Source organism: Pseudorca crassidens, chromosome 18, assembly GCF_039906515.1.
Source record: "Pseudorca crassidens isolate mPseCra1 chromosome 18, mPseCra1.hap1, whole genome shotgun sequence".
Taxonomy (NCBI): domain Eukaryota; kingdom Metazoa; phylum Chordata; class Mammalia; order Artiodactyla; family Delphinidae; genus Pseudorca; species Pseudorca crassidens.
In genome coordinates, this window is record NC_090313.1 from 63,864,769 (window position 1) to 64,153,126 (window position 288,358).

Genomic DNA, 288,358 nt, shown 5'->3' on the forward strand with positions numbered 1-288,358 from the left:
CCCTCTTGCGCGCGCACCTACCCTCGCGCACATGCACACACTTTCTTGCGCGCGCACATATTCTGCACACATCCCCCCGCGCGCGCTCACACCGCGTGCACACGCCCTCTTGCGTACGCACATACCCTGGCTCACGTGCACACCCCCGCGCGCACACGCGCTCCGTCCACTCACCCTCTTGCGCGCGCACACGCTTGCACGGCCGAGCGGCGAGGGGCGGGGCGGGAGCAGCCCCGGGGGCCTGGTTGGGCGCGGCCAGGAGAGGGCGCGGCGCGGGGTGGCTCCTGAGTTGTTTGCCGGATCCCGGGCCGTGAGACGCTCAGAGGGAGCCCAGCCAGCTCGGGCTGGTCCGGGCTGCGCTGGGCGGCCCGGAGGGAGCCCGTCCCGGGTCACGCCGGCGCCCGCGCGCGGAGCGCGGCGGGGAACGCGCCATGGACCCCAAGGCGGGTAGCGGCGAGGAGGATGACTGCGTGGACTCGGGCGCAGAGACCGGAGGGTGAGCGGCGCGGGCCGGGCAGTGGGCGGGGACCACTCCGAGTTGCGCGGCGGCTCCTCCCGGCCCGGGACCTTCCTGGACCCCGCGCCGGAGTCGCTTCGGCGGGACGCGGCTGCGGGGACCGTTTCTCCTGCCGGGTCCCCTGGGGAAACCGGAGGGGCTGTGGCGAGCCAGCTGTCTGCTGGGCCGGCCCTGAGGGCAGAGCGGCGGGGTCCGTGGCTGCCCCGGTCAGGGCGGGCCCCACCCTGGAGGGCAGAAAAGTGGAAGGACTCAAGGTTCAGAGTAACCCCACGCAGCCCACACCACCCCAGACCCTCTTGCCCTCCGTCATCACTGAGCTGATGCGGAGTGCCGGGCAAATGCAGTGTCCCCCGGTATCACCGTTAGAGAGACAAGGGATGCTCTTGCACTTGTTTCCACCTTCCGCGAGGACTTTCTTATTGTTGCTCCGGAACCCCCTGGAGTCCAGGATGGGGGTCTGGGGGTGGGGAGAAAAGGTAAAGCGGGTAGGACACGTGAGACCTAAGAGTCTTTCAGAAGTCTTCTAAGAGGATGGCGTTTTTCATTTTACGGCTTTATTGTGTTTGCCAAGACGCCCTCCCCAGCTCCTCCACTGCCCCGCCGAGCTTCCTCACTTCTGAGCGCACCTGTCCCAGCTGGAGCCGCTTGCCTTGGGCACAGGTGGGATGAAGATGGTGCTATGATCTAGCCTTGCTTGTTTTTAAAAATGTCCTCTTCTCTTCGGCGGACTCAAACAATTAGTCCAAACCTTTGGAGACTAATTAACCCTCTCCGAGCAACACTGTTTTCCTGAGTGGGACAAAAGACTGAATGTCTTTTAGGAGACGAACGTCATTGTAAAGCCTTCCGCCCAGCCCCTGTCTCTAGAGGACTTCCCGGTGCAGAGTCAGCGCTACATCCAGGATGCGGGTACCGACCCAGAAGGAAAGGGTGTCTTTGCCTATCTGCAGTAACCCAGGGGGAGGGCTGGAGCTGCCCAGAACACAGAAATCCTCATTCCAAGAAGGCTGGGGAGATTTAGACATAGATCTAAGGATTTGGCAACCCTGAGAGGACAGGAAGAGAGTCCAGGCCCAGAATAGACCTAGGGTCACACCTGACCCGGAGAAAGGCTCCCTAGGCAGCCCCCCCCACCCCGCCTGCCCAACCCCACCCTTCCTTACAGCCTCTATCCACTGGAGCCGAAATCCAGGAGTTTACTGCCCCCAAACATTTACCCTGCAATGGGCTTTCCCTGTTACCCGCACTTGTGATCATTGATGGTTCGCTACAGAACCCTGTTAACACTGCAGTGTTGTAACCTGACTCCAAATACTGAACTCCTGTGCTTTCTCCCACGCTTTGTATGTGGGGCATTTATCAACTTTAACTGAAGATCCTTGGCTTCCCCCACCTACCCCCACCCCGCCCCGCCCCAGTTAGCTGAACATGAGTAGAAGAAACAAAACAAAAGTAATCGGGTCATTTTCAGCTGGGTTAAATAAAGCACCGGCGGGTCCATTGGTTTTCAATGTGCAGAGCTCACCTGAAACAGATCTTTTATGCCAGGGCTCTCTCGGAGAAATGGAGAGAAAGCCCTGACCCAGGAGTGTCATCACCCCAGGATCCCAACGAACAGCATGACAGCTGTCGGGGCTCCTGGGAGGGGCGTGCTGAGCCTGCTGACGCCTCGCTGTCTCTGTCTTAAGTGTGTAAGTTAACAGGACAGAATTGTTTGAAGAATTCTTATTGCCTCCGTAGCATTCTTAAGCTAAAGGTCAAGTGGCGTGCATTTAAATGAGATAGTTGCAGTGAATGCTTCTCAGTCTTGTATTTGCTGCATATTCATATATCCCTTAAAGTTGAGATTACGTATTAAAAAACCGTTCAGTTTCCCTGCTTTTCCAGAGCTTGCCACCTCTTACCCTCTCCAGCTTCCATACAGCTACCTGTCGAGATTGTGTAGAAAGCATGAAGAAAGCTTGCTCAGTATGTGTGTGTTATCATTATTTTAAAAAAGGCAAATCGGATCGTGTCTCTCTGCCTTGCAAACTTTTAGTGGTTCTGTCATCTATAAAGCGCGAAGGGTTTAGCATGGCCTACAAGCCCCAGTGTTCGTGGGGTCCCCACCCCTCTCTCTCTCTGGCCTTGTCACTTGGCAGGCTTGTCCCTGCACCCTGCATATAACCACATCAGCTGGGTTTTTTCCAATTCCTCACCTGTGTCAAGCCGCCCTCTTTGCCCCAGGCCCTTCTCCACCTGGCACGCCTGTCCGCCAGGTGAAACTCTACTCTTCTTTCAAGAGTCAGCTCAAGTGACACATCCACTCAGACAGGGAGCCTTAATTTGGGGTGCATGAATTGCTTTAAGTTGCATGCAGAATGATGGGCTTTGTGACGTTTTCTAAGATACTGTTTTTCATCAGATTCTCAGAGTAGCCTGTGATCCCCTCCAAACCACGTTTGGGCAGGGTGTAAGTTTCATGTTCATCATGCTGGTTTGAAGTATTGGGAGACATCCAAGTAAAGATGATGAGTCAGCAGTCGAGTAATCTACCTAGAGAGGAGGTCAGACAGGAGGACTGCAGTTGGGAACCGGCAGCCTAAAAATGGCAGTTGAAGCCCTAGGAGTGGATTCGATCAACTAAAGTTCATAGCAGACACGAGCCTGGCGTTTACTATGTGCCAGGTACCATTCTAAGACTTAACATGTTTCATTAATTCATTTAATCCTTCAACAAATCTGGGAAGCAGGTACTATTTAAGACCAGCCTTGAAAAACTACAGCATTTAAATGTCAGGTAAAGGAGGGTGAGCTGATAAAGGAGGCTGAGAAAAATTAGGCATGAAATGAAAAAAGGAAGAAGGTGATATCCTAGAAGCCAAGGGAAGAAAGGAAAGAGATAAACTGTGCTGTTGAGAAACAAATCAGGATGAGGAAGTCATCTCCCTTCTTTTTAAAGGGAGATGATGAAAAGGCAGAGGAGTAGTGGAGGAGGAGGTGGCTGGAGCCCTTTGTCTGGGAAAGGGAGGGGTGAGAAGTGACAGTAGCTGGAGGGGAGAGTGGGATGAGGGAAGGATTTCTTAAATGTAGGCATGAATTGGGCAATAAATGCTCATAGAAGGGATTCTGTAAATGGGGAATGATAACTACGCAGGAGAAAAACGGATATCTGTAATGTCAGCTTTCTGAAAATGTGCAGGTAGGTGGACTTCAGGTCACGTGGACAGATTGGCTTTGGAAAGAGGAGGGACATCCCTGTTGCACCCAGTGGGAGAGAAGGGAAGATGGGTTTCCGTTCAGTGCAAATGCAGCCCACCGTCCCCCAGGAGAATGGAGACTTGACACTGTTGTTCCGGGCGATGGTGAGTGAGACCCCAGTCAAGATTAGTGATTACATATGAAGGTACTAGTCTACCTTGCCATTGATTTTCCTGCAGCAGTTTTCACCCACCTGGGGGCAGGCGGAGAGAGACAGTGGGTCGTTGAGATCATCAGGGTTTGGGGGAGAGGGACTGTTGCTAGGCTGGGGTGAACAGAACATAGGAGTAAGGGAGATGTGCGGCTGTTGCTTGAGCTGATGACTGGTCCTTTCAGCAGCATATCGGAAGTGCTTCCAAGAACCTTCGTGGATTCCGCTGCCAGTAGACAGACTGTGCTGATCCCTTTGAAAGTTACAGTCCACAGAGCCAGCCTGCTGGGGTTCAAATTCTGGCTCCTCCACCTAGGAATTGTGGAACCTTGAGCCAGTTACTTACCCTCTCCCTGCCCTCAGCTTTCTCCTTTGTAAGATGGGGATGACGATAGTACTAGTACTCACCTCATAGGGTGGCTGTGAGGATTGAATGGGTCTATACACTTAAAGCTCAGAGAACAGTGCCTGGCATAAGTAAACCCTCAGTACATTATTATTTCTTATGAAACACTCCAAATGGTAAACTTAGAGTTTTATCTAAATAAAAATGTACATCTCCAGGTGCACTCAAGACCATATGTTCTTTGTTACGCATCACAGTAGAGGCTCTGATGCTTTTAAATGCCTTAAGCAACTTGATTACTGTTCAGAACACCTGAAATAGTACAGCACATGCCTCAATCTGATCATTATTTTTATTTGGAAGATGAGGAAACGGAGGTTTCAGAGGACGCGTGGCCAGTTAGTGGCCTAGCTCGCAGCTTGCGTCTCCAGCACACCTCCTGCCTAGTGAAGTTGCCTTTCAAAGAGCTATTTGGTCTGGAATTAATTCTTGTTTTCTGCTCAGACATTTTCTTTTGCTCGAAATGCTACCTTTGCTGTCTGACGCCCCCAGCAATACAGGCTAAGACTGAACGCAAACTAGCATTCTTCTGTGGCGGTTGATGTCGTTTTGAAACTCCCACTTTCCAGATCCACTTGAAGACAAGCCTTGTGCTTCTATGTACTTGCTGTTAGAAAAAACTGGCAAGTTGGCTACTGACCATGGTCAACTGTCTTAAGAAACAGAGTCTCTTAACAGAGGGACAGGCAGTGTTTTGTAAACCCAAACAAAAGGCTAAGATGAATGTTTTCCAGTGGGTGTTGCATTAGTGCTGTCTCCCAGATTTGGCCTGTAAGCCAGTCTTTCAAATATAACCATAGCTGATGGATTATTTTCATTCAGAAGTTTGACCTGGCATTAGTGGATCTCCACGTCTGTGGCAGCTGTCACTGAGCTTCTGAAAACATAGGGTCACACCATGCTCTTTATCTTTGGGTGAACTCCAACGGATGCGTCACTGTGATTTCAGTGATAAACAGTTCACAGGTCTAGAGTTTATAAACAGGTGGATGGAAAGGAATAGGTAGAATCCATTTTTACAGGGGACAGGCTTAAAGAGTTTTAGATGGGGAAATGTTGCATAGAAGACAAGATGATCTATTAGGTACTCTGTTGTCTTTGCGTTCAAGGTGGAGCTAGATAGCTCTAAATTACCATGGCGTCTAATTCAATGGACTGGGAGTTAACAGATGAGGTCCGTGGTGCAGTGAGCTGGTGTTTTACTGAAATGCCAAGGTCAGTTCTTATCCCAGGATTTCCCTGGAAAAGAGAATTTAGGAAGGTATCCATTTTCTATAAATATCAAAATTGGCAAGTAGGCTGCTGACGGTGGAAAACTATCTTGAGTGCAGACCCCTTTACGTTTAACCCCTATACGTATAACTGAAGTACAGTCAAGGGACCACATCCTACTTTCTGTTCATTATTGGTACAGATACTAAATAAATGTAACGTTTGAAAATGCGTTTACTCTATGTGTCAGGCATGTGAGTCTATATAATCCTTGTATTATTCTGCTCATCTGTATCATGTGTCCACAAATTTTTCATCCTCAAATTTGTGGATTCACCTTGCACGCTTCATTCTGGCAAAGCTGAATGTCTCATTCAGAGCCAGCTGGATAAGTTCTTAGGATGTGAGACCAATAAGCAAAATTCCCAAGACAGGTACCCTGCAGCTTGCTTCCTCCTACCCAAAAAAGCTGGGAGTACACATCCCTCCGGAGAACCATACTCAGCATCTGAAATCGTTTGAACCTATTTATGCATACAGTTTTTCCAAGCTTTACAGCTTGTCTTTCACCAGCCCTATTTCTAGTAAATAACCTTTTGGGGTTATTTGGAATGTATTTTAAGAACTATAAAAGTCTTCATACCTTGACTCAGCCCCCATTCCGCATCATGATAAGTTTTCCAAGGAAATTAAATATCAGGCTGTATTTATAAATTTCTCATCACCATGTGCTTTGCAGAAGTGAACAATCGGGAACAATCGTATAGCCAACAAAAGGGAAGTGGGTGACTAAATGATAGTACATCACCTTATCTAAAATTATAGTTACAGAAACCATGTAGCAGCATTTTATGATGGAGTTTAGTGAAAAGAGCAGTTTAAAATTGTATCTCCATCGTTACGGCAACTGAGTACAAATTACGTCACCAGGACCAGAGGCTGGAGAGTAATGTGAAGTTTTAGGTGACTTTTCTTTCTGTTTGATTTCTGTTTTGATGGTGGACAGGGGTGGAAGTTGGGGTGATGGATGAGACTACAGAGCTGGGCAGAGGCCATCAGTCGTAGAAAGAGGGGTGCACTGTTGTGCACTGTCAAGCTTGAACGTCATCCAGAGAGGGACATGATCAGATTTGTGCCTTGCAAAGATTGGCTGCTGCATGAGGAAGGAATTGGAGCAGGGCAAGAGTGACAGAAGACCGACCATTTGGCAGGCCTGACCTGGGCGGCGCCTTCCATCATGAGAAATATGGAGAGATTCGTGGCAGGGGCATCCGTTATGCCAGCACCTGCCCTAAAATACCCCCGTTGCACTTTAAGATTCTTGGAATATGTTTTGAATGTAAATTTCATTCTACATAGGTATCCATCTGTATGCAGATCTTTAAAATGTATGCATATGCGAAACCCATATGCTTCAAGAGTATTTGGAAGATCCTAGCTGAAAATACTGACAGAATTTTAAAAATAAAATAAATACGATTGCACATTCTTACTGAATGTTTTATGGGAATTGTCCTGCAATTTCTTTGAAGCCTGGCCTTCTTAAGATGATCATATTGTAATGGAATTGTTTTGCTGTTGCATCTCCCACAGTGGATGTTGGTTGAGTTTTCACTGCATATATGTACAGTTACATTTCTAAGTATTGTCCTGCCTGGTTCCAGAAAGAATTTAACGCACCAACACTGGGGTTACAAATCCTGCATTTCAGAATGTGCTTAGTCCCTGACTCTCCTCTCTCATTTTCTCTCCCTCCATCTCCTCTCCCTTTTCCCTTAGCCAGCATCTCTCGGGGCTCTATCCAATCCCTTCTCCCTTCTAACTCCTTCCTTACCACCGCTCTGCCTGCCTAGTTCAAGCCTCACCTCCTGGTCTCCTTACAGATACTATCACTTTAGTTTCCTAATCAATGATATAAAAAATTGGATGAGATCTCCGTGGATGCAGTTTGTAGTATATAAAGGGATATGCAAATGTTAGTAGTTGTTATTCTTTCCAGTTTTGAAATTCAGGGACTCTGTGACAACTAGAGTATTTCATTTGGAAAGAGAAAATCACATGCTGTTTTTCTTCCATTTTGTTCCTCTAGCAATAAGTCGGTGCATGATTTTGTGTGGGAGATGTAGGTTGTTTGAATTAGTGAGAGGCATGCTTTTCATGACTTTTTAAAAAAGTTTTGTATATATCCTTTTAATGTGGTAAGAAACTCAATGGAGTAAAAATTGGATGATTCAAGAAAGGCAGCCTGAGACTAAGTAAATGAAAGGAGTGTATATCTATAAAATTAAACATAATTAACCACTTTATTTGCATAACTATGTCCCCTAACTACAACCTTGGTAGAATAAACTCCTCCATGCCTGAGAGCTTAATTTCCTACCAAGAATGACTTGGGGACACTGTGGGGGAGAAAACCAATAGCTTCTATACCATGTACGTTGCCAGAGAGGGACGGTTTAAGAGCCACACAAGTGGAGCAGAAGCTTAGCAGAGATCAAGCAGACACGTTCTTGGCCGCATTCCCATTCTCACAGAGGCCGAATGCCAGCGGCTGATTTTTCAGCATACAAACTGATGGCTTATTTCACCCCGGCCCTAACCCTGCCTTTTCCCTTTCCAGATCACGGCCCACATCCTGTTACTCTAATATCTAGCAGGATTTCTTCCTAGATGGAACTGAAATCAACCATCACTGTGCTTGTGTGTTACCTGATGGTCGGCCAGGCCTTGAATGTGGAAGCCCTCCCAGCCAGGGTTCCTTCTCCCCAGGGTCCACCTCGCCTCTGCTTACATCAGCAAAGAAACATTTCCCTGAGGGGTGGTGCTGACATTTCAAGGGTTTAACCTTTTGCAGTGGTTTAACCTTTTGTGGGAGTCATGAACCCCTTTGAGAGTCTGCTGAAAACTTTGAGCGTTCTCTCCGGGAAAATAAGCTTCCACTCAAAAATTTGCCAGTAAATTTAGATGGTTCGGGACCCATCTGGTCTCCCATCTGGGAGACTCACAGAGCCCATATGAAGGACCCCGGATTTCTAGAATGCCTTTAAAGTTGTGCTTTCAAATCCAGACATAACTTGATTCTGCACAAGACAGTCCGCAGCATGAGAGTTTTTAATTTGGGGCATTTCTTTATCAGTTAAATGCTACTTACCACTGACTGTTTAAAATTCAACTTTGAAGAGATCACTTGGAGAGAAAAATAATGTCTAATCCTACTAATACTAAGGTTTTGTGTTTCAGGTCTGACTACAGCCACATGTCCTCCACCAGCAGTAAGTATGGCTTAAATGTTCTTCAGTTTTGTCTTCAGAGTCCCCCTGGGGGTCAGTCCCATCTCTGTGTGTAGAGAAGGCCATCCACGTAACCCTTGCTTTAATAGAAAGACTCTCCGAAGGTATCCTGGCCAAAGGATGTGATACAGGCTTCTCTGGGGAGTGGAGAAAAGTGGAGGCTTTTCCTGGAGAATGTGATTGTACCTTGATTTGAGGGCTAGACGTGCCACTACTTTCCCTGTGAAAATTCAGCCTGGAGGAACTAGCCCAGGCTTTATTAACCCGCATGCTTGGAAAATACCTTCTCTGACAAAGCTGAGGTAACTCATTCATTCAACAAACATGTATCAAATACCTGCTGTCCTTGGGCTCACAGCTCAGAGTACATTCATTGGATCATGAGGTGGCCCCAGTTCCTCTGTTGGGCAGATTTCCTCCTGTGTATTTCTGTACCTGCAGGCAGATACCACAGATGATGATTATATATGGTAAAAAAAAAAAAAAAAAGTATGTTTATAAACATACTCTGAGCATAGAAAAAGGTGCTTGTATTGAATATTAAATTACAAGTAAATCTATTTATGGGAAATTAGGCGTTATATCTAGGAACAATTTACAGTGATGAAGGTCACTACAGAGCCATTCAGACTGATTAAACACTTATTTTAAAATAACAAAAAATTTTTCTTACAATAAACGCCCTGATGTTTTGAGTCGGTAAACACTGAATTGTTTTGGCCTATCTCACTATCCTGATAAGCTCTCAATTCTAAATAGTTCCCAAATGGAAAGACACTTAATTGGATTATTCTGTTTATTAATGTTATGGCTTAGTTTTTCCTTTGCAATGAGAGACTGTGTGGAAAGCTGTATATCTGGGATGGTTATTTAGTGTCAAATTATATTTAGTTAGTATAACTGCAGCGAGCAATTTCTGATCATTTCAGCCAACTGGAGACCCAGCATTGCCCCTTAGTTATTAAGAACCGTTAGTAATAAATTAGAGAATAATGCTCCAGTGATTTGCATTTCCTCCCTGAAGCTTCTGCGTTCCTAAAATCAGAGAAAGGGCGCGCTCTCTCTCTCCCTCCCTCCCTCCCTCCCTCCCTCCCTCCCTCCCTCCCTCCCTCCCTCCCTCCCTCCCTCCCTCCCTCCCTCTCTCTCTCTCTCTCTCTCTCTCTCTCTCTCTCTCTCTCTCTCTCTCTCTCTCTCTCTCTCTCTCCCCTGCCATTTTCAGTTTTGCCCAGAGGCTACATTTCTTTAAGAATGATTTTTATAAAATACTTGCCCGAAGTCCTTTGCTCAATTTGTAGCTCCCAAAGCAGTCCTCTGGGTCACAATAAAGCGCCTTTCTTGTCAGCGAAATGGGTAATTTGGTTTGGGATGTTTTCCTCTCCATTATTTTAATTGCGATCTCTGAGTTGGAATTTCTCTTAGTGCAACTGGGATCGATAGCCTTTTATTGCTGTTCCTTTTCTCTTTAAATTTTTGGCGACTCCTGCCTCATTCTTCAGTGTTGGGGCCTCTTGGTGAGTGAGGGTGTATATGCGTTTCATATTTCAGTTAGGAAATGTATTTGACTACCAGTAATAGAGAAAAAAATGACTTAAGTAAGGGTTTGTTTTCCTCTAATGGAAAAAAAAAAAAAAGTCCAGAGGAGGCAGTGTGGGTGTGCTACGCAGTCCTCAGGTTTTGGTCTCCATCCTCAGGGTTGCCTCAGAGTTACAGAATGGCTGCCTCTACCACAGCCATCACATCCTTGTTCTGGGCAGGAAGAAGAGGGGAGGGGAGGGTACTGGTGGGCCTCTGGCTGTCTTTGCTCTCTATGTTGCCTGAACTGCCTTTCCTTCCAGCCAGAAGCATCAATCCTGGCCGCACCCATACACAGGAGAAGGGCCCTTATGCATTCAGTTAAACGTAACAGAGTGGACCCTTTCTGAAAAGAAAAAGAGAGCATTAAATCTAGAGTCTTAAATCTGTCCTTTAACACATAGGTTCAACAGTGCTGCAATAATAAAAAGTATTTTCCAAGTAGATGTTAAAAAGAGCATTTCCCCGCAAGCTAGATAATCACTCAGAGGACTGAGTAGAAGTTTGCTGTTTCTCCTGAATGGTGCAGTTCCAGGCTCACTCTCCCTGTCACAGCCAACTCGGTGCCAGCACCTTCTGTGTGACCACGGGCCCAGAGGGCTGACCCGTCGGTCCCAGTTCCCACATTTTGGTCCTGGAAGCAGCTCTGACGCCTCATGGTCATTGTCCTGCGATCTGTCAGCCTCTCGCCACTGAATGGCTTGTTTCTGAATGATTCCTGACTCCTGATTGGGATCTGAGCATTCGTTACCATTTACTTTTAGGAAGTGGACTTTTCTGTGTGTGCAAGTGGTTCTTCCCGCACATTCACCTGATGCCCCTTTACCTGTCTGTTCCTGAGTTCAGAGAGGCCTGAGTGCTTCCTTGGGGAGAGCTGGGCTTAGACTCTGTCTGTCCACAGTTGGTTTCTGTCGTTACCGGGACTGTCAGCAGAGCTTCCTGCAAGAACACCACTCTATTTAGTTGCCGGTTTTCTTCTTGGAATGCAGGGACTGCTTCTTCACACTGCCTGCCCCTGATGGCAGAAGAAGAAAGGTCATCCCTAAGACAAAGTACCAGAGCAGCGGTGTGGGGTTCAGGTGTCCTAGGCCCCGGTCCAGGTTCCACCATACATTAGGTGTATGCTCTAGGGCAAGTCATTTACACTCTGTGAGCTTCAGTTTCCGCCTCTTTGGAATGAGGAAGTTGGGCTGAATGACCTCTAAGGACCTCTCCAGGAGCTCTGGGATGCTCAGCTGTGACTGTCTTAGAAACTCCTCTAAAAAGAGAGGAGAAGGGAGGGAGGAAAGTAGTGAAGAATCAAGGACACTGTATCTTTCTCCTTGATCCCAGAGTAAGAGTCCAGAGGATGGGCATTCTCTCTAGTGGCCCGTAGCATTAACCCTCAAGTGAGGGCTGTTCAGAATCAGTTTGAGTTTCTGTATTGTGAGCTGCCCATAAGTCGGTGGCGGTAGAGACCTTGTGGTGAGGGGCAGCTGCTGCTTTTTATCCCCCCTCCCCTCAAGTAAGTGGAAGGGGGGCGCCATGAGATCATTGGGCTTCCTGCTTCTCCTCGACCTCTTGGGTTAAAGAATCGTATTTCTGTTGACTGTGTCCAGTGTCACTTTCAATTCAGGGGAGAGGCTGAGGGGGGCTTCTTTAATGGATGTTTTGATTTTATGTGGATGAATTTTTTCTAATTGTGACTTGTCCGTTTGTATTTTTTAGATTGATGGGCAGAAAGGCTCTTTCTTTGTGTTTTCTGCAAAACTAAGCCCACTCTTAGCACTCAGGAGATCTCAGTAAAGCCTAATACTTCCTTAGGAAGCTGAATTTAATTTATACTCTCAGAATTTTAGGTTGTTTTTTCCAGCAACCTGGTTAGAAGATCATCAAGCCACTGTGTACAATTTGCATTCTTAAGCGATTTAAATAGAAAGGGGGAATTTTATAAACAGAATAAAAGAAAAACAATAATTATGCTGAGGGAAAATCATCAACTGTGCTACGTAATGCTAATGAAATTCTCGTGTGGTTGAATATTTCCCTTCAAATAAAGATCGTAATGATACTTGGAGAATTCCTCCTAGAAGATGCTGGGAGCTGAAAAAATGATATTTTCAGGACAGTATACCATTTCTTGCGGGTCTCTAGCCCCAGGATAATGCCGGTAGGAGGCAGTCAAAGAATTAACTAGTTCTCTCTGTTTGAGACTCTTCTCCAAGAGCCTCTTCTCTAGTTGCCCTACTAATTGTGCCCTAAGACTGTTCCTTCTTGAACCTCAAGTAGAGTCGTCAACTCTTCACCTGCCAGTGACGGCAGGACTGCCTTGCAGTTTTGTGCCCCTTCAGGCTTTTCAGAGCACACGTGATAAAAAGTGAGTTGAAATGATACAGAGGGCTCTTGGCAATGCCCTGAGGAATTCTGTGTGTCTGAAATTATGGAGAAATGGCCATGAGCAGTGCGTTCTCATTTGAGCCCAGGAGCATGTAGCAAGCTGTAGAAAAAAGGCACATGTCATGGGTGGGCGGGAGTCACCGAATCTGTCTTCACCTCCCTCCTCCAGGCCTCAGATTCCTGCCCTACGATTTCTTCCCTAACTTTCTTTCCCTGACTTCCTGCTCTGTCCTTCCAGTGACTCAGGTAGCTTCCCTGTTTCCTGCCTACACTCTCCCTGCTGGCCCCGAGCTTCTGCAGGCTATTGGTCCCATGAACTTCTGTCCCCTCAGCTTTCCTGGGGCTGCCATGTCTATGACCTGCCCTTGAGGGCGGCCTTACAGAGGTCCAGCTGGTGCCGGGGGCCTCTGGACACACACTGGTGTCCAGGAAAAAGGGTCAGGTGGATTGCAGGTGTTTTTTAAATAGGAAAAGTGGGGTATTTCGGTTCATTGCAAGGCACTGTCGCTGGTCTAGAGCCACCATGGGCTTGTCAAGTCTGCCTTGCTGCTCTGACAGGATGACATACCGTCCCTTCCTGAGGTTGCCTTTTCTCACGCGCGCATCTTTCTAAATGCTGTCTTTTCCCTTTCATTTCTCAGTGGTGTCATCGTTTCCTTGCTGTTTCAGGATACCGAAGCATCATACGTTTCGATTTTGCCTCTGGCCACATCTGTGGGTCCCGTCAGCGTGCAGGGAAAGATAAGACCATTGTGATTTAATTAACAATGTAAGGAGCTTTCAAAGCAGCAACACCTTGAAAAGATGCGATTGCGCGCTGTCGAACTCATCAGTGACGGGACATTTGAACATATATGATCTGTGTCTCCGTATCCAAGAGCTCAGTCCAGACTTGGGATATGAAATATTCGTTATTTTCTTTCTGTTAGGGGAGACGATAACTTATTGAAAGAATTTGCTCACTTTAGAGCCAGTTTTTATCACATACATCCAAAAAAGGAAGATCGGTATCTTGGAAGAGGCGGTGCGAGCCAATTTCACTGTGATCCATTTGTAAGTGCCGTAGTTTTCTTTTTTTTCTTCTGTGTACAATACTTTTCTCCATTATGATTTTGAGAACACATAGCTTTCAGAATCTCATTCCACAAGATCTAGGCAGAACTCGAATCTATTCATTAATCCTTATGGAGAACAACTTCAGCCAATGAAGTGGCTTAATTTTGTGATGAGTTTGGAGTTGGCAATATGCACACGTTTGCCAAAAGACTAAAAAACCCACCTAGTCCATCCCCAGCTTCACACTCCTATTGCAGTAAAAGCACCAAAAGAAAAGTCACCGATTTTCTCTAATTTAGAATATCGCCTTTCAGACGAAGTTAGTTATAGATGGTAATACAGTCATCAGAGACCAGCCTGCCAGGTATTTTAAGTATCTCAGTTCACGTCCATCACTACTTTCACTGATTTTCTACTTCCTCTGATTCCAAAGGGCTTACTAATATTAGTGACACTGTTTGATTGACTTACTAATATGCAGTGTCACTAGTATTAATAACTGTTGTAAACCCAACAGTCGACATAAAACGAATCAATGCATATCGGGAACATGTGTACATATTTTCAATGGAGGATAAGTCAGGGTTTTGTGTGCCAGGAGGTCTTGAGTGTGCAACTTCCATCAAATGAACCCCAAACAAGAACTACTCTCATTTTTATTCTGGTTGAGACCCTATTCTGTCCCAACAGTCATGTTCATGTGCAGAGCTGTTCTCATGGAGGTTCAGAGTGAGCTGCTGCACAGCTGGAATGACTCCACAGCCCTAGACGGGCTCTCCGTGAGTGGCCTTGTGCTGGACGATTGTATCACTGATGACACAGTGCTTCCTGATGTGTGGCGATGACTGCAGAGACCAATCGGAAACCATTAAGATGTTGTGCACGTGGGACAGATCAATCTGATTTTCTTGTCTGGTCTGTCCTGCTTTGTGGCTCTGCCTTCCAAAGTGACTGTGAGATTAAAGCTTTTACTCAGAAGTACCTATCGCGTTCCCTAGCATGGGGCATCTGGGCCACTGACAGCTCCAGCTCCTGTAGCTATGTGGGAAAGAGCCCTTAAGGCTTCCTCTGTCCTCCTGGGAATGCACTGGCCTCACTCCAGTTAGGAACTGGCTCTCCTGCCTGTGGAGAAGGGCCTGGTGCTGGTGGCTCTTCCATGCCCCCCAGGCATTGAGGCTTTCTGGGACAACTGTGGCTTCATGTTTGAGACACTTCTTATGTTCCTGGACCTTTCTCTTAGGGCTGGAGCCATTTAACATGGAGCTTGTAGGTAACACTAATAAAAAGGCCACAGTCCTGGAAGCGTCGTTTTTGACAGGTATGGACCTTGCAGCCACTCAGGTGGAGGCTGAGCAGAAGCTGAGAGCCACAGAAGGCCAGCTGGTGCAGGTTGGGGTATTTGCTCCTTCCACATTTTGTCAGCTGCCCAGACAGGATATTCTTGGCCTGGCAGAGCACATAAAATCACCACACTGGAAAACTTGCTACTCAGAGTGTGGTCCACAGACCACAGCATCACCCTGAAACTTGTTGGAAATGCAGAATCCCATTTCTGACTTCCTGAGTCATGTGAGTTGTTTGTACGGAAATTTTACAGAGCACTGATCTAACCCATCTCCCCAGGAAATAAGATTGCTCTTAAATCATCCATGATTGATGTGATTTATCCAAGTTTCTTACTTTCAGAGGCTAATTTTTAATGGTATAATCTGTAGGTTCTAGGATTTGTATAACGTCTAGATAAAATTATTCACTTAATATTTAAGTTATTTTATTGATAATTTAAAAGAATTGTGTTCCTCCTCTAAGAGTAGTTTATTTTAAAACACAGGACTTGTTCTTTATAAGGCAGGCTAGAGGTATTTGTTTGGGGTTTTTTTGAGAAGCAGGTGGCAGCCTTATCTACATGATCATGAAATTAGCAAACGATACCTGAGATGAATGAAACTACTGGAGGTGAAAGAGGGGGTGCACTTACAATGTTATTTGATGGTATGGGGTCTGTATATTCAGAGTCCTATGAGTGGGAACCTGGAAAACTAGACAATATTACTAGTTGACAGTTGATAAGAAAAAAGCAATAACCAAAGATACTCATCAGGAAATCAAAGGCTGAGGACAATATCCCACACGGACAGCTCCTCTGATGCTCTGTTACACAAACATCCATTTCTGAAAAAAATGACTGTGTAGTCCTTTTGGCTTCAAAGATAAGTTTTAATTCTGTGATTTCAATTACATATAGGGTGTCAATTTCTAGCCAGGATATGAAAGAAAAATGGAGGCAGGCTTCTCATGATCACATTTCCCCTGAGAGGCTGAAGTGACACTTCAGGGACATCTGTCCTACCAGGGTTGTCAGGACCGCTATCCCACGAGAGGGAACAAGAGTGAGTAGCTGCGACTACGCCTTCTCCTGACATGCCAGGTGCTTTTCCCAGTTTTAAAATAATTATATCCAAATAATACATAGTCCTTGTAGAAAATCAGAAAATACAGATTAGCAAAAGGAAGAAAACTCAGAATGCAGCCATCCAGAAACAAGTTGTAATTTGGTGTCTGCCTTTATAGATTTCTTTCTGAGCATCTATATTCCTATGTATGTGTATATTATTACCAAAAAGTATATTGGATAGTTTTATAGTCTAATTTTCTCACTAAGCATATTGTAAAGTTCTTTATGTACCAGTAAACTTACTTCTATAATAGTTTGACTGTCTATACAGGATTCCATTGTATTTCTTTCTGCACCATACTTTATTCACCAGTGCCCTATTTTTGGTCCTATAGGTCCTATTCACTTTTTCACTATTATAATCAGCATTTTATACTATATCTTTGTGCATATCCTTCATTATTTCCTTAGTATAAATTCCTACGAGTGGAATTGCCAAGGTAAAAAGCGTACTTACTTTTTAAAGCTTATGATCCCTATTGCCAGGTCATTTCACTCTCCCATTGGCATGAATGAGAGTACCAGCGTCTTATAAAAATTGGGATTTTTATAAACTAAAACTGTGTGGATGGATACACACACAGTAACAATGGGCAAAAGTGCTCTGAAGAGCAGACTGTAAACAGGGAGACTCTCAGCTTTTGGAGACCCACAGGCTGAAGTCTGTTCTGTGGCTCTCATTAAAAGTATAGTATTGATTACGTGCCCGCTCCAACCTCAGGCAGCAATAACAGTGCCTCCAAACCATCCGTGCACTGCACAGGCTTCATGGAAAGCATTTCGCTTCCAGTAGACAATTTCTACCTTTATTCAACATCAGTATTGTTGCTATTAACCTTTGAGGGGAAGACAAGTTGGAAGTATTCAGGGAAGGTTGTGCAAAAAGCCAGGTCATATCCACTAAACGTTAACAATATTCAGAACTGACTAGGAAAGCGAAGAGGATCCCATCAGCCCTCCCTCCTTTCTTTGTAAACCTTCTCTCCTTCATCCTCATTTGTTAAACTTTTAAATTTTGTACAACACACTGGTTATGGAAGGGAAGGTACATTCCATCTGCTCTCACTTCCCCTTTTATTTTTATCTCACCCTGACATCTTCTGACATTATTATTGGTACCAAAAGGTACTAATGCTGAGCTGTGCAACCAGTGCCTGGAAGACTTATCTTTCCTTCTTTGTAACAAGAATAGTTGTGAGAAGTCTTTCCTTTATTGCGGGGAGAACTGGACTTCCTCTGTGGGTCCATCTTTAGTATTTCATTGCCTCAGGCTTGAGCATAGGCTGAAATGTGTGGGTCACACACAATCTAGACTCAGAAGTTGGAGGTCTTTCTGTGAGCTGGCGTGTTTAGAGGCTCACCGTCAGTTGGATGCTGTCTCTTGAGAACTGTGTAGGAACCTCCTGTTTCAGTGAGTATGAATTTTCACAGTCACCTGCTCAGGTGTAAGAGTGGAACTGTTCGTTGTATTTCTCTATAATCGAGCTGAACTTAGCTCTTGAGCCACCACCTCAGCCCCTGGCAAGTGAAGGTACAGGTCTGCTCTGCTTTGGAGCACCCACCCCTGCAGGGCTCAGCCCAGGAGTTCAGTACATGACCCTCAGAAACCTTCTGGCATCCAGGCTTTGGTCAGGTCTCTTCCAGTCTTCTTCCTCCCACCAGAAGCCCAAACCGGACATCTGCTGAGGCGGAAAAGCCGCCCCTGCAGCATCACACATTCTTCTGCAGAGTCCAATTCATGGGGTAAACGCCCTGCCCTAGGTTTTTAGCCTTTCTTAGCTCAGAAGGCCTCTTCTGTCTCCGAAACCTCAGTCCTTGCAGTAGAGAAGAGCCTTGCCCTTCCAGACTGTTTCCTCTGCTGGGATCTGAAAACAGTCTAAATTCAGAAACTTGATGAATGGTGGGTCCATCTTCCCCCACCTGCCCTGAAGCAATGAACAGCCCAGACTCTGCAGGTGGAGGGCCGCAAGCAATAAGAAAAGTGTGGGAGAGGGAAACTTCGGTTATTATCTCTGAAATTCATCCCCTACGTCATTCAGAACCTACCATCTCCCATTTTGTGTTTCTCTTCTATTTCTCACGTGTGAGCATCTTGCTTTCTCAGTTAGGTTGTGATCTCTGGAAGGGACCCTGTCTCCTCCTGCTTTGCAGTCCTTGGGGCCATTAGCAGGAGTAAGCACTTCAGAGCTAGGGGGAGCCCCAAATTGGGAGTTGGGAGATGTTTGTTCTCTTCTAGACCTGCCGTTGACTAACCGGTCGACTAGGTCAAGTCGTCTGACCTCATCTGTAACATGAGGGGCTGGACTAAATGCCTCCCCCATCTTTAATTTTCTAGTCATGCCCAGGAAGCTTGTTCTTCAAATGGGATGTAAGGTACCTATTTTTCTGAGGAAACTTGGAAACAAGGCCCAGGGATACATCAGTATCCTATTCAAGTTAGCGAAGCATTTGAATATTTCACTGAATTTTAAGCCAAAAAAAAAGAGTCCACAGCCTCCATTTCCCACATTGCTAGTTTGATCATGAGCAGAAGCAATGCCACGTTTTATCACTGATTTTTCAATGCCCATCCATGCTATATTTTATAAGCATGTCCAGTGTTTTTTCCTGGAACACTTGTAAAGCTAATCATGGTTCATCTCATTTCTCAACATCCTGCCAGACAAATCCCTTTATGAGATAAATCTTAGTTACTGTAGTTGTGAGGACTCGTCCCGCTAGCTCTCGCGTAAGGCTGAGCCGTCCTGATGAACAAAGCCTCGGGATAGGTTTGGTGAACACCGCCTCTTTTGTCTGCTTGGCTTTGATAGATGTACCTTACTTCTTAAAACAAGATGAATATTCTAACCCTGTTGTTTGCAAGCCCTGCTGCCTCATCTCCAAATCTACAGAATTTCATTGAGGTCCTGGCACTCTCAGGGTGACTGTGGCACCGACGGAAATGGCAAGATACAATGTGGTTTAGAAAGAATGGCAGTTACTGAGGAGAAGAATGGATTCTGTGTAAAATACTAGAGTCTCTCTCTTTTCTAATTTATTTTTTATTGAAATAGAGTTGACTTACAATGGCCAGTAGACACATGGAAAGATGCTCAACATCACTAATCATTAGAGAAATGCAAATGAAAAACTATCATGAGGTATCACCTCACACCGGTCAGAACGGCCGTCATTAAAAAGTCTACAAACAATGCTGGAGAGGGTGTGGAGAAAAGGGAACCCTCTTGCACTGTTGGTGGGAATGTAAATTCGTACATCCACTTTGGAAAACTGTAGAGGTTCCTCAGAAAACTGAAAACAGAATTACCATATGATCCAGCAATCCCACTCCTGGGCATTTACCCAGCCAAAACTATAATTCAAAAAGATACAAGCACCCCTATGTTCATAGCAGCACTATTCACAATAGCCAAAACATGGAAGCATCCTAAATGTCCATTGACAGGAAAGGACAAAGAAGATGTGGTACATATATACAGTGGAATACTACTCAGCTGTAAAAAAGAATGAAATAATGCCATTTGCAGCCATTTGCAGCAACATGGATGGGCCTAGAGACTAAGTGAAGTAAGTCAGAAAGAGAAAGACAAATACCATACAATATCACTTACATGTGGAATCTAAGACACAAATGACCCTATCTACAAAACAGAAACAGACTCACAGACATAGAAATCAGACTTGTGGTTGCCCAGGGGGAGGGGAGTGGGGGAGGGAAGGGCTGGGAGTTTGGGATTAGCAGATGTAAACTATTATATATAGGATGGATAAACAACAAGGTCCTACTGTATAGCACAGGGAACTATATTCAGTATCCTGGGATAAACCATAATGGAAAAGAATATTTAAAAAAATGTCTATATGTGTATACCTGAGTCACTTTGCCATACAGCAGAGATTGGCACAAATAGAGTCTCGTCAGTCATCTGAACCATATAACTTTTTATACACAGGGGGTCTAGTACATTGTTAAGCACTGGGGACTGGTGTGCGTCAGACCTGTCTTACCTTCTCATAAAACTGCAAAGTCATTATAGTCCTCAGGACTTAGATAACTATGCCAGATATATTTAAGTGTTTCTAGCTGAATTAAACCTTCTCAGACCAATTACATATCAACTTCCCGGACCTCTTCCAGAATCAATGTCAAGCAGTGTCAGAATTTAAAGTGACTTTGTTATTTCCTCTCTGGTTGGTGTCTGGCCTTTCCTTCCCCCTCCTCTTCCCATCTGCAGGTTTGTTCCACAACAAAGCTTAGAAATACATTTAAAGTCAAGTTGATGTCACATTTCCAAGTGGAGAAACATGCAGGATGTCTAAAGCATCTGCCTTACTTTCTATATCAATTCTTTCTTAATTTTCTTTCTTTCTTTTTTTTTTTTTTTTTTTTTGCGATACGCGGGCCTCTCACTGTTGTGGCCTCTCCCGTTGCGGAGCACAGGCTCCGGACGCGCAGGCTCAGCGGCCATGGCTCACGGGCCCAGCCGCTCCGCGGCATGTAGGATCTTCCCAGACTGGGGCACGAACCCGTGTCCCCTGCATCGGCAGGCGGACTCTCAACCACTGCGCCACCAGGGAAGCCCCCTTAATAGTTTGAGAGTGAGTTCAAGAATAAGCCTCTCACATCCAGATTCCTGACATTGTTTCTGTACTAGGTGATGAAAATTGAGAGCCGTCAAATAACTACAGGGACGGCAAAGCCGTACTTCTTACAAAATCCTGAGAGGGCCTAAGGATCAGAAAGATGCCATAGTGTTCTCCTCTGTCAAAGGAAAATAGAGTTTTGGGCTTAGTCTCTTCAGCCTATATTCCATTCTTCAGTTACAGGAAAGTTCTGTGAATTCAGGCTGAAGGAGGAGATGCATTTTATCTATATTATGGACGCATTTTGGATCCCCTATATTAAATACTCTGCATGTCACCTCATTGCCACCAGATTGCCACTATTCCCAACCCTGCGTCTCATTTTGACTGCAGTCTGGGGCTGGCACTGGGACCAGCCTTGCCCCTTTCATAGCTCAAAGTTTCAGGCCAACCAAAATTACTGAGAATTGAGAATGTCTTAGACTTTAAGTGTTGTCAGGGACAAAGGGGATTGCTTCAACTTTTTAATTAGTTCAGAGGTTCCAAGAACTGGCTGTAAAAAGAACTGTGAAAAATAAACCAAAAAAACTGAAGGCAGGTTATTCATTATATTCCGGATGAATAGACTCTCCCAGGAAGGAATTTGGAAACCCCTTTCTGGGAGCTTTTATTTCAGGCATTCTGGGAAGACCAGGCAGCTTGATGTGGGGAGGTTGGCCCCCTGTGCCACTTTAACGTAGCAGGTTTTATATTCATTGTCATTCTGGAGCTTCTTTCCCTCCTGCTTTCTGACCTAATCTTTCTTCACAGCATCACCCTATGCCCTGGGCATGTCTTTCTTACACACCTGGTCCACTGTCTCCTGTGGGTTTTCTGCCACTTGGTCACATGTGTCTGGTTGACAGACCACACATCCAAGCCCCTGAACTGTTGGGTGCTGTGGGGCTCTAGAAATGCAAATCAGGAGTTTATTCAGCCTCCTGCATTTGAGGTTAGAGGGACTCAAGCTAAGCTCCAGGGCCAGATTGCCTAAACCATACAGCCTGCAGCAGCTAGAGGTGCCCTTGTTCAGACTCTTGGCCTCCTGGGTGTGTCTGGGGCCCTGTGGTTCTTATGGCGCTGGAACGTCCAGGGCAGTTTATTCAGGGGATTGTAAGGTTACTGCCTTGGAAACCCCTTGTTGTACCCACATTGAGCATGGGTTTGTTCAGTGAAGTGTCTATTGCATTTAGGTACCTGACTTCATCTTATATATTTTATTGTCTATCTCCCACCACTAGATTATAAGTTGTATGAAGGCAGAGACTCTTTTAGTCACCACTGTATCCTACAGTGCCTGGCAGGTAGTAGGTGCTCAATAAACATTCCTTGGTTAAGTAAGTGATTGCCACTGAATTGCAAACTGTCAGTGATAAATGGTGGATAAAATGACAGGAGACATCAGTCATTGCCCAGAAATTCTAGAAAGGGGTATCTGAGCTTGTCATATCCTGAGACTTGGCCAGGCACTCCCTTTGGAATGAGCGATCTGGACCTTCAATTAGAGACGTACCTGCTGTTGGGAAGTCAGTGTCTTGGGGACACATCAGTTTGCCAGTTCTGGGAGGAGGGCAGTCTGGCAGGCACTGGACAGCAGGGGACAGTGCGGGCAAGAGAGTGGCAGTGAGGGGTCCCACTGGCAGTGAGGCAGCATTGAGATAGCCAAGTGGGAGGACCAGCATAAGGACATCTGTCAACAAGCAGAAGGACCTCAGTCCCCTCCCTGTCCGCCAGCAGACTTAGGATGTCCACGTGGGTCAGGGATTGCCAGAAACTGTCCAGGCATACCACGTGGTCAGGGATTGCCAGAAACTGTCCAGGTGTACCGCGTGGGTCAGGGATTGCCAGAAACTGTCCAGGTGTACTGCGTGGGTCAGAGATTGCCAGAAACTGTCCAGGTGTACTGGTCAGTCCGTCTGCAGCAGAATCACCCACCCACATTTCCTGATGGAGCCCAGCCACGGTTTCAGAGCCCAGCCAGGCAGGCCGAGGTTCAGGGCAGGATGATTCTAAGAATAGTGGACTCAAGATGCAAGAAAAAGCACATGGTGAGGCACACAGACACGCCGTCCTTCTCCAGGCGAATGGCCTTTGGCGGGTCAGTTACCATTTCACCTGCAAGATGGGGAGAAAGAATACACCTTTAGCATGGTGGTGTTTTAAAGATTAAATGAGATAATATATATAGTAAAGCTTTTAGGACAGTGTCTGACAAATAATAAGAACATAATACATGGTTGTTATTGTCTAAGTTATTTTCTGTTACACTTATGAAAAAGAGGGGATATACTGGGGAAAATGGAACAAATCCTCAGGTTAATAATACACCTTCTGCCTCACAGAAGGCCTGAACTGGTGCAGTGCTTTCCTTACGGTTTGTGTTTTACATTATCCAAGGAAAATCTAATTGTAAATGATCCCATGGGAAAGAATCTTCTTTGTCCTCCTGGGAAGCATAAGCTAGTTGGAAAGCTTTGTGAACAGCTCCGATCTCTCTCCAGCCCTGGGGAGATCCGCCCATTGGCCGCTTTGGGTCTGTGTCCTGCCCTAGCCGAACAGGTGCTCTCTGAGGGCCTTTGAGAGGACGTGTAATAGATATGATAAAGGCATATCCTACAGTCGCAGCGTCTCTGCTCCTCCAGGGAGGCGGAGAGGCTTTTCATGTCAATTAATTATTCACATTTTCTCTTCATCCCCTCAAACACTTGGCGTCCTGTCTAGCTCCACGGGGGCAGGTTTGCTCTGGGCATGCGTAACCCCAGCACCCGATGACGGTGACGGTGTGGGGCTGCGTTCTGTGCCCCTTTGAGCCTGTTTATTTCAGAGTCACATGCAGTGGGCACATGCTGGCGACGGCCAGAGCGCACTAATGCCACCACTCATTCCCCCGGCTCTTCTCAGCGGCAGGATATTAGCCGCTTACGTCTCTGTGGTTCACACGGTGAAGAGGGAGCTCTGGGGTCGGGTCTTCGTCCTCCTTGCTTACTTGATGAGGGCTGCATCCCGGGTGAGCCGTGCTTGGTCGAGTGCCTTTCAGCCCCCTCCCTGCTCCGAAGCTGGGCATCTTGCCCTTTTGCAAAGCTGTAAACATCCACTCAGCCATGCAGGCTTCTGCATGGCCTTTGTTCCTGCTCCCTGGGAAACCTTTGTGCCGCCCATAGAGGTGGCCGACTGAGCACCCTGACAGCTCTGTCTCGGAGACTCAGAAGCTGACTTACCCCGGGCCTCTTCTCACGCAGGCCTCCCACACCCGTCTGCTTTCCCTTGTCACTCTCTTGCTTTTCTGTCACTGTTGTGCCCACCTGCAGTGCTGCCCTGCACTTCCCCTTGAGGGCAGCGCTCACATCGCAAAGACCTGGGTGTGTGCCCTCAGGGAGGCGGTTTCTGACAGTCTTCCTCAGAGACCCAGGGCCAGAAGAAAGAGATGTAAAGGGGTGTCCATGACAGGAAGCTATGGACTGGTGGCCGAGAAGCCAGCCAATCAGAAGCAAGCAGGAGAGAGAGGTGAAGTAGCAGAAGCGTGGCCAGAAATGGCTGGAGAGTGAAAGCTGCCCCCTCGGCTGGGAAACAAGTACTTCTGTGCAGAACCGCAGGGGAACTGTGCACACAGACCTCATGCCATAGCCAGGTGCCTGCCCGCTCCCTCCCTCTGTGCCCTCGGCAGGTTCCCTCGCCTCTTTGTGCCTCGATATCCTGCTCTGTGAACTGAGGACAAGGGGAGCGACCCTCCCCGCTCCCCCTCCCCCGACTTCTGGGGTTGTTGTGAGGATCCCATGAGCTCGTACATGTAGAACACTGGCCCCCAGTGAATGTCATCTGCGTGTCACGCAGCAGCATCACCCCACGTCCATGGCCACGCACACGCTGAGTGTGGGGTTAGGATCTTAATGGGACCGGCTGACGCTCTGACAACTTCCTTTCCCAAACACTCTTGCTACTCCACGTGTCCTTGTTTCCCCTCGTGGAAATCATCGGTAGTTTTCTCAAGTGAATGTCTTCATCCCCAGATTATTCAAAGCCTTTCTACACCTTCCATTTATAGTGAGCATTCACAACTGTTTCGTGACATCACGTCTCCACTGGTGGGCGATCAGGGCACCACAGAAAAGTGGAATATCCATCGTAGGCGACTGTGGTACCTCCTGGAGCTACTGACGGGCAGGAAATGTCATTGGTTTGTGTTTTCACTGCTCTTGTTTCCACGTCACTCCTGCTGCTAGTGGTGCTTGTGTGCAGTGAAACAAAGTAGCCAGGTGAGCTGAAAGAGCAAGCAAAGGACCAGAATAATCTATGAATTCCAGTTGTTTTGTAAGCCACCAAGATGAATTTTCACTGGTTCATATCAAAACAGGGCACACACGAGCTAACTGTATGAAAGCGGGAATGTGGCCGAAAGGTAACTGGTCCATCCTTAAGTTCAGCACGTCACCTCAGCAACACACAGGTCCAGTTGCCAACAGGACATCCCTCCTGGAAGTCAATCGGGCATCACAAGCCAGCATGGCCAAAGTGGATCTCCTTATCTTTCCCCACAAACCTGCCCTTCTTCCTCTGTTTTGTGTCTCAGTTAAGCATTAACATCAGATGAGTTGCTCAAGCCAGAAACATCAAGGTCAACTCCTCTCCTGCTTTTCTTGCTCCTACCTCCAGGCCTGTGGGCTCCACGTGCTTCCTAAATAGCCTGTGAGGCTAGCCCTCTTCTGTACACCCTCTGAAAGTGTTGCTGTGTGTTTTGAGCCAACCCCAAGCCGTGGCTCGAAACAGCAGTCATTTATCATTTCCCATGTGTCTTGGGTCAGCGGTTCCAGACCAAGATCTGCTGGGTGTCTTTGAGTGTCTTGAGCCCGGCTGATGGAGGCTTGGCTCAGCTAGGCTGGCTCGGGTCCACGTCACCCTCATACTCCTTTCTGGCCCCAGTGGGCTGGCCCGAGCGTGTTCTTCTCATGGAAACGTTAGAAGCACAAGAAACAAGCCAGAACGCATGCCGCTATTTCTGTTGGCCAAAGCTAGGCGTATGGTCTCATTTGAAGTCAAAGGGTGGGGAAATGCACTACAGCCATTTAGTGGAGGGAACTACAAAGCCACATGGCAAAGAGCAAGGTGACAGGGTAAGATAAAGAACCAGGGCCCATAATGCAATCTCCCACGTCCTTGTTATCCTGACCTAGACTCTTCACTCATCTTCTAACTTCTTGCTTCGCTTATAGCCGACCGCCCCTGACTTGATCCCAGCATCCCTTTATTAAAAATTTCCACTGCCCCTTATCACTGCCGGATTGAGCTGAAGCCCTGTACAGCTTGGCCCCAATCCATTTTTCCTGCTGTATCTGTTGCCACGTTTCAGAATTACTCACCACCCCTTTCCAAATGTGCTTGTTTTTCACACAGCTCTGTGCCTTCATAAACAGTCTTCCCTCTTCCTGCCGTGATCTCCCCCATATCTGAGGTTATTGTAAGTGAGATATCATCGACCCTTCAAGACGCAGTTCACCTGGAGCATCTTCCAGAAAGCCCTCTCAGAAGCCCTCTGGAGAAAAAATTTCTCCTTCCTTTGTGATGTGGTAGTAAACTGCAATTGCATCGTGCTCATACTTAACTCATAGCAATTCGAGATTAGGCTCAGCCAGAGGGAGAAAGAGAGGCAGAGCTTAAATAATTCCACCCACCGTTCTACTCCGTGATTGTGGGAGTACCGAGACTTGACTTTGCTGTTACCTTAGTCATCCTTTCCTCTTCAGCTCCCGAAAGCCTCTTGTAGCATAAAAGGCACAGCCTACTGAGCGGGCGTCTCGTGTTTAATGATACAAGACTCTTCTTTTATAACAACCAGGCAGCAAGCCTTTATTTCATCTGCTGTTCAACCAAAGGAACATCTATCTGGATGTGTGGTCTTGTTGCAAATCAGGACCTTCCAGTTCTATCCTGGAAATTCAAGGGACTATCAGTGGTAATAGTGTCTATAGTCAATGTTTATGTCATGGTGACCTTAGAATCTCCCCTCCACCTGAGATGCTACTCTATCATATTTCCTATAGACTTATATCAGATTGAATTTTAATCTTTATGTCGGTGTTTCCCAGCTAAGTCATGAAGTTCTCATTTGTGGCTTATGGTTCTTTCTGGCTGCTGCCTGTGGCTATGCAGGTCATACACTGTACAACTCTAAGGGGGCACTAGTCACACCAGAGTCTATGTAAATGGACTCCCCCGTAGCCATGGTGCCAGCTCCCTTGTCTCCCAGTGCCTGGTACATATTGATTGCTCAAGAAATGTGTGGGGGAATGAGTGAAGGAGAAAGAAGGCAACAGGAAACTGAGCTAACTGTTCCCAAGTGAGATATTGAACAGTCAGGGTTCGAATGCAAATTCAGACAGGTTTTGCTCCAGCAGAATGAAGACCATGTTACCATAGGTGCTTGTGATGAAATGGACCTGTAAACCCACTTGGAATGTCTTGTTTAACTACAAAAAAATCACCTTTCATCCTGCAAACTGATCAAGGTGATGGTTCCTAAAAGCACATCATGCTTCGCAAACGTTACCGACCCCGTGATCGCCCTGTGCCTGATACCCTAGCGGACATCGTGAGGCATGTGTGTGCAGACAGGTCTAGATTCTAGGTGAACCTTGCCCTCCAAGTCACAATAGACTTGAAGTTTCCTTGACTTCCCTTGGACGGTCACACAACTTAAATAAATGCAAGAGGAGCCATCATGAGCAAGAACAAGCCTTTTATCGGGTTACTTGATGAAATATGCTGAATATCTTTAAAGTAGAAATATGCCAGTGTGGCTGGCAAACTGTTCACCCCATGGGAGAAGGTTGCCCAGGTAAATGGTCACCTTCACACTTGGAATTCGCTGTTCTGCCAGAGGACACGGGAAGGGGAACTGACCCAATCAGGATGTGTGGGCTTCTGGGTGGACACGGCCTGAGGAGGGGCCCAAAAGGCAGCAGGACACAGGCAGTGATGGTCCGACCATGCGTCACCCCACCCCTAACCACGGCCCCTGGCAGCTATGACAGCAAGAACACGGTGCTCGCCCTCCTCCCCACTGGGTCGTTCTTCCCTGTGTCTCGAGCAGCAAGATGGTCACCACCCGGCCACCCTACCATCAGGACACAGTTGGCAGGATGCCTTACCAGCCAGGGCTTGATGTGTCAATTAGAGTAAGTGCCTGGTGAAGAAAGGATTCCATAAATGTTAAATGAATGAACAAACCGATGAACAAACCAGTGAAATAAGCAAACCAAAGAAGTGCAATGATATAGGGACCATTTGTGGGGGAAGGCACTGCAGTTACCTAAGGGAATTCTAAATGGTGTGCACTTAGGGCTACAGCATCTTCCCTAATGGCCCTGTTATCCTTTCCAAACCCATGGAGACTTGACTCTGTGCTGTTCAATAGAAAATACGCTCAACCTGAGGAAGCACCACACCAAGGTTGTCCTGACAGCAACCAGCTTGGGAACCGGTGTGAGTAATAGTTCTTGAGTTTGGGGCTGCCAGGGTGCTGCAACAGGAGTATTTGCACGGGAGCTTGGGATCAGAATTTCAAAACAATCAAGGAGTCCGTTCAGTTAAAATTAACTTCTCTTCCTGCCCGAGGCCTTGCATGTTATCACGGGACACCTCAATGAAATAGTCACCATTTGTTTCTTGGGTTTTGTTTTGTGCTGCTAGGTGAGCTCTCCGTGGAGGAAGCGCAGGACCCTTTCTTGGTCAGTGTCCACATAATCGCAGACCCAGGGGAATCCCGACCCCTGCAGGAGGCCATCGACAAGGTCTTGGCTTGGATCCACCCAGACCTCCAGCTGTTCAGGGTCTCTGAGAGGAGGGCGTCCCGGCGGCGGAGGAAGGCCCCCAAGGTGGCGCAGCCAGCCCTGGCGGTGGTCCTCTTCCTGCAGGAGGAGTACGGCGAGGAGCAGATCCTGCAGCTGCACCGCACGCTGCAGCGGCCGCCCTGGCGCCATCACCACACGGAGCGCGTGCCTAGCAGGTTTCTGCCCTACCTGCCCTGCAGCCAGGAGTTCTTCACTCTGGCCCCGGGGACACCGCTGTGGGCCATCCGGCCTGTGCACTACGGCAAGGAAATCGTGCGCTTCACCATCTACTGTCGCCATGACAACTACGCCGACATCCTCAAGTTCTACGAGCTGATACTCAGGCGGAGCCCCAGCCAGAGGAAAACGGACTTCTGCATCTTCCCCATTTTCTCCAGTCTGGATGTGGACATCCAGTTCTCCCTGAAGAGACTGCCCTGTGACCAGACCCCGGTCCCCACTGATTCCTCCGTGCTGGAGTTCCGAGTCAAGGACATTGGCGAGCTGGTGCCTCTCTTGCCCAACCCCTGCAGGCCCATCAGCGAGGGACGCTGGCAGACGGAGGACCACGATGGGAACAAGATCCTTCTGCAGGTACCTTGGGGGAAGTCTGTCTGTCTGTGTCTATCTCCACTTGGGGAGAACAGAGAAACAAGTGAATTGGTTCTGCCAGAAACCCTGGTTAGTACCTGTTACAGAACAATGAGTTAAGAAAAAAGAGAGGTCAGTGACCCTCTGTCTGGCTCGTAGATCAAGTCAAGGTGTCCATACGCTAATTAAACAGTTTTCACTTAGCTGCGTGGCCATGTGCCCCAGGCAAGCAATGCCGATTCCTCTAGCGCCTCTTCACCCACCTGTTGGAGCATCCACTAAATGCCTGTGGCTCCCGGGGATTTAGAATGAACCGATACCCCAGGGGATTTGGTATTAAAGATTCCTTAATCTGCTCCCTCACAAGTAGGGAGATTTTACCAATGAATTCTTCACTTCCACAAAGGAACTTCAGGAAAACCCGTCTATGACAATTGTAAAATATGTTGACGTTCAGTAGAGAAGATACCTGTTTTCTTTATCGCTCTGGTGCCTCCCCCCCCTTCTACCCTTCCGCTACTGGGCAATAGGTGGTTCAAATTCAGTGATCATTGGAAATGACTTTCTTGGTCTTTTAAGGAGTACGTGATGCCTCTGGAGCTTCTTTCATTCAGCTTAGGAAGGGGGAGTGAATACATGGAAGGAAATGGATGCAGTAGACTGTTCTGTGGTTAATGTCTTGGCTCAATTACTGGACCCATTTCTCCTCCCATCCTTCCAGCGATCGTCCCAAACTCTTTAGACGTTATTAGTTATACTCTAGAATTCAAAGTTCAGCATACAGATTTAAGAAGGTCCTATACCTACCCTACCTGATAAATGCTTTCAAGACCCAGGCTTTCTAGAATTAACAGGTAAATCCGTCCAGGCATATAGGATTTTGTCTTTCTGAAACACCTCTGCCTCTGGCATCTCAGTTTTCACATACGGCTACCTGAGAGGAGAAAGTTGATAGCAAGTTCGGGGACACTGTCTTGAAAGGTGCTGATTGTATTTACTTGAATCACAGGTAAAGTTTCATAGTTTTTGTTGGTTTGGGCATTAAACATCAGAACTATAATCCACATATCGCGAAATGAAGTGAGGATTTGGCACATGACAGATACCTGGCTCAAACTACAGCCAGGCCACATGGCTCAAGTCAAAAAGGTCACCTTGAGATATTTACGATTTAGAGGAACTAGATAATTTTCAGATTTCCCTTTGAACTATGCAAATAAGAAATAATACTGCTTTATTATTCACTGAACTAAATGCTAGCTAGCATTTGTTTTATTTTTTAATTTTTATTTTGTATTGGAGTATAGTTGATTTACAGTGTTGTGTTAGTTTCAGGTGTACAGCAAAGTGATTCAGTTATACATATACATATATATATTCTTTTTCAGATTATTTTCCCATATAGGTTATTACAGAGTATTGAGTAGAGTTCCCTGTGCTATACAATAGGTTCTTGTTGATTATCTATTTTATGTATAGCAGTGCGTATATGTTAATCCCAACCTCCTAATTTATCCCTCCCACCCACACACCTTTCCCCTTTGGTAACCGTAAGTTTGTTTTCAAAGTCTGTGAGTCTGTGTCTATTTTGTAAATAAGTTCATTTGTGTCTTTTTTTTAGATTCCACATATAAGTGATATCATATGATATTTGTCTTTCTCTGACTTACTTCACTTAGTATGATAATCTCTAGATCCATCCATGTTGCTGCAAAGGGCATTATCTCATTCTTTTTTGTGGCTGAGTAATATTCCATTGTATATATGTACCACATCTTCTTTATCCATTCCTCTGTCAGTGGACACTTAGGTTGCTTCCATGTCTTGGCTATTGTAAATAGTGCTGCAGTGAACATTGGGGTGCAAGTATCTTTTCAAATTGTGGTTTTCTCTGGGTATATAGCCCAGAGTGGGATTGCTAGATCATATAGTAGCTCTGTTTTTAGTTTTTTAAGAACTTCCATACTCTTCTCCATAGTGGTTGTACCAATTTACATTCCTACCAACAGTGTAGGAGGGTTCCCTTTTCTCCACACCTTCTCCAGCATTTATTGTATGTTAGACTTTTTGATGACGGCCATTCTGACCGGTGTGAGGTGATACCTCATTGTAGTTTTGATTTGCATTTCTCTAATAATTAGCGATGCTGAACATCTTTTCATGTGCTTTTAGGCCATCTGTATGTCTTCTTTGGAGAAATGTCTATTTAAATCTTCTGCTCATTTTTTGATTGGGTTGTTTTTTTTTTTGATATTGAGCTACATGAGCTGTTTGTATATTTTGGAGATTAATCCCCTGTTGGTCACACAATTTGCAAATATTTTCTCCCATTCTGTGGGTTGTCTTTTCATTTTGTTTATGGTAGTTTTTTTTTTGTGCAGAAGCTTTTAAGTTTTTATTAGGTCCCATTTGTTTATTTTTGTTTTTATTTTCATTACTCTAGGAGGTGGATCCAAAAAGATATTTCTACGATTAATGTCAAAGAGTGTTCTGCCTGTGTTTTCCTCGAAGGGTTTTATAGTATCCAGTCTTACATTTAGGTCTTTAATCTATTTTGAGGGTTATTTTTGTGTATGGTGTTAGAGAGTGTTCTAATTTCATTCTTTTACATGTGGCTGTCCAGTTTTCCCAGCACCACTTATTGAAGAGACTGTCTTTTCTCCATTGTATATTCTTGACTCCTTTGTCATAGATTAATTGACCATAGGTGCATGGGTTTATTTCTGGGCTTTCTATCCTCTTCCATTGATCTATAAATCTGTCTTTGTGCCAGTACCATACTGTTTTGATTACTGTAGCTTCATAGTATAGTCTGAAGTCAGGGAGCCTGATTCCTCCAGCTCCGTTTTTCTTTCTTAAGATTGCTTTGGCTATTCAGGGTCTTTTGTGTTTCCATACAAATTTTAAGATTTTGTTGTTCTAGATCTGCAAAAACAAATTCCATTGGTAATTTGATAGGGATTGTGTTGAATCTGTAAATTACCTTGGGTAGAATAGCCATTTTGACAATATTGATTCTTCCAATCCAAGAACATGGTATATCTTTCCATCTGTTTGTGTCATCCTCGATTTCTTTCATCAGCATCTTATAGTTTTTGGAGTACAGATCTTTTGCATCCAGATAGGTTTATTCCTAGGTATTTTATTCTTTTTGATGCCATGGTAAATGGGATTGTTTCTTTAATTTCTCTTTCTGATATTTTGCTGTTAGTGTACAGAAATGCAACAGATTTCTGTGTATTAATTTTGTATCCTGTAACTTTACCAGATTCATTGATGAGCACTAGTAGTTTTCTGGTAGCATCTTTTCTATGTATAGTATCATGTCATCTGGAAACAGTGACAGTTTTACTTCTTTTTTCCAATTTGGGTTCCTTTTATTTCTTCTCTGATGGCCGTGGCTAGGACTTCCAAAACTATGTTGAATAAAAGTGGCAAGAGTGGACATCCTTGTCTTGTTCCTGATCTTAGAGGAAATGTTTTCAGCTTTTCACCATTGAGAATGATGTTTGCCGTGGGTTTGTCATATATGGCCTTTATTTTGTTGAGGTAGGTTCCCTCTGTGTCCACTTTATCTATAAAGTTTTTACCATAAATGGGTGTTGAATTTTGTCAAAAGGTTTTTCTACATCTATTGAGATGATCATATGGTTTTTATTCTTCAATTTGTTAATATGGTGCATCACATTGATTGATTTGCATATATTGAAGAATCCTTGCATCCCTGGGATAAATCCCACTTGATCATGGTGTATGATCCTCTTATTTTATTGTTGGATTCGGTTTGCTAGTATTTTGTTGAGGATTTTTGCGTCTATGTTTATCAGTAATATTGGCCTATAATTTTCTTTTTTTGTGTGGTATCTTTGTCTGGTTTTGGTATCAGGGTGATGGTGGCCTCATAGAATGAGTTTGGAAGTGTTCCTTCCTCTGCAGCTTTTTGGAAGAGTTTCAGGAGGATAGGTGCTAACTCTTCTCTAAATGTTTGATAGAATTCGCCTGTGAAGCCATCTGGTCCTGGACTTTTGTTTGTTGAGTTTTTTTTTTTTTAACATCTTTATTGGAGTATAATTGCTTTACAATGGTGTGTTAGTTTCTGCTGTTGAGAGTTTTTTAATTTCAATTTCAGTGCTTGTGATTGGTCTGTTCATATTTTCTATTTCTTCCTGGTTCAGTCTTGGGAGATGGTACCTTTCTAAGAATTTGTCCATTTTTGTAGGTTGTCCATTTTATTGGCATATAGTTGCTTGTAGTTATCTCTTATGATCTTTTGTACTTCTGTGGTGTCAGTTTTATAATCCCTTTTGAAATGTGAGAAGAGTTTTCTTCTGCGTTTGAAGACTGCCAGTTTTTTATGCAAAACAATGCAGTTGTGTAAGTAAAAATTAATGAAAGGATTTTGTTTATACTAAAAGATCAAAATGAATGTGATTGTTTCTGAGGGACTTTTTCCTTTTTGCAGTATTTAGAATATTTTTTGCTCTCAATCCCTGTAATAACGTAAATGAAAGAATAAATTAGGAAAGCTTGGCCTGAACTCCACTCAAAGGAATCATTGAAAGAATATTTCAAAGAAAAGCCACAGATTTAAATGGCTATACAGTCTGTATGGGTGCAGGCTTTTGAATTTAGAGCATCCAAGAGTGAAAAGAGTAAGAAAAAAGATTTGTATCATGCGGTCTCAGGAGTTTGGGCCTTTGTTCAAAACAGTAATGTTCCAGAGAGTTAAATTAATGTGGGCAGAAATGACTAATAGTCCCTCTCACAGTTCTTGACTATGGCCGTTTGAACAGGTTACTATTTACTGCATCACTGCAGAAAGCCATCCTCTGCTCTAGCATGAGACATACGCCTGCCCACCTCTTCAAATTACTTTTAAAAGTAAAAATTTATACTTCGTTCTTTAGCAAAACTAAGATATTTTGGTCGTGGAGGGAGGGACACAGTTGAGAGAACACCTTTTTTTTTGTTTTTTACATTCTCCTTAGCAGTGTGTTTCCCAAGTTTCATTTTCAACATACATGCTTTTGTTCCATTGGGTGCAGGTATACGTTGAAGGCAGTCTTGGTTGGGTAGTTTCTAGTTGCTTTCTTAAAATATAGATTGCATTTCAGTTCCTCATCCTGCCCCACTGAGTTAACATTCCGTATTTCAGAGACCTCCTCCAGCCATTTAATTCCTCTGGAGGAGAAAAGCTGAGAGGTTTGTTTCTGGGAGCTACTCAGCCTCTCATAAGAATTTGGAAATGTTTTTAACTAAGATCTGATTAGATGGAAAGAAAGCCTTCTACCTCCTGAAACTCACCTCTCCTTTCTTGGCATTGCCTGATTCAGGGGGGAAAAGGCGGAGAGGAGGTGGGTGGGGAGTTGCCAGCATCGGATGTTGCCCAAGATCCCTCTAGAAAACGCATCTTAGAAGTTTGCATTAATGCTTGATGATCGAAACTACAGCTTTCTATAGCCAAGATCTGTGTTACACGGACTAGAAGTAAACCGACACTGTACTTTGAACATAATAAGTTCTCTTTATACATTTCTCTTTACTTTTTATTGAAGAATAATATAAATGATATATACAAGGAAAAGTGCACATCACAAATACATGCTCAGTGAATTTTCACAAATTGAACATTTGAATAAGCAACACCCAGATGAAGAAACAGAACATAGAAACAGAAGAGGAGTCTTCTCTTCCCCCATTCCTGGGACTCCCTTGCCTTAAATGAACGTATTAATTACTCTGTATTTCACAAAAGTGGGGGGAAGGAGCATCTGGTCAGAAAAGTTGGGAACATGGCTGTGTTACCTGGGGGTGTTTTTGTATTTATAGGTAGCTCCCACATTTTTTTTATAAAAAGACTTACGTTGGCTGACAAAGATATAGATCATACAAGAAAGATTAATAAAACTAATTAGATACCAAAGGGACTTGAAGTAGAGGAAAAATAATGATAGGAAAGTAAGGTAAACCAAGTATGACCTCCAAAGTGCACGTCATTTCCTATCTGAGAGCTGTGCTGTTTAACTGGTAGCCACTTATGTGAGGAATCTCATATAAGTGTGATCATACAGTATTTGTCTTTTCGTGGCCATTTAAATTTAACATTTATGTGAATTAAAATAAAAAATTCAGTTCCTCAGTCTCACTAGAACACTTCAAGTCCTCAGTAGCTCCATGTGGCTGGTGGCTGCCATATTGGTTAGCACACACACAGAACATTTCCATCATTGCAGAAAGTTCTGTGGATGGCGTTCTTCCAGAAATAGGCCCCAATTTTGGTTTTGAGTTCTCCAGCAGCAAAAACAGAATGGAAAATCAGCAGTGATACAATTTAGAATCCATGAGGCAAAAATAAACTATGCTCCAGATGCACAACTATTCCAGGTTCTGCGTCCTGGGAGCAGCGTTGCTCCCACCTTCTCGTGTCCAGTGAGGTGTTGGCAGCCTGCCCTCAACTGTGCTCTGAACAGCTGCATCGAGGCCTCGCAAGGCTTTCTTCCACGGAGCCTGCAGGGTGGGCAGGGTGCCCAGCCAAGTGTCGTGCAGCAAAGCCACTGCACAAAGGGAGGCTGGGCAAAACAAGGTGGTCCCTGCCTGCAGCTCCTGGGGCCTTGGCTGACTCCCAGAGGGAGGGACACACCTTCAGAGAATCTCCCCAAATTTGTTTCTCTCAGCTAAGCTTTTGGTAGATCGCGAGGGACAGTGAGCTTGGCTTGCTTCTTTCCAGCCGAGTCCCTGGAGTACACCTGTTCCATACAGCTGGTAAAGGACGGAGTCATATGTCTTGCAACTCAGCCAAGCTGGGTTGTATGTTGATGTCTTCTTTTTTTTTTTAATAAATTTATTTTATTTATTTATTTATTTTTGGCTGCATTGGGTCTTCGTTGCTGTGTGCTGGCTTCCTCTAGTTGCGGCGAGCAGGGGCTACTCTACGTTGTGGTGCGCAGGCTTCTCATTGCAGTGGCTTCTCTTGTTGTAGAGCATGGGCTCTAGGCGCTCAGGCTTCAGTAGTTGTGGCTCGCGGGCTCTAGAGCACAGGTTCAGTAGCTGTGGTGCACGGGCTTAGTTGCTCCATGGCATGTGGGATCTTCCCGGACCAGGGCTCGAACCCATGTCCCCTGCATTGGCAGGCAGATCCTTAACCACGGCGCCACCAGGGAAGCCCTGTTGATGTCTTCTTAGGGAGCTCTAAGGAGCCTGACAAGGACACAGGCCTCAACTATAGGCCACTGCCTCCCTTGGAGGTCTTCCACGGGAGTGCCAGGGGCAAGGCCAAACTCCTTAAGAAGTGATTTGGGGTCCATCCAAACACAGAGAAGCACAGTTGAGGACCCAAAGGTCAGTTTCACAAAGAGAATGCAGCTGCAATTTTAGGCTGGAAAAATGTGGAAAGCAGGTCACTCCATGTCTTTGAAGAGGTAAGGTAATTTAACAGTGGCCTCTAAGCCTTTGGAAGACTTCTTCCATAGAGGATGGTCGCCAGCTGTCCTTTGCATCCTCATAAGGCAGAACAGGGAACTGGCTTAAACCAAAGGTTTTAAGTAGCATTTAAAAGACAAGAAATCCTGACACGCAAAATTGTTACCAGTTGAAAGGGGCTGCCAGGTTCAGTCTCGAGGACTGTCTTCACTGGAGAGCTTTTAAGATTTCATTCACACCAGCTCATTTACTTGTCTTCTTCACCCAGCGAGGAGATTGTCTAGACAGTCAGTCCCGGAATACTGGGGCCATCAGCGCTGTGAGGACAGGGAGATGGGTGCTAATGAGGATGCAATTGAGGGACTAAGTGGGCTTCACAGACTTTTAAAATATTTTTAATTGGGGTAAAATACACATAACGATAAAATTTACTGTCTTAACCATTTAAAAATGTATGGTTCAGGAGTGTTAACTACACTCACATCATAGTGCAACCGTCACCACCGTCCATCTCCAGAACTCTTTTCATCTTGCAGAACTGAAACTCTGTCCCCATTAAACAGTAACGGCTCATACCCCCTCCCTCCGGCCCCTGGCAACCACCATTCTACCTTCTGTCTCTATGAGCTTGACTGCTCTAGGAATCTCATATAAGTGTGATCATACAGTATTTGTCTTTTCGTGTAACTAGCTTATTTCACTTAGCATAATGTCCTCAAGGTTCATCCAAGTTGTAGCACGTGTCAGACTTCCTTCCTTTTTAAATCTGAGTAATATTCTGTTATGAACGTGCCACATTTTGTTTAGCCAGTCACCTGTTGATGGACAGGTGAGGCGCTTCCACCTTTGGGCTATTGTGAATAATGCTGCTGTGAACATGGGTGCAAATACCTCTTTGGGTCCCTGCTTTTACTTCTTTGGGGCTTGTACCCAGAGTTGCAATTGCTGGGTCACATGGTAAGTGTATGCTGACTTTTTTGAGGAGAGGAGCTGCCATACTGTTTTCTGTAGTGGCTGTGGCATTTTACGTTTCCACCAGCAACGTATGAGGATGGGACGTGTTTTTTAAGAAAGCAGAGAGAGGCCTGCTCTTTGTTTGCGGGGTACAGTACACCGTATTCTGCACTAGGCGATAAAGAGGGTGATGGTTGGAAAGAATTGAGCAAATACTGAAGTGAGGCATTGACGCTTCACCCGACACGCTCCAGATCTAGACTCTACAGCAGAAATTCTTAACGTGCTGTCCTTGGATCCCAAGCACAACTTGTATGCATGTGGTTATGCGCATCATCATAAAAGGTACATCATATCATGTCTCTCAAAATTAACTCTCCAAAGGGTTCCCATTCTCTGGCAGCCCTTCTAGATGTTCACCAAGGCCCAAGGCTTTCCATCAGCGGCTCACCTCTCTGGCTTTATCTCGCACTTCTCTCCCTTCTGCTCGCTCTGTGCCTTCCACGTTGGCCCGCTTTCTCTTCCTCAGATGCAGCAAACTCATTCCTGCCTCAGGACCTTTGCACCTACTGCCTGGAATGATCTCCTCCAGGATCTTCACATGGTTGGTTCCTTCTCATCATTCAGGTTTCAGAGATGTCTTCCCTGCCCACCCCACCTAAAGTAGCTCCCAGATAGCCTCCTGACCAGTTACCTTACTTCTCCACTGGACAGCTAGAAGGTCCTTTTAGAACGCAAGCCAGATCATGTGACTCCTGTGCTCAGAACCCCCAGGGGCTACCTGTCCCATCTCCCGTGCAGTATAAACTAGTTTCCTCGCAGTGGTAGGTTGCCTCCCTGCTCTGCTCTTCTCCCATCACTCTGCCCCAGCCACCCTGGCCTCACTCTTGACCCTTCAGAACATCCTGTGTCTGCTCTGTCCCTCTGCCCACCATCCAGCTGGCCACCTGGCTGTTCCTTCTCCCCCACCTCGTCAGGTCTGTGCTCCGTGTCCCCTCCCTAGCAAGGCCTTCCCCGGCTGCAGCATGAAGAGCACCTCCCTCTCCTGTTCCTGCACACACGGACATGCCGGCAGCCATACTCCTGCCCTGCTTGCCTTCTCCCCATGGCGCCATTCCCTTTAACTGACTGCATGTTGACCGAATAGAGGCTTGTCCGTCCCTCCCACCAGAACCTGAGCACCTGGAGGGCAGGGACTTTCCCTGTTTTCCCCACCGTTGAGTCCCTAGTGCCTCTAATGGTGTCTGGCACACATTAGACACTCAGTGTTGAACGAATTTGTTAAAAAAAGGAGACAGAAGGGGAGAGAGGTGGGGACGTGGGGCTGTTCCGGGCAGGCCCACGGAGGCGGCTTGAGCAGGGGGAGAGCCCTGGCTGGTGGTTAGAAGCAGAGGAAGAGTGACCAGGGCCCAGAGGAGGGGACTGTGACAGAAGGCGCCCGTGGGAGGACTCCTTGGGCCACAGTGCCTGCTGGCTGATGGCAAGGGGGACTCCGGTGCTAAACGCAGGGCAGGGGGCAAAGAGGATGAGTGGGTGGCCTCCCCCCACCCCTCACGTCAGGCTGGGGGCCCCAGAGAGAACAGTGGCCATGCTGACAGGAGCCCTTCTCCTGCTGAGCCCCTCTTCTCCCAGGAGAGGTGGGAGAGTAAGGGGTGGGTCAGCCAGCATCTCTGGGAGGGCCAAACGACACACGCGACAACGTAACACTGTCCCCACTGCAGGCTGGGCACCTCTGCTTCTAGCTGCCAGAAACGGACACAGACCGTCTCCAGTCGGTCAGCTTCGTGTCTGGGGAGGAGCTTATGCAGGGCAGAGTTTACCCGAGAAATAATAATGGTGTGATAGTGAATATTAATTGCTTGCTTAGGAGCTGCCACACTGGAGGCTAAGTGCACTCTAATACCTTCCTTCCTTAACCCACTCAGCGCGTCTACAAGCCGGGGACCACCCGTACCCCCATCCTGCAGACGCACACCCAGAGATGTAGGTCAGTAGCTGCCATGCCCAGAATTACCAACAGCAAATGGTGAGACTGGGAGCAAACTTGGGGACATTTGACTCAGGAACCCATGCTGGCTGTGCTGTTCCCTATTCTTTTTCTTTTTCTTTTTAAATAAATAAATTTATTTATTTATTGGCTGCGTTGGGTCTTCGTTGCTGCACATGGGCTTTCTCTAGTTGCGGCGAGCGGGGGCTACTCTTCGTTGCGGTGCGTGGGCTTCTCATTGCGGTGGCTTCTCTTGTTGCGGAGCACGGGCTCTAGGCGAGCCAGCTTCAGTAGTTGTGACACGAGGGCTCAGTAGTTGTGGCACACGGGCTCAGCAGTTGTGGCTCGCAGGCTCCAGAGCGCAGGCTCAGCAGGTGTGGCGCACAGGTTTAGTTGCTCCGCGGCATGTGGGATCTTCCTGGACCAGGGCTCAAACCTGTGTCCCCTGCATTGGCAGGTGGATTCCTAATCACTGTGCCACCAGGGAAGTCGCACGTGCTCTTCCCTATTCTTTTCCGAGGAACACAGCCGGGACCTGGGTGTTCCCTCTGCCGGCACCTCTCAAGCTTCAGCAGACCTGAAAATCACAGATCCCTGGGCTCCGCCTCCAGAAACTCGGATCTAGGAGGTCCAGGGTGGGGCCCGAGATCCTGCATTTCTAACCAGCTCCCAGGTGCTGACGTCTGTAACATCCTCTCTACATGTGCACCGGGCTCAGGATATTCTAAGCAGGACTACCCAGTTGTCACTTCATGTTTGATAAGCACTGCCTGGGGCACATTCCCTTTTTAAAAATTATTATAACCGTACTTAGTAGCAGGCTCAGGACAGAATGTCAAGAGTACAAGTCACAGTATTGTGATGGTCATTCACAATTTAAACTACATGCATCGAATCATTGCTGCACACCTGAAACAAATATAATGCTATATGTCAATTATATCTCAATTAAAAGAAAAAAGAGTACAAGTCACAAGAGGTGTCTGTAAGATGAGCTCAGAGCTTCCTGAAACTGCTTGTATCCTGTTCCCAGCCCCAAGTGCAATGCCCAGCAGCTACTCAGTACACGTTAGCTTGTCCCTCCTCCCCCTTGGTCTCTGGTGTTCTCAGGGCAGGTGCAGTGACCCAAGGGGCAGGGCATCCGCACGTGCAGGCAGGGAGGGGTTTGAGTGAATGGGAGGCCATCGGGCACGCCAGCATGCCACACCCGCCCTGGGGTTTTTTCAGTCAACCACGTTGCCTGCACTGGGTTAGTTTATCTGTGCAGATTGCCCAGGCTGGCTGAAAGTCACCCCTAGAAAATAATTTCCCGGAGCATCGTCTGAGTTTGCTATTCCCGCAGAATGTGTAAGTGACATCATAGCTCTTTCAGGCCTGGAAGGAAGAGTAATTTGCTTTTAGGTTAAAAAAGGAAGTGAACTATGATTATAGACCTTGGCAGGACTTGGAATCAGACCTTTGAGGCAGAGGAAGGAAAATGAGGAATTTTAGTCAGTGTTTTCTGCTCTCAGTCGCAGAGCAGCTTTCCCCTGTGGCTTGCCTGTCTCACTTGTCTCACTTAGCATATTTAGTTTGGTCTGTCCAGGACTCTGCTTCCAAAGGGGTTTGGTTTGGTGGTGGACCTGGAAGAAAGGGCTGCTGTTTCTGCATGTGGCAAGCGACTACCAGCAGGTAGGGCCAGTCCCCTGCAGGCCGACCGCGTGGTGCCTGTAGGTAAACTGCAACAGAAGGGGACGGTCCAGCGCTTTGGGGAGCTGGTCAAGTTAGCAAACACTTTGAATATCTCCTCTCAGTCACACGTGGTACTGGAGATGGACAGAGATGAACAGTAGAGTCCTGTGCTCCAAGTTCATGACGGATCCCAGACCATTCCATGGAGTGTGACATGCAAGCTGTGGTACAGCAAAGTGGGGTGCAGAGGGTGTGCCCCGGAGGGGCGCCTCCCTCCAGGCCTGGGAAAACAGGAAGACCATAGCAGAAGCCTTCTGGAAGCCAGCAGTTAGGAGTTGGGTCTCTAGATCCCACCGATCTAGACCACATCCTGTTTGGACAGCTCTGAGTGGATGGCTGAACCTTCAAACACTGGGCCAAAAAACCTATTTTAATTTCCACTGAATTTTCCTCTTGTGTTAATATATTTTTTGTTAGCTCCCAATTAGGCATCCTTTTTTATTGATGTATGGTTGATATACAGTATTATATAAATTACAGGTGTACAATATAGTGATTCACAATTTTGAAAGGTTATACTTCATTTATACTTATAAAATATTGGCTGTATTTCCTGTGTTGTACAGTATATCCTTGTAGCCTATTTTATACCTAATAGTTTATACCTCTTAATTCCCTACCCCTATGTTGCCCCTTCCCACTTCCTTCTCCCCACTGGTAACCACCAGTCTATTCTCTATATCTGTGAGTCTGCTTTTTTGTTATATTCACTAGTTTTATTTTTTAGATTCCACATGTAAGTGATAGCATATAGTGCCTTTCTGTTTCTATTTCACTTAGCATAATGCCCTCCAAGTTCATCCATGTTGCTGCAAATGGCAAAATTTCATTCTCTTTTATGGCTGAGTAGTAGCCCATTGTATATATATATACTGCATATTGTTTATCCATTTATCTGTTGATGGACACTTAGGTTGCTTTCATATCTTGGCAAGTGTGAATAATTCTGCTATGAACATTGGGGTGCATATCTTTTCAAATTAGTGTTTCTGGGTTTTTTGGATATATACCAGGAGTGGAACTGCTGGGTCATATGGTAGTTCTATTATTAGTTTTTTAGTTTGATGTTTTCATTTTTAAAGTTGTTATTATATTTTTATTAGAAAGTAATCAAACCAAATTACCTAAAATATTTTTGGAAATTAGAGATTTTTTTAAAAAGTAACTCTTCTTACCACCATAACAGAGCATCTTTTGTTCCATTGGTCTATGCATGTGTTTTTATGACAGTACCATACTGTTTTGATTACTATAGCTTTATAATACAGCTTGAAATCAAGAATTGTGATGACTCCAGATTTGTTTTTCTTTCTCAGGATTGCTTTGGGTATTCTGGGTCTTTTGTGGTCCCATATAAATTTTAGAATTTTTTTTTCCATTTCTATAAAAAAACTGCTGTTGGAATCTTAATAGGGATTGGATTTAATCTATAGATGTTTTGGGGTAGTATGAACATTTTAACAATATTAGTTCTTCCAATCCCTGAACACGGGATACCTTTCCATTCATCTGTGCCTCCTTCAATTTCTTTCATCAGTGTCTTGCAGTTTTCAGTGTACAGAACTTCACCTCTTTGGTTAAATTTATTACTGAGTATTGTATTGTTTTTGATGCTATGAAGTTTTTATGACTTTTTATATATAAAATCATGTCATCTGCAAATAGAGACCATTTTACGTCTTCCTTTCCAATGCTGATGGCTTTTATCTTATTCTTGCCTGATTGCTTTGGCTAAGACTCCTGTACAGGGTTGAATTGGAGTGGTGAGAGAGGGAAGCATGGTCCTGTTTCCAATCTTAGAAGAAAAGTTTTCAACCTTTCACCAGTGAGTATGATGTTAGCTGTGGCGTGTTATATAAGGCCTATGTTATGTTGAGGTATGTTCCCTCTATACCTAATTTGTTAAGAATTTTTAACATGAACAGATGTTGAATTTTGTCAAATTCTTTTTCTGAATCTATTGAGATTATCATTTGATATTTCTTTCATTCTATTAATGTGATGTATCATATTGATTAACTTCCATGCATTGAACCATCCTTGCATCCTGGGACAAATCTCACTTAATCATGGTGAATGATCCTTTTTATGTGCTGCTGGATTTGGTTTGCTAGTGTTTTTTCTTTTTTATTGGAGTATAATTGCTTTACAATGTTGTGTTAGTTTCTGCTGTACAGTGAAGTGAGTCAGCTATATGTATACCTATATCCCCCCGCCTTGGACCTCCCTCCCACCCCACCCCCATCCCATCCATCTAGGTTGTCACAGAGCACTGACCTGAGCTTTCTGTGCTGTATAGCATGTTCCCCCTAGCTATCTGTTTTACACATGGTAGTGTATATATGTCAGTCCTGATCTCCTGATTTGTCCCACCCTCCCTTTCCCCCTCTGTGTACACATGTTGGTTCTCTACGTCTGTGTCTCTATTCCTGCCCTGCAAATAGGTTCATCTGTACCATTTCTCTAGATTCCACATATATACATTAATATACGATATTTGTTTTTCTCTTTCTGGCTTACTTCACTCTGTATGAGTGACTCTAGGTCCATCCACATCACTACATATGACCCAATTTCATTGCTTTTCATGGCTGAGTAATATTCCATTGTGTATATGTACCACATCTTCTTTATCCATTCATCTGTCATTGGACATTTAGGTTGTTTCCATGTCCTGGCTATTGTAAATAGTATTGCAATGAATATTGGGGTACATGTGTCCTTTTTAATTATGGTTTTCTCAGTAGATATGTCCAGTAGTAGGATTGCTGGGTCATATGGTAGTTCTATTTTTAGTCTTTTAAGGAACCTCCATACTGTTTTCTATAGTGACTGCACCAATTTACATTCCCACCCCTGGTATAGGAGGGTTCCCCATTCTCCACACCCTCTCTAGCATTTATTTCTAGACTTTTTTTTTTTTTTTAAGCTGTATGTGGGCCTCTCACTGTTGTGGCCTCTCCCGTTGCGGAGCACAGGCTCCAGACATGCAGGCTCAGTGGCCATGGCTCACGGGCCCAGCTGCTCCACGGCATGTGGGATCTTCCCAGACCAGGGCACGAACCCACGTCCGCTGCATCGGCAGGCAGACTCTCAACCACTGCACCACCAGGGAAGCCCTGTAGACTTTTTGATGATGGTTATTCTGACTGGTATGAGGTGATACTTCAATGTAGTTTGGATTTGCATTTATCTAATAATTAGTGATGTTGAGCATCTTTTCATGTGCCTCTTGGCCATCTATATGTCTTCTTTGGAGAAATGCCCAGCCCCTCCGCGGCCTGTGGGATCTTCCCGGACCGGGGCACAAACCCATGTCCCCTGAATCAGCAGGCAGACTCCCAACCACTGCACCACCAGGGAAGCCCTTCTGCCCATTTTTTAATTGGGTTGTTTGCTTTTTTGATATTGAGCTCCATGAGATGTTTGTATATTTTAGAGATTAATCTTTGTCCGTTGCTTCATTTGCAAATACTTTCTCCCATTCCAAGGGTTGTCTTCATCTTGTTTATGGTTTCCTTTGCTGTGGGAAAGATCTTAAGTTTCATTAGGTTGCATTTGTTTCTTTTTTGTCTTTATTTTCATTACTCTAGGAGGTGGGTCAAAAAAGATCTTGCTGTGCTTTATGTCAAAGAATGTTTTTCCTATGTTTTCCTCTAAGAGGTTTATAGTGTCTGGTCTTACATTTAGGTCTTTAATCCATTTTGAGTTTATTTTTGTGTATGGTGTTAGTGTTCTAATTTCATTCTCTTACATGTAGCTGTCCAGTTTACCTAGCACCACTTATTGAAGAGGCTGTCTTTTCTCCATTGTATGTTCTTACCTCTTTTGTCGTAAATTAGTTGACCATATGTGCCTGGGTTTATCTCTGGGCTTTCTATCCTCTTCCATTGACCTATATTTCTGTTTTTGTGCAAGTACCATTCTGTTTTGATGACTGTAGTCTGAAGTCAGGGAGCCTGATTCCTCCAGCTCCATTTTTCTTTTTCAAGATTGCTTTGGCTATTCTGTGTCTTTGTGTTTTCATACAACTTGTAAAATTTTTGTTCTAATTCTGTGAAAAATGCCATTGGTAATTTGATAGGGATTGCATTGAATCTGTAGATTGCTTTGGGTAGTACAGTCATTCTCACAATAGTGATTCTTCCTATCCAAGGACATGGTATATCTCTCCATCTGTTGGTGTCATCTTTGATTTCTTTCATTAGTATCTTATCTTTTGTGAGTACAGGTCTTTTACCTCCTTAGGTAGGTTTATTCCTAGGTATTTTATTCTTTTTGTTGCAGTGGTAAATGGGATTGTTTCCTTAATTTCTCTTTCTGATTCTTTGTTGTTAGTGTATAGGAATGCAAGAGATTTCTGTGTATTAATTTTGTATCCTGTGACCTTACCAAATTCATTGATTAGTTCTAGTAGTTTTCTGATGGCATCTTTAGGATTTTCTATATATAGTATCATGTCATCTGCAAACAGTGACAGTTTTACTTCTTTTCCAATTTGGATTCCTTTTATTTCTTTTTCTTCTCTGACTGCCGTGGCTAGGACTTTCAAAACTATGTTGAATAAGAATGGCGAGAGTGTACATCCTTGTCTTGTTCCATTCTTAGTGGAAATGCTTTCAGTTTTTCACCATTGAGAATGATGTTTGCCATGGGTTTGTCATATATGGCCTTTATTATGTTGAGGTAGGTTCCCTCTATGCCCAATTTCTGGAGAGTTTTTATCATAAATGGGTGTTGAATTTTGTCAAAAGCTTTTTCTGTATCCATTGAGATGATCATATGGTTTTTATTCCTTTATTTGTTAATATGGAATATCACATTGATTGATTTGCATTATATTGAAGAATCCTTGCTTTCCTGGGATAAATCTGACTTGATCGTGGTGTATGATTCTTTCAGTGTGTTGTTGGATTCTGTTTGTTAGTATTTTGCTGAGGATTTTTGCGTCTGTGTTCATCAGTGATATTGTTCTGTGATTTTCTTTTTTGATGATATCTTTGTCTGGTTTTGGTGTCAGGGTGATGGTGGCCTTGTAGAACGAATTTGGAAGTGTTCCTCCCTCAGCAATTTTTTGGAATAGTTTGAGAAGGATAGGTGTTAATTCTTCTCTAAATGTTTGGTAGAATTCATCTGTGAAGTCATCTGGCCCTGGACTTTTGTTTGTTGGAAGATTTTTAATCACAGTTTCAATTTCAGTACTTGTGATTGGTCTGTTCATATTTTCTATTTTTTCCTGGTTCATTCTTGGAAGCTTGTACACTTCTAAGGATTTGTCCATTTCTTATAAGTTGTCCATTTTATTGGCATATAGCTGCTTGTAGTAATCTCTTATGATCCTTCATATTTCTGTGGTGTCCATTGTAACTTCTCCTTTTTCATTTCTAATTTTGTTGATTTGAGTCCTCTCCCTTTTTTTCTTGACGAGTCTGCCTAAAGGGTTTTTAATATGATTTATTGTCTCCGAGAAGCAGCTTTTAGTTTCATTGATCTTTGCTATTGTTTTCTTTATCTCTAGTTCATTGAATTCTGCTCTGATCTTTATGATTTCTTTCCTTCTACTAACTTTGGGTTTTGTTTGCTCTACTTTCTCTAGTTGCTTTAGGTGTAAGGTTAGGTTGTTTGAGATTTTTCTTGTTTCTTGAGGTAAGATTGTATTGCTATAAACTTCCCTCTTAGAACTGATTTTGCTGTGTCCCATAGATTTTGGATCATTGTGGGGTTTTTTTGTTTGTTTGTTTTTGCGGTACGCGGGACTCTCAATGCCGCGGCCTCTCCCGTTGTGGAGTACAGGCTCCAGACGCGCAGGCTCAGTGGCCATGGCTCACGGGCCCAGCCGCTCTGCGGCATGTGGTATCCTCCTGGACCAGGGCACGAACCTGTGTCCCCTGCATCAGCAGGCAGACTCTCAACCACTGCGCCACCAGGGAAGCCCCAGATCATTGTGTTTTTATTGTCACTTGTCTCTAGGTATTTTCTGATTTCCTCTTTGATTTCTTTAGTGATCCACTGGTTATTTAGTAACATATTGTTTAGCCTCCGTGTGTTTGTGTTTTTTGCAGTCTTTTTCCTGTAATGATTTCTAATCTCATAGCATTGTGGTCGGAAAAGATGCTTGATATGATTTCAATTTTCTTAAATTTACTGAAGCTTGATTTGTGATCCAAGATGTGCTCTATCCAGGAGCATGTTCTGTGTGCACTTGAGAAGAAAGTGTATTCTGCCACTTTCGGGTCAAATGTCTTATAAATATCAGTTAAATTTATCTGGTCTGTTGTGTCATTTAAAGCTTGTGTTTCCTTATTTATTTTCTGTTTGGATGATTTGTCCATTTGTGTAACTGGCATGTTAAACTCCCCTACTGTTATTGTGTTACTGTTGATTTCCCCTTTCATGGTGGTTAGCATTTGCCTTATGTATTGAGGTGCTCTGTGTTGGGTGCATAAATATTTATAATTGTTGCTTCTTGTTCCTGGATTGATCCCTTGATCATTATGTAGTGTCCTTCCTTATTTCTTGTAACAGTCTTTAAAGTCTATTTTGGAGACTTGCTACTCCAGCTTTCTTTTGATTTCCATTTTCATGGAATATCTTTTTCCATCTCCTCACTTTCAGTCTGTATGTGTCCCTAGGTCTGAAGTGGGTTTCTTGTAGACAGCATATATATGGGTCTTGTTTTTGTATCCATTCAGCCAGTCTGTGTCTTTTGGTTGGAGCATTTAATCCATTTACATTTAAGATAATTATTGATATGTATGTTCCTATTACCATTTTCTTAATTTTTGGGGGTTTGTTATTGTAGGTCTTTTCCTTCTCTTGTGTTTCCCACTTAGAGAAGTTCCTTTAGCATTTGTTGTAAAGCTGGTTTGGTGGTGCTGAATTCTCATAGCTTTTGCTTGTTTGTAAAGCTTTTGATTTCTCCATCAAATCTGAATGAGATCCTTGCTGGTAGGAGTAATCTTGGTTGTAGGCTTCTCTTTTTCATCACTTTAAGTATATCCTGCTACTCCCTTCTGGCCTGCAGAATTTCTGCTGAAAAATCAGCTGATGACCTTATGGGGATTCCCTTATATGTTATTTTTTGCTTTTCCCTTGCTGTTTTTTTTTCTTTGAATTTAATTTTTGTTAGTTTGAGTAGTATGTGTCTTGGTGTGTTTCTCCTTGGGTTTATCCTGTATGGGACTCTCTGTGCTTCCTCGACTTGGGTGGCTATTTCTTTTCCCGTGTTAGTGAAGTTTTCAACTATAATCTCTTTGAATATTTTCTCAGACCTTTTCTTTTTCTCTTCTTCTTCTGAGACCCCTATAATTCGAATGTTGGTGCATTTCATGTTGTCCCAAAGGTCTCTGAGATTGTCTTCAATTCTTTTCATTCTTTTTTCTTTATTCTGCTCCTTGGCAGTTATTTCCACCATTCTGTCTTCCAGCTCACTTATTCATTCTTCTGCCTCAGTTATTCTTTTTTTTTTTTGCGGTACACGGGCCTCTCACTGTTGTGGCCTCTCCCGTTGCGAAACACAGGCTCTGGATGTGCAGGCTCAGAGGCCATGGCTCACGGGCCTAGCCACTCCGTGGCATGTGGGATCTTCCCAGACCAGGGCACGAACCCATGTCCCCTGCATCAGCAGGTGGACTCTCAACCACTGCGCCACCAGGGAAGCCCCTGCCTCAGTTATTCTTTTACTGATTCCTTCTAGTGTATTTTTTGTTTCATTTATTGTGTTGTTCATCTCTGTTTGTTCTTTAGTTCTTCTAGATCTTTGTTAAACATTTCTTGTATTTTCTCAATCTGTGCCTCCATTCTATTTCTGAGACTCTGGATCATCTTTACTATCATTACTCTGAATTCTTTTTCAGGTAGGTTGCCTATTTCCTCTTCATTTATTTGATCTTGTAGGTTTTTACCTTGCTCCTTCATCTGTGACATATTATTTTGTGATCTCTTTTTTTTTTTTTGATAGGGGGGATTGTGTTCCTCTCTTACTGGTTGTTTGACCTGAGGCTTCCAGCACTGGAGTTTGTAGGCTGTTGGGTAGAGCCGGCTCTTGGTGCCGAGATGAGGACCTCCAGGAGACCTCACTCTGATGAATGGGGTCTGATCCCTGGGGTCCGAGGTTCTCTGTTAGTCCAGTGGTTCAGAGTTGGAGCTGCCACTACAGGAGTTCAGGCGTGCCCCCCAGGTTGTTAACCAAGATCCCACAAGCCATGCAGGCAGAAAAAGAAAAAAAAGGAGCAGAACAATAATATAGAGTAAAAAATAAAATAAGATTAGAAAACTAACAGATATGTTAGAAAATATATATATAGATGAAACAACAACTGGAAGGTAAAACAGAACCACAGTAGCAAAAAAGAGGGGAAAAAAAAAGAAAGCCAGGAAGGGCCTTGGCTGTGGGGGGTGGGGTTTAGGTGGGGACAGGGCCTATGTTTAGGACCCACAGGGCTGGAAAAACCCCGGGTCGGGGGTGGGGCTTAGGCTCAGCACAGCCAGAGTGGCCCAGGAGTGCCTCTGGCCTCAGAGGGCAGAGGACCAGGTCCAGGACCCCAGCAGGCTCCCTGGGCCCAAGTGGGCAGGGGAAACACTAGGCACATTTCCCCCAATCCTCCAGTCCTGGAGGGTCCCTCACCATTGGCCTCTCCTCTTCTTCCCCCCCACTCCTATGCCCCTAGGACCCATGTGGTCGGAGGGGGCCCCAGAAGGCAAGGGACCAGGCCCGGAAGCCCAGCAGGCTTCCCGGGGCCTAAGTGGGTGGGGGAAATGCCCTCCACACGTCCCCTCATCCTCCGGTCCTGGAGGGTCTCCCTCATATCCACCTCTCCTCCTCTTTTCCCCTCCTCCCTCCTTCCTATGCCCCTAGGACCCATGTGGCCAGAGGGGGCCTCAGAGGGCAGAGGACCAGGTCCAGGAGCCCAGTAGGCTTCCTGGGGCCCAATTGGGCAGGGGAAACACTAACCATGTTCCTCCCTGATCCTCTGAGCCCCCAAGGGTCCCTCAAGGCATGGGAACCCCTCCCCTCTCCCAGCCACCCCTCAGGGGCACCAGTCCCGTCTGGCCTCCACTTCTCCTATCCCCCTCTCCCCCGCCATGTCCTACTTGGTCACTCAGGGGTTCCTCCCGTCTCTTTGGGCATCGAGGTACCCCACCAGCATCTGGTAAGTGCCCTAGCTGTGGGGAGACAGGAACTCCGTGTCCTCTCACTCCGCCATCTATGCTAGTGTTTTAGTGAGAATTTTTACATCAGTATTCATTAGGGATGTGGCTTGTAGTTTTCCTTTCTTGTAGTGTCTGTTTCTGGTTTTGTTGTCAGGGTAATGCTGGCCGTATAAAATAAGTTTGGGAGTGTCCCCTTTTTTTCACTTTTTTGGAAGAGGTTGAGGATTCACATTCATTCTTTAAATGTTTGTTAAAATTCATTAATGAAACCATCTGGTTCGGGGGTTTTCTTTGTTGGAAGATTTTTGATTACCAAGTCAATCTCCCTACCTAAGTGGTCTGTTCACATTTTCTATTTCTTTATGATTCATTCTTGGTAGGTTGTATTTTCCTAAGAATTTTTCCATTTCTTTTAGATTGTACAGTTTGTTGGCACATAATTTTTCATAGCAGCTTCTTACAATCCTTTGTATATCTATGATATCAGTTATACTGTCTCCTCTTTCATTTATAACTTTTAATTTGGGTTCTCTCTTTCTTTGGTTTGTCTAGCTAAAGTTTTGTCAATTTTTGTTTATATTTTCAAAGAACCAACACTTAGTTTTGTTACTCTTTTCTCTTGTTTTCCTGTTCTTTATTTCATTTATTTCTGTTCTAATCTTTATTATTACCTTCCTTTGGCTAAACTACGGTTAGTCTTATCTTTTCTAGTTCTTTGAGGCATAGACTTAAGTTGTTTATTTGATATATTTCTTGTTGCTGTATAGGTGTTTATTATTGTTAGGAACTTTCCTCTTATAACTACTTTTGCTGCATCCCATAAGTTTTAGTATGTTGTTTTCATTCGTCTAAAGGTACTTTTCAATTTTCCCTTTGATTTATTATTTGATCCATTGGTCTTTCAGAAGAGTGTTGTTTAATTTCCATTTTTTTGAGGGTTTTCCAGTTTTCCTCCTGTTACTGACTTCTAGTTTCATGCCACTGTGGTCAGAGAAGATACTTACTATGATTTTGATCTTCTTGAATTTGCTAAGACTTATTTTATGGCCTAACATATGATCTATCGTAGATAACGTTCCATGTGTGTTTAAGAAGAATGTGTGTTCTGCCGCTGTCAGAATGTTGTGTATGCATCTGTTAGATCTATTTAATCTATGGTGTTGTTCAAATTTGCTGTTTCCTTATTGATTCTCTGTCTGGATGATCTAACCATTGTTGAGAATGTTTTACTAAAAACCCCAACAATTATTTATGTTGTTCATTTCCTCTTTTGCTGTGTTAGTTTTTGCTTTATATATTTATGTGCTCCAGTGTTGGGTGCATAAATTTTAATATGGTTGTATCTTCTTGAAGGATTGACCCCTTTGTTATTATATAATGACCTGCTTTGTATCTTCTTACTACTTTTAAAGTTTATTTTGTCTAACTTAAGTATAGCTATCCCTGCTTTTTTTGGTTACCATCTACTTGAAGTATCTTTCTCCATCCTTTTTCTCTCAGTCTGTGTGCATCTTTAAGGCTAAAGTCAGTCTCTTGTAGGCAGTATATCATTGAATCTTGTTTTTTTTAATCCATTCAACCATTCTTTTTCTTTTGATTGGAAAATGCAAGCCATTTATGTTTAAAGTAATTATTGATACTTAAGGACTTACTAGTGCCATTTTGTTAATTGTTTTCTGGCTATTTTGTAGATCCATTGTTCCTCACTTCTTATTCTGCAGTCTTTTTTGTGTTTTGATGTCTTTTGGTATCAATATGTCTTGACTTCTTTATGATGTTCTTTTGTGTAATTACTACAGGTTCTTCCCTTGCAGTTACCATGAAGCTTACATAAAATATCTTAGAATTATAACACCACATTTTAAACTGATAACAATTTAACTTTAAGAGAATTCCTAAAACTTTACACTTTCATTTCTCCTCCCCTCACATTTTAGGTTTTTGATGTTACACATTTCATATTTTTTATATTGTATATCCCATAACAGATCACTGTAGTCATAGTTTTTACTACACTTGTTTTTTAACTTTTAAATTGGAGGTGTAAGTGAATTACACATCACCATTACCATATTACTGAGTTTAACTTTGACTATATATTCACCATTACCAGTGAATTTCACACTACCTTCTTATGTTTTTATAATGTTAAATAGCACCCTTTTACTTCCACTCAAATAACCCCCTCTAGCATTTCTTGTAAGGCAGGGTTAGTAGTTGATCTTCCTTATACAAACTTTTGTTTGTTTGGCAAAGTCTTTATCTCTACTTCATTTCTGAAGGAAAGCTGTGCTGGGTATAAAATTATTGGTTGACAGTTTTTTCTTTCAGTATTTTGTATATATCATCCCATTTTCTCCTGGTCTGAAAAAATTTCTGTTGAGGAACCCACTAGTAGTCTGTGGGGGTTACTTTGTATGTAACTTGTCTCTTCTCTATTGTTGCTTTCAGAATTCTTTGTCTTGACTTTTGACATTTTAATGATGATGTGTCTCAGTGTAGTCTATTCAGGTTCAACCTATCTGGGGTCCTTTAGGCTTCATGGATCTGCATGTCCATTTCTCTCCACAGGTTTGGGAAGTTTTCAGCCATTATATTTTAAATATACTTTTTGTCCCTCTCTTACTCTCCTTCAGGAATTCTCATAATGTATATACTGTTTCCTTTTATTGTGTTCCATTAGTCCCATAGGCTTTCTTCACTATTTTTCATTCTTTTTGTTTTTGTTCCTTTGACTGGATAATTTCAAATATCCTGTCTGCTAGTTCATTGATATTTTTTCTTCTGCATCGTCGAGACCATTTTTGAAGCTCTCTATTGAATTCTTTAGTCATTGTATTTTTCACCTCTAGGATTTCTGTTTGTTTGTTTGATGCCTTCTGTTTCTTTGTTGAACTTCTTGTTTTGTTCATGCATTGTTTTCCTAATTTCGTATAGTTGTCTGTGTGTTCCTGTAGGTCATTAAACTTCTTTAAGAGGGTTATTCTGAATTTTTTTCCAGCTCTTCATAGATCTCCACTTATAGGGGTTAGTTTTTAGAGCTTTATTAGTTTCCCATGGTGATGTCCTATTTATCTGATTTTTTTGGACCCTTGATTCGTTACATTGATATCTATGTATCTGAGTGCTTTCTTTTCCAGAACTTTGCAGGGGCAGTTCTTTACTAGTTTGCTCAGCTTAGTGTTCTGGACATGTCAGCTGGTACCATACCTGGGCAGGAAGGGCTTACTGTCAGCATCTGTTTTTGGATGAGGCCTCTGCCTGGACTCTGAGGTCATGGGGAGGGGAGTGTACCACGGGCTGTGAATACTGGATGGGACTCTTGGCTTGGTTCCCTGCCCAAAAAGACTGTAGGATGGGCTCCACGTTTGTCTGGACTCTCTAGTCAGGCTTCCTAGATGGTCGGGACTGGGTATTATACTCTGCAGTTGGCTGGGCTATGAATTAGTTTCCCTGCCTGGGGATGCAGCAGAACAGGGCCCAAGGCACTGTTTTGGGGACCCAAATCAGGCTGGACTGTGCACTGAATATCCTGGTCAGACGGGGCCTTAGTTTTGCTTGCAGACAGGGAAAGCCCTGTGCTGTGCTCTCTGTTCATGTGCCACTGTGAACAGGGCTGTGGGGTGGGCTACGTAGCTTCTCCTGTGTTCTGGTTAGGTCCCCTGGTCAGGTGGGCTGAAGGCCATATTCAGCAGTGGATGGAGCTATGAGTTAGTTTCCCTTCCCAGGCAGGGCCCCATATAGTCCCCAAGGCCGGCAAGGCTCTTGTTTGCAGATCAAATTAGGCAGAACTATATTTTAACTTCCCTGGCCTGATGGGCCAGCATCCTAGCTCTGCTGATGGGCTGGGCCATTGGCCAGGTTCTCCACTCAGTGCTGCTGTAATTGCAGTTGCAAGATGGGCTACACAGATTGCCGGGAGCTCTGGTTAGGTTCCCATCTTGTTTCAGGCTAGAGGCTGTATTCAGCTTTGGGTATGGCAATAAATGACCTTCCCTGCATGGTTGGGACTGCAGAACAGTCTCCAGGGACAGCAAGGCTCTTCGGGAATCACATCAGACAGACTAACACACTAAGCTCCCTGGACAGATGGGGCTACCTTCAGAGGCAGAGTTGCTGGTCAGGTTCTCTGCTCAATTGCTGCTGGGACCAGGGCTGCCGGGTGAGCTGCTGAGATTCCCAGAAACTCTGTGTAGGTTTCCTAATTAGCAGAGTTGGAGGCTGCACTCAGCACTGGGCAGAGCTGCAGGTTAGCTTCTCTGCTAAGGCGGTGGGGGTGGGGAGTGGGGATGCAGAGCACACCTCCAAGCTGGGAAGACTCTTCTTTGGGAAGCTAATCAGGCAGACCTGTGCACCAAACTCTCTGCTCAGACGGGGTCACTGGCTTGTCTCTGCAGACTGGGGGAGCTGCTGGCCAGGCTCTCTGCTCAAGTGCTGCTGGTCCTTGCCATCTCCCAGGTGGTCAGGCAGGGCCCAAAGCTACCTCAGCAGTGGGCACAGGTATGAATTAGCTCCCCTTCCCGGACAGAGCAGGAGAGTGCACGGCAAGCAGCTTTGCAGGTGTTCTGGAAGGCTTTCTGGTTGGGCAGAGCCAGGAGCTACACTCAAGTACTCTGGCTGTGAATTAACCCCCTGCCTGGGCGGAGAAGAGGACTGGCTCCCAGCCTGGCAAGGCTCTTTGTTTGTGGCCTTGACTCAAGCCGGCCCACACCCCAAGCTCCCTGGCCGAACAGTGCTGCTGGCTTTGCTCTGGGGATGATCAGCTCTGCCCGCCGGACTCTTCGCTCCAGCGATGCTGGGCTACACAGCTTTGAAGTGTTCCCACCTGGCTCTCTGGTCGGCAGGGCCAGGAGCTACCCTCAGCAGTGGGCGGGCTCTGACTCAGCTGCCCTGCCTGGGCGAGGGGACAGACCCACTACAGAGCTATGAAGGCCCTTCATGTGAGGTCCCACATGAGGCAGACCTGCGCCCTGCTGAGTTCCCTGCTCAGACCGCGCCACCATCTTGGCTCTGCACGTGGGCAGAGCCACTGTTGGGACCACTACTTGGGTGCTGCAGGTAGGAACTGAGGCTGCCAAGGTCCCAGCGCTGGTTGTTTCAAGCCCCTCCCACCTTTTCCATCATAGATCCCCAGGGTCAAACCCCACAGGTTCCGCTGCCATTCTCACGAGGCAGGACCAGAGTGCGGCCTCCCATGAAGTGACCCGCAGTGCTGGGGGAGCTGGATGTCCCTGCTGGGCTCTCTTTTCCCACTGGAGGAACCAGGGACCCAGGGGCGACCTCTCCGTGCGGTGCTGTGCTGGCCTGGAGGCGGGGCAAGGCTGGCGGTGCGTAGCTGCTCTTCTTACCCTTCCAGCGCAGTCTGTCTTGGTCTCTATGTGGAGGGGATGCTCTAGCCTCACCCCATGTTCTAGAATTTCCTCGGTGGCATTTTGCCCATGAATGGTTTGTCGACAAAAAAATTAATCCATCGATCTAAGAAAGAGATGGCAAATTTTATTCTAGCCAAGGTGAGGATTATAACCTGGGAACAGCCTCTCAGAAAAGCTCTGAGGACCGTTCCGCCGGTTAGAGGTCAAACACAGTTATATACGTTTTTGAAACAGGGCTGCACATTAAAGGATGTATTCTTGACAGTTTACACAATCCAGACCTGAGCGAGGAGCGGGTTGTGGTTCATCGTGGCCCCTTACAAGATTAAGCAGGAATGTTATCTTTTAAGGAGTTGTCTTGTTGGTGCTGAGAGAATGTTGCTCGTTATGACCGAGCAGGTATTTCTGCCGATGGGGAGTTTGGTCGATGCATAATGTGTATACACAGTGCACAGTAGAGGGTAGAGAGGAGGCCAAAGGGCAGAAAAAACTTTTTTTCAGTTTAACTTTTTCTTGTCTTGCCATAAAATATGAATTATATTTCACAGGTTGTTAATTGTTCTTCTTGGGAGGGGAGCAAAGTCAGCAACAACCTATGTTGCCATCTGGGTGATGTCACTCCTAGGAAAGGATCTAGAATAGTAATTCCGGCACACGGTGAGGTCTGTTAAAGTGCCTGCTGCTGCTGTATCATCACCACCACCACCATCATCATCAGAGCTAGGAAGCCACTTGCCCCAGGCCACAGGGCTGACGAGCGGCCTAATAAGGATTCAGATGCACAGAGGAGGCTCTGCCATTAGCTGAATTTGGTGGCCGCCCAGGGCCTCCCAGCTTCGGGGGCCTCTCTCCAGACCACAACAAAGCACCTTCCTGCCTGAGACAAGAATGCAAGATGCTTGCTTGGTACATGTGAACATCTCAGCCACATACATGGGGTTTACGTAAATTATTCTTGGAGATGAAGGCTGAAATACTTAGAAGTAAAGTGTTACGAAAGACACAAGTTGCTCTCAAGTGGTTCAACAAAAAGCTATATATAGATTCTACTACGTATACATATTCTCATACATATATGTACACATATAGATAAACCAAATGATAAAATGCACATATAAAACATATCTGTACATTGCAGATAAAGGGAATAAGACAAAATAATATTTGTATCTAGGGTGTTCCTTCTATTCTTTCAATTTTTTTTAATATTTGAAAAGCTTCATAATAAACATTGGAGAAAAGTACACATATTTTTTAACCATTTTAAGGGATAGTTTGGGGGCCTTTCATCTGTACAGCCCACTGCATGGACCTTGTCAGGTTTTTATTTAGAATGTATAAAAGCTATAGTATGGTAGACAAAATATCAGATAAATTCGGTGCTTCTCTACTCCTGAATTGGATAGCTGAAGCTGCATTTCAGTCTGCATCAGTGACCAGGAATCTTCCCATGTGACCCCAAAGCCCACTGAATTAGCAGGGCTCAGTAATGCTGTGAGGATACATGTGCAGTTTGTTTATGGCAGAACTTGGTAACTAAACTTTGTGATGCGGCCGATTATGAGTGATGTGGATTAATGATTCGCAATACTGTAAGTTTACAGCCATTGTAAAAATGTGTGCAAGTAGGAATGGAAGTAGCAAGGTCAGAAGCTTGAGTTTTATCACAGTAAAAGAACTGATTCATATTCTTTTGACTGAGGCCAGTGAATCTGCCTAAGATGTTTTATTCAGGTTTGTACTTCAGGAGCTTTGATGTTGGTTTATTTCCTTGGTTTTTTTAATTGAGGTATAACTGCCAAAAAATATTAGTTTCAGGTGTACAACATAATGATTCTATATTTGTATATTGCAAAATGATCACCTCAGTAAGTCTAGTTAATATCCATCACCATACATACTTATAATTTTTTTTCTTGTGATGAGAACTTTTAAGATCTACTCTTTTAGCAACTTTCATATATGCAGTAGAGTATTATTTAACTATAATTACCATGCTGTACATTACAGCCTCATGACTTATTTATTTTATAACTGGAAGTTTGTACCTTTTGACTAACTTAACCCATTTTGTCCATCCCCAACCCCCTGCCTCTGGCAACCACCAATCTGTTCCCTGTATCTATGAGTATGGCGTTTTTATTTTTTTAGATTCCACATGTAAGTGAGATCATACAGTATTTGTCTTTGTCTGACTTATTTCGCTCAGAATAATGCCCTCAGGGTCCATCCATGTTGTCACAGATGGCAAGATTTCATTCTTTTTTATGGCTGAATAATATTCAACTGTGTGTATGTATATGTACGTGTGTGTATGTATATATACACATACATATATGCCACATCTTATTTTTAATTGAAATAGAGTTGATTTACAGTGCTGTGCCAATCTGTGCTGTACAGCAAAGTGACTCAGTTACACACGTGTAGACATTCTTTTTTTAATATTCTTTTCCATTATGGTTTATCCCAGGAGATTGGAGATAGTTGCCTGTACTATACAGTAGGACCTTGTTGTTTATCCATTCTAAATGTAATGGTTTGCATCTACCAACCCCAAACTCTCGGTCCATCCCTCTCCCTCCCCTCCTCCCCCTTGGCAACCACAAGTCTGATCTCTATGTCTGTGAATCTATTTCTGTTCTGTAGATAGGTTCATTTGTGCCATATTTTAGATTCCACATATAAGTGATATCATCTGATATTTGTCTTTCTCTTTCTGACTTAGTGTGATAATCTCTAGTTGCATCCATGTTGCTGCAAATGGCATTATTTCATTCTTTTTTACAGCTGAGTAGTATTCCATTGTATGTACATACCACATCTTCTTTATCCATTCATCTGTCGATGGACATTTAGGTTCTTTCCATGTTTTGGCTATTGTGAATAGTGCTGCTATGAACATAAGGTGCATGTATCTTTTTGAATTATAGTTTTGTCAGGGTATATGCCCAGGAGTGGGATTGCTGGATCATATAGTAATTCTATTTTTAGTTTTCTGGGGAACCTCCATACTGTTTTCCATAGTAGTTGCACCAATTTACATTCCCACCAACAGTACACAAGTGTTTTGTTTTCTCCACATCCTCACCAATACTTGTTAGTTCTTATCTGGTAGATAAGAGCCATTCTGACAGGTGTGAGGTGATATCTCATTGTGCTTTTGATTTGCATTTCCCTGATTAGTGATATTGTGCACCTTTTCATGCACCTGTCGGTCATATGAATGTCATTTTTGGAAAAATATCTATTCAGATCCTCTGCCCATTTTTAAATCAGATTGTTTGGGGTTTTTTGTTGTTGTTGTTGTTTTGCTATTGAGTTATATGAGTTCTTTATATTTATCAGATACATGACTCGTAAATATTTTCTCCCATTCAGTAGGTTGCCTTTTCATTTTGTTGATGGTTTCCTTTGCTGTGCAGAAGTTTATTGGTTTGATATGGTCCCACTTGTTTATTTTTACCTTTGTTGCCTTTGCTTTTGGTTTCAAATCCAAAAAATCACCTCCAAGACTGATGTCAAGAGCCTACTACCTATTTTTTCTTCTAGGAGGTCTATGGTTTCAGGTCTTATATTCAAGTCTTTAGTCCATTTTGAGTTCCTTTTTGTGCATGGTGTAAGACAGAGGTCCAGTTTTCCCAGTGCCATTCATTGACGAGACTGTCCTTTCCTCATTGTATATTCTTGGTTCTTTCGTCATAAATTAATCGACAGTAAATGTGTGGGTTTATTTCCGGGCTCTCTATTCTGCTCTGTCAATCTAGTCTCCGTTTTTATGCCAGTACCATACTGTTTTGATTACTATAGCTTTGTAATATGTTTAAAATCAGGAGGTGTGATACCTCCAACTTTGTTCTTTCTCAAGATTGCATTGGCTATTCAGGGTCTTTCTGTGATTCCATACATATTTTAGGAATGTTCTGTTTCTATGAAAAATGCTATTGGAATTTTGATAGGGATTGCATTGGGAGGTTTTTGGCTACTGATTCAATCTTGTTACTGGTAATCTGTTGAGATTTTCTATTTCTTCATAATTCAGTCTTGATAGGCTGTATGTTTCTAGGAATTCATCCATTTCATCTAGGTTGTCCAGTTTGTTGGTATATAATTGTTCATAATAGTGTCTTATGGTCCTTTGTATTTTTGTGATATCACTTGTGACACCTGTTCTTTCACTTCTGTCTTTATTTATTTGAGTCGTCTTTTTTCTTGGTATAGCTAAAGGTTGTCAATTTTGTTTATCTTTTTAAAACCCAGATCTTAGTTTCATTGATCTTTTCTTTATTGTCTTTTTAGTCTCTATTTCATTTATTTCTGCTATGATCTTTGTTATTATCTTCTTTCTGCTAACTTTGGGCTTTATTTGTTCTTGTTTCTCTACTTCCTAGAAATGTAAAGTGAAGCTGTTTGAAATCTTTGTTTCTTGATTAGGCGTTTATCACTATGAACTTTCCTCTTAGAGTTGCTTTTGCTGTATTCCGTAAGTTTTGGTATGTTCTATTTTTATTTGTCCGAAGGTAATTATTATTTTTCTCTTGATTTCTTCTTGACTCATTGGTTGTTCAGTAGCATGATGTTTAATCTCCACATATTTGTGGATTTTCCTGTTTTCTTCTTGTAATTGATTTCAAGTTTCATACCATTGTGGTTGGAAAAGATGGCGGATATGATTTCAGTCTCCTTAAATTTATTAAGACTTGTTTTGTGCCCTAACATATGATCTACCCTAGAGTATGTTCCATGTGCACTTGACAGTATATGTATATGATTTTGAATATTCCAGAATGAAAGTCATTTTAGTCTAAAATCATTGCATTACTTAACTATTTGTTGTCAGAAATTGCAAATAGATTTTTCTCTCTTGGACCTGAAAAGATAAGGATACATTCCTAAAAATGAGAAGCAAAGACAATACCTAAAACTGCTAGACTGAAATCATACCTCAGTCATTAGGCTATTGGCTACCTGTTCATTTCCTACAAATTTTCAGGAAGTAAGCTTTTGCAGTCTTAATTGCCACCTAGCTTTCAGATAAATAAGATTTTTTTAAATATTCTTCTTTGATACAGAAGACTTTCTAACAACGTAAATGAGAAATATAATTTATTTAAGAGCAAGCCTAATGTTGGACCATCTAAGCAGTGATCTCAAGTGTAAGGATTAGGATGCCCTTCTGTTAATGTTCAGCCTGGTCATCTCCATACTGTGGCCCAGTAAGGTATTCCCTTCCCAGTGGTCCTTTGTTGAGAGCCCCCTCCCCCATTCACACAGGTACAGCCAAAGCCCCATGTTAGACTAACCTAATCCTGCCTTCCAGCTGTAGTTGATGTATGTCAACTATCTGTGCACTGTCATTTTCGCATTGGGGAACTGGTATTGATTGAGAAAATAAGCTAGTCTCTATCCAGATGGCTGAAGCTCTAACATATAAAGCCCGGGAGTGGTCAGCAGCTGTGTTTCCTACCGTGTAGAGAAAGCCACGCTACCATGAAAGAAAAGAATAGTACTGAACTACAAGAAAAGGCCTGAGAAGAGAAAGAATTGGCCTTATTGTATATGAATCCTTAGCTCTGCTTATTCCCATGGCTTGCTGCCCTTCTGCAGTTATGAAGGTCTCCTCAGTATTCTTACGTAATTCTTTCTTTCTAATAGTTTGAGTTTCAGTCCTTGACAACCAAGGGAGTAATACATTCAATCTTAGAGGACAAAATTCAGTTTTGATTGCCATCTTTTGAAAGGGCCATAGAAAGGATCAATGGGAATAGCTGACGAAATAGTAAACAGGATCAAGGAGGAAGCTTCAAGGGCTTGGGTATTGTGAAATAAAGAAACAGTTTTACAGCGTTTTCCTAATGCTATAGAAAGACGGTCTTTAACCTCCTTTCACCAGAGAACGTGGGGTTAGGTCAGAACTAATACTTTGTCTGTTAGACAAAACTCCAGACTCCTGGGACTTCCCTGGTGGTGCAGTGGTTAAGAATCCGCCTGCCAATGCAGGGGACATGGGTTTGAGCCCTGGTCCGTGAAGATCCCACGTGCCATGGAGCAACTAAGCCCGTGCGCCACAACTACTGAGCCTGTGCCCTAGAGCCCGCGAGCCACAACTACTGAAGCCCACGCGCTTACAGCCCGTGCTCCCGCAACAAGAGAAGCCACTGCAATGAGAAGCCCGCACACCACAACGAAGAGTAGCCCCTGCTCGCCGCAATTAGAGAAAGCCTGCACGCAGCAACGAAGACCCAACTCAGCCCAAAATATAGATAGATAGATAGATAGATAGATAGAAAAAACACTCCAGACTCCTGCTGTGCCATTGGTGTGACCACCCTTGGCTGTGTGTCTTCGTTCAGGAGAGAATCCAGTTGTTCAGCCCAGTATTTTTGCTTGTTTCCCTTTGGTCAGGTGTCCACTCTTGGCTCAGTCACTTAGGTAGCAGGAGCAGGATCATGTGACCTGAACACATGCAGCTGGGACCTCCGAGGAGGTAGACACTGGAGGCCTGTGGGTCCACGAGTGGCCACAAGAGGGTGCCATGTTGGAGCGTCCTGGAAGTCAGTACGTGAAACTGTTTTCCCAAGATCCCCTTAAGTCTAATGATGTTGATAGTTGAGTTATGAGCCAGTCTAACACCTTTCTTTCCTGAACCTACCTCTCTGTTCAGTTGCCCAGCTGCTTTGGGGTCACTACTTTAACACCTGATCACATGGGTCATTTTTTTTTAAATTAAGTTTTACTGGCATATCGTTGCTTTACAGTGTTGTGTTAGTTTCTACTGTACAGCAAAATGAATCAGCAACACATATATCCCCTCTTTTTTGGATTTCCTTCCCATTTAGGTCACCACTGTGCATTAAATAGAGCTCCCTGTGCTATACAGTATGATCTCGTTAGTTATCTATTTTATACATAGTATCAATAGTATGTATGTGTCAATCCCAATCTCCCAATTCTTCCCACCGCCTCCCGCCAAGTGTGGGACATTTCAAATGGCTGGGCTTTCCAGGCTCAACTGGCTCATCCTTCCATGAACCCAAGAACACCTGGTTATCAGCAGACTGCAGAGACAGCAAAGCCCTGAGAGTTGTAGAGTCCAATGGAGTAACATGTAAATATCTTAAGCGAAGCAAAGACTTGCAGAGCTAATGAAGCAATGATGGAAGTTGCCACAATCTGAGGGGAGGATGCAGAAATCTGTTCATGGAGAGAAATTAGATAGCGATTTGACTTAAATCCAGCAAGATGGACCATGCAGATAACCTCTTTAACTCCTGGAATCCCTGTTTAGCAACCATAAAAGAGGGCCCTATTTGTCCCTCCTAAGCAATGCCAAATTGTTTGGGATAACAGAGTTATCTCCTTAGTGGATGTGATGTCTTAATCCCAGAATAAAATAGGATTAAGTATAGAAATAATAAAGTAAACAAAACCTGTGTTAAAAAGTTTGTGTTAGGTTCAGAAATAATTTGTTCATGTCTGGTATTTAAGAGTTTGTTGTGTTTTCGAGAATTTGGTCTATGAGAACAAGAGATCAGTATTGTGATTCCAATTTAAAATGTAGCTTAGAATTGATTTATATTTGCTGTTTTAAGTAGAGGGATATGAGAGTCAAGTTAGTAAATTTGTAACATTGAAACATTTAAGAGGATTTAATAGTCGACATTTCTGTGTTTAATTGATTAGATTTACTAGAGTTATTTAGGGACTGAAAAGGTTTTATTAATCAGACCACTGAACTACTTAAAAAGAAAATCAATACATTAAATGTATAAATGCAGTTTAAGATGTTAAAGGAAGTTAATTAAGCTGCAAGAGCCCTTTTAAAAATAAGTGTTAATTATTAACATTTGCTAGAGCTATTAGTTGAGTAATAAGATTTGGGAATTGAACTCAAATTAGTAAGTTTAAGGAAAATTTGGGCTTGAAATGGGTAGCTGTATTTAATTGGATATTAATTTTTCAGAAGTAGTTTTTAGAGAGTTTGCTGTGCACAAAAGGAGATCAGAAAACCTAAATGGATAGTCAAGAATTTTCACTGAGTGACCAATGGGATGTTAGTTTAATCCCAGCCAGAACTAGTCCAAGCACAGCCAGGCTGTTCCCCAAGACAGTAGAAGGTCCAAGGACCCAACTACTGAACTGGGTGAGCGTGGGGCCAGGGAGACAGTTCTGTGGGCCACTCTTACTCATGGTGTTCTGGGAGAGGTCCTGTTTACTCCAGGCACTCCCAGATCGCATAGAAATGGGGATCTGGCCCGTCCTCTCAACGGTCCTCTGAAACTTCAGCGTGGGCCCAGCCCAGAGCAGTGACCCCAGACCCATATTCGTCCTCCAGTCCTGATATCCCAGCGGGTTAGAGTGGCTGGTGCTCCTTTAGGCAAATGGGCCAGTGACTGCATGTCAGGTTGTTGCCGTATCTGAATATGCAAGCCTGAAACAAGCGATCCTTTATGACATCTGAAGATACTTGCATCCTATCTTGTCTCGAGTAAAAATGCTTATTTAATTGGCATATTCGTTGCACATCTATCAGGTTGTCCCATCTTTAGATCCTTCTGTTTCTGCATCTGTGTTTTGAACAGTAAGCACTTCAAAGACTGGATTTTTTTTTAATTTAATATTTTTACTTGCTTTTCACCACCCAAGAAGGCCCACACATAATTCTGGTCGGGAAAGCTCCTAAGGACATAATGAGTACTACTGCTTTGCAAATAACAGCCACAGTGAGTTCCTGACATATTCCTGGCATGCTTCTCATTAACTCAAGAAATGGGAGGCACTGTCCTAAATTCTGTTTGCTGAGTAGAGGCATTGTTATTACAGGACTAATCTCAACAGTCAACATTTTTCCCCAGTGAGGCGGATTCATGGAAAAGATTAGATCCATCTTTGCGCTTTAGAATCTACAGTGACAGTGATGTCCGTGTATTCTGGGGAAGGCTATGTGGAGCTTTTGTTCAGCCTGGGTCTTTTTTCTGTGGGGCAGTTAGTTGATCTCTTCTGATGTAGGCAGCCTTGTGTTCCTGGCCTAAGCATTACAAATATATTCAGTAGTTCTCTGTTTTAAGTGAGTTAACAGATAATACTGCAAGAGGAAGCTTAGGTAAGCCATAGCTTACCAATGTGCCAGTGGAAACTTATTCTTCGGAATTTCCATTATCCATATTTTCCAGACAAAGGTTGAGAGGACAAGTTCAGTATACTTTAGCCAAAAAAATTGTATAAAACGAGGGGAAAAAGTGAATGCTAACCTAATTAACATAGTGGGGGGGTTAGACAGAGAGAAAAGAATATTCCTGTGTGCTAACTCTGCTTCTCCCACCAGCTTTCTTAGTGAAAGTTACATAAGGCACAGTTTTCTGGGTCTAGGTTTTCAGAATCACAGATTTTTGGAGCTGGAAGGTGGCAAGAGTTTACTTCACAGAAAGTAAGAAAGAGGGTTTTTAAATTTTGAAGAGTATACAGTTATGAAAATATATACTCTCAAGTCATTCAGAATATCGCTTTCAGTAGCCATAAAGATAGTTACATGCCCTGGGCACAAGAGAAAATCAGGAAGTTGGACTAAAACAGCAGTCCCAGTTCTGGCCGGACGTTAAAATCACCTGGGAAGTGTTTCAGCTGATGCCTGGGACCCACCCCAGAGATTTTGTTTCATTTGCTCTAGAGTGGGATATTTTTAAAAGCTTGCCAGGTGATTCTTATGTGCAGCCGGAGTTGTAAACTACTGGCCTGCCTAATACAATTAATTCCACTCTCACTTCTCTTGGCATGGTTTCATGACAGCCTCGGTCTCGAGGACGCTTTGCCAGTATCTGTTCTGTCACATGTGTGTGTTCACGGCCCTAATGACAGTGTCAGGGGCTGAAGTTGAGAGTGGCCAGGAGGGGAACAGTAGTCTGGCAGTAATGTAACCTTGCCCAAGTCAACTGGAAGGTTTTGAAGATGTTCACTAGACATGACTCCTTGGTGTTGCCTCATTTTAAGTGTGGCTCCTTATCTGACATGGGCAGCTAGCTCAGACTTGCAATAGCACTGCCTTTGAGTTTTGATAATTCATTTTTATTTATTTATGCCAGACAGTAGCGATGGGTGCCCAATTATCCCTGAATTAGTCATCGGAGTCCAGGCAGGAAAACAGAGGTGTTAAGAACCCTACACTTGAAATTTTGAGAAGCTCCAACTGTGAGACCAGCTGTCTCCCTCTACAAGGCATGCCGGGTGACCCAGTTCAGCAGAACCAGAACTTCTTCCAGCCCCATCTCCATATAAGAGGGCTGGGGGCATTGTCAGGTCAATAAGTTACTTTGGGAGGATACAGCCCCTGTGCTTCCTCTAAGATTGAGGGTCCCCAAACCACACTCCCTTCCTGCCTTCATGAACTAGGGGACTAGTGACTGTCTCTTGTCACTGACCGGCCGATAGCTTCCATACCGGACAGCGTGGATATAAAACATTTACGTCATTGCAGGAAGTTTTATTGAACAGCACTGCTCTAAGAAATAAGACTCGGGGGTAAAAGTAGAACCTTCTTTTTTTTCCACTACAAGCTCTGTAGAACCACAGTTGACCCTTGAACAAGGCAGTGGTTAATCCACATATAACTTAGAGTCAGCCCTTGGTATCCATGGTTCCTTTGTATTCACGCCATATGGTACTGTAGTATTTAGCATGGGAAAATATCCACATGTAAGTGGACTCATGCAGTCAAACCCGTGTTTTTCAAGGGTCAACTGTACTTTGTTTTTAAAACTGTCTACATATCAGTTTATAAAAATAAAAATTTTAAAAATGATGAGGGATTCCCACAGAAGTTTTGACTGCTGAGTTTATTTAAAGGCGTTATGTTTCCATAGTACAAAAGCAGTGGTTCTCAGCTGGGGGCATTTTTGTGCCCCTCTCATGCCTGAGAACATTTGGCAATGTCTAGAGACATTTTTGGTTGTCTCAGTATGGCAGGGGGGAGAGGGGTGCTACAGGCATCTGTTGGGCAGCATATAATGAATGTAGAGGGCAGCCTCCCACAGCAAGGAACTCTCAGGCCCAAAACGTCAATTGTGCTGAATTGAGAAACCTTGAGCTAAACTAAGTCTCTAAGATTCCTACCAGGTTCCCAAATATATATGTGTGTGTGTGCATGTTGACTTAAATGAATAATCCTCTGACCTACAATATAGTAATTAGTTAAAGGTCAGTCCCACAGGCTAGCATTATACCTTCAGTGCACTAGAAAACTAAAAGGAAGAATTGAAACAATTATCTGGATAATTCAAAACCAAAAATACACTTTCTCTTGATTAATGCTCAAATAAAGTAAAAATGGGATTTTTAAGAATTTCAGGTGCAGTGTGTTGCTTTGATAACATTTATATATTACAGTATAATTACTTCAGTAGTGTTAGCTAAAAGCTTTATCATGTCTATTATTTTTTGTGTATGGAGAATGATAAGATCTACACTCTTCGCAACTGTGAAGTTTATAATACAGTATTGTCGACTATAATCACTTTGTTGTGCATTAGAGCTCCAGAACTTACTCATCTACTAGTTACAGGTTTGTACCCTTAAATAACAACCCTCTGATTCCCCCTCCCCCAGCCCCTAGTAACCACCATTCTACTCTCTGTTTTTACAGGTTTGGTGTTTTTAGATTCCACATATAAGTGATGTTTGTCTTTTATCTGACTTACCTCACTCAGCATAATGCCCTCAAGGTCCATCCCTGTTGTCACAATGGCAAGATTTCCTTTTTTCTCAGGGCTGAATAATATTCCATGGGCATATATATCATATTTTCTTTATCTGTTGATGGACACTTAGGTTGTTTCCATGTCTTGGCTATTATACATAATGCTACCATGAACATGAGGGTGCAGATATTTCTGTGACATAGTGATTTCATTTCTTTTGGACATACTCCCAGAAGTGGAATTGCTAGATCATATGGTAGTTCTATTTTCAATATCTTGAGGAAACTTCATGTTGTTTTTCATAGCGACTGCATCCGTTTATATTCCCACCAACAGTGCACAAGTGTTCCCTATTCTCTGCATCCTTATCAGCATTCGTTATCTCATCTGTTTGACATAGCCTTTGTAACAAACAAGAGGTGATATCTCATTGTGGTTTTGATTTGCATTTCCCAATGATAGTGATGTTAAACACCTTTTCCTGTACCTCTTGGCCATTCGTATATTTTCTTTGAAAAAATGCTTATTCAGGTCCTTTGCCCATTTTGTTTGGGTTGTTTTTTGTTTGCTTTTACTATTAGGTTGTGTGAGTTCTTTATATATTTTTTGATATTAACCCCATATCAGATATGTGATTTGCAGATATCTTCTCCCATTCCATAGGTTGTCTCTTCATTTTGTTGATCATTTCTTTTGCTGTGTAGAAGCTTTTTATTTGATCTAGTCTCACTTGTTTATTTTTTATATTGTTGTTTGTGCTTTAGATGTCATATTCAAAAAATTACTACCAAGACCCATGTCAAGGAGCTTTTTTACTATGTTTCTTCTAGGAGTTTTATAGTTTCAGGTTTAAGTCTTTAATCCACTTCAAGCAAATATTTGTGAGTGGTGTAAAATAGGGGCCTAGTTTCATTCTTTTCCAAGTGAATATCCAATTTTCCCAGCACCATTTATTGAAGAGACTGTCTTTTCTCCATTGAGTATTCTTGGCTTCTTTGTCAAATACTACTTGACCATATATGCATGGACTTATTTCTGGGATCTCCATTTTGTTCCATTGGTCTATGTATGTCTACTTTTATGCCATACCATAAAAGCACACAGTTTTGATTACTATACCTTTGAAATATAGCTCACATCAGGTATTGTGATGCCTCCAGCTTTGTTCTTCTTTCTCAGGATTACTTTTGCTATTTGGGGGTCTTTTATGATTCCAAACCCATTTTAGGGTAATTTTTTCCATTTCTGTAAAAAATGTCATTGGAATTTTGATTGTGATTGCACTAAGTCTGTGGATCACTTTGGGTAGTATGGACATGTTTACAATATTAATTCTCCCAATCTAGGAACACAGGATATTTTTCCATTTATTTGTGTTTTCTTCAGTGTCTTATAGTGTTCAGTGTACAGATCTCTCACCTCCTTGGCTAAATTTATTCCTAAGTATTCTGTTGTTTACAGTGCCATTGTAAATGGAATTGCTTTCTTTTTTTTTTTTTTTTGGAAAGAAACACTTGTATTTCTCAGATAAACAGTTTTCATGGATAATATTTTTGCACAGTTCATTATTACTACTGACACATGTATTAATCAGCTTGCCACATGTTGGCACAGCTGTGGTGGATTTGTCCAAGTATCTACAGATTTTTCTTTCTCTGCTCAGAGATATTTTTCTCTTTTGTTTTTTCACACTGTATTTTATTTTTACAAGAGATAAATAAACTGACACCAAGCATTGTAAATGGATGACCACAACAAAAGCAACGATTGCAATTACCAAACACAAAACACACTCATACTATGTCATAATATTGACATTCAGTCCAGTAATCCTCCACTGTAACAGGTCCTTTACTTTGCAGTGAAAATTGATTTGTATATTTTTTGCCTCTGAGTCCTTTTGGTTTTTTTTTTAATTCAAACAAAGTCACAAAAATTATAATCATTCTCATCAGTTCACTCAGTCCCATGTAATAAATTTTTTTTCATCTTGATCTTTTGTTAGCACTTTTATGAATTCATCAGTTTTCCATTAGAGTTCTGAAAATGCTTATTCATTCAGTTCAGCAGTATAGTCAGTTACCAGAAACCTGTACTTGTCAGAGTCTTTTCCATGAATTCCTTGAAGATGAAACCCTTTTATAGGAACATTTTTGCGAAAGCGTCAGAGTACACCCAGACTGTAGGTAAATGACAAAAGACTTAAAAATGACTATGGTTAAAGATTTGATGAAAGTTCGTAATAATGCAATTGGCAAGGAAATTTAGTTATTTCTGAGATATACATTTTAAAGTAATAACTAGAATTATGACTTATAACATTATACCAGAACATATAAGATTTTTAGAAATTTCATGTAATGTCTGAAACATTTATATTAACCTTTCCATACAAATAACCCAAAGAAAGTTTAGTATTAGTTATTTTTGTTTGTTTTTTTATACTGCAGGTTTTTATTAGTCATCAATTTTACACACATCAGTGTATACATGTAAATCCTAATCGCCCAATTCAGCACACCACCATCCCCACCCCACCCCGGTTTTCCCCCTTGGTGTCCATACGTTTGTTCTCTACATCTGTGTCTCAACTTCTGCCCTACAAACCGGTTCATCTCTAGGTTCCACATACATGCGTTAACATTACTATATTTGTTTTTCTCTTTCTTACTTCACTCTGTATGACAGTCTCTAGATCCATCCACGTCTCAACAAATGACTCAATTTCGTTCCTTTTTATGGCTGAGTAATATTACATTGTATATATGTACCACAACTTCTTTATCCATTCATCTGTCAATGGGCATTTAGGTTGCTTCCATGACCTGGCTATTTTAAATAGTGCTGCAGTGAATATTGGGATGTATGTGTCTTTTTGAATTATGGTTTTCTCTGGGTATATGCCCAGTAGTGGGATTGCTGGATCATATGGTAATTCTATTTTTAGTTTTTTAAGGAACCTCCATACTGTTCTCCATAGTGGCTCTATCAATTTATATTCCCACCAACAGTACAAGAGGGTTCCCTTTTCTCCCTCTCCAGCATTTGTTGTTTGTAGATTTTCTGATGATGCCCATTCTAACTGGTGTGAGGTGATACCACATTGTAGTTTTGATTTGCATTTCTCTAACAATTAGTGATGTTGAGCAGCTTTTCATGTGCTTCTTGGCCATATGTATGTCGTCTTTGGAGAAATGTCTATTTAGGTCTTCTGCCCATTTTTGGATTGGGTTGTTTATTTCTTTAATATTGGATTTTTTCAAAAACCCTGGATTTTTGTTTCTTTAATACTGAGCTGCATGAGCTGTTTATATGTTTTTGAGATTAATCCTTTCTCCATTGATTCATTTGCGAATATTTTCTCCTGTTCTGAGGGTTGTCTTTTCGTCTTGTTTATGGTTTCCTTTGCTGTGCAAAAGCTTTGAAGTTTCATTAGGTCCCATTTGTTTATTTTTTATTTATTTATTTATTTATTTTGCGGTACGCGGGCCTCTCACTGTTATGCCCTCTCCTGTTGCGGAACACAGGCTCCGGACGCGCAGGCTCAGCAGCCATGGCTCATGGGCCCAGCCACTCCGCGGCATGTGGGATCTTCCCAGACCGGGGCACGAACCTGTGTCCTCCGCATCGGCAGGCGGACTCTCAACCACTGCACCACCAGGGAAGCCCCCATTTGTTTGTTTTTATTTCCATTACTCTAGGAGGTGGATCAAAAAAGATCTTGCTGTGATTTATGTCAAAGAGTGTTCTTCCTGTGTTTTCCGCTAAGTTTTATAGTGTCCGGTCTTACATTTAAGTCTCTAATCCACTTTGAGTTTATTTTTATGTATCGTGTTAGGGAGTGTTCTAATTTCATTCTTTTACATGTAGCTGTCCAGTTTTCCCAGCACCACTTATTGAAGAGACTGTCTTTTCTCCACTGTATACCCTTGCCTCCATAGGTGCGTGGGTTTATCTCTGGGCTTTCTACCTTGGTCCATTGATCTATGTTTCTGTTTTTGTGCCAGTACTGTATTGTCTTGATTACTGTAGCTTTGTAGTATAGTCTGAAGTCAGGGAGTCTGATTCTTCCAGCTCCGTTTTTTTCCCTCAAGACCGCTTTGGCTATTTGGGGTCTTTTGTGTCTCCATACAGATTTTACGATGATTTGTTCTAGTTCCGTAAAAAATGCCATTGGATAGGGACTGCATTGAATCTGTAGATTGCTTTGGGCAGTATAGTCATTTTCACAATATTGATTCTCCCAATCCAAGAACATGGTATATCTCTCCACCTGTTGGTATCATTAATTTCTTTCATTAGTGTCTTATAGTGTCCTGCATACACGTCTTTTGTTTCCCTAGGTAGGTTTATTCCTAGATATTTTATTCTTATTGTTGCAATGGTAAATGGGAGTGTTTCCATAATTTCTCTTTCAAATTTTTCATCATTAGTGTATAGGAATGCAAGAGTTTTCTGTGCATTAATTTTGTATCCTGCAACTTTACCAAATTCATTGATTAGCTCTAGTAGTTTTCTGGTAGCATCTTTAGGATTCTCTATGTATAGTATCATGTCATCTGCAAACAGTGACAGTTTTACTTCTTCTTTTCCAATTTGTATTCCTTTTATTTCTTTTTCTTCTCTGATTGCCATGGCTAGGACTTCCAAAACTATGTTGAATAATAGTGGTGAGAGTGTACATCCTTGTCTCATTCCTGATCTTGGAGGAAATGCTTTACAGTTTTTCACCATTGAGAATGATGTTTGCTGTGGGTTTGTCGTATATGGCCTTTATTATGTTTAGATAAGTTCCCTCTATGACCACTTTCTGGAGAGTTTTTATCCTAAATGGGTGTTGAATTTTGTCAAAAGCTTTTTCTGCATCTATTGAGATGATCACATGGTTTTTATTCTTCAATTTGTTAATATGGTGCATCACATTGATTGATTTGCATATACTGAAGAATCCTTGCATCCCTGGGATAAATCCCACTTGATCATGGTGTATGATCCTTTTAATGTGTTGTTGGATTCTGTTTGCTAGTATTTTGTTGAGGATTTTTCCATCTATATTCATTAGTGATATTGGTCTGTAATATTTTGTGTGTGGTATCTTTGTCTGGTTTTGGTATCAGGGTGATGGTGGTCTCATAGAATGAGTTTGGGAGTGTTCCTTCCTTTGCAATTTTTTGGAAGAGTTTGAGAAGGATGGGTGTTAGCTCTTCTCTAAATGTTTGATAGAGTTCACCTGTGAAGCCATCTGGTCCTGGACTTTTGTTTGTTGGAAGATTTTTAATCACAGTTTCAATTTCATTACTTGTGATTGGTCTGTTCATATTTTCTGTTTCTTCCTGGTTCAGTCTTGGAAGGTTATACCTTTCTAAGAATTTGTCCATTTCTTCCAGGTTGTCCATTTCATTGGTATAGAGTTGTTTGTAATAGTCTCTTAGGATGCTTTGTATTTCTGCAGTGTCTGTTGTAACTTCTCCTTTTTCATTTCTAAGTTTATTGATTTGAGTCTTCCCCTCTTTTTCTTGATGAGTCTGGCTAACAGTTTATCAATTTTGTTTATCTTCTCAAAGTTTTATTGATATTAGTTTTATTGATATTTGCTATTGTTTTCTTTGTTTCTATTTCATTTATTTCTGCTCTGATCTTATGATTTCTTTCCTTCTGCTAACTTTGAGTTTTGTTTGTTCTTCTTTCTCTAGTTCCTTTAGGTATAAGGTTAGATTGTTTACTTGAGTTGTTTCTTGAGGTAGGCTTGTATAGCTATAAACTTCCCTCTTAGAACTGCTTTTGCCTCATCCCATAGGTTTTTGGATCATCGTATTTTCATTGTTATTTGTCTCTAGGTATTTTTTGATTTCCTCTTTGATTTCTTCAGTGATCTCTTGGTTATTTAGTAATGTATTGTTTAGCCTCCATGTGTTTGTGTTTTTTACGTTTTTCCCCCTGTAATTCATTTCTAATCTCAGTGTTGTGGTCACAAAGGATGCTTGATATGATTTCAATTTTCTTAAATTTACTGAAGCTTAAAAAAAAAAAAAATTTACTGAAGCTTGATTTGTGACCCAAGATGTGATCTATCCTGGAGAATGTTCCGTGCACACTTGAGAAGAAAGTGTCATCTGCTGTTTTTGGATGGAATGTCCTATAAATATCAATTAAATCTATCTGGTCTGTTGTGTCATTTAAAGCTTCTGTTTCCATATTTATTTTCTGTTTGGATGATCTGTCCATTGGTGTAAGTGAAGTGTTAAAGTCCCCCACTATTATTGTGTTACTGTCAATTTCCTCTTTTATAGCTGTTAGCAGTTGCCTTATGTATTGAGGTGCTCCTATGTTGGGTGCATATATATTTATAATTGTTATATCTTCTTCTTGGATTGATCCCTTGATCATTATGTAGTGTCCTTGTCTCTTGTAACATTCTTTATTTTAAAGTACATTTTATCTGATATGAGTATAGCTACTCCAGCTTTCTTTTGATTTCCATTTGCATGGAATATCTTTTTCCATCCCCTCACTTTCAGTCTGTATGTGTCCCTAAGTCTGAAGTGGGTCTCTTGTAGACAGCGTATATATGGGTCTTGTTTTTGTATCCATTCAGCAAGCCTCTGTCTTTTGGTTGGAGCATTTAATCCATTCATGTTTAAGGTGATTATCGATATGTATGTTCCTATGACCATTTTCTTAATTGTTTTGGGTTTGTTTTTGTAGGTGCTTTTCTTCTCTTGTGTTTCCCACTTAGAGAAGTTCCTTTAGCATTTGTTGTAGAGCTGGTTTGGTGGTGCTGAATTCTCTTAGCTTTTGCTTGTCTGTAAAGCTTTTGATTTCTCCATCGAATCTGAATGAGATCCTTGCCGGGTAGAGTAATCTTGGTTGTAGGTTCTTCCCTTTCATCACTTTAAGTATATCATGCCATTCCCTTCTGGCTTGTAGAGTTTCTGCTGAGAAATCCGCCGTTAACCTTATGGGAGTTCCCTTGTATGTTATTTTTTGTTTTTCCCTTGCTGCTTTCAGTCATTTTTCTTTGTCTTTAATTTTTGTCAGTTTGATTACTATGTGTCTCAGTGTGTTTCTCCTTGGGTTTATCCTGTATGGGACCTGCTGCACTTCCTGGACTTGGGTGGCTTTTTCCTTTCCCATGTTAGGGAAGTTTTCGACTATAATCTCTTCAAATATTTTCTCTGGTCCTTCTCTCTCTCTTCTCCTTCTGAGACCCCTACAATGCGAATGTTGTTGTGTTTAATGTTGTCCCAGAGGTCTCTTAGGCTGTCTTCATTTCTTTTCATTCTCTTTTCTTTATTCTGTTGCACAGCAGTGAATTCCACCATTGTGTCTTCCAGGTCACTTATCCATTCTTCTGCCTCAGTTATTCTGCTATTGATTCCTTCTAGTGTAGTTTTCATTTCAGTTATTGTATTGTTCATCTGTTTGATTGTTCTTTAATTCTTCTAGGTCTTTGTTAAACATTTCTTGCATCTTCTCCATCTTTGCCTCCATTCTTTTTCTGAGGTCCTGGATCATCTTCACTATCACTATTTTGAATTCTTTTTCTGGAAGGTTGCCTATCTCCACTTCATTTAGTTGTTTTTCTGGGTTTTATCTTTTTCCTTCATCTGGTACATAGTCCTCTGCCTTTTCATCTTGTCTGTCTTTCTGTGAATGTGGTTTTTGTTCCACAGGCTGCAGGATTGTAGTTCTTCTTGCTTCTGCTCTCTGCCCTCTGGTGGATGAGGCTATCTAAGAGGCTTGTGCAAGTTTCCTGATGGGAGGGACTGGTGGTGGGTAGAGCTGACTGTTGCTCTGGTGGGCAGAGCTCAGTAAAACTTTAATCTACTTGACTGTTGATGGGTGGGGCTTGGTTCCCTCCCTGTTGGTTGTTTGGCCTGAGGCAACCCAACACTGGAGCCTACCTGGGTTCTTTGCTGGGGCTAATGACAGACTCTGGGAGGGCTCATGCCGAGGAGTACTTCCCAGAACTTCTGCTGTCAGTGTCCTTGTCCCCACAGTGAGCCACAGCCCCCCCATACACACACCTCTGCAGGAGACCCTCCAACACTAGCAGGTAGGTCTGGTTCAGTGTCCCCTGGGGTCACTGCTCCTTCCCCTGGGTCCCAATGTGCACACTACTTTGTGTGTGCCCTCCAAGAGTGGAGTCTCTGTTTCCCCCAGTCCTGTCAAAGTCCTGCAATCAGTTCCCACTAGGCTTCATAGTCTGATTCTCTAGGAATTCCTCCTCCCATTGCTGTACTCCCAGGTTGCGAAGCCTGACGTGCGGCTCAGAACCTTCACTCCAGTGGGTGGACTTCTGTGTTATAAGTGTTCTCCAGTTTGTGAGTCACCCACCCAGCAGTTATGGAATTTGATTTTATTGTGATTGCGCCCCTCCTACCATCTCATTGTGGCTTCTCCTTTGTCTTTGGATGTGGGGTATCTTTTTTTGGTGAGTTCCAGTGTCTTTCTATCGATGATTGTCCAGCAGCTAGTTGTGATTCTGGTGTTCTTGCAAGAGGGAGTGAGAGCACATCCTTCTACTCTGCCATCTTGATTCCTCTCCACTGCAATTGCTTTCTTAACTTCTCTTTCAGAAAATTCATTGTTAGTGTATAGAAATGCACATGATACTGATTTTGTATCCTGCAACATTACTGTATTCATTTATTCTAATAGTTTTTTAGTGGAGTCGTTAGGGTTTTCTTTTTATTGAGGTCTAATTGGCATATCACATTATATTTGTTTCAGGTGTTCAACCTAATGATTCAATATTTGTATATATTGCAAAATGATCATAATGAGTCTAGTTAATATTCATCACCAAACATAGTTGGAAAATTTTTTTTTCTGATGAGAACTTTTAAGATCTACTCCCTTAGCAACTTTCATATATGCAGTACAGTATTATTAACTGTAGTCACCATGCTGTACATTACATCCCTAGGACTTATTTATTTTATAACTAGAATTCTATAAGTCTGGGCCCACTTTACCCATTTCACTAACCCCCCCCCCCAACTAGCCTCTGGCAATTAATACCCTATTCTCTGTATCAATGCACTCGTTTTGTTTTCTTTTTTGGTATTTGTTTTTTATATTCCACATATAACTGAGATCATATGGTATTTGTCTTTCTCTGTCTGACTTGTTCCACTTAGCATAATGCCCTCGAGGTCTATCCATGTTGTCAAAAATGGCAAGATTTCCTTCTTTGTATGACTGAGTAATATTCCACTGTGTGTATATGTGTGTGTGTGTGTGTGTGTGTGTACACACCACATCTTCTTTTTCTATTCATCTATTGATGGATACTTAGGTTGCTTCTGTGTCTTGGCTATTGTAAATAATGCCACAATGAACATGAAGGTGAAGATATCTTTTCAAGTTAGAGTCTTTAATTTTTTGAGGAAGCTTCATACTATTTTCCATAGTGACTGTACCAATTTACATTCCCAACAGTGCACAAAGGTTCCCTTTTTTCCATATCTTCCCCAACACTTATTTCTTGTCTGTTTGACAGTAGCCATTTTAACAGGTGTGAGATGCTATATCATTGTGGTTTTAATTTGCATTTCCAATGTTGAGCACCATTTTGTGTACCTGTTGGCCATCAGTATGTCTTCTTTAGAAAAATGTCTGTTTAGATCCTCTGACTGCTATTTAATTGGATTTTTTTTTTTTTTTTGCCATTGAGTGTGTGAGTTCCTTATATATTTTGGATAATTAATTTTTTTTTTAGTTTGGTTTGTTTAATAACTTACAAAATGGGTCGTCAGGGGAGCAGCCATAAAGTTTACACCATATGGGTCTGTTGGGAAAATAGTAGGACCAACTCCTTACTCTGCCCAGGAGAAGGGAGTGTGAGGTCACCAAGGACCCTAAGGGAGGTGGGCAAGAGCCTGGGGACGAGCAGGTCTGGAGAAGCCTGGCTCGTGCTCAGAAGACCACACTGGGAGGAGCAAGGTCTGGATCAGAGGTGGGTGGCACCACTGGTGATCAAAATTGTGTGGTTTGCAGAATATTAGTCTTCTTTCTCATTTGTAGATCAAAAAATTTAGTAGGGAGATTAGGACACATCATATTGTCAAATCATTGCTTTCTACTTCTGAAACTCCAAACACGTTTTCTGCTGCCCATTTCCTTCCCTAACCCATCATCTGACCTGAATTTTCTATTATTCTAAGTACACCACAGTAGGCTGCAAAGTTCCTGCTATCTTCATTTTCACCACCTACTCCTTCTCGTGCATCAGTCACAACTCCGTTGTTCTTGCCAACTTCTATGTCTTCCTCCTCTCAAAGTCACACTCATCCTCTTATTTTACTATTTCAAATCCTGTATGTTCCATGAGTCCAAATATTCCCAGCCCAAGAGCCTCTTTCCATCTCCTTCACACCCTTCACACTTTGTGACGCCTACTGTGTATGGTCACATCTGCCTATAGATCAGTGGTCCTCAACCTTGACTGCAACTAGAGTCACACTGATAGTTAAAAAAAAAAAAAAAAAAGACAGGGGCCTAAACACAGAGAATCTGATTTAATAGGTCTAGAAGGGGCAACATGGATCAGTACATTTTGTTTTGGTTTTTGCTTTATTGGAGTATAATTGCTTTACAATGGTGTGTTAGTTTCTGCTATATAACATAGTGAATCAGCTATACATACACATATATCCCCATATCTGCTCCCTTTGGTGTCTCAGTCCCACCCTCCCTATCCCACCCCTCTAGGTGGACACAAAGCGCCAAGCTGATCTCCCTGTGGCATGTGGCTGCTTCCCACTAGCTATCTATTTTACAGTTGGTAGTATATATATGTCCATGCCACTCTCTCACTTCATCCCAGCTTACCCTACCCCCTCCCTGTGTCCTCAAGTCCATTCTCTAGGTCTACGGCCATACCACTCTGAATGCACCCGATCTTGTCTGGATAATTAATCTTTATCAGATATATGATTTGCAAATATTTTCTCCCATTTGGTAGACTGCATTTTCATTTTGTTGATCGTTTCCTTTGCTGTGCAGAAGATTTTAGTTTGACGTATTCTCACTTCTTTATTTTTGCTTTTGTTGTCTTTGCTTTTGGTGTCAAATCCAAATCATTGTCATCAAGATCAATCTCAAGGAGCTTACTATGTTTTTTCCTAGGAGTTTTATGGTTTCAAGTTTTACATTCAGGTCTTTAATCCATTTTGAGTTCATTTTTGTGTATGGGATAAGTTAGTGGTTCAATTTCATTCTTTTGCAAGTGGCTGTCCAGGTTTCCCATTATCTTTTACTGAAGAGACTGTCCTTTCCCCCATTGTATACACTTGGCTCCCTTGTCATAAATTAATTCACCATATAGGCATGGGTTTATTTCTGGACTCTCTCTATTCCATTCCATTGATTGATGTGTCTGTTTTTATGCCAATAGCATACTATTTTGTTTACTATAAGTTTGTAATATAGTTTGAAATCAGGAGGCATAATGCTTCTTCTTATTTCTCAAGATTATCTGCTTTGGCTATTCAAGGTCTTTTGTGGTTCCATACAAATTTTGGGATTGTTCTATTTCTGGGATAAATGTCATTGGAATTTTTATAGGGATTGCATTGAATCTGTAGATTGCTTTGGTTAGTATGGACATTTTCATAATATTCTTCCAATCCAGGACATAGAATATCTTTCCATTTATTTGTGTATTCTTAATTTTTTCATCAGTGTCTTATAGTTTTCAGTGTACAGGTCTTTCAGCTCCTTGGTTAAATTTATTCCTAGATATTTTATGCTTTATGATGCAATTGTAAATTTGATTTTTTTAACATCTTTATTGGAGTATAATTGCTTTACAGTGTTGTGTTAGTTTCTGCTGTATAACAAAGTAAATCAGCTATACATATACATATATCCCCATATCCCCTCCCTCTTGAGTCTCCCTCCCACCTTCCCTATCCCACCCCTCTAAGTGGTCACAAAGCACCGAACTGATATCCCTGTGCTATGCAGCTGCTTCCCACTAGATATGTTTTACATTTAGTAGTGTATATAAGTCCATGCCATTCCCTCACTTCGTCCCAGCTTACCCTTCCCCCTCCCTGTGTCCTCAAGTCCATTCTCTATGTCTGCGTCTTTATTCCTACCCTGCCCCTAGTTTCTTGAGAACTATTTTTTTTTTTAGATTCTATATATATGTGTTAGCATACAGTATTTGTTTTTCTCTTTCTATGACAGACTCTGGTCCATCCACCTCACTACAAATAACTCAATTTCATTTCTTTTTATGGCTGAGTAATATTCCATTGTATATATGTGCCACATCTTCTTTATCCATTCATCTCTTGATGGACATTTGGGTTGCTTCCATGTCCTGGCTATTGTAAATAGTGCTGCAGTGAACATTGTGGTACATGACTCTTTTTGAATGAATCATTAGAGAAATGCAAATCAAAACTACAATGAGATATCATCTCACACCAGTCAGAATGGCCATCATCAAGAAATCTACAAACAATAAATGCTACAGTGGGTGTGGAGAAAAGGGAACCCTCTTGCACTGTTGGTGGGAATGTAAGTTGATACAGCCACTATGGAGAACAGTATGGAGGTTCCTTAAAAAACTACAAATAGAACTACCATATGACCCAGCAATCCCACTACTGGGCATACACCCTGAGAAAACCATAATTCAAAAAGAGTCATGTTAAACCATTCTTGCATCCCTGGAATAAATCCCACTTGATCATGCTGTTTGCCACTTTTAATGTCCTGAATTTGATTTGCTAATATTTTGTTGAGGAATTATCCATCTGTGTTCATCAGGGCTATTGGCCTGCAATTTTCTTTTATTCTGGTGCTCTTGCCTGGTTTTGGTGTCAGGGTTATGCTGGCCTCATAAAATGAGTTTGGAAGTGTTCCCTCCCCTTCTATTTTTCTGGAAGAGTTTAAGAAGGATTGGCATTATTTATTCTTTAAATATTTGGTAGAATTCACCAGTGAAGCCATCTGATTGATCCTAGACTTTTGTTTGTTGGGAAGTTTTTGATTACTAATTCAATCTCCTTACTAGTAATCAGTCTGTTCAAATTTTTTCTCTTTGTTCTGATTCAGTCTTGGTAGATTGTAGGTTTCAAAGGAATTTATCCATTTCTTCTAGGTTGTCCAATTTGTATATAGTTTTTCTTAGTAGTCTCTGTGTTTCTGTGATATCCATTTTAGCATCTATTCTTCATTTCTGACTTTGAGTCTACTCTCTTTTTTTTCTTGATGAGTCTACCTAAAGGTTGTCAATTTTATTTATCTTTTAAAAAAACAGCTCTTAGTTTCATTGATCTCTTCTATTATCTTTTCAGTCTCTATTTCCTTTGTTACTGCTCTGATCTTTGTTATTCCCTTCGTTCTGTTAAATTTGGGCTCAGTGTCTTCTTCCCTTTCTAGTTCTTTGAGGTGTAAAAAAGGTTGTTTATTTGAGATGTTTGTCACTATAAACTTCCCTCTTAACTGCCTTTGCAGCATCCCATGGGTTTTGATATGCTGTGCTTTCATTTGTTTCAGGATATTTTTTATTTTGCTTTCGATTTCTTCTAAGACCCATTGGTTTTTTATGAGTATGTTATTTAATCCCCACATATTTGCGAATTTTTCAGCTTTCCTCGTGGTATTGATTTCTAGTTTCATACCATTGTGGTTGGAAAAGATACCTGGTATGATTTCAGCTTTCTTAAATTTGGTAAGACGTGGTTTGTGACCTGTCATGTGATGTATTCTGGAGAATGTTTTGTGTGCACTTGAGATGAATGTGTATTCTGCTGCTGTTGGATGGAATATTCTGTATGTGTCTGTAGGTGCATTTGTTCAAAAGCATCACTCACATCCATTATTTCCTTCTTGACTTTCTGCCTGGGTGATCTGTCCATTGTTTAAAGTGGTGTATTGAGGTCCTCTACTATTATTGCATTGCTGTCTATTTTTCCCTTTAGGTCTGTTAATAATTGTTTAATAGTTTTAGATGCTCTAATATTGGGTGCGTATATGTTTACAATTAATATATCTGATGAATTGCCCCTTTATCATTGTATAATGACTTTGTCTTGTGTTACAGTTTTTGGTTTAACATCTATTTTGTCTGATATAAATATAACCACCCCTGCTTTCTTTTGGTTTCTATTTGCTTGAAATATCTTTTTCCATCCCTTCACATTCTGTTTGTGAATATCCATAATGCTTAAGTGAGTCTCTTGTAGGCAGCATATAGTTAGGTCTTATTTTTAATCCATTCAGCCCATCTGTGTCTTTTAATTGGAGAATTTAGCCCATTTACATTAATTATTGATAGCTAAGGACTTACTGTTGCCAGTATGTTAATTGCTTTCTGATAGTTTTGTCATTCCTTTGTTCCTCTTGCTGTCTTTTTGAGTTGATGATTTTTTGTAGTAGTTTGCTTTTCTCTTTATCATTGTATATCTGTTATCTAGTTTTGGTCTGTGGTTATTACCATGAGGCTTTCATAATATGTTATAACCATCTATGATAACTTCAATTACATAAGAAAGTTCTACCCAATTACCTGCCCCCCCTCAGATTTATGTTGATGTCCCAATTTATAGATTTTTATATAATTATATTTATATATTATACATTTATGTATTATATTTATAAATACTATATTAACATAATATTACAGCTATAGTTATTTTCAACACTGTTGTCTTTAACCTATATGCTAGATTTCAAAGTGATTTACACACCACCATTGAAGTATTAGAGTTCTTTGAATTTGACTATATATATTCACCTTTACCAGTAAATTTTATATTTCAATATGTTTTCATGCTACTAATTTGTTTCAGTTTGAAGAACTTCCTTTAACATTTCTTGTAGGGCAGGTCTAGTGGTGATTAATTTCCTTCATGCTTTTGTTGGGTAAGATATCCTTGGATGAGTTTTATGTGCTTTGAATGTATCATCCCACTGTCTCCTGGCCTGTAAGGTTTCTGCTGAGAAATGTAAAGCCTTATCAGAATTCCCTGTATGTGATTTTCTTTCTGACTTTGATTTTTGAGAGATTGATTATAATGTGTCTCAGTGAGGATCTCTTTGGGTGGGATCTCTAAGCTTCCCATACCTGGATGGCTGTATCTCTCCCCAGATTTGGGAAGTTTTCAGCCAATATTTCTTTGAATAAGATTTCTGTCCCTTTATCCCTTCTCCTCTGGGACTCGCAAAGTGAGGATATTGTTTCTGATCATGCCCCACATAGCTCATGTATGCTTTCTTCACTCTTTTTCATTCTAATTTCAAAAATGGGACTCTTGCTTAAGCTGCTGTTAATCATTTCAGTCAGCTACTTTTAGGATTTGCTCATGGAACTGTGGCAAGGAATATTTCTCTTTTGAAATTCCTTAAATCAGTGATACTTAAATTCTGATGATCCTTTGTTGATATAAAAATCAGTCTACCTCGTGTTTTACAGCCAATGGCAGGGTAATTCATAAATCATACTGAAAAATAAATATTCAGGGAACATGCAGAAGTTATACAAAGAAAGAGAAAGCTTTGCATTTGGGCAAGATATGTTTGTTCTTTTTCTGAGTCGTCTTTTCAGTTTTACAGATCCTGTCATTTGATCTGTCAGCCTCAGCTCCTAATCCTGAGATCTATGACCTTGATTTTCTCTCCTGTTCCTTCTTAAATGGATAGCTTTTTAATATATATCAGATCAGTAGTCTGTGTCCTAGCAGTTCTAGGCGTTCACAGTCCCTCTATTTATAGTATCTTCTGTGATTTTTCCCAAGAGCTGATACTGATGTTTAACAAAGCTGGCCCCTGAGGCAGCCCCTCAAATACTTCTTGACTTAAAACGTTTTCATTGTTAGATATTGCTACTGCTCTCCAGTAATACTAAAGTCCTCATTTTTTTCCATCAAATTCACATAATAACTGTTGGTATTTATGATTTATAATATATATGTATATTTATACATATATAAGCACCTTAAAATTCCCTTGATCAAAAGCGATCTTAGAAGATATGTATTTTTATCTCACATGTATTTATTCAGTATGACTTTGAGTGCCTGTTATGTGCAAATATGATTATTTTTAAAAATACTTATATAAGTACGGGTGCTAGAGGTCAATCGACCCAGCTCCTAAATACCTTACAGCACCAAGTAAAAATTTTACAGTTAAAGCCAGTTCCTTTAAATATGTAAATGTACTTCTGTGCAGAATGTTTGTTGTGGTGATATGTAAGCTCAGGTTCAACTGAGAAAGAGGCTTGAAAAAAAATAGAGGCTTAATAACAATAGACGCTTACTTCTCTCTCCTATGTATGGCAGCCCACAGTCCTCAGGGATCCAAGCTTCTTTTCATTCTGTCCTCCACCCTCTGGTTCAGAATGGCTGCTGGGTGGAAGAGCAAATATTACTAGTCTTAAAAGAAAAAAAAAAGATAAATAACTATTAAAAAATAAGAACTTCTGTTCATCAAAAGACACCAAAAAAGAGTAAGATGGCAAGCCACAGACTGGATAATGATATTTACAATACATACATCCACGAAAAGAATCCAGAATATATACAAAGAGCAGGTGCTTCACTAAAGAGGGTATTCAAACGGCCAATAAAAAGATAATATCATTAGTCATCTGGCAAATGCCAATTAATAGCATGATGAAACACCATTACCTATCAGAACGATTAAAATTAAAAAGAATGCTAACAATAAATGTTGGCAAGGATGTGAAGCAACTGGAATACTTATAAATTCCTGGTAGAATTACACATTTTGATGCAGTCAGTTTGGAAATTTGTTTGGAAGTACCTACTAAAACTAAAAATTGCTCACCCTGTGCCCCAGCAATTCCACTCCTAGTTATATGCCCAAGAGAAATGAGTGCATTTTGTTGAGTACGTGGTCAGATAAGGCTTCACAGCATCACGTTAGGCTTGGTCTCTGAAGATGAGCAGGTGTCTCTAGGCAGAAAGGCATCAGCAGCAGCATGAAGTCAGTCATGGAGATATAAGCCAATCTGGTCTGTTTGGGAATGATGGCAGTTCCAAATGGCTGGATCGTGTAGGTTGCAATTCCAGAAAGACACAGGGCCTGAAGGAGTAGACAGGGTCTTGTAGAGCTTGCTAGTTAGTGTCTTCTGCCAGAAACATGGTCAGGTTTGTATTTAGAAAGGTCATTCAGAGAGGTGTGGCGGGGAGGCGGGAGGGGAAGCTGTATAACTGTTGGCAGGAAGACAGTCCAGGTGGATAGTTGTCACTTTGCTGCCATTTTGCCAATTCTGGAGAATAAGTTCTCTTCTTATATTCTGCATTATCCTGTCTTTCATTCTACGAGGAATGCAATTAGTATGTTGCTCTGATAATTCTTCAGGAAGTCTTACGATTACATAATGGCAGAGAGGAGAAGAATGGACAAATAACTGTCCAGCAAAGATTTGCTTAAACCACCATCCTATGTGGCTTAGAATCTCTTTGAAAATTTTCAGACTTCCAACCTAGAAATGTCACTGATTTGACAAAATGTACCCAGGCTTTGATTACTTTTAGAGTGAATCTTGCCTTTTTTCCCATAAGTCCTCCTCTCTTCCTACTAACCATTCGAAAAAGAACCCCAGTGTTCCAGTTCAGGAGGGTGACATAGGAGGATCCTGAACTCACTTCTTCTCACACCAAGTCTACAGCTAGATATGGAACAGTTTCTTCTAAAACTATCTGAGCAATTCCTACAAATTAGGTAGGAGAGGCTGAGACACAGTATCACCATGAACCCTGGCATGGTGACCCACAATCTGGAGGGCTCTCACAACTCCAAGCCTCTCCCTGAGGAGCAAAGGGTTTGAACCTCAACTTTTAAGGCCTGCACCTGAGAGACAATGACCTCTAACTTTGAGAACATCTAGCTTTGAAAGCCATTGGGGCTTGTTCCCTTGGGACCCAGAAGGTGATTGATAGTGATCTGGGAAACAGTTTTTGAAGGGCTTAGGTAGAATCACTCACCCCAGGGCCCAGAGCAGAGGCAGCCAACTAAAACGTACCCAATCTTCCTGTTAAAGCTTCAGCCCAAGGGGCAGGCATCTAATTAATACATATCCAGGGACTTACTGACACACTCTCCAAAACAGAGGTGAGCAGGTGCCATCTTTACAGTCTCCCTTGCTCCAAGCCGCTGGCATCTCCCAGAAAGGAGCTTGTGTACTCCTCTCATGTCCTGCTTTTTGCAGCTGCCACCCAGGGGACACCCCTTGATCACCTGGCTCTGGTGGACAGCAGGGCTTACACTCACAGGTACTACAGGATTGTAACAAATAGAGAAGACTTCTTAACCACCTAACCCCAGGGTACAGCAGAGAAGTAACAGACTTGAAAGTCCCAATCCTTCTATACAAGAAGCCTCTTATCTTCATAGCTGTGGCCTGTGGGCCAGGCTTCTTTCTAACTAACACACACATAGAGGGTGACTACAGTTCTCTCCAGAGACCAGGGAAGCTGGCAAGTGTCATCTTCATGCTTTCCATCTTCCCAGCCCCAAGTCGCCAGTGTCTGGGAGAGGTGGCTGATTTCTCTAGTGCATACATACCAACATGGAAAGTCAAAGAAACAGAAGAATATACTCCAAATGGAAGAACAAGATAAAATCTCAGAAAAAAACCTTAGTGAAATACAGATAAGTAATTTACCTGATGAAGAGTTCAAAATAATGGTCCTAAAGATGCTCATGAGTTCAGGAGAACATTTGATGAACAAAGTGAGAACTTCAACAAAAGATAGAAAATATAAGAAAGTACCAATGGAAGGTACAGAGCTGAAGAATATAGTAACTGATGTGAAAAATATACTAGAGGGGTTTAACAACAGACTAGAGGAAGCAAGAGAAAGGGTTAGTAAACTTGAAGACAAGGTACTGGAATTCATCAAATCAGAGAAAGAAAAAAAATGAAAAAGAGTGAAGATAGATTAAGGGACTTAAGGGACACCATCAAGCAGACCAACATTTGCATTATAAGGGTCCCAGAAAGAGGAGAGAGAGAGAAACAGGCAGAAAACTCATTTTAAATAATAGCTGGAAATATTCCTATCCTGGGGAAAGAAACAGACATCCAGGTCCAAGAATGCGGAGAATTCCAAATAAGATAAACCCAAAGAGACCCGCACTAAGACATATTACATGTAGTTAAAGTGTCAAATTTAAATGCAAGGAGAGAATCAAAATCAGCAAGAGAAAAACAATTTACATACAAGGGAACCCTCATAAGACTATCAGCAGATTTTTTCAGGAGAAACTTTGCCGGCCAGAAGGAAGTAGCATGATATTTTTAAAGTGCTGAAAGAAAAAACTGCAAACCAAGAGTATGCTAACAAGCAAAGCTGTCCTTCAGAATTGAGTTGATGTTTGTTAAGTCAACTCATTTTGCTATACACCTTAAACGTATATAGTAATGTATGTCAATTATATCTCAATAAAACTGGGGGGGGGGAGAAATACAGGAGAGAGAAAGGGTTTTCCAGATGATCAAAAGCTAAAGGAGTTCAACATCACAAGACTGGCCTTACGAGAAATATTAAAGGTACTTTTTAAAGCTGAAACAAAAGTATGCTAATTAGTAACAGAAAAACATGAAAGTATAAATCTTACTGGTAAAGGTAAATTTATAGTAAAATTCAGTATAATCTAATGTTGTAAAGGTGATGGGTTAATCACTTATAAAGCTAGCATAACGGTTAAAAGACAAAAGTGGTAACAATAAATGTAACTACAATAATTTGCTAATGGATACACAAGATAAAAAGGTGTAAACTGTGACATCAAAATGTGAAAATGTAGAGCTTTCAAACTTAAGTTGTTATCAATTTAAAATAGACTGTTATAAATATAAGTTGTTTTTTGTAAGCCTCATGGTACCCCAAAGCAAAAACCCATAGTATATACACAAAATATAAAGAGAAGGTAATCTAAGCATGCTAATGCAGGAAATTATCAAATTCCAAAGGAAGAGAGCAAGAAAAGAAGGAGTAGAGGAATTACAAAACAGCCAGAAAACAGTGAACAGAATGGCAATAAGTACATACCTGTTAATAATCACTTTAAATGTAAATGAACTGAATGGTCCAATCAAAAGACATAAAGTGGCTAAGTAGATTTAAAAAACAAGATACATCTATATGCTGCCTACAAGATACTTCAGATGTAGGCATACACATAGTTTGAAAGTGAAAGGATGGAAAAAGATATACCATGCAAATAAAAGACAAAAGAAAGCTGGGGTAGGTATACTTATATCAGACAAAATAGACTTTAAGAAAAAGACTAATTAGAGACAAGGTGATTTTGTAATGATAAAGGGATTAATCGAACAAAAGGATATAACATTTGAAAATAGCTATGCACCCAACATAGGAGCACCTAAATATATAAAGCAAATACTAACAAACATAAAGAAATATACAACAATACAGTATTAATAGAGGACTTCATGTTCACCAATGTTTCGATCATTCAGACAGAAAATCAATAAGGAAACATTAGCCTTAATGACATGTCAGACCAGAGAACTTAACAGATATATACAGAACATTCCATCCAAAAGCAACAGAATATATATTCTTCTCAAGCACACATGAATATTCTCCAGGATACATCATATGTTAGGCCACAAAACAAATCTTAATAAGTTTAAGATGACTAAAAATACATCAACTGTCTTTTCCAACCACAATGTTAGAAACTTGAAGTTAATTACAGGAAGAAAACTGGACAATTCACAAGTATATGAAGACTAAACAACATGCTACTGAACAACCAATGGGTCAAAGAAGAAATTAAAAAACAAATACTTTGAGACAACAAAAATGGAAATGCAACATACCAAACTTATGGGATATAGCAAGAGAATTTCTTGCTATAGAGGGGAGTTCGTAGTGATAAATGCCTACATCAAGAAACAAAAAAGATCTCAACCTATCTCTATACCTCAAGTAACTAGAAAAAGAACAAAGAAGCTCAAATTTAGTGGAAGGATGGAGATAACAGATCACAGTGGAAATAAATGAAATAGAGACAAAAAATAGAAAAGATTAACAAAACTAAGAGCCAGTTCTTTGAGAAGACAACAAAATTGACAGACCTTTAGCTAGACTCATCAAGAAAAGGAGAGGACTCAAGTCAGAAATGAAAGAGGAAAGATTAAAATGGATAACACATAAATACAAAGGATCATAAAGGACAACTATGAACAATTAGGTGCGAACAAATTGAACAGCCTAGAAGAAATGGATAAATTCCTAGGAACATACAACCTACAATGACTGAATCACTGAACAAATAGAAAATCTGAACAGACTGATTACTAGTAAGGAGACTGAATTAGTAATCAATAGTCTCCTAACAAAACTCCAGAGTCAGATGGCTTCCTAGTGAATTCTACCAAACATTTAAAGAAAAAATTAATGCCAATCCTTCCCAAACTCTATCAAATAAAAAACAGAAGAGGAGGGAACACTTCCAAACTCATTTTACAAGGTCAGCATTACCCTGAAACCAAATCCAGACAAGGATGCCATAAGAAAAGAAAACTACAGGCCAATATCCCTGATGAACATAGATGCAAAAATCCTCAACAAAATATTAGCAAATTAATTCAACAATACATTAAAAGGATTGTACACCATGTTCAAGTAGGATTTATTCCACGGATGCAAGGATGGTTTGACATCTGCAAATCAATTGGTATGATACACCACATTATCAAAATGGAAGATAAAAATCATAATCTTATCTCAATAGATGCAGAAAAAGCATTTGACAAAATTCAACACTCATTTATGAAAAAAACTTTCAAGATATTGGGTATACACGGAACATACCTCAACATGATAAAAGCCACATATGACAAGCCGACAGCTAACTCAGTGGTGAAAAGCTGAAAGCTTTACCTTTATGATGAGAAACAAGATAAGGATTCCAACTCTCACCACTTTTATTCTATGTATTATTGCAAGTTCTAGCCAGGGCAGTTAGGCAAGAAAAAGTTATAAAAGCCTTCCAAGTCAGAAAGACAGAAGTATTCTAAGAACTCATTTATGACTAAGGATGTTAACCATTTGTCATGTAGTGTAAATGAAATGCCATATTTTATTGCCATCAATTTACTATGGTGTTTTGTATTTTGGTTTTGTATTAAAATATAATCATGTTGTGTTTTTTTAAAAAAAAGGAGTAAAACTGTCACTATGTACAGATGAAATGCTATTATATAGAGAAAATCCAAAAGCCTGTGCTATAAAACTATTTGAATAAATTCAGTGAAGTTGCAGGATATAAAAATCAATATATCACTGGTGAACACAGATGCAAAAATCCTCAACAAAATACTAGCAAACAGAATCCAACAGCACATTAAAAGGATCATACACCATGATCAAGTGGGGTTTATTCCAGGAATGCAAGGATCCTTCAATATATGCCAAGCAATCAATGTGATAAACCATATTAATAAATTGAAGGAGAAAAACCATATGATCATCTCAATAGATGCAGAGAAAGCTTTCAACAAAATTCAACACCCATTTATGATAAAAACCCTGCAGAAAGTAGGCATAGAGGGAACTTTCCTCAACATAATAAAGGCCATATATGACAAACCCACAGCCAACATCATCCTCAATGGTGAAAAACTGAAAGCATTTCCACTAAGATCAGGAAAAAGACAAGGTTGCCCACTCTCACCACTCTTATTCAACATAGTTTTGGAAGTTTTAGCCACAGCAATCAGAGAAGAAAAGGAAATAAAAGGAATCCAAATCAGAAAAGAAGTAAAGCTGTCATTGTTTGCAGATGACATACTATACATAGAGAATCCTAAATATACTAAAAATCTGTTTTGTTTCTATACACTAATAGCAAACTATCAGAAAAAGAAATTTTAAAAAACACCATTTACAATTGCATCAAAAGAATAAAATACATAGGAATAAATTTATCCAAGATCAGTGATATATACATTGAAAACTATAAGACTTTGGAGGGAGGAATCAAGATGGCAGAAGAGTAGGAGGTGGAGCTTACCTCCTCCCACAAATACATCAGAAAACACCTACAAGTGGAATGATTCACACAGAACATCTACTGAATGCTGGCAGAAGACCTCAGACTTCAAAAGTCCAAGAAAACCTCCACATAACCGGCAGGACAAAAGAAAAAAAAAAAGAGAGTTGGGGGGAGCTTTCCAAGATGGAGGGAGAGTAGGAGAACGTGGAGTTCATCTCTCCCTACAAACACATCAAGAATACATCTACAAATGGAACAGTTCTCACAGAGCACTTGCTGAACACTAGCAGAGGACCTCAGACACCTAAAAGGACAAGAAAGATCCCCACATAACTGGGTAGGATGAAAGAAATAAGGTAAAAGGAAGAGGAGAGGAAACAGGATGCAACCTGCACCCCTGGCAGGGAGCTGAAAGAGAGGTTCCCGCATCTGGGGAAGCCCCCTCACCACCTGGAAGATCAGCTGGGACAGAAGGGAGCCTCAGGGGCTTGGAGGAGAGCCCAGCAGCTGGTCTGTGATAGGACAGAGTGAGACCTACACAGATGGTCCATGCCACAGTCCTGCATGCCCCAGCCTGAGACAGGTGTCTGCCAGTACATGTGGGGGCTGGGTGGTGGAATGTGGGGTTTGGAGAGCAGACCCGGGGGGAGACCAATGTTGGCTGTAAGGAGACAGCCTGTGGGGACAGGAGTGAGGAGCTCCGCAACTGGGAATGCTCGTGGACAAAGCCCAGACCACCACAACAAAGAAGCACCATGGTTGAGTGACGTGCAAAGGGCAGGGCCACCATCACATCCTCTCTCCTCACACACCAGCCCGTGCCTCCACGGGCACTAGGGAGGGCTCCACCAGAGCCAGCTCACACGCCCCTGCCATGACCTCCCCTGCAACCCCCGTGCAAGCCTGGGTGACCCGCTCACCCTACTTGCCACCTGATGGGCTTGCATGTTCCAGTCCCTACCCTAGCACCCTCCCACCTATGCAGCCTGCTCGCCCCAATCACTGCCTCAGCTCCTTTCTGCCTGATAGGCTCATGTGCTCCGGCAACCTCTGGAGCAGACTCCAGTGGGAAGAACATATTCACAGGTGGGGCTGAAACCACACCTGAGCCCCAGGGGCCGTGTGACTAAGGAAGAAGAGCTGAAATCGCTCTTCAAGGCTGCACGAACCACAGAGTTACATCTCTGCTGGCAGCTTCCTAAATTCAGCACCTGTGAAACATCTGAAAGGACAACAAGCTCTCCTGCAGCTGGGATGGGTCTGGCTTCAGCAGCTGTGGGCTTTGTGGGCACATACATGTGTGAGTTGGTCCAGGCCAGAGTCTGAGCTGCCTCTATAGCTCCCACAGCAGGTCTAGGTGCATGACTACTGCAGTCCTGGGACCTGACCTCAGTGTATCTGCACCAGTGATCTGCTGAAAACACCTGAGAGTCACCAGGGCCAGTTGCCAGCATCCCCACAGTAAGGGCAGACTGAGAGCAGTGTCAACAACAGTGTACTTTGTGAGTCCGCACAATGGGCAAAAGGGGGCACAACAGAGCACATTCACAGGTGAACAGCTCCAGAGCAGAATACTCAGTGGCTTGAATCCCAGTGGGAGTGCTCCAGTCCCACCTGCCTCACACCGCAGATCAGAAACACAGCTAAGAAACAGATCTGGGGGCCTCTACTCCAAAAACTAGGGAGCAGACCCTGCCCCTGACAGGGCAGTGACAACCACAGAGCAAAGGGGAGGCCCCGCTCAATATCCAGTGCAGGCTGTGGTCACCACAACACCAATCAAACCCCCTGTCAAGGGGATAATGGCAAAGCCTCTGAACCAGCCTCACCCACCAGGGGTCAGACACCAGAAACAAGGAATTACGATCCTGGAGCCTGTGGAAAGATGACCACAAACACAGTAAGTCTGACAAAATGAAAAGACAAAGAAATACGTTGCAGACAAAGGAGCAAGATAAAAACCTACAAGAACAACTAAATGAAGAGAAGGCAATCTATCTGAAAAAGAATTCGGAGTAATGATAGTAAAGATGATCCACGATTTCAGAAAAAGAATGGAGGTGCAGATCAAGAAGAAACAAGAAACGTTTAACAAAGACCTAGAAGAAGTAAAGAACAAACAAACAGAGATGAACAATACAATAACTGAAATGAAAAATACACTAGAAGGAATCAACAGCAGAATAACTGAGGCAGAAGAATGGATAAGTGACCTAGAAGACAGAATGGTGGAAATCTCTGCCACGGAACAGAATAAAGAATGAAAAGAAAAGAGTACAGTCTCTCAGACCTCTGGGACAACACTAAATGCACCAACATTTGAATTATAGGGGTCCCAGAAGAAGAAGAGAAAAAGAAAGGGTCTGAGAAAATATTTGAAGAGATTATAGTCGAAAACTTCCCTAACATGGGAAAGGAAATAGTCACCCAAGTCTAGAAAGTGCAGAGTCCCATACAAGATAAACCCAAGGAGGAAAACGCCAAAACACACATTAATCAAACTAACAAAAATTAAACACAAAGAAAAAATATTAAAAGCAGCAAGGGAAAAGCAACAAATACAAGGGAATCCCCATAAGGTTATCAGCTGATTTTTCACCAGAAATTCTGCAGGCCAGAAGGGAGTGGTGTGATATATTTTAAGTGATGAAAGGGAAAAACCTGCAACCAAGACTACTCTACCCAGCAAGGCTCTCATTCAGATTCAGCAAAGAAATCAAAACTTTACAGACAAGCAAAAGCTAAGAGAATTCAGCACCACCAAACCAGCTTTACAACAAATGCTAAAGGAACATTTCTAGACAGGAAACACAAGAGAAGAGAACAAAAGAGGAAGGGAAGAAAAACGACCTACAGAAACAAATCCAATGATCTATATTTCTGTTTTTGTGCCAGTACCATACTGTCTTGATTACTGTAGCTTTGTAGTATAGTCTGAAGTCAGGGAGCCTGATTCCTCCAGCTCCGTTTTTCTTTCTCAAGATTGCTTTGGCTATTCTGGGTCTTTTGTGTTTCCATACAAATTGTGAAATTTTTTGTTCTAGTTCTGTGAAAAATGCCAGTGGTAGTTTGATAGGGATTGCATTGAATCTGTAGATTGCTTTGGGTAGTACAGTCATTTTCACAATGTTGATTCTTCCAATCCAAGAACATGGTATATCTCTCCATCTATTTGTATCATCTTTAATTTCTTTCATCAGTGTCTTATAATCTTCTGCATAGAGGTCTTTTGTCTCCTTAGGTAGGTTTATTCCTAGGTATTTTATTCTTTTTGTTGCAGTGGTAAGTGGGAGTGTTGTCTTAATTTCATTTTCAGATTTTACATCATTAGTGTATAGGAATGCAGCCTCTTCAATAAGTGGTGCTGGGAAAACTGGACAGCTACATGTAAAAGAATGAAATTAGAACACTCCCTAACACCATACACAAAAATAAACTCAAAATGGATTAAAGACCTACATGGAAGGCCAGACACTATCAAACTCTTAGAGGAAAACATAGGCAGAACACTCTATGACATAAATCACAGCAAGATCATTTTTTGACCCACCTCCTAGAGAAATGGAAATAAAAACAAAAATAAACAAATGGGACCTAATGAAGCTTAAAAGCTTTTGCAAAACAAAGGAAACCATAAACAAGACGAAAAGACAGCCCTCAGAGTGGGAGAAAATATTTGCAAATGAAGCAACCGACAAAGGATTAATCTCCAAAATTTACAAGCAGCTCATGCAGCTCAATATCTAAAAAACAAACAACCCAATCCAAAAATGGGCAGAAGACCTAAATAGACATTTCTCCAAAGAAGCATACAGATTACCAACACATGAAAGAATACTCAACATCATTAATCATTAGAGAAATAGAAATCAAAACTACAATGAAATATCATCTCACACCAGTCAGAATGGCCATGATGAAAAATCTACAAACAATAAATGCAGGAGAGGGTGTGGAGAAAAGGGAACTCTCTTGCACTGTTGGTGGGAATGTAAATTGATACAGCCACTATGGAGAACAGCATGGAGGTTCCTTAAAAAACTAAAAATAGAACTAGCATATGACCCAGCAGTACCACTACTGGACATGTACCCTGAGAAAACCATAACTCAAAAAGAGTCATGTACCACAATGTTCACTGCAGCTCTATTTACAATAGCCAGGACATGGAAGCAACCTAAGTGTCCATCGACAGATGAATGGATAAAGAAGATGTGGCACATATATACAATGGAATATTACTCAGGCATAAAAAGAAACAAAGTTGAGTTATTTGTAGTGAGGTGAATGGATTTAGAGTCTCACAGAGTGAAGTAAATCAGAAAGAGAAAAACAAATGCTGTATGCTAACACATATATATGGAATCTAAAAAAAAAAAAGGTCATGAAGAACCTAGGGGTAAGACGGGCCTACTAGGGAATGGACTTGAGGATATGCGGAAGGGGAAGGGTAAGCTGGGACAAAGTGAGAGAGTGGCACAGTCATAGATACACTACCAAATGTAAAACAGATAGTTAGTGGGAAGCAGCCGCATAGCACAGGGAGATCAGCTCAGTGCTTTGTGACCACCTAGAGGGGTGGGATAGGGAGCGTGGGAGGGAGATGCAAGAGGGAAGAGATATGGGGATATATGTATATGTATAACTGATTCCCTTTGTTATAAAGCAGAAACTAACACACCACTGTAAAGCAATTATACTCCAATAAAGATGTTTAAAAAAACAAACCCAAAACGGTTAACAAAATGGCAATAGGAAAATACATATTTATAATTACCTTAAATGTAAATGGATTAAGTGCTCCAACCAAAAGATACAGACTGGCTGAATGGATACAAAAACAAAACCTGTATATATGCTGTCTACAAGAGACCCACTTCAGACCTAAGGACACATACAGACAAAGTAAGGGGATGAAGAAAGATATTCCATGCAAATGGAAATCAAAAGAAAGCTGGAGTAGTAATACTCATATCAGACAAAATAGACTTTAAAGACTGTTACAAGAGATAAGGAAGGACACTACATAATGTTCAAGGGATCAATCCAAGAAGAAGATATAACAATTGTAAATATATATGCACCCAACATAGGAGCACCTCAATATATACGGGAAATGCTAACAGCCATAAAAGGAGAAATTGACAGTAACACAATAATAGTGGGGGACTTTAATACCCCACTTGTACCAATGGACAGATCATCCAGACAGAAAATTAATAAGGAAACATAAGCCTTAAATGACACATTAGACCAGATGGACTTAATTGATATTTATAGGACAGTCCATCCCAAAGCAGCAGAATACACTTTCTTCTCAAGTGTACACAGAACATTCCCCAGGATAGATCACATCCTGGATCATAAATCAAGCTTCAGTAAATTTAAGAAAATTGAAATCATGTCAAGCATCCTTTCCAACCACAATGCTATGAGATAAGAAATCAATTACAGGGAAAAAACTGCAAAAAACACAAACACGTGGAGGCTAAACAATATGTTACTAAATAACCAGTGGATCACTGAAGAAATCAAAGAGGAAATCAGAAAATACCTAGAGACAAGTGATAACGAAAACACAATGATCCAAAACCTATGGGGGCTTCCCTGGTGGTGCAGTGGTTGAGAGTCCGCCTGCCGATGCAGGGGACACGGGTTCGTGCCCCAGTCTGGGAAGATCCCACATGCCGTGGAGCGGCTGGGCCCGTGAGCCATGGCCACTGAGCCTGCGCATCCGGAGCCTGTGCTCTGCAACAGGAGAGGCCACAACAGTGAGAGGCCCGTGTACCGCAAAAAAAAAAAAAAAAAAAAAAAAAAAAGCCTATGGGACACAGCAAAAGCAGTTCTAAGAGGGGAGTTTATAGCAATACAGTCTTACCTCAAGAAATAAGAAAAATCTCTAACAACCTAACCTTAAACCTAAAGCAACTAGACAAAGAAGAACAAACAAATCCCAAAATTAGTAGAAGGAAAGAAATCGTAAGATCAGAGCAGAAATCAATGAATTAGAGATAAAGAAAACAATAGCAAAGATCAATAAAACTAAAAGCTGCTTCTTTGAGAAGATGAACAATATTGATAAACCTTTAGCCATACCCATCAGAAAAAGAGGGAGAGGACTCAAATCAATAAAATTAGAAATGAAAAAGGAGAAGTTACAATGGACACCACAGAAAAACAAAGGATCATAAGAGATTACTACAAGCAACTATATGCCAATAAAATGGACAAATTCTTAGAAGGGTACAACCTTCCAAGACTGAACCAGGAAGAAATAGAAAATATGAACAGACCAATCACAAGTAATGAAATTGAAACTGTGATAAAAGTCTTCCAACAAACAAAAGTCCAGGACCACATGGCTTCACAGATGAATTCTATCAAACATTTAGAGAAGAGTTAACAACTACCCTTCTGAAACTCTTCCCAAAAATTGCAGGGGAAGGAATACTCCCAAGGTCATTCTATGAGGCCACCATCACCCTGATACCAAAACCAGACAAAGATGTCACAAAGAAAGAAAACTACAGGCCAATATCACTGATGAATATAAATGCAAAAATCCTCAACAAAATACTAGCAAACAGAATCCAACAGCACATTAAAAGGATCATACACCATGATCAAGTGGGGTTTACCCCAGGAATGTAAGGATTCTTCAATATACGCAAATCAATCAATGTGACACACCATATTAACAAATTGAAGGATAAAAGCCATATGATCATCTCAATAGACGCAGAAAAAGCTTTCAACAAAATTCAACACCCATTTATGATAAAAACCCTCCAGAAAGTAGGCATAGAGGGAACTTTCCTCAACATAATAAAGGCCATATATGACAAACCCACAGCCAACGTCGTCCTCAGTGGTGAAAAACTGAAAGCATTTCCACTGAGATCAGGAACAAGACAAGGTTGCCCACTCTCACCAGTATTATTCAGCTTAGTTTTGGAAGTTTTAGCCACAGCAATCAGAGAAGAAAAAGAAATAAAAAGAAACCAAGTCGGAAAAGAAAAAGCTGTCACTGTTTGCAGATGACATGATATTATACGTAGAGAATCCTAAAGATGCTACCAGAAAGCTTACACCATATACAAAAATCAACTCAAAATGGATGAAAGCCTTGAACACAAGGATTGAAACCATAAAACTCCTAGAAGAAAACATAGGTGGTATGCTCCTTGAGATTGTTTTTGGTGTCAAATCGAAATTATCATCACCAAGACCAAAGGCAAAAGAAGCAAAAAATAAACAAGTGGGACTACATCAAACTAAAAATCTTTTGTACAGCAAAGGAAACCATCAACAAAATGAAAAGGCCACCTACCAAATGGAAGAAAATATTATAAAGAATTCATACAACTCAATAGTAAAAAAGCAGACAACTTGATTAAAAAGTGGGCTGAAAGTCTGAATAGACATTGTTCCGCAGAATACATACAGATGGCCAACAGGTAAGAAATGATATTCAACATCACTAATAATCAGGGAAATGAGAATCTAAACCACAAAGTGGTTTAGATACCACCTTATAACTGTTACATGGCTTTTATCAAACAGATAAGAAATATTAAGTCTTGGTGAGAATGTGGAGAAAAGGGAACCCTTGTGCACCGTTGGTAGGAATGTAAATTGGTGTGGCCACTACGGAAAGTGGAGTGGAGGTTCCTCAAAAAATAAAAATAGAACTACCATATGATCCAGGAGTTTTAATTCTGTGTGTTTATCTGAAGGAAATGAAAACACTAACTTGAAAGGATATTTGCACTCTCCATGTTGATTGTAGCATTATTTACCATAGTCTAGACATGGAAGCAACCTAAGGTAAGGGTCCATCTGTGGATGAATGGAGAAGATGTGGTGTGTGTGTATACACACACACACACACACACACACACACACAGTAGAATATTACTCAGCCATAAAAAAGAATGGAATCCTGTCATTTGTGACAACATGGATGTACCCTGAGGGCATTATGCAAGATAAGCCAGAGAAAGACAGATAGCATATGATCTCACTTATATGTGAAATTAAAACAACAACAATAAAAAACCTAACTCATAGATTCAGAGAAGAGATTGGTGGTGGTTATGGGCGGGTGATCAAAAGGTACAAACTTCCAGGACTTCCCTGGTGGTCCAGTGGTCAAGACTCTGCACTTCGATTGCAGTGGGCCAGGGTTTGATCCCTGGTCAGGGAACTAAGATCCCACATGCTGCACAGTGCAGAAAAAAAAAGCCAAAAGGTACAAACTTCTAATTATAGAATTAATAAATCTAGCGATTTAATGTACAGCTTGGTGACTATAGTTAACAATACTGTTTTGTATATTGAAAGTTGATGGGAGAGTAGATTTAAAGTTATCATTGCAAGAAAAAACATAACTATGTGTGGTAATGGATTAACTAGACTTATTGTGATCATTTCACAATATATACAAATAATATGTTGTACACCTGAGACTAATATATGTTATATGTCAATTATATTTCAATAAAAATTTTAATTAAATTAAAAAAAATTTTTTGAAGACAACATAGGCTTTTTCTGGGGGTAGTACTCTTAGTGGGTATATGAAACCTAATCCAGAGGACAGTGAAAGGAGAAGCAAAATACGATGCTTTTATTTAGAACAAAAATCTGGTTTCTCATGTGAACCCATTGCCCAATTTCCTTGAGACTGCCCCTAATTCTTATTAGTCCCTGGGTTAAAAGGTCTTTTGCTGGCTCACTGCATAACAGACAGTGCCACACTGGTTGTGTTTCTGCCCAGGACAGAACAGGAGGAAATGACCTTTCTTGGAAAGAGGTGTGAGGGTGAGAGAAAATGCCCTGACCATGATCGACCCATGAGACACTGCACAGGCTTACTGGGTCAGGGACAGAATCACCCTTCCTAGGGATTCTATCCATGTGTCTGTTGAGACACCCTGATCCTTGAAAAAGGCCTTTTTACTCCTTCCATTGCAAACTGCCCAGGCTCGAAGTTCCATGTGAAGCTCATGGGTCACTTACTGCATTTCGGCTTTTTGGTGATTTCAGGGACACAACCAGATCTCCCTGGCTGGTTGCCTTTAGGCAGAGTCATTGATGTAATGCTACTGTGTTCCTTAGAGAAAGTTCCATAAACAGCAAAGAGGGAACTACTGGATTCCAGTGAGTCAGCTAGCCCGCACTGCTTCAAAGAGAAGCAAAGGAAGCCATCCTCAAGGTACATTGCTGCTGTCGCATGGAGAAGCTCCCGAGGGGCAGCCCTGAGAGCCGAAAGCTGGGGGAGGAAGGAGGCTTTTCCAGAGTGTTGTTTCACTCTGGAAAAGTCCACTGGGGAAGAGCTTCTCGAAACATCTTTGATGGTTCATTCTCAGATTCTAGTGTTCCTGGTCAAGTCAGACAGGCAGACAGGAAAGATCAGAAATAGAGCCATCGCCATGGGAAGGACACCAAAAGCAGGGCCATCCTTTGCATATGTGAGTTGTCATTAGACAGACAAGACCCTGCTTTTAGAAGCTGACTTCTCTGCCTCCAGGCAGAGCTGGAGAAAAACCACCAGATCTGCTGCAGGCACTTCCCACCGGCACAGCAGCCCTGGGCAGACCCCGGGAGCAGGGGCTGTGAAGCCTCGCAGCCACCCTCCTCCAACTCCCCACCCCAGGATCCTGCATCATCACTGGCCAATGCTGTGCCAACTGGAATCCCACCTGCCCAGCAGCCACCTCTACGGTGCACGTGGGCACCCCTCCAGTGAAAAACACTGGCTACCACCTCTCTTCAAAGAAGATATTAGGATTTATCTGGACCCCTGCCTTCACGATGCAGTAAAAAAAATAAGAGCACAGTGATGAAAATCTCTGCAAAACCACCAAGGATGCGTCCTCTGCTAGCTGTTCCTGATTTTGAGTCTAATTTAACACCGCTCTGTCTCTGACAGTGGAAAGCTTCAGATGTCTCCAAACAGTTCCTCAAGTTGGAACCTTGGCCTTTTGCTTCTCATGGAGCAGTATTCACAGAGGCTTCCTCTTTCAGGCAGATTCTGACTGCAAGCATACTCACCCAGAGCATGCCCCTTGAATAAGACTCTGAACATGCAAGTTACAGGGTGGTACATACTTACTGGGGCACCCAAGGGACTCAGCCCTTTGGAAAAATAAGACAGACCTCTTAATTAATAAACACTGTCCCCCCACTGGAAGCAGCCTCTGTACCTGAGGACTTCCTTCTCTAAAGAGCCTCATGACTTATTTTCTCTCTTATTTAGCCAAACTCAAATGATTGAGAAAACTGGTTTGTCTCTTCAACAGCCACTCAGCTGTCACACCTCCCAGGTACACATGGGCCTTCTGAGGCCACTCCTGACCCCATCCCAGAGCTGTGACTCTTCATTCATGCTTAAGTTCCTGCTGTGTATTGGGTACTGGTCAGGGTATGTGCTGAGCAGGATCTCCCTCGTGAAGCACAGAGCCTTGCAGAGAAGATGGATCACTAACCAGAGCAGTACAGCACAGAGTCAGAATGGCTGGGTTGGGAGTTCAGGGGATACTGGAGCACAGAGCAGCAAGCCCTGGTGAGTGGGTCATACCCCAGGAGGAACGAGTTTGGCTCAGCACCTTCCTTGCCATATTCAGTGAGGTCCCCATGCACATAAAATGCAAGTAGAATGGCCTTGTAGAGTGTGATCTTTATGAGAACCATATCTTATAACCTGTACTAAAAACATTTTGCATCATATTCTTTAAGAATCTATAATTTAGACCATCAGAAATCTCCGTAATGGCTGCTCTTGACCTTCAGCTCCTTAAACCACCCTTAGCAGAACAGCTTGAGAATTTCATTATGCTGTACAGAGCCTGTTGGGCAGGAAGACAGCAGGTCACGGGGACAAAGACACCCCCCACACACAGAATTAGAGACTGAGGATTAAGAAGAGGATCAGTAACCCTCCCCGACTTCAGACAACACTACGAAGCTACAGTAATCAAAACAGCATGGTATTGGCACAAAAACAGACATATGGATCAATGGAACAGAATAGAGACCCCAGAAATAAACCCACACACATATCATCAATTAGGCTGGGACAAAGGAGGCAAGAATATACAATGGAAAAAAGCAAGTGGTGTTGAGAAAGCTAGACAGCTGCATGTAAACTCCCTCACACCATACAAAAAAATAAACCCAAAATGGCTTAAAGACTTAAATATAACACATGACACCATAAAACACCTAGAAGAGAACATAGGCAAAACGTTCTCTGACATAAATCATACCAATGTTTTCTTAGGTCAGTCTCCAAAGGCAATAGAAATAAAAGCAAAAGTAAACAAATGAGACCTAATCAAACTTATAAGCTTTTGCACAGCAAAGGAAATCATAAAATGAAAAGACAACCCACAGGCTGGGAGAAAATATTTGCAAACGATGCAACTGACAAGGGATTAATCTCCAAAATATACTAACAGCTCATACAACTCAATAACAAAAGAACGAACAACCCAATCAAAAAAATGGGCAGAAGACCTAAAGAGACATTTCTCCAAGGAAGACATACAGATGACCAACAGGCACATGGAAAGATGTTCAGCATTGCTCATTATTAGAGAAATGCAAATCAAAACTACAATGAGGTATCACCTAATACCAGTCAGATTAACCATCATCAGAAAGTCTACAAATAATAAATGCTAGAGAGGGTGTGGAGAAAGGGGAACCCTCCTATTCCATGGGCAGGAATGTAAATTGGTACAGTCACTATGGAAAACAGTATGGAGCTTCCTTAAAAAACTAAAAATAGAGCTACCATATGATCCAGCACTCCTGGGCACATATCCAGAGAAAACCATCATTCGAAAAGATAAATCCACCCCAATGTTCACGGCAGCACTATTTACAATAGCCAAGACATGGAAGCAACCTAAGTGTCCATCGATAGATGAATGGATAAAGAAGATGTGGTACATACATACAATGGAATATTAGTCAGCCATAAAAAAGAATGAAATCATGCCATTTGCAGCAACATTGATGAACCTAGAGATTATCATACTAAGTCAGACAGAGAAAGACAAATATCATATGAGTGGAATCTAAAATATGATACAAATGAACTTACCTGCAAAACAGAAACAGACTCACTGTCATAGAAAACAACTTATGGTTACCAAAGAGGAAAGGCAAGAGGGATGGATAAATTAGGAGTTTGGGATTAGCAGATACACACTACCATCTATAAAATAGATGAACAACAAGGATTTACTGTATAGCATAGTGAACTATACTCAGTATCTTGTAATAACCAAAATGGAAAAGAATCTGAAAAAGTATATAGAGGGAGAGGGAGCTTGCGCACACAACAGCACGCCCCGATGAGGCTCCTCTCACTTCTCAGGGCTCGCCTCTTGTTTTGGTTCATGCCCCCAGCCTCTGCTCAGGCTGCCTCTGTGCCTGTGTGCCTTTCCATGCCACGCCCACTGCCCTCCAGTTGACAAACCCCTCTTCCACTTCCAAGATTCTGTCCAGTCATGACTTCAAGGCAAGCTTTTTCTACCCTCTCCCCGTGCTGCCTCACCCCCTCGTAAAATCAACCCCTCCCCCCTTGGTGCCCCAAACGCCCCCATTATATCGCCGCTCACTTTATCATTGTGGCTCACTTTATCACACTTGACCGTTGTATTGTTAATTGTGGGGGGCTAAGATCGTGTCTTATTCAAAATTATCTGTGCCTGGTCCTCCAGACCTTTTTCACATCAGAGCACACAGGAAACGATAATATTTCTGTGGTACGAGAGGCTGCTGGTGACAGAGATCAGTCCTCAGCACACCTTTATAACCCAGGCAAAGCTTAAACACACCAGTTGAGGAGCTCCGCTTAAAAGACTCTCGGTTAATGTTGATTGAAAAACAATGAGTCAGTCGGTCTGTTTATAGGATTAAGAAATATCTGGAATTAGGCAAAAAAAGATCTAAGAAATCAGTGAAAGGAATGGTCCTATAGAAAAAAACATAATGAGTGAACACGGCCCCAGCAGAAGGATAAGTCTGTGGATTTTTTACCCACACGGTCAGGGTCTCCTTGACCAACGCTAGACTCCATCCCCAAGCTGACCTACAGCACTGCTTTCCAGGCACCTGGTCTGTAATCAAGCCGAGCTGCTTGCTCCCCACTCCCTGCAACTCCCTTGCTTACCTGCCAACAGTCAGCCCGTTTGTCTTGGCCTCTCTCTCCAGCACAGCCTCCTCTCCACGCGTGCCACCCACTAGGACGACAGCCGCCCATCTCCATGGCCACCTCCCACTGAAGACTCCTGTGCTCCCGCGGGCAGGCCCGGCCTCTCGCTCTTCGGCCTAGTATTGTGCCTGTCTTCACACGCCCTTGTCTGAGTTCTTTTTGTCTCCGATCCTGTCAATGAGATATAAGGTTCATGTGGTTGAGGACAGTCCTCATTGTAGTGTCTCCTCCTTTACCTGTAATAGGTACAAATAAGTATATTGCATTGAATAAAATTTCCCAGGTGGCTATGAAAAAACCAGGTTCCTGTCTAACAGGGAGGTGGGGGACTTGCCTGTCCAGGGAAGAGCCAATGTCTCGTAGCCTGCTGGGTGCTAGGAAATAGCCCTTATAGTAAACTGCACTCAGCCCTCTTGTTGCAGGGATTCATAAATCAGGTAATCCTATACAGAGCAGAGCCAGACCCACTGTCCCCAGATCCATTATCTGGGTAGTAAGTAATCCAGACTTTGGCCTGCAGGCCTGGTGAACCAGACCAGGGGGAGAACCCGAGAGCAGCAGCCCCAGGGGTGCATGAGAATCGGAAGTGAAGCCCCAGTTCTGTGCAGCAGAAACAGCTTCCTGCAGAGCTGCAGGGAAGGCCAGGGAGACTAGGAGGACAGGGCGGAGTGTTAAAGGGTGAAACTGCTTGTCCAAGCCCTGTGGGGCATCCACAGGGTTAGTCAGTAGTCAACCGCCCCCTTTCCCATACAGTTTCTGAAAGGCAAAATAGAGGAGTATCGTGGAGTTCCTTAGAGCAAGTAAATAAATGCCAATTTCCTGATAGCCCTGCACTCTTTGAAGATGTACTGCCCTGAATCGTAGGCCACCCCTAGGCTGTGTCCTGATGTTCACACGTGCACTGGAGTCAAGTCCCATCCCGATCCTTCCATGCTGCCCTCAGTAGTATTTCCAAACAGTGGGGCTTTGGTTGGAGGGAGATAAACCCTTCAAGCAACCTTCTTGCATTGAATGGTAATTCTTGTCTCCCCTCTCCTGCTCAGCCAGGCCTCATGCTTGCGGCTAATCTGTTGAGCATCCTTGCGTGTGCACTGGAAGACGTACCGTTCCCTGTCGTGACAAGGGACTGCATCTCCCCCTGGGTTTGGGGATGTCTGCTCAGACTGAGAAGTCTGATCTGTATTCCCCCAAGCTCCGCTACCTCTGTCTTTGCTTTAGAATTTGGAGAATGAAATTTCTGGTAATGCTTTATTGCCGAGACATTGCCAGAAGTTTCCAGTCATCAGGAAATGTGTCTCACGTTCTGTTAACAGCAGAATCCCCGTCCCCGGTGACCGCCAGTCCTGCACTGATGTGATATGCCCTCTTCCCCCTGCAGGCACAGAGGGTACGCAGGAAGTGCCCTAAACCCAGCAGAGCTCACCACGCCTCAGAGCAGAAGGCTGGGTCCACGCCTTCTCCGAGTGCCGCTGCACAGAGCCAGACCCCTGGCAGCGGCCCGCAGCCCCCGATGGACACTTCAGACCTGGGGTTCGGCCAGACAGGCCTGCCTACCCGGCAGCCGCAGGACTTGGCCAGACCAGCCGGCAGCCCTCCCAGCCTCCCCTGGCCTTTCCAGAGAAGCAAGTCCTTGTTTTGTTTGCCCACGGGAGACCCCTCCCCGGCCTCCTCAGCTGAACCACTGTGCTTTGCAAACACAGACGGCCCGGGACAGAGGGCGTCGGAGCGGAGGCACGGCCACCTCCTCTCCATCGATGACTTAGAGGGGGCCCAGGAGACGGACGTGGACACGGGGCTGCGGCTCTCCTCCTCCGACCTGTCCGTGGTCTCTGCATACTCTGCACCCAGCAGGTTCTGCAGCCCCGTGGAGACACTGCTCCCCTCCGAAAGATGCAGCAGCCTCTGGTCAGAGCGCAGGGCTTCCAGAGAAGGACCCCTGCCCGCTGGGGGCGGCGTGACCACAGAGGCCTCCTGGGCTGCCCTCCCTCTGTTCACCAACGGGCCTTCCAGCTCCTCGGCCACAGCTGTCACCACTTCCCCAGGTTCCGACACCTCCTGGCTCCCAGAGTCACCCCCAGAACTCCCTTACGATGCTCCCGATGCCCAGCAGACTGGCAGAGGCGTCCTGCCACCCTCAGTGCTGGCCGGAGGCGCGGACAACGACGTGGAGGAGGAATTCTACATCTGAACACACCCGACTCTTGTCTTTCAGACCCACAGGCTCAGGTGCCCCTGCCCCTCTGGGGTCTGCACGCCACCCGTGTTCTCGGCCCCGCGTCCCCAGGTCCTCCGGAATCTAATTATCTGTCTCACGGGGTCGTTATTAGCACGTTTGACACACCACCCGTTACCTGCAAGGTGGTGGGCTCAGTGGAAATATACTGGGATTTTTATGCAAATAAATTCTCAACAAACTTAAGGCATAAAATATATGTTTTGAATACTCAGTTCCATTTGAGATATGGTTTGGTGCACTTATTTAAATGCTTCATATAATTATTTGAAATGGAAAGAAAACTTAGTCAGCTGGAGTTGATTTCACAATTTTTCATGCTGGGAAGGAAAAACAATTAAAGCCAAAAAACGTTGAATGTGAGAAAGATACCAAGTGACTTGTATGAGAGATTAGTGCGCATAATTCCACCTTACTGGATTCTCCATCTCTGTTTACCTTACCAGGGAGCAGTGGCCCTGAGAATTTCCAGGTACCGTTACAGTGAAAGGAGTCATTGTAGTGCATTTATAATACGATTTTGAGTTCCCAAAACTAGATTTGCACACATCTTTCAAACACATTCACTGTAACAGCTGGGGGTCTACAGAAGACTCCGCTACCTAGATTTGCCTGGATCAATGAGGAAGAACCGTTCTTGGAGTTACAGAACAGTAGGTTATTAGACATAGTGGGTATTCTTAAGTTGCTTCAATTTTTAAAACCACAATCCAAGGGCTATACATACACAGATCTGTGCAAATGACAGGAACCATATTTTGCACTGCTTTCTCCAGTAAACATGCATCATCACACACCCTTTTTCATGTTTAAATAATTCATAACACTTTTAACTGGCATTTTGATTGCACAGGTTAATAAATGCACTCCCCTCTTCTCCAAGCGGGAAGCTTTACACAGAATGCTGTCGTGAACCAACACTGCTGCACGCGTGCATAAGAGCCTTAATTAAAGCTGGAGCTCTAACCTGACCTTGGCCTTGCCCGCCATTGCCTGCTTCTGCCACAGCGTGAACAGTATTTAAATCTCACCTCTCTCCCACTCCAGTAAGGGTATGTTTACAATTCCAGCCTCTACAGTGCCAAGTGCTGGCGTCGGGGACAACGCCGAGCTGTCCCTAGTTGCTGTATACCTTTGGGGAAGAGCATAGACTTGCCTGCCTTGCTTACGTCCCACTCTGGTGCTCCCTGCTTGAATGACTCACGGCCCTGTTTACACCTCTCTGGAAGCGCCCACACCAGCCCAGACACAGCTTCAGAATCCTCTTCAACACAGTCCTCCCGGCAGCCGTTACCAGCGATCAGACTCGAGCTGAAGCCTCAAGTCTTTGCCATCCCTGTAATGAGAACCTTACCTCCTACCCCGAACATCCCGCATATTCCAGGACTCCGAATTACAATATTATGCTCTGATTTAAGTAAATAAAAATATGGTCTTCTGGGATTCCCTGGTGGCGCAGTGGTAGAGAGTCTGCCTGCCGATGCAGGGGACACGGGTTCATGCCCTGGTCCGGGAAGATCCCACATGCCACGGAGAGGCTGGGCCCGTGAGCCATGGCCGCTGAGCCTGCGCGTCCGGAGCCTGTGCTCCGCAACGGGAGAGGCCACAGCAGTGAGAGGCCCGCGTACCGCAAAAAAAAAAAAAATATATGGTCTTCTATAATTCTAGACCAGGAGTGAGCAAATTTTTTGAAAGGGCTAAATAATAAATACTTCCAGCTTTGCCAGCCGTACAGTCTCTGTCATTATAGTGTGAAAGCAGCCTATGATATATAAATGAATGGGAGCGGCTGAGTTCCAAGAAAATTTATTTTACAAGAACGGGTGGAGGGTCAGATTTCGCCCAAAGGTCGTAGTTTGCCAACCCCTGTGCTAGACTGACGTTGATTTGAGATCTCAGCCACGGTCAACGATAAAGAACAGAGGGTTGCATCCCTCTGCTGCTGTGGTGCCCGAGACCAAGAAAATACACTGTAGGGGCCACACTGGTGACTACAGAACCACAGGGCTCAGAGCAGCGTGGGGCTTCTTTCCGCAGAGATGATGCCTAGAAGGCCGTCCACCTGCTGCCCGGAAATGTGACTCACAGACAGTAGCTGATGATGCAAAACAACGCGCTAATCACTCAGGGTGCTGACGCAGCCCCAGGGAGCAGTAGACAAGCTCAGGATAGCAAAAGTCACCAAGGCATTCACGAGTAGACCCGCGGCCAGGTGACGGCTCCTCCTGTCTTCATCCTCATCAGTGCCCTTAGTTCAGAATATTCACACACACCCCCTACAGATGCTTCAGAGCACAGCTCTGATGCACTCTGCCCCCGTCCTTTCTCACCGACCCCTGCCTCAGCACAGTGTAGTCTACCAAACTGAGTGACCCCAAAAGATGTCAGCAAACCCCTTCAAAAGCAGAAAATGCAAGATGCCCGCCATAACACAAGGGGAGAAGGGGAGAGAAGCCCACCGCAGACCCCACTCAGATGCTCCCCTCCCCACAGACGGCAGTCACTCTGAGGAGGAGCCACAGAGACACTACTGAGGGCATCGCTCCCTTTTCTGACCTACCGCTAGCATTGTCCTCATCCAGGAGGGCTCCTGATACCCACTGGTAGATCCTGACTCTTTTGGATTATTATTGTGATAGATGCTGGCATACTGTAGGTGCTCAATAAATTTGTTCAATTAAAAAAAATTGAGGTTGTCTCATAAATTTATTTTTCTCCTGGATTTGGCTCTGTGATGGAGGACATCTAGACTTTAACCCTAGTTTTTTGTTATTTAATGGACAAAACGTCTCCTTGACCTTGCAGTTCCCCCTAACATTGCCCTGGGGGTGCAGGGGTGTTAGTAAGTGCCCTGGTCTAGTTCCCAGCCCATCCCTTACTTGCCTCTTTTCCACATGAGACTCCCCAAATTACTACTCACGGTCTGACCATGGCCCACCCTACATACCACCTAGTATCTGCTTTAAAGATCAAATGTTTCTCGGGGGTCCCTAATGGACCTGGAGAGTGAGCCCTACCGAAATCATCTTGGGTCACCCATGGGGGAGGGGGAGGGTGGTACCCATGGGGGAGGGTGGTGAGCCACCGAAGAGACTTTTGTGACGGTCGAGGGGCTGATGTGTGGAGTACAAGGTAGGTTGTAGCACTGGCTGCTGCTTGAGCCCTGAGACCCGAGGACAGGGGAGCGGTCACATGGAAGCCTGCTGGGCTGCACCGTCTAGCACCTTCCAGGTGAGGCCAAATGTTTACTTGTATTGGGAAGACCCTTGAACCCATGGCTGATCTCTTTAGACCCTTGTGAATCAGGAGAAATGCAGGTACATCCTATCCCCCTACTGGGCTTTCTGAAGATGAATGAATTCTCCATTCCACCAGGTAAGAGGCACCTGAGTAGACACATAGAATTCCTAGAAGAGATTTTTAAGAGCAGATAAACTGTAGAGAGCTTCTCCCTTCCGAGCCCTCAGAGCGCTGTCATGACCAGTTCTGGCCAGTGACCCCAAGTCTGAATTTCACGCAAGCAGCGGGAACAGCTGGTTCGTCGCCTTCCCCACCCTGCCCTGGGCCACGTTGCACCACGCTCCCGGTCTGGACATAAATGCCCCCTCCTGATTTGTAGGATTCCGCTTCTCTTTAATTCTCTAGAAACACAATTGATCAGATACTATTAGAGGCTTGAGAAAACAACATGAGAAATTGGCATGAATAAAAATGGATTCTCAAAGGAAACATCTTTTGTCACAATTATTATAACAAATAGATTCAGGAGGGTTCAAGAACCTGAATTTAAAGGTTATAGAATTACATTCTTCCAGCTTCTACTGAAGGCTGTTTTCTAGTCTTGGGCATAGAGGCCTAGATACAAAATGGCTTTAAATGACAATTTCTCTTAGTGAGTAACAGAGGCAAACATTAATGGTGATGTTCACGTCAGACAGAAGTCACCAGAACACTTGGGGGTGCTGAAAAGCCCCTTCCCTGCGCCCCTATAACACCCCCCCTAAACTCTCTGTGTGTGATGAGGGTCCCACCTCCCCCTGCCTTGGATGGTGTAGAAAGGGGAGCTGCTTCCCTGGAGGATGCACAGCCCCCAGCTGGCCTAGTCTGGTTCAGAGCTGCCCCACCTTATTTGATCTCATAGGTTGAACATCTGAAAGAAGCCAGCCAGACTCCCTCAGGTCAGCTTTGCCCAGACCCTAGAACTAAAGCTAGTGCGTTCTGGACAGGAGCAGCTCTCAACGTGGTTAGCACAGTCCAAGAAATGGCCAGAAATGCTTATACAGAAACGCTTTCAGGCCAAATCGCCTGGCTAAGAAGGGCTGTGGGAAGGCTTTGGTGCCACCTAGTGGCCATCGTGCCCAGGAGGGCCAACGACTGCCCTTTTCTTCGCAGAAGACTCCACCCGGATGAACACAGGGAGGCCCTTCACTTCCACGTACTAGTCTGCATTTAATTGTTTTATTTCCACAAGGTATTGAAGCAACTGAAATTACAGTTATATAAGGTGATGCAAGGGCTAAGGAAAAAAAGTCTAGAAATACTCGAACCATAAAGAAAAACTGCTGCAGATGAATTTCCTAGAAGCCAAAGCAAAAAGGGAAACATGAGAAGCTTAGTGATGGTTCTCATTTACAATTAGAAAATCTGGTGACATTGTCTTATTTCATTGTAATTTAAGTTGCCTCAATGCTGTTTCTCAACAGAAACCAAGTTTTTCTTAGCAAAGATGTCTAAAATCACTTTCTCCTCACAGACTTAGAGAACAAACTTATGGTTACCGGGGGAAAGGGTTGAGGGAAGGGATAGACTGGGAGTTTGGGATTGACACGTACACACTGCTATATTTTAAATAGATAACCAACAAGAACCTACTGTATAGCATAGGGAACTTTGTTCAATATTTTGTAATAACCTAAATGGGAAAAGAATTTGAAAAAGAATAAATACATGTATATGTATAACTGAATCACTCTGTCGTACACCTGAAACTAACAGAACATTGTTAATCAACTATACTCCAATATAAAATAAGTAAAATAAATAAAAATAAGTCAAATCAGTTTCTCAGAAGAGCATTTTCATAAGGGATTTTCTCTGTAGGGTTTTTCTGGACCAAGTTGGTAGCGTTCCTGCTTGAAGGGTGAAATTTACAAGACCTGGAGGAGTGGACACAGCCTGCCGCTTTGGATGAGCCTCCCTGGACATCTCCAGCCATACTGTAGGAAGAGGGAAATTTGCCTCTGGGCAGAAAGCCTGGAAGCTGGCTTCCTCCAGTCTCTTGAGACCAGATCTGTAAAGTTCGGCAAACAGAGGGCAAGTGGTGAGGCCCACATCCTCCTGGGAGACGGCAGGCTCCTACCCACGGTTCTAGCCTTGTGGATAGAAAGCCCACATCGACTGGAGCCCCCCTGCATCTTCATCCACATTCTGCAGTTCCAAAGTCAACTCCAATTGTCTAACACCCCTCCCCACTACCTCCACTGGTTACAGGAGCTTCTAGCACTTTGAAGGCCTTCCAGGTAAGTTATAAATCCCCTCAGCCCACCCTCCACTGAGATTCCTGAAAACTGATAGGAATTCAGTTCCCTGTACCTCTTTTTTCAGTGATCTGAGTGGATTTACTCATTCATTCAACAAGAATTTACGGAGCCCCACTATGTGTCAGGCAGTGGGCCGTTTGTGGCTTTTTTTTAATTTATAGGAGAGATTTATTTGAAGAAATATTATTGTACAACATATAAAAACTACATAAAGTCTTAATTTCCCCTCATAGGCTGGTAAATTTGATATAATGAATAAACAAAAACTTTTAAAATCCAGAATGCACAAAGTACTGCACAGTTTGATCACTAAGTCAAATTAGTTGACAACCAAACCTCACAGAACAGCTTCACGTCAGCCAAGGGGACCTGGGACTGAATAGGAGAGACGCCATCTCATCCTCAGGGAACGAACGAACTACTACTCCCACCGTGACTAGTTACCTCTTACCTGCAGATTTTTTTTTTTGAAGATTTTCTTTCTATTTTTTAAAAATAATATTTATTGATTAACAAATATTTATTGAGTATATATCGTGTACTGCTATAAAGTGAATGGTGGTTTTTTACATTTATTTATTTTATTTTTGGCTGCACTGGGTCTTTGTTACTGCGCGCGGGCTTTCTCTAGTTGCAGCGAGCGGGGCTACTCTTCGCTGTAGTGCGCAGGCTTCTCATTGCGGTGGCTTCTCTTGTTGTGGCTTCTCTTGTTGTGGCTTGCGGGCTCTAGAGCGCAGGCTTCAGTAGTGGCACGCGGGCTTAGTTGCTCCGCGGCATGTGGGATCTTCCCAGACCAGGGGTCGAACCCGTGTCCCCTGCATTGGCAGGTGGATTCTTAACCACTGCGCCACCAGGGAAACCCTTACCTGCAGATTTTATAATCCTCCTAAAGGATCTAACACAGTTACATATACGGAGTCTCAATTGTGGCATCAGCTAAGCCTGGCTTCCCATTCTGACTCCACCGCTCACTCTGTGAACCCAGGGCAAGTTATTTCACTTCGCTGCACCTCAATTTCATCATCTGTAAACTATGGACGACAATACCTACCCTGGAGGGTCACTATGAGAACTAAGTTATATAATTTGCGCAAAAGTCCCTGTATTGCCTGTAACACAGCCAACGTTTCATGGAGGCTGATGTTCTCGTTCTCTTCCCTCGGGCTCCGGCAGGCACCAGTCTCCTTCACAGACTCCCTGGTGCGGGGAGGACAGACAGGGTTTAGCTTCAATGCACTCTTTAAAAGTAGCAATTCTCAGCAACCAAGACCCAACACAGCCAAAAATAAAAATAAATAAATAAATTTATTTTTTTTTAAATGAGCAATTCCACCATCACCTCTCAGTCGTCTCTGTGGACAGAATTCCACCCGGTGGGAAGTCATCTTTCCATCATCGCACCCTCCACCTCCCTGGCTTGTCTCTTTCCTCCATTTCAAGCCACTGCCTATGAAACCAGACCCTGGTGCTTGTTACCACTCAACCCTGCTCCTTCCCCCAGATCCCCAGCTCTGAGCGGCCCTTCCCTAAACACATCCTCGCCCCTCAGCCCCCCACCCAATCCCTCAAGCCTACAAAACCTCCTCCTCTCGGCCATCTCCCCACCCGTCTCCCCTCCCCTCCTCTCTCCTGGTTTCCAGGCCTGCCCACCCCACCTGGAGCCCAGGGCTGACGGTCTCACTGCTGCCTGTGTAGCATCTGCACCTCTCCCTCTGTCTGTTGCGCCATCTGCCAGGCCCCCAAGCCGAGCCATCCTGCACTTTTGCTATTTCTACCCTGTAGCTACCAGACCACACTGTGGTCCATCCACCCATGGCTACTCGGCCAACTTTCACCCCACTCTTACAGGCTTCAATTAGGCCAAACTTGTTCCACCTTCCCAAATGCTCCCTAAAATGTGCACTGCTCCCAGAAGCTAACCTTGCCTCCTCTGCACCCAGGGCCAGAACCCTCCATTAGCCGCTCAGGCCCCCTCCTGACCGCAGAAGATGTGAGCGATTCCAATGAGGTCAGAAGCAACAACAGACTGATGAGTAGAACAGACCTACTGCCAGATCCTCTGCCCTTGAAAGTGGTCTGAAGACTGAAAATGCAACCGGGCACAACAGAGGAAACTGGTGTGCACAGCAGGGAGATGACTCACCCTGGGGGCATGCTGAGACTTAGTCCCACTTCCTGCAAAACGAGCCTATGCTGCCCAATATTAAGTCAATCAGCCCAGGCCAGTGGTTCTGCCACTCTGCTTGGCCAGAAAGGTCATGGCAGTCCGGGCCTGTGTTCACCTCAAGCTGGCTCTGCAGACCTGCAGTGACTCCTTCGCTCCTTTGGTCGCTGTCAGAACTCACAGCCCAGCCCGGGCTTCCAGTATTTCCTGGTCCAGCTGTGCCCCAGCTGGACACCGTGCACTGGATGCCACTGTGGAGGGGACCACGGCCAGGCGCCAGACGGCAGGCTCAGAACTGTGACCCAACCATGTGTGACTGTGACCATCCCCAGGAACTCTGCCTGGTCACGGCCCTATTCTGGGTCTAAGCCGGCCTTTGCGCTCAGATTACATAAGCACTAGAGCTTCCAGCGAGGTGTGCCCTGGCCCTTTCTCACACTCAGTCACACTCCTTCCTGCGGGACAGACCTGAATCTTCAACCTCCTGCTACTCGCCCCACAGTGGACGGGTCTGGTCTCCCTGTGCCCCCAAATCCACGTGGCCCACATTAAACTGCTACCACACCCTTACACGCCGGAAAGGACCAGCTCCTTCTCTGGGATTCCTCAGTTCTGTTTAATGGTTTCTTCTCTCTCCTCATTATTCACATTCAAAAACCCAGACTGAAGCACCCAGACAGCTTAGTAGAAAGAAACAGGGTTTTGGAGTCACACGTACCCAGATCTGAATGTCATCACTGAGACTTACTGGCTGTGTGACCCTAACCAATAAACTTCATTTCTCACCCCTGGTTTCCTCATTTGCAAAGTGGAGTGAATCAGAGCTGGGTCTAGGGCAGGTGAGGGACACACTCACCTCAGAGGCAAAATTCAAGAGGGTGCCAAAAAACTCAGCCAGCAAGATTAATAATATTTTAAGGAACAAGGCCTTCATCATAGGGTCATTCTGAGGAATAAATGAGATCAGGAGGCAAAGCCTGGCACACGAGAGGTCATTTCCACCTTTCAAATTAGCAAAAGTTTTAAAATTAATACACAGTTTATGTTTACACAAGGCTTTTAGCAGTAACAGGCACAATCGTTTTGGAAAAAAGTATGGCAATAGATATGTCAGTAGCTGTAAAAATGCTCCTGGCTTGTAATTCAATTTCCAGGAGTCTCTCCCAAGGAAATTACCCAAAACAGAGATAAAAACATGCATCTGTTTCTCACCGTGCACTTTATAATTACAAACCATTGAGGAACAACCTGAATGTATGTATGTGTAGGTGTGTATATATACATACACATACGTAATACATACATACATAAACACATATATACATACGTAACGTTTACATACATACATATATATGTAAATATATCCCCTGACCGTGTAAAACAATGCAGAGAAAAACATTGTAAAGAAGCGTGTCAAACATTTTTCCAAAAGGAAACGCAGATGGTCAACAGGCACGTGAAACAATGCTCAACATCGCTAATCCTCAGGGAAACGCAAACCAAAACCACTATGAGATATCACCTCACACCTGTCAGAATGGCTATCATCAAAAAGACTACAAACAAGAAATGTTGGCAAAGACGTGGAGAAAAGGGAACCCTCGTACACTGTTGGTGGACATGTAAACTGGTGCAGCCACTATGGAAAACAATATGGAGGTTTCTCAAAAAACTAAAAGTAGAACTACCCTATGACCCAGCAGTTCCACTCCTGGGTATATAGCCAAAGAAAATGAAAACACTAATTCGAAACGATACCCCAAAGTTCATAACAGCATTATTTAAAATTGCCAAGGTATGGAAGCAACCTAAATGTCCATCAACAGATGAATGGATAAAGAAGATGTGATATATATATATATATATATATATATATATATATATATATATACACACACACACATATACACACACACACACACACACACACACACACACACACACACACATACACATACACAGTGGAATACTATTCAGCGATAAAAAAGATTGGAGCCAGGTCTTCTAATCCCAGCCCCTTCCTTACTAGCTGTGAAACTTTGGACAGTTCTGTAATCTTCTGTGGCTCAGGTTCCTCCTCTGTAAAGTGAGGGCATCCAAATACTCACTTCACCTGGGTATTTGTCTTCAAGGTGCAGAAACTGGCTTCATGGACCACTGCAGCACCACAAGAGACCAGAGGCCTCTTCCCCATTTCACCTATCATATTATCCTCCAAGACTCTGATATGTCCCTATTCCAAGGAGAGCAGCCCTCAATTATAACTCAATGGAATTTCCCAATGACACACAGGATGATGGTTTTGAGTCAGAATTGGCCGGATTCAAAAGAAAATGAAGAAATACTTTCGCACCCTTGACTTGGTTGCCTGAGAGTTATGCCCACCCTCCAGTGTCTTTGTGTACTGTGTTATCCTCACCTGGGCTATGGTCATACACTCCCACCTGGTCTCCATGGCCCCAACATCTGTCCACTCCTGTCCGTCTACACACGACTGCCAATTTTTAACGTGCTTTGCGCATCCTCGTGCTCAAAACCCTCCCATGGTTCCCTCTTACCAACGAAGCAAAAGTGCCCTCTCCCCAGACACACTCTCAGGCCTTCACCGTGGTCCCCAGCACCTCTTCCATCTTAGCACTTAACTATTCTACGCTTCACTAACCACACCTGGTGCTTTCCCACCCACGTGCCAAAGCTCAGGTTATTCCTCTCCAACTCTCTACCCATCAGGATCCCACCGTCCACCAAAGGCCAGTGCAAACACCTCCTCTGGGAAGTCAGAGCACCCTTCCCACTGCTGTGATGTGCTGGTACTAGGTTGTCCCTGACTCGGGACGGATCACGTGATACTTAGCCCTGTAGTTGTTCAGATACGAGATTTATCCACCCAGGCAAATTATAAACTAAGTCTTTAGTCTAAGCAGTACCTCGATAAATAAGACTGGAAGGGGTGAGTGCGTGAGAGATGGATTTGTTTGTGGCTGGCCTGTCTGGTGCTCCTTTGATGATAAATCCTCATCTTCACATTCCCGAGTCAAGGCCCCTGACCCCGATCAGGGCGCTCACTTCATAATCAATCAATCCACAGTCCTGGAGGCTTGAGGGGGGGAAATTGTGCACAGGGAGGAAAACTCATGAGGCCGTGACCGAGCAGGGCTGCAATTACCCTGACCTCAGCCACTTACTGTATTTTTTGGCTTTAATTCCATCTGCCTCCATGCTTCCAGTCTGAAAACGCCTGACTTTACTAGTCTATTTATACGGAACTTTTTCTCCCTGTTTCCTCCCTCATCTCTTTTTAAACTTTAATTCTTTTTTCTGGGTCTTTAATTCCCCCCACTACATATTTCTGAGTCACCTACCCACTCCCACATTTGGGTGCAGATCACCCTGGTTTAGACCAAGGGTGAAACAGGACTGTTACTCTGATCTCCAAAATGTTTGTCTTTGCAAACATTTGGAACTAAACATTGAGGGCACTTGCTCACAGAACCTTTTTCCAACCTAGAATTTACCCACTTTTCCCCACAGACATCCTATGTGTACATAGCTATTTTTAAACTTTACACCCACAAAACTCTTGGCAAAATCACAAACTAAATGGATTCCAAACCCAACTGGCTTAAATCCACATGTTTGAAGAAGAACATTGAAATGGCATGAACGTACTTATTTGCTCTCTTTACTGTTTGTCAGGATAGAATTAGAGCCTTTTAAGGTATGGCAGGGAGTTTAGGTACCTGACCTGCTTCTTTGCCTTGGACTGAAAATCATTTCCATTACCACTTTCCAAAATGTCCCTCGGGGCTGGCCTCCTGGACCTCCAAAGCCACACATACAACATAAAACAGCAATGGGTCCCTTCAGCATCGTCTAGGCTCCAAGAATCTCTCTGAGCTGCAGGTGCTCCCTGGAGCTGCGGTGCCCAAATTCTGTCGCTTGCTTTGCATTTTCACCATATCCATGTATTGACTGCGATTATTTACTTATTTTTAAAATCAGATGGAAAACCAGCAGACTCTCCAACGTCAGGTTGCAGAAAAATGCAGTGCAATAACCCACAGCATGAGGCCAGAGGATGATGGGGGTAGGGGTAGGGCAGCTGGCCTGTTGCAAGGATGCTGCTACCTCTCTGTGCTCAAAGCTCCGGTCTTTCCCCTCAGCACATCTACGGCTTTGAGGCTGTTCAAAAGCATACGGTGAAAATGCTCCTTGCAACAAGACAGACACTGCAGGAGCTGGCACTGTGTCCATAACCCAGGAGGGGGAAAAAAAAAAGAGGAGCAGGTGATGGAATCTCTGCACTGGATCGTGTCACCATCCCCTCCTAAAGCTCACAGCAGCTTCCCATTGCCTTTGGAACAAAAAGTCCAATTGCCTGTCCCCAGGCCAAAAACCCTTGCATGGTCTAGCCCCTCCATCTCTATCCAGCCTCATCTCCCATCCCCTCTCTGCCTCACTCACTATGCTTCGATCCCACCAGACTTCTTGGGGCTGGTCCATGGTGGTGGCCATCATGACCAGTGGAGCTGAACTCTGGACCTGAGTGTGACAGGCACTGTGCCCCAGGCAGGGTCACAGAAGGCCTCATAGCTGCCCATTCCTCTGTCCCCAAACCTTCCTGTTACAATATCAAGACATAAAAATGACCAGAAATGGATCCAAACCTTGAGTGGCTCATAGTCAACCAATAGAAACAAGCCTTTAAACGTACACTTGCCCTACAATACGGTCATGGCAACGATACAAATAAGAGCCATCCTGTGTTGTCCAGAGGCGGGGGCGGGGTGCAGAGAGACAGTGAACTATTTCTGGGGAACCAGGAAAAGCTTTCTGGAGGAGGTGAATGCTTCTGCAGGTCTGGGAAGATGAGTGACGCCAGAGAAAAGGGATACAGAATAGCTTTGGTGAAATTGGAGAAGTTGGAGAACATGAAGGGAATAAATGCTGAAATGAGCTCTCATTTTGGAAAAAAAATCTCTAGTAAAAGAAATCGCCTCAGGCTTCCCTGGTGGCGCAGTGGTTGAGAGTCTGCCTGCCGATGCAGGGGACACGGTCCGGGAAGATCCCACATGCCGCGGAGCGGCTGGGCCCGTGAGCCATGGCCGCTGAGCCTGCGCGTCCGGAGCCTGTGCTCCGCAACGGGAGAGGCCGCAGCAGTGAGAGGCCCGCGTACCGCAAAAAAAAAAAAAAAGAAAGAAATCGCCTCAACGTCATTTTCAATAGATATTGGCCAAACCTACCTCAGCTGTTGACCTTAGGGTAGAACGATGGTGGAGGTCTCTGTAGCTCTAGGAAAATGAATGCAAAGAGAAATAAGGCATGAATTTAACCTTCCTTGGAGAGTCCTTTTAAAAGAGCAGGCTACCCAAAGTAGCACCTGCATCAGAGGGAGACCAGCTCAATATGCATTCACTTGATAATGGACATAATTTCTTGGCTGTAGATCAAATTTATGATGAGGTTGAGTTGTATTTTTATGTGCTGAATGCATGCTTGAGAGTACATCAGGTCCTCTGGAAACCTGCCCGTTATTGCATATGGGACTGAGCATCATTTTACCAGTTGGAACCACTCGAGCTTTATGGCTGTTACTTTGCTTTTATGAAATACTGTTACTCCCACCTACCCTTCATTTACCACGATGCCCTTAGTCAGCAAAGAAACCACCCTGCTTCAAGGTACCTACTAAAAACTACATTCCATGTTAATAATGATAAAATAAAGAGCTGACATTTATGAGAATTCAGTGCGCCAGGCCTTGTGCTAAGTATTTTATATACGTGACCTCATTTCATCTTAAATGTGTGAGGTTGTAGTTTTCACCATTATACACATGAGGAAACAAAGAGATGATAAGAAATCCGATGTCGAAAACAAACTATGGTTACCAAGGGGGAAGGAAGGGGGAGGGATAACTTGGTAGATAAGGATTGACATATGCACACTACTATATATAAAACAGATAACGAATAAGGACCTACTGTATAGCACAGGGAACTCTACTCAATACTCTGTAATGACCTATATGGGAAAAGAATCTAAACGACAGTGGATATATGTATATGTATATGTATAACTGGTTCCCTTTGCTGTACACCTGAAACTAACACAACATTGTAAATCAACTCTACTCCAATAAAAATTAATTTAAAAAAAGACATGATCATGATCACACAACTAGCAGATAGTAGACACTCATCACATATTCGTTCTTTCTTTTAAATACATATATTGAGTATTGTTAGGTTGTATCAGAACATGTAAGTCGTATATAACAGGAACTCTCCCCTAAAGAGTTTAGAACACAACGGGTAAAGTAAAACCACACACAAATATCTAGAAGGAAGAGTGTGGTGTGTGACAAGTGTTATGAGCACTGTTTTCTTGTAGAGAAGTGAGGAATCACTCCAGTGAAAGCAAATGACAAATGATCCGGGTTTTGAAGAGGAGTAAAATTTAAAGAATAAAATGTGAGAACGTCCTTCCAAGCAGAAACATTTCTTAAGAAGAGCTCCCCCAAAACAGGAATAATTAAACCAGCAACATCTAGTATAACGTATTTTATTATTATTTTATCATCATTTATGGCTTTGTTAAGAAAATATTAATGTATTGTATTTACTTATTTGCATACGTAATTGTAAGCACAATTCACAAGACTGTTCTTCTCAGACCCACACCGTAATGAATCTGATGGTCAAAATCTGGTAGGTGTAGCACAGAGCTGTTTGGGACTAAATTCAAGTTTCAGAAGTTATAAGCACATTCTATTAAAATTCTATGGCTATGGCTTAATTATGGTCATTATCAAGACCAACGAGAGCAAAAACTGTCTCTCTTAAATAGGGAAGGTCCTGCTTCGATCATACGGCAGCAGGAGTTCACCTGGTTAATAGTCTGACTGCCTTTGGAAGGTGGTCAGCAGTATCCATATACAACATATGAAAGATCTGGTTCTATGAAAGTCAAATATGCAAAATGGCAAGTCCATCTATGATCAGTCAGCACACCTAGGGCCACAGAGACCCACCTGCAGTGTCTTTGTTGCACTTGTAGTTTGACAGGGGACCAGCTTCTTCCCTCTGCAACCAGGGGGACCTGGGCAAGGGGATGAGCCTCTGCCTTCCCTCTACCTCCAATCAAGAGCTGAATTCTTCCCACCACTTTGATGTTTGGAGCAAAAGGAAAGAAGAAAGGAAAATATCTAGAGGGTAAGAAAAGGAGGTACAGTGGTTAGACTTTGCCTTCCAATGCAGGGGGTGCGCGTTCGATCCCTGGTCGGGGAACTAAGATCCCACGTGCCTCACGGCCAAAAGAAACCAAAACATAAAACAGAAGCAAGAACTTTCCTGGTGGCGCGGAGGTTAAGAATCCACCTGCCAATGCAGCGGACACGGGTTTGACCGCTGGTCCGGGAAGATCCCACATGCCGCAGAGCAACAAAGCCTGCAAGCCTCAACTACTGAACCTGCACGCCACAACTACTGAAGCCCACGTGCCCTAGAGCCCGTGCGCCACAACTACTGGGCCCACGCACTGCAACTACTGAAGCCCACGCACCTAGAGCCCGTGCACCGCAATGAAGAGTAGCCCCCGCATGCCGCAGCAATGAAGACCCAGCACAGCCAAAGAAAACAAAACACAGAAGCAATATTGTAACAAATTCAATAAAGACTTTAAAAAAAAATGGTCCACATCAAAAAAAATCTTTAAAAAGAAAAGGAGCAAGAAAGAAGGAAGAAATCAAAAGCTCCCTAAGAGCTCCTGGCTGCTGTGGTCCCAGAGACGGGAAGGAAGCCTTGGTGGGTATCCAGTGCTCCTGGGACACCCTGACTCAATCCTGTGACTTCAGTACCGTTAAAGCACTTGGCACCTCTTTGATTTAAGAGGAAAATTTACAGGCTTCCCTGGTGGTGCAGTGGTAGAGAGTCTGCCTGCCGATGCAGGGGACACGGGTTCATGCCCCGGTCCGGGAAGATCCCACATGCCACGGAGCGGCTGGGCCCGTGAGCCATGGCCGCTGAGCCTGCGTGTCCGGAGCCTGTGCTCCGCAACGGGAGAGGCCGCAACAGTGAGAGGCCCGTGTACCACAAAAAAAAAAAAAAAAGAGGAAAATTTACATTTCCTCATTTCCACATGAAGGACAGTGGTTTTAAAATTCTTATAAAAAATAAGGACAACCAGGCACAGAAAGGAATAATAAGGTATGAACATCAGACAGTTGACAAAAGTCAGATCTGTGACATTTTCAACAAGGTCAAAGAATGTCATGAAATTTCCAAAACAAAATTAATATTAATTTTCTCTCTTTGTGAAATTATAATGTTACCTCTGGAAGGAGGGAGTGGGGTAGAGGCTGGGAGGATGTATTTGAGCCCAGTGGTCATCGGAACAAATGAAGCAACGAGGATGAGGTGCCGGGAGCGTGCAGGCAAATGGGTCCCCTGGCTCCACGTGTGGATTTCACCCTGGGATGAGGGCCATTGGCACAGTCTAAGCTTGTCACAGAGGTCCCTCAAGTCGTCAGAGTTTGTGCAGCGTTTCCCTACCTGAGTACAATCAAGTTGGGAATGTGAGTGTTTGATTTTTATATAACAAATATAGGGTCTTCAAAGCAGGCACCCTGCCTGTCTGGATTTTTGTCTGTTCGTTTAATTACACTGTCTGAGATTCCTTCCTGCATCACATCACCTCTAGACAGCACCACAGTTGAGACCATTCTGCTGAATTGCAAATGTCTTCCACGGTTCCGGGCAGCTCACTCCCCCACCACAGATCTCCAGCAGAGCCCCGTAAATCAGCATGTTCTAAACAGCTGAACCAGAAATAACCGAAGAGGATATTTAGACCAAATGGAGTGGGAGGCCAGGATGAAAGATTTAAACATAAGGAAAAACGTATGATGAAAGAATGAAGAGAGATGAATTAAGCAGAGCCCGTTTTTACATTACATGGAAAAAAGTGATACCTTTGCAAAAAGTCTTGCGAAAATCATGCCTGATACTAATTTTTTTTTAATTCTTCCACCCCTGTCCCATCAAATTAGTGTCTTCAGGGTCACTGTAGCATTAGCCTAATCAGAGCCAGTGACAGAGCCAATGTCCAGTGACAACCTACAGAATTGGAGAAAATATTTGCAAATCATATATCTGATAAGGGCTTAATACCCAAAATACATAAAGAACTCATACAGCTCAATTAAAAAACAAATAATTCAATTAAAAATGGCCAAAGAACCTGACACTTTTTCAAAGAGGATATACAAATGGCCAACAGGTACATGAAAAGGTGCTCAACATCACTAATCATTATGGAACACAAATCAAAACAAGGAGATATTACAGCACGACTGTTAGAATGGCTATTAGCAAGAAGACAAGAGACAACAAATGCTGGTGAGGATATAGAGAAGAGGGAACTCTACTGCACTGCCTGTAGGACTGTAAATCGGTACAGCCACTATGGAAAGCAGCGTGGAGATTCCTTAAAAAATTAGAACTACGATATGATCCAGCAACTCTACCTCCAGGTATATATGCAAAGGAAATGAAATCACTATGTCACAGAGATACCTGCGCCCCCATTTTCATGGCAGCATTATTTACAATAGCCAAGACATGGAAATAACCTAAGTGTCCACAGACAGAGGAGTGGATAGAGAAGATGTGGTGTGTATAACAGAATACTATCCAGCATTTGCAATAACAGGAATGGAAATTTAGGGCATGGTGCTACGCGAAATAAGTCACACAGAGAAAGACAAATACTGTATGATTTCACTCATAAAATCTAAAAAACAAACAAAAAAATTTTTTTTACCTCACAAAAATAGAGATCAGATTTGTGGTTACCAGAGTGGGAAGCGAAGGATGGGGGAACTGGATGAAGGTGATCCAAAGGTACAAACTTCCAGTTATAAGATGAATCAGTGCTGGAAACAATGATGACTCTAGTGAACTCTGCTATATAGTATATTTGAAAGTTGCCAAGAGTAAATCCTGAGAGTTCTTATCACAAGGGGAAGAAAACTGATTCTTTTTTTTGTGCCTGAATGAGAGATGGATGTTAACTAAAGCTATCATGGTAATCATTTCACAATATATGTATGTCAAGCCATTATGCTGTACACCTTAAACTCATAGAGAGCTGTATATCAATTATATCTCAATAAAACTGGGGGGGGGAAAGTACCTCCAAAAAGTAAATAAAAAATAAAATAGTCACTCCCTTGCAGCCTGGGGTAGTCATGTGACCCATTTTTGGCCAGTGAGGTATAAGCAGAAGTCTACTTACGTGGGATTTCTAGGGAAGCTATTATTTTGTTGATGAAAAAGGACAGACTCAACTGGCCCATCACTTTTTTATTTTAACAGATTTTTTTGGAGAGAGAAATTCTAGGTTCACAGCAAAGTTGAACAGAAAGCAACAGAGTTCCCATAAGCTCCCTACCCTCTCACACATGAACACCTTCCCTAATATTAACACCCCTGCCCTAGAGGGGTACGTTTGCTACAGTTGATGAACATACACTGACACATCGTTAACACCCAAAGTCTGTAGTTTACATTAGAATTCATTCTTGGTGTTATACATTCTATGGGTTTTGACAAATATATAATGAGATGTATCCACCATTATAGTATCATACAGAGTAGTTTCACTTCCCTAAAAATCCTCTGTGCTCTGCCTGTTCATCCCTCCTTCCCCTCTATCCCCTGGCAATCACTGACCTTTTTACTGTCTTCATAGTTTTGTCTTTTCCAGAACCTCACAGAGTTGGAATCATACAGTAGGTAGCCTTTTCAGATTGGCTTCTTTCACTTAGTCATATGCATGTAAGGTTCCTCCATGTCTTTTCACGGCTTGATAGTTCTTTTCTTTTTAGAGCTGAATAATATTCCATTAACTGGATGTACCACAGTTTATCCACTCACTTACGGAAGGACATCTTGGTTGCTTCCGACTGGCAATTACGAACAAAGCTGCCATAAAACTCTGTGCAGGTTTTCGTGTGGACAAAAGTTTTCAGGTCTTTTGGGTAAAAAGCAAGGATCGCGAAGCCTAGATTGTGGCCCATCACATCTGCACTTTGCCTAGTGCCCTTCTTCCTGCCTGCAACTCAGGGGCAATGATGGAAGGAAGGGCAGCCATCCTGCCAATCCGAGCAGAGGTGTTCCAGGATAAGGAAGGAGCCGGAAGCTAGGGGGGACCTGGGTGCACAGTAGCTTCGTTAAGTAGCTACACCAGCCCTGAATAACCCACACAACTCTTCTGTTACATGAGGACAAACGGATCCTATTTTTGTTAAACTACTGTTCAACCAAACACAGTCCTAACTGGCACAGAAGCCTTCGTGTTCCTGAAATCACTTGGAACGGGAAGCTTACGGACGATAGACTTGGTTCATAAAATACTGTCATCCTGGAAACAACTGTGCAGCTTCCTTTTTTTTTTTTCTTGATTTAAATTCCATCTAAATCTCGCATCTCTTGCCTTGGTTTAAAATAGGCTTTTCCCCCTCAGAGTGAACCTCAATGAACAGAGAAGTGCATCGCCAGTGTTGGAGGTGGGGAGTGGAGAGGGGAGTGGGACCCTCTTCCTTCTTCATTAAATACCCAGTTGGGAGCGTGAAAACACCATCTGCAATTCAGTACCTGCTGGGCAGAGGATGTGGTTCTGAGGAGAGAATCCATTTGCTTTTATGCGACAGGGTTTTTTTTCTTTCCCTGCGAAAGTCCTATTATAAAAACAATTTGTCTCATTAAAGGATTCTGTTCTGCAGAAGAATGAATTCTCTGCACAGCTGCTCTTCCTTAGAAAAGGCCTAAGTACTGGAGGGAGGGTGATCCTGACACTTCTGCAGAATCTGCTTCTGGAGCCAGAAACAGCCCGGCCAAGGCAGAAGTCCACCCCGGGCTGGAGGCAAGACAAGGTCTCCGACCCCATCAGCGCTGCTCTGGTCCAGAGGCCACAGTGGCAAAATCCAAGGGAAGGAAAAGGCCTGAGGCCAGCTGGCTCATGTCAGGGAACGATTCTCTAAAACCCCAACCCTTTATCGTGTTCAGCAACTCTGAATTAAAATGGGCCCTTTTCAATATCTTTATTGTGTGGAGGTGGGTAATTTGATCGGGGAAGTCCCATTATAAAATATAGACGTATCGCTTCTCGGCCTTTTGGCTAAGATCAAGTGTAGTATCTGTTCTTATCAGTTTAAAATCTGATATGTTCTCTACCCAAGAACAACGTATTAAACGGATTTTTGGAGCAAGGAGTTGGAGTGAGAGCTTGCTTCGTCCACTCCACGCATCGACCTGGTATTGCAGTATTTCCAGGACTGGTGCACCCCTCCAGGGGAAGGAACTGAACTTTACAAAGTAACAGAATGGTGATTACTAATCTACACACCTTATCAAGATAGTGACTGCTGTGTTCACCTCTGGAAGAGACCAGAGTGTAGAGCAGGGGTGGCCATACCGCAGCCCTATGTCTATGTGCTTCCATTCAGCCCCAGATGTAGCCCCCGAAGCAAGCATTAGGAAGAAGTCGTTAGGAATTGTGTTCATATAAACCGTGTCTTTGGGAAGATCCAGCACAATGATTTAAGCACAGTAGGCATTCCATGAGTGTTTGTAAAATGAATGACCTAAACTTACATTAAAGCATATTGGTTATAAAAAAAAATAATAAATAAATAAAATATAGACGTGAGCCAGATTATTTTTCTAATACACCATTATGCTTTGCCAAACTCTACTCTTCTGCTGGGTACTAGGCTCCTTTAAAGGACATTTTAATCCCATTTACCACCTTTTCAATCACCGAATTATTAACATAGTCTCATCTCGGTTACCCAAGCCTTAGCCTTGTCCATTCGTAAATCTCAGTCCCATATTTGACTCAGGTCCTTCCCCAGCACCCCACGCTCAGCTCCTGGCTCCAGTGACTAGGACTCAGTGGTGTGCTGGGAGAGGTGAGACACCCTAACGCCCTTCTCAACTTGGAAGGGAGGGGAAGCATGGATTTGTAGCTTCTGCTGACTCTTGTGCTGTAAATAGTCCCACCAGGTGGATTTCAAGCTGCCAAGGTGGCGTCAGTGAACGTGGCGCTGTCACAAGCTGATGGCCCCCGTGCAGCACTGCGTGGACAGAGGGATGAGCCTGGCCCACTTGTCCATCTCCTTTTCCTGGGCCTGCTCTTCTGGTCTTGAGGCAGGAGATAGATAGGCTCCAGGCTGAGCAGCTGGACTTTGTCCCCTGTGGACAGATACTCCAAAAGAGCGGGAGCCAGAGAAGCTGAGCCCTGCCCAGAAAAGAGACAGAGACCACACATCTCTCACTCTCGAGGGGACCTTCCTGACTACACATACGCAGAGAGGCTCCTGGGAGGTCAAAAGAGGAGTGATGCCAACCTACCCACAGGCCGCTTCGCTGAAATCCATCTTGGCTAAGAGATGCACGCACACACATGGGAGGACCCGGAGATAACCAAATACGGACTCAGAGCCAGGCAAAGCAAGATGACTGGGCAAAGGAAACGCAGAAGAAATGCCCCATATACGTGATTCAAACCACCACGAGAGCGAGACCGTCTCTCTGCGCTCGCGCGTGTGCGCCTATTCACACCTACTCTTTCTCCTCCTAGTAAACACTTTACTTGTTTCACTAATTTCCGTCTCTTTGTGGAAATTTATTTCTACAAAGTTGATGGGCCAGGGCCTTGTCACTGGCCACTGGCTCCTTGGTGGTCTAGTGGCTAGGATTCAATGCTCTCAGTGCTGCTACCTGACTTCAATCTCTGCCCGGGGAGCCGAAATCCTGTTTCAAGCCACTGCAGGCCGAGGCCGCCAGAGATCAGTATCAGAGCAGGGAGAAAGGTAGGAAAGACAAAGGACCCTTCCAACCGGCAGCAGCACTGAGGGTACTACCCCCCTTTCATTGGTCATTATCACCAATCTAACCTGTGGTCCCCAAGCCCTGCTGGCAGAGAGCAAACACATCCCTGGGCACCTCCCTCAACCACTCACAGTGACCCTGTGGCCTGGCTGCCCCTAACTGGTGACTTCATACCATCAGGCATGTCCCTTTGGTCCACTCTGCAGCCTGGCAAGCCTACAGACTCCAGTGCTGTCTGGCCTCCTGGACCCAAGCACCTGGGCAGATTACGCCTTCTGTGTGTTCTAAAATGGGGACCTCAAGGGAGTAACAGGGGCTCCCTCCAGGGCTCCTCCCTCTGTTCACACAGACCAGACCTGATCAGCAAACACTGTGGAAGAGCAGACATCCAGCCAGGATACAGGAGGACACCCTCTCCCATGCACCTGCCCCAACTACCCGCTCCTTCTCCAGCCTGGCTCAACACTCCCCAGAAAAGGTCACCTCTCACTCTCTCCCGTCAACCTTCTTTTATATTGGGAGGATGGATATTCGCAGCAAGTCCAGGGGGAGCTGCCTTGTCTGTTAGTGGGCCGCTTTCAGGACTTGGAATATGAAGTCCTTAGAGCCCTCATGGGCTGTCACCAGAATTTGGGAAAAACAAAGCATGCAATTATTATTAATGCCCCTTGGAACGTTCTTTACAGCACACTAAAGGCTTTCGTGTACATTATCTCATTTGATCCTCACAACCAGTGGTCTTTAAACTGGGGTATGTGTATCACTGGGGGTCTCCGAAGCCTCTCCAACAGGAACACTGTGCCTGGATGGTTTTGAGGGAATCAATTGTTAGCGCTCAGCTTTCCTCTCCTACAGCTGATCTGCTGAACACGCCCTTTGGCGGAGCTATTATGAGGGTCCCCTTTCCCATGCCTCCTTCTCCTCCTTTACAAGAGAAAGTAATGCCTCTCACTCACCCCAAACCTTATATTTAATTTTTATTATAGATCACCATGTGCCTTTCAGCATATAACTCAGAGGGAGTCCAAAAGAACCGATCGATCTTGCAGTTACAAAATGCCTTGTTTCCATCAACTTATTTTTGTGAGCGAGATTACCAAACACCTCAACCCACACACATGAAGATTAGAATGCAACTGAAGCTAAACCCTACCCCATTTAGCAATAATATTCTTCCGCAACATGTTTTAATAACATTAAGAAATATATTTTCAGTAAAATCTGATTTATTTCATTATTTACCAAACTGTGTACTGTATGTTGTTTTGGTCAGTTGTGTTCTAACCAATAAATCATAACAATAACAATTCAAAAGAAATGTTTGTAATGGGCCTATGGTCACAGGAGATAAATTTTTTATATTTCAACTTACAGTCATATTTTTTGCTTCAGGGAAGTACATGAGGCTCATGGAGCACATGCTCAACTGCCTGCCTTACAGCCATGTCTGCTCCCCTGTGTATCATAAGTAGAGTTTCCCTTCCACAATAGACTCTCACTTTCCCAGCCAACTTGCCGCTAAGGCATAGGCATATGACTAAGTCTGGCCAAAGAGAAATGAGGGAAGTTTGCCACGGGGTTCTGGAAAAGATTCTTCTCCCTGATAAAAAGAGTGCCATTTCCCTTCCTGCTTTGGATGGGTAAGAGGATGTGAAGCCTGGAGCCACTGCAGCCATCATATAACTATGAGGGAAAGTCAAGAGAACTGAAGCAAAGGCAAGCAGAGACCTGACATTATTCACCTTCTAAACCAATGCTGGAAACACCTTCCTCCAGATTCCCCATTATAAGAAAAGACCAAAGCCTTGATGTTTATGTTAGTTTTAGTCAGGAATTCTATTGTTTTCAGCCCAAACAAATTCTGATATTGTCTCTACTTTATGCTAAGGGCTTGGGATTTTAGGTACCTTGGGAGCCAGCAGAAGATTTTAAGATTTTTAGTGGCAGAGTGGCCTGTCTTTGAGAGCCATTTGGAGAATTGGAGGAGAGAATGAAGGCAGGGGACCAGTTACAATCACTAGTCATGATACCTCCTACCTTCACATACAGAGCTTTCACTGAAATTTCTTGTATTCTCTAACATGAGTGCTCAATTTTAACATTTTTATTAGTTAAACAACAGAGCAAGCTACTCTGCCAAACACTGCAGTCCACAGGTGAGTGGTCTGGGGGAAGTGAAGAGGGGACCTGGGGCAACTCCGTAGCCCACAGCATGTGGTTTGCAAGGTTGCTCCATTCTTTGACTTTTCCCAGTTGGTGGGAAGAGAAAAGGGAGACGCCAGAGCAAACATCATTTAGTAGAAACCCAGAAGTTGCACACATCACTCCCACTCACATCCTATTGGCCCAAATTCAGTCACATGGCCATACACAGCTGCAAAGGGGGCTGGGAACTGTAGTTTAGAGCTGGAGGCCATGTGCCTGGCTAAAACTCACAGAGCTCCATTACTACAAGGAAGAAGGAAAAATGGCTATCAGAAGGCATTTGGTTTCAAAAGTATCCACAGTATAATTTAAGGTGTTTGGGATTGGGCATCAGATTTCCTTAAAATTAGTCAATTATTTTAGGAGTAGAACAGGTGATATAAGACTCTGAGAGGTACATATTTGAAGTAATTCTCATTTCATTGAATAAATATTATCATAGATTCAATGACATACAGATTGAATTGGCCTCTGAATGTAGAGCAGGTGTCAGGAAGGAAAAAGAAAAAAAACAGTCTGGTGCAGGGTCGGCACCCGCGATAACCAGCAGAGGGGGACAAGGAATGTGAGCAGATCCACATACGATGATGCTCTCAATTTCTATCAAACCACGGTGACATAAAAAAGAAATGCCAGGAAAAGATATTCGCAAAATATAACTGAATTCAAAAATGGTGCCCATGGGACTTCCCTGGTGGTCCAGCGGTTAAGACTTCACGCTCCCGATGCAGGGGGGTCCGGGTTCAATCCCTGGTCAGGGAACTAGATCCTGCATGCTGCACCTAAGACCCAGTGCAGCCAAATAAATTAATTAAATTTTTAAAAAAATGGTGCCTGTAGGTGTAAGAGACCCTATGGTGGGCACATTCCTCCACCAGGCATCTGACTCACCGAGCATTCACTGATATCTGAAATGGACGGTCATTTGCCTGTGGCTTTAAAAATGGAAAAGAAGAAGAATACTTGAGCAGGAAATCCAGGCACAGCAATGACAGCTTGCTAAAGAGCTACAGCTTTACTTTCTATTCTCCCAGCTGCAAGAAATCATCAGCACATCAAGGAAAAACATCGAAAGAGCTGATGAGTTGTCTTGTAAGAGCAAAAAAAACCCACCATCTTTCCTGGCACAAATCAGCGCTCCACAGTGAAGCTTCAAGTCTGCTGGTGTCCAAGTTTTAAGTAAAGGATCTAATTTAACAGAAGAAGCAATCCCAGTGCTATTAAACCCAATTTAATATTTATTTATACCCAAAGGAGCAGGGACACTAAGTAGTTTCCTCTCCTTGAGAGGATATATTTGTAAGAGTGTTTTGTAAATTATAAATCATCCTGCAAATGCTACAGAGATGTATGCATACATCCCACATATATATGAATGTGTATTAATACTCCCCAGGAGCACCAAGAAGTTTCCTCCGCTTGAAGGGTCTCTGAGATATTATATATAATGATGCTTTATAAATGCTGAAGCACAACACGCATGTAAGAAGCTGGTAGTATTTTATTTGATTTTTTTTTTAAATCAAGGCAGGCAGTATATCTTACATGGGGCCTCCGCACCCAGACCTACCCAGTAGAGGCATCAGGCAAGAAAGTGACAGACAGACGTAGCAACAAAGCCAACGCCCACACGGCAAGGACTCTGAGAACCTTACGGAAGCCGCAGTCTTTGGCCATTTTGATAAATAAGACTCTTAAATCCAACCTAAGCACCTATGATTTGTTCCTTTTTCGTGCTCTGACAGGCTGAAGGAAAGGATAATAAGGCTTTCTTTGCTTCTCTGTTTAATGAGGTATTACATTTACCCCCAAATTTAAGTGAACAATTAATAAAACATCTAGCATCTTGCCGACTCCTGGAGATCAAAGGCAAATTGAAAAATCCAAGATAATCATGTTTAGCAACATACTGTCTATTATCTTCCTTTCCATGTACAGACCAGGGGCTCCCTCCCCCACCACCAAAGCTGTGACTGAAATAAAAGAGAAGGAAGAAAGTCTAGAAGATATGTAATAAAGCACTTAAAGCAGACTGTCACCAGAAGTGACAGAGATAGAGATGAAAAAAGGAGAGTAGGTTCAAAGCATCACCATAAACAGTCTTTTACACAAAAACAATTACAATAAAAATCTCCAAGTAACAAAAAAAGAGATCAACCCCAGCCAGCAGTCCATTCCTCTGAAGCGACATTAAAGACGATCAAATTCAAGTGCAACCAAGACTATGCATCATCCCTTGGAGCTGCCCTGACAGCACCTGCCCCGAACTCTGTCGCACTTCACTGCCGCACACTCTATCTTCAAGGACTCCACAAAGGCAGCTTGCCTTGGGAGGCTCACTGAAGCCAGCTGGCCCTTCACGCTGCCTGACTACACACGGCCAAATTGCCACACAGAGTCTGGCCTCCTCGGCCTTCCATTTGGGATCCTCAAGAAGACCCTGCCTTCAACCTCTAAATGTTTGACTTTCATCCAATCGAAACTCTCACACTATCCCCTGGGACTCCTAAACCCTTCCCGGAACTGATTTGGCCTTCGAGTCATACTTGGAGCTTGGACCAGCAGTTCAAAGCCACAACCGGAACACCACCCTGGCTCATGAGCAACTGTGCAATTATTTGACGTGCTATTGCATTCTGCCTTTATCTTATACAAACTACTGGAAAGTAAGAATTTAACTGTTGATACTAGTGCCATAGGAATGACCTTCACCAGCACCAATGTTGGGGGCTTTTCCTTCAGCCTCACTGCCTCCACCCACCCTGGTTATTAAGGATCCATTTTTCTGTTTAGGGGCCCTGACAAGTGTCCTAGGCCATTAGAAAAGGGGTGGCCACATAGGAGCCGCATCTCAGGGCCAGAGCAGGCATTCTGTCCACCGCCTCTGCCCAAACATTGATGGAAAGAATTATGACTCTTCCCCCAGCACAAGGGGCATGCAGGGCTCCCTCAAAGTCAGTAGCCTATGTGGAGAGGGATAGGAACACATGCAAATTCCCTGTACTTTCTGCTCAATTTTGCTGTGAACCTAAGATGCTCTAAAGAAACCGAGTTTATTAATTTCTCAAAAAGTCAGTGGAGGGCTTCCCTGGTGGCGCAGTGGTTGAGAGTCCACCTGCCGATGCAGGGGACACGGGTTCGTGCCCCGGTCCGGGAAGATCCCACATGCCGCGGAGCGGCTGGGCCCGTGAGCCATGGCCGCTGAGCCTGCGCATCCGGAGCCTGTGCTCCGCAACGGGAGAGGCCACAACAATGAGAGGCCCGCGTACCGCAAAAAAAAAAAAAATTCAGTGGAAGGTCTATAGGCATTGGCTTGCCTGCCCACATGGCTTCCTGGTGTCCACAGTGCACCAGGGCTGGGTCACACCCCCTCCCCCGATGCTGGCCACTTCCTCTCCTCCTCTCCTCCTCTCCTGTTCCATAGGTTTGCTCCCTTCCACTCAGACCCCACAGATCCTCAAATCTATGCCTCTGTGGTAGGCAGAAAAATGGCTCCCAAAGATGTCCTCATTGCTGGACTCTGAATACATTAGGTTACATGCATGGGGGAACTAAGGAAGAGTTGCAGGAGGAGTTAAGGTTGCAAATCAACTGACCTTAATACTGGGGTGAGCCCAATATTATCACAAAAGTCCTTACAAGTGGAAGAAGAAGGCAGAAGAGAATCAGAGAAAGAGATGTGACAACAAAAGCAGCATCAGAGATACACTATGTTGCTGTCTTTGAAGATGGAAGAATTGGCCATAAGTAAACAGATAAGGGGCTTCCCTGGTGGCGCAGTGGTTGAGAGTCCTCCTGCCGATGCAGGGGACGTGGGTTTGTGCCCCGGTCCGGGAGGATCCCACATGTGGTGGAGCGGCTGGGCCTGTGAGCCATGGCCGCTGAGCCTGTGCGTCCAGAGCCTGTGCTCCACAACAGGAGAGGCCACAACAGTGAGAGGCCCGCGTACCACAAAAAAAAAAAAAAAAAAAAAGATAAGGACAGTATCTAGAAGCTGGAAAGGCAAGAAAACAGATTCTCCCCTACAGCCTTCAGAAAGGGATGCAGCTCTGCCAACATCTTAATTTTAGCCTGTAATTTCAGACTTCCGAATCACAGAACTATAATAAATTTGCATTGTTTCAAGCCACTAAATTTGTGGTTATTTGTGACAGCAGCAATAGGAAACTAGCACATCATTTTTCAGCCACTTCTTCCCCCTTTGCTCTCCAATGATAATAATCCTTCTACCTGAACAATGTACATCCTTCTCACGAACTGGATGGGGGATGCAGGCGGGGCACAGTGATTAATACTTCAAGGGATTCTCTTGGCTCTCTAGAGATATGAAGTACAAGCATCATAAGTATTACACGCTTGGAAGATTTGGCATGCCACAACTGGTGAATAAAGATTCACTTCAGGGCTTCCCTGGTGGCGCAGTGGTTAAGAATCTGCCTGCCAATGCAGGGGACATGGGTTCAAGCCCTGGTCTGGGAAGATGCCACATGCCGCGGAGCAACTAAGCCCGTGCAGCACAACTACTGAGCCTGCGCTCTAGAGCCCGCGAGCCACAACTACTGAAGCCCGCGTGCCTAGAGCCTGTGCTCCGCAACAAGGGAAGCCACCGCAGTGAGAAGCCCGCTCGCGGCAACTAGAGAAAGCCTGCACGCAGCAATGAAGACCCAACGCAGCCAAAAATAAATAAATTAAATAAATAAATTTAAAAAAAAAAGATTCACTTCAAACCAGGTGTCTCAGTCAAATGCTTATACAATCAAATACACAGCCAGGCTATGTATTTTTTTAATGCTTATTATTGATATAAACTCTTAATCAATTAAATAGATGTATACTTAACTCTCTCTCTCAGCCCAAAAGCCAGCTTAATGAAGATATACTAGAAGCATTCCCATGAACGTCAGAAACAAGATGACAAGGTCATGCACTATCACCTCAATTATTTATTTTACCTTGTTCTGGGGTACTAGCCAATGCAATCAACCAGTAGGAAAAAAAACTGGATGTATAAAAATTGGAATGGGAAAGACAAAATTATACTTATTTGCAGAGTATAAGATTGTTCACATGAAAAAGCTAAGAGAACCAAAACTATTATAAACAAACAAAAAAGAATTCAAGGGTTCTGGTCCAACGTGGCAACACAGGAAGCTCCTGAACTCACCTCCTCTGACAGACACACCAAATCTATAGCTACACACTGAACAATTCTCTCTGAAAGAAATCCAGAAACTAGCTGAGTGACTCCTACACACTGGGCAACGGAGGAAAAACCCACATCAAAAAGAGTAGGAAAAGCTGAGACACACTCTCACCATAAACCCTACCCTGGCAGAGAAACATATAACTGGGAGGAAATTCACAACCCCAGATTCTCCCTGAGGAGTCTGAACCCAACATCTAGTGCCCCAACTTCCACCTGACTTCCACCTGAGCGACAGGCCCCCAAACATCTCACTCTGAAAGCCACTGAGGAACGTATCCATGACAACCACAAGATGATGCAAACAGAGACGCAGTTCTTAAAAGGTTCCTGAGGATTCGCAATGGCTGTGCCCCCAGGGATCAGTCCAGAGGCAGTAGACACACACGCCCATCTTTAAATCTGTCCCTGAAAGAGGCCTATCTGCATACTTTAAAAGCTGCTACCTGAAGGTCAGGCTTCTAATTCAGCACACATCTAGGAATAGACTGCAGTTCTCCCTGCAGACCAGGGAAGCCAGCAGGTGCCACCTTCACACTCTCCCTCTGCCCTGCTCCAGGTCATTGGTGTCTCCTTGAAAGGACCTGTGCACATGTCTGGGGCCCTGGCTTTTGGAGAGGCTGCCCCAAGGACACAAATCTTTATAACCTTGGTCTGGTGGCCAGAGGGGCTCGAGTTCCAGGTTCCACAGAACTGTAGCAAAACAAAGAAACACTTCTTAACCAGGTGTCCCTCTCAGGACACAGCAGAGAGAAATGCCCAGCCTCACTCTTTCCCTGAGAGACGTTCACCTGCATACTTTAAACATTGCTGCTTGGGGGTACAGTATCCAATGAGCCTGCATCAAGATGCTTACTGAAATCCTCCCCTCTGGGACACTGACAGGTCTTGGCACACACTCAACTACTGGGAGTCATTAAGAACAAAGAGGGTGGCTTGGACAAACACAAAGATTTGAGAAACAACAAAGAGCTAGGGCCAGTCTAAATGATAAGTTTCATTTTCTCCACAAGACCGCTCCATCAAGACTGGGAAAGGTGGCTGCCTGATCGAAAGCACAGAAACCAATACAGAGAGTCAAGGAAAATAAAGAAACAGAGGCGTATGTACCAAACAAAAAGCAAAATAAAATGTCAGGAAAAAACCTTAATGAAATGGAGGTAAGTGATTTATCTGATAAAGAGTTCAAAATAATGGTCATAAAGATACTCACCAAGGTCAGGAGAACAATGAATGAACAAAGTAAGAATTTCAAAAAAGAGATAGAAAATACGAAAGTACCAAACAGAGATCACAGAGCTAAAGAATATAATGATTGAACTGAAAAGTTCAACAGTAGAGGGGTTCCACATCAGAGTAGATCAAGTAAAAGAAAGGGTCAGCAAACTTGAAGAGAGGGCAATGAAATCTATTTAATCAGAGGAGCAAACAGAAAAAAGAATGAAAAAGAGTATAAATTGCTTAAGAGACTTATGGGACACCATCAAATGGACCAGTATTTGCATTATAGGGTTTCCAGAAGGAGAAGAGAGAGAAAAGGGGGCAGAAAGCTTATTCAGAGAAATAATGGCTCAAAACATGTACAACATGGAGAAAGAAACAGACATCCAGATTCAGGAAACCTGGAGAGTTTTAAATAAGATGAATCCAGACATATATACACTACCAAACGTAAAAGAGATAGCTAGTGGGAAGCAGCCGCATAGCACAGGGAGGTCAGCTCAGTGCTTTGTGACCACCTAGAGGGGTGGGATAGGGAGGGTGGGAGGGAGGGAGATGCAAGAGGGAAGAGATATGGGAACATATGTATATGTATAACTGATCCACTTTGTTATAAAGCAGAAACTAACACACCACTGTAAAGCAATTATACTCCAATAAAGATGTTCAAAAAAAAAAAGTAGCAAGAGAAAAACAATTATGGACAAGGGAATTCTAATAAGATTATCAGTAGATTTCTTCAGCAGAAACTTTATAGGCCAGGAGGGAGTGGCAATATACTCAAAGTTCTGAAAGAAAAAACTGTGAACCAAGAATACTCTACCCAGCAAATCTGTCCTTCAGAATTGAAGGCGAAATTGAGTTTTCTAGAAAAGCAAAAGCTGAAGGAATTCATCACCACTAGACCAGACTTACAAGAAATGTTAAAGGGACTCCTTCAAGCTGAAACGAAGGATACTAATTAGTAACAGGAAAACATATAAAGGTATATAATCTCACTGGTAAAGGTAAAAATATAAATTCAGAATAATGTAATGTTGTAATGGTGGTGAGCAAATCACTTTTAAATCTAGTATGAAGGTTAAAAGACAAAAGTAGTAAAAATAACTATAACTTCAATAATTTGTTAAAGGATACCCAAAGTATAAAGATGTAAACTGTGATGTCAAAAACATAAAACATGAGGCTGGGGGCAAGAGTAAAAATATAGAGCTTTAGTATGCATTTGAACTTAAGTTGTTATCAGCTTAAAATAGATTGTCATAAATAAGACATTTTATATAAGCCTCATAATAACCAGAAAGCAAGAACCTATAATAGTTACACAAAAGAGAAAAAGAAAGGAATCTAAGCATACCACTACAGAAAACCATCAAATCACAAAGGAAGGGACAAAGAAGAAAGGAACAAAGAAATTACAAACCAGAAAACCATTAACAAAATGGCAATAGTAAGCCAATTCCTACCAATAATTACTTTAAATGTAAATGAACTAAATTCTCCAATCAAAAGATATAGTGGCTAACGGATTAAAAACATTTTTAAAAAGCCCAAGCTCCAACTACAAGCCACCAACCAGAGATTCACCTCAGCTTTAAGGACACACAGACTGAAAGTGAAGGGATGGAAAAGAATATTCCATGCAAATGGAAATCAAAAGAAAGCTGAGGATATTATACATATATCAGACAAAATAGACTTTAAGAAAAAGACTGTAATAAGAGACAGAAAAGGTAATTCTGTAATGATAAAGGGGTCAATCCAACAAGAGGATATAAAATTTGTAAATATTTATGCACCCAACATAGGAGCACCTAAATTTATAAAGCAACATTAACAGACCTAAGGGAAGAAACAGACAGTTATGCATAATAGAAGGGGACTTCAATACCCCACTTCCAAAAATAGATAGATCACCCAGGCAGATTGAGTTGTATGAGTTCTTTATATATTTTGGATATTAACCCCTTAACAGATATATAATTTTCAAATATTTTCTCCCATTCAGTAGACTGCATTTTCATTTTGTTGATGATTTCCCTAGCTGTGTAGAAGCTTTTTAGTTTGATGTAGTCCCACTTGTTTATTTTTGCTTTCGTTGCTTGTTGCTCTGGTGTTGTATCCAAAAAAATCATCGCCAAGACCAATGTCAAGGAGCTTACCCTAGAGTTTTATGGTTTCAGGTCTGACGTTCAAGTAATCCATTTTGAGTTGACTTTTGTGTATGGTGTAAGATAGGGGTCCAGTCATACAACTTAATAGCAGTAATCAATAAGGAAGCATTAGACTTAAACTGCACACATTTGACCAGATGGATTTAACACACACTTACAAAACATTGCAACCAAAAGCAGCAGAATATACATTCTTCTCAAGCACACATGAAACAATCTCCAGAACAGATCACATGTTTCAGGATACAAAAATCAATATACAGTTGCATTCCTACACAAATAATAACAAACTATCAGAAAGAAGAATTAAGAAAACAGTTCTATTTACAATTGCATCAAAAAGAATACTTAAAAATAAATTTCACCAAGGAGATGAAAAATCTGTACACTGAAAAACTAAGTCATTGCTGAAAGAAATTGAGGAAGACACAAATGAATGGAAAGATATTCTGAACTCATGGATTGGAAGAATTTGTTAAAATGTCCATATTACCCAAAGCAATCTACATATTCAATGCAATCTCTAACAAAATTCCAATGTTTTTTTTTTCACATAAATAGAAAAAACAATTCTAAAATTTGTGTGGAACTACAAAAGACTCCCACATAGCCAAGAAATCTTGAGAAAAGAGGACAAAGCCCAAAGCTTCTCACTTCCTGACTTGAAACTATATTACAAAGCTATAGTGATCAATGGTATTGGCATAAAAATAACACATAGATCAAAGAAACAGAGTCCAGAAATAAACCCACACATATATGGGCAATTAATTTTCAACAAAGGAGACAAGAATATACAATGGAGAAAGGATAGTCTCTTCAATAAATGGTGTTGGGAAAACTGGACACCCATGTGCAAAACAATGAAAATGGACCCCTATCTTACACCATACACAAAAGTCAACTCAAAATGGATTAGAGACTTGAATATCAGACCTGAAACCATAAAACTCTAGGGTAAGCTCCTTGACATTGGTCTTGGCAATGATTTTTTTGGATACAACAGCAGAGCAACAAAAGCAAAAATAAACAAGTGGGACTACATCAAACTAAAAAGCTTCTACACAGCTAAGGAAACCATCAACAAAATGAAAATGCAGTCTACTCTGACTGAGAGAATATGTTTCCACAAAAGAAAAAAAAAAAGTATAACCTTGAATTAATTAACATTATTGAAGAACAATTAAAGTGTTTTGAAAAGATTTTTTAAAATGCAGTCTACTGAATGAGAGAAAATATTTGCAAATTATATATCTCTGATAAGGGGTTAATACCCAAAATATATAAAGAACACATATAACCCAACAGCAAAAAAAATCTGATTTTAAAACAAGCAGAGAAACTTAATAGACATTTTTCCAAAGAAGACATACAAATGGCCAACAAGTACATGAAAAAGTGCTCAACACCACTAATCACCCTGAAAATGCAAATCAAAACCATAATGAGATATCACCTCATACCTGTTAGAACGGCTGCTATCAAAAAAGACAAGAAATGACAAGTGTTGGTTAGGATACAAATAAAAGGCAACCCTTGTACACTATTAGTAAGAATGTAAATTATCAGCCACTATGGAAAACAGTACAGTGGTTCCTCAAAAAATCAAAAATAGAACTACCACATGATCCAGCAATTCCACTTCTGAGTATTTATCCAAAGGAAAAAAAATTACTATCTCAAAATGATATCTGCACCCCCATGTTCACTGCAGCATTTGTAACAACGAAGACATGGAAAGAACCTGACCATCAACAGATGAATGGATAAAGAAAATGTGGTATATATAAATACATACAATGGAATATTATTCAGCCATAAAATGAATAAATATTGCCATTTGCAACAACGTGGATGCAACTTGAGGGCGTTATGCTAAGTGAAATAAGTCAGAGGAATACAAATGCCATCTGATCTCACTTATTTGTGGAATCTAAAAGAAAAAAAACCCAAATGCAGAAAAAGAGAACAGATTGGTGGTTGGCAGAGGCAGGAATGGGGGCTAGGGTAAATGGGTGAAAGGGGTTAAAAGGTACAGACTTCCAGTTATAAGGTAAATAAGTTCTGCAGAGGTAATGTAGAGCATGGTGACTGAAGTTAACAATATTATATATTTGTAAACTGCCAAGAGACTATATCTTAAAATCTCATCACAAGGAAAAAAATTGTAACTGTGATATTGTGAATTATAAGAAGTATGTGTTTGGTCATTCAAATGACCAAAGTATATTTCTCATATACGTTTGGTCTTTGCCCTTGGTTTTTGGCTCACAGCTCCTAAAACCCTTAAAATTTCCTGAGATTAGAGCAATGGGGGCATCTTTTATTATAATATTTAGTCTCTTTTCCTCAGTTCCTAAAATCACTTCAGAGCCACAAAGGTGAAATGGGTGTCATGTTATTCATAACAATCCCCTTTCCACCACAATGGTGTTTATGTTAATGAGGTGACTTTTGCAAAGCACTTAAGGATGGAACTGGTGGCCTGGGAAACCCAACTTTAAACAGACAGATGGAACTTTCGGTCTCACCCCCTGATTTCCAGAGATGGGAGAGGGGCTGAAGGTTGAATCAACCACCAATGACCAGTGATTTTACCAATCATGCCTATGTAATAAGGCCTCCAGAAAAACCCAAAAGGAGGGGGTTCGAAGAGCTTCCAGTTTGGGGAACCACACTGCTTCCATGTGCCACCATGCCAGCACCAAACTCCACCAAGACAGAACCTCTTTTGTTCAGGACTTCGCTCTATGTATCTCTTCATCTGGCTGTTGATTCGTGTCCTTTAACACCCTTTGTAATAAGTCAGTAATCTAGTGAGTAAACAGGTTTCCTGAGTTTCTGTGAGCTGCTCTAGCAAACTAATTGAACCCAAGGAGGGGGTTGTGGGAACCTCCTATCTGTAGCTGGTCGATCAGAAGCACGGGTAACAACCTGGCCTTGTGACTGGCATCTGAAGTGGAGGGTGGCCTTGTGGGACGGAGCCCTTAACCTGTGGAATCTGGTTCTATCTCCAGGTAGATAGTGTCAGAACTGTGTTAAACTGTAGGATATCCAGCTGGTGTCAGAGAACTGCTTGCTTGCTGGTGGTGTGGAAACACCCCCCCCAACACACACACACACACACACACACACACACATTGGAAATTAGGTGCAAAACCTTTCAGTAACTATGTGAGGTGACAGATGTTAACTAAACTTACTGTGGTGATCATTTCACAATATATACATATCAAAACATTATGCTGGGGGCTTCCCTGGTGGCGCAGTGGTTGAGAGTCCGCCTGCCGATGCAGGGGACGTGGGTTTGTGCCCCGGTCCGGGAGAATCCCACATGCCACAGAGCGGCTGGGCCCATGAGCCATGGCCGCTGGGGCTGTGCATCCGGAGCCTGTGCTCCACAACGGGAGAGGCCACAACAGTGAGAGGCCCGCGTACCGCAAAAAAAAAAAAGGAAAAACATTATGTTGTACATCTTAAACTATACGGTGTTCTACATCTACTGTCTCTCAATAAAACTGGAAAAAAAGAATTAAGTAAGGTAGCTGGCTACAATATTAACATACAGAAATCAATAGCCTTCACGTATACAAACCACCAATAATTAGAAGAAAAAAATGGAAGAAAAGATCCTGTTTCTCATAGCAATAATTTAAAAATCCCTAAGAATAAACTTAAGGGGAAAATTATAAGATATGTAGAAAGAAAACTTTAAATCACTGCTTAGGGACAGAAAAGACTTCAGCAAATGGAAATGCCTACCATATTCTTGGATAGAAAGTCTCTATAACATAAATATATTATCAGTTCTTCCTATGTTAGTGCATAAATTTAATGTGATTTCATTTAAATAGCAATAAGATTTTTTAATGGACCAGTTGATTCTAAGTTTATATGGAAAAACAAACAAATAAGAGTAACCAGGAAAATAATGAGGCGGAACCATCCCTATCAGATATTTAAACATAAACCTAGTAATGAAAATAAAAACAAAAATAATGAGACCTACTTAAACTTAAAAGCTTCTGCACAGCAAAGGAAACCATAAACAAAATGAAAAGACAACCCACAGAATGGGAGAAAATATTTGCAAACGGTACAACTGAGAAGGGATTAATCTCCAAAATATAAAAACAACTCATGCAGCTCTATATCAAAAAAACATAATCAAAAATGGGCAGGAGAGCTAAATAGACATTTCTCCAAAGAAGACATACAGATGGCTAAAAAGCATGTGAAATGATGCTCAACATCACTAATTACTAGAGGAATGCAAATCAAAACTACAATGAGGTATCACCTCACGCCCGTCAGAATGGCCATCAACAGAAAGTCTGCAAACAATAAATGCTGGAGAGAGTGTGGAGAAAAGGGAACCCTCATACACTGTTGGTGGGAATGTAAATTGGTACAGCCACTATGGAGAACAGTACGGAGGTTCCTTAAAAAACTAAAAATAGAATTACCATATGATCCCACAATCCCAATTCTGGGCATATATCTGGAGAAAACCATAATTCAAAAAGATACATGCACCCCAATGTTCACTGCAGCACTATTTACAATAGCCAAGACATGGAAGCAACCTAAGTGTCCATCGACACATGAATGGATAAAGAAGATGTTGTACATATATACAGTGGAATACCACTCAGCCATAAAAAAGAATGAAATAATGCCATTTGCAGCAACATGGATGGACCTAGAGATGATCATACTAAGTAAGTTAGACAGAGAAAGACAAATATCATATGACATCACTTATATGTGGAATCTGAAAAAAATGATACAAATGAACTTATTTACAAAACAGACACAGACTTCAGAGACTTCTAAAACAAACTCATGGTTACCAAAGGGGAAAGGTGGTGGGGAGGGGAAAATATGTATTATAACATATACACACTACTATATATAAAATAGATAATCAACAAGGACCTCTTGTATAGCACAGGGAACTCTACTCAATATTCAGTAATAATCTATATGAAAAAAGAATCTGAAAAAGAATGGATATATGTGTATGTATAACTGAATCATTTAGCTGTACCCCTGAAACTAACACAACATTGTAAATCAACTATACACCAGTATAAGATAAAAATTAAATTAAAAATAAAAATAGGTAATTTCCTGGTGGTCCAGTGGTTAGGTCTCTGAGCTTCCACTGCAGGGGCATGGGTTTGATCCCTGGTCAAGGAACTAAGATCCCACATGCCACGTGGCACGGCCAAAAAAAACTTTAAAAATTAAAATTAAAAAAAAAAAACATAAACGTACTCAACAGTGTGGACCTAGTACATAAATAACCGTACAGGTCAAAGACAGAACTGAAATGAACCCAGATACACAGAGGAAATTATTATATAATAATAAGATTTTCAAATCAATGTGGAAAAGATAATGGTAAATTAACTGGGTGGTCATATGGAAAAAAAAATTGGGACCATATGTTATACCTTACACCAGAAAAAAATTCCAGGTGGTTAAAATATTTAAATGTAAAAAATAAAATTATAAAGCAGAAGAAATCATAGGAGAATTCTTTTACAGTCTCAGAGCAAGGAAGGCCCAAGTATGGTACCGAAAAGGAAAAGCAGACAAATTTTGTTACATAAAACTTGAGATTTTTCGAGACAAGTATCATCATAAGCAATGTTAAATCCAAATGTCAAACTGTGGGGAGGGCCAGGAACCATCTGTAGTTTATATCTCAAAGAGCTGATTTTACTCATATACAAAGAACTCCTATACATCAATAAGAAAAATTAACAGAGCAAAAGAATATGATGAGACATAAGAAAATGTGCCAAATGCAGGTGGGATTAACGTTGCTAATCAACTGACCTTAGCATTGGGGTGAACCCAGCTCATCACAAGGATTCTTTTTTTTTTTTTTTGCGGTACGTGGGCCTCTCACTGTTGTGGCCTCTCCCATTGCGGAGCACAGGCTCCAGACGCGCAGGCTCAGCGACCATGGCTCACAGGCCTAGCCGCTCCGCGGCATGTGGGACCTTCCCGGACCGGGGCGCGAACCCATGTTCCCTGCATCGGCAGGTGGACTCTCAACCACTGCGCCACCAGGGAAGCCCAAGGATTCTTAAAATTATAAGGAGGAGGCAGAGTGGTTCAGAGAAAAAGACATAACCATAGAAACAGGGTCAGAAATGTGCATTCATAATAAAAGAGATGCATTCATAAAAAAAGAAATCCACATTAAAAACCACACTTAGATCCCATTCTTAATCTATTACATTGGAAAATACCAAAAAGTTTTAGGACAACTTTAATGGCAAGGATGTGGGGAAAGAGGCATTGTCATATACAGCAGGTGAGAGGGTACTAGTACAAACTCTATAGGATGACAGTTTGGCAATATCTAATAAAAATCACATGTATTTAATGCTATCAAATAGCAATTCCAATCAAATAATTTACCCTGTAGACATACTAGTACATATGAGAAATAATGCATGCATTAAAGCATTGTTTATAGTAATAGGAAAAATCACAAATGAACCAAATGTCCATTAATAGGGTACTAGTTAAATGAATTCTGACAATGGAATATTACACAGCTGTAAAAAAGAAATAAGGAAGGTCTTTACTGATAGGGAACAATTTCTGAGATATATAATTAAATGAGAAAATCAAGGAGCAGAATAGTGCCTACAGTATGCTTGATTTTTTAAAAAGGGGAAAAGGACATACATATATGGTACAAAGTTCTAAATGCAAATATGAATATGATTTTATATATATATATATATATATACACACACGCATGCATGCACACACACACGTAACTGTTGGCATGAACAGAACTGAAACACAAGAGACCAGTACTATTGGCTGCCTCAGGAGAGCAGACCTGGGAGTTAAGGCCAGAAGAATGAGAGAATATTTTCAATGTATACTGTTTTGTGCCTCTCTAATTTTACAACCTTATAATTATAATACCTTTTCTAAAAATAAAATATAAATGCAAGATTGTGCCTAAAAAGAGAATGTATAACTTGGGATTTTATTATTTTTGAGCCCTCTGAAATTGGAATGCCTCCTTTACCCATAGGTCTCAAACTGTACTTTTACTGCTTAGTGGACACCAACCAAGCGGGAGTTAGGCTGAGGCTATGCTGCATTTGGGTCTAGTGGGATATACTTATGTGTTGTTTTGCAGTTTCTTGACTGTACATAGTTAAGTCATGGCTGGTGTCACAGGCTAAGAACGGCTTCCAGAAAAGTCCCCATCAGCCCACGGGTCATACTGGCATATGAACATGTCCTTTGTGGCACCTGACACTACAAGAACTTGGGTGGTCAGAGAGAAATAAGGCTTGAAATGTCCTACGCCCAAAGCTTGTCTCGGGAAAATCCTTCCAAATCCCAGACATGTAAAAATGTGAGCAGAGAATTCAGTTCTCACAGGGGCCTTGTCCAGTATATGCTCAATAATACAAGTATAAACATGCCACGCATTATTATTTTTATTTCCATGGGAATTACATGGAACAGAATTTATTAGTATGCCTGGGTCCATAAAACACAAACCTATAGTAATTTAACACAAATATTTTATACTTCAGTATATGAAGTCACATGTTTTGTGTATCCCAACTATCAATTTAAAATATTTTGATCTTATATATCAGTTATATTGCAATAAAACTGGGGGGAAATTTTGTGATCAATTATGCTAGTAAAGTCTGAATTATCTTTCTACTCTCTCTACAGAAAGATAATCTGATTTTGGTATAGTATTACGAAAATCACTGTTATAAGGAGAGGTGGACAAAAAACGTAGGGGGAAAGTCTTATAGATGTGGGACGGGTACTTAGTTCATTAAAATATTAGATTTTTTCTGGATCTTGTGATTTGTGTGATATTGGTCAGGTATTTCCAATTTGTAATTTGTTGTGATTTCTTTCTTCATTCTAAGTATTTGTTTTCTTACCTGTTTCGAATATTTTCTATCTTTTTTTTTAAAGGACTCCCCACAAATTATGTAAGCTTCAGGCCCCAGACTCACAGCTGGTATTCAGGATCAATTTAAAATTTAAATTTTCCAGTCTCTTGTGAGAAGATTAGAACTGGCAGCACAGGGCGCGACTCCCATTTTTATTCTAAGGACTATAAATCCCAGATCAGAGAAGTAACTTGAACCAGTGGAAACAAAGCCCCCGGTCTCTAAAACGCCCATTAACTCTCTTCTAAACCTCTGTCTCCTCGGGGCACAGAAGACAAAAAGAGGTGTTCCCCAAATCTGCTTCCACCTCAGCCTGCTTGTCCTCAAGTGCTGTCACGCTCCCTACCTACTCAAGGCGTCAGGACGCTTCTCATTTTATATCTCAAAGCAGAGATTTAACCCTAAGACTTACTTCTCCCGGTAATAGAACCTCCACACAGCTACACATCACAGGCTCATCCGTAGGACCTGACATGAACCCAGCTTATGAGAGACGGCCCCAAATTCCCGGGCTGCTGTGCCACTTTGAATTGCGTTACACGGGAGGCTTTTCCCACCTCCTGGCTATTTCACAAAATCCAAGATTTCTTAGCAGAACTTTTTAGCAGTTTGTTCTGTTCAGCTATTGAAGTTTAGTTATAACTCTAACCTGAAATCTATGCGAAACCCTCAATAGAGGTTTTTGTTTGTTGGGGAAAATCCCCCTATACCTAGCAATTGTGAGAATGCACCATTCAATTCTTTCTTGCCAAGAGGAGCTGCTGTCAGGATGATGCCTGGGCCCCGTGGGAGTGCCAGGCCGCTCCTCCCACAGCAGGATCCTCTAGTGGGCAGTCTTTGCTTGGGCTCCCTATTGGCTGGCCGAGAGCTTCTCAAAGCTGGACCAAATTCTCCAGCTCCTTCTACCAACACTTCCTCCCCTCCAAGGTGTCAGACCAGCATCTCCGATCAACGGCTCTCCCCTCTCCCATTCTCCCTCTCTTTATTCTTCAAGGTTTCTCCCCCCAGTGACTCTCCTGCACATCGAATTTCATCTTCGCATCCGCTTCTCAAGGACTCTGATGGATACACCACCCTAGAACATTTGAATCGTGTTTGTAAGAGGAGGAGAAAGTGTTTTTCTTTTTGCAAAGAAAGAAGGAAAAGAAGATTTACAGGGCACCTACCAAGTGCCAGGTATTTTCAAATACGTTGTCTCATTTAACTCATAAAGGTAAGGACTATTATTCCCAGATTTTTAAAAATCTAAGGGGAATTCTGGTGAGTAAAGTGGCTGCTGATACCCTCAGAATTTTTACAGAGCTGCCAGCCCTGCTTAGCTTTCTAGAGAAATTCTAGATTTGGAGCCAAGATGCAGTTTTCACGAGCCTCGGTAAGGGATGCATTTTGTTGTAGGTTGAATGGAATGAGGACTGTTACCTGCAGTAATCTCATATCCTTCCTTCACCGCAGCCCCTCTCAGACAAGAAATCTGCCAGTGGGCCTTTCCCTCACTGATATGCCCATCCCTCTTGTTCTAAGAATTCTCTGGCAAAGTCCAAACTGAGGGGCTTCCCTGGTGGCGCAGTGGTTGAGAGTCCACCTGCTGATGCAGGGGACACGGGTTCGTGCCCCGGTCCTAGAGGATCCCACATGCCACGGAGGAGCTGGGCCCGTGAGCCATGGCCGCTGGGCCTGTGCGTCCGGAGCCTGTGCTCCGCAACGGGAGAGGCCACAACAGTGAGAGGCCCACGTACCGCAAAAAAAAAAAAAAAAAAAAGGTCCAAACTGAGTCTGAATCCACCCTGAGGAGTTTCAGCCTTCAAATCTGACAACAAAAGTCATATCAAATGGTAACTATAGAATATCATAGATGGTTAAAAAAACTTTTATGGTAAAACTCCCTAGCCTTTTAATTTTAAAAAGAATATACAATCAAAATGGTCAGGGCTTCCCTGGTGGTGCAGTGGTTGGGAGTGCGCCTGCCGATACAGGGGACACGGGTTCGTGCCCTGGTCCGGGAAGATCCCACATGCCGCAGAGCGGCTAGGCCCGTGAGCCATGGCCGCTGAGCCTGTGCGTCCAGAGTCTGTGCTCCGCAACGGGAGGGGCCACAACAGTGAGAGGCCTGCGTACCACAAAAAAAAAAAAAAAAAAAAAAAAGGTCAAAAAGTAGCTTAAAAGGTTGGACAGCTATATTAATTATGATAGCACCAACTGCTGGAACATTGACCCCTCACTTTTGACACCCAATAGAACCTTGTATCCTGCTTGCCCCACGGCAGTGGTGGCAAGGAGGATGGTGAGGGGGCCTTGGCAACAGGCAGTCAACCACTAACCAGATCCACAGTGGCTCTTCCATTGTCAGTGCACGGCATTTCCAAGGTTGACTTGGGTGTCAACATCCAGGTAATATGGAGAAGCAGGTAGAGAAACACCTGCTTCTGTATCACTTTTGCTAACATTAGAGCCATGGATGAGAACCACTCACGTGGCCACACCTGGATGCAAAGGAGGCTGGGAAGTGTGTCCCTGGCTGGACAAAAATGTGACACTATGAAAGAGAAATGTGAGTGTTTGGGGGAGAGCTGGCTATCTCTGCCCAGTAGGCACTGCTACCTAGGATGCCTACCATCTCATTTTGCCCTGGGCACTCGCAGTTTTAGCACTGAAAGCTCCATATCCCCGGAAACCCCTCAGTCCCAGGCAAACTGGGACAGCTGTCACCCCATTAATTGAAAGTGAATTAACAGTTTAAAATAATAACTTAGAAAATGGACAAAATTGCTTTTACATGCATTCAGGAGATGTCAGAACAAAACCTGAGCAGGTAATTAGAAAGATTTGTTTTGAACCATTTTTTCCAGATGGAGAATTTGCTAACAGCCAAAGGCAAAATTTTAAGAATTCATGAACACACTGATTAGCAAGTAAAAGAGTCACAAACACCTGAAAGTAAATTGGAAATAAAATATAAAAGCAATAAAATCCCAAACCATTAAAACCATTCAATATGCTAGAATATGAGCAGAAATGCTTACTAACATACAAAATACCGAACTGCCTCTCTGGCAAAATGAAGTTATCAATATGTGAAAAAATTGGGGTGATATTCATTCTTGCCAGTTCACCCTGTTGGTCAATGTGTTATTCCATCAATTTGTCTTTAACCACGTTGCGATTCTCTGCAAAGAAGCCCTCTCAAACCAACCCAAACACAGGCAATCCCTGCCTTATCTTGTCCCCAGTCCTTTTCGTCTTTGCATCTTTCTGCAGTTTTGCCTTGCTAGATCTTGTTCTCCTTGTAAAACAAGTACCATTTCTCTCAAGTACAGAGGCCAAATGTTCCCTTTTGGGGTGCTCTCCTCTCCTGCTTTCTACAACCTCTTGGTGCAAAGGGCAACTCAAATCAATGGAAGAAATAAAGCCTGAGAAGACCAGGTCCTTATTCTCTCCAGAAGGAAGTGATGCTTCTTTATTACCCTCCCATACACACACACATATCAGAATTATTACACTCCCTCCCTCATGCTCACATCATATTACATTCAGCTGCGTCTGTGAGCGCCTTTCATGGGCTGCTGGGAATGTGTGACCTTTGCCACTCTGATTTCCTTGAGGGATTCCTTAGGAATTTCACATTGTATATTACTCGTCTTAGGAGCTCAAAAAACACAAAGCCTTGAAGTTTGATTCAAAAACATTAGATGAGGAAGAGATCCACAAACTTAGTCTCACGAGAAAGTGAAATTCTCTAGGGAGACTGGAATACTATAGCATTTGCATTTAAACAATTTTGAACAGCAATTTCTGTGAGAAATTGGAGCTCTAGAGGGCTATGCAGACATATCAATAAATTCTGGCTTTCCACTGTAGCTTTTGAGAACCACAAACTTTTCATTCTTATCCCGTGCCTTTGAGTTTTCAGTGCACTGACTCCGGCTAAATTTCCTGGGCGGTGGAGTTAGTTTGTTTAGGTCATTGCTGATTGAAAGAAAGGGAGTGGGGCTGAACCAGCTTTTCACAGCTGTGAATCCCAATTGTGAATCCCCAGGGTGCTGAAATAACAGTCCCCTGCGCTAATCCAGCCTGGGCTTTTCCTGGGGGCTGTCATTGCTGCAACATAAGGTGAACTTGGTGGATAAAAAGTGCCAAGGCTGGGAATTAGCAGTGATGCAAAATCACGTCTCTGGCATAATGAGGGGCTGTGAACGGAGAAGAAGGTAACCACAGAGACCGAATGGCCATACTATAGCCACTGTATATACTGCTATATATATTATATAATATGCATTTGATATATGTATATACAATATATATACACACACACACTCTGACCACTATAGCCACTACTATAGCGGCTCCCTGACCTCCTGCCCATCTGTCCAGTACCCCTATTCCCACCTCACTGGCCTCTTTCAGCACCTTGAGTGCCATGCTGTCACCCATTGCACAGCCTTCGCGCCTGCCCTTCCCACATCTAAATCTCTCTCTTCTTCTACAAACACCCCTCACCTACTCACTCGTACTAATCTTAAGGTCCCAGCTCAAAGGTCACTTCCTTAGAGGAGGCTGTCCTCTCAAATGAGGTCAAATCCCCCATCATAAGCTATTTTTTTTCCTGCACAGCAGTGTTCACCGTTTATTATATAATTAGGCTAGTGTTGAAATAATATCTGTCCTCCCCAATGGACTATTAGTTCCAGGAGGACAGGGATCTTGTTTAACTTGCTCACCTCTGCATGCCAGAGCCTAGAATAGTACCTAGCTGTAGTAGAGGTTTGATTACTATCGGTGGCATGGATGGATTTGGGCCTGATAAGGAACCCAGCCAAGACGCAGTATAGGTGGAGGGGAGAGGACGCCCGCGGTGGAGACTCCCTCCAGGTGCCATGGATGTGCCCTAAAGCGGTGGTTCTCAAATTTAAGCCTGCAGTAGAATCACCTGGAGGGCTTGTTAAACTGCAGATTACTAAGCGCCATCCCCAGAGTCTTTGCTTCAGTAGGTCTGGGCTGCGACGGGAAATTTAAAAATAACAGGTTTCCAGGTTATGCTGAGGCTCCTGGTCCTGGGACTTCCTTTTAAGAACCACTGTTCTAAGACATCAGGCAGTTTCCAAATAGCCTGCTAGAAGCAACCCAGCCACTCCCAGGCTTTTCTATAAGGAAAAGTAACCAACACACCAGATCTCGGCAATCTCACTCTTATTTACATCAGTGATTCTCAGCCATCAGTGGGCTGCAGAATCACCTGTAAAAATGCCCAAAGCTCAAACCTTGGATATTAAGTTTCCATTGATTTGCTTGGGAACTCAACATCTACAGTTAAAAACCCTCCTTAGGTGATTATAAAGTACAACCAGGATTGAGAATCAATGACTGAGATCATGGTTGGTAATTCAACCAAAAATTTTAATTGTTGCAAAATGTCTAACCTGTAATCACCGAGGTTTTTCCAAGAACCATGTTGTGCTCCTTTATTGGACTAAAGACTAGTACCACACAGCATCATTACAGGTAAAACAGAAACCTGTCTCTTACTCCAAATAACCATGTTAAAGGAAACTGTGCTTGGCATCAGAACCGGAGACCAGAGGGTAGGAGATCATTCATTCCTTCAGTTCTTTACTGGGGGATGACTACACCAGGTATGGTGTTAAGTGCTGGGGACATAATGATGGCTGGGACACAATGAGGTTGGCGACTGTGAACATCAGAAGGACACAGAGATGAGGGGAAACAAGACCCCATTTGGTCCAGAGACGCAGTCAGAACTGAAAGGACCTACCTGGTGTCCTCCAGGGCCCCCGGGGTATCCACTTGGTCCCAGCAGAGCCGAGACGCTGAACGCAGGAGCAGAGGCGTCTGAGACCTGTAATACAAACCCGGCAAAGGAAAACAGCTTGACTGGGCGCACCTGAGCAGACTGGGTTTGGCGGTCTGAAATGCTGCGTGTCAGGGTTGGAGGGGAAGTGTTGATATATTACCATCGGGGAACAGGTTGTGCCCAGGGGTCCTGCTCTGCTGCAACCCCTCAACTGGGGGGTTTTGGCCATCAGAGAAAACGCACACACACGCACAAACATCACGCTAGCAAAATTAGAACGAAAATCTCACTAATGTCTGAGCAAGTCCCATACCTTTGAAATGCTGGGCCCTCCAGAAGCAGCCGGGTGGGGACTGAGGCCAAACTGGAGCCTCCTACTCCCGTGTCAAATGATGCCTTTGGGCAGAGCTAGGTTCTGGCCACTCAGAGAGAGGTCGGAGAGCCAGCGCATCCCCTGAGAGCTGGGTGGAACCCGGCCGAGCGGGAGTCTGCAGGCCAACCAGCACCCCAGGGACTGCGGGCTGTGGAAAGTTGCGGGCCGGAGCTCCGCCCGCTTCTCCAGCCAGGCCTCATCTGAGAAGCACCAGAGGAGCTGTTTTCACCACTAGGGGCGCCCAGGCCTCACGCAGACCAATGAACCAGGAACCGGAAGGTGGGGTCAGACAGAGGTCTTTTTCCTGAGCCCACAGGTGCATGAGGAGTGATTGCTCTGCAGAAAAAGCCTCCTGATGGGACCCCGTTCGCAGGCTGAGCCACTGCCGGGGAGGGGCTGCGAGAGGGTTGGCGCTTCTTCCTGCCCTGTGAGGTCGGCAGCCAGTTTTTCCTGCGGAAAAACGTGCACCCTGGGCTCTTAAAATCAGCTGACTCATTCTTAACTCCCGTGGTGTAGAGAGAGGACGGTGTTCAACGCCCCAGCCCTGCTCAGGACACACAGAGTAACCCCCTACTTTCTCTCTGCTGAATGCTGCCCCTTCCCTTATTTATTCAGCAAACATTTGTGCAAAAGAAGAGGTCTAGATTTACTGAGCACTTACCCGGTTCAGACAGGGTCTGCGGCTGAGGAGAGAGCAGGGGACAGCAGGGGTGCTTACAGAAAACAGTCTAGAGCCCATAAACAGACACCAATGTGTAAACAGATAAATGGACAATGTGTCGGATAAGGGCTGCCATAACCCAGGATGATGTTATCATGAGTCGTTTGGAGGGAAGGGTTTCTGTGGATTGCCTGGTCAGAAAAGGCCTCTTTTCTGAGAACATGACATTTAAGCAGAAACCTGAATTATAAGAAGAAACTGGCCACCCTGGAGCAGAGAGTCCCAGGCAGAGGGTACAGCAACAATGCAAAGGCACTGAGGTGGGAAGAGCTCGTATCTAAGGAGCACAGAGGACAAGGTCAGGCAGTAGGAGGGGCCTGCACATCCACACTTAACGGGAGGCCACAGGAGGAGAGAGGCGATATGACTGGCAGTGGGTTTTTTTTAACATCTTTATTGGAGTATAATTGCTTTGCAATGGTGCGTTAGTTGCTGCTGTATAACAAAGTGAATCAGCTATACATATACATATACCCCCATATCCCCTCCCTCTTGCGTCTCCCTCCCACCCTCCCTATCCCACCCCTCTAGGTGGTCACAAAGCACCGAGCTGATCTCCCTGTGCGATGCGGCTGCTTCCCACTAGCTATCTGTTTTACATTTGGTAGTGTATATATGTCCATGCCACTCTCTCACTTCGTCCCAGCTTACCTTTCCCCCTCCCCGTGTCCTCAAGTCCATTCTCCATGTCTGCGTCTTTATTCCTATCCACGACTGGCAGTTTTTAAAGATCGCTCCGGCTGCTGTGCGGAAAATAGAACGTCATGCAAGGAGCAAGGGAGGAAGCTAAGTGACCAGCACGATTCTCCGGATTGGAGGCCACGTCCAGCGTTGAGGATGTGTGGTATCAAAGCACAGGCTGCAGTGTGCACCCCCTGAAACCCTCACTGGACAGTTCTGTGGAGGACTTTGGGGCATTGCTTCTGGCTCTGTACCATAGCCTGTTTCTTTGGCTCTCCCAGAGATGCTGTGAGCCACCAATATCCTTTATAAAAATTCCAATTCTGCTCAGAGCAGCCAGAGTTGGATTCCATTCCTTGCCACTAAGAATTTGAACATGGTTAAGCACATCTTGAAATCAATAACAAATAATTCAGAAGTTCTTGTGCGTTAAATGCAAGTGATACACTGACATAACTCAGTGTAGTGATTAGAGAGCAGAAAAGTATGGTAACATGATTTAATAATAAAAAGACCAATGACTCCAGTTTGCTGGACCTGCCTAGTCTGTATCTGCTGACCCCATGTACTTATTAACAGCTCTCTCATTCTCCAAAGCTTCCTGATTTGGAGGATAAGAATCATCCTCCTTATTAAGTCCTGGAGCATAACTTTGATTCTGGGTCCCCAAGTCAAAGCTTCCCGACAGGCCTCTGTTTTATGGCCCACCCAGCCACGACAGGAAACAGCTCCTTTTACAGTACCAAATGTCACGGCAACTGCGGGGCTGCGGGGCATCCATCAGTGATGAGCCTTTTTTGGTAACCATACCAATGCTCTCACTGTTATGGGGGCTGAATTGTCTCCCCACCCCCAAATTCATGTGCTAAAGCCCTAACCCCCAGAACCTCAGGATGTCACTGTATCAAAAGATAGGGTCTTTAAAGAGGTCATGAAGTTAGGGTGGACACTTAATCTAACTTGACTGGTGTCCTTATAAGAAGAGGAGATTAGGACACAGACACATACAGAGGAAAGAGCATTTGAAGACACAGGGAGAAGACAGCCATCGACAAGCCAGGGACAGAGGCCTCAGGAGAAACCCCTGCCAACACCTTGATCTCAGACTTCTAGCCTCAAGAATTGCAAAAAAATAAATATCTGTTGTTTAAGCCACCCAGTCTACGGTACTTGCTATGGCAGCTCTAGCAACTAATACACTCACGCAACACAACGTAGACCGGCATTCTCTCAAAACCTCCACCCTAAACAGAACTTTCCAGTGCCCTGACCTACAATTAGCACCACTCAGCTGAGGGACCCTCAGCTGCTGCAACGTGGGCCAGCTAATCTGCCCAGGCAGATGATCCAAGCCAGTTAACCTTCAGCACCTGGCAGCCCACTTCTGTGTGATCACCAAATACGGAGAGTTAGGGGTTAACTGGGGCTCCTCTAATCCATGCTGACTGCCTGTCTCTGTGTATACAGGGTACAGAAGGTTAAAAAGTACTAAGAACCTTAACCATGAACTTGACTCATGCCCACTGCTCCTGGCAAAGCAGGTTTCCAGGGTTACAGACTTGATGCCCGAATCTGTCCTCATACATAATACTTGCTTTCATCCCTGTGTCCTGGAACCAACTCATAGATCTGAAGGTTCTCAAAGAGAAAGGCTTGTCATGAGACTGGTCAGCTGTCTGCTAGCAAGGCCTTTTGTGGGATCAATCAACAATATTTTATCAGGTATTCCTGGCACTGTGACGGTTTCAAAGAACTATCACCCTTGGTTCCTGCCCTCAAAACAGTGACTGTAGAGCCGGGATTGATGTGGTTTAAGAACTTCAAAGTTAATAAAAATAAGAGAGCTGAGTAACTAAGCAAAGACCAGGACCAGCTCCTGGTTCTTTGTCTCGTTAGCTGCGTGACCGAAGTCAATTCTTCCACCTCTGAGTCTCAGGGGCCTCCTTTGCCAGTTGAGGGTAAGAATACCTTCCTCACAGGGTTCTTGTGAGAAGGGAACTAAACAGTATATGGAAAAAAGTGTCCAATGAGGAGCTGGCACCTTGGAGGTGCTCCTTTTTAAAGAGAAGAAATTGACAAGTGTAGGCCACGCTCGCAATAGCTGTGAGTGAGGGGAGACTCAGGAAGCACACAGGACCTCGTTCTCACATTTGTCCAGTATTTACTGAGCACCTACTATGTGCCAGAAGCCCAGGTCTATGTTGGGAATACAAGACCAGGTCCCAAGATGCTCCCGGTCAGCCGGAAGCAGACAAGCTATAACCAGACAGGTGTGGGGCAGGAAGCAGGAGGGGCTCTCACCTGAGGAGGGTGTGGCTGAGTTTCTGTAAGGTTGACTCAGCAGGCCCTTCACTGAAGAGATCTATCAGGAAGGGTGTCATTTTCACACGCGCGCGCGCACACACACACACACACACACACACAGTTTATTGAAGTTCTCACTTTACTTTGCAGTTCTATGTTTTGCCTATAATGGCACCAAGAGACCCACATAGATTTATATCCATTTTCAGGTTTCTGTAATGTGATGGATTTTTGCTTTCTATTTTCTCTTCTACAGAAAATGAAAACATAGATGAATGTCTATGATGATTCGAACTATAAAATGCTTACAGACATGTGGTCTGTTTTCCCCTGAAGTCCTGATGTTTATCATATGCCAAGGTCCTGAGGCAGCCAGTTTGGTCACACAGTCTGTGAGGCCTCAGCCGCTGACCTGTGGGGTGAGGAAGGTGGGTCTGAACAAGCCTGGGCTGCAGTCTGAGCTGCCCCCTGCCAGCACTAACCAAGGGGGATGGACAGTTGGGTTCCATCTGCTACTGTCATTCTTCTGGGGGGGTCCAGTTTGAGCAGGGGTGATACCTAAAGTCAGGTGGGGGTAACATCATAGTTCTCTGTGGTCTACCTGAATTCAGGGAGGGCCCCAAGCAGATGCAAGGTAAGGGGTCTTCACTCAGACCAAACAAAGACCCAGGGAGGAGGGGGCTGGTCCAGGACTTAATCCGTACGCAGTGCTTTCTGCGTGACATCTCCCACGGGCCTCACGACAACCTTAATGAGTAGTTCTTCGTGAACCTCATTTTACAGACGAGGAATCAGAAGCTTGGAAAGCTTAGGAAGCAGCCCAAGATCCCACGGCCAGTAAGCAGAGACCAGAAACCCAGCCCAGGTCTGACTCCCAGGTTCCCAACTTTTACCTCTACACCCCACTGCCTATAGGTAAAGCCCCTGGGCTTTCAGTAAACACGGGCTCATGCCCACACCACCATCAGGCCCCCAGGAGTAGGATGAGGTCCAGGCCTCGCCCACTTGGGGAGACAGGCTCTGCCTGTGTTTACTGGCCTGGTCAGCTTTGGCTTGGGAGCCGGGTAGGGCTGTTCCTCCAGCTGAGGAGGGCTGGGGGAAGTGGGGTGAAGAGCTGACAGTGGAAACAGATAAGAAGTGAAAATTTCAGGGCTTCCATTTCTTCTATTCCAAATATATAAGATAAACATTTGGATGGCAAACTGAGTTTTCTCCCTGATGTTTCGACACACAGATTACAGATCTTCACATTTTCCTCACGTTCGGGAATTTTCTAAGATGAGATTCTGATGCTTCATGGTCACTCCGGTCATTCTGAATGCATCTGGTAAGCCCAGAGTAGAAACGGCTGCTGTTTCAACAGCACATCATCCATACAGTTTTCATGAAGAGTTTTACCTGGAAGAAGCAAGCCAATGGATACCCCTTGTGGTAACAGTCACTAGAAATGTTTATTTCATAAGGAAGAATGTTGTTATATTCAGATCTACGAAACAAGTTGAAATGGAGTTTCAGCCAGGGGACAGCAGCTGACACCAACGTGGTGCATGTCAAGATACTCCATATCCAGAAGACAGACCTATTCCCTAGTCTGGGGACCAGAGGGAGAGCCCCAGGCATTTGGGGGGGGGGGTCTATCCAACCTCCAGCATGTGGGAAAGGAGGGCTCAACCCCCGCTGGGGTTTCAGGAACAGGGAAAGAATGTGGGAGTAGGGAGGACCGGCCAAAGGGTCACTGGAGTCAGCAGCCAGAGAAGGGAGCACGGAAAGACTCAAAGCATAACCTCCTAAGGATGGGTGAAGTCCTAATTCCAGGGGCAAAACAGAAGATCTGAAGCAGAGAAAAGGCAGGACTGAGTTAGCCAGAAATGATGGCCAGAGTAGACGTGATTACACAGGGATAGGCCTTTATAGCCTGTCCTCATAGCCCTCGGATGAGGCCCTCGGCTGGGGGAGGGGGTCTGTGAGAGATGCTCCCTGGTTCAGACACATCCAAAGGTGATTCCCGAGCAGCTCCCTGGCACTGCCAGCAGGCATGGGCACCTCTAAACATAGGGTGATGCTCCCTTGTAGTAGATTCCTGGGGCTGCTGTAACAAAGTACCACATATTGGTGGCTTAAAACAACAGAAGTTTATTATCTACAATTCTGGAGGCCAGAAGTCCAAGATCAAGTCCATCCAAACAGCCTCATCTTTACTTGACAGCTTCTGCAAAGACCCTATCTCCAGATAAGGCCACATTCTGAGGAATTAGGGTGTTAGGACTTCAACATATCTTTTTGAGGGGGACACAATTCAGTGCATATCACCCCATTTTTACCAGGCCTTCAAGCAGTCAGTGCTCCTCAAACCCATCCGCCCATTAGGTATTAAAAATACCAACATCTGGGCTCTACCCTGAGACTCTGATTCACTGGGGCTGGATGGGGCCCAGGCACCTGTACTTTCTACAAGTTCCCCCAGGCGATGCAAAAGCATGGCCCAGTCTGAGCACTTCTGTCCTGGGAGTAAAACAAGGTAAGGAACCAGAGACACAGGGCTGTCCTCTGCCTGGGTGAGTCCTGTGCCCACCGCTGTCATCCTGGGCTGTGGCTGAGCGGCCCCGAGGAGGGCGCTTGGATGGAAAACATCAACTCTTCGGAACAGCATTAAATGATAGCTCCCAGTGTCTTAGGATGAGGGAGTCTGGGGTTCTTATGCTTTTCAACCACTAAATAAAAAACGTGTCTGGGAGGGGCAAGGGTAAGCTGGGATGAAGTGAGAGAGTGGCATGGACATATATACGCTACCAAATGTAAAATAGATAGCTAGCTAGTGGGAAGCAGCCGCACAGCAGAGGGAGATCAGCTCGGTGCTTTGTGACCACCTAGAGGGGTGGGATAGGGAGGGTGGGAGGGAGATGCAAGAGGGAAGAGATATGGGGATATATGTATATGTATAGCTGGTTCACTTTGGTGTACAGCAGAAACTAACACACCATTGTAAGGCAGTTATACTCCAATAAAGATGTTAAAATAAAAAACAAACAAAGTGTAACTAATCTTCCTCTTCATGAAGATGTATTTGCCTAGGCCTACCCTAAGGAGAGTCCTGGTGGTTTCCAGAGTATGTGATTGCCCGGCAGGCCAAAGGGCCAAAGGTTTTAAGTGAAGCTGAATATTGTAAAGAAAATTGAGACTGACTCACCTTCCTGCAAGGTAAGACGGGAGATCACAGCCACACCTCCAGCCCAGGAAAGAGAAAAGTAATGAAAATCTAGACGCCTGTGACAAACCCCTTAAGCACCTACAGGCCTGATTGTATGCTACTCAAAATAATTTTTGCTCTATTTTTAAACACTGTTGAAATCAAAACTAAATTAATATGGGCTCAAATTTGAAGGGGAGGGAAAAAGGCACCAACCTCCATAATGAACAGACAAGCTAATTAACGTATCTGAACAGAGGATGGAAACTGATTGGAAATCATGTGGATTTCACTCATATGAGAGAGAAAGCAATTTAAATGTTCTCCGGCAAATTAATTAAATCTAAAACGTACCCAGAATGCATGTTGTTCCAGCGTCCTGCTGAGTTCCGTGGGAGAGGCTTACCTTGCCTTCTGACCAATAAGAATTTCTCAAATGCATTCTGAAAATGTATTTTAGAAGCAGGGCAGGAAAGACAAGCATGCAGTTGGATGTATGTTATTGGGCCTGTGTTACGGTCACCCTGGTGAGGATCAAGCCCACCTCTGGCCTCTTCTTTCTTCCTATGTCCTCCACCCACCCACCGGCTGGACAGGCTCATCTAAACTCGGAGTAACCGGGACCCACTGATGCTAAAGCCAGGATGCCCAGCTGCTGGGCTGCTTGGAGTCCCTTGGCTAACGCCAGTTAGGAGCAGCCTACAATCTAGTATTAAAATTATGCCGCTATTCAGCTGGGAATTTTTCCTAAAGTCACAGTCATAGGTCCAGGAAGTTGTGGCCTCTGCAAGTACCTGATCACGACTTACCCAGGGAGGTGTTTAAGTAGCCTCCTCCTTACCACATCGCGGGCAGGAGTCAGGCGACGGAGCCTTGATCCCCACCAGCTGTGTGAACACAGTCAACACTAGACACAGCTCCAGTTCATGCTCTCACTGTGCCCTTTATTTTCCATACTATAATAGTAAGTATATCGCTTTTAATGCTATTTGTGTGCTATCCTCCCTCTGGACTGTAAATCCCTATGCAGACAGGACCGTGCGTATTTCACTGCCCACTCCCGCACCCAGCACAGTGCCTGGCATGTGGGAGGTGCTCAGTAAATGTCTGCTTAATGAAAGAAATAAAAAAGGAGGAGAACAAAGAAAGGTGCACTGGTGGGGATGGGAGCGGGAGAGAGAGACAGACAGAGAGAAGGCAGGCAGGCAGGCAGGAAATGTTTCTAACCTCAGTTTCCTCATCTGAAAAATAGGCCAATTATTCCTATCTCCTAGGATCGTTATGACTAAATGACTATTTGCTCCTTCATTTGTCTTCTGGAGGCCTTTGTACAAAGTGCTATGATAGAATTTTACATGGATATTCATTTGCACGTCTCCCCTTAAACTGTGTGCTTCTCTAGGGCAGGGGCTGTGTGTTTCTTTCACTGTGTAACCCCAGCCCACCAGCGTCTGGCACATAGCATTTAACACCTGCCTGTGTGCATCCTGCCTCTCCCAGGAGGGGACCCTGGCAGAGGCAGTCGGCCCAGACGTCCACCCTCAGCATCGCCCAGTTCTCCAGCCAGTTCTGTGCAGTCCCAGCTGCCTCACCTATGAGATGGAACGCATACTCTGCCCAGGCCTGCAGAGAGGAATCAGAACGATGCTGCTCTTGAGGTGGGAAAAAAGTGCCTGGATTCCTGGGCCCACTGGCTCATTTGCATAAATTTGCATCCCAGGCTGGGTCTGTCCTCCCTCTGGTCAAAGCTCCCCTATTTGGTGGGCTGGCCTTTCTCTCCCCCAGGCATTTCAGAACAGAGGGTTCTGGCCACCACCTGTGCTGCTCAGCTCACTCAGCCTGAGCCCCCAGAGCTGTGGCCATGGCCTTCCCAATGGGTGGAGGACTTCCCAGTACTTGCACTGGGTCATTTTTCTCCAGTAGACTTACCTTCCTGTTGATAGCAGGTTTCGCCCTTGTTCAAACCAGTTTTCAAACCCCAGCTTTTACGATGACTAACAGAAAAGTCCACTGGGCCCTGAGTCCTCACAGGCATGGAGAAGGATTCAGAGGTTTTAGAAATTAAGATTCACCACTTGTACCATATCCTGCTGTGATGTTAATTGCAGGTCTCAATTCCCATTTTACAGATTGAGGAAACTAAGGATTTGCAATGTAAGTAATTTGTCCAAGATTGGGATTCAGGTTTGCTGACTCCAGCACCTATATTTGACACCCCCTCTCCAAATTTCCCAAAATATCCATGCAGAGAATTCCCTGGATGTCCAGTGGTCAGGACTCTGTGCCTCCACGGCAGGGGGCACGGGTTCGGTCCCTGGTTGGGAACTAAGATCCCGCATACCACGCAGTGCGGTCAAACAAAAACAAAGACAAAAAAGCCCCAAATATCCATGCAGTTGACTGTCTCCTCCAGCAGCCAGCCCTGGAAGGCATCCTGTGGGAATGTCTGGACTTTTTTGCTTATGGGCTGGGATGAAATGGGAGAAAGAACGACCAAGGCCTGGGGTCCTGCACCTGCCCTGGGGGTTCACTCAGCTCTCAAAGAAACTGACTTCTAAAATCCACCGCCTTGTGGCCTGAAGTACCTGAACCCACACAAGCCAACAAATGGCACTGCCTGGGCGGACACTGCAGGCAGCAAATGTACATTTTTTTATCATTTGTGTGCTCGCTTGCGTCTAATTGGCTGCCCAGAGAATAGCAATCTACCAGTGGTGTTAGAGACATGCCCTTTCTTTTTGCCTGGGGACAAACCCCTCTAGGCTGGGACCCCTCTGAGAGAGGGAGAAATCTCAGCAGATGGATGGCAAAACAGACGCTCAATGGGCTCCATTATTCTTGGAAGATGGCGGGGCTTCAAGGGCCTGGAGCTAGTCCACCCAGGTTTACATCTGAGCCCGATACTTCCTAGAAGTGTTTTAGGGCAAATCACCTCTCTACGCCTCCATCTCTGATCTATACAGTAGGAACCATAGCCAGCACCTGCCTTCTAGGTGACATGAGGATTAATGAAATACAGATAAGAATCTTAGCTCAGTGCCTAGAACACAGTAAGGGCTTAAAACGGGAACCACGGTTTTCTTTTTTTATACCGCCATTCTCCTGGGCTTGGACGTGGCCAATTCTTTCCTGACCCTTTCCCTGTTTTGACTGCCAGGATGACGGGCCTGGCCTCGGAGTAGATGGCATGATGGCTGCCGGCCCCGTCACCCCACCCCAACTGTCCCAAGAGTCAGTGGCCGGAGCGCGGACCTGGGCGCTCCCCTGGTACACGCGTACCTTTCCTGAACCTTCTTCCTCACCTCACTGGCATTGGCATCCCAGAGGATAGAAAAAAAAAGTGAAATAAACAACAAGTTATTCCACTCATTGGAGTGCAATCACAGGTATTTAGGGTTTTCTTTACAGTTTTATTCTATTAAAATATTTCGGCCATGACCATGAGGAACATTTGCCTAACTGGCAGGATGATTATGAAGATTAAATGAGATAATGTTCATAAAAGGCTTAGCGTGCCACTTAGCCAGTAAAAGTTGGCTCTCATTAAAAAGAAAAAGAAGTCTAACCAAAACCAAGAATATTTTTTCTAGAACTTCATAATTTACAAACACTTTCATACGGCTTATTTTATTTAGATACTCACAACTTCAGATGGGTTGATTGTTGCCGCCTTACAGATTAGGAAACTGAGGTGTAAAGATATTAAAGACTGGACCCAGGCGACTTAGTGTGTAGCAACGTGGCAGAGCCAGGAGGCAGCTGCAGGACCATGGCCATGACCCTGCTCATGGACTCACCACGAGGGGCTGCGGAACGCAACTCCCGCAAGCGGGACCTCGCTCCTGTCCTCCACTGTGGCCCAGGGGCAGCTCTCTGCGTCTGTCTGACAAAGAAGTCCAGCATCACCTGGCCCTTATTCCTGACTCCAGGCTCCCTGTTAACTCCTGAGTCTAGAAACCAGGCATCCGTCCCCGGTCCCCACAAGCCCCTCCCCCTCGGTGGAATCAGGATAAGCCACAGGCCTATGGGTACACGAGGGGAGGCCTGTTTCCCCCAAGGTGACAGGCAGGATGCAGAGCCCCAGGGCTGGCGTGGGCTAGGAGGCTGCCTCTGGCAGACAAGTGGCGGTGTACAGTTTCCCCACCAGGCCACGTGGTCCAGCCCCCTGGGGCCCAGGATGAGAATCCAGGAGACTCCACTTTACTATGGATCCACCTGGGAAACCAAGGGCAAAGCTATTAAAGCATTTCTTTTTTCTTATTTGTAGAATGGCTCAAATACCGCTCTTTTCTTATCTCGTCGGGAAGAAGTTTTGAGTAAAAAGTAAGATCTGTGTAGTATTTTGAATTCTTTGTTTTTTGGGCAGTGGGTGAGTTTACAAAGTATGTTAAAAGAGTCATTCTTCCTTCCATTCATTCATTTACTCATCCAACAAATATGTATTAAGCACCTTTCACATGCCAGACTCTGTTCTCAGAATTGGGGATACAGCTGTGAACAAGAAAGAACGTCTCCCATGCCCATGGAACACAGTGTCCAGAAAATCCAAACCGCAAGTACCCAAGACATTATCTCGCTGTTATTCTCCTAAGTATTTTTGGTAGCATTTTTTTTCAATGAAACGCTCCGAGATGAAAGCAGCACCACCCTGCTTCCAGGATGAGAAGCCAGGTGTCCTCAGGGTCCTCCTGGACTCCTGGAGTCCTCAGGGTCTCCCCAGGGACCACACGGCCCTCCCCTGCCCCCAACCCAACCCCTCCCTTGGGCAGAATTTGTCTAAAGCCACAACTTAAAACACTTACCGGATTCCCCAGCCTTGCCATCCCGCTCCCATTCATAAACCCCGCACAGCTCCTCAGTGGCTCATGCTTTTTCCCAGATTGTGGCTTCCATGTGACCAACGGCAGACGTTTCTGACATGGCGGGCTCAGGCCACAAGGACGGCGTGTCAGACATGAAGAGGACACAGCAGTGCACCCGCACGGGATCACAGCCACGGCAGTAGTCGGCCCAGCCCAGAAAGAGCTCCCTTTCCCGGCCTCAGGTTTCAAGGCCTCCTAAGTGGGCTTGCGATCTGTCAGAGTCTCTTCCCTGTGTATTCACTGTATTTACACAACTTGCCCACATGCCTGTCCGGCCATGTCGTCCAGCAGCCAGCAGGGTCCTGACTTGTTGGGTTCATAGGAGGCCGTGGGAGTTTTCAGAGCTGAGCCAAGCCAGAGGGTCCTTTTGAGGTAGTTCAGGGATGACAAATACATTTCTTTGCATAGTCTGTGCTGGACTGAATGTTTATCCCTCCACCAAATTCATATTTTGAAGCCCAAATCCCCACTGTGATAGTAATAAGAGGTAGGGCCTTTGGGAAGTAATAAGGTCACAAGGGTGGAGCCCTCATGAATGGGATTGGTACCCTTATAAGAAGAGACATTAGAAAGGTGATCTCTCTCTCTCTCTCTGTTTGCCATGTGAGGATACAAGGAGAAGGCGCCTGACTGTCTACAAACCAGGAAGCAGGCCCTCACCAGACAGCAGATCCACTGGTGCTTTGATCTTGGACTTCCCAGCCTCCAGAACTGTGAGAATAAATTTCTGTTGTTTAAGCCACGCAGTCTGTGGTATTCTGTCATAGCAGCTGGAGCTGACCAGGGCATGAACTAACTATGATAAATTAGAAGCAGCACCCTCAAATCCTACTCAGAGAAGCCTTGTAGGTCAAGGCCAAGCTCCCAGGAAAGCCTGTTGTAATAAATCAGTGATGCCCACAGCTCTGTGGTGAAGGAGGAGAAGCACATGTCCTGGGCTTGCAGCCCTTGGGTTGATTTTTCCCACTGATTACAGCTGCCAATTCCTAAACATGATGCTGGCTTAGTGGGGACCGGCCTCCCCTGTCTAGTTATCCCAGGCTGAAGGCTAGAGAGAAAAACATGGCATAGTCCCAACTCTTCTTGTTTTATTATTATTTTTTAAATCCAACTAATAAAAATGGCCAAAATGCTAACAAATCACACAGAAATATATGAGAAAATCACACTGAAAAGCAAGCTCTACAGAACCAGGATATCCAAACACAGTTTGGTGCCTTTTTCCTATTTTCAACCTTAATTACTCTCTGCTTAATTTTCCCTGTTCTTAGGATTATTTGGAGCCAGCTTTGAGGCAGAGCTGCTCTCTGCACTGGTTCTGGTACCACACTGGACTGCAGAGCAGCTGGGATGAGCACCAAAGCTCATCAGCGTGAACAAAACCCCAACATGCCCCGAGCACACGGCCCCAGCTTTTGTAAGGTCCCCAAACCACTTCCACCTCTTTGCCCAATCATCTGCTCTCCTTTGTCCAGTTCACATCACGTGGCCTGTCACCCCACATCTACATTTTAAACTTCTCATAACCACAAATATCACCCTTCCCAATCAGAACAAAACTATGAGGGGAAAAAAAATCACCATAATGGGAAAAGAGTTTGAAAAAGAATCAACACATGCGTACGTATAACTGAATCATTTTGCTGTGCACCTGAAACTAACACAACATGGTTAATCAACTATACCCCAATATAAAATTTTTAAAAAACACCATGAACCCCTCTGACATCTGCCCAACACAGCCTCTAACTCAGTGACACCCACTGTCCATTAGAACGACATAACCATGCGTTGATCACATGACCTAAATACTTCCTTCCCTGTGACTCTTGCAAGCACTTACCATTTTGCATTCTCTAAATTTTTCATAGAAGAAAAGAATTAAGAATTGAAAGACAAGCCACAGACTGGGAGGAAATATTTGAAAAACATATCTGGTAAAGGATTTGTACCCAAAATAAACAAAAAGCGCTTACAATTCAGCAGTAAGAAAACAGGCACGCTGACACACCAAATGCTAACAAAGATGAAGAGTGACAGGAACTCTCATTCATTGCTTGTGGGAATGCAAAATGGTATAGCCACTTTGGAACACAGTTTGGTGGCTGTTTCTTACAAAACTAAACATACTCTTGCCATACTATCCAGCATTCATGCTCCTAAGTATTTACTCAGATGAGTTGCAAACTTACGTCCACACAAAAACCTGCATGTGAGTGTTTACAGCAACTTTATACATAATTGCCAAAAACTGGGATTGATCAAGATGTCCTTAAATAGGTGAATGGATAAATAAACGGTGGTACAACCATACAATGGAATATTATTCAGAGGTAAAAAGAAATGAGCTATCAGGCTTCCCTGGTGGCGCAGTGGTTAGGAATCCACCTGCCAATGCAGGGGACACAGGTTCGAGCCCTGGTCCGGGAAGATCCCACGTGCCGCGGAGCAACTAAGCCCATGCGCCACAACTACTGAAGCCTGCACGCCTAGAGCCGGCAACAAGAGAAGCCACCAAAATGAGAAGCCCCTGCTCGCCGCAACTAGAGAAAGCCCGCGCGCAGCAACGAAGACCCGATGCAGCCAAAAATAAAATTAATTAATTAATTTTTTAAAAAAGAAATGAGGGCTTCCCTGGTGGCGCAGTGGTTGAGAATCTGCCTGCCAATGCAGGGGACACGGGTTCGAGCCCTGGTCTGGGAGGATCCCACATGCTGCGGAGCGACTGGGCCCGTGGGCACAATTACTGAGCCTGCGCATCTGGAGCCTGTGCTCCACAGAGAACAAGAGAGGCAGTGATAGTGAGAGGCCTGTGCACCGCGATGAAGAGTGGCCCCCACTTGCCACAACTAGAGAAAGCCCTCGCACAGAAACGAAGACCCAACACAGCCATAAATAAATAAATAGATTTTTAAAAAATAATAAAAAAATAAATAAAACAATAAATGAGCTATCAAGCCACAAAAAAGACATGGGGGAATCTTAAATGCATATTGCTAAGTAAAAGAAGCCCGTCTAAAAGGCTACATACTATAGATTCCAACTATATGACATTCTGGAAAAAGCAAAACTAGGGAGACGATAAAAAGATCAGTGGTTGCCAGAGGTTGCAGGTGGGAGATCGGGAAGGATGAATAGGTGAAGCGCAGAGGATTTTAGGGCAGTGAAACTATTCTGTATGTTACTGCAATGGTGGGCACAAAACATACATTTGACAAAAGCCATTAAACTGTACCACACAAAGTCAACCTTAATATAAATTATGGACTCTTATTAATAATGATAACATCAGTTATAACAAATCATACCAGGGCAATATATTAATCACTGGGGAACCTGGTGGGGGATTGTCTGATGAAGGGCTTTACAGGCATTCTGTGCTTTCTGTTCAATTTTTCTGGAAACCTAAACCTGCCTTTAAAAAGTCTATTAATTTTTTTTAAATGGCAATAAAGTATAAAACATGGGAATTTAATCAAGAATGCATACAAGATCTCTATTTTTAAAATTTTAACATTTTATTAAAGTAGTCTATTACAGAAGATGATTTTAATAGGGAACCCTCTTGCACTGTTTGTGGGAATGTAAATTGGTACAACCACTATGGAGAACAGTATGGAAGTTCCTTAAAAAACTAAAAACAGAGCTACCATATGATCCAGCAATCCCACTCCTGGGCATGTATCTGGAGAAAAACCATAATTCAAAAAGATACATGCACTCCAATTTTTGTTGCAGCACTATGTACAATAGCCAAGACATGGAAGCAACCTAAATGTCCATCAACAGAGGAAGGGATAAAGAAGCTGTGGTACATATATACAATGGAATACTACTCAGCCATAAAAAAGAATGAAATAATGCCATTTGCAGCAACATGGATGGACCTAGAGATTATCATACTAAGTGAAATAGGTCAGACAGAGAAAAACAGGTATCACATATGTGGAATCTAAAAAAATAATACCAGTGAACTTATTTGCAAAACAGAAACAGACTCACAGACATAGAAAACAAACTTACGGTTATTGAAGGGGAAAGTAGGGGCAAGGGATAAATTAAGAGATTGGGATTAACAAATACACACTACTGTATATAAAATAGATAATCAGCAAGGACCTACTGTATAGCACAGGGAATTCTATTCAATATTCTCTAATAACCTATATGAGAAAAAAATCTGAGAAAGAATGGATATATGTATATGTATAACTAAATCACTTTTCTATACACCTGAAACTAACAAAACATTGTAAATCAACTAAACTCCAATATATAATAAAATTAATTTAAATGGAAAAAAGATGATTTTAATAAATGGAAAGACATTTTATAGTCTTGGATGCAGTGATTTAATATTATTAAGACATTAATTCATTCCAGAATAATCTGTAGATTCAGTGCCATCATAATCAAATTTTAGTTGGATTTTTTTGAAGAATTTAATAAACTTACTTTAATATTGATTTGGAGTAATAAAAGTCTATAGAAAGCTGAATCAACATTGAAAAGGAATGGTAAGGAAGAGGAACTTGCCCTATTACATAATAAGATACATTTCAAAGCCGTAGTAATGAAAACAGTTTGATAGAGATAAATGGACCAATGGAATGGACTAGAGAGCTCAGAGACTTAATAGATGAGAGAAGGGGCCTACAAATCAATAGGAAAGGATGATTTGAATACATCAAAATTAAGGATTTCTTTCTAACAAAAGACATCATGAAGATAGTTAATAGGTAATGGACAGAAAAGCAGAAGATATTTGTAATATCCAAAATTGACAAGGGATTTATACTAGATATGGACTGCAAACATAAAAAAAAACCCAACTACAATATAGAAAAATGGTAAAGGATACGAATAGGTCATTTCAGAAAAGGAAACACAAAAATAAGCATACGACGGCATGCTTAAAATCATTGGTGATCACCTAAATGCAAATTAACTCAATGAGATACAATTTTGCACCTATTACACTGGAAAAATAAGAGAGCTGGGAAGTACCAAGTATTGGCAGGAATGTGGGATGTTGATGGAGTGTAGATGGGTTTGAAAGTGATTTGCCTTATAGTTTATGCCTATAAAAAATCAGGTTGTGAAAAATTAAAAACTATAATTAAAAAGGTGCTGCACCTCATAGCTGCCTGTCTACAGGAGATTCACCATAGCATCCCTGGTGAATGTGGGCAGAGTGGACACACATTATGAGCCAGGAGAGTCTGGGCTCTCCACCAAATGTCTTGGAATCCCACAGCCATGAGGGATTTTAAGAGCCCCGTGGCTCCTGAAAGACACCACCAGAACTGTGGCAAAGAACATGAGCCTTGGCATCAAGGCGGCCCTACGTTCAAACCCAGCTTGGCCTCTAACTAACTGTGGGAACTTGGGCAAGTACCTTGAGCTCTCTGAACCTGTTTCATCCTCTCCAAAATGGCGATAATAATACATTCCGCATAGGACTGTCGTGAGGATTCATTGCAATTATGAATTGAAAGGATATAACAGAGTACTTGGAACCCTGTAAGCGCTCAATAATGTTCACTAGTTTTGTTGTTATAATTATGATAAATATCTTCAGGAATGGAGGCTCCCTGAGCAGTGTAACCAATATCCCAGCAAGGCAGAAACAAGCATGATAACCGCTGCTTAAATGGTCAGAGAACAAAGAGACTTACCCAGGTTCACAGCTGAGCACACACACGAAAAATTGCTGCCCATCTTTCATTTCATTCACACTTTGAAATGTTTAACCTACACAGGAAATATTTTTTGTATGTTAATTTCCCTAGTATTTTTTTTTCTTGAGAATGTAAAAGCAATTTAGAATGATACATTCTTAGTGTCAGGTAGGAAGGAATGCTAGCAGAAGTCACACAGCTAGACTTTATTGAATTTGGGAAACCTTTTCATAAGCATCTCCCCAACTCCACCACTGGCAAAGAGTGAATCAGCTTCTGCTCAAATAATTGCAACCACGGGGAACTCACAGCGTTGGGAGACAGCCCTTGCAAGTTACCATGGTCCTCCTCGTGGTTGGTTCTTTTTCTTAAAACCGTCAGTATCAACATCAAAAGTCTGCACTCACGGAAAAGACTGTAGGTCCCCAGAGAGCTGAGCCCAGGTTGCTGGTTCACTGCTACATCCACCAGACCTGGCACAGTGCCTTGGAACCTAGTAGGCAAGTAAGAGCTACTGGATGGATGGATGGATGGATGGGTGGGATGCCAGCTCTGGATGCTGTAGAATAAGTTATACATATTTATTCCCCCATCATACTACAACTTAGAGTTCAAAGCATGCAAGAATGCACTATATCTACATTAAAGATTTGGGGAAATTTCATGTGAAACAGTTCTAGAGGTGTAACTATCCTAAGACATATAAACGATTCCGGGCTTGAGTGTCAACAGTTTACTTTAAAGTGAATTACCCACTGATTACAAGGGTGTGAGTAGTCGTCAGATAAAAAACAGCCTCATTCTTTTTCAAATATTAACTCTAACAGGTGCCTGAGAGAAAATTACTAAATCTTCCAAACCTTCTTCTTTTCTTTAATCATTAACAACATATAACCTACCATGTATTTTGTACTTAATACAATGCCTAAGACCTTAATTGAAATGTATGCAATTCTGAATAGGTCACAGGGACAGACTTTGGATAGAATCTGCTTATTCTTTCCCAAAATGTGCATTTGTGTATTGACAACATGGTCTCTTTCTCAAACTGAGTCATCAGATTTATTAACTGTTGTATCTGAAAAGAACAAGATTGTTAATAGTACTTATAATATTTATTATATTACATATGAATAAGTGCATTCACTTTTATTAATAATAAATAAGGCAAGTCACCCTGTTCCAAACTGATTGTGCTATATCTTGCATTGTTTTTTTTTTTTTTTTTTCTTTTTTGCAGAATGCCATTTGCTAAAAGTTTCAAGTCATGCCCAATGACTGATTTATTGTTTTCTTCACAGGAGGAGGGGAGAAGCATTAGGTACCTGGTACCCAGCAAAAGCCCTAATGGCAGAGTTATCAGTGAAATTCCTCATAGTGACAAAGGGCTAGATGAGGGGTTCCTTGCTGGTACAACCAGGTCACAAGCCTAAGAAGGCTTGACGGGTATGGCTGGCTCCCTCCCCAGGGCCTGCTCTGTTTCCGATCTGGGCTTGGCTGGCCAGGCTGTGCTCCTTCCCCTGGCTCTCTGCAGGACCTCAGGCTCCAGGAATTTGGACCGAGTGGTAGAGACATCGCCGACAGAGACCGCAATTGCCAGCTTCCTCCCTATGCTGTCTTGTGATTCAAAGCAGATTCTGCTCCACTGTTTTAAAAGGGGAGCACGTTAACGCTGGAGACCCACGAGAACAGAAACAAGCAAGGAAACTCTGACAGTCCCATACAAGAGTCCGTGAGTAAACAGCTCATCTGCGGTGAACCACGGCTGGGATGTGGTCATGGGGAGCCCAGGGGCATGAAGGTCTGGTTGCTCTGTCCCTGAGGGAGGTGATAGGAGCTTCAGGAGTCCTGGGAACTGGTCATTTCACAATGACCTTGGGCTGGGACCCTCCACCTCCAAACACACACACAGAAAGACCCCCACGTCCATGCACGTCCCTCCCCTTGAGATGCCAAGTCATCCAGGCACTGCCTTTGTGCTTGCCTACAGGATGGAAGAGTTGAGAAAAAGAGGATACTCTTCCACGTGGGGCCTTTATCTGAAATAAACACCTTTGAGTCCAGTGGCTTTACATGCAAATTTCTCATCCTCAAGTGACTTTGGACTGGGCCTCTCTCACACCAATCCTGTCTGACACCAAAGTCAGACAACTTAGCAGAAACTGCTGCAGGCTGTCTGTGTAGCACAGTCACTGAAAACACTTTTTGCTTTACCTTCTTTCCTTTGCATTAATTTCCAACTAATGCACTCTCTTCCTCGAAGGGGTATATTTCTGTAGTAGGAGTTATATTTGTATCATTCTACTCTCTGTGAAAGTGTTCTTTTTTATGAGAATAATTCACATCACAAGAATTCTGATATCCTAGGTACAATGAGCTTATGGCTCGATATTTTAATGTGCATTTATATTCCCAATATTTCATGTACCACCCATAGGAGACCAGGACTGGAGTCATGGGCCTCTTTCTATCCTCATGTTTTCTTAAATGAGCCACTGAGCTCTCTAAACCTCATCATCTCTATATTTACAATATAATAACAGCTACCTTGTAAGATTGTTGTAATGATTAACTGAGAAAATATACTAAATCCTTTTTAACATAGTATATTCTTTGTTGTTACTATTATTAATGATAGACATGGCCCACCTATAAGCTAGCTAAGTACCAAGAAAACTGAGTAGGATGTACTTCTTACATTTATTTTCCAACATAATGGTTTGCTTCTGGTCTGACCAGAGCTTTACCCAAGGTCACACATGTAGTAAGTGACAGAGCAGGCCTAAAATCCAGGCTTTCCAACTCACAGTTTGGTTTCTCAGTATTTCCAATGCAGACACAACAGGATACAGTGAAGCGTCCGGTGCGAGTGGACAGGGGTGGGTAACAAGCCAGCTAAGTGACCATCACCCTCAGCCTGTCCCAGCGCCCGATGCCTGCTTCTCTGTAGGATGGACCGGCTCTTGCCTCACTTGCATCTCTTCCCTCCACTGCAGGAACCATGAGGTCTGTCCTGCTCGCTCTCTTCCTCCTTCATGCCTACCCCCCTGGAGGAGCCAGCGACCTCCCTGAGGACCTGACGTTGCTGAGGACGGAGCTCGCGCTTCGCCTCTACCGGATCGTGGCCACGGACGGCAACCGAACCAACCTGGTCCTTTCCCCCGCCGGCGCGTTCATCCCTCTGGAGCTCCTGCAGTTCGGAGCCCAGGGGAACACCCGGAGGCAGCTGGTCCAGGCCCTGGGGTACACCGTCCACGGTAAGCGGGCCGCTGCTCCCCCTACTCTGCTGCCCACGCCCACTGCCCTGCTCACACTTACCCTCCTCCCGTTCAGGCTGCCCCCAGGGGGCAGGCAGAGAAGGTTGCCCACGGGCAAGTGCGCAGCAGAAGGCACTCAAACTCTGCATCGTTACTCCAGATGATGTTTAACGTTCCCTCTACTCTAGGTTTGGTGGCAATTTCTCAGTTGCATTTCACAAGCCCTTTCATAGTGCTTACTAGGTGTCAGGATGTGCTTGAAGCACTTTACAAATATAATTTAATTCATTGTCCCAACAACCCTATTGAGGTAGGTAATTATCTCATCAAACCTATTTTAGAGATGAGCCTAGTTAGGCACAGAGAGTACAAGCAACTTGCCCAAGGTCACACAGCTAGGAAGCAGCAGAGTTGGGACTCAAACCCAGGCTGTCTGGCTTCAGAGCTCGCGCTGTTGACCAACCTGCTTTCATAAATCTGTGACTTCAAGGCAGGGCCATACCTACTAACATAATTCTATGATTATGGGCTTCAGAACAGCTCTGTCAGTGGCGGCAAGAGCCTCATGAATGCCAGGTCAGCCACGCCTGGCCCACACTCAGGGCCTGGTAAAGCCTGGCCTTGGTCCCAACCTCCCAACTCCATACAAACACAGACACTCGTGCACACAGCTTTTTCCTCTCTTAGAATAAGATGCCAGTAAAAAAGGATGGGAGCTACAATTGTATAAATTAATACTTTTTAGAAAGCGCAGGAACTAATACCAAGACAGTCATGGCAAGAGCTTCCTTTGAGTTGGAATCTTGAGTTGGCAAGTAGAGGTGAGCCCTTCAAACATCAGGCCACGAGGCACCAGCTGTGCGTCCTGTCCCCCTCCATCCGCACCCTGTCCTTTGCCAAAACAATTCTTGTGGGCCCGCTGGCCAACAGACAAATGTGTTTTCTCTCTGGGGATAAGTGAAGACAAACATAAATTATCAAGCTGCATTTTCTTCAGCAAGTATATCACGGAAATGCGCGTATCCATGGAGCCACTCTTGGATCGCCACGTTAGATTCAGTGCAACACAACCCATCAGGTGCTTTTGAGCTCCTGCCGCGTGGGCTGGTATTATGCCAGGAATTTAGCAGCCAGGTATGTAAGGAAACCGCTGAACACAAAAGCTCAGTCTCATAGGAACGATGCGCATAGAAACACATTCTAACACAAGGCGGCGAGTGTACTCATTTGAAATAAGTCAGTACAGGGGAGGGAATGATGTATTCCACGGGCAGATCAGGAAGGCTCCCCAGAAAACATGACACCTGAGTTAGGTTATGAAGAATAAATAGGGATATGAAAGAATATGAAAGAGGGGCGGGCATTTCAGTCTTGAAACAGATTCTCCCAGAAGTCAGGGTTACGGGGAAAGTGAGAAATGCAAGTTCAGTTACCCTGCAGAGAAAGAGAACTGATGACAGTCAATTCTTTGTTTACAGGGACAACCATGGTACCTGGTTAACCAAATATGATGATTAACAGGGTTTCCATAGAGCCCATTCAAGAATTACCAAACTTCCAGAATTGCTTAACGGTCAGACTCTGTGGAACATAATCCCACCTTTTTTTTTCTTACTCATAAATGGCTTCATTATCTTATGGAGCCATGGTTAATTATTCCAAACAGGAATGTGCTGCTTACAGAGCTCTAGTTAATAGAATACCCCTGGATTTTTGTTTGCCACAAAATTGCTCAGAGAATCAGCTGCGTGCTGACTGAAAAACAACCTGCCACTGCCCACCACCCCTGCCCTGGCCCAGCCTTTCTCTTACAAGTGGGTGCAGACCAGCAACATGAACCCACAGTCCAGGGGCTTGAGGCATTGCTCCCGTCTGATCAACAGAGATCCATCCAAGTTCACAGTGGGACCCATGGGCCCTGTCTTCTCGCTGACATCCAGCCAACAGGTGACCACCAGCAGCTTTGCCAGGATCCCCACCTGCTGGTGCTAAAGCACAGCACGAGTTTCAGAACAGGCACCAGTGATATCCCCCAAAATACCTTTGTTTTCGCCGCATGAAACACACGATTTCCCAATGGTCCAAGTTCAAGGAATTCCCATTGCTTTTCCAGGTAAATTAATAAAGAACGCTTTACAGCTTTCTATTCATCACAAGAATGATGCTGGGAACAGAGGCCTCAGAGATGGAGGTAGCCTGGCCCCTGGGAAAGAATCTTGTTTGATGATGCACATGGACTCACTTTTACAGTTGTTATGTCATTTGGTCCTTAGAGAAATCATATGCGATCGCTAGGCCTCCTGAAGTCCCCATTTTACAAATGAGACAAGTGGTTAATGATTTGGTAAGACTCAGCTCACCCAACAGGCAAGTGGATTCCAGTTCCAGATTTTCTGACTCCAGTCCTATGTTCTTTCCTCAACCCTTTAACCCCACTGTCAACCACTGAGCAGTTGCAGAAACATAGCTAAGCACCTTACCTTCTTGATTTTTCACCAGACTCATCTTCATCACTCTCTCAGCTCAACCAAACCCTTTGCACATCATCCGAAACTTAACCCTCTTTAATCAGCATTACAAATTGCCAACTGAGAATTTTATATACATTAATCTTACAATCCAGAACCCCTCCCCCTGCCCCTGGATTCAGCGTCACATTCAAGATGTTCTGTTCAGCTAATGTATTGAGAAGGAAGGCTCTTTCCAAGCTGGTGTCTCAAATGAGTTAAAAGGCTGGTCTGCAGCGGGACTCAGGAAAATACCATTTCTTCTAGCACTTTCCTGCCACTCTGCGCCATCCCAGGGACCCTCCCTTCAGACCCTCCACCCTCCCCACTGCATTCCTGATCTACCGCAGCCCCCTGGTTTCCCTCCTTCTCCCTCACCATTCTGTTAGAGCCACGCAGCCCCTCCAGCAGGAAGGACAGCTTTGTAGGAGGGGAGGCAGAGGAGACAGGAATTGAGACAGCAGTTTCAAGGGCTGGGGCCGAGGGGGGAGCCGTTTGTCACCACTCATGTCAGTCCCTTTTGCCCCATTACAGACAAGACCTAGGAAACGCAGCAAAACTGGAGGCTTCGTGAGGCTCTCCCGAGCAGAGGAGCAGACTGTTCCCAGCCCACCTGTCCTTCACCAGAGGGTGGGAGTTGGGGGGTGACGCCGGGTTACACTGAGCAAGTTTATTAATTTGCCTGAGCCCCGGCTCCCTCATCTATACATGGGATCATAATTGCACTTAATTCACAGGGTTGTAGAAAGGGTTAACCATGATCATGCATGTAGAGCATTTAACAGAGTGTGAACACTGTCAACCTTCAGTATCTTTTATTCTGACGCTGTCTGTTCATTCCGGCAGCATCTAGAAAAGCACTTCCAATGTGCTAATGGTAGGGACAAAGCAGGCTCAGGTGGAGACAAGATTTCTCAAGCCTCTTGACTCTGCTAATTGGAAGTGCCTGGCTAGAAGGACAGCTGGTCCTCTGGGCCAGAGAGGGTGAGAGGACAGAGAACTCTGTGACCATCCCCTGAGGTCACGTGACACTGAGAACCACAGAAATGTCTCTGTTCTCCCCTGCAGACAGTCTACATTCTACAGGGACATGATTGCATAAGTACTTACGACCTTCCTCAGTAGAGGAAAACCTGATGGGAATTTTTTTTCATTCATGGCTTTTCTCATTAAAAGAAAAAGCAAGCACTTGAGGAGCAGCACAGTTGTCGACTCCAAGAAGCAGCTTTGGTAGTGAAAGTTCTGTGGAGCAGAATCTGCCCACAACCCCGTTCTGCAGCCTGGTGGCTGGGGACCCTGGGCGGCGTATATTCTGTGTCCCCAGAAGGACTCTGGCCGGCACGTCAGGGGTAGGGGGTCTGCTGCTGCCTCTTGGCCTGGCCTCTGTGACATGAAGGATGAGACACAGTGTGGACGGACCCCCAAGCCAAGACAGAGAGTCACTCTACCTGGCGCCCTGGGAGAGCCAGTAGGGGCAGGGTGGGGCAGGAATAGGGCGCAAAGCCTGGGTGTCACGGGGGAGACTTGTGGGCAGCCACTGGGCCATGCCTAAGACGAAGGGGAGGCCAGGAGGACAAGGGAAGGGCCGTGTTCCAGAGGCAGCCTGCCTGGGAAGGGGTCCTGACTGCTGGAAAAGCCCAGCCTGCACGTCTCAGGAAGGTACTCAACTGTGTCCTGACTCAGCAGCAGGCGAGAGGCCTAGCTCCAGCTCCAGATGCCCAGGGCTGGGGGGAAGAGACCCGCAGTTGTGAACAATAGCATGAAAAGGAAATCTACTATTGACTATGGAGAGAAGGAGGCAATCTCCTGTGTAAGTAGTGAATAACCAGAAGCCCAGCTGCCCTCAGGAAGGTGGAAACCATCGACTTTCTCAAATGCCTATTATTTCCTCAACATTCTTGCAGGTTCTCGCTGACATGAATAATAACGGGCTGTCTGCTGGGGCTCAGGGGGATGAGGGAATGTAGCATTGGGCTACATTTCTGACTCAAGGTGTTTAGGAAGCATAGTCTCTGAGAGGTTGGTAGTGTTTTTCTATCTGACTTAATCCCAGGCTGATTTCTTTCAAATCTAGCATGGTTTCTTCCCCCTCAACTATTTTTTTTTTTGCGGTACGCTGGCCTCTCACTGTTGTGGCCTCTCCCGCTGTGGAGCACAGGCTCCGGACGCGCAGGCTCAGCGGCCATGCATGGCTCACCAGCCCAGCCGCTCCGCGGCATGTGGGATCCTCCCAGACCGGGGCACGAACCCATGTCCCCTGCATCGGCAGGCGGACTCTCAACCACTGAGCCACCAGAGAAGCCCTCTTCCCCCTCAACTTTTAATCTGTGGATCCAGGCTAATTCCTGAGCAACTTAGCTATGACTTTACCAATTTGACTGTCTATGGTGGATGAACTGTGGGAAATAAGAGTGGAGCCTCTGGGGTCCCATTCCCATGCAACGTGCAAGCAGAGCTGGGGCTAACTCCTCTCTTACACTCACCATTTTGATTGATCCCAACATCTTTTTTGCAGACCCAAGGGTCAGAGAGTGGCTTCGAGCTGTTTATGCTGCGCTACCCAGCGCCGGCCCTGGCGCCAAGCTGGAGCTGACCTGCACCCTCTACGTGCACACGGGGATGCCACTCGCCCCCTGCTTCGTGGAGCAGGTCTCCCGGTGGGCCAACAGCAGCCTGGAGGCAGCCAACCTCAGGGAGCCCAATGGTACCACCATCCTGGCCAACGGATGGGCCCCCAGGCAGACCACAGGTAAAGGAAAACCGTCCACCTTGATGAGGCTAAAGGCGGAGGGCTGAAGAGACAGGTCTCCCCTGTTACTCATCAGAAGCCAGGCGACAGGTACTCAGGCCACCCTCAATTGCAGCAGAAGCTTCTCCTGTTGGAAGATCCTACCCTTGAGTGAAGCAAGGCTCACTTTTGGTCCCATTCTGCCCCTCCCCCCCCCCCAGAGACAGAGGCACAAACGCAGGCACACCCAGAAGGGCGCTCTTCAGAGCCTCCCACCCCCAGCCGAGCCCTGCAGGCTTTGTTCCATGCAATGCCCGCCAGGTGTGTTCCCACTGAGCTCTGTTCTCATCGACAGCTAACTCCCTTCATAGCAAGATGCAGTAGGAGCCCCAAAAGTGGTATCTTGGGAATTTAGCTTAAGGAAATACTTGTATGTAATAAGACGTTTAGCCCAGTATTATCAAAGAAAAAGACTGATAAATAACCTACCTGTCCAGCAATTAGGGATGATTCAATAGCACCTACATATCATGCAGCTGTAATTACCATCAAAGATGATGAACATCATTAACATCTACTGAGTGCTCAGTTTATTTAGCTAGCACCCTTCTAAGTGCTCCGTGCCTATTAGCTCAGTTCCCCCTCACAGTAATCCTAAGATCTAAGTGCTATTATTGTCCCCATTTTACAAACGGAGAAACTGAGGCACAGAGAATTGTGCCTGCTGCCCTGCACCCGCAGAGCCAGGATTCTAACCCAGGCAGTCTGGCTCCAGCATCCTTGATGATTACAAATGTTACACAGAAATAGGGAGAACGTTGAAGACCCAGCGTTTAAAAGACAGAACAGGGAATACGTACTTTACGAATTGAGAACAATATGTTTGCCGGCAGGAGTGCAGAGTTAAAATGCAGACGTTAAGATCTTTATTGATGAGGAGGTTTCCTCTCTTTCAGTTTTCTCCAACGTTTCACAATGTCTTTCAATTTACTTAAAAACGTTTAACTCCCTATTGCAGCTGTTGTGCTTCCGGGAGACGCAAGGACACGGTTTGCTGCTATCAACCCCGCGGGCAGGGGTCGGTGCGGCGCCGGGGAATGGATGGTCCTCCGAGAAAGACGGGTAGTTGGTGCCCCGAGACCGGGGCCAGGCTGCTTGGGTTCAAATCCAAGGTCTCCGTCTTGGGTAACTGGGCGGATGGTGACTTTGTAGCTCACAAGTATGAGACCTTGGACAGCCTATCTGAGTCGTGGTGCCCCATCTTTAAAACTGCGGATAACGGGGCTTCCCTGGTGGCGCAGTGGTTGAGAGTCCGCCTGCCGATGCAGGGGACACGGGTTCGTACCCCGGTCCAGGAAGATCCCACATGCCGCGGAGCGGCTGGGCCCGTGAGCCATGGCCGCTGAGCCTGCACGTCCGGAGCCTGTGCTCCGCAACGGGAGAGGCCACAACAGTGAGAGGCCTGCGCGCGTACCGAAAAACAAAACAAAACAAAACAAAACCCCTGGGGATAACAATAGAGCTGGCAGGGGGAGTTGGGGAGCGTTTGCTAAGCACTGAAAACAGAGCCTAGCGCAAAGTGTGTGTTTAGTAAACGAATAACGAGCTGGAGCAACGTGACGAGTGGCCAGCCCGCTCCGGAATTTCAAGCCCATGCCCTGGACGTTGTTGTGTAAACAAAGGCTCTGCCAGGCATGAGGCCCAGCAGCATTTGGGGCCATGGGGGTGGGGGGTAGAGGTGACACTGTGCAGCGTCTCCCATCACAGCGCCCAGTCCCTCCCAGGGGGCTGTCTGAGCTGCGCAGGCCTCGCGCTTCCTGGGAAACGGTCCCAGCCGGAATACAGCTGGAACAAGCCAGGGCATCCCAAGCTGTTCGGAAAAAAATTAAAGCATGGTCTCCAACCACAGCTCGTTACAAACACTACAGTTCCACAACTAAGTACTAAAAAGCAAGCTACAAACCCAACTTCGGGGATGCCTCAGCACCCGGGAGGGTGTGCACGCAGGCGTCAGCATCGCAGCGGTGCTCCGCTCTCTGCTTGCAGGTGAGCGTCCCGGGGGCTCCACCTGGGAGCAAGGCGGCGGCGGCGTGGAGTCCGCACAGCTGGTGCTGGTGAGCACCGTGTCCTTCCAGAGTGCCTGGCGGCACCGATTCTCCTTCTCGGGCACTCAGCTCCTGCCTTTCACCTGTGCCCAGGACGTCGTCCTCCAGGTCCCCATGATGTACCAAACGGCCGAGGTCAACTACGGTGAGCCGCGAGAGCCCGGGAGGGAGCCGTGAGGGCAGGAGGGGAGACCAGGGCTTCGCTCTGAAAGGATAGGGCTGAGCATCACTGCGATACCCTCAGCTGTGCGGGGCCCACGGAGGAAGGACAGACCAGGGAGCCGGAGACTGTCAGGATAGTGAGGGGGCACACGGGGAAGAGAAACCAGATTTCATGCCTGGCCTTTCCTTCCGCGCTGAGTAAAGGGGGGACTTAGTGTGAAACCAAGAATGTCTGGGCAAATCCCTTCCCCTGGCAGTCACTCCCGTAAAATGAACACCGGCCTCAGTGTTCAGTGCTGAGAAAGGATGGAAGGTTGAGAGTCCAGTCTAGAAGGTTCTGGAGAGCATGTCCACCCGAAAGTGCCACTGGCCTGAAATACCAGGGTTCTCTGCCTGCCTACCCTGCCCACTGTCACTCATCCCCCTCGCGGTGGAGGTACGCCAGGCTGCCCCCCATCCCAGCAGACTAGTGAGTGCTGTGGATGCTCCGGTGGGGCCCCAACGAGGCCAGGGAGGGATGGACCCCGCTGCCCATCCCCCACCGCCCTGCCCCCTACACACCTCCTCTCCCCTGCACCCCGCCAAACCCTGGTCTGCAGGCTCAGCTCCCTCTGGCTTGTGGGACTAATTATGTTGTTATTCACTAATTAAGCCAGTGAGACTTGAATCAGTGTTTTAGGAACTTTGGTGTTTAGAAAACTTGCTGTCCCCTGACATTAAGGCCCAGGCCTCCCCGTCCTCCCAGGGAAGGGATCAGGCCTGGAGCTCCACCCAAGACCGGGGCTGCCACAGACTGCCAGGTCCCCCCAGCCCAGCTGGATGCTGCATGTTACTTGCCCATCTTGCCCTGTCACTGAGTCTGGCCACTGTCTCTGCATTCACCAGCAACCCTTGCCGGGTCTTCTGATCTCTGGCCATCTGGGTCTGCTGCCACCATCCCATCACACGCTTCTGAAATCAGGCTCTGCCCAACGGCCTGGACTTGTCCTCAGCCAGCCATTGCCATTGCCCACAAGCTCCCAGCTGTCCATCCTGAGACCTACAGGGTACAAATTACATCAAGTCAGATCCAGCCTGGACTCCTGTTTCGTTAGGCCTGGGCAGTGCTTTCGAAATTGAGAAATTTCCCGTGACATCTGGGTTTAGAGCTTTTGTCGAAAGATAGGAAAATCTGGCACAAAGAGCCTGGGTCCTGACATGGCAACAACAAGCCAGGATTGGACTGGCTGCCCCTTTAAGACAGGCTCTCCCGTGTGCCATCCTCCCCACCCTGCCCAGCCGCTGCTGGCCCTGGGGCTCAAGCCCCATGAGAATATCTTAGAGATGTTCTAGGTCTTAGGAGTAGAAAAGATGGCCACAGCTACCCACAGTCTTCGGCCTCAAACTGCTCCCTGAGGCAGAGGTGGACACTGTGTTTGTTAATAAAATGCATTGTTTCCACTTCTGTGAGCTGGCCCTTCCCAGGGTCTGGCACTGTTAGGTTCCCTGGGCTCCTGGGACAGAACTAACCCCCCATCCGCTGAATCCCCAGGCCAGTTCCAGGACCCCGCGGGCCATCAGGTAGGGGTGCTCGAGCTGCCATACCTGGGAAATGTGGCCAGTCTCCTCCTGTTGCTGCCGAGAGACAGAGACACGCCACTGAGCCACATTGAGCCTCACCTCACAGCCAGCATCCTCCACATCTGGACCTCCAGCCTGAAGAGAGCCAGGATGGACGTGCTCCTGCCCAGGTGAGCAGCTGCGTTGTCATGACGGGGGGCTCTGCAGCCTGCTTCAGTCAGCCGGACCTGGAACTCAGGCGGCCTGACTCGAGGGTCTGTACAGTCACCTTGGAGGCATGTGCCCTAAATCTTATCACATCCTAAGAGTATACAAACATCATTTTCAAAACCAAAGAGGCAAGATCGCTTATGCAGTTGAGCAAATACAGATATAATTCTGATCTGAAGGCAAATTAAAGCATACGAATTCAAGACTTTAAGTCCTTGTGCTGAAAGGTTTATTCTTTCTAAATAAAGGTGAGCCTTTCTTTAAGAAAACCCAGTGGGTACCAATACAAAACCCCAAGAGGTCAAAAAGTTAAATGATGGTGCTGGATTTTGCTTCTGCCAAACAAAACCTATTTGCAAACCTCATTACTTTACAAAGGATTCCTCAACGAACATCTTTAAGTGATAAGCTTCTCCGGTACATTTGAAATCAGAGTAAATGCGTAATTAATTTGTACACCAGCATCAAGCAAGAAAAGTATCCGAGGGCTCATTTGAAGCATGTGGATTCTTCGTGTGCCTTCCCACTGGCCGCCTTGGGCTCCTCCACTGACCAGGCTGTCAGCAGCGCTGAGCCAGAGGCCTTGGCAGTGGTCCCTCGAGGAGTTAAAAATAAGTCCAGGCACTGGAACAAAAACACACAGAGACCCAGTGAGTGAAGGGCCAAGGTCTAAAGTGGGATCCGGCATAGCGAGGGCAGAAGGTGAACTAAACTCTAAGACAAAGCCTATCTCTCCAAGCGAAATATTTAGACCCCAAATCAAAGTCCAAAGGCTGGCTATTTCAACAGATCTCTCTGGCATGGAGCAGAAGCAGCCCTGATCTTTCTGTTATGTTTGAGAGAAGCTCAGCAAAGGAGGAAGAGCGTTCAAGGCTAAAAGTGGAGAGAAAATGCAGCCAGGTGCAGGAATTTGCTACAGTCTTTTTGAGCGTATGAGGCAGATGGCTGGCCTTGTCCTGGAGCAGCTGGTGTAAGGAAGAGGCCCCAGGGAGGTGCCTAGCTCCACTGCGAACTCTTCACTGGTGCTGAATCTGCCTTTAGAACTTGCAAACCCTTGAGGAATGATCCTAAAAAACTTTGGAGGACAGAGAAGGGACAGGAAGGCAGAGGTCATAGTAACCCAAGTATTGCTTCACACTTGACCTCATCCAGATTAAAAAAAATAATAATAATCTCCCTAAGACTGTCTGCTGTCTGAGAAGGATAGAAGATTTTAGGGAAATAAAACTCCCCTTCCCTTTTAGGGCTATTTCACAAGCAAAACTAACCAAGTTTTAAAAAACTAGCTTTAAGCCCTTTAGGGAATAAAGAAAGAAGTAAAAACTATTTTAGGTCTAGATTTGGGTACGAAACTTTGGACCATGGTAGACGCAAGTCAGCTTTTGGGCAAGAATTTTCCTCTAGTTCCACAAATCATTGATTCATCACTTAGTATGACCTGCTCTAAAGTCAGCCTGCATATTTTACTTAGCAAGAGCAAAAACTAGGGCACTCTGTGGGTAGCCAGGCAAAAATTGTATGGCAATGACGTGAGCCTTCCGGTTAAACACCACCAAGCAGTGCTTCAGTAGACTCTGGATGAATTATGATATCTACCTTCCAAAGTAAACTTTTATTTATAAAGAAATAAAATGGAATATATAAGGACTGTCAGTCTTCATTAGGAACATCATCATACCAAAAGAATAATCAAGAAAACCCACCAGAAAGACTGATTATGTCAAATATATATTTGCTTAATGAGTAAAACACTTGGTTTTTAGGTCAACAAAGTGGGAAGCCAAACAATGAGCATTTTTTTCTTATGTTAGACATGATATGTGCATTTTCTTAAACCCACCAGATCTCATATATCCCAAATGAGCTTGCCCTTCCTTCAAGGAGCTGCTGATCATCGTCATGGGCATTTTGTGCTTTTCTGAGGGTGTTTTCTTTCTTCCTTTTTAAATTGAGAGATCATTCACATACCATAAAACCCATTCTTTTAAACGGATTTACAATTAAAGTGTACAATGCAGAGGTTGTTAGTATATTTGCAAAGTTGCGCAACCATCACCACTATCTAATTCCAGAACATCGTCATCACCTCAAAAAGAGACTCCACACCCTTTAGCAGTCACTCGCATCCCCCTCGCCCCAGCCCTAGGCAATCTACTTTCTCTCTCTGTGGATTTGTCTTTTCTGGACATTTCATGTAAATGAAATTTTGCAATACATGGCCTTTCGTGTCTGGCTTTTTTCACTTGGCATAATGTCTTCAAGGTTCATTCTTGTAGCCTGTGTCAGTACTTCATTCTTTTTTTTTTTTTTTTTTATAAATTTATTTATTTATTTATTTTGGGCTGCGTTGGGTCTTCTTTTCTGTGCGAGGGCTTTCTCTAGTTGCGGCGAGGGGGGTCCACTCTTCATTGCGGTGCGCGGGCCTCTCACTGTCGCGGCCTCTCTTGTTGCGGAGCACAGGCTCCAGATGCGCAGGCTCAGTAGCTGTGGTGCACGGGCTTAGTTGTTCCGCGGCATGTGGGATCTTCCCAGACCAGGGCTTGAACCCGTGTCCCCTGCATTGGCAGGCAGATTCACCACTGCGCCACCAGGGAAGCCCTTAAGAAATTTCTTTTTTTTTTTTTTTTTTTTTTGTGGTACGCGGGCCTCTCACCGTTGTGGCCTCTCCTGTTGCAGAGCACAGGCTCCAGACGCGCAGGCTCAGCGGCCATGGCTCACAGGCCCAGCCGCTCCGCGGCATGTGGGATCTTCCCGAACCGGGGCACGAACCCGTGTCCCCTGCATCGGCAGGCGGACTCCCAACCACTGCGCCACCAGGGAAGCCGCAGTACTTCATTCTATTTTATGGCCAAGTAATATTTCATTGTGTGGATATACTACATTTTATTTACTCATTCATCCACGTATAGACATTTAGGTGCCGAGACACTTTTTGGCTTGTTTCTGTTTTTTGGCTGCCACAAACATTTGTGCACGTTTTTGTGGCTATAGATTTTCAATTATTTTGGGTATATACCCTAGGAATGGAATTACCGGGTCATGTGTTAGCTCTACACTTTACAGTTTGAGGAACTACTAGACAGTTTTCTAAGTAGCTGCACCATTTTGCACTCCCACTAGCAATGTATGAGGGTTCCAGGTTCTCCATATTCTTGTCAACACTTGCTATTGTCCTTTTTTTCCCTAAGACCCTCTTCATGTTTAATGGGTACAGAGTTTCAGTTTGCGATGATGAGAAAGTTCTGGAGTGGATACTGGTGATGATTGGACAACAATGTGATTGTGCTTAACACCACTGAATGATACACTTAACATTGTTAAAATGGTAAATTTTATATAATGTACATTTTACCATAATTTTTTTAAAGGCCCCTCTTTATGGAGGCAAGGGAGATAGGGAAAGGGCAAAGACTGCCTTCCCAAATTGTGGATTAAAAAGTAGGGATGTTATAAAGCTTGCACTCAGGAACTGTGTCGTTATTCTTAGTTACATTAGTCAGGATGCGTTCACCTCCTCTGCCCTTCAGCAATGCCCTCCTCTGTGCTTTGGCCTCCTCCTCAGGCTGGGGGCAAGTCACTGCAGCCTGGGTGACCTCACAACTGTGTGTGACAACAGCTGTAGGGGGAATCCCCTGTCTTTTTGATTAGAGCCATTATGGCATGTGAAGTGGTCTCTCAGTCTGACTTTCATTTATATTTCCCTAAAGACTACTAATGTCAACAATGTTTTCATGTGCTTGTTGGCCATTTATATATCTTTTTTGGAGAAACATCTGTTTGAATTCTTCGTTCATTTTTAAATCGGTTATGTGTCTTTTTATTGTTGAGTTACAATAGTTCTTTCTATATTCTAGATACTAGCTCCTTATTGGATACATGATTTGTAAATATTTTCTTCCATTTTGTGGGTTGTTGTCTTTTCACTTTCATAATGGTGTCCTGTGAAGCACAAATGTTTTTATTTTGATAAAGTTTAATCTATTTTTGTTGTTGTTTCTTGTGGGTTTTTTTGGTGTCATACCTAAGAAACCATTGCTTAACCAAGGTCACATAGATCTGTGTCTATGTTTTCTCTAAGAGTTTTCTAGTTTTCACTCTTATATTTAGGTCTTTGATCCATTTCGAATTAATTTTGGGTATGGGATGAAGTAGAGGTCCAACATCATCCTTTGCATGTGGCTTTCCAGTTGTTTCAGAGCCATTTATCGAAAAGCGTATTCTTTCTTCCCATTGAATTTTCTTGGCACCCTTGTCAAAATCAATTGGCCATAAGTGTATAGGTTTATTTCTAGACTTTCAATTTTATTCCATAGGCACAAATATCTATACTTTTGCCAGTACCACACACACTCTTGACTGATTACTATAGCTTTTTAATATGTTTAGAAATCAGCAAGTGTGAGTCCTTCAACTTTGTTTTTCTTTTTTAAGATTGTTTTGGCTATTCTGGGTCCCATGCATTTCCATATGAATTTTAGGATCAGCTTATCAGTTTCTGCCAAATAAACAGATAGAATCTGGTAAGGATTTTGTTGAATCTATAGATTAATTTGGGGAATAATTTCTTTATAAAAACATTAGGAGTTTTAACCCATGAACACAAGATGTGTTTCATTTTATTTAGATTTTCTTTAGTTTTTTCCAACAATGTTTTGTAGTTTTCAGTGTACAAGTCTTGCACTTCTTTCATTAAATTTATTTCTAAGTACTTTATTTCTTTTTGATGCTATTTTAAATGGGATTTCATTTTCAGATTGTTCATTGCTAGTATAAAGAAACACAGCCTGATTTTTGTATCTTGATCTTGTATCCTGCCACTTAGATGAACTCACCTATTAGTTCTAATAGTTTTTTCTGTGTGTGTGTGTGTGTGTGTGTGTGTGTGTGTGTGTATTCCTTAGGATTTTCTATATACAAGACCAAGTCACCTGTGAATAGATAGACCTTTACTTCTTTCTTCTGATTCTGGATGCATTTGCTTGCTTTTTCTTGCATAAGCGCCACGCACATCCTTCAGTACAATGTTAAATAGAAGTGGTGAACATCCTTATCTTGTTCCTGATCTAGGGGGAAAGCATTCAGTCTTTCACCGTTAAGGATGATGCTAGCTGTGGGAGTTTTATAAATGCCCATTTTGAGGCTGAAGAAGTTCCCTTCTATCCCAAGTTTGTTGAGTGGTTTTTGATTTTATGAAAGAATTCTAGATTTTGTCAAATGCTTTTTCTGCATCTCTTGAAATGATCACGTGGCCCTTGTCCATTATTTCATTAATATGGTGTTTTACCTTGATTGATTGTCATATGTTGAACCCACCTTGCATTTCTGGGATAAATCCCACTTGCTCATGGGGGATTTATATGTTGCTGGATTCAATTTACTAGTATTCTGTTGAGGATTTTTACATCTATATTCAAAAAGGACACTGGTCTGTCGTTTTCTTGTGATATCCTTGTCTGGTTTTGGTAAAGGGTGTTTTTTTTTAACTCAGGATATTTTTGTAGCATTTCTTCTGGACTGGCCTTCGTAGCCATACAAAAAACAAATCACTGTTGTCTTTCATAGTCATACCTCGCTTTTACTGTTGTCTTTAGTTACTAAACGTGATATTACCCAGTTTTATCACCTACCATAACCACCATACTTGGCTTCAAATGTGCCTTAGCTCTTTCTCAATATCACTGCAAAACAATAAAACCACAGTGGTAACAATGAAGTGCATGAGCTGCACTGGGCATTGTTCTGAAGACTTTACAAGGACTGTTTTATTTAATCTTCACAAAGCTAAGAACTAAGCACTAGTTTTAGGCTCGTTTCACAAGCAAGGAAACTGAGGCAAAGAGAGGCAAAGTAACTTGCCCTGGGTCCCTCAGGTAGTAAGAGGCTGAGCCAGCTATCAGACCCCGGCACTGGATTCCCAAGTTCATGTTCTTAACCACTGTGTTTCAACATTGAGAGTTCTCAAAAGAATGCAGTTTAAGGAAGAAAGTTTCAGAAAAGGTGATCCAAAACTTTTTTGAGAAATATCATCATACTTAGAGAAAGCTTGTGCCTGTTTTTGAAACTATTGAACAGATTCAAAGCTCACATATACGAGAAAATCTGATTCCTTTGTTTAAAATATTGGTTACATTGTCTTGTATGGCAGTGAAGAACTTTGATATTGTGCAGTATTTTTATTCTCCTACAAGTTCTGCATGGTTTATAGAAACGACCATCTAAATTCCATTTTGAACTTTTTTATTCTCAAAGAAAAATAATGTCAGCCGTAGTTTTAAAGGCTCCTTCAGCGTTAAAGTTTTAAATGCCTTGCCCTTGAAGAAACATGAGGAAGTTGGCATGCTGATTCTTCCCGCTCTCGGGACTTGCTAGGAAAACCAAAGACCCACGCTGCACACAGCAAACATGAAAATATGTTGTATCAAAGATAAACACATTAAGTGAGACACTCTATCAATTGGCAGTTAGTCAACAACTTCTTTTCTGCACCTACTGTGTGTGAGAAGCCACCCGGGATGCGAGGTAGTGAAGTGTAGACGCCAAGAGCACAGGTTCTGTGCTCAGCCGCATCTGAGTTGAGCTCCACCATGTACTCAGGACGTCCTCTTGGGCAAGCTTCTTAAACTCTTTAAGCCTCAGTTTTCTCATCTGTAAAATGAGGATAATAATAACACAGTTACGTGAAGATAAAATGAGAGTATGCACATAAAGTACTTGCTGTAGTGCCTAGCACACAGTAAGCACTCATTAAACATTAATTATTATGAGGAACTAGGCTCTCTTCTCAAATAGTTTACAGTATCATAAATAACAGTAACAGGAAGCAGAATGTTCTATATATCAGAAGAGTAGAACAAACAAAGTGTTTAAAGGGGCCTTAAGAACTGACCGTTACAAAACAGCTGGGGAAGAGGAGGGGTAACAACTGATCTGAGCTTAGAGGAAAGGTCTCAGGGGAGACCTGGAAAAAACAGCAGAAGCAAAGGTCCAGAGTTGGGAGAGAGTGCTGTGTGGTCAGTTTAGTCAGGGGGTCGGGGGTCTGGGAAGGAGCAATGACAGATGAAGCTGGAAATGAGCCTGACTTTCAAGTGAGGGGGTTTGGTTGTCATGTGATGTGTATGAAAGTCCACTGAGTGAGAATTTTAAGTGAAAGTGGATGGTTTGTTTTTGTTTTTTAGGTTTAGGATCCAAAATCATTTCAACTTGAAAAACATTTTATATTCCTGGGGAGTTACCGATCTCTTCGACCCACTCAAAGCTAACTTGAAAGGAATTTCAGGTAACACCAGTTCTTCTTCCAAGCTTATTAGCATTGTGTTTGGGGCAGTTTCTAATCAGTAATCATGCACTGATTAAGGGATTCTCATCTACAGAGCCTTCAGAGGTAAACAGCCAGAGGTAACATCATTTAAAAGAATTTAAAAAGTGCTTTGCTTTACATAAGAATTTGTTGCTTCAGATAACAGATTTGGGTTGGACTTTGTTGAGGAGGGGGTGTTTCTTGAGACGACCTCTAAGCACGGTTTTCAGATGCCATCTTCCGAGTAAAGTCAGTGACCACTGGACACAATACAACTCCCCTCCTCTGCCTGGCATGACTAGGAGATGCCAGAGACATTGGTGCAACAGAGCCCTTCGTTCTGACCTCCTGCTGTCCTGATGGCCTCACGGTCACTCTGTTTCTACCTTCCCTCCCTCCCTTCCTGTACCTCTCTGTCCTCTTCTAATGAGCTAACCTCGGAACTTACCCTCATCCATCCAACTTCCTTTCTTCAAATTACTCATCCAGCTACAGCCTTGCCTTAAAATGTCCTCCCTCCCAGAGTCTATATTCAATTTCTTGGCTTGTAGTAGACAAGCTACTCCTAATCAATAGGATCTGTATTCACGTATGGTCTGACAGACTCACATCTAACGTTAAAAGAGAGTGGAATGCCAGAACCTTATCTTCCAGAATCCTCTCAGGAGACCACTGGCTAAACTATTGCCAACTCCAAAGGCTCAGGTTCCTTTCTGCTCTGGATGGTACATTATCTATACAAAGATGACACTGGGGCAGGCATAGCCATTGGCCTTGATGTTTTCCTTGCCTGATGAGCTTGTGAAATCTCTGTTTTGAATGCTAGAACCTCATAGCACAGATAAGTTTTCTAAAGGCTTGCTCAGGTTTCTTTAAGCAATCACAGAAAAACATGGGAGTTTGGTCCACAAGAGAAGGCTCAGCTTGGGCATTAGATGTGACCAGTTAGACTACATGGCACATCAAATAAAACGCAGGAGGAAGGATCTATTCTAGATTGTTTGTAATCCACCAGCTCTGAACTCATTGCTGAAACAAAGAGATAAGCAAGGTGATAGTCCAGTTTGGCTACAGTGCCCCAACAATGCTTGGCACACAGTGGATATCCAGTAAATACTGTTGACTTTGTTGAATGACTCTACCAGAAATTTTGCCTGGTGACACAGACATAATCTAGCACTGCCAGGAAAAGAGAAAGATTAGAGCAAAAGGATGAGAAGCAAGGAAGGAGCAAGGGATGAAGAACTTGAGTGCACTGTCTTTAATAACCTGCAGAATCCAATCACAGTATCTTTTTGTGGCTCTGGAGCTCAGCTATGGCATTCCTGTTTTGATCATCCTAGTTCAAAACTTTGGGGCTGTTCTAACCTTTTCTTCCACACCACTACATTCAAGTAATCACTGTGATTCACTGCTCCTTCCTGGTTCTCAAACCTCTCTGACTTTATGTCTTAGAAGTGCATCCTAAAATGCAGTCAGTTCTGTGTCCTCAAACAGGACTGAGCGCAACCCACATCGTGCAGTTCCCCTATTGGTAAAGACTTCTGAGGCCCATAGCTCCTTTGATAAGATCTAACAAGCAGCTTAGCTTTAAAAAGAACCTTTTAAAATACCTAACCTCTTGTTTTATAATGCAATTAAAGCCTACTTATATTTGCTCCAATCAGCAGAAATATAGGCTCATGGATCTGGCTTGTTAAATAACTATCAAGCAGTTACCATGCACCAAGTGGGAAGCTTGCATGCATGTTTCCTACAGATAAAACACATCCACCTTACGATCTTCTCCCATAAAATTTTGTTCCTCTAATGCAGGGGTCACCAAATGATGGCCCACCACCTCTTTTTATAAATAAAGTTTTATTGAAACACAGCCACTCCCATTCATTTACAAATCATCCGTGGTTGCTTTCCTGCTATAATGGCAGAATTGAGATGTTGCAACAGATGCCACATGGTCTGCAATGGCTAAAATATTTAATATCTGGCCTTTTACAGATAGAGTTTGCCAACTAAAATATTGCTTTCCAATGCTGTTCTTTAAACATAATCAAAAGACGAGTCACTTCTGTGCCCAAGTAAGCTGTTGACTTAATTCTGGAGACATGGCCACTGAATCTCACTAACAAATCGTCGTATCATGCCTGAATGGGGTATCCACCACCCACCTCACATCTTACTTGTGGAAATGAAATTCCTTATCATATAGCAAAGCAGCATTAGAGAGCTTGTCAGAGAGTAAATGATCAGAAAATGCTGGCCTCCCATCTTACAATTAACAAAGGGTTGCAAACAGTTTTGTGCTGTTGATGGAAACTAAACAACCACAGGGAACATTTGGCTTTTTCTTTCCATTTGGTTCCAAAGCCCAGTATCATTTTACTCAAGTTCCCCTGCTCCGTTTAAAAGTCACTCATCTCTCCTTTCATGGCATCAGATCCTTTTTTGGCTGCATGATGAACTTGCTTGATATCATTTCAAGGCCCAACTGAGACCAGGGTATAATTTTCCTCCCCAGACAACCTTGACACTACATGTTATGAAGCTTTTAAGAATAATTCCAGTTTCATTTACACTAAAGACATCAGCTAGAGATACCCTTTTCGAGCAATCCCACTTCCTATAGGATCATCAGGCTTTGATACCAACCCATGCTTCCTAATCCAAGAAATACTCCTTGTGCACCAACTTGAAACTTTGAAGAAACTGTCTTATTCTTGACTTTTGTAAGTGAATAGTTTTCAATCTCTGCTCATGAAGAAGTACAAGTTCCCTTTTACTATGATGTGAATGAGGAAACCACCCACAGTTGTTTGGTTGTGTACTGAAGTTAACTTATGCCATACCAGATGACTGGGCAGAGCTGCAGTAGGTCATCAAGATGGCAACATAGGTCATTCCCGACTTCAGTCCCTTTCTCAAGAAGACCAACTAGCAACCATCCATAGACAAGTCACCATTGTGGAAATGCCCCCACCAGGAGGTGAGGCTGAAGCACCCCTCTGAAACACAGAGACTGAGAAGGACCACATTAGAAAGGTAAGAGGAGTGGCTACACTCTGACCACATCACCCCTCCTCCAGGCTGACACAGCACTAGATCTATGGTTTCTCCAGTGGGAAAAGAGAGCCCAAGGTAGACATTCAATGTTGCAGGACACATCCTGGTAGGCCCTCTCAGGTCTCTGATCTCAGAGGATCAGATAAGAGATGGAGAAGAGGGGCAAAGCTTACAGCAATCGGTACTCAAACCTTATTAGACCATATTGCAGTGGCACCTGAGCAAAGACCCCAGCCAGCAGCAGTGCCCATCTGCAGAGCCAAGCCAGTGGCCCCATCTGGCCAGAGGGCTCAGTTGGCAGTTCTGTGATCTGGGTCTCCAGTCAAAGGGCCATACTCCCAACCCACCCAGGCAGGAAAGCAAATTCACAGCCCAAACCAACTGCCAAGCATAGCCTCAAGTCCTGCTCATCCAGGAAGCCTGGCCAAAGAACCCAGATAGCCAGGAAGCCTATCCTACAGCCCTGCTTGGGCAAAGAGCCAAGCCAGATGGCCTGCCCAACTGTTGAGCATAGCCCCTGACACCATACAACCAGGAAGACTGATTGGTGACTCTGGACGCCCTTGGAGCCCAACCCATGGTACCACCAAGCCAGATCCCGGCCTGTCACTGCACCTGGCACAGAGCCCAGCCAACAGCACCACCCAGTTGGAAAATACAGCCTGAGACCCCCACCTGACCAGGAATGATTGCAGAGCCCATCCCATAACTGCCCAATCATGGCATCCAATCAGTGCACCATCCTGCCAGGGAACAGAGCCTGAAACCTCACCCAACCAGAGGTGATTACAGAGCTAGTGGCCCAACCCAACCATAAAACATAGCCAGAAGCCCCACCTGAACAGGGAGCCCCTGCAGTGGCCCCACTTGAACGCACAGTCCAGCCAGCAGACCCACCCAACCAAGTAACCCAGCCAGCAGCAACCCCTGCAACCTCAGAGCATATGCAGTAGCCTTGCTCAAACAGAGACCCTGAGAGAGAGCCTTACTCGCCCACGACTGCTACCAGCTGACTGGTGAAGGTCTTTCCCTGCCAAAGCAAACCTGTGAAGTCTGGAAGAGGAGACTGCTTACTTAAATACATAGATATTAATGCAAGGAATGAAGGATCATGAAGAATCAGAAAAACATGATACCACCAAAAGAAACAAATAAAGCTCCAATAACTACCCTAAAAAAATGGCGATCTGTTAACTGTCTAACAAAGAACTCTGAGTAATCCTCTTAAAGAAGTTCAGTAAACTACAAGAATGCACAGACAAACAAAATTAGGAAAACAGAGCACAAATAAGTAACAAGTTCAACAAAGAAACAGAAACCATCAAACAAAACAAAACAGAAATCCTAAAGCGTAAGAATATAATGACTGCACTGAAGATTAAGAGAGCTTCAACAGCAGACTTAACCAAGCAGAGGAAAAAAAATTGGTGAACTAGAAGATATATCATTTGAAATTATCTAGTCAGAGGAGCAAAAAGAAAAAAAGAGTGAAGAAAGTCTATGGGAGCTGGGGACATCCATCAAAAGAAACAATATATACATTATGGGAATCCCAGGAGGAGAAGAGAAAGAGAAAGGGATAGAAAGTCTATTTAAAGCAATATTGGCTGAAAACTTCCCAAACTTGGAACAATAAATGGGCATCCAGGTTCATGAGGGCCCAATGACCCCAAATAGGTTGAGGATGAAAAGGGCTACACTAAAACACATTATAATTAAATTGCCAAAAGACAAAGAATTTTGAAAGCAGTGAGAGAGAAGAAACAAGTTACATACGAGGGAACCCCCATAAGACAATCAGTGGGTTTCTCAACAGAAACTTTGCAGGCCAGGAGAGAGTGGGATGACACATTCAAAATATTGAAAGAAAAAACTGTTAACCAAGAATACTATACTGACAAAGCTGTCCTTCACATATGAAGAGACAAAGACTTTCCCAAGCAAACAAAAGCTGAGGGAATTCATCACCAATAGACCTGTCTTACAAGATATGCTAAAGGACATTCTTCCAGCTAAAATAAAAGAATGCCAATTAACATTGTAAAAATGTATGAATGTGTAAAAATCACTGGTAATAGTAAATATATCATCAAAATCAGATTCTCTAATATTGTAATGGTGGTATATAATTAGACAGAACTAATCAATAAATTCAGTAAAGTTGTAACATACAAAGTCAACATACAAATATGAGTTGTTTTTTATACACTAACAATGAACTATCTGAAAAAGAGATAAAATAATCCCATTTACAATTGCATCAAAAACAGTAAAGTACGTAGGAATAAATTTAACCAAGGGGATGAAAAATCTCTACACTGAAAACTACAACACATTGATGAAAGAAATTGAAGAAGATACCAATAAATGAAAAGACATCCTGTGTTCATGGATTGGAAGAATTAATGTTGTTAAAATGTCTATACTACCCAGACCAATCCTCAGATTCAATGCAATCCCTATCAAAATTCCAGTGTTTTTCATAGAAACAGAAAAAAAACAATCCTAAAATTTGTATGGAACCACAAAAGACCCAGAATAGCCAAAGTAATCCTGAGAAAGAACAAAGATGAAGGTGTCACATGTCCTGATTTCAAACTATATTACAAAGCTATAATAATTGAAACAGTACGGTACTGGCATTAAAAACAGACAAACAAGTGGACCAGAATTGAGACCCCAGAAATAAACCCATGCGTATGGAGTCAACTAATATTTGACAGGGAAGCCAAGAATACTCAGTGGGGAAAAGATAGTCTCTTCAGTAAATGGTGTTAGGAAAACAGGATATTCACATGCAAAAGAATGAAACTGGACCCCTATCTTACACCACTCACAAAAATTAACTCAAAATGGATGTCTGAAACCATAAAACTCCTAGAAGAAAACATAGTAGAAAACTCCTTGAAATTGGTCTTGGCAATTATTTTTTGGATATGACACCAAAAGCACAAACACCAAAAGCAAAATTAAACAAATGAAACTACATCAAACTAAAAGCTTCTTCACAGCAAAAGAAATAACTCACAAAATGAAAAGGCAACATATTGAATGGGAGAAAATACTTGCAAACTACATATCCGTTAAGGAGTTAATATCCAAAATGTCTAAGGAACTCATAGAACTCAATAGCAAATCATCATCATCATCCAATTTAAAAATGGGTAGAGGATCTGAATAGACATTTTTCCAAAAAGACACACAAATGGCCAACAGGTACATGAAAATGTGCTCAACATCGCTAATCATTAGGGAAATGCACATCAAAACAATGAGGTATCACCTCACATCTGTGAGAACGGCTGTTATCAGAAAGATAAGAAATAGCAAGTGTTGGGAATTCCCTGGTGGTCCAGTGGTTAGGACTCCACGTTTTCACTGCTGAGGGCGCAGGTTCGATCCCTGGCCAGGGAACTTAAGATCCCACAAGCTGTGTGGCACAGGCAAAAAAAGAAAAAAAATAGCAAGTGTTGGTAAGGACGTGGAGAAAAGGGATCCCTTGTGCACTGTTGGTAGGAATGTAAATTGGTGCAGCCACTACGGAAAGTAGTCAAATAGAACTATCATATGATCCAGCAATTTCACGTCTGGGTATATATCCAAAGGAAATTAAATCACTGTGTCACAGAGATATCTGCACCCTCATGTTCATAGTAGCATTATTTATAACAGGCAAGACATGGAAAAAAGCTAAGTGTCTATCACCAGGTGAATGGATAAAGGAGTTGCAGTACATACATATGCAATAGAATATTATTCGGTCATTAAAAAGAAAATCCTGCCATTTGCAACATTATAGAAAAACCCTGAGTGCATTATGGTAAGTGAATTAAGTCAGAGAGAGAAAGACAAATACCGTATGATCTCACATATATGTGTAATCTAAAAAACCTAAACTCATAGAATCAGAGTGTACAATTGTGTTTGCCAGGGTGGGGAGAATGGATGAAGGTGGTCAAAGGGTACAGATATAAGATATATTACTTGTGATATATACATACATAAAATATCACACTGTACACCTTAAATGTACACAATGTTACATATGTCAATTACATCTCAACAAAGCTGGGTGGGAGGGTGGGGAGAAAGAAAGACGTGAGGAGTGGGCTGGAGGAGAAGGATGGAGAAAGGAACTAAGCACCTACTTTCAGAGGCCATTTCAGATTCTTTCCAGCACTCACTCTGTATATGCTGGGCTGGGTGCTATGTGACACACACTTGCCATCTACAACTAAGTGACAAGAGGATGAGAAAGATAAACTAGAAGCAAATTCGCAAATTCTGGCAATAACTTTTTCAAAGCCATTAATGTTACCAATAGTAAGTGATAATAACTGGGAAGACAAAAGACACAGCAAATGATAACGTTTGTCCTGCTTTGTGAGAAGCTGAGGATGAAATGTAGGATTACTACTTTATATTTTGCAAATCTTACATTTACACAATGTCATATTATCAAAACTCTTAAGCCTTTTGAAAGTATGGCCAATCACATAAAAAGAATGACAGGCTCCACTCACAAAGGGGAAGGGACACTGTTTTAAGTCATTTGGATGAGATTTGCCAAAGACTCGTTCTGTGCTGTGCCCCAGTGATTCCAAGGACAGCAACCAACATTTCCTTACAAGTGAAATCAGATTAAAGAACATTAAGTCAGTTGTTTTTATGGGAAGATGAAACAAATGTACAGTGTGAGGAGTGTCGAGTATTCATTCGTCCAACATTTACTAAACACATACGTGTACCAAGCATTATTATGCTAGTTGAGCGAAGTAAATATTTAAAACAAATAATACAGCTTCTGCTTTCTGGGAACTAACAATCTAATGAGGAAAGTTGAGATGGAAATACTTATATAAGATGTTATGGAAGAAGGGTAGAGTATGCCAGGGAGGGCAGGAAGAATTTTACCTGTTTGCTTTGGATATTGAAATGTAATATAGGAGCAGAAGAGTTTATTGGGCGGGGGGAAGGCGGCTAGTTTCCCAAAGTATGTTCTGTAGAATGCTAACCTGCTAAATTCGGAGACAGGAGACAGTGTGGGTATTTCCATGGTTAAACACTACATATTACAGCCCTCCTGTGGAGATTCACTATGAACATTAGCAAATTAGCAGCTCTAAGAAGTCCACTAGTAAAAACAAAAGCACAAACCTATCCAACTTGCAGTTCCCATTGTAATTACTCATGGAACCCTTTTTAATAGAATAGCACCTATAAACAACCTTGGGAACAAATTTTGGGGAAACAGGTTGTACGGCCGTCAATGGCACTAGACAGCTGCCAACAGTGCAGGAGAGGATGAGCCCAAAGCCAGGAGAATCCCTTTGGGCTGATTTCATTAGTTGCTGCATAACATTTCCAGAGCTACTTAACAAAAGTAAGCAAATAGGGATCTGTAATACAAGATCAAGCAAGAAAAACACAAACCCACAGATGACTCCTGAATCCTTATTTTGATCACAAACATTGGTCTTCTGAAATGTTAACTCTTACCAGAGATAAAATATATGAGAGATGAGGATGCTGGGACATGACAGGCTATGGGTCTTAGCCTATGTCTGTGCAAACATGTAAATGTCAATTATTGGACCACTCCTGTAATATGATGGAGAAAAAAGCTACTTAAATGAAACCTCAGTTGCAGTTTCAAGAAATTCAAAGAGCCAAGCCCATCTAACCGAAAACTCATTCATACCAACCAGTCGACCCCATTTCTCACATTGTGCCAGGGTGCCTGGACTCTAACACAAACGCATTTACTATATTCTAGCTGATAAAGAACCTTTGCTCATTTCATTAACATTTATTTTAAATGTCCAGATGGCATACTAGATAGTAATGAAGTCACAGATTAGTAAAAGCTTCTCATGACCATCAACCATTCCTTATACACACAATTCTGATCTGGGCACTGCATTTCAGTTTGCTCAATGAGTTAGTGAGACAGGCTAGTTAGTATAGAGAAATTTGTTTCTTTTCTAAAACATCCCACAGAAAAAGACCAACTGCTACAATCAATCAGATTCTGCACTGGTTTTAGGACAAGCGATGGCAGGTGAATGTTTCCATTGATTTTTCTCCTCCTCTGGCCCTTGTCTGGCCCCCTTCACTGATGCTGCAAAATATCTGTTCCTTACACGGAACACAGCCAACTCACAATTTCCTGTGTATGCCTTATTTACAAGATGGATGAAATGCTGCCTATTCTGTACTCCACTGGTATTATTCTCTCACAACATTCATTTGCCATCCCCTTGTATGTGCATGAGAAATGCACAACAATTTAAATATTAGTCTAAGGTCAAACAAAGAAGCCCCCTCAAAATACATGTCCATCACAATGATTATTTTAAGACTCCTGCCACAGCTCCCTTTCTAGTGCGTCCTGCAGTGGACTAGAACACACTTTTCCAAGGTGGTGGCGTCTGTATGGAAAGGTGGGGTGGAAATAGGCACTGCACCTGCTGTCAGAACACCTGCATATGCCCGACTGGACCTCTTGTCAAGTGTGTGGCCTCAGATGACTTCACAGCTCACTCTAAAATGAGAGGGTTCGACTGAATGATTTCTAAAGTTTCTTCTCATTCTAAAGATTCTTACTTTCATTCTTTGTGTCATCAAGTACCATTTCACTGTGGAGAGTTGTTTAAAAATGATTGATGGCTAAATTACAAAAACCTGTCAATTCCTCTAACGCTTGGATCACTCAGATTCCTATTTGCTCAGCTTATAATATCTTTGAAATTGTTGGCATACAACTATTATAGTTCTAACTTCTCATTTTCTTTGCAAATTCTAGCCAATAAGGCAAGATAATTGCATAACTGATATACTCAGTATACAGAATGCAGTCATGAGGCATGAGACATTTTTTATACACTGCCTTTTAAGGCCCATAGTACAAACTTCTGTCATTTAAAAGTGGCTCCTAAAATGCAGCCCAAGAAGGCATTCAAGGGAAATCATCTCAGAAGCTTGCTGAATGTGCAGATTCCTGGGCTCCAGAATTTGCATTTTAACGCGTACTATGGCAATCCTTATACCACCGAAATTTTAGAAATACTGACTAAAGATTTCAACAGTAACTAGAAATTATTTTTGAAAATTAACTATTGAAAAAAATGGGGCACAGACCTGAATGTTAATCTGAGAGGGGTTATTTATTAGATAATTTACCAAATTTGAGGTTTTGAAAGTTGCATAAATTATTGTACCTTAAAATTTCCCAAACAAATCTCTTCCTAACTACACAGTAAGGAGCATACGAACGAGACTGTAAGTAAAGTCCATTCTTTAAAAAGGTACTAAAATCTTTCAACTAAATGCATCAAAATGCAAATAATCACATTTTTATGTCCTGGGATTAGGCCAAGATGGCGTTTATGTTTCTGAAGCAATCCACAAAGCCAAGATTGAGGTTTCAGAGGAAGGCACCAAGGCATCTGCAGCTACAGGTATGTTCCTAAGGGCACAGTGTCAGCAACACTCAGTCAGCTGCTTCCCCCTTATCTCCCTTTGTTAGATTTATCCAGTTCAACCTTCACACTTCTAAGCCTCCCCACTAAAAACCCAAGTCCAGATGTAGTAGAGCATTCTAAAAAAAGAAATGTTAACAGAACAAAGTTTTTGAAAACTGATGGGAGAAAAGAGAGAGCCATTTTGAAAAGGATTTGTAGCACGACCCCATAAACAAGGAATAGAGTCATTTTGAAAATTACCTTCAGGAAGGAATTTATTCCATGGAATATTTTGAAAATAGGACACAGTGTTGGCTAAGTGGTATCTTTTCCCTTTAATTTTCCCATTTGCACCCCATCATAACACTAAACAATGCTATATCATTAGGATGCTTTTATTTCTCCAAAAATCAAGGCATATAAGTGACTTCGTATCCAATTTTAATAGTGACTTTCCTCAAATGAAGAGAAAATACAACGGGATTCTATTCTTTATCTTTCCTGCAGCTCTGTTGTTACTGAAAAGGTCTCGGATTCCTATTTTTAAAGCAGATCGGCCATTCATCTTTTTCCTGAGAGAACCCAACACAGGTATTACAGTATTTTTTGATAGGAGTCACATAAATTAAGTATTTATCAGCATCTCTCTAGCAACAAAGCCTCGTTTGTCCACCCTAACCTAAAACAAGCATTCCTTCTAGCTGGTTTCCATGGTGCTTCAGAAGCTTCTCAGTTGCTATGTCATGTATCCTGAGAAAGGGGAATATTTCATAACTACTGAGCAAACTAATAACCTCGGTGGCGTTTTTGCCTTCTGTTTCTCTCAGCTCATTTATAGTTGATGTAGGTCTTTAAAAATTCAGGTTTCTACTTCTGGGGAGACTTAAAGTCATGAAAGTAAAATAAATGATAAATCTTTTTTCCCCATTGTTGCCAAGCTTTCTTGGCCTTGGAGGATGAAAGAATTCCTTCAGGCCACTAGAGTGTCCAAGCAGTCCTCTGGCTCTCAGCACCTCTAGTATCCTAGGGAACGCACCTGCATTTCTATAGTTTTCCTGTTGATCTTTCTCAAGCTTGCTGAAGTTACACAAAAATCAAATGTTTGTTTTGCCCTAGTACTTGTTAGGTCCCACCATACAACCTCATCTTAATCCAAAGAGGGGATGGTACAGGCAGAGCCTTAGCACATCAGAAGGACAAGCAGAAGTCCTTTAAGCATCAACAACAGTGAACAAAGTATTCAAGTCATTCCTCTTAATGTTGCCCCACCCTCTCTGGCAATTACTTATCAGCCTAGGAAAGAAAAAGAGATTCTCAGTAAAGAGTTGTTGGCAAGTCTAAACAATGTGTCAAAAAGAAATAGGATGGAACAAGTCTAACAAAATCAAGCAAAAGTGGATCTACTTTAACTAAACATCAGGCATTATTTTTATTTATGGAGAGAAAAAAAGTCAAGTTAGAATAATGAAAATTACGCATAGGTTTTACACAAATTGTTAAGGAAATACTGTCAACATCATTTTATCTGAGAATCATTTGCATACTGCTGTAACTTATGCTAGAAATCAAAGACACTTGCGACAAAAAGGATGAAGATAGTCATTCACTAGGAAATCATCTATTGGGGGATTATTTGGGGAGAAAAAGTCCATCAACAAAATATATCCTCTTAGTATTTCACCATGATCATCCCAACCCCATATTTATTAGATGAAAATGTCACTTATCACTCAGAACAGGCAACAGAGAGCCCTCTCTTAGAAAGGATATAGGTCAAAAAATGAAAGATGAAAAAAAAAAGACAGGTTCTACTCCCTCAAGAAACAAAGAAACAGGACTAAACTTGAACAGAAAGGTCACTGTCAAAAGCTCATAGCCAATAAAGGTTGATGACAGTTAAGAAAGAACAGTTTCTCTTTTGGAATTCAACTGCATAAAATGATGTAAAATCTTTGAACTACCTAGTAAAGGACACACCACTGTTTCCGTGCTAAGAGTTTCCAGAACGGCCATAGTAAACAGAATGAAAATACAATCCAAAACCAGTTCCATAATCCGCCGCACGTCTAAATATAGTCCTTGTGAATTTATTTACCTCTCTTTCTGAGAGGTACTTGCCCATAACACACAAGGCAAAGTGGCTATTCTTCTGGTGACGGGGTATTGAAAGGACAAATGAGTCTCAGCCTTCAGTACACCAAATTGACAAAGCTTACTGATAAGGGTAAATAATGACTCAATCAGTTGACAAATGGGACACATACAAGAACATTACAAAAAATGATCTTAACCTGAAAATTAAACTGTTGGAGAACATCATTTGTCCAGCCTACAGCCATCCATCCATTGATCTTAAGGGCCTAAAAGACATGATATTCCCCTCAAATGTACTCCCCCTCCCCTTTGCTTACAAAAATTCTGCAGTATTTCACTAATTCAACTAATATGCCCAGTTTCTTAAAATGTTAAAAAAAACCTGCAAGAGATGAGATATTAAGCTTGAATTTTGATGGGTTTCAAAGCTTGTGACTAGGTTTTGGGATGAGGGCATAGAGTATGGAGGCAGAGAGATTAAGGACAAAAAGAGGAGACAGAACAAACTGCTTCTTTCCAACTCCCTCTAGGGTTCATACCCCAAAATGTATTAAAGGTCAAGCAAGAGTCTAAAGGATTATTACTTCATGAGCAACCTGTGAAATGCAACTAAGAACTTTCTGATAAGGAAAGTGGCCAAATATTGGACTAGATTGAGTCCCTTTCCTAAATATTCTTGTTAAGTATTAACTTTTATCTGAATGACTTGTAGTCCCCCTCCTGTTAATCTCAGAATCTAAACATATATAATTTAAAACCAGACAGTATATTCTGGATTTTGTGTATCTCTTGTTGAATTTAGCAATGTGACTGCAGCTAATTACCTTAACAATTCCATTTACTAAATGATATCCTGCTTAAAGGTATTTTGTAGAGGTGAAAAAATGTTTAAAGAATTGCATATGAAAATACTATTTAACACTACATTAAATGTTTTTTTTTCTTGACAGCATTTGTCTTCAGTATTGGGAGAGTTTCAAATCCCCTAAACTGAATTAACAGATCTCAAGCATGTTCTCCACTTTCATCGATGCTTTTCTTCATAAAAAGTTACAATTTCATTTTGCTATACCCTTGATTTTAAAAATGTTCTGCTAAAGTATAAAAAGACAAGGGTATGTGATTTTCAAATATTATGAACCTAAAAATACTTCAATTTTACCATAATTTTATAAATTTATTTCACCCTCTCTTAATCTAAATGTATTTTAGCCTTCTTTTCTACTGGTTATCCCAAAAGCACTACAAGGCACAGCAGTGATCTATGAATGGTAAGTGAGTCAGGTCACAGGGTCACGTCCTCAGTAAGGACACGTGAGGCCATGTTGGACTGAGGGCGGACAGTGAATAGTGTTCAGTTTTCCTTATCCTGGATAACTTAGGGAGAATGCAAAATAAGCAAAGTCATTTGAAACATGTTTCCTTTCCATTTAGCTTCTAAATAAAAAGGAGAGTTGAAGTGTAATAGCAGAGCAGAACAAAGAGATCCCTGTTGAAACCCCAGTCTGTTGTGAGACTTCTGTAAGTATGGCATCAAGCTGCTAAATGCTAGACGTTTCAGAGTATGTGGTATACCCCAAACTTACAACTCCCTGACCGACGGCTTCACCTTAGTGCCATCCACAATCCTAGTGAGAAAGGAAAAGGGGTTGAAGGAAAGTAAGTAAGGAAACCAATAAAGTCCAAAGGCGTCTGCTTTTTAAACAGCTTTAAAGAGTCTGCCTATCCGCCACAGATACCATCATTTCCATTATCTAGGCAGAAACGGAGCATGTTGGAGTGGCCAACAAAATCTAAGAACATAGAGTAAAAAGACAATGCAGATTATGTAACACGTAATTACAGTTAGGTTTAACAAATGTGAACTTCAAGTGGTGTATTTTTCCAATGCTAAAAAGCAAGGCCTTTAAAATTCCATTATCTTAAGATGGTTTTAAATGATTACTTTAAATGTGATTATTTCCTAAACCACACAAGAGTAAAATAGAGCATTTATTGATGGAATAACAAAAGTGCTTTTCTTAAATATTCTTCAAAATACATTTGTACAACTTACAATAATATATCCAAAATAACTGTATATACAAAACATTGCCTAGTTTTAATGTATGTGCTTTTTTCCCCAAAAATTACAAAGTAACTTCTTTTTTATTTTTTTGGCAAAGTTCAACCTTAACAGAGGTGACAATTTTAAAGGTTGGTTTAAGAAAATAGAACCTGAGGGAAATTGACACGCAAGAGTCAATGACAAGCAAGAGATTTGGAGGAATATTTTTAGTTTGTTAAATAAAAATGTTTTTTAGAGTGATACTTTTCACATTACAAAAATAAACCAAAATGAAGAAAAGGTCACTGTAAAATGATGGAAAAAGGATCTGTAGACTTGCTCTTAGTATTTCAAAAAGCCAACAATGCATGTCAAAAAATGAATGCAAGATCACAACAGTCTTGTATTTACTTTGTATTTGGAGAAGGTAGTGAAATAAGTGGCCACATTCTGTTTTCTTTTAATTGCTATTAATATGGTTGATCTGATTGGCTCTTCGATGAATTTCATCCAAGAAGTTCTCCAGTTGTTCTATTAGCATTCTTTTTTTAAACCTGTATAAAAAAATAAGTAATAGCACTCTCAATTTCTTTTTAACAAATAGTTATATATCAGTATAATTTTTTTTAAAAGAGAGAAACTGCCTTGGAAAGATTTTTCAAAGTGAGATGAAAATGAAAATTCAACAACTTTGTGATATATAAAATCTCTTGGAAGATTAGAAAATTATTTTATCAGTAGAGTATTATAGTTTGTTCCTAAAACAAATAATCCAGGCCTAAGTACAATGGGAAAGAGGTTATTTCTTCCACAATCAAAAAGGAAAAGGGGGGAGAAAAAACCCTAATAAATACAAGGGTTATAAATATTCCAGCAATATGGGCTCCCCAAGCAATGACTCCAATAGCTTCTTATGCTCTTTGAACACTGAATGTTGAATGGAATGTGAATAAAATATGAATATAATTCCCCACAAAATGGAAGAAGAAATGAAATTTGGGCAATTGCATTTAAACTGTGGTGTTCTACTATTACAATTTGAAAACTAGCAAATCAAGGACAATTAGACATCTGTAGTATAGGATACAGCAAAGTTCAAGTTGCAAGTTTTAAATTTTTGCGGTAATAAATATAGTAGACTAAAATTGCTTTTGTCTGCTTAAGTATTAATACTGCTGATGCTTTTCAGAATATCCCAAAACACTGCCCAATCTATACCTACTTCCTCTCTACTTGTACACTAATATGACTACCGACCATAATATTACACAACTCTCTAAAAGGTGGCAGAAGTAGGGCTTCCCTGGTGGCGCAGTAGTTGAGAGTCTGCCTGCCGACGCAGGGGACGTGGGTTTGGGCCCCGGTCCGGGAGGATCCCACATACCGCGGAGCGGCTAGGCCCGTGAGCCATGGCCGCTGGACCTGCACGTCCGGAGCCTGTGCTCCGCAATGGGAGAGGCCACAGCAGTGAGAGGCCCGCGTACCGCAAAAAAAAAAAAAAAAAAAAAAAAGGTGGCAGAAGTAGAATCCAGGCACCCGGAATATAGCTAAATCGATGATGAAGTTTGAGTTGGCAGAATGTTACATAAAGAGCAGAATTAGTTAAATACTCAATATCAATAATATGAAAAGTTATGGCCTTATCTTGAAACTTCAAAGTAACCTATGCTCTAGCCACTCATAGAAAAAAAAAAAATAGAATTAACAGCTTTATCTAAAAAAACCTTTACATGTAGGATGGAAGAAACTGGGGAACTAATTAAAGGGTGGTTATATTGGAAGGTCAGATGAGACAAACGCTAAGTTTTCTTACATTACTAAAATTCTAAAAGTCTTGAAGAAGAAATAAAAAAAATGCTTTTTTACTCACTGAACTCATACAACTATGCTTTCCAGTTAATTGTACTTCATAGTTACCATTTATAATCTTGATCCACATTCCTTGTACTAAAGTACATAATCCTGGGCTACTGAGGCAATCAGAATAAGGCCCATTTGTCCAGCTCTGGTCCCCTTAATTACATGTTTTCCCACATACAAGTGAACTGCATTCAAATATTGCCTTTCAAGATTACGTTTTATCACTAATATTAACTGTAGCTCAAATATACAAAGGAGAAAAATTAAAGACTATAACATATAAAGACACCAAAAAGCCACAGGGTAGGATAAACGAGAATTATGCAAGAATCTGTAATGTGTAGAGAGAAAGGGTCCATGATTTCTGAAGAATTTCTGTGTAGCTATTTTTTAAGTGAACTTCCTTCAATAAACTGAAAAAAAAGAGAGAAGTACTTATATACAAAGGGGTGTGTCATATACATGCATAACGACACAAGTATAAAACAGATACTGTTAAAATACCAACTACAGAAAACTGGGGACTCACTGCCTCATATCATAATGTACAACAGATTATTTACCTTGATGCTTCTTTAATGACATTTTGTAAAAATATTAGTCTTGTTTGTAAACTGCCTTGCACATGCTTCAGTAAAGTGAAGATCCTTTCATATTCTTAAAACGAGAAGCAAAAAGAAAAATTAAGTGGCTTTAATTTGCATTCTTATTCAATATTTTTCTATTACAGCTTACTGTATCAAGATATACTAAGACAAAACCAAAACTAGTCTACATAAAATTTTCACTGCTCATTAGAGATTTTATAATATACATATTTCATCATACATCAAAAAAGATAAAATAGCTTTTCAAACACTGCTTTTTTTTTTGGTAAAAGTTCTCAATAGGGTATCAAATATAAAGCTTAGAAGGATGAGTAAACAGCTTTTTGGTAGTGCCACAGAAAAATAAGAAGTGGCCTTTACAAAAATCCATCCTTATGACAAATTCTAAGTTACAGCTAACCTTGGGAGTGGATAAAATAGAGCGGGGGAGAAAAAAAAAGTTAAGAGTGCTGTCTCACAGAAATAAAGACGCAGATGTAGAGAATGGACTTGAGGACACTAGGAGTGGGAAGGGTAAGCTGGGACGAAGTGAGAGAGTAGCATTGACATATATACACTACCAAATGTAAAATAGATAGCTAGTGGGAAGCAGCTGCATAGCACAGGGAGATCAGCTCGGTGCTTTGTGACCACCTAGAGGGGTGCGACAGGGAGGGTGGGAAGGAGACACAAGAGGGAGGGGATATGGGGATATATGTATACGTATAGCTGATTCACTTTGTTATAAAGCAGAAACTAACATACCATTGTAAAGCAATTATTCTCCAATAAAGATGTTTTAAAAAACAAAAAGAATATACACGTCGTAATTGGTGGGAAAAAAAAGGATGCTGCCTCAGTTTCAAGTTTTCACATAAAACTTTGCCAAGGACTATAAGCTCCTAAATGGCCAGTACTGAGTCTTACCCACTTCTGGACCACCCATGGGCCACCGCACCATCATAGCAGGTGATCTGCCAACATCTTTGGAATGAATGTCAATAATATTGAAACTTTAACTCACAAAGTTCTTCTGTACTCATATAATAGATAGCTTTCATAATTTTAGTTTTTTGGCCTAAACACATCCCTGATCACTATCATAGTTTAAATCTTAAAAGTTAAGGTGGTAGGTAGGTACTATGCCTAGAACCTTACAGATACGAAGTCATTTAATAGTCACTACCTCTGTCTGGGTTTGCTGTTACCTTAAAATTCCAGTTGCTGGTTGACAGAATGCTCAAGACTATGGGTTCCTGTCATGGTAGGAACCATGTGTGTCTGTGAGTTCCTGCTCTGCTCTCAGTCCCTCCTACTTACCACACCTAACACAGTACTTTGGATATAGCAGCTATTCAGTAAGTGTTTGTTGGCTGAATAAAGAACCAAATCTTATATAGCTCATATGTTGTTTAAGAGTGATCTAAAATCAGATCTAGGCTTTAGTTTAGTTGACTTTTTTTTTTTTTGAGCACAAACAGAAATCAAATCTGATGTTTGTGTCTAATTATACATACTTCTTCCTGGCTTTCGGATCTCTTTCATTATTTGTGCTTTTAGTTCAGTGTTGACCTCTTCATGGCTTCTGCAATGCATCAATTTCTTCCCTTTGTTGAGTGAAGACGCTGGTAGATTCTCTTCAGGACATTGTTCTTTATCACTTGGCTCCTCGTGATTTTCTAAAAATCCACCAACAGTGAGGTCATTAGTTCCTAAGTGGTCATGGCCGAGAGCCTCTGTATGATTGGTTGGTCGTTCCAGTAAACTGGCTGGAGAAGAAGATGCTGAAAATTCACTTTCCATAGCATTTGGTGTAATATCTGATGAAAGTTGGTCTGCAACATGATTTTCAACCACATCATCTATTGTCGAATCATTAGTGGCTTCTGAAACTAAAAATAAAAATAAGAAAAAAAAGATGATGAGAGCCAATTTCAAAGCACACAGTAAAGAAAACCTCAAAGAAACAATATTACAGCAAATCACAACTGATCTCCCTGACTGCTGCAAATTAACAATTTGATATGGTTTTTAAGCTTTGCCAAATATATGGTATATTTCAATGTGAAACATTCCCAATATTTTAAAAACCTGTACAATTTTTGCCCTTAGGAATAAAAATAAAAGCCAGTTTCAAACAACTTTTAGTTCTCTGCTTTATTCTATGGCAATTTTATTGAATAAGTAGATTTTTAATGCTTTAGGGAAATATATGTGATCAAGATTATCATGGTTATCCTTTTATTAGAGAGTACTAGTTCACTCCAACTTACCTCTACCTTGTAAGTTATTACCGTTCAGAGGCAAAAGTGAACACAGGGAGTTTAAGCTGATCAATATTCTGCAGCAACACACCACCAAACCTCCACAGCGCCCCCTTTTCTTATAACCATCCATATAGTCTTCATTACTTGAGCAGTGAAGAATAGCTGGTGCCCACTTTAGTTCTCTAGACTACTACACTTAAAAGCTTGCAAGCTTACTACTTAATATTACGTTATTGTACTTGCTCCTCACAGAAAGCAGCTAAATTCTAAGTTCTCTGATTGCTCACCAAACCACCAGGACACCAGCTGAATTCATCTCTTTACTGTTCAAAATGTAAACTCATCCCCACAAAAATTCCCTGAACTTCTGACTCCCTCCCTCCTAAATTCTATTCCATGATGTGCAAACTTTACTGAATATTCTCTAGAGTAACTCCTGCTTTAATCGAAACCCAACTCTCCTGCAAAGAAACTGCTGTCTGTCAAACACTCTCCGTGGACTTAAAATAAGGATGTGGGGCTTCCCTGCTGGCGCAGTGGTTAAGAATCCGCCTGCCAATGCAGGGGGCACGGGTTCGAGGCCTGGTCCGGGAAGATCCCACATGCCACACAGCAACTAAGCTTGTGCACCACAACTACTGAGCCTGTGCTCTAGAGCCCACGAGCCACAACTACTGAGCCCCTGTGCCACAACTACTGAAGCCCACGTGCCTAGAGCCCGTGTTCCGAAACAGAGAAGCCACCGCAATGAGAAGCCCACGCACCGCAACGAAGAGTAGCCCCCACTCGCCGCAACTAGAGAAAGCCTGTGCGCAGCAACAAAGACCCAATGCAGCCAAAAATAAAATAAAATAAATAAATGTATAAAAATAAAAAAATAAATAAGGATGTGGAGTCACTAATCCCTTCACCTTCCAATGCCACTTCAAGAACATTTCTCCATGCACTCTTGAAAACTTCTTGCTCTTCTGAGATTTAATTATCCCACTCAACTCATCCTCTCTCTCCTCATCACTATCTTTACTGACCTCCAGAGCACACCCGTGGTCACGGATGTCTCTGGCACCTGGTTCACACACTTCCTTCCACCCCATGTCCCTTGGGACATCATTCTAGGTCCTTACTACTCAAAGTGTGGTTTGTGGACAAGCAGCATTAGTACCATCAGAGAGCTTGCTAGAAATGCTCATCTTGAGCCCTATCCCAAACAATGTATTAGAATCTGTTTAACTAACCACTCCCCCGACCCCCGCCTGGCTTCACATACACGTTAAGGTTTGAGAAATGCTGTAGTATGTGACATCCATGTCTAAGGACATCACCTGCTAAGAACCTGGCCTCCCAATTCCTCAGTTTCTCCTCTCCAAGGAACTTTTCCACCCACTCATTTGCTTCTCGAGTGAAATACAAATTCAGGGATGGAGGCATGTGTAACCCTCATCTTTGCAGTATTCCTACTTGAACTCTGCCAGACTTTTCACTCCAGCAATTCCTCTACGTTCTCCCTCATATTAATCAGATTCCTTCTAGATACCCACTTTCTTATCTAACTTATATCCCAAAATGTATCACTTCTTAACAGTGTCCTAAATTCTCTCATTCTATTGTCCTCCCATGACCCCTGCCAAGCAAAAATCCCAAATTTGATGATGCAGTCTATCTTCTTGCTGCAGACTCACATGTGGAATGATGAGCAGGCACTACTGGAGAAATATGACACAGCTCTACAGAGTGGTCACAGTCACCACCTGTACCTGGATCTTAGCACTGCCTAGCAGTCTTATTACAACCTTTTCTCCCTCTACCACACAAAAAAATCATTCAAACCTTCTCCACTGTCTTAACATCTCTGACTTTCCCAGTGTCTCTTTCCTCTCAGCAGTACACATCACCTCCAACTTCACAGAGGAAAGCAAAAGCAGAAAGAAGGTGAACTTCCTCGACTTCCCACCATTAAACTTGTGCCCACCACACCCATTCGGCTTTAATGGAAGAAGCATTCTTCATGTGGGCTCTGGACCATTCATTCCCTTTTGCCTTCTCAGTGATTTTGTGATTATACTCTGTCTCATCTTCATTTTCAGCTGTTCCCTCTCTATTGGCTCCATCACACCAGCATTTAAATATATTCAACTCTGTCATCCTAAAGACCTACAGAACTATTCCAATCCTCTCAAATGGTTTGTTTAGGAAGTATTTGAGACCACCAACCACTCAATTCTCTTTCCATTTAGCTTCCATAACACTAAATTATTCCCTATTTTCTCCTCTTTCTTGGATTCTTCCTTTCTTCTCACTCTCCTTTTCTGAACCTTATTTCTCCTCTTAACTTTGGTACTTTCAAAGTTCTGCTCTAGGCTTTTTCTTCTGTTTCCCTTGGTTACTCCAATGGGGCTTAAGGCTGCCTCCCATACCTATCTCTCTAGCCCAGTCCTCTTCTCATAAGTTCCAAACTCAATGACCCATCTTCTAACTTAGGAAATCCACTTGGCTATCTAACAGACACTTCTAAACTAAACTCATTCAACCTCTCTTCTTCCACTCCACCCCTGACACACTGAAATACCCAGGGTCTCTCAACTCCTCCCTTGCCCTGTCTCCATCATCCAGCCAGTCATCACCAAGTCCTTTGCTGATATATCCAAGTATTTCTCCAATACAGGTTCTTCTCACAACCACACTCCCAGGTAACCATTAGCTCTTCCCTGTGTTTCCTAACTGGTTTCTGTGCAACTGTAACAATTATTTAACAACATCAAATACCCAGTCACTGTGCACAATCTCCAATTACCTTATATAGTTTCTGTTTGTGGAAAGTTTGATTTTCTTTGATTCAGAGTCCTAATCAGACCTGGACATTGCAATTAATTTACATGTCTTTTAACTATCTTTTAATCTATAAAAATCCTTCTGTACCTCTTTTTTTCTATGCATTTTTATTTTCTGGAAAAATACACACACACACCAGATTCTTTGTCCTATAGAGTTTCCCACAATCTGGATTTTTCTAATTTTATCCCTGTTTTGTTATTTAACATGTTTCTCTGTCCCTTATATTTCCTAAAAATTGGTAGTTAGACAGAGAGGCTTGGTCAGATTGATGTTCAGTATTTTTTTTGGGGGGGGGGAGGGCAGGACTACCTCAAAAGTAGTACTGTGTAATTCCATCAGGAGGTATCATACTTGGTTTCTCTCCAGTTAAGATGTCATTAGCCATGAATGATCACTACCTATAATTAATGAATCCATTAATTAAGGGTTCCCTACATCAATTCTCATTCTTCCCTAATAATATTCCACACAGTAAAGTCAGCATGGTCTTTATAAAATGCTAATCAGATCAGATCACCACCTCTTTAAAACCTTTCAATGGATTCTCATTGTCCTTCGAATAAAGTCTAAAATCTTTATAATGGCTTCCAAGACCCTCTATGATCTAGACTCTGCATGTATATCTTTCAGTTCTCACTTTGCCTCATTCCCAACAACGCTTGCTATAACCAGCATTCTTTCAGTTCCCTTAATGCCCTGCTCTTTACTGTATGCCTCTGCACATATTCTTCTTAGACTACTACTGAGGCATAGGCAAATGCATAGCTTTAGTTTACTAATTCCCATTCATCCTTCAAGTACTGGCATAAACAGAACTTCCTCAGTAAAGTGCCTTGACCCCACGGACTAAGTTAAATCCTCTTGCCAAATACTTCCACAACACACTTGACTTCCCTTTTGTAACATTCATCACACTTCTAATGAAATGTTCAATGACTTTCTTTCCTCACTCATTATAAATAAAGGCAGAGATCACTATTGTCTTGTTCACTGCTATACCTCAATGCCTAGCACTGTCTAAATTAGCATATCATTTAAGAATTAGTTGTTGAATTAAACTGAAATTGAAAACCATCGTTCTGTGGGTGTTGATAATGCCCCTTTAAAAACTGTTATTTTTAAATACTTAAGATTTGCAAATGATATTTCAAATCATGATAGCTATTAAGCATAATGAATATATGAAATGTTCAATAAATGTTCATTAAAAAGACATAAAAATGATTACATGCTAATTTAGAGTAAACAAATATCTTCTCTAGACACTCTTGGACCTTATCAATTTTTTCTGTATTACAAAAATCTTTCCCATGAAGAACCACCAAAGAGCAGCAAATAACATTTAAAGAAAAACTCTTACTTTTATGAAGAGGAAGGGGTTTAAGAAGATCTGGCTGTGCTTGAGTCATAGGTACAGGTGGTCCTTTTCCTCCAATATGATTGTTCACAACTGGATTCTGTTGTCTGCCTCTTAGTAGTGGAGACATACAGCGACGTCTCTTAGGGATGCCTTGCATATTTGGTTCTCCAGGTCGTTTATGTTTATTTTGAGGTCCAGCCACAAATTCATCTGCCTCATCTATCATCATACCCTATAACAAAAAAGAATATAATTTCCCTAGCTTTACATACAGTTTTTAATCGCACAACTAATTCCAATACCCAGTAAAATAACTATATTTTAACTGCTGACATTTATTAGGTATTCTACCAAGAAAATAGCTTCAGCTTTCTTTAGTTAAATTAAGAACTGCTCCTCTCCACAGTGCCTAGCGCAAATCAATTATATAATGGAACATTTCAAATTTACCTTTTTATCCAGCTTAAAGGGGTTGCCGAATGTATGCAACCTTCGAGGCTGATCAGGATCAAGTTCTCTTAGTGGAGAAGGTACTTGCTTGAGGTATTCCTGGTAATTCCCCATTTGTGCTATAGGAACACTGTGCACTTGATCTTTTCAAACAGAACAGAGCAAAAACAAAAGTTAACCTCACTGAAACTACCTTCCAACTAGTTATCAAATAATGTCTTCTTATGTATGAATGCTCTCTGGTTTATTCTAGTCAATCTTTCCTTAACACATATTCTAAATTATTTTGTCACCATTGTAAATATTGTGACATAAAATCTTGAGATATTTTTAAAATAAAACTTTAAATACTTGATTTTATCTTCTAAACAAAGCAAAAATATTGCAGTTAATTTCAGTGTATAGAATAAGCATATGTGTAACCTTTCTATGAAAAGGAAATGTCTCTTCTACTCTATTCCAAGTAAGCAGAATTTAATTAAAGCAGAATTTACAGAAAAGAGATATCACATAGATGACCCTTTTTATATAAAACTATAGTTGAAATGCTTATGTGAGAGTTGGCAAAGGGTTAAGTTCTCATCTGACTTGATTTGTAGTAGGTGCCATGGGTACAGTTGAAGGAAATACCAGAATATGATATATATTGGCCATCCAGAGTTAAACTAGTTAAACTAACAGATACTAGTAGATCACAAGAAAATGATTTTGTTTGCGCATGTGCCTGTATATGTGAATGTATGAAGAAAGCTAAAAAGGAAACTAAGCTGCTAACAAAGGTCGTTACCTCTGGGGAATAGAATTTGGGGCAACAGTGATGGTAGGAAGAAGTGTAGAGAATCAGGGATGACTCACTTTTTACTTCATTCAATGAGAATGTAATACTACTGTTATAATTCTTTAAAAGTTACAATAACACTCTATTTATTTCCAATATAAAGAAATAAGTTTACTGAAGAAATACCAACATTAAAACCATGATCTAACCTTCATCCTGTCCTTTAAGAAACCTGCGGGTGCTCTTCAAAAGATTAGATCTCATTCTTGTTAAGTGATCCAAAAGATTCCGTCTTGGTATGTCATACGCATTTCTAAATGTCTGTGGCTTCAAATCCTGTTAAAAAAGATTTAAAGACAAGATTTATTTTCAAACATAGAATTAAGAGACTGAAATCTCTAGCCTGCAGCATAGCTTTGAAAATAAGATACACAAGTTAACTAAATAGCTTAAAAAAATAAAGAGATATGATGCAATCTTACTGTACTGTTTTAATAACCAAAAGATAAAAATTTGGTAGTGAGGCTCAACCAAATAATCTCAAACTCATATCTGTCCAAGATTTTATTACATATTCTGGCTAAGAGAAGTAAATAAAAGCTTTGACGTATAATTTACATACCATAAAACTACCCATTTTACATAAACAGTTTAATGAGTGTTCATAAATGTATAGTTGTGAAACCACCACTACGATCCAGTTTTAGAATATCTCCATCATCCCAGAAAGTTCCTTGTGCCCATTTGTAGTCAATCTCTATTCCTATCCCCAAGCAACCACTAATCTACTTTCCTTCTCTCTACATTCCATTTTATAAACGGAATCTTGCAATATGCAATCTTTTCTATCTGGCTTCTTTCACTGAGCATGTTTTTGAGATTCAACCATGTTGTTCGTGTATTGGTGTCTATTCCTTTTTACTGTCTTTTCCTTTTTACATGGATATACCATATCTCTATCCATTCACCAGTTGATGAACACTTGGACTATTTTCAGTTTGGGGCTGTTACTAATGCTGCTATGAACATCTGCATACAAAGCCTTTATATACACATATTTTCATTTATCTCGGTAGATACCTACAAGCAGAACTGTTGGTATATAGCAATATTTACCTTTCCTAAGAAACTGCAAACTATTTTCCATCAATAATGTATAAGAGTTCCAGTTGTTCTACAACCTTACCAACACTTCATATTTTTCAGTCTTAAATTTTACCCATTCTAGTGGGCATAAAGTGGGATCTCATTATGGTTTTAATTTGCATTTCCACAGTGGCTAATAATGTTGAACATCTTTTTATGTGCCTGTTCAAGTTTGTATATGAGCTGTCTGTTCAAATATTTAGTCTATTTTTTTTATTGGATGTTTGTCTTTTTATTATTGAGTTCTATGAGTTCTTGATATATTTTGAAACAAGTTCTTTATTCAAATACATGCTTTTCTCCCAGGCTATAGCTTGCCTGGGAGAAACATCAAAGTTTCTTCTGAAGACAAAAATTTCAATTTTAATGAAGTTCTATTTATCAAGTTTGTGTGTGTGTGTGCTTTGTGTGTTGTATTTTAGAAATCTTCATTGACCCATAATCCAACATCTTAAAGATTTCTTCCTGTTCTGTTGTAGAAGTATATAGTTTCAGTTCTTACATGTATGACTATGATCACTTCAAGTAATGTGAGGTAAGGGTCAAGTTCATTATTTTGCATATGGATAGCCAATTGTTCCCACGCTATTTGTTGAAAAGACTGTCTCCTAACCCACTGAATTATTTTGGCACCTTTGTTAAAAATTAATTGACTCTACGTGTGAGGGCCTACTTCTGTTCTACTGATCTATATATTTTTCCTTATGTCACCAACACAACATGTTGATTGCTGTAGCTTTACAGTAACTTTTAAAATTAGATAGTGCAAACCTTCCAGCTTTATTCTTTTCCAAAATTGTTTTAGCTACTCTAGGACCTTTACACTTCCATATAAGTTTTAGAATCAGCCTGTTTCTACAAAAAAGACTGGGATGAAGATCTTTTTAATGAGTATTCACAAAGCACTTCAGGATCATGCTGTGTACCCAAGGTCAGCAGTATAAAAGTACCAAACTACAGTGAACTCTACCATTAGCTATGTAACCTTAGGCAATCTCTAAGCCTGTTTTCTCGTCTATAAAATGAACAGGATGGTTTGCTCTTTGCAGTCCATCCATTCATCCACTCACCATGTACAGTGTTTAAAATCTAATGATTCAATAATAATATAATTGATCATTATTCTGCAGAGGTACAGAAGTTCGGACAAACTGAGTATCAGTTAACAGAAAATTTGCCATATTCAACAATATAACAGACTATAACTATATCAGTACTAAATTCACATAACCATTACCTTATTGAGCAAAGCAACTTGGAACCCAGTGTATTCTTTCATATTAAGGTCTAGCAGTCTGTGAGGAACATCCTCTGAAATTCCCTGAAGCAGTTGTTGAAAATCTTTCCTATAAGCCATTGACAAACCATGTGATCTGCTTCGGACTTTAATTCCAGTTTCCTGTACTACTTTTTTGCCTACAGAACCGATGACTCGATCAGATTCTATTTTCGCCTAAAGCAAAAAAAAAAAACAAAAGTTGTCTTGACATAATCTGAAGTGGTAAATTAAATGCTAATCGTTTTGGTCTTCCATAAATTAAGTATTTTATATTTAAAAAGTACATAAGAAATTTAAAACTCTACTTAAGTAGAGAAGTTTATGTCAAGTCCTTGGTAAACTGAACATAGTTTAAACAATAATGTCTTATGATTTTAAATCATCACAATTCTTACGTTTTGCAGCAGGGTTCACACACACAACTTCAATTTATTTTATTTATTAAATACCCACTACACCTAAACCATGAAATGTAAATGTACCCTAAATAAAAATATGTATTTCCAATTCAGAGGTGAAATAAAATTACAAAAAAAAAATCTCATCAATATTTACTTAAAGACATTATTACTAGCACATAACTAAATGTTCATAGATATGGCAAACACTGATGGAGTTTTTCACTGGAAAGCAAATAGCAATATTTTGACTCTTTCCAACCTACATTTCAATTAGCACTTGAAGTAGAGATGGCAGGAGTACTGGAAAAATTGTGTTTTATACAATTTTAATAACTTGGCAGTCAAAGTGTACACTGCTTGACTACTATAGTATCTATTAATGTGATGTATGCCCAAAATGACAAAATTCAGTATTTTTACAAATATTTCAAAAGAAACTCCCATTTTGAAAGAAAAAGCTATAGGTTTAAAACATAAAGCAAAAGAAACTGACTTTTTTGTCTAAGAAAAACAACTTTCTAACATAAATTTCCCAAAAGAAAACAAAGAATGTTCACATACAGGAAGGCTAGGACCACATTAATAAAGCCATTTTCACAAACTAGGAATTCTTGCTTGAAATTATCATTTCAAAACATAGCATACCATTTACTTGAGACAGAATTATGTTAATATATGATATACGTGGTTTTAAAATGTAATACATTAATATGATGGAATTCTATTAGAATCATCAAGAACTAACACCTGGCCTATTGACCACCTTAGCCAAAACCATTCAAAATACTTAATGGCTCTATTTCTTAACATTACCTGCTGACTCAATTTTTTGAGGTATGAAATGACACTGTAACTAAGTCCATATTCCATACTGTCTGCTATTAGGTTAGGTGCTCCCATCATTCTAACAGCTTTCTTCAAAGGCTATAGGGAAAAAGAAAATACCACTCAATCCTGAGCTTGTCAAAAACTTATAGCTATACGTATTGTCAATTTTGAAAATTTCACCTCCTGAAATGTCTCCTTTTCTTCAGTAAGAGTCACATAATCATATTTGTACTTCATTAAAATGTTTGTCAGTGGTATGAAAGGCAGTTTGAAATACTAAACAAGGATTAGAGGCTATAATAACAACACCCAGAGCAAGAAAGGGTGAAGTCCTGGACTTCTTAGCACCACTGGAGACACTAGGTTTGGAAGAAGAGGGCAGGAGACACATTGCAGAGGTTGATTTGATAGAACTTGGGTGGTAAGTAGAAAGAGGAGTCAAGGAAAATAGAAGATTTCTACCTTGGGTAACTGGAAGGGTTGTGGCTCAACCCCTTACTAGCTTTGTGACCCTGTACCAGGTAATATAACCCCTCTGTGCCTTAAGTTTCTCATTTGTAAAATGATAATAGTAGTATCTACCTCATAGGGTTGTCATGGGATTAAATGAATTAATACATGTAAATACATCTGGCACACAGTAAGCATTCAGTAGGTATTAATCATTACTATTATTATCATTAGCTGAGCTGAAAAAACAGAAACAAGCTCTGAAGGAAAAACAAGGAGGCAAAAATCATCTAATATTTACTATGGATGTGATATAGTGATTTTCAATTGTAAGGACTAACTGAGAGCCACTTTGTGCAAGGAAAAATATCACTAGCAGGACAGGACTGTCTAGCCCATGTGAACGGGACAGAGTCAGAAAAAGGATGATAACCACCCAATGACATATTAGAAAGTGTATAAAAGCACTGGTGTCAAACAGGAATCAAATCTCAGATCTGACATTTAATATTCATGTGGCTTTGGCTAAATCCTCCCAGTTGCTATGAAACATAGGAGTCAAACATATGCAAGTTCATATTCAAGTGTTTCTTCCTTTTCCCTCTCTTACACAGCAGGCACTATGTGCTAGACACACACAACTTTTCTCTTACAACTATAACATATGATTTTCAAAGCTTAAGAAATTAGTGTTCTTATTAGGGACCATTTAGAAAGATTAGTTACAGTCAAATACTGTAACATTCCTGCAGTAAAAGCAGAAGTAATGTTTTAAAGTGCTTTTAGTGTAGGTCTTTTTGTTAAGAAGCTACTTTTCACAAAATAAATAAAGTAATATATTTAATAATATATGCATTATTGGTCCTATCTATTATGATACACTAGGTTTTAAGCAATATTTCTGGAGATTTAGGGAATAATGCAACACAAACCTTTTTTTGTACCCTTAAAGGGAAATAATTATAAAACTGCAATTTAAAAAGGTAGTATAACAATTGAGGTTAAAAGCTTAAATTCTAAAGCCAAGCCTGCCTGGGATTGAATTCCTGACCCCCAAATATTAGCTATGTAGCCTTGGATGAATTATTTAATCTTTTAGTGCCTCAGTTTCCTCATCTGTGATATAAGAACAGTGATTTCTGCCTCATAGGGTTACCATATAAATTAAATGAGGTTAATACATGTAAAGTGCTTAGGGCAGAACCAGGCCTGGGTAAGCATTATATATATATATTCTCATTATCACCATCATCATCATCATTATTCTGCAAATCACTGAAACATTTCTTTCCCATTACATTTATATGGGTCATTTGTACACTCAATTTTCATGACATTTATTCTATAATAGCAATAAATAAAAGTTTTAATACCTACAGTAAACTATAAGCATAATATAAAATTTTATAACAAGTTCTATTTTTAACAATAATATTCTTACCCCAAGATAGTAGGGAGGCATTGTCTTCAAATAACTTTCAAATGACTGTCTCCATTTCAATGTTGGTTTTGCCTTATGTACTTTAAACAAGTCATCTATAAATTTATAATGTGAACAAACTATCATCATTCATTGTTTCCACACATGAAAATCAAGTCAAGTAAGTTTCATTTTTAAAGTATGCTTTCTTATTTATATAAGAGAGAGAGGAACATCTGACCTATATTTTTAACAAAATTAAAGGTGGTAAAATTTTTGCTTCTGGCATTTTTGAGTAGTAATACCACTTTAAAAATAAAAAGGTGCCAATCATGGTCTAAAATTAAATGTAATAATAAAGGTAGAATCAGAAAATACACAACGAAAATCTAGATATGAAACAGATTTGAAGACAGAAACAAAGTATGCATGATGTTTTCTATAAAATATACCTACTAATATTTTGTCTGTAATCTTTAAATCTGATGCAGTTCCATGAAGGGAAAGATGTCTTCTCCAAGAGTACCCCTCAAAAAATTATAGCCAAATGGTCCCCAGAAACCAACTTTAGGCTTATCATATTATTTTAGAACAAACTCATCATTTAAAAATATTTGCCAAATGAAAATTAAAAGTATAGATAAATCCTTAGAAAATACTCAGATCTTATAAATATGACATGCTTCTACAAAATGTCTAATTATTTACCAAATACAAAGCCTGCATTACTAACTATGTAAGAAATCTAATTGCAAAAAACTTAGAGAATACTTAACTTAGAAACTTAAAATATAATATCTTCAATAGTTTGCAGAATCAAAGGTAGTTTGACACTGACTTTCAATTTATCAGAAACATGCACGGGTTGCTATAACACAACCTTATACAGCTTCAGTATTTTAGAGTATTAAAAAAAAAAATCTTCATTAATTTCCAGAAGACAAGAAGACTTAGAAAGGGAGGGATGTTCCCAAAGTTTGTTTTTAGGAAAAATTTGTATGTATGCTAAGCCACAGAGAATGTGATGAGAATAACTTACCTAAAAGGGGAAGGAGGACTGGGTAATTGTAAGGCATCACAAATAAGTTGACACAGTTCAGTGCTGTACTGGCTTTCAAGTAACCAAAGGGATGGCCAAGTTCGCTATATTTTGCACTATTGCTTACATATACCTGTTAAAAAGGAGTAGTTAAAACTTCACATTTAATAACCTTTACAGAACGTTATATAAACCACGGATTCAATTTAACTTTTTAAGAAACATCAAATTAAATTTTTAGAGATTCTCATACTGAGTGAAGTAAGTCAGACAGAAAGACAAATATCATATGATATTGCTTATATGTAGAATCTAAAAAAAGGCTACAAATGAACTTATCTACAAAACAGAAATAGAGCTACAGGTGTAAAAAATAAAACTTATGGTGTGGGGAGTGGGGAGGGATAAATTGGGAGACTGGGATTGACATATACACACTGCTATATATAAAACAGATAACTAATAAGGACCTGCTGTATAGCACAGGGAACTCTACTCAGTACTCTGTAATGGCGTATATGGGAAAAGAATCTAAAAAAGAGTGGATAGGGCTTCCCTGGTGGCGCAGTGGTTGGGAGTCCACCTGCCAATGCAGGGGACACGGGTCAGGGAAGATCCCACATGCTGTGGAGCAACTGAGCCCATGCGCCACAGCTACTGAGCATGTGCTCTGGAGCCCGCGAGCCACAACTACTGAGCCCGTGTGCCACAACTACTGAAGCCCACACGCCTAGAGCCCGTGCTCCACAACAAGAGAAGCCACCGCAATGAGAAGCCCATGCACAGCAACGAAGAGTAGCCCCTGCTAACTGCAACTAGAGAAAACCTGTGCGCAGCAACAAAGAAAAGAAAAGAGTGGATATATGTATATGTATAACTGATTCACTTTGCTGTACACCTGAAACTAACACAACATTGTAAATCAATTATACTCTCAATAAAAATTAAATAAATAAATAAAATTTTAAATTGCTATAGTCGTTCAGCTCACCTGCCAACAGGTTTGAGGAGATTTTCTTTCCAGGATAAATTGAGTCAGCGGTGAAGGTTCCAGCTCATATTTGTCAAAAGGCAATTTGTCAATAACCATCGGTTCACAGTCTGTACAGGAAAACTTCACTACAGGATGAGATGTACGAGGTGGCTAGAGGGGAAAGTCATTATTACTCTTTCACAAAGTACCAGAAACAAACTCCTTTTTAGTATCCCTCACTACCAAAGTTTACTCAGTTTCTCAGTTTTGCTAGTGAGAATTTAATTCACTACCAAAAGCACCACTAAGCTGAAAGAAAATACTTAAAAATGTAATGCTTAAATTATATAATATTCACAAGAAAAAAAGACACTTCAAAATCTATACAGAATTAAAATTTTTGTTAAGTCTTAAAATCAAATTTATCAGAAAAATTAAATGCAAAATTTTGGAATTAAATAAGTGCTCATTAATTTTTATATATAAGAAACAACTAATTTAATAGAAACCTTCCTAAGTCCTCAGTTGTAGCAATTTAACTACTTGGCTTCCAAATTGATGACACACATTGATCAGTACAAATTTTTGAATATACAATATATTAGGGCATATATATATTTATACTTGTAAATTATTAATTTATAGGTACATAATAAAATATATACCAAAATAATATTAAAAATAGAAAAGTGTAAACATACATAGAAGTTCTAATGCTTCCCTTCCCTATTCCAGCAAACTGTATTGGTTACCCCTGTGTTAAATACACCCTACTTTGGAGGCCCTGTTGTAGAGCTGCAAAAACCACAATACTTTAAAGGAAAAAAAAAAAAGCAAGTTACTCTATTTCCCCCTTAACAGTCTCCTTCCTAAAAATCTCACCAAGTGAAGACTGGTGAAGAAAATATGAGCTATGAAGAAATAATGTGGAATTTCATAGCTGTAAAGGACTCCTTTTGGCCTCAGTTACTATCTACATATACTGGTGGCTCCCAAATCTACTGTATAGGGACCAGATTTCTCTCATTTCTCTTATGTATCCAATTACCTACTGTACATAACCTGAATTTTCTATAGGTCCCTCAAATTCATTACTATTCATTATTTCACCCCCAAACCACAAAACCTGTTCTAAAAAACCTAGATGTTAGCCTTAATATCACCCCCTTATCCTCCATACTTAACTGTCACAAAGAATTAGATTAAATGATACCACAAATTCTAAGCCACTTAGCAGAACACATAAACATGGCAGATGGTCACTATTTTAGTTACTGCCCTCTGTCAATGCTAAATTCTCATCTCTCTAAAAATTTACCTTCTATTTCTTACCACTCTAATTCATGCCTTCATCATTTCTCAGACTAGATTAGTACAACTGTTCATTTTTAATTAGTCTCCCTAATTAGTCAGCCCCCTCCAATCAATCCCATGGCCATGAAAGATAAATATAATCATGTAATTTTCCTAACTCAAATTATTGGGTAAAAATAGCAGCCAACCACCTAAAAATAGGGCCAGATTCTTTTCTTTTAATATTGTTTTACAAAGAGCCTTGACAATACGGTCCCCATCTGCCTTTTAACCACCACACCATGTACACCCTGTGCTCCAGCCATACCAAAACGACTTGCAGTTGCCCAAACAGATCATTATCTTTCATGCCCCGGTGTTTCATATGTTATCACAAGCTGCTTTACTATTTTCCCCCCTGCATAATGCAAACAAACTAAGTTTTGAAGACTGAACTGGCAAGGCAAGTACCAACCTCTAAGAAACTTCTTCCCTGACACAGTCTCACCATGTACCCCAAACACATACCAGGCAGTTAGGCACCACCTCCTCTGGGCTCTGCTCTGCCCCCTATGACAGTTAGCACACTGTACTCTATTATGTTTACATGACTGACCTTCCTATGGAATGGTAAGGTTCCAGAGGGGAAGTACTGTTTTGCTCCTGTGCCTAGCATGTACCTGACATACAGCGTATTGAATGGGTCTGTGAAACTCATCTATTTTTTTGGATGACAATATTGAGATCCAAAAAGAAAAGGGGGGGCATTTATTATTTCATTTAATCCCCAAAATAATCCTATGAGATAGGAGTTACTATCTCTAACAGATGGGAAATTGAGCTTAGAGAATATAATTAACCAAAGATACATGGCTAATAACTGGTAGAGCCATGATTCAAATTCAGAACCAGTCTCTAATAAATCACATTTAATTTCAGTATCAATATTTCTTATATGAAATACTATTATTTATAAAAATTTCATTTCCCCTCAAATATCCTTCAGTTACTAAATTTTGCCAGTTCTTTCTAATATTCTCTATCTTTTTTTTTTATCATTCTCTCTTCCATCGTCTTAATTCAAACTCTTATATTAAGTGAACCAAAGCAATAGCCCTCTAGGTAAATAGCTTACCTTCCAGTTCATGTAACAACCACCAGATTAATTTTCCTAAAGGAACACTCTGTTAAAAATGTCTTCAGTTCTATGAACGCTATTAAGAAAAGCTCAAATTCCTTAACCTTGCATGTAAAGTCATAAGCAATTTGGTTTATTTAATAGTTCTCTCAATGTCCTACATACATATTATGACCCACCTATCCTCACAGTTACTTTCCATTCCTCTAAATTCACCTTGTTCTTTTTTACTTCCATACTTTTTTCTCACAGTTTCCTCCTCCAACTGAAATCCTACTGACACTTCAAAATCCTCTATGGCATGTAACAATTTGTAATAGACCACTAGAGCAATATTAATAGATAATGCTTGTGATACTGGTTTTGGATTTCTTCCTATTAGGACTTAACAAGTACCATATGTACTTGTTATTTAACTACTGTAGGTGTTAAATAAATATAATAGAATGAATAACCAACAATATAATATTTCATATAAATATGATATCTGTTCCGTAAGAATTTTGAAAGGGCTCTAGAGGAGAAAGTAGTATGACCAAAGAAATTGAGAGCTTCTCTAAAGCCAGACTAAAAAACTATGATGGTTCAATCCAAAAAAGAAAGACGATACCTCACTGAAATGTATAAAAACTTAATTTCATGTACTACATTAAATCCCTAATGAATAAAGGAAATATCACTTTATAGACCTTGTATAGAATAAAAGTAAAAATTATCCTAAAGAGTTGATATCGGTTTAAAACATAAAAGGTTTCAAAAAGAGTTCAATTTAATTCATAAATGATAGCTGCATGAAACATTACTAAAGACTGCTTAATGATCTTTGAAATACAACTCTTATCTTCTAAAGGTAACATCAAAAGAACCACTGTCATATCCCATGGCGTCCTCAATTACCACAAAAAACACTAATCTGAAAAAAGGGTATTAACAAGATTTAATAGATATTTATATAAATTTACCCTATTATTATAAGAACCATACAGTGAACACTGATAATTCACCAGGATCATTCAACAAGCCTCACTGTTTCTAAAAATAATTCCTATAAACAAGACCAGAAAATCTTTGCTACCTTAAACCTCCAGACTGAAAACACTGAATATAACTAAAACTATGCAAGTCAACATGAATTTCTAAGACTAAGTCCTAAAAGATTGCAGGCAAACCATCAGAATTATTTTCTAAGCCTTCATTTAAACTGTATATTATGTCCCAGAGACAAATCCTCATGTTACATTATATTTAGAATCCAAAGAGAAGCTCTTGTTATATCTATGCTTCTGTAACTAGATGCCAATAATAAAAGCATAAGCATAATGTTAGATTCTAAAGGAGACAGATGCCTCTTCTCTATTACTTCCTGATGAACAATACAGTACACTTAAGCAAGTAACAGCTCATCAGTGCACTTTGAGCACTTGTCTAATTCCTATACAACAGCCACACCCTTAACTGACGGGAGCACTTAAAACTAGTAGGAAAAGCAGTTAACGGTTACATTACAAAGTCACAGTCTCTCTGGTACTTACTAGTGTTGGAGAATTCTGATCTGGCCAAAAAGACTCTGGAACAGGCCAGTGACCTATAGGAACCCCAGTTTTAGGATTTGGTCTGACATATATGAGTTTGTGACAGCTATGCCAAGGCTGAGATCCCAAAGGCCTTGATACATCTGGCTGCCCATCTACGGCAAAGAAATCAAAGCAAAGTATGTATCATTAAAGGAAAAACATAAGCAGTTAAATTATATCTACTATTACTTAGTGAAAATGTCGTAATACTTGTTCAATTCTGGATTTTCCTATTTTTCTTAAATGGTAGAATACTATCATGACTAAGGCTTAACATTTAGATTATATCAGAATTCACTAGAGAGTAACATCAGCAAATTCCAACTATGAGTTCAATAGGTGAAAGGAGGTCCCACAGCATCTTTTGCTTGTCCAATCAGAATATGTAAAACATACTTTATGGTAGATACTTGTTTAACGAATGACATGTTTTCCCCACTAGATGATAAGGGCAAACACTCAATTTCTTCACCATCATGCTTGGCTTAGTAAATACTAGGTAAGTATTGCTAAATGAATATTTCTTTAAAATCAATCTTTTTAACTAAAGCCTAATACCTAAAACGAAAAGTTAATATGCAAATCCAGATTTGAGGTGCCTACCTTTAATCTAAAGCAATTCTAGAAAACAGTAACTCTCTTTAACAGTTCAGTATACATTTACTTAGTGCCTAACTCTAAGCAAAGTCCTAAAATAATTTAAAAATAAATATATTCCATGTGTAACAATTCAATTTTTTTTTAAGTTTGTTTTTTTAAACCAGACACAGTATGCGATTTATATAATCTTACCATCTTCTGCTCCTTCCCTATAATCCCTTCTGAGGGTACCACTTTCTCATCTCTATGACCTTTCTCTTCTCCCAATTACCCACTCTAGTGGATCACCTCTGCCAGTGCCATTAATGACTTTCTAATTCTTGTCATAAGCTACATCATACAAGGCAGAAGGTCCAGATGTAAACTGTCCATTGGTTCTGGTAAAACTCCTTATACCCTCTGGCTAATATAAATAGTTCATGATCACAAAATATTAGAATAAAGCCAGGTGGGGCTCAGCTAGACTTTAAAGGATCAGCTGAATGGCAAAGGCTGGTTTCTCATTTTGGGAACCACACCAACCATTTGGTTCTGATCAGTCTGATCTTTAGAAAAAATGTAGCTAAGGAATTAAATAAACACTTAGAGTTGAACACTCTTGTGAATTAAGGGACATGGAAGAAGCATATATACTGGAGAGAGTCAGCATTACAATACTAAAAAGGAAATATGCTAATCTATAAATGTTTAAAAAGGGTTTTGGCGCTTATAAATTTTCAGGCTATGAACAACCAATATAAAAACGCGATGCTACCAAACCACTGTCATATTACCTTGACTTTCCTATTTAATCTTCCCTCTTTACCAACAGCTGTTTTGTCATCTTAATAATCTGGCCTTAACATTGACAAGGCCAAATCATAGTAATTTTTCAGTTCAAGTTGAACACTTGATAAAGCCAGTTTACAATGTCTATAAGAGAAGTACAGTAATACCTTCTACAGGGGAAGGATCTGGTCCTGCTTTCTCGAAGTTTATTACCACTCCACTTTGTACTTTCTGCACCAAGGACTCCAGACACTGATTAAGCATTCTTGGAGAACATACAGAGTATGAACGGCCTGAAATAAAAAGAATAAAGTTGCAAAAATTCCTACTTTTAACAAAAAAGAACCATAGTAGGGTTTTTGACAATACTGATTAACGAAAGTTCAATGATAAAGTCTGACCTTTTCATTATCTAATAGAAGAATAACAAAACAAAAATAGCTATTCTCAATCAATCAACAATTCCATTTTGTGAGAGTATGTAAATTTTTCTTTGTAATTAAAGGTATGTGGAAAATAGAAATCTTTGTGTGAACAAACCACAATGAAAAAAATCATTACATATATACACAATGTATTACATGAAATGAAATTTTAAAATATATATAAATTTAAAAAAACTATCTCCAACTGTTTTCCAACACAATTTATCTTTATTACACATATACAACATCTGGCAACGAACCCCCAAAATCTTACTCCTGCTTAACAAAAGTATTATCACTAAAGATTAATGCTAAGGACATAGATGATACTCAATAATTATTTAATTGATCTGCTGGTAGGTACTGCATATTTTAAGTGTTTGCACTTTAATATATAGATAGTAGCATGTGCTTCTCTGAATTTCATTGGGCTTACATACTTAGAAATTACCTATCTTAAGTGAATTTCCCTCTTGAATATTTTAACCTATAAAATTTTTAGTTCAGAAGCATTAAAATGCTAGTGATTAAGAAAAAATACCAGTGAAAAGACTTCTTAAACAGGGATTTTTCAATAAATATATCTAGACCTGTGCTGTCCCATATTGCAGCCACTGGCCACATATGGCTACTGAAAACTTGAAACACGGCTAGTCCAAATTGAGATATATAGTAACTATAACATACCTGAATAATTTTTAATTACCAATATCACGTTGAAATATTTTGAATATATTGATTTAAATAAATATTATATAAATTAATTTTACCTGTTTCTTTTTAGTTTTTTGGTGGTTTTTTTTTTTGGCTGCGCCACTCGGCTTGTGGGATCTTAGTTCCCCAACCAGGGACTGAACCAAGTCCCTCAGCAGTGAAAGTGCAGAGTCCTAACCACTGGATCGCCAGGGAATTCCCTATCAGTTTCTTTTTAATGTGACACTATAAAATTTATATATATAACTTATTTATATATATAAATTTATATATATAACTTATATTTCTAGACCAGTGCTGAAAACCATGACAACTAAAAATCTTTAATCAAACATCTTACAATGTTATTTGCAATAAGCTCAATACGAAAAAGTCCTATTCCTTAAGAAATTCAACCAATTATTACCAAACACGTTATATTATTATATTTGACATATCAAATTACTCATATCAATTTACACTCAACATGTGATTTGCTAAAGGCTACTCAGAAAAGAGAACATTAGGCAGTAGAGTGATTCAAATCCTCAGAGTCAGCTTAGAATAACAAGCATCATATAACAAATGGCTTACCCTGAATACAACAATAAGAGCCATACTTATAAAAATACTCACCAATTACTGAGTGTCTATGTACCTGGCACTATTCTAATCACTCTATTAATTTATCCAATCCTAGCAACAATTTTATTGGTTACTTTCTCCATTTTACAAATGAGAAAACTAAAGCATGGAGAGATTAACTAATTTATTCAAGTTAGTATAGTAGTGCAGCCAAGATTCAAACCCTTACAAGGTGTTAGACACTTTCATCTGGATATACCTTCTTCCCTGAAAACCATGATGTTAATTTAAAATAGAAAGCCTATATGGAACCACACTTATTTGAAAGAATCGGCAAATTAAAATTTTTTTAGTCAATTTAAACATATACATAAAACAATACATAAAAAGGCTGACCGTCTTAACACAGGAAGTATTTAGAAGATTATATAAAGGTTCAATATCTTATTTCATGATATTTAAGCATATTCCCAAGATGTTAATAAAAAACAGAAGTTCTTAAGTATAAAACTGTGACAATCCCCTCTACTCCCCTAACCTGTGTCATCAACTAATTGATTAGGAAAATATAAGAGGTTATGATCTTAGTATGAAATAAAATTACTAACAAAGACATTTTATGAAAATTGGAGAATAAACAAACTTGAGTCGCTTAGAAAATAACAAAAATTCATTAATTCTTTTGAAAGTTAAAGGAAATTTTGCCATCTTTACAAAGTGAACCTATAACCTATGTCATGTTTCTCTTATTCTTTATGTCAAAACTCACCTCTTGGAATGTTTAACACCTTGTATTGAAGGATAAATTTTCTGGGATCACTAATAATATTTGTGAGAAAAGTACATACTTTCAAGTCAAGAAGCTGGCTCACTTGTGGTTAGAGGATCCCCCCCCCCAAAAAAATCTAAACATAGTGAGTCTGAAGGCAGTAAAGTGAAACAAAGGAAAAAAAAAAACTTTCCCCCAGAGTATACTAGATTAACATTTTAGTAAAATGGATAAGAGACAAAAAGAACATTTCTAAGTTGGGCAACAGTCCTTATACAGGCTAAGAAAGTTAAATTTATTTAATCTAGAAAAGTCTTACAATTTTTATAAAAAGCTTTTTATCCTCAATACTTCCACCAACATGTCTATTAGGCATTTTTAAAATTTGATGTCATACCTGTGCCTCTCCCAAACCTGCTTCTCCTCTGAGTAACCATCTCAGTACTTGGCATAGCCATTCACCTCCACTTGTTCAGGCCAACTGAATCATCTAGGAATCAGGCTTGATTCCTTCTTCCCTCATTGCCCTCAGTATCTCCTTTCCATCAGACCACCTCTCACCCACCACCTCCAAACCTAACACTTTAGATCAAAGTACTATCATCTCTTCTAGTCTCCCTGCTTCCATTCTCACCACTTTACAGTATATTCTCATCAAACAGCTGAAGTGATCTTTCAGAAACAGAAATCAGATGTCACCTCCTATAAAAAGCCCTCCAATGACTTCTCGTCACACTTGGAAAATAAAAAATATTCATTATGGCCTAAAAGGCTATTCAATACTTGGCCCTTGCCTACCCCTCTAAACAAACCTGTTACTCTCTACTTCTCCCTACAAAAGCTCCAGCCATTATCAGCCTTGCTGTTGCTCCCTAAAACATGAGGAATGTTCCTTCTCTTATTATTTCCTCTACCTAGATCTTTGTATGGCTTACTGCATTATTCAGATTTCTGTTCAAATGCTAACTAGACTTACTGTGGTGACCATTTCACAATGTATACAAATATCAAATTATTATGTTGTACACCTGGAACTAAAATATCTAAAAAAGAGAGAGGGTTGATGAACATGCTGTAACAATAATTTTAGAGGGATTAATATTTTTAAGATACAACCAGGGCTGATTTAATCCCTATTCAAACAACTGACTTTAACATCAAGGTTAGAGATATGCAAATGTAATTTATAAATAACTGTTGTTTTATTTACTTCTTTAGACAAAGAGTATAATAATCTCCAAGGACATGCAATATTTTAAACTGATTCAAACTGGGGTAAGCATATCCTTTAGGTTGATGGTTAAAAAAAAAAAAAGTCACCTCCTCAAAAGACTTCCCAGGAATACTCATTCTCTGCCTCATTACGTTCTGCACCCTCACCCTATTTTTTTTCTTGATAGTAAGGAGAACTCTCTGAAATATTATTTATTCATTTTACATGATTTCATCTGTCATACAGTCCAAAAATGTAAGCTTTCTGTCTATCATTCCTGCTGTATTCCCAGGATCAAAAACAGTTATTTGGCATAGAGTATTCATTAATTACTTGATAATAAAAGAAAAATGCTTACAATGACAATTATATAATTTTTAAAGTATACATTAAAAATATAACAAAATATTGTTTTGGCAACACAGGCAAATTTCTTCCCAATTTTTCCTTAATGAACATGAACTGTTCTATAATGGAAAAAATAAATGTACACACACTACTCTTATCATCAAGTTTAAAAATGCACAGAATTGTTAGCAGTGATTACATATTTGGATAGTACACCACCAGTGGATGTTAGCTTTTCTGTTATTTCTACTTTTCTGGTGTTTTATCCTCAAAACTTTTTTTAGCCAACATTCTTTGAAAATAAAGAAGAAAACATACTATTCATATAATATGGAAAGGTGAGTGACATTTGACCAGCTTCCCATTGTTGCTAGCAGGAGCATGAAGAAAGGTAAATAAACCACTACGTCAGGAGAGATTCAGGATATATATTGGGGAAAGCTCCCTAATTCCTTGACCAACTAAGTTTTCTGGGTCACTGAAAGATATTACCAACGGTGATTTCGGAATCTTCTTCTAACTTATCTTCTTCTTCTTTTTTTTTTTTAACATCTTTATTGGAGTATAATTGCTTTACAATGGTGTGTTAGTTTCTGCTTTATAACAAAGTGAATCAGTTATACATATACATATGTTCCCATATCTCTTCCCTCTTGCGTCTCCCTCACTCCCACCCTCCCTATCCCACCCCTCTAGGTGGTCACAAAGCACCAAGCTGATCGCCCTGTGCTATGCAGCTGCTTCCCACTAGCTATCTATTTTACGTTTGGTAGTGTATATATGTCTTTGCCACTCTCTCTAACTTATCTTCTTCACATACCTATCTATATGGGATACGCTTTTTGTCTGTGAAATTTGCAGATCTCCAAAATCCACAGAATTTTAGAAGAAAGGCACCTAAAATATAAATTAGACTTTATATTTTCCTTTAACTTACATAGCTGGCTATGATAGAATCTCAATAGAGCACTGACAGTGTATGGAGACTATGTCACAGCCCCTGACACTGATGAAATAGTGGTATGCCCAACCTGGACATTTTAGTATCAAATTCCCTAAGCAAGAACTAAAAGGCACCATGAAAGCAAGAATACCATGCCTGTCATATTCACTATGGAAGTCCTAAAGCATGGAACAGTGCTTGGTACACAGCAGGCACTCAATCCATATCCATATGAATTTAACCCACCTGTTAACCAATTCCACATTATAAAAGTTCTGAGTCTCTTACATATTCTGTTTCAAGAATTTCATTAATGTTCACTGAGCACAGTGACCACCTGGACTAGCTGGCTAAGAGTTCACTACCTGTTTCCTCTAACCTATCTAGCTTCCTCTTTGCCTCTGGGGAAAACTGTACTTAACCAGGCATTAATCATTACATGGATAATGAGATGATTCTCAAAACATTTTTTCAGAGAAAAAAGTTCTACGGCATTTGTAAATCATTAGCAATCTTTGTAGATAAGAATATAAGTTTAACAACTTGAAATACCAGCATTTTCTATATGGTTAGAAAAAAAATATCATGCATTATCAGACCCAATAGTATTCACATCTTATTCAAATCGAATCAAAGACCTTCATCAATGTAGTTTTAAAACCATCTATGTCTACTAACTTCTAATATTAATTTATTGAACAAAAACAAACATGGAGATTTTGAAATGCACACTTTAAAACATTCAGATAAACTCTGCTTAAGTCACTGAATTACTGCCAGCAAAGAACTTACCGCCTGTCACTTCACACATTGGTGTGATTGCAGAGTCATCTAAAGGCACACCTGTCAACTGCTCTGATTCTACTGACATCGTGCCAGGCAACCGCAACACTAATGCAAAGAGTCTCTGATCCCAACGAAAAGGTTCCTTGGTCAATTCGCTTCCAGGCAAAGGAGAATTAAGAGGTAAATGGAGCTGAAAGTAAGGGGAAATAAAAAAACAATAAGATTTCCAACACTATTTCTCCCAAAAAGGCTACATTAATGACACATATTAAAACTACATCATGAGTCATGAGTCTCCTATCATTTAAAAAAACCAAGCTTTCTGTAATGCTTTTCAGATTTCAACATAACTCACCACCAGGTGCTGGACTGCTTCTAAATAAATCATTTCATTTAATCATTAAATCAACCCTATGATAAATATCTTAGGGTTCCTATTTTCTAGATTAAAAAAAAAAATGGGCCTCAGAGACAATAAATGATTTGGCCTCCCAGGTCCAAGTCACTATTTTTTCTTTTTCTTTTTTTTTTTAAATTAATTAATTTATGTATTTATTTATTTATTTTTGGCTGCTTTGGGTCTTCATTGCTGTGCGCGGGCTTTCTCTAGTTGTGTCAAGTGGAGGCTACTCTTTGTTGCGGTGCACCGTCTTCTCATTGCAGTGGCTTCTCCTGTTGTGGAGCACAGGCTCTAGAAGCGCAGGCTTCAGTAGTTGTGGCTCACAGGCTCTAGAGTGCAGGCTTAGCAGTTGTGACGTACGGGCTTAGTTGCTCCGCGGCATGTGGGACCTTCCCAAACCAGGGATCGAACCCGTGTCCCCTGCACTGGCAGGCGGATTCTCAACCACTGTCCCACCAGGGAAGTCCTGCAAGTCAGTATTTTTTTCTACCACACCACAGTAGCCTCAAACACCTCCACAGTTAATGATTTAAATATGCTTCATTTCATACGAAACATATCTTCCCAAAGCATTTGCTTAAAAGTAAATTTTATCACTCTAGTTACATGTTAAATATATTAAAGGTAATGATTCTTACTACTTCTGAGTAAAGGTAGAGGGTTTGGGGGTTTCTTCCATGTGTTTTTTAATTTATGCCTCTCCCCATGCCTCTAGGACCTGCTCAATCAGAATCCAAGATTCTTAAGAATTTTTAAACACTTTAAAGTGATTCTAATGGGTACCTCTGAACCAACAGTCACAAGGTACCAACAGATCCACACATCAGTCTTAGCGTAAGTAAATGGGGACAACCAGACAATATGGGCCTCATGATGTGAAGTACATAACATTGAAAAAAGGAAGGAAAGAAAAAGGGAAGGAAAGGTTGAATCTGAATCTAACCAAGCCTTCAGTTCTAACCACCAGTTGACAGGGACAACTGACGATACAGGATCAAGTTATCCACCACCATAGGGAGCAATCAGTCAAATCCAGAATGTTACAGGACAGATGACCTGGTTTCTCCAATGAATCAATGGCACAAAAAAGCAAAGAGTGGGAGTGGGGAGGGCTGGTGGAACTGTTAGAGAATATGAGACAAAACAATCAAGAGCAAAGATTTTTAAGACAATCAGGAAAATTTGAAATACATGTTACTGGTATTACTAATAATATTTAAGTGTGATGATATAGTGCTTAGGAAAACAAAAGTCTTTATCACTTATAACACTTTTTAAAAAGAAATGAAACCCAGGATCAGCATACTCAGGGATTGATTTATACAAATACTGGAGTTTTCTTTAAAATACAGAACACATTTCAAAATTATCACTCTGCTGTATACCTGAAACTAACACAACACTGTAAATCAACTATACTCCAATAAAAATTTTTCTTAATAAAATAAAATGATCACTTTCAAATTAATTGCCAGAGTTTATACTACTTTTGTCAAAAACAAGACATAATTGTATTGCTTACAGCCTTTCTATTTCTCACCTTGAAGATTTCTGAACTTGATAAATTAGGGATTGAAGTCATTCTACACTGACTTAAGAACTCAAGTTTCTTCAATGACTTACATCAAACCATTAAAAAAAAAATCAGATTCAATTCTAAGAAGAGAATTCCTAGCAAAGCTCTGCTAAAGTGGCACCTCTCTCCAAAAGACTCATGTCAAGAGAATCTGCTGCAAGATTCTTACATCAGGACCAGCCAAGATTTCGTGCCCATGGCCAAGAGTCATGAGCTTTTCTCCTGGCACTGATCCTACTTTTAAGGCAGAAGTCAGAGGCAATAATAAGGAAGGACTCTTAAATTAAGAAATCTGGGCCAGGGTGTTCCCTGAGGAAGGTTTTCTAACCTCAAAGGTTCTGTGACACTTGCAAAACAGCTTGGGAACTCCAAGACCTTGCTGCTATCACCACACCCTGCCAGAAGATAAATATTGAAGCACCAATGGCACTGGAGGAAGATTTCAACTGTTAATGCAGTAGCTCTGGAAAGTAATGGATACGTGGACCTGTCTCAAGAATCCAGTGGATAACAGCACTGCAGAGGCCTCATGTATAAATAAATAGTGGATAGGACAACAACAGACCCCAAATCACGTACACATACACACACAACTTATCAAGCAATGCTCACACACACACACCCCCCCCCAATCAGATAGTGATGAGCATTATCTTTTTATTGGCTGCACAATGCTAGATCTAGAATGTACTTCAAGTAAAACAAAAAGCCAAGGGTCACAAGCATATTTTACACAGAGCAATATCAATTTTATAAACTTGTCAAATTTTTATTCATTTTTCTATTTCTTATTATTTACGCCTTCCATATCACTACCACCCTCCCTCATCACCAAAGAGGCAGGGAAAAACTCCTCTATAGCTGAAATGTGCTAGTAAAATAGGAAGGAGTAAGGGCAAGCAAACAGGGACAGGAAAAAGATAAAAAACCTTAGTGAAAAAATATTCTCAAAAGAGGGTTGGATTACTCCAAACCTAAAGTCTACAGTTGAAATTCTAGCAATGTCTTATAATCACCAAGGGAGGTCTTTCTGGATATGTGGACTTTGAAAATCAAGGCAAATAGCACATAAATCAAGTAGAAAAACATAAAATTAACCACTAGAAAAATGTGCAATAAATATGAATAGATAATTCCCAAAGTTAAAAATGGGCAAAAAAAAAAATAATGCCCGAGGAAACTCATATAGCCTATAAATATGTAGAAAGATGCTCAAATACACTAATCATCAGATAATACAAATTAAAGGCAAGATGCAAAATGCTACATAGAGCAGAGCATCTATATGCACTATTAAACAATTACTTAGTGTAGTTTTATATGTGTATAACATACACATATAGGAAAAGTAAAAAAACATGAACTGGAAGGATACACACCAAATTCATGATAATTGTTGCTGCTTGGATGGGGAAGAGGGAGGGAAATAACATTGAGTAAGGGAAGAAAAGGCACTTAACTATCTGCAATGTTCTCTTCCATTCACTAAATTTTTAAAAATCCTCAACAACAAAAAAATCAAAATGAGTAAATATGGCAGAAATTTTTGTATCACTTACTCTCATCCAGAATATTAGAATATATTAATATGCAAAAACACAGTAAACTATCCATTCAAGCAGTTATCTATATCTCTTTTATAACAGTGTTGTCATTTTATAACAAAATTAAACACAAGAAAACTTCATACACGTCTCAACTCAATAAAAGGTAGATTAGATATAATCACTAGCCCCAAAGCTCAGACATTTATAAGGACATTAACACAGAGTTCTGCTTATACTTAACTGGCTATTAAAATATACCGTAAGACAGTAGAATATTTCTTGAAAATTATGTTTGCTTTCTCTCATCGTTTTTTATGCCCCTACAATATTAGGCATTTAGGATTTGGAGGACTTAAAGATGCATGATAAAATATGGTCCCACTAACTCCCAAGATTTCTGAGGACAGGGATCATGTTCCTAAAGGAACTGGTTTTAGAGATGTGTTTAAGGAGAAGCTGACAAACAGAAAGAAGAAGATAGAAAATCACAGTACTGGCTATCAAAATATTTATTAGGATTTTTATTTCTGAACACTTGACAGGAAAATAGTTTTATAAAAGCCGTTTTCTGAGACTTAATTGCAGGAAACTTTAGTAAGAGAGTACTCAAATTTATATGTCTGATGAGGCAAAAAAACTGTCATTAGCAACAACAATTATACAGTAGTAACTATTATTTGGCAGACACTGTTCTAAACCATACGTGTGTGTGTGTGTGTGTGTGTATACACACACACACACACTCATTTAATCTACAAAATAAACAAACGTGGCAGGCACTACACATTCCTATTTACAAATGATAAAAACTGAGGCACAGAGAGCCTTGCCAGAAGGTACACAGTAAATGATGAGGAGACAGAATATAAACCCAGGTAGACCGGTCCCTGATGCAGTGCTCTTAAACACTGCATTGTACTGCCTGTTATTGAAATCATAATCTGCATTTAAAAAGATCAAGTGTTGAGATATTAATGTAAAAAATAAACTAATTCTATTAAGTGGAAAAAGAAAATTTTAATTATAAAAATAACTACTTTTAGAAAAAAATTTTAATCATCCATTTCTGAATCAATCTGGTGATTTTGAACCACTAATTACTAAATGTTATGAACATTTTAGATTGTTTGTTTTTATAAAGCACAATCCTATGCTTTTCCCCCAGTTACTCTTTGATGAAAAGAGGCACTTTCTCCCTCTTGCTATTCACTTCCAGTTCTCAAGTACATGGGTAATAACAACAATAAAAATAAACAATAACTGCTAGCATAATGAGCACTCACTATGTATGTGTCAAGCAACATTCTGGGAGCTTTTCATATTTATAACATGTTTATAACAAACCAATGGGGTAGGTACTATTATTATCCCCATTTTACAGACAAGTTGCAATGTAAGACTGTGTGTCAAGAGAGAATACAGACTCAAATAACCCCTGCTGTATAATCAAGTTTAGAGCATCAAAGAAGGACTGAAAATTTTAAGAACTGGATGAATCATGTGTAATTCAATAATACAGTAACTTTCCCATAACCATGACATTATTGGTCTTTATTAGGGTCTTCATAAGATTATACTTTGCAAAGCTTCGGACTAATGGACTAATAAACACAGAAAACTTTATACTAACCAAGTTTTATTTTTACTTGAGTACAATTGAGGTTTTCTATATTATTATTTTAAATGGTTAATTTTATTGATCTCACCATTCCAGATTTCTTATATAATTACCTTGGTAGCTGACAGAAAAGGAAATATAACTTTAATTTAAATTGAGGAAGACTGTCCTACTTTTCCTTCTTTCCTTTGGATAACTATCTTACTGCCCTTTCTCACCTTTGAGTCTCTCCTCAATTTCTTATAAAAAAAAGAAGACAATTTATTTCTCCATAGGTATGAAAAACAAAGGGCAGATTAGGAAGGTGATTGTCTATCATTAGGCATACTCAAAATTTATTTATTTATAATAATAGTGTGACTTCCCCTTAATTTGTTTCATATTTGTTTATGGTTCAGACCCTAATTATTTGTGATTTTGCTAAGGCTGGACTAAAGATCAACTTAAATTTTATTCAGTTATTCTGTGAGTGCCTACCACAAGCATGGCATTATTTCAGGATTTAATAAGGACTCTACCAAGCCAAATAAGTAAGATTTGCATAACGTTTTAGCTAGCTCACTTTAAGATAACCAATTATAAAACTTCAGATAATCAGGATTCTCATAAGTTATTACTTGTTTTTTACATTTGCAGAATGTAAAAAATAAATAAATAAAAGTCAGCAAACACTGAAAGAAGATAAAAGAAATTTCTTTTAAAAACATTTTTAATTCAGGACCCGAACGGATTTCTCCTGGCACACAACCTAACTCACTCCTGGATGATGATCACATCATGAGAGTCAGGTGACTGATCTGTACCAACTCTTAGGAGGTTTCCGCTTGCAGCTGGATATTCTGCCAACTGGTTCTATTACTGAAGTAACTCATTATAAGTCCTTTAATAATTGTACTTCCTACCTTAAGTTTTAATGACCTATTTCCCTGACTGCCTATCCCTCTCCAGTTTGAGAGAAGGCAGGGAGAGGGATCTGATTCTTTTCTGTGTCCCCCCCATAGTATTTGTCCCGTTCCCACAGCCTAAGGAAAGGACTAGAGTAGTACAGTACGAGGAGCAGAATGAGGGCTGCAGAACACAAGCACCAGTCAGTGTCCTGCCAACAACATTTGTGCTCCCCCCAGCCCAAACCATACACAGATATGGATGCAAACACACAAACACAGATTCCACTGTCATACTGTGGTGGGTCGCAGAACCAGCTAGTCCTATCTGCAAGAGCTGAAGTATTATCCTTCCCCGATATATGAAACCAGCTGATCTCTATGTCCCTTGTATGTACCCACACATAGAGGATATAAAGACACGAGCTGCAAAAATTTGCCTGACACCTACAGCAGGGGGTAGAGAAACAACCATTCCATATGGTGAAGCCATTAACAACTCCTGAATCGAGCTCAATGTACAATATTCACAATGAGAATTTACATATGGACATACTTCTACTGAGGCCACACAGAATACAACCTCATAAATTCTAGCCTTAGAATTTAGAGATACAAAGAGTGTGGTCATATATTCTTTCTTGCAAAAATGTTTTACCTCACACACCAAACCAAAACTTGTCTTTATAGTTTAATGCACTGGCCTAGTATCAATGAACTTGGCACAGTATCAAAAAAGTAATTAGGTCATTATTAATACAAAATTTTTAATTGTTATCATGTGGGGCATTTTTCTTAAATATTAAGAATGGGGATCACAAATCGAGCTATAACTCAGGAATTATTTAATGAAAGGCAACACAGCAGACACTGTAATCTCCTACCTTCAAGAACATGTAACTAATTATAATATGTTATGATATGTACAATAGTAAAAGTATGCATGAGGTACAGAGGAATAATTGATTATTTGGGGGATGGACCAGCGAAGGCTCTCCGAGGAAGTAGCATTTGAGTTAGTTTGAAGAATGAAAAGTTTACTGAGAATCTACAACCTTTTGCAGATTGCAGGGCATGCAGAGTGAAGATCATGATCAAAAAGATAGAAGGCAAGAAATAACAAATACTGGGATAAAAATTAAATTAAAATTCAGAACTACTGGAGATCAACATACAAAGGAGAGAAACTGAAGATTTTAAGAAAGCCTTTAAGAATGGGTAAGATTTTCATATATATATATATATATATATATATATATATATATATATATATAAAAGATAACGTATAAGGACCTACTATATAGCACAGGGAACTCTTCTCAACACTCTGTAATGACCTATATGGGAAAAGAATCTAAAAGAGTGGATATATGTGTATGTATAACTGATTCACTTTGCTGTACAGCAGAAACTAACACAACACTGTAAATCAACTATACTCCAATAAAAATTAAAAAAAAAAAGAACGGGTAAGATTTTAATATGGTGGAGATAGAGGAATAATATTTAGCGGAAAGGAGCATGTGAGGAAATAAACAGGAAGCATTCAGGAAATTAGTAGCCTATTTTGGGTCAAGTTTATAGAAAATATAGGGGAATGATAAGGAATTTTTCTTCATCTGCTCATCATTTCCTAGTCTTTCCAACTCTACTAAAACAACTCCCACACTAAGTCATCAAAGATCTTTTTTTGGCCACGGTGGTAGATGACAGTGTGGTCAAAGTGTTCCAGGCTTGAGTCTTAACAGACCTCGAAGCTTCACTGCCAGCCCATTGGGAGCCAGTCGCCAGGTAAAGAAGCTTGAACTAGACCACTGCCCGATAAGAGATCTTACAGAGAGACAGAAGTCACAGGGACAAGAAGCAAGGTGCCCAGGCAACAGTGGGCACCAAAGCCCCAGACATGTAAATAAGGCCATCTTGGGTGTTCCAGCCCCAGCTAAGCCCCCAGATGAATGAAGCCAACTCACAGAATCTTGAGAAATAATAAACTGTTGTTGTTTTAAGCCACTAAGATTTAGGATGATTTGTTACACAGAAATAGATAACCAAAGGAGTCATTAAACCTAGTGAAGATTTTTCAGATTTAGCTTCCCAGCAGCATTCAAAACTATTTACCACTCTTTAGAAAGATACTCTTCCTTTGGCTTTCACCTTAAAATATTCTCATGGCTTCCCTCTGCTTCTTCGGCTGCTCCTCTGTCTTCCACCCCAATCCTCCCCTCAATCTCTAATACCTAGCCATTACATGCTGCTGACGCTCAAGGCTCAGTATTAAGCCTTGGCCAGTTTATACTCTAAACCCTCAATCCACCTACTCACAGTTTCAATTACTACCTATACTCAGATAATATCTTACAATTGGTTATGTCCAGCCTAGATCTTTCTTTTGAGCACCAAAATATTCTTCTGCCTACTTGCCATTCCCTCTTGGATGGCTCAAAGGTACTTCAAACTCAGTTTGCTCAAAACTGAACTCATGATTTTCCTCCACCCCAAATGGTACTCTCTCAAGATTCCCTAGCTCAATGAATGGCACCGCAATCTATCCAGTTTTGCAAGAAGCCATCTCCCTCTTCCTTATACCCCCAAATGAAATATATGTCAGCAAATTTGGTTGACTTAACTTTCTAAATATCTCTTGAAACTGCTGCTTCTTTCTATCCCTTTTACTATCACCAACCTCCATGACCAAGCTATTGTCAGAACTAATGCAACAATGCCTAACTGGTCTTCCAACATCCACTTGTCTTTCACTCCTCCACCCCCTACCTCTAAATAAAACCCTTGGATGACTTCCTATTGCATTCATATTAATAACATTAATTGGCATGGCCTCAAAACCCCTTGTGTGGTCAATCCCAACCTTCTTTTCCATTTTATACAATGATCTCTCTTTTTTTATGCTCCAAGTCACATTAGCCGCCTTCTAGTCCCTCAGTCTCAAAACATACTCCTTTTGGGAGAAGAGCCTTTGTACAGTGCCTCTACCTGGTATGATCATCCTTCCCACTTTTTGGGTAGTAAATCCTCCTCACCTCTTCAAATCTTAGCTTTCAATGACCTTCTTGACTAGATCCAGAGTGCCCTTATTAAAAGCTCTCACAATACATACTCCTCCCTTTTGTAGGATACATGATCATTGCAGTTTTACTTTTAACACATGATACTTTTATTAATGTCTCTCTCCTCAATTAGACCCAAGGGGACTGAGCTCCTGATTGTTTTATCATTTGATCCTCAGAGCACAGCAGTGTCTAGTTCATAGAAGAAACCCAATAAATATGGCTGAATGAATAAAACAGATGGATGGATAAATAAGGTAACTGGCTTAACTGTGAAAGGTCCAGAGGAATCTAGTGGACAATGGAAAACAATGAAACATTTTGAACAATAGAATAATACACTCAAGTGGTGTGCTTTAGCATAATTATTGCCATGGAAAGACAGATTTGAAGGAAACCAAGACAGGTTAAGGAGCTAATTAATAGTTTAAGAAAAACATCAAGGTGAATGATGGCAAAAGGAATAGGAATGAAAGCAAGAAACAAATTAATGAAAACAAAAAGCAAGGGACTAATATCAAAGACAATTATACAGGAAAAAATATAGATTATGATATGCCCCCTAAGGCTCTGATGCCTTCTCTACCTCTACTATTGCAGTTATGATTTAACATGTTCAAATGATAACAAGTTACTGTAATACATGAAGCATGACTTTTAAAAAAATGCAAAACTAAGTTCCAAAAGGACACACACACACACACACTCAAAAAGAGCACTTTTCTCAAACGATGCACAATAATGTTACCAACTCTAACGTATAACTACACATAATTGTTAAATAATATCCCAAATTATTCAGAATCTAACATAAAACATTTAAACTGAAATAAATTATAAAGTATTAGTCAGAAGGTTAACTTAAAGCACATTGGTAAAGAAACAAAAAATAGAGTAAAAACCTTGTGAATCATTTTGAGACTCATTATTTCCCAGGTAACCGAGAGCAATTAATGTTTCAAGCATAAAAACTTATCAACAAACTTTCTTCAGTATGTTATATATGTCCCTATCGTCTGGAAATACATTGTACCCCCTAAAAAATAACAATAATAAACTTTTCTTGATAATTCAAAGAAGCAGGGAGAAAAAAAAGCTTAAAGACCTCTTGTTCATACCAAATATTGCCCCAAATCACATGGCAAGTTAGCAGGCTGACAAGTCTTCATTAACTGAACTCTGTGCCGGGGTTTTAATTAGATACTCTGCTTGAATCATCGTAGTTAATCCTCCACCACACCTGGTTACCTATAACTTAGATTCTAAGATATATCAGCAATTTAATGTATATTTCCTTGCTTCCCCAAAATTTAACATTAAGTGTACATGAAACTTTTTCCAACAATAGCGCATAATTATCCATAAAGTTGCATATCCCCTCCTTCTTCCATCTCATAAGTTTCATGGTGTTTGAGTATCAAACAGAGTTTAGTCTAAGTCTTCTCCACACTGGGTCTAGAGGTTCTTCTGAATCCCTTTTGGCCATGATAAGTTAAACAGAACATCAGAGTCATACGTTATAGCCTGTGCTTATGATCTTGACCTCTTTATAGCACCTTTAGTTTGAAGAGTGTCACTTCAAGGTATATCAAAGGCTACTAGAATTTCATTTGCAGTTCCTATTTGATTAACCTTAGAATATTTTTGTATTCTCTTTATTTCAATGTTAAATTACTAGATGATATAATGCTTCTCTTTAAAAGGTTGGCTTTGAACAGATATTGGATTCTTCAGTAATAGTTCTTCACAACTGGTAAAAGAGTCATAATACCATCTCATAGCTTTGAAAGTTTTACCTCTCTTCTCAGAAACTGGGCAATTTCAACTCTCTTTATATTGCACTGCCTGTTGTACCTTAGGTGATCTAATGTATGTATCATATTTTTTGTTTGTTTCAATGTTTATTCACTGTAAAGTAATAATTTCCTTAGGGATACAAATTTATGTTAAACTTCTGAGACTTCTGGATAAAAATACGTAACAATCAGATGTAATATGTGAACCATGGTTGCATTCTGATTCAAACAAAACAATCGTCAACATTTGTGAGACAAGTAGAGAAACTGGGATATAGAATGGATGTTAGATTATTTATTAAACACCTTAAATTTTTTGTTAAGCTATAAAAAGAAATTAATTTAATTTAGAGTAATTATATTTTAAACTTAATAAGATTTTTTAAAATAAATTATTGTTAAGCCATATTGAACACTGCAGGGGTGTGTGTGTGCATGTGTGTGTGCATGCGATGTCTGGAATTTGCTTTAAAATATTCCCCCTAAAATGTATATTGTATATATAAATGTTTATATAAATGTATAAATGTGTATGGGGTAGGGGCAGAACAGATGAAATGAGACCAGCAAAACGTGGCTAATTACTGAAGCTAGGTAAGGGTTCTTGAGGTTAATTATTTTATTTTCCCTACTTTTGTATATGTTTAAAAGTTCCACAATAAAAATTTCTTTGATTGGACATATGTGAATAACCAACACAACAATTAAAAATGCAAGCAATTAAAAGCCTCTGAGGAAAGGAAATGAGAATGGGAGGTCTTGCTTTTACTACTAGCCCTCGTCGTGCTTTTACTACATTAGCCAAATGTTCATGTTATTTAAACCGAAACATTTTAACTCTTTTAAACAGAATATAAAAAATTTCCCCTGACACGAGGTGTTAATAAAGCAAATAGTTCAGCCCAAGTGAGAGCGAAATGACCCACACCTGTGCATCAATATACACGGACACAGGCAGTACCAGAAGTAAGTCCATACAGTCTAGGTGAAAGCTAACTAACTTCTCCTGATTTCAGAAACTCTGAGAGGGTAAGGGTGGATAATATTTCTTAGAACAAAATAAATACAGAATTATCCTTTGGGGGTGGGAGGAAGGTAAGGAAACCCTGACACAAAGAGACTGATAAATTTGTCTAAGTAACTGCAAATTCTGGAAAAAGCAAGATTTAAATCCACATTCTCCCAGTTTGCTACAGCCTTGTTACATATCTGGATTCTAATCTAATGTTTACACTGTGTTTAGTAGTGTGTCACACTACTAAAATCTGTTTTTATCCTTGACTTATAGTAATTAATTTCAGACTGCTGCTTCCTGAGCTCCTATGTCTACTTACTCACATCACCACTTTTCTGTATGTTTCCTCATCTATCAAAATATATAACAAGAATATATATGTATATAAACAAGGCTGGTTTAACATTAAAAATTAATCAATGTAATTCACTATATTAGCAAAATAAAAAATCATATGATAATCTCAACATATGCATAAAAAACTGACAAAATTCCATACTCATATTCATGATATTTTAAAAAACAAAAATCAGCAAACTGGGAACAAAGGAGAACTTCCACAACCTGATAAAAGGAATACAGAAAAAAAACCTACAGTTAAAATCACACTTACATAGTGAAAGGTTTCACTCTCACCTCATTTGCCAAGACTGGGAACAAGGCAAAGATGTCTACTCTCACCACTTCTACCAGTACATTAAGACAAGAAAAACAAACCAAAAAGCAGACAGATACTGGAAAGAAGTAAAACTGTCAATATTCACAGACAACATGATTTTTTTTTTTTTTTTGCGGTACGCGGGCCTCTCGCTGTTGTGGCCTCTCCCGTTGCGGAGCACAGGCTCTGGACGCGCAGGCTCAGCGGCCATGGCTCACGGGCCCAGCCACTCCGCGGCATGTGGGATCTTCCCGGACCGGGGAATGAACCCGTGTCCCGTGCATCGGCAGGCGGACTCTCAACCACTGCACCACCAGGGAAGCCCGACAACATGATTTTATATGAAAAAAACAATTCCAAGAAATCTGGAAAAAACTGCTAGATAAAAAGTCATTTTAGGAAAGTCACAGAATTCAAGGTCAAAATATAAAAATAAAATATATTTCTATGTACTAGCAACAAATAATAAAAAATTAAACATAAAACAACTGATTTACAAAAGCGTCAAAATGTATGTGTAGGGGCTTCCCTGGTGGCGCAGTGGTTGAGAGTCTGCCTGCCGATGCAGGGGGACACGGGTTCGTGCCCCAGTCCGGGAGGATCCCACATGCCACGGAGCGGCTGGGCCCGTGAGCCATGGCCACTGGGCCTGCGTGTCCGAAGCCTGTGCTCCACAACGGGAGAGGCCACAACAGTGAGAGGCCCGCATACCGCAAAAAAAAAAAAGTATATATGTGTAAAACTTATACAAGGAAAACCACAAACATTGGTGAGAAAAATTAGACTTAAAAAATTTGAGAGATATACCATGCTCATGGATCAGAATAACCAATAATGTAAAATGTGGATTTCCCCCAAATTAACTTAGAGATTCAATGTAATTACAATCAAAAGTGCAGTAGGCTTTCTTGTAAAATTTAATAAGCTGACTTTAAATTTGGATATTTAAATAAATTTAAATATGGAAAAATTTAAATGACTTAAATATGGAAATTCAAAGGCCTAGAACAGACAAAACAAGTTTGAAAAAGAAAATGTTGGAGACAAATTGCCTTCAAGACTTACAAAGCTACAGTAGTAGAGACAGTGTTATACTGGCAAAAGGCAGAAATAGAAATCAATGAAACAGAATAGAAAGTCCAGAAACAGACAATCAAATATGTGGCCAATTGACTTTTAACAAAGATGCCACAGCAGTTCAATGGGTAAAGGATTACCTTTTCAACAAATGGTACTGATACAATTAGTTAACAGTGTGTCCAAAAAATGAACCTCAACACTTTCTTCCCATCATACATAAAATTCCTAAATGAATCATGACCCTAAAAGTAAAAGCTCACACTACAAAACTCCTTAAAGAAAACACAGGAGAAAGTAACATTAAGTTAGGCAAAGATTTCTGAAATAGGACACAGAAAGCACAAACCATAAAAGAAAGAAAGAATCCAAAAAAGAGGGGATACATGTATATGTATAACTGATTCATTTTGCTGTACAGTAGAAACTAACGCAACATTGTAAACCAAATATACTCCAACAAAAATTAATTTTAAAAAAAGAAAAAAATTAAAAATATTTGCTCTTTAAAAGACACTGTAAAAATTGAAAAGGCAAGCCATAGACTGGGAGAAAATACTTGGAAAACATGTATCCAATAAAAGACTTGTATCCAGAATATGTAAAAGCTTCTTATAACTCAATGATAACAAGTAAAAAATGGGCAAGAGAATCTGAACACTCACTTCACCAAAGATATACAGGTGACATATAAGCACATGAAAGATGTTCAACATCTTTAGTCATTAAGGAATCCAAACTAAAACCAAAATGAGATACCACTACACACCCACTATACTGTCTAAAATTAAGACTGAAAAAATTCAAGTGTTGGAAGGATGTAGAGCAACTAGAACTCTCATACACTTCCTGGTAGGAATGCAAAACAGTACAGCCACTTTAGTAAACAGTTTGGCAGTTTCACTGAGCCCGCGAGCCACAACTACTGAAGCCTGTGCGCCTAGAGCCGGTGCTCCACAACATAAGAAGCCACTGCAATGAGAAGCCCACGCCTGCAACGAAGAGCAGCCACTGCTCGCTGCAACTAGAGAAAGCCCGTGCACAGCAACGAAGACCCAACACAGCCAAAAATAAATAAATAAGTAAATTTATTTTAAAAAAAGCTTGTCAGTGACCCACCAATTACAATCCTAGGTATATACCCAAGAGAAATGAAAACATATGCCCACAAAAGGATTTTCATGCCAATGTACACAATGACTATTATAACGGTCCCCAAAAAAAAAAAAAAAAAAAAAAGGGAAAAACCCAACTGTTCTACTTTGGTGAATGGATAAGCAAATTATAGTTATAGTATAGCCACACAGTGGAATACTACTCAACAATAAAAAGGACCAAACTACTGATAGATGCAAAAATGTAGATAAGCCTCAAAAGCATTATGCTAAGTGAAAGAAGACAGACACAAACTACACACTGAATGATTCCATTTATATGAAATTCTAGAAAAGGCAAAACTATACACATGCACTGACGTGCATGCGCACACACACACTGTGACAGAAAGCATGTCAGTGGTTTCCAGGGGACAGTGATAGAAATTAACTGCAAAGGGCATAAGAAAACTTTTTTGGAATGACAGATACATTTTATATCATTATTGTGCTGTTAATAACACCATGTTTACATTTGTCAAAACTCATCAAGTTTTATACTTGAAATTGCTACATTTTATTATATATAGATTGCAGCTAAACAAAGAGGAAATAACAAAAGAAATATAAGCAAACACAAATCTGAGAACCATATATTTAGTGGCAAAAAAAAAAAGGGAAGAAAGAAAAGGAGAAAAGGCTCTAGAATACATGTGCCATTTAATTTGGAGTCTGGTGCCTTATACTATAACCATGCTGCCTTCTTTCTGAGAACGCTTCTCTAAATATCCAGGTGAGAATATTCATCCTCAATCTTTTCCATGGGACACAAAAGATATGCATGCGAGCACACATGCACACACATTCCCATGGGAGTATTAGACTTAATTCTTGGGAAGATAATCTAACTATATATATACATCCTGCTCTCACCCACTTAAGGCAACATAACAAAATGAAAGCATCGAGTGGCTTCACTGTAAGGGATATAGTTGAAGTACTTTAAACTCTTAACAATAGATTACTTGGCACACATTTCACAACAGGCTGAGACCCAAACAAATGGAATCACCAGCAGATTCATTTATTAATTCACTCTGAACAAAAATTTACAAAGAACTAATGCTGTCAGATAATGGATAAATGATAAAAATCTGTAGAGTATTAAAGTATTATAAGTTATCAATCTTAAAGAAATTAGGTCAATTAGTAGTTCATGAGCTATAGCTGAGCTAGGGACAAGGTAACACTAATGAAATAACTACAGAATGATAATATAGGTACATAATCAAATGCTAAATTTTGTCGTTTTTATAAATGCTGTAAAAGTTCATTCAGGGTACGAATATCAACTGAGTGACTACTCTGTGCAGTGACTGCTCTGGGGTTACAAAGGTAAGCAAAAGGAAGACAGGATAGTCCTTGCCCTTGTGGGGCAGGAAGGCAGGCTGACATTAATCAAATAAGCACACAGATTACCATGTAATTACACACTAAGCTAAACGCTATAAGGGAAAAAGGTTTTCTTTTTCTCTTTCCTTCTTTCTTCCTTCCTCCCTCCCTCCCTCTCTTTCTCTTTCTTTCTTTCTTTCCTTCCTTCTTTTTCTCTTTCTTTTTCCTTCTTTCTCTTTCTTTCCTCCCTTCCTTCTTTCTTTCTTCCCTTCCTCCCTGCCTTCCTCCCTCCCTCCCTTCCTGTCTTTCTCCTTTCTCCCTTCCTCCCTCCTTTTCTTTTTTTTTTAAAGAGCAAAACAGAATCCTATGCTCCTGTCTTAACTAATGCAGATCACTCCTCCCTGGTGAGTCTCTTGCCCTGATATTTTTATAACTAAATCTCTACATCCCATTAACACCCAATCTTTCCTGATAGCACCAGTGTTACTTTAATGGGCAAGTCTTCTCTAACTCCTACAAAAATTAGAAGTCTCTCCTTTTTGCAGTGTGATAGAGAATAATAAAACAGTAAAATTTCTTGAGCACTTATTTTCTCATTTAATCATTACAACAAGCATGAGATACAGTTATTATTATCCCCATTTTAAAGATGAGGAAACTGAAGCTTAGAACAAGAGAGAATTAGGTTACATCTCTAATTAGCTGCAAAGCCAGGAATCAAGCCTGGGTCTTTATAACACAAACACATTCTTTAATTACATTCTTTAAATATCTACCTTAAATTTGAATTGGAAACACTAGTATGAATTCATGACATATTTACTTTCAGAAAAAAAAAAAAAGTATGTATTCCTAACTCTGTCTACTGCAAAGGCATGAAAACAATGACCAACTCAACAGCAAAGATCACCTCTTAACACTCAGGTTATGGTTTTCCACATACCATTTCCAAATACACAGAACCTGACATGATTCCAGGTCTGGGGCAAAAATGTACAAGATAAACTTAGAATAAGCTGTCAAACTAAAAGGTAAGGAAGTTTCCAAAGCTTTTAAAGCATAATTAATTTCCTTACCATCCCTTTCATTTCAGAAACTAAAAACTGCCCTCAGAATCCAATCTCTCTTTCTTCCTTCTCATCAAAACCCCTAAATTTTGGCTGGACACATGGCTGCCCAAGTAGAGATTATACTCTGCCTTGCAGTAAGTGCAGCCAGGTTCTGGGTGATGGACTCTGACTGGAACTGCCACATAGACGTTTTAGGTCATGTTCACATTAGGAAGCTGCCTGCCCTCCACATTCTTCCCACAGGCTGAAATTCAGTTGTAGTACTGAACTAGGATGTGTTATAAAACCAGTGTCAAGCATTCAGGTAAAGCAGACAGATCAACAAAGGAGAAGGAACATGGGGGCCTAGACAATAGCTTGGAGCAGAGCCACCCTACCTCCCAGACCACCAACCAGTTCTGTCTTTGATGGGAGAGAAAAAGAAATTTTCTTTTTAAGCCACTATTACTCTTGTCCCAATTACAGAAACTGAACCAGTATCCTAAATCATATACCTTTCCAGAAGCTTTTCACAATCCTTGAAAGTTGAACTAGATGCTTGTCAATTTGTTTTGCTTTGTTGCAGAAAATATGCATTCGAAGAGGCAATTTTTGTGCATTAAAGGTAGGGAAGCACACATTCTAATCAAACCAATGCTAAATGCCTTTGTGATTTAATAAATAGAACACTGGCACCTCCAGGATCAAGTCCCATTACTCAGATTTGCTTGGATAATGTAGATGGGAAAAAAGCTTCAAATAAAGTTTTAACATTTTCAGTGGAACTGAGTATTTCTTAAACCTACTTCCTCAAATATAATACAGCGTTAGCTCTTACTCATAATGGACAAAAAAAAAAATCCATATAACTAGTATCAAGCCCTTACAGATTCATTTCAGTTTCCTCCTTCCCAATACATGCAGGAATAATTCTAAAACTCAAGATTTAGTCCTTCAACGTCCTTTCTCTCCCTAAGATTCTACCCTTCAACAATCATAATTGTCAGTTATTTTTCTGTTTATTTCCAAGAACAGTTTAAAATCCAAGGATACCCAAACTGAAATTATCTGGTGGAGAAAAGATATGTGAAAGAAATCTGCCTATCCTAGAATTTGCTGCTTGGGATTAGAGAACAACAACACACTCTATTATATCACCTTTATATTTCTGCCTAGTATGAGCGTTCTATTAAAAAGGATGTACTAAATGTCACTGAATTGTTCACTTTAAAATGATTAATTTTATGTTATGTGTATTTCACCTCAACAAAAAAATATAAAAACATTAGCAAAAGCCAAGCCCTTTACCAACCTAGCCAGAGAGAACAAAGAAAGAATAAAGACAAAGATGGAAGTAGGAGAGAAAAGTTAAATAATGATGATGATGATGATGATGACTGTAACGAATCAATTCATAAGTCTGACATTCAAAAAGAAAGAATAGAGACATAAGAAGGAAAAGATTGTCAAAGAAATAAGAACATTTCTGAAACTTAAAGGATATGAGTTCCCAAACTGAAAGGGCCTGCCAGGAGCCCAACACAAAGTCTAGTGGCAGTAAGATAAGTTAACAAGTAAAATAATGAACAAAAACTGGGATTACAGTGACAAGAAGAAAGCCCTAAAAGTGCAGAGAAGAAAGTACAACTAAATGCCCAAAAGCTTCACAAGAGGTAGCATTTGACCAGTGTCTCAACAAATACTGAGTAGGTTTTGGGGAGTGAAAGGTGGAAAGAGACAGGAACATTCCAAAATTATGGAACAGGCCCTGACAAATAAAAGAGTGTCATGTATTCAAGGAACAATGGGGTCAATTCATTGACGGTGAAGCACTTAAAAGTAGTAAAAACCAAATAAATCATGGAAAGTTGGAATAAAATCATAAAGTGATTTTTATGCCCAGTTAGGGAGTACAGATATCCCAAGGGAGGAAATGAGGGGAAAACGGAGAACACCTAAGTAGCATCAAAACTCAATTAGAGGGCTTCCCTGGTGGCGCAGTGGTTGAGAGTCCGCCTGCTGATGCAGGGGACACGGGTTCATGCCCCGGTCAGGGAAAATCCCACATGCCACGGAGCGGCTAGGCCCATGAGCCATGGCCGCTGAGCCTGCGCATCCGGAGTCTGTGCTCTGCAACGGGAGAGGCCACAACAGTGAGAGGCCCGCGTACCGCAAAAAAAACTCAATTAGAAAGATAAAGGCAGGTGGGGGTGGGCAAATGGGTGAAGGTGGTCAAAATGTACAAACTTCCAGTTATAAAACAGGTACATCATGGGGATGTCATGTAAAGCATAGTGACTACAGTTAACAATACTGTATTGGTATATTTGAAAGTTGCTAAGAGAACAGATCTTAAAAGTTATCATCACAAGAAAAAAAATTTTTTCTATGTATAGTGATCAACGTTCACTAGAGTTACTATAGTGATATATATATGTATATATCTCAATATATAAACATAGAATCATTGTGTTGCATACCCGAAACTAATACAATGTTATATTTCGATATCTCAATTTTTCAAAAAATACATATGTGTATGTCTGTGTGTGTGTGTATATATACATATATATGTACACATACATACATACATACACCCAAGAGCAGCAGTGCTCAACACTTTTTACTTTGACACCATTTGAAGGCTTAAAAACTGAGGATCCTAAAGAGCTTTTATGTGGGTTATATCTACCTACTGATGTTTTCCATATTAAAAATTAAAAATAATAAAGTTTTTTTAAAAAAGATACAGGTTAGCAAAACAAATCTTAGGAATCTGTTTATAGATGGAAATTTTTACAATACTGATGGATGAAGCCTGAGAATGAATGAAACTGCCCAAGAGGAGCATGTCAAATAAAAAGGAAAAAAAAAAATAAATAAATCTAAGATTAAACCAGTCACAAGTGTTAAAGCAACAAACAAATAAATTAAGACAAAGGATTAAAACAGAACAGAAAGCCAGAGGAAAGCCAGGAGAGTATAAATCCAGAAGCCAAGAGAAAACTATATGAAAGAGCGTTCAATAGTACTGGCAAAACGTCATGAAAGAGAAAAATTTTAAACCAACAGTTGGATTTGGAAGATGAGGAAGACATTGCTGACCTCATTATGGGTAGAATCAGAAACTAGATTGTAATAGGTTAAGGAGTAAAAAAGAGGTAGGGAAGCGAAGGAGACAGCAGAAACAACTTCTAAATTTGCTGTGAAAGGAAATTAAGAAAGGCACTAGAGAGGGAAATAGATGTATGCAGGTAAAGATACGAGTTTTTCCATTTGTTTTATTTCATTTCTTTAGAATGGCTGAACCAGGGAGGTACTATCTAATTTCAGAACATTTTCATCACCCAAAAAAGAAACCCCATACCCATTAGCATCTCATCTTATCCCCAACCCCTAGCAACCACTATTTCTGTTTCTATGGAGTTGCTTGTTCTAGACATTTCAAATAAATGGAATCATGCAGTAAGTGGCCTTTTGTGTCTGACTTCTTTCACTTAGCATATTTTCAAGGTTCATCCACACTGCAGTGTATGTCAGAATTTCATTCCTTCTTAAGGGGATCAACACTCCATTTGTATGGATATACCACACTTGTTTATGCATTCATCAGCTGATGAACATTATATTGTTTCTACTTTTTGGCTATTATAAATAATGCTGATATGACATTTTACGTGGTAATGTTTTCATTTCTCTTAGGTGCATATCAGTAGAATTCTGGGGTCACAGAATAACTGTGTAGAACTTCTCGAGGAACTGTCAAACTATTTTCCACAGCAGCTACATTACTTTACACTCCTACCAGCAATGAGAGTTCCCGTTTCTCTACCTTTTCATCAACAATTGCTTTATCCATCTTTTTTATTTTAGCCATTATAGTAGGTATGAAGTGGTATCTCATTGGTTTTGATTTGCATTTCCATAATGGTTAATGATGGCGAACATCTTTTCACGTGCTTATTGGCCATTTGTATGTCTTCTGTGGAAAAATATCTTTTCAAATCTGTTGCCCTTTTTTTAAATTGGGTTGTCTTTTTATTTTTGTGTCATAAGAGTTCCTTGTATATTCTGGATACTAGGCCCTTATCAGATATGTGATTTGCAAATATTTCCTCCTGTTACTATCTTTTCCTCACAGTATCCTTTGAAGCACAAATGCTTTTAATTTTGATGAAGTCAGATTTATCTAATTTTCCTTTGGTTGCGTTTCTGGTGCCATGTCTAAGAAACCATTGCCTAACTAATCCAAAGTCATCAAAATTTATGCCTATGTTTTTTCTTTCAAGGGTTTTGGCTCTCACATTTAGGCTGCCCACCCATTTTTATTTCATTTTTGTACATGGTGTCAGGTAAGAGTCTAACCTCACTCTCTTGCATGTGGATATTCAGTTGTTCAGTACCTCTGCTTGAAAAGATTATTCTTTCCCCATTAAACTATCTTGTCGCCCTTTTCGAAAATCAATTGACCATAAATGTATGGTTTGTTTCTTGACTCTTGATTTTATCTATTGATCTATATGCCTATCCTTATGCAGTACTGTACTGTTGGTGGTGGTGGTGGGGGTCTGTTTGTTTGTTTTTTTAAATCACACACTAGCATGTAAAGAGCAATGGACTTGAAGTAAAAATAAACACCAATGGTCAAGTCCCAGCTCTGGCTCTTACTTGGGAATTGGCTATACTACAAAACTCATTTTCCTTACTCTCGCAGAATTAGGAATTAAGTGAGATGTGAAATTACCTTGTAAACAATAAAAGGTAACACAATTAAGTTTTGTACATATTTTAATGATTATGACTGAACCTCATAAATTTTGGCAGCCAGGAATAAAAGTAACATAGTAAGAACCTTTTAAAATCTGTTTCTAAAAAACAGTGCCTTGCACATAGTAGGCCCTCAATAAATATTTACTGAGTAAAATTAACTATTTTCCAATTGCTCTGTACTCTGTTTTCTATAACTGTTAAGACTGAGGAAACAACTTATAAATTTTAAATCATCAAACTTCAGGTTTTTCCTTTAGCAATTATTTCCTTGGAGGAAAAAAAGGGGGGGGGGTAGTAAATTTCCCTTAGGCTACTTCTAGCTTTTTAATATTATCCAATATTCTACTTAAGAAGGTTCTCCTCATATGATATTTAATAAGGAAAGGAAATTTTAAAATATTAAAGTCAAAGTGAATTCTATAAAATTTAGTAACAACATGATTTATTTAGTTGGTAGTTCCTACAGTTAACTCTATAGTTACAATGTATACCCTTTAAGTTTAGGAGGAAAAAAAAAAAAACACCTTTTTTTGGTTCCAGCAGCTTAAGATCAATATTTGTTCAGAGTAAAGAGCAATTATTTGGGAATCAGCAATATGTTTTATCCAAAAAATTTCAAAAGTGAGGTCTTTAACAACTTTATTGAAATATAATTACCTACCATAAAATGCACCCATCTTAAAAAGTGTCCAATCCAAACTATATCCAATCTCCTGGGATCAACCATTATGGAAAAGAATATTTAAAAACGATAATGTCTCTATGTGTATAAGTGAGACACTTTGCTGTACAGCAGATATTGGCACAGCATTGTAAATCAACTCTACTTCAATTTAAAAAAAAGTGTCCAATCCAATTATTTTTAGTAAATTTACAGAGTTGTACAACTACCACCACCATCTAGTTTTAGACCATTTCCAACACCCTGAAAAGATCACTTGTGCCCATTTGCAGTGAGTCCCCAGTCCATTCCCAGGCAACCACTAATCTATTTTATGGACATTCCATAAAATGTTGTAAAAACTGAATCACACAACATGTGGTCTTTTGCACCTAGCATAATGTTTTGGAGGTTCATCCACACTGTAGCATGTCAATAGTTCATTCATTTTCGTTGCTAAATAATATCCCAAGTTTCTTTATTTTATGTCTGGTATAAAACAACCCACAAAAACAATTTGTGTCCTCTTTTACAAAGAGGTTAAAAAAAAAAGTTACCAAAAATATTTATTCCTTGTATACTCCACACTACTGCCACTATCTTTCTAAAATTCAAATCTGATGGCTTTTTCCTCTGCTAAAATCTCTTCAACAATTACCATCAACCTATAAGGCAAAGTTCAAGCTCCTTGGCAGAGCACACACTGTGAGCCATGTTGATCTGTCCAGTCTCATTCCCTATTGCTTCTTTCTTGAACACTCTGCCAGCAATCAGTTATTGACGTATATATATATGGTTCTCCCATGCTCTCTTCTATCACCTATATGCCTTTGAACTCATCTACTTCACAAATTTGCATTAAGTTTTCAAGTCCAACTTAATACATCATTTCCCAGAGCCAGCCCACTTTCTCAGCAGCTTGTGCTGTAATCAAATTACTTCTTACACCATGCCACAACTGTTTACCTATCTCTCTTACCAAACTCATCCCAGCACCTAACCTTATGTTTGAACATCACTGGTATTCAATAAGTATCTGTTCAATTAAACAATACATTCTGACTACTAATATTCTTCTGCTCACTTCAATAAGGAAGATCAACTGTACTCTAAAAACTGATGGTGAAAGGATCTAACAGAAGTAGTAGAACACAATTGCAAAGTCTAGGGCAGTGGTCTGCAAAACAGGGTATACTCCAGGGGTCAACAAACAATGGCCCTCCAGCCAAATCCAGCCCACAGCTTGTTTCAGTAAATAAAATTTTATTGAAAACAGCCATGCTCATTTGTTTAATATATTGTCTGTGGCTGTTTTTACCCTACAACAGCAGAGTTGAGTAGTTCCAACAGAAACCATATGGGCTGAAAAGCCTAAAATATTTACTATCTGGCCTTTAAAAAGAGTTTGTCAACCCAAAATACATCATGATGCGTGGCGGGGGGAAAGAAAATATCAGAACTCCCTTTTATAAGTTTTTTCATCTCATCTTTTAAAATTCTTACTTTTGTATATGTTTTCTAATATTAATACATTAGTGAATATATAATTTCTAAATGTAAAAATGTACACAAATACATTGCGGATTGTGCATGCCCATATTATTTTTTTTACTAATAGAAGTGACTCAATTAAAAAATTTTTAAACAAAAACCTAGTAAGTCTTATTATGATAGACAAGTTTTAGAGTTTATTGAAAATTTAGCAATCAAGATTATTATATGAACAATTAGGTTCTGTAAGTACTTCAAAGGACAAGAGAAAGAGGCCTAGAATTAAATATTTTCCAAACCAAAATGCTCAAAACATCTCTAAAGAATATTTTATGGGGTTAAAAATGTTACTCAAATGATGCAGGTAGTACTAATTCTTCAAGTTGAATGCAACCAAATATGTGTTACATAAATCCAAACTGCTTCAAAAGTGGCTGTTTTTTAAAAAAATCAGTGTAACAGACAAATCAAATGCCAATTTGCCCTTCCAAGCCCTGAAGCCCAATTGCCTGATATATAATCAATATATGATAACCATATAAACTAGGAGAATACTTCACTACATTTTTTTTAATCCATGGGTATTTAACATAATGCAATTTTGTAACTAAAGTGTTTCTTAGTTGTGATAGTAGGCTGTTTCCATTTACGACAACAGATACTAACCTAAGGTTCTGAAGGGCCCAGGAAATACCAAATTCCTCCCTTTACAGATCTTAAGGTTAGGAAGGTGGTTTCTAATAAGTCAAAAGTTGAGGTCTGATCACCATCCTCAACAAATTTATAAACTAAATTTACCAACTGAACCTGGATTTATCAGGTTAGGGTTGTCATTCTGTGTTGAATCATATTCTCCAACGAATAGTAACAGCCCCCAGAGAGAACTACACTCTACTCTGCTCACCTTTAAGGCTCTTTCTGAGGCCTTCCGAGATGACTAGCATCAGACTTTTGAGGAAGGCTAGCCATTAGACAAGGCTTTTCCCCACGATCTGACTGCTTGAAGTGACATCCAGGATCAGGTCGATCCTGTATCCAGGAATCATGACCCTCCCTGAGGCACCAGTCATCATGAGACAGTCAGTGCACTTTGGCACTTCTTGAAAACCACTGGACTGCTCCTTTAGCTGAAAGGAAAAAAAACATCAAAACCACAACAAACAAAACAAAGGGGGAAAAATCAGTAATTCAACCTGAAAAGACAGAGCGTGGGGAAAAATATACCAAAACAGCCTTGTCTAGATCAAAATGTAGCCTTGCCTTGATGTAAAGATCATAGTTTCAGTATCGTTCCAGTCAATGCACGTTTATTCCTAATACGCAAACATAAAGAACTGTAAATCTATTGTATTACATCTGAAAAGAACAATTCAAGGTGGAAGTTATATAAAATAGCTATTTATGGAACACAGCTAAATAATATAATGAAGGTATTTATAAAAGACTAACAGCCTCAGGCTTAGGTGAGTGTGCTCCATCAGGAGACCAAGTACTCAGCTTTTTCATGCTCTCAAATTGTAATCTGACTTAGAGAGGCATGAAATACACCTAACATACTGACTTGATCTGAGTTTAATTGGCAGAAACTGCCAATGCAGTCAAAGCCCATCTTAAATTACATACTATTGAACAGAAAAGGAATTAAGCTTCCATCCTCTTTAAATGACTTGACACTACTACCCCCTGAAACACAATGCTCTTGTCCTAGCATTCTGACTATCAATGTTCATGCTTGTTTAAAATAAGCACTTGAAGATGTTTACATTATGGCCTTAAACAAAACAACTTAAAGATCTGATAAATAAATGATAAGATGACAATGATTATTTATTTAATCTGCTTCAAAATAAAAATTCTGTCAGAACCCAGAGATAAAATTCTGCTTACTTCTCTGTTTTTAAATACAAAATACTTTTCCTAAGACATAATGTTAAAGGGCAAGAAAAAGTCTTTAAGTTTACTGTTTAAAAAGTTGGCTCATAACTCCTTTAATACATTTGTACCCTAAAGTTAATGATACTTGATCAAACAATTATTTTATATTCTTTTCTACTACTTATCCAATATCCCCATCTCAGTCACCACTACCAATAATATCCACACATAGATTCCCAAGTTGAAAACCTCAAAATACTACTAAAACCGTGGGTTTTGTTTTGTTTTTACTTGTCTGAGAATATGATTAAAGCTAGAGACCTCTGTCCCCCAGAAAACCGTGCATATATATCTAGACAATGTCTGGATAACATTTCAGGGAATTTACAGAACCCTCTAAAGCCCAAGCAGGGACCCTGGGTTCAGAACCCTGTCAGACACTTTGCTTTTTTCTTCTCCCTTACTGTCCTTGAGGACCTGCCTAACCTATGAAAACCTATGAATCTCTCAGACTTCTGCCTCCCTGTCCGGCGCTGGCTTAGTTTTAGCACACCCCATATTTTTCCTGGGTTGTTGCATGTAGTCTGCTAATTCTTCCCAGTTTACCATCCTTCAAATCTATCTTCTTTCACGTTCTAGCAAAGTACACTCACTAAAATGCAAATCTGATCGTGTGACTCATCTGCTTAATATCTTCAATATCTCCTCTGCAAATGTTAACAGAACGATGTCCAGTCTCCTTAGGATGGTTTCATCTGGCCTCTACCTACACTTCAAGCATCCACTTCTCTCCACTTCTCCTACCTACACTGACCATATTCCACTCATAGAATTTATAGCCTCCCAATATACTGTTCTCATGCCTTCCTACTTATATATATACACTGTTCCCTCTTCCTGAAATGTCACAGCTCAATTCCTTACTCATTCCTCAAAACTTAGCTTCTCTCATTATTTCTGCCATGAGATTTATCTTAGAGTGTTAAAAATGCTTATTTACTTTCCTATCTTGAAAGACAATATGTTTTCTAGGGGGCAAAAGCCTTGCTTAATTCCATCTTTGTGTCCCCAGTACCTAGAATATAGCAGTACTAAATATAAATGTATGGTGTGCCACGATTCTTGTACACAACCAAAGTCACTATGCAGCACAAGAAAAATCATTGCTGAATTAATCTAAAATGTACTTTAAGCTTTCAAAATTGGAACAATTCATTATGGAAGGGTATTTTAGCAGCAACTCTCTAGAAAGCAAAAATTAAGTGTAACTATCACCAATTCTATGCATATATAAACTTAAAAAAAAATAATGCTAGTTATGAACATCCAAATCAGGAATTAAAGCGTAGTAAGGGTAAGAGAAAAACTACGTAGTCCTTTCGATAAAAACTCCTAAGACAGATATAGCAAGCACATGACAGATAATATGAATTAATTACTCCCCCTTTTTTACCCTCTTCTCCTCTACCCTATTCTCATTCTCAGGGTCTAAGAGTCCTCTTCAACACAGCATACCATATGCAGTAACTAAAGACTGGCTGCAGTTGATATAGAAGTTAATATCTGAGGGCTATCCAATAAGTGATTCTAAGTCATATCAAACACAATAAAAAAAAAATTCACAGAAGACCTATTCCATATCCCTTGGACACCCAATTCCCAAGTTTAACAATTCTAAAGGTCAAGAATTAATTTTTATCTTAAACAAAACATACTGCTGTTACTCCAATAAAGATGTAAAAAAAAAAATAACATATTGCTGGCCATGTACATCAAAAACAGTTTTATCTTGTTTTGTTAAAGCTGTTTATTTTCACAAGTATTTTTTGTAGTTTTAAAAAATATATATTTGTAGTTATGTTCTAAAACTATGGTTTCTAGCCATAGTTGATTGATTCTGATGCATAGTTTCTGTGTATCAAAATCAACTTGGACACATCCAAAAATACAGATTCCCAGGTCCCTGTCCAGATCAATGGAAGCAAAATTTCCAGAATTAGAGCTGAGGCATGTATATTTTATAAAACACTTAGGTGATTCTGATGCAGTCATTTGAAAACTACTTTTCTAAATATCAGTAGTTTATATATGTAAGAGCTAGAATCAGAAGAATAATAGAAACATCTCTAAATGAAATTTTTCTTACATGTATAGCATCTCTTATTGCTTATTGGTTCTGACAGGCTAATAAATGCAGGGTGAAGTTGCTTCACCCTCTGAAATAAAAACTATTTTGATATATCTTAACACGGAATTCTAGATAATAGTTGAGTAACTGTAGCCATACAGCTTCACTAAAGAATGATCAGCCAGCATTTCCTTTTAATTATTCTATTACAGTGTCTGTCTAGAGGCAATCCTTAAGAGTTTTTCTTTCCACATGACCTTGAAAAAAGGTTCTTTCAAAAAGAGTACTGCAAATGTGGACTGCTGAAAATTCACTACAGGTATTAAATATATCATCAACTTCTTTTAATTATGCATTTTTATTATAATTACATATTTTCAAATAATAATAATTGTAGATATTATACATTTCTATAGCACACCAGAAGTAAGGGGTTGAGAGAACACAGCCAAAAATATGGGTAAAAAAGAAAATGCAGGGCTTCCCTGGTGGTGCAGTGGTTGAGAATCTGCCTGCTAATGCAGGGGACACGGGTTTGAGCCCTGGTCTGGGAAGATCCCACATGCTGCGGAGCAACTGGGCCCGTGAGCCACAATTACTGAGCCTGTGCGTCTGGAGCCTGTGCTCCGCAACAAGAGAGGCCGCGATAGTGAGAGGCCCGCACATCGCGATGAAGAGCGGCCTCCGCTCGCCACAACTAGAAAAAGCCCTCGCACAGAAACGAAGACCCAACACAGCCATAAATAAATAAATAAATAAATAAATTTAAATCATATGGGCTTCTAAGAAGACCTCGGCTTAAAAAGAAAAAAAAGAAAATGCAAATGATCTATATCCAACAAATTCTTAGTAAATGTTCTTGGAAAGTTGAATTGATAGAGACTAACATATTTATATAGTAATGTTACACATATGTTTAGAACATTTGAATCACAAATCAGTAAGACAGGAGCTAATCTTGATAATGAAAACTCAGAAACGAATTTACACACAGATCTGTTTAATACAGTCTATCATACTACAATGACATCCCTCAAGATTCCTTAGAAGTCTTTTTGAAAAAGAAAAAAATAAAGACAAAATTCCCCAAAATTCTAAGTGTACTGGGAAACAACAATTTTAAATGTGTTTAAAAATCTTTGTAGACACAATTAAAATAGTTTTGACAGCTTACGGCACATATTTTTGGTGACTTTAGTGAAATACAAATATTTTATGGTGGTGGGGAGATGGGATTTCTGAATTATTTCAGATAGTAGAAACAGATTTAAAAATTCTGGATTGTCTTTTAATCAGTATATATATCATGAAGAGTTAAATACAAACTGTAATTATAGATCCTAATTACAGATTATCCTTACAAAAGATAAAACCATTAAACATTGACCAAAATGATCCAGAAAAATCACTAATACCAGTCCACATCTCAAAGACTGATGGGACTTCTGCATCAACTTTTGAGAACTGACAAGTTAAAAGATAAGACCCCAAACTATAGCCACTTGAACACACAGTTGAGGTTACTCAGACATTTCTCTTTCTACAAACATGTGCACTTTCTGAACATCTTCCAAGCAGTTATGAAGGTAGCTGTCCTAGTTTGTCTTAAAAAGCTGGGAAAGCTCATAAGGCAAAAATTTTAATGCCAAAAGCCAACAGGATTTTTATGACTGCAAATATCTTCTCTAAAATGTTAGCCTCCAGGGCAATCATAACTGATCAAGAGATGCAGAAAGAGTCTTCAGCAAATCTCAATATTTGAAAGATAACACTACTATTAGCACTTTCAAGGAAGAGAAAACTAACTGCTACATGATCCTGGAATGTCATTCATCACCAAGAAGGTACTGGCAGGATTTCTTCTGACTACTTTATTGAGCAATATAGTTAGCCATGTGTTCCTGGAATCATAGCACAGAATAGTTTTCCACTGCAAAAGAGTACCAGAGAAGATCTTTGCAAGCAATAAAAACCAGAAAAAAATTTTTTTCTATAACTCCAATTAAAATTTAGTGATTCTACCAAAACATTTGATACATTAGTAACATAACATGATAAATGGTATTATGAGTATATGACCACAAGTATGTTTATCAACACCAAAGATAAAAAAACACCAAAGATAACTATTATGGCAATAAGAAATATAAATTTCTTGTGTATCAGAATTCAAAGTCCCATCTAACTCAGAGCTCATAAGTGAAAATACGACAAACAACCAGTTTTACCAAATAGCTACATTTAAAAAGAAAAAAAGTCAAAAAATACACACATACTCTTCCATCACAAGCAGTCATCAAAAGTCCTACAGAGTTATCCAAAAAACACTACACTAGAAACACACTCATGAACAATTCCGACAATGGCCTGGACTTTTATTAAAAGGCCAAAAAAGATCATTAAAATTATAAATTAAGGTAAAATGATTTTATACAGCTCAGGATTTTTGTCCATAATACACACTGTTTCTCTTGTAATTGCTAACATACTGCTAAATGATGAACCGTCACAGAGGAAATGGTATCCCTACATTACTTTGACAAACAAGTTATAAGTAATTAGATCATTCTGGCCTGTACAAATTTAGCCAGGTCAGGAGGCGGTATGGCACCAAGTTTTTCCATTAACTATTTTCTACACTCAAAACAACTTTGTACCAGGTTTCTCTATAACTTTCACAGATATCATCTATGAGCCACATCCTATACCAAATCATCCACAAGATCCTTGCATTTAATCAACATTAAAATGACTATAAAAATTCACATTACACAGGATTTGACATATGTACAAGATAGGTAATATTAACCCTCCCCTCCCTCTTTAGCACTCCCATACACCTAGTAGGCATCTCTAGTTTATCATTCATAAAACCACTTAATAGGCTATCCTCCCCCATAAGACTGTGAACTTAAGAACCAGAAATCCACCCTATTCATCTCTGTTATCTTCAATGACTAGAAATGCCCAGGTCATAATAGTCATTCAAGGGACACTGAGTGAATAAGAACATAATACCTACGTCACAAATGTATAGGAAACGGAAGCAGACAAACAGGAAATCAGGTAAATAGAAGGTAAATTTCCAGAACATACAATAATAGAATCAAACACAAAGACTGCAGATAGCATCAGGGAAAAGGCACTGGTTCTTGAGGGGCTGGGATGTCTTTAGAATTTAGATCAATTCTAATCCAGAATTTGGCAATAATAAATGTTATAACCTTCAGCAAATCACTTTGCCTCCCTGGATCTCAATTTCCTCATTTGTAAAATAAAAAGTAATACTAGATGAGCTCCATGTTTCCTTATATGCCATAAGGATGATTTCAAAGCAGCAGGAAAACTTATTCCTGAAAAATAGCACTGGCAGAACAGATAAAATACACTATGTGAGATAATATAACTCGTTAGCAAAGGGTATTGTATGGGTGGGATGCACAACTCCATAAACAGTAACAGGTCACATTAATAGCAGTCACAGGTAATCAAGAATTATACACATACCTAATGTGGAAATCATCAACACAATCACTCATTCAATAAATCTTTAAAAAGAATCAAGTTTTGCCAAAGGCAAACGTTACGAGAACTGAAGAGAAAGAGCCAAAGGGAACATTCTGCTTGTTATCTCCTAGTAGAAATTACAACAATACAGATCACACGTACCACACACATGCATACACACATACACACACAAACACAAAAGCAAACAAAAAAGCACCTTTATGCTTTTTATAAATTGATAATTCTCCTCAAAACGAATAACATAATTTAATTACTTGGACTAGAAGAGACCAGCATTCCAGCAATCCCACTACTGTGCATATACCCAGAGAAAACCATAATTCAAAAACACACATGCACCCCAATGTTCAATGCAGCAACCTAAATGCCCATCGACAGACGAATGGATAAAGAAGATGTGGTACATATATACAACGGAGTATTACTCAGCCATAAAAAGGAATGAAATTGAGTTATTTTTAGAGACGTGGATGGACCTAGAGACTGTCATACAGAGTGAAGTAAGTCAGAAAGAGAAAAACAAATACCATATATTAACACATATATATGTGGAATCTAGAAAAATGTTACAGATGAACCGATTTGCAAGGCAGAAACTGAGACACAGACGTAGAGAACAAACATATGGGCACCAAGGGAGGGAAAGTGTGGGGGGGGATGGTGGTGGATGAATTGGGAGATTGGGATTGACATATATATATACTAATATGTATAAAATAGGTAACTAATAAGAACCTGCTGTATAAAAAAATAAATAAATAAAATAAAATTTTTTAAAAATTAAGTTTCCACAATATACACATATAGGGTACATCCTCTGGCCCACAAAATGAGTCTTGTTGGAACATTAAGAACTAAACATGCCGATGATCGAAGAAACTCCTAAACTTGAAACCCAACACAACTCAGAGACCTATGTTCCAACCGCATATCCAAAATAAACCTCTGCCTTATAACAAATGACTTCCACCTCAGATAAGAAGTAGCAGTGATAAATTTTGATCTTGATGACTACCAGACTCAATACAACAATATTTATAATCAATATTTTTAAAATATAAGCTCTGTTCTCAGAACTATGCTAAATATTGTAGAAGATATAAGAGAACTAAAAGGTAAGCTCTTGGCCCACAGGAAAGTCTTCCCAACTTTACTAGCAAGGAGTTTTAGGTTATTATAAACACATAGGTCTATTTCTCCAATATCTTTCCCAAGGACCTAGGAAGAAAGGTGAGCAATTCCAACATCCATGTATATTTCAAGATATGTTTTTAAAGCTAGAGGAGGTCCTACAAAACAAATATTACAAACAAACCAGATCCAGATATATGGGAACAAAATATACTGTACCCCAAAGGGCATTTCTACAAAGGTGGTAAGACCAGAGCACCTTGAATGGATAATCTCACATGTAGGAATATAAATATAAATATAAATGTAAATATAAATGAGAAATACCTTTGAAGTCATCATAACTACAAAACTAAATCATTAGTATTTCTGACCTGATTATTGATATCTCAATCTTTCTCTCAGTCAAATGTTTCAAAAGGAAGGTAAAGTGGGAAAAATCAGTTTGAGAGCTTCAAATTTAAAGTTAAGCAACATATTGATTGTTCATGTATATAATCAATGTCCATCTGTTCCTGATAGTGGCAGGATATGATTGGCTATACACATAAACTACGTTTAAGAAAGCCCCAAAATCCGTTAAGTTCAGCTATGGAGTGTTCCAAGGCTACTAATTATGTATAGACTATAAATTATTTAATTATGAATTTTAATCTACCTAAATTTTTCAACTGTTTCTCTATGAATTATATCCTAAACTCCCTTCAACGTCAACTGCTCAAACAAAATAATTCTGGCTCTTTTCCCCTCAAGTCAAGATCAGGCAATAACAATTCTTTACTAGTTCCAATGCTTCATGATAGAACAATACAGTTGTTCTTTTCATTACAGCCTACCAAGCACTTTCATATACATTATTTCATTTCAGTCTTCCAACAGCCCTATGAGGTAAGGCAAGAATTATCACCTTTATTTCACGAACAAGGATAGAAATTTAGGGAAGCTAGGTAACTGATACAAACTTCACTGCTAGAAAGTAGTTGAACAATGACTAGAACCCACGTGTCCTGACTCCATATCCAGTTTGCATTCCACAATGTCACACAAATGAAAGTATTTCTAAAAATTACTGAACTTAAAGACTACACTCTTCCTACTTAATCAAACCGTGTGTAAATACAGTGAGAATTAAAATTAAGATTCTAAATCAAATGCAAGCAGTAAAGAGAGTAGCCTAACCCATCTCCTTTCTACAACAACCTATTTTAATAAACGAAATCTTCAAAAGCAATGTTCAGGGACTTCCCTGGTGGTCCAGTGGTAAAGAATCTGCCTTGCAATGCAGGGGACACAGGTTCAATCCCTGATCAGGGAACTAAGATCCCACATGCTGAGGGGCAACTAAGCCCATGTGCCACAACTACTGAGCTCATGCACTTCAACTAGAGCCTGCGTGCCGCAAACTACAGAGCCCACGCGCCCTGGAGCCTGTGCACCACAACTAGAGAAGAGAAAACCCACACGCCACAACTCGAGAGAAGCCTGCACACCACAACAGAGAGCCCACGCGCCGCAACGAAAGATCCCGCATGCCTCAACAACAAAAAAAAGAGCAGTTCAAATTTTAAACTAAAAACAGCTTAAAGTTAAAATAAACCTCTTGCACTCACCCTATCACATCACACACAACCAACTCTGCACAATGCATGCTAGTAGAGAATACGTGAAGTTAGCTGTAAATTATTTATATGGTATTTGACTTAGAATTAAAATCCTCAAACACCTTCACTTTTCCTAGTTTTAACCTCCTCTTGGCTTGGCTGTACTCTAGTCTAGGAGTCTCCATAGTGCAGTACATATGACAAACCACTGAAATATGGAAAGAAATTATTAGAATGCTGTCTCCATTTTTTTAGCCTGAAAATAAGAATTCATTTTACTAAATTTAATATATGAACTGACACTGTGACCCTCACATAAACTCAAAAATACATATATAATTGAGATGGGTGGTAGGCTCCAAAATTTTTCACAGAAGGGATTCCTATTCAAGAAAATTTAGAGGCCATTGCTACTAACAACAGAGAAAGTAAATGAGTTCTAGGAGCCAGATGACTCTAGATTGCACCAAATAAAGAGCAAACTTACTTAAGGTTTCAATATCCTACAATGTACACATAAATAAAGATTTTTCAACTGCATTTGCATAATCCATGCTGATATAAACATAACTTACCTCATCCTGGACTCCACTGGTAGTAGTCAACTTGCTCCCATCAGTAATTGTAATAATTATTGCTGGCTCCAAAAAAAAAGGGTTTCTTCCCTAAAGTCAAAAAACACATTGATCGTATTAAGGTCTAGAGATCAGCTTAATTTTTCTGAGTAAAAAGTCAATTTTCAGAACAGTATATAAATCCCCCTTTCTTGTTTTTAAATTTTATTTATAGCACATACCTTTTGTACATTTTTTTAAAAGGTTTAGAAGGAAATGTAAACTAAACAGAGGTTAACCTTGAAGGGTTAGAATTAGAAAGAGGAAAAAATGGATTTTTCACTTCTTTCTACATTTTTGTATTGTATTAATTTTTACAGTGAGCATCTATATTTATTTAACTAAAAGTATTTAATTCCTTAAAAGGGACCCTACATTTCAATTCTAGTGATTCGACATATCTAGATATTACAAATTAAAATAATAGGTAATTTTCTTTAGAAACTTCTTAAAGAGGAAGGCAAAATACTAGGTGATCCTTTACCAAGTAATCTATGTCTTTAATCAAAGTATCTAACCAAGTGACTAAGTATGGAAGGGCTCTAAGAGCCGGTTCCAAAGAAACACTAGGCCTACCCTGAGCTTAGCAAAATTTAAGAACAGTCCAATGTGAAAAGTTAAAAGTAAGAAGGATGGCTACTTAAAGAAATTGCTTGGCGAGAGGAGTAGAAAAATAACAGCAGCAGAGGCAATGGAACACAGTGGCACAGAGCTCTTAAACGCTCTATAGTTAAGGTGAAATAACTTCAATAACTTCCATTCAAATCTCTGGCCAAGTCACTCTATGAGTACTATGATCAATTCTAGGTGACACATTTTGTTAGGGACTCAGATAAACATAAGCTTATCTTTTACATATAAATGACTCTCATTTGAGATACTGAAGCAGATTCTGTATAACTCTTTAAGACAAAACCATGACCAGAGGGTAGAAGTTTCAAGAGGGTAAACCCTAAGCTGGAAATCAAAGGTATCAAATTCTCTGCTACTAACAGTGTTCAAGAAAGGACAGAACAAAGTTGTGTTGCATATGATGTAAAACAGCATACGACAAATGCACACTTTAATGGGCATATGAATCACTTGGTGATCTTAATAAAATGCAGGCTCTGGTTCAATAAGTCTGGGACAAAGACTAAGGTTTCACATTTCTAACAAGACTGCAGGCTAGGAGACGCTAATGTTCACTGACCATACATAGAATAGCAAGAATGTAGAAGGGTTATATGCATGTAATATCTTGTGGTTCTGTAACATTTTCCTTACATGTATATAACTCTCAATCATTAGCAGATTACAGTACATACTCCGTATTTGTTGAATGAGTTTACCAACACTTTTCACATACGGTAACTGTGATTATAATCTAATCATAAAGTGGGAGCAGGGGGATATCTGGTATATTAAATTTCTTGATCAAGTCAAGAAAGTGTATGTAGGTGGCATATACAGTTTTCAAACTGGTGTCCAAGAAACAATGGTTCCAGGTAGAGAAAACTTCCTCTGCTCATATAAAATTAAAATATGTTGGATACAACCTTTTAAGCTCTCAAATGCACAGTCGCATTCAAATGTTACTAGAACCTTGCAGGAGAAAGACAAGAATTTCCCTTCCCTTCCTCCTCCACAACATTCATGGCAGATGGAACACATTTTGGGAGACATTACATTACACACCATTCACCCCCAACATAAACAATAAATTCTCATAATGCAGATCTTCTCTTTAATCGAGAAATAGGCAATGTTCATATCCCCAACCTCTGAGCTTTGATTGGCTCCATCAAGAAGAATGCTTTTCCTTTTCCCTGCCCACAACCCATCCAATTCCTAATCATTTTTTAAGGCCCAGTTTAAATCTTCCTCTTCTGCCTTGAAACTTTCCCTGATTACTCTGGCCTTGAATAATTCAGCCCTTTCCCTTTCCAAATTTTAATAGTGGTCGTTTTCAAACTTAAGTAAATAAAAGTATAAATATAACATTTCCTCAAATAAAATTGGATTTGGAGTGCTTTCATGGAGTACATTTTGAATCCCGCTTCCCCACAGCATTTATCCTCTCATTCCCATATTTTCAATTTAAATATACAACACCTCACACAACAACGTATATGTAATTAACACTACTGAACTCGACACTTAAAAATGGTTAAGGTGGTAAATTTTGTTATGCGTTTTTACTGCACTTCTTTAAAAATACACCATTTTGTACTGTTTGCTATTGTTTCCTGTTTGAATACACTGAAGGCAAGGATCATGTCATAATTCTTCCTCAGCACCGAGCACAAAATATCTAAGCACTGGACAGTTAAATATTGATTCACTGATTATAGCCTAACATAGACCTGCCCAAGTTCACAGAGCCACTCGGAATTACTCAAACTTCAACAAGCTTCAAAATATATAGATGTTACTTACCTTTACCTCAATATAAATGAGCGCTTCCCAAACTTAACATATAACAATTTGCTAGGCTACAAGGGTATACCACCTCCTTCCTACATATGTCCAACCATCCATTGTCCATTCATTCATGTTTGTCATTCAATCATTTACTGAGTGGCTATCATATATAGGAATTGTGTTAAGTGCATGATACATAATCACTACTCTCACACATCATAAACGATGTACCTATGTACCTGTAATAACTCTCCTCTCCTGGTCTCTACAAATACCATTTTAGCTCAAAAATTAGCAAAGGGAGATAAAGAAAATCAAGAAGTCCTAGTATCTTCGAAACTATTGTACCTCGCTTTCACTCTTAAGCTAAAATTACTTTGGCTGACATGCAAATCTGTTAATGCCACTAGAGCATGGACTAAATACTTGCAAAAGTATCTCTGTATCACCTTTACTTTTTAACCTAAATCAAAGTCATACTTTCTGATCAAAAGTTGGACACCCATCTATTCTTATTTCTGTGTAAGCATGATCAGAATTATCCGCCGAAGGATTGGTCATATTTATAATTAAACGACAATGGTCTACAGTCATTAAGAACTTTACGGATGATGATGTCCACCCAAAAGCTAATATGTACTTTCTAAAGAACCACAATGTCTAAAAGTCAAGTTCAAATGTATTCAAATTTAGCAAAAAGTCTGAGTTATTAAAATTTAAGCTAGGGGCTTCCCTGGTGGCGCAGTGGTTGAGAGTCTGCCTGCCGATGCAGGGGACACGGGTTCGTGCCCAGGTCCGGGAAGATCCCACATGCCGCGGAGTGGCTGGGCCCGTGAGCCATGGCCGCTGAGCCTGCGCGTCCGGAGCCTATGCTCAGCAAAGGGAGAGGCCACAGCAGTGAGAGGCCCACGTACCGCAAAAAAAAAAAATTTAAGCTACATTCAAACACTAAAATCAAAGTTACTTTTTCCTTGACAACAAAGCTTTCAATTGATACTTTACTAGAGTCTTATACACATGATACTCCTCGGAGTCTATGCCTGGAAATACTGTAATAACCAGGTACTTAATAATAACAATAAAGCACTTATATTTATCTCATCTGACCCTAAAAACTTGGTGAGGTAAAATGTTCAGGGAGATTAAACAATATAACCCTCAGTCACACAGTTGTAACTGGCAATGCCAGAACATGATTCCAACTCTAAATCGCATGGTCTTTCTACAGCATCTGAAGGTCCTACTGGTAGCAGCTAAATTCTCTTGAATACAATTCTACACCAACCTGGGTTGTGCCACAGTCACACAACAATGAATGTTATTACAAGTAGTTTGGTTTACTATATTCTATCTGCAGTAAAATTAACTACGTACAGTAGGACTATTCCATTACTTGGTTTCCTGTTGCTCTGTGATGTCTTACCTACCATTTTTTCTATATATAAATCAATATACCACCTCCCAGCAAAAACACAGTAAAACAAAATGCTATATAGATAGATATCATTTACTTTTGAAAACTATATAACTTCAATCAACTTTCACTTTACATACAAACAAAAAAATAAATATTAAGTTTTTAATGACTTTAAATTTTGGAAAATACAGGTAAAGATCAAAGGCAAAGAAAAGTAAAGAAGAATATGGCTATCCTCATTTCATCTGTTTAGTCACTTAACCCTACTGTGCCTAAGATCCCTTCCTTTCTAAGGTGAAAGAGTTTAGTCAAGAATCACAATAAGAAAAGCAATAGTGTTAGTTATGATAAAAATTACAATAATGAGGGACTTCCCTGGTGGTCCAATGGTAAAGAATCCTCCTTACAATGCGGGGGGACTTGGGTTCCATCCCTGGTCGGGGAACTAAGATTCCACATGCCATGGGGCAACTAAGCCCACGCACCAGAACTACTGAGCTCGTGCGCCTCAACTAGAAAGCCCGCGTCCTGCAAAACTACAGAGCCCACGCACTCTGGAACCTGTGCGCCACAACTATAGAGCCCACGCACCCTGTAGCCTACACGCCACAACTAGAGAAGAGAAAACCCGCACACCACAAGTAGAGAGAAGCCTGCCCACCACAACAAAGAGTCTGCGTGCCGCAAGGAAAGATCCCAGGTGCCTCATCGAAGATCCCACATGCTGCAACGAAGACCCGACACAGCCAAAAATAAACAAAAATTTTTTTTAATTAGAATAATGATTTAACAAACGTAATTTATACACAAAAGGAGGGGTTTTTTTCTTCAGGGAAAAGTTATCCCGACCTCTATATAAAGCTGATTGTCTTAACATTTATCTAAGCATAAATTTTTAAATCACTTGCAGCAAGTGAGCAGACCATGTTGCGCCATGAAGCTTCTCATGTATAGTTTTAGGCTGCTCTTCCTCTGCCTTTGGTAGTACACTTACTCTTGGCAGAAGTGCATAAGTAACTGGCATCTTTCTCTGACATTCTCTTTTATCCAGCAAACTAAAATACATTTTGGTTGTCTGCCAGTATCACAAGATTATTTTTTTTCACGTTTTACAAAAAATAATTTAACATTTCAAAAGTCTAAAGTTATGATTTAATCAGTGTAATATAATGTTTTTAGCTATTCAGGGCCAAGCCTCTGAAGTTTAATAATTCTCAAATCTCTATATTTAAAAGTCACTACTTTACATTTTTATTCTTAATGAGTTTGTTTACAAAGTCACTCAATTTGGGGACAGTTCATATTAGAATTTGCCTCAAAATTCACCTTGGTCATAAAGCTAGACTTTATCTTAGTTAAGAGTTGAAAAGAAAAAAAAAAAAAAATTTAAGCTCTGCTACAACAAAGGCAGCCAGTAGAGGGACTAAAAGTTTACTTTTGCCATTAGCAAAACTAAACTCATATGTTTTACTCGCACTGGTTTTTGGCATAAAGAAATCTAGACATGTAACAAAAACTACAGTGCAAAGTATAATACTCTACCTCTAGAGATATTTACTAATGGAAATCTTGTCATTTAGAAAATTTGGTTTTAATATTGGTCAAAAGTCTCAGGTAAAAGAGTTTTGTTAAAGACAAATACAAAAACTTTTACTTCACATAAGTTCTCTCAATAATTTAACAGTATTCTGATGTTAAATGAATTAAGGCATAAAATCTCAATAAGACAATTTAAAGAATATAATTAAAGTAAGTAGGTCTTATCCACTAAAACCTATTTCATTTTTGCAAAGAAAATGCTTTTGAAAATGTTAAAACAAGTTATTTAGCAAAAATAGTTTTGAAAACATAAAATCAAGGCTAATTTACCTTCAAATATAAACTAACCTGGTTCTCAGAATCAGCAGTTTTACTTTTACCCAAGAAATTTAAAATGTTGGGGGATGAGGCACAGGAATTTTACTGTACCCTTAAACATGTCTTTATTATCTTCTGAAGCAAAAGGAAGGCAGCCCTGAGCATTCAGCAGACCTTTTAGTGGCTACCTCTGCTGCAGGACCAAAGGCCTCAAGTTTTCTTTCCGTGCCACCATGCTCCACCATGATTATCACTGCTTTAAACAAATCCCAGAAAGACAGCCAAGTGCCTGTCTATGCTACACTTTTCCCAGGGCAGGGAAAATGTACACCAAAGATTCACTCTCTGGCTCGCTCCTGTGACAGCATCTTCGGCTAACCCACATCTATTACCGGCTAGCTATTTTGCTATGTGCCAGGAAAGCTATGGCCAACAGAAATCAACCAAAAAGATGTTAAGATGTATAACATGATACGTCCAGGCTAAAAGTATATTACCTAGCAGAAAATCAAAAACTTCCAGAAATAGCACGTGCTTTTTTTCAATCTAAAACTTCCTTTTCGGGCTTTCCTGGTGGCACAGTGGTTGAGAGTCCGCCTGCCGATGCAGGGGACACGGGTTCGTGCCCCGGTCCGGGGAGATCCCACATGCTGCGGAGTGGCTGGGCCCGTGAGCCATGCCCGCTGAGCCTGCGCGTCCGGAGCCTGTGCTCCACAACGGGAGATGCCACAACAGTGAGAGGCCCGCGTACCACAAAAAAAAAAACAAAAAAAACTTCCTTTTCAAGTAAATTACAGTGACAACAAGCAAAAATGTAAGGAAATGGAAAGGGCAGCCCTGAGAAATAAGTACTACATCACTAAAGGTTCTCATGCATATACGGGACAAGTACCTAGCAGGCTTGCTGCTAAAAATTTTGTAAGTTAAGTTCAAGACTAGAGCTTTAGCTTCCCTTTATTTACATCACTGTAAAATCTATATAAATACTGAAAATATGAAAAGAGTCCTGCATTATCTACCTTATTTTTCTCTATTACCATAGATAATAAAGAGGTAACAATATATGTTCTAAAATATGATAAACCAGCTCATATTCATTTAGAAACTTTTTCTGACACTTCCCTTTATAATTTGTCAAAAATCAGATTCTATAAAAAAATATAATACAGAAACATCAATATTAAACATATTCTTCTACTTTAAGCTTATTTCTAAAAGTATTAGATTGCAATTCACATCCAAAGCCTTATTAGTCATAATACTAATAAACACTTCTACAACTATACAGAATTGAGAAAATAGGCTTTTAATACATACTTTGCAACACAAGTCAACCAGAATAACATTCTTTAGTTCAGTATTGCTCAAACTTCAGACATTTGAATACCACAACCAGAATTTTTTCAATATCTACTTACTACCTGCACTAATATTTACATTCTTAATATTTTTCTTTACATCAGTTCCTTTTTTTTATTTTAGCCTCAAACTCTAGCAATAAGACCTATGAAATCATAGTTTTGATGTGCAAGTTATATTTTCTATTCAATAACTCACTGTCATTAATATTGTTTAGCTTTTTTTTTAAAAAGGGTGGGGGGGTTCATTATATTACAGGGATGAATGCACAACTCGTTAATTACACATTCCAAACAAAATATAATTATTATTTAAGTCAGTAAAGGCCCAACAGGCTTACATTAAAATCAATATTCCAAGGCCAGATTTACAAGTTTTATGTTTGTTTTCAAATTCAGCAAGATTACTTTTAGAGTCAAGATCCCAAGTGGTGTGGCATAAATAAGTCTTTTGATGTAAAAACTCAGATATTCATCTTAAGAAATTAGTGCTTTGGGTGGTGGTGTGATGAACTGGGAGATTGGGATTGACATATATACACTAATATGTATAAAATGGATAACTAATAAGAACCTGCTGTATGTATAAATAAATAAAATTCAAAAAAAAGTTTTTGCTAAAAAAGCAAAAAAAAAAATCACTGCTTTTAAAATACCTTCAACTACATACAAAAGATTTCTGAAGGATACACACTATAAACTGATTAATCGTGGTTGCCTCTGAAGAACTGAAGTGAGCAACTGTATAACTTTCTCTAATGCTTTAACTTTTTAACCACGTGCATTTATTACATATTCAAAACAAGTACTCTTCAAAATTAAAATGTGCATAGTATCCAAAAATAAAACTTAAAAAAAAATCTCCTAGTGTATAGAAACCTAGTACTTAGAATACATTAAAGTATAAACTAAAGAAAAACATGTTAAAATTCCCCATTAAAAGAAATATATTTTTAGTTTCAAGTAATGCCATTATACAATTGTGTACCAATACAGTTCCTTTATCTATTTAATTCCTTATTTTTTAAAAAATAGCATTAGGGTTTCCCTGGTGGCGCAGTGGTTGAGAGTCCGCCTGCCGATGCAGGGGACACGGGTTTGTGCCCCGGTCCGGGAGGATCCCACGTGCCGCGGAGCGGCTGGGCCCGTGAGCCATGGCCGCTGAGCCTGCGCGTCCGGAGCCTGTGCTCCGCAAAGGGAGAGGGCACAACAGTGACAGGCCCGCGTACCGCAAAAAAAAAAAAAAATAGCATTAGAAACAGATGGAATAATAAGACTTGAGCAAAAGTAGGAGGGAATCTCATATATTTATTTTAACATAATGAGTAAGGAGCAATATCCTAGGATTTGATTTAAATAATAAACTAAATATAGCTGATCCTTGAACGCAAGGGGTTGAGGGGCGCTGACCCTTGCACAGTCAAAAATACACATATAACTTTATAGTCGGACCTTCATATCTGTGACTCCGCAACCTCAGATTCAACCAGCCTCCGACTGTGTAGTACTGTAGTATGCAAGAAAAAATTCCACATGTAAGTGTCATTCAAGGGTCAGCTGTAGTAGTAATGTAAAAAATATTCACTGTTAAGAACTGAAGAATTACTAGCTTGACTTTGTGAAAAAGATGAATGTTAAACTCAATGACTGATAAGACTAACAATGAGTACATCAAAGGAAAGTAATATAAATTAAATATATTTAAATATTTAAATAATTTCACAGAATTTTGAGTTTTACATCTGAACTGGAGTCTAAAATTTGGATAAGATTACTCTAACAAATAAATACTTGGTTTTGGCATTATTTAATACATAGTAGCAGGTAAACAGTGTTTATACTGGCATAAAAAGAGTAATGAGGGTGTAAGAAATATAATTTTACTTAAGAAATACTAACATTCTGGATAAAGAACCTAATACATCCATTATACTAAATGGATTATGTGGTATTAACTTAATTCCAGCAAAGCATATAATAATAAACATGTTAGGGAATTCCCTGGCAGTCCAATGGTTAGGGCTCTGTGCTCTCACCAACGAGGGCCCAGGTTTGATCCCTTGTCAGGCAACTAAGATCCCACAAGCTGCGCAACACAGCCAAAAAAATAAAATAATTTAAAAAAAAACATGTTAGAACCATAACAGAAAAAGTAAAAAAATAAAAGCCAAGATGAAAACACACTTTCAAAGATAGGTAAAGTTATACAGCAATAATGCTGCAAATTAATTTAACCTCAAAAAAAAAAAACTCATACAGATCTGCCTATTCTATCAAAAATAATCATCTCCTTGGGTTGTTGACTACACCAAACCTACAGATATTACTTTTGCAAAAGTCTGATTAAATCACATCTTTAACCATTATCATTACTTCCTTCTAAACATCCACACTATGAATATGCTCTCAAAAGAATCATTCACACATACCACAGCTATCCTACAAAAAAGATGGAATTCAACCACAGCATTCTACCTAAGTATCTTTAAGACTACTACTGAAAATGAAGAACTGCCTAATAAATACTGCATATCAGTAAAGTTAGCGATCAAGTATTAAACTTCATAAAGGAAAATAATTCATGATAAGCACTTGGAAAAACTAATAGTCTATTATTTCCCATATGCTATGGCTTAAGGTCAACCTCAAAATAAGTTAATTGGATAAATCAAAATGCAAGATTAGGTTTTAAGGGGCCCTGCTTTGTAAAAAAAAATATATATATATAATATATGGAATTTTCGTTTTCTAGGAAAGAATTTGTGGTAACCCAATTTCAGTAAGTTTTTTTAGGAGGAAATATTTAAATTTCTCCAAATCCATTATACAGGTATATGAACTTGAGTAAAGAGTTTCTAGAAATTCATTCTTGCTAAATTCTGATTCAAACATTTACTGATGCTCATGCTAAGCACCTTCCCAAGTGTTTATAGATTTAAATTTTTCAAAATAGATGACACATTTGGGAAACAAAAAACTAACCACATAATATTTGGGTTCTACTGTTAAAAACAAATTTTTACAAGCCTTCCTATCTATACATACAAATCCACCAAGGTTTTAAGTTAGAAATGAACCTCATGAAAAAGCAGATGTCACATATGGATGGGTGGGTGCCTGCACAGATCGCTACATGTTTTTGATTGATACTATAGCTCACTGAAATGGAAGCTCTAAGAACATGACAAGATAACTCTTTTTTAGATTAGGATTTACATTAAATATAATCTTGTTTGGGATTAGATATTATCCCTTCTTGATTAACAATAAAATTTAGATGTAAAGATCTCTTACTCTTTCTACTATTTGATTTAGGCCCAATTTTCTGAATGCAATTACTTGGGTATTCCTTCTAACTTACTGGTTTGAGAAATGGGATTGACAATTTAAAATGTACAACAAAAATTCAAAATTCTACATTAGTTATTACCTTCCAAAGTACATAAATGATCAGGAACCATCACAACTCAAGCATTACATCAGAGGCTACAAAAACATCACTTTGCTTATTCCTAATAATCCAAAAGTACTATTATTTGTCATTATCTTAGGGACCCAGGCTTTGTAACATCATCCACTGTGGTTTGCAGTCTAACCTTTCACAGAGAACTGCATACTCAATCATCTTCAATTTCTGTGATTAAAAATAATCAATTGTTTTTAATCCTTTCAGAATAGTTGTTTGGATGCTTCCAGTGTCTGCACTCCAGAATAAGCAGACTTTGTTGATGTTTCCTAATATCTAACTAGGTTCACCAGCTTGAAGACAAAGTGAGAGTTTTCCTTCAACATGCCAGCATCAATCCTGTCAATGACTAGTTACAAATTACATTACCTAATAAGCTAATGCTACAATTACTTTTTCTCACATACTCAGAACTGTTTTCCTTTCTATAATAAAGTTTTTTAGATGATATAATCCTCCCAAGGACCTTCACATGTTCCCCAGCTTCTCTGAGCAAAACTAATAGATGGAAAATGTTAAAACGTCATTTCCTTTTAAGGCAAAGATAAAAAAGGCAAGCGTATGTAGGACCTAGAATAAGTTTTGCTAAGTCATCACTAGGCTGATAAATTGGTCCTCTGATTAAAACTAATCCTCTTAATTATAAGATTTTTAAGTTAAAATACTTTTTTGAGGTACAACTATCTCTCAATATACCAATAATCAAATTTCAAATCACATAGGCCCTAAAAGAGAAATATCATCACATAAAATAATCCTTCCTAGGGTCATCCTATTATGTTCTTTTCCCACATAAATCTACATTACAAACAATAAAATGGATCACACCTTTTACATTTGACCTTTCTTCTGCACAATGACATCCTCCACCCCATCCTAATCATCAGCAACCTGAATTCTAAAATATACTGTTACAAGGCCCTAAAAATGGGCCAAGATCTAAATTTCCTCAAAGAAGCTTGAAACCTTTCTTGCTTTGAAAATCAAAAACATGTTTGTTTGTTTGAAGTACTGTTATTAAACCATTTCTGAATAAGAATTAGAGATGTGGGGGAAAAGACTTTTGTAACTCCAAGGGGAAAGTATTTTTGGAGTTATCTACAGAGCTTCATTTCAAAGCCAAAAACCATTATGTTCCCTATGGCAAGAAAATTTACTTTAGCTGCAACTGCTGGACAGCTAATTCTAGCTTCTTGTGATGTATACATATTGGGTTATGAAAAAACTTTTGTTTTTTCTCAAAGGTTTCAGATTATAAACCTTTTCCAAGCAGGCACTTTGCTAGATGATTAACAAAATTATTTCCAGGGCTTCCCTGGTGGCGCAGTGATTGAGAGTCCGCCTGCCGATGCAGGGGACACGGGTTCGTGCTGCGGAGCGGCTGGGCCCGGGAGCCATGGCCGCTGAGCCTGCACGTCCGGAGCCTGTGCTCCCCGGCGGGAGAGGCCACAACAGTGAGAGGCCCGCGTACCGCAAAAAAAAAAAAAAAAAAAAAATTATTTCCAATCCTTAAAAACTTTTTCAAGATTGGTATTACCACCATTTTGTGGATGAGAAATTTGAGGCTCAGTGAGGTTAAGGGACTTGTCAGTCAATACAACATAAGCTAGTAGCCCCAGAGCCAGGCAAGTCAGTTCTAATGAAGTAGTTCTTTCCCTATCACCACAATTCTTGTTCTTTAAAAAGCTGGATAAAATACTCTACCCACAATTCCAATTTTTAAAATTTAAATAAAAGGAAATTCACAAAAATGGTAATACGTGTATTACAATAACAAATTATACCATATATCACTCAATTTTTACCACAATCCTGCAAGATAGATTATTTCATTCTATTTTCCTAATGGGGAAACTGAGGCTGAGAGAGATTACATGACTTGCCAGGAACCCATGGGTGGACTAGGAATTCATAGAGCCAAACAGATTTTTCTGAATCTTAACAACAATGCTTAGAGATTTTCAAAAGTATCTTACGTCAAAGGAAACTAATTGATAGTTAACTAGTTACAAAGCTGTCCAGGTAAAAACTTATAATTATAGCAGTAATACTGGCACACTACATGGGAAAAGTCAACTAATTAACGGACTAGGTTAATAGTCCTGTATTAACTACATCAGAAACGTTAAATAAACTATGAATATGAAATCAAACAGTATGTGTGTGTGTGTGTGTGTGTATATATACACACACACACATACATATTAGCATCCAGGCCTTAAATTAAGAATGGTATAAAATCCTGGCAACTATCCCCCATGTTCACACTTTTTTTTTTTTTTTTCAAGGAGTTGGGAGGGAGGAGGGAGTGGGAAGAAAATCCAACTGAATGTAAAAAACTGTATTTTAACAGGTGTTACAAGAAAAGCTAAGTGTAACACAATGACAAAATGAAACGCCTGCTTTTCACAGAGGAACTGAAAGGACACACATTTCATTGGAGAGTTACTGATACACCCCCACCCAGAGGGACTCAGATCTACTGGCTATACCTTCCAGTAAAATTTGCTCTTAAATAAAATACAAATTACTAATAAAATCTGCATGACTGTTTCATAACCAATTGCTCTCTTTTGAAATTTTTCATAATGTGAAGAAATTCAGCATTTTAACTTTTCTGGGCCTTACTTTCTACATTAATACAATGAGGAAGATGGAATCTAACATCACTTTCAATTATAAAGCTCTGGGAAACAATAACCATAATAATATTTACAAAAAATCTACTGAAAAGTTCTGTCAGTAGATGCAAAAAGTTCAATTTTTTTTCCAAGAGTGTATTTAAAATTTTACTAAGCTTCATAATTAGAATATGTGTATTTAAGGTATATCTCAACAGAAAAGGTTGGGGGGAAAGAAGAGGGATCAGGCAATAAAGACAAACAAAAACAAAACCCAAAAGACTCAGTACTTTATGGTTTCGGACCATGCTTAAATTAAACAGATTAATAATAGGGCTAAATGAAAATTAAGTTTGTATAAAGAAATTACTTATTTAAAATGAAAGGAAACAGGGAATCCCCTGGCAGTTCAGTGGTTAGGACTCTGCGCTTTCACTGCCAAGGGCCTGGGTTCAGTATCTGGTCGGGGAACTAAGATCCCGCAAGCCAAGTGCCCCAGTCAAAAAAACAAAAACAAAATAAGAATTAAAAAATAAAATAAAATAAAATGAAAGAAAACAGGGCTGGTATACGTGAGCACTGACCAACCAAAGAAAAGAAACCCACCAAGATGATTTTACTTATAAGAGTATAAATTTGAGTGAAGGATTATGATGACTAAAAATAATTTTAAATATTTAGGAAAATTTCAAGTTATAAAATATTATATGATCTCCTTGGAGAAATCCATAACACAAACATGGCTGAACAATACTTTTAGCTAATTCTGACCATAAATGACCTTAAATCAATTGAAAATAAATGAATAAGTGAAATTCTTTCATTCAAATATTTGTTCCTGGCTTTTTAATTTTCAGCTGTACAGTTTAATACATAATTATTGACATTCTTCTGCATAAAGGGAAAATAAAAATTTCTTTGAAGAAATGGAACGTGTTATTTACCTTTTATACTTCTGATTTATTTTCAATAATTTATAATTAAGAATGCAATTGATGTCTTCAGGATATTCTTTTTCATTCTCTTTTTAAAAAAACACACAGGGTGGTTTTTTGATCCTTTAGAAAACAGATTTAGAGTATAAAATTATGAAGATAAATTATAGCAAGTATTTTCAAAGAAAATAAAACCTGGGTCTTGAAATTTGTCATTTAAATTACCACCTTTAAAACTAATGCTCACAGATGACACAATACTATACATACAGAATCCTAAAGATGCTACCAGAAAACTACTAGAGCTAATCAATGATATTGGTAGAGTAGCAGGATACAAAATTAATGCACAGAAATCTCCTGCATTCCTATACACTAATGATGAAAAACCTGAAAGAGAAATTAAGGAAACACTCCCATTTACCACTGCAACAAAAAGAATAAAATACCTAGGAATAAACCTACCTAAGGAGACAAAAGACCTCTACGCAGAAAACTATAAGAGACTGATGAAAGAAATTAAAGATGATACAAACAGATGGAGAGATATACCATGTTACTGGATTGGAAGAATCAACACTGCGAAAATGACTATACTACCCAAACCAATCTACAGATTCAATGCAATCCCTATCAACTACCAATGGCATTTTTCACAGAACTAGAACAAAAAATTGTACAATGTATATGGAAACACAAAAGGCCCCGAATAGCCAAAGCAATCTTGAGAAAGAAAAATGGAGCTGGAGGAATCAGACTCCCTGACTTCAGACAGAGCTACAGTAATCAAGACAGTATGGTACTGGCACAAAAACAGAAGTATAGATCAATGGAACAGGATAGAAAGCCCAGAGGTAAATCCACGCACATATGATCACCTTATTTTTGATAAAGGAGGCAAGAATAATACAATGAAGAAAATACAGCATCTTCAAAGTGATGCTGGGAAAACTGGACAGCTACATGTAAAAGAATGAAGTTAGAACACTCCCTAACACCATACACAAAAATAAACTCAAAATGGATTAAAGATCTAAATATAAGGCCAAACACTATAAAGCTATAAAACATAGGCAGAACACTCTATGACACAAATCACGGCAAGATCCTTTTTGACCCACCTCCTAGAGAAAGGGAAATAAAAACAAAAATAAACAAATGGGACCTAATGAAACTTAAAAGCTTTTGCACAGCAAAGGAAAACATAAACAAGACGAAAAGACAACCCTCAGAATGCGAGAAAATATTTGCAGATGAAGCAACTGACAAAGGATTAATCTCCAAAATTTACAAGCAGCTCAGTATCAAAAAAACAAACCCAATCCAAAAATGGGCAGAAGACCTAAATAGACATTTCTCCAAAGAAGATATACAGATTGCCAACAAACACAGGAAAGAAGGCTCAACATCACTAATCATTAGAAAAATGCAAATCAAAACTACTATGAGGTATCAGCTCACACCAGTCAGAATGGCCATCATCAAAAAATCTACGAACAATAATAAATGCTGGAGAGGGTGTGAAGAAAAGGGAACCCCCCTGCACTGCTGGTGGGAATGTAAACTGATACAGCCACTATGGAGAACAGTGTGGAAGGTTCCTTAAAAAATTAAAAGTAGAACTACCACACAACCCAGCAATCCCACTACTGGGAATATACCCTGAGAAAACCATAATTCAAAAAGAGTCATGTACCACAATGTTCACTGCAGCTCTATTTACAATAGCCAGGACATGGAAGCAACCTAAGTGTCCATCAACAGATGAATGGATAAAGAAGATGTGGCACATATATACAATGGAATATTACTCAGCCATAAAAAGAAATGAAACTGAGTTATCTGTAGTGAGGTGGATGGACCTAGAATCTGTCATACAGAGTGAAGTTAAGTCAGAAAGAGATGGTAACATATATGGAATCAAAAAAAAAAAAAAGGTCCTGAAGAACCTAAGGGCAGGACACGAATAATAAAGACACAGACGTAGAGAATGGACTTGAGGACAAGGGGAGGGGGAAGGGTAAGCTGGGACGAAGTGAGAGAGTGGTATGGACATATATACACTACCAAATGTAAAACAGATAGCTAGTGGGAAGCAGCCGCATAGCACCAGGGAGATGAGCTCAGTGCTATGTGACCACCTAAGAGGGATGGGATAGGGAGGGTGGAAGGGAGATGCAGGAGGGAGGAGATATGGGGATATATGTATACGTATAGCTGATTCACTTCGTTATAAAGCAGAAACTAACACACCATTGTAAAGCAATTACACTCCAATAAAGATGTAAAAATAAATAAATAAATAATAAATTAAATTAATGCTCAATAGGAAATAAATCATAGCCATGTTATACTACTTTGAGCTCAGTCAAACCTTCTTATTAAAACATCCCTTGATCTACCTAATAGATGTGCTCCTCAAAAGTTCCTTGCATATTAAACTTGTGTAAATCTCATCTTAAATGCATTAGGGGGAGCTCCCTGTTTGAAAGAATCCTAAAACATGTGCTTTTGTCTTCTAAGGGTTCCTTTTCTAACTTGTATTCCTATGAAAGAATGACTTTGACTTATCTGCTAATTGATATTCATCCAGTTTTCATTTAACATTGTTTTTTTAAAAATACCAGCCTTGTACTTTATCCCATGCTTATCAACTGCCACTAAGACAACTTTGATCAAGTTATATTTACCTTTCACACTGCTTCCCCAGGAAGCAATATAAAGCCCACCCCTGCGAAAAATATATATATACTTAATATGCTACTAACAGATTTCAAAGCATGTAATAAAAATCATCTTTAAATATCACTAGATTTTTATAACTAATTTCAAATTCAAAGGTGAAAAATAAGAGAAAACCAGAAGTGAATAATCTATGGAGGGGAGAAAAAGTATGCTTTGTGTCTACTGAGCACTTCATAATTTTTAAATTACATTTTAATATACCATCCCATTTCAGACTCTCATCGATTCTCTAAGGGTATTAATGGCTTCATTACTGGCAATTTGGGAAACAAAGAAGCAGAGGCACAGGGCAGTAAAGTGACTGCCCAATGTGTCATAGTAATTCAATGTCAAGGTCAGAAATGGAATGCAATTTTCACATTCCTAGCCATTGCTCTTCTTTTACACAATTAAAGATGGAGATAAAACATTTAAGCAAGTTTGACTATAGAGTCCCCTATCCATCAATAATTACCGAAAATAATTTCAGAAGCCTTAAGTTCAGGCACTCGCCAAGACCTTTCAAAGGGAAAAGGACAGTCTCTTCAACAAATGGTGTTGGAAATACTGGATGTCCACATGCAAAAGAATGAAGCTTACTTCATTCTACACCATATACCAAAATTAACTCAAAATGGATTAAAGACGTAAATGTAAGACATAAAGCTAAAACTCCTGAAAGAAAATATAGGGGGAAAGCGTCAATACATAGGATTTGGCAATGATTTCTTGGATATAACACTAAAAGCAAAGGCAGCAAAATAAAAAATAGATATATTGGAATACATCAAAAATTTAAACTTCTGTAAAAAGGACAATCAACAGAGTGAAAAGGCAGACCATGGAATGGGAGAAAAATCTGCAAATTGCACATCTGATAAGGGGTTAATATCCAAAATATTTAAAGAACTCCTACCAACAACGGAAAAAAATAACAAAAAATAAGCAAAGGTCTTGGATGTTTCTCCAAAGCCAGTATACAAAAGTCCACCCAGCATATGAAGAGATGTACAATATAAATAATAACTAGGTAAATGCAAATAAACCAATGAGATATCACTTCAAATCCATTAGGATGGGTAATATTAGAAAAAAGGAAAATAGTGTTATCAAGGATGTGCAGAAATTGAAATTCTTGTGTATTATTGGTGGGAATATAAAATAGTGCAAACTTTATGGAGAACAATATGGCATTTCCTTAAATTTTTTTAAATAGAATTACCATACAATCTAGCAATTCCACTTCAGGGTATATATCCAAAAGAGCTGAAAGCAGGATCTCAAGAGACATTTACCCCATGTTCATAGCAGCATTATTCACAACAGCCAGGAGGTGGAAGCAACCAAAGTGTCCAACAACAGATTAATGGGTAGGCAAAATGTGGTATATGCAAAAAAATTTTTTAAATGTGGTATACACGTACAATGGAATATTATTTTAGCCATAAAAAGAAATGAAATCCCAACACATGCTACATGTATGAACCTTGAGGACATTATGCTAAGTAAAATAAGCCAGTCACAAAAAGACAAATACTGTATGATTCCATTTATAGGTGGCATCTCTAGAGTAGTCAAATTCATAGGAACAGAAAGTAGAATGGTGCCGTTCTTTGATTGCCAGGGGCTGGGGTTAGGGGGAAATGAGGAGTTATTGTTTTGAAAGGACTTTCAGTTTTGAAAGATGAAAATGTTCTGGAAATTGGTTGCACAATAATGTGAATATACTTAACACTACTGAACTGTACATTTAAAAATGGTTAGGATGGTAAATTTGATGTTATGTGTTTTTTACCACAATTTAAAAATTAGAAAAAAAAGTTTAGAGACTTAAAAAATGTCTCCAGTTCATATTCAGCACAGAATGTTCAAGTATAATAATCTACTTTCTTTTGAAAAGATATCTATAGGTCAATAAATACCAAACTATTGTTTACATATTTCTTGATAGCCTAAAGGAAACCAAAAACCCAAATGGGAATCAAGTTTTCATTACTTCACCTACCAACATTAAAAGAGAAGCCTTTATTATGTACTACCTGAGAACTAAATGGGTACTGCTGCTTTGGTAAAGGGAAAAAAGCAGTATTATTAGAAATCTACCTGAATTATCTGCTAAGTTCACAAATAGCTCTTTATGCTGAAGAATAAAACTGGCTAACATTATTCTCCCTAAGATTCATTCAATTTGATGGTGTCTAAAAGCCACCATTTTTCAATGAGGTAAACACTTGGAATAGAAAACCCTCAAAAAATTAAACACATATTATACTTCCTTTTATGGTATTACTCAAGGATTGTCTTCACCAAAGGCATACAGTAGTAGGTCAGGTACCATTCTAAGTCCTAGAACAACTGAATCAGTACTAGTACATTCAGTAGTAGGAGTGTGGAATCAGTCCAGTGACAAAAATGATGAACTGCAGGCCAGAGTAATATTTAGCAGCTAAACCTAACTGGAACCTAACTTAAAAAATAATAATAAACAATGTTGAAAACATTGACAGAAAATAGAACAACTTGGAAAAGTATGAAAAATAAACCGATCTACATAGGAAACTTTAATCAGACCTCTAAAACTTTATACATGTCCAAACTTTAGATATTAAGGCAGGTTCAAATTTTCAGTGGCTCTCAAAAGATCAGCATTATTTGAAACTCTGGTGAATACATGTGGAAAAAAAAATCTATCAAATTTAGCGGCAAGGATAAGCAATTTAATAAGTTGTTACTATAATTTATAAAGAAAAGACTGACTACATTGTTCCATGATTGTACAAGTATCAGCAAATGGTACTGATTATCCAAATTAAATATTTGTAAGGACTTCTATATGCAAGGAACTTGGTGAGATATCCAAAGTGCTTGAGAAAACATTCACCAAGAATCATTTTTTTCTCAGCTACTTTAACCTAACTGATGCCCTGCAAGTTCTTAGTATCCTAGCTAATATCTCAAAGATGTTTTATTTGTAGGTATGCCAACTAAACTTATGCAATATAGATATAGATATTAAAAATACTCTTGGAATTGATTATGGAAACCACATATGTGCATGTATGTGGGTAGTGGGAACACGTGTGGAAATATCTATATAAATATACAGATACATATATATATATAAACCCCATTTAAGTGTTTAAGAAAAATTATTCCAAAACATATAAAGGTTTTTAGATGTTCTATAAAATCAATATGCCCTTTCATCTAGCTCACCTTTTCTCATT

The 288,358-nt window shown here is 41.0% G+C and overlaps 3 protein-coding genes, 1 long non-coding RNA gene and 2 other non-coding genes across 11 annotated transcripts in view; 4 read left to right on the forward strand and 2 right to left on the reverse strand.

Moving 5' to 3' along the window:
* The first annotated feature begins 259 nt into the window (after positions 1–259).
* On the forward strand, positions 260–114,584 carry FAM124A (family with sequence similarity 124 member A). 3 transcript variants are annotated; one of them, XR_010936807.1, is made up of 5 exons: positions 260–496; positions 8,767–8,798; positions 28,582–29,315; positions 111,202–111,620; positions 113,582–114,584. XR_010936807.1 is itself a non-coding variant. In XM_067712984.1 (4 exons), the coding sequence occupies exons 1-4, from the start codon at positions 432–434 to the stop codon at positions 103,898–103,900; spliced, it is 864 nt and encodes a 287-aa protein (XP_067569085.1). In that variant the 5' UTR covers positions 260–431; the 3' UTR covers positions 103,901–104,497. The 3 variants fall into 3 exon arrangements, 2 of the variants coding, with proteins under 2 accessions (XP_067569085.1, XP_067569084.1); XM_067712984.1 differs by lacking the exons at positions 111,202–111,620; positions 113,582–114,584 and adding an exon at positions 103,868–104,497; XM_067712983.1 differs by lacking the exons at positions 111,202–111,620; positions 113,582–114,584 and adding an exon at positions 105,247–108,844 and having other exon boundaries at positions 267–496.
* Positions 21,339–152,849, reverse strand: LOC137210926 (uncharacterized). Of its 2 annotated transcripts, none has more exons than XR_010936809.1 (5): positions 152,590–152,849; positions 152,238–152,321; positions 103,827–104,039; positions 83,901–83,988; positions 21,339–23,013 (listed from the first exon to the last, which is right to left on the reverse strand). It is a non-coding gene; the product is annotated as an uncharacterized lncRNA (long non-coding RNA). The 2 variants fall into 2 exon arrangements; XR_010936808.1 differs by lacking the exon at positions 21,339–23,013 and adding an exon at positions 34,909–37,048 and having other exon boundaries at positions 83,901–83,985.
* TRNAR-UCG (transfer RNA arginine (anticodon UCG)) lies at positions 98,774–98,846 on the forward strand. The gene has a single exon. It is a non-coding gene; the product is annotated as a tRNA-Arg (tRNA).
* Positions 125,966–126,156, forward strand: LOC137211529 (U2 spliceosomal RNA). The gene has a single exon (XR_010937130.1). It is a non-coding gene; the product is annotated as a U2 spliceosomal RNA (small nuclear RNA).
* Positions 152,850–171,337: 18,488 nt separating the features above from the next.
* On the forward strand, positions 171,338–204,369 carry SERPINE3 (serpin family E member 3). The gene is made up of 9 exons (XM_067713013.1): positions 171,338–171,817; positions 173,082–173,342; positions 178,365–178,598; positions 180,624–180,827; positions 182,376–182,574; positions 189,790–189,890; positions 200,345–200,431; positions 200,942–201,025; positions 203,479–204,369. Exons 2-9 carry the CDS (start codon positions 173,087–173,089, stop codon positions 203,520–203,522), a joined length of 1,209 nt encoding a protein of 402 aa, XP_067569114.1. The 5' UTR covers positions 171,338–171,817; positions 173,082–173,086; the 3' UTR covers positions 203,523–204,369.
* Positions 204,370–204,507: 138 nt separating this feature from the next.
* Positions 204,508–288,358, reverse strand: part of INTS6 (integrator complex subunit 6) — an 88,220-nt gene continuing 4,369 nt past the window's right edge. For 2 of the 3 annotated variants that reach the window (XM_067713010.1, XM_067713011.1), the window contains 15 exons: positions 268,312–268,401; positions 233,387–233,570; positions 227,786–227,911; positions 226,209–226,363; positions 222,264–222,416; positions 221,273–221,405; positions 220,255–220,349; positions 218,349–218,459; positions 217,093–217,308; positions 214,919–215,045; positions 213,932–214,074; positions 213,482–213,713; positions 208,540–208,914; positions 206,999–207,092; positions 204,508–205,129 (listed from right to left, as the gene is read on the reverse strand). In XM_067713010.1, coding sequence (XP_067569111.1) covers positions 205,036–205,129; positions 206,999–207,092; positions 208,540–208,914; positions 213,482–213,713; positions 213,932–214,074; positions 214,919–215,045; positions 217,093–217,308; positions 218,349–218,459; positions 220,255–220,349; positions 221,273–221,405; positions 222,264–222,416; positions 226,209–226,363; positions 227,786–227,911; positions 233,387–233,570; positions 268,312–268,401 — 2,328 coding nt within the window. In that variant the 3' untranslated portion in view covers positions 204,508–205,035. Of the gene's footprint in view, positions 205,130–206,998; positions 207,093–208,539; positions 208,915–213,481; positions 213,714–213,931; positions 214,075–214,918; positions 215,046–217,092; positions 217,309–218,348; positions 218,460–220,254; positions 220,350–221,272; positions 221,406–222,263; positions 222,417–226,208; positions 226,364–227,785; positions 227,912–233,386; positions 233,571–258,377; positions 258,519–268,311; positions 268,402–288,358 lie in introns of those variants that run through there. The other variant, XM_067713012.1, reaches the window with a different exon arrangement.

What these genes read in the sequence shown, in the direction of transcription:
- FAM124A (XM_067712983.1), top strand. Translation starts at nt 432, where the DNA reads ATGGACCCCAAGGCGGGTAGCGGCGAGGAGGATGACTGCGTGGACTCG. An exon ending in TCGGGCGCAGAGACCGGAGG is followed by an intron (nt 497 to 8,766) that starts GTGAGCGGCGCG and finishes TTTGTGTTTCAG; the next exon opens with GTCTGACTACAGCCACATGT. An exon ending in CCACATGTCCTCCACCAGCA is followed by an intron (nt 8,799 to 28,581) that starts GTAAGTATGGCT and finishes TTGTGCTGCTAG; the next exon opens with GTGAGCTCTCCGTGGAGGAA.
- SERPINE3 (XM_067713013.1), top strand. Translation starts at nt 173,087, where the DNA reads ATGAGGTCTGTCCTGCTCGCTCTCTTCCTCCTTCATGCCTACCCCCCT. An exon ending in GGCCCCCAGGCAGACCACAG is followed by an intron (nt 178,599 to 180,623) that starts GTAAAGGAAAAC and finishes CTCTGCTTGCAG; the next exon opens with GTGAGCGTCCCGGGGGCTCC. An exon ending in CCTGAGAGAACCCAACACAG is followed by an intron (nt 201,026 to 203,478) that starts GTATTACAGTAT and finishes TTTTCTTGACAG; the next exon opens with CATTTGTCTTCAGTATTGGG.